This window comes from Odocoileus virginianus, chromosome 12 (genome assembly GCF_023699985.2).
Source record: "Odocoileus virginianus isolate 20LAN1187 ecotype Illinois chromosome 12, Ovbor_1.2, whole genome shotgun sequence".
In the NCBI taxonomy this organism is placed as follows: Eukaryota; Metazoa; Chordata; class Mammalia; order Artiodactyla; family Cervidae; genus Odocoileus; species Odocoileus virginianus.
In genome coordinates this window covers 64,293,770-64,544,531 of record NC_069685.1, presented here as the reverse complement: position 1 = coordinate 64,544,531, position 250,762 = coordinate 64,293,770, and the positions used below count along the sequence as shown (strand labels likewise).

The 250,762-nt window shown below is 52.7% G+C and overlaps 8 protein-coding genes, 1 long non-coding RNA gene and 1 other non-coding gene across 25 annotated transcripts in view; 6 read left to right on the top strand and 4 right to left on the bottom strand.

Annotated features, from left to right (window-relative positions):
* Positions 1–8,669: 8,669 nt before the first annotated feature.
* Positions 8,670–8,776, top strand: LOC139037882 (U6 spliceosomal RNA). Its single transcript, XR_011490836.1, has one exon. It is a non-coding gene; the product is annotated as a U6 spliceosomal RNA (small nuclear RNA).
* A 5,702-nt stretch (positions 8,777–14,478) lies between these two features.
* ASCC2 (activating signal cointegrator 1 complex subunit 2) lies at positions 14,479–49,546 on the top strand. Of its 4 annotated transcripts, XM_070475546.1 has the most exons (20): positions 14,479–14,572; positions 19,477–19,574; positions 23,642–23,800; positions 24,172–24,342; positions 25,597–25,726; positions 30,205–30,272; positions 31,313–31,423; positions 32,304–32,416; positions 36,440–36,514; positions 36,943–37,050; positions 37,277–37,345; positions 37,696–37,770; positions 39,116–39,287; positions 39,988–40,202; positions 41,118–41,237; positions 46,271–46,364; positions 46,628–46,758; positions 47,284–47,383; positions 48,530–48,609; positions 48,995–49,546. In XM_070475546.1, exons 2-20 carry the CDS (start codon positions 19,494–19,496, stop codon positions 49,164–49,166), a joined length of 2,244 nt encoding a protein of 747 aa, XP_070331647.1. In that variant the 5' UTR covers positions 14,479–14,572; positions 19,477–19,493; the 3' UTR covers positions 49,167–49,546. The 4 variants fall into 4 exon arrangements, with proteins under 4 accessions (XP_070331647.1, XP_070331649.1, XP_070331650.1 ...); XM_070475548.1 differs by lacking the exon at positions 23,642–23,800; XM_070475549.1 differs by lacking the exon at positions 14,479–14,572 and having other exon boundaries at positions 19,491–19,574; positions 23,715–23,800.
* A 15,837-nt stretch (positions 49,547–65,383) lies between these two features.
* On the bottom strand, positions 65,384–67,374 carry UQCR10 (ubiquinol-cytochrome c reductase, complex III subunit X). The gene is made up of 2 exons (XM_020907125.2): positions 67,166–67,374; positions 65,384–65,643 (listed from the first exon to the last, which is right to left on the bottom strand). The coding sequence occupies exons 1-2, from the start codon at positions 67,313–67,315 to the stop codon at positions 65,599–65,601; spliced, it is 195 nt and encodes a 64-aa protein (XP_020762784.1). The 5' UTR covers positions 67,316–67,374; the 3' UTR covers positions 65,384–65,598.
* Positions 67,375–67,648: 274 nt separating this feature from the next.
* Positions 67,649–89,993, top strand: ZMAT5 (zinc finger matrin-type 5). 2 transcript variants are annotated; one of them, XM_020907122.2, is made up of 6 exons: positions 67,649–67,757; positions 79,580–79,734; positions 82,767–82,829; positions 84,718–84,798; positions 85,983–86,094; positions 89,601–89,993. In XM_020907122.2, exons 2-6 carry the CDS (start codon positions 79,608–79,610, stop codon positions 89,728–89,730), a joined length of 513 nt encoding a protein of 170 aa, XP_020762781.2. In that variant the 5' UTR covers positions 67,649–67,757; positions 79,580–79,607; the 3' UTR covers positions 89,731–89,993. The 2 variants fall into 2 exon arrangements, with proteins under 2 accessions (XP_020762781.2, XP_020762783.2); XM_020907124.2 differs by lacking the exons at positions 84,718–84,798; positions 85,983–86,094; positions 89,601–89,993 and adding an exon at positions 83,167–84,086.
* On the bottom strand, positions 88,962–100,725 carry CABP7 (calcium binding protein 7). Its single transcript, XM_020907127.2, has 5 exons — positions 100,192–100,725; positions 93,100–93,243; positions 91,893–92,005; positions 91,457–91,610; positions 88,962–91,261 (listed from the first exon to the last, which is right to left on the bottom strand). Exons 1-5 carry the CDS (start codon positions 100,298–100,300, stop codon positions 91,134–91,136), a joined length of 648 nt encoding a protein of 215 aa, XP_020762786.1. The 5' UTR covers positions 100,301–100,725; the 3' UTR covers positions 88,962–91,133.
* Positions 100,726–121,131: 20,406 nt separating this feature from the next.
* Positions 121,132–186,024, bottom strand: NF2 (NF2, moesin-ezrin-radixin like (MERLIN) tumor suppressor). Of its 5 annotated transcripts, none has more exons than XM_020907134.2 (17): positions 185,418–186,023; positions 165,348–165,473; positions 163,301–163,423; positions 160,969–161,052; positions 152,279–152,347; positions 151,249–151,331; positions 149,345–149,420; positions 146,370–146,504; positions 142,408–142,482; positions 141,084–141,197; positions 138,423–138,545; positions 137,560–137,777; positions 136,933–137,038; positions 136,338–136,465; positions 134,120–134,285; positions 132,656–132,715; positions 121,132–122,933 (listed from the first exon to the last, which is right to left on the bottom strand). In XM_020907134.2, exons 1-16 carry the CDS (start codon positions 185,529–185,531, stop codon positions 132,680–132,682), a joined length of 1,776 nt encoding a protein of 591 aa, XP_020762793.1. In that variant the 5' UTR covers positions 185,532–186,023; the 3' UTR covers positions 121,132–122,933; positions 132,656–132,679. The 5 variants fall into 5 exon arrangements, with proteins under 5 accessions (XP_020762793.1, XP_020762792.1, XP_020762791.1 ...); XM_020907133.2 differs by having other exon boundaries at positions 132,671–132,715; XM_020907132.2 differs by lacking the exon at positions 132,656–132,715.
* Positions 186,025–186,281: 257 nt separating this feature from the next.
* Positions 186,282–189,608, top strand: LOC139037827 (uncharacterized). The gene is made up of 2 exons (XR_011490756.1): positions 186,282–186,662; positions 188,809–189,608. It is a non-coding gene; the product is annotated as an uncharacterized lncRNA (long non-coding RNA).
* Positions 189,609–196,143: 6,535 nt separating this feature from the next.
* On the top strand, positions 196,144–211,937 carry NIPSNAP1 (nipsnap homolog 1). 2 transcript variants are annotated; one of them, XM_070475542.1, is made up of 11 exons: positions 196,144–196,282; positions 197,087–197,212; positions 203,624–203,751; positions 203,950–203,995; positions 204,218–204,312; positions 206,664–206,734; positions 206,891–207,031; positions 207,311–207,342; positions 207,660–207,754; positions 208,889–208,972; positions 210,242–211,937. In XM_070475542.1, exons 1-11 carry the CDS (start codon positions 196,185–196,187, stop codon positions 210,304–210,306), a joined length of 981 nt encoding a protein of 326 aa, XP_070331643.1. In that variant the 5' UTR covers positions 196,144–196,184; the 3' UTR covers positions 210,307–211,937. The 2 variants fall into 2 exon arrangements, with proteins under 2 accessions (XP_070331643.1, XP_020762806.1); XM_020907147.2 differs by lacking the exon at positions 197,087–197,212 and having other exon boundaries at positions 196,146–196,282.
* A 92-nt stretch (positions 211,938–212,029) lies between these two features.
* On the top strand, positions 212,030–241,145 carry THOC5 (THO complex subunit 5). Of its 7 annotated transcripts, none has more exons than XM_020907144.2 (22): positions 212,030–212,808; positions 213,465–213,577; positions 214,435–214,566; positions 217,111–217,254; positions 218,173–218,286; positions 218,436–218,533; positions 221,284–221,430; positions 222,828–222,942; positions 224,688–224,820; positions 225,537–225,569; positions 226,767–226,844; positions 227,489–227,529; positions 227,750–227,849; positions 229,707–229,815; positions 232,092–232,193; positions 232,745–232,841; positions 233,395–233,509; positions 234,907–235,010; positions 235,150–235,237; positions 237,307–237,422; positions 238,068–238,258; positions 240,948–241,145. In XM_020907144.2, exons 3-22 carry the CDS (start codon positions 214,471–214,473, stop codon positions 241,009–241,011), a joined length of 2,085 nt encoding a protein of 694 aa, XP_020762803.1. In that variant the 5' UTR covers positions 212,030–212,808; positions 213,465–213,577; positions 214,435–214,470; the 3' UTR covers positions 241,012–241,145. The 7 variants fall into 7 exon arrangements, with proteins under 7 accessions (XP_020762803.1, XP_020762799.1, XP_020762802.1 ...); XM_020907140.2 differs by having other exon boundaries at positions 227,489–227,658; XM_020907143.2 differs by having other exon boundaries at positions 218,170–218,286.
* Positions 241,146–249,449: 8,304 nt separating this feature from the next.
* Positions 249,450–250,762, bottom strand: part of NEFH (neurofilament heavy chain) — a 7,809-nt gene continuing 6,496 nt past the window's right edge. The window contains exon 4 of the mRNA XM_020907086.2: positions 249,450–250,762. This exon is cut by the window's right edge and continues 1,307 nt beyond it. Within this exon, the coding sequence (XP_020762745.2) occupies positions 250,053–250,762 (710 nt within the window). The 3' untranslated portion in view covers positions 249,450–250,052.

The following is a 250,762-nucleotide window of genomic DNA, read 5'->3' as shown; positions in this document are numbered from 1 at the left end:
GAACCAGGAACAAAATCAGAGCCTCTGAGTCTAAGACCCACACCCTTAACCTCTGCACAAGTCCTCTTTGATTAGATGCCACGTGGCATTGGTCTTTGGCTTGGTCTGAGCTTCAACCTGGGACAAAAGGCTAGATCTTTCCTTTAAGTAGCTTCCAGGCATGGCAGTACTACAGTGGAAGGAACATGAGATCCTTCCACTAGAATCCCCAAGACAATTCCACTTCCCAAGACTGAGTCTCAGTCCCAATACCATCAGGCTGCGTGGCCTTAGAAACGTCACTTGGGTTTGAGCTTCCTCCCCCTCAAATCAGAGCTTGTAATTCCAGCCCTGTCGGTGGATCAAATGAAGTAATGCATTTCAAAGGGCTTGGGCCACTCCAAAGGGGGCAGTTATTATTAATAACAGGGCACCATGAAATAAATTCTAAATATAGGCCACTTGCTTCTATTTATCTTCTGGCTTGACGGTAAATGTTCTGAGGGCATGGGCTGAGTTTTAACTTTTTTTATTTTCTCCTAACCTCCCCTTATAAAGTGCTCACAAAAATAGCAAGTTTCTAAAAATCCTTGTTAATGGCTATGTTGGTAGAAATGTGATCAGAATGCAAAATGAAAAAGTGACAAATTGAGGGTAAAAATGAAGAACCCTGTTCTTTAACTGCACTTTTCTTATAAATTGTGAAGAGTACAGAGAATAGTCTCAGTCAAAAACTGGCTTCTGAGTATCCTGCCTTAAAACCCCAGATAACTCTTTGTTTTCAGTTTTGGAAGTGTGGGTTCTATCTTTTTAGGGGCATGGAAGAATGTGAAATTTGCAAAGCCCTTTGAGGTACGGGATGTTCTTGCTATTTATACCAACCAGGATCTATGGCTGTTTTGGGGGCAAGGTTTTTCCACATAAAATCAACCATCCCCCACCCCCACCTTTTCCTAGTTATGACAACCTTGAAAACTCACAAACAAATTCCTCAGCTTTATTACTAATGCCAATAACATGGACTTTTAAAACTGCCTTTCATCTCGACATCTTGAGCAATGTTGCAAACAGTAATTAAACTTCAACACCCTGGTGAAGGAGGCATTAATTATTCAACCCACTTTCCAAACAGGTAAACCCAGAGTTACAAATTAGAGGTCTGGCCATGGGTCACCAGGGATAGAAATAGAGATAAGAACAAAATGAATTCCAGGCCTCTCAGATCTTAGATTCAACAAGGGGTGCAGAGAAAGAAGCTGTGGAGATGCCCTCTCAGTGCCCAGCGGAGGAACAGGGCAGATTCAATGATACTTAAGAAAATGAAGTGCAGGGTGGGTGGGGGGCGGGGGCGGCAGGGAGGACTTAAAACCATTCCCTGGCAGTCCAGTGGTCAAGACTCAGCTTCCACTGCAAGGCGTGCAGGTTTAATCCCGGTGGGGGGAACTGACATCCTGCATGCCATGTGGCAGAGCCAAAAAAAAAAAACTACTTAGAAAAGAAAATAAATGTATTTGATCCATAAAACATGAAGGTAAAGACGAGTGTGATTAAAATGTGGGATATAGTTCCCTGACCAGAGGTTGAACCCAGGCACTGGGAGCTGGAGTCTTAGCCACTTGACCACAAGATAAGTCCCTGTCTCTGGTTTTTGGCTACTGTGAGCCTTCTCGTACGTGTTGTTTGGTGGACCTAAGCATTTATTTCTATGGGAGTATACAGGCTTCCCTGGTGGCTCAGCAGTAAAGAATCCGCCTGCCAATGCAGGAGCTTTGGGTTCGATCCCTGGTTCAGGAAGACCTCCGGGAGAAGGAAATGGCAACCCACTCCACTATTCTTGCCTGGGAAATTCCATGGACAAAGGATCATGCTGGGCTACAAAGCTGCAAAGAGTCAGACACGACTTAGCGGCCAAACAACAACAGCTAAAACATGGAGGAGAAGACTTCTGGTCATAGGGCAATCAGATGTTTGGCTTTGGAGAGATATTCCCAGCAAGTTTTCCCTAAGTGGTTGTTAGAATCAGCTTTCCCACCAGTGTGTAAGGGAGTCCCCGTGAAAGTATAAAACTTTATATGTCATTGAATTCTTTTGGAAAATTAGATGTTTCTTTATTGGCTGTGCTTGGCTTTGCTGCTGTCCAGACTTTTCTCTAGTTGCGGGGAGAGGGCCTGCTCTCCAGTTGTGATGCTTGAGCCTCCCACTACAGCGGCTTCCCTTGTTGTGGATGCTGTCTCCAAGGGTGCAAGAGCTTCAGTAGTTATGGGGCAAGGGCTCAGCAGTTGCAGTTCCAGGACTCTTGTGATGCACGGGCTTCATTTCTCCACAGCATGTGGGATCTTCCTGGACCAGGGATCAAACCCATGTCTCCTGCATCAGCAGGCGGATTCTTTACCGCTGATCCACCAAGGAAGCCCCTACGTGTCACTAAATTCTAAAAAGTGGTTGCATGCAAGTCCAGCTAAGATCTGTCCGTGCTTCAGAATCCTCATTTCTAAGTGTTTTCCTGTACCGGTCCAGAAGTAGAGAAAGCATCTAAAAAAGTCTCAAAGGCTGTTGGACAGGAAGGTGACGTCACTCGTCAGGAAGTTTAGAAACTAGAGTTGTCATCACCTTGGCTGACTTTGAGTCAGTCACCACTCTGGACCTCAGTTCCTCTCTCTGGAAGTGAAGCAGATGGATGGGACCATTTCTAAAGTTTCTTTTAGCTTCAAAGGCAGTGATTCCAAGATGAAAAAAATGTTGATGTTGTAATGTTTTGTGAAAAGGCAGAAATAGCATGTGCTGTGACTGGGGAAAGTATACTTGCTCAAAGGCATAGACTGGAGAAAAATATACAATGCTTATATTGTTAGGTTGTTGCATATCTATTTTGCTGTTTTTTACAGTATTTTTAAAATTTTTCAGCTGTATGGGTTTTTAAATATTCATCTATTTAAAAATATTCATCTATACAAATATATTTGACATATTATCAGTACTTGACAATGTTATTAATATCCCATATTAATACATAAATTGTTTTTCTGCTTTTAGATATTATATAAAACCTGAGGCTTCATTCCCTCTGAATAAACTCATGACTCAAATTTATTAGACACTTTGAAGTCTCCTAATATCTATTTAACAAATACTTATTGAGCACCTTCTCTGTGCTCAGTGCTTTGCCCTGGGGGAATGAACCAGGCACAGTGCTTTGCCCCGGGGTAATGAACGGGGATGAACTAGAGATGGTCTTTAATGTCTAGGAATTTACCACCTGCTGCAGGAGCAAGCCCGTAAACAAACGGGTACCAGGCAACGCGCGAAGGTCTATTTTAGGCAACTTGTGAGCTTACCTCTCTCAGTAGGTTTGGGCAAGTAAGGAACGCTTCCTGGAGGAGATGCCCCTCAGCTGACACCTGAAAGATGGTTTAAAGTAAGCCAGGTAATAGGGAAACAGAGGCGGGGGCCAGCTGAAGCACAGGCGTGGGAGCGGCAGGGAGCGGCAGGAGTCTCAGTGGTGAGGGATCGTGGGACACAGCGAGGCAGGGCTGAAGAGGCTTGAACTCCCCACAGGGGTCCTTGAACTACCAGGGGGAGCGCCTGAAAAATACAAAGCCACAGGACTTCCCTGGCAGTCCAGTAGTTAGGATTCAGTGCTCGCAGTGCTGGGCCCGGTTCGAGCCCTGGTTGGGGAACTAGGATCTCACAAGTCTTGCAATGCAGCCAAAAAAAGAGAGAGAGAGAGAAGCCGAGGAGTGACACAGTCAGATGGGGGCTAACCTGTAACTATTCAGCCCTGTCCGCAAGCCCCCGGTACACCTGACCATGAACTGAGACATCAGCAGATGTGTGTAAGCTGGGCTTCCTCCGTGCCCTGCCAGCACTGCTCTGGGTTTTGGTTGGGGAGCTAGAAGACTTGTCAAAAAGCAAGTCATATGAGGCCTGCGGGCCTTTTTGACAACCAAGAGCAAGGTTTGGGCCCTGGACGGGTGGCTGAGGGTCCCGCCAGGAGGGATGCACGGTAGGTCTGTGGGTGGTGGCCAGAAGGGTGAGGGAAGGAGGAATTCATCCCAACAGAGCCGGGGAGTGTCAGCGGGCATCAATGGAGGAAACGGGCCCAGGGAGCAGGGAGCAGAGACCCACTGTGGCATGTTGTCTATAGCCAGTGGGGGACAGAGGGCAGGCTGCCAGAGAAAAGGAGACAGCCCTTTCCCCGGGTCCCTCTCACTATCTCTGCAAAGGCTCCTTTATGCCTTGTCACTGCCGGGCCACCCCGACTGAGCACTCGATCCCCAGTGGAGCTGAGGGCATGTCCGTCAGAATCACAGGGTGCAGCTGGAAGCAGGGCAACCTTCCCAGTTTGGCTGATGACATCTTGATCAAGTTCTCAAGCCTGAGGTCAGCCCCTGACAGCTCCTCTGGGCAGGGGTTCATCTTGGGCCGCTCCTGCACCCGCCTGCCCACCCAGAGCACAGCAGCTGGCAGGCCGCAGCCTCCTGCCAAGAAAGGCCTGGAACTCCATGGGTCTCAAGAGGCTTGACTTTCAGCCTCGAGAACAGTGTCCTCTGAGCATGGCCCCCAATCAACAGATGGCAGGCCAATTTAAAGATACAAAAACTTGCTTTCATTTTCACATGCTGTCTAAAAAAGTAAAGGCATACAGCTACATCTCAGGCTAACTAAAATCTTTATCCTGGGTTCCCCCAAGATAGAGTCTGATATAAAGTCTTCTGTGTGGAGAGTTTATTTAGGATCTGGCCCCAGGGAGCAGGAGGAAAGGACAGGCAAGGAGCAGGAGCCAGGAGGTGGGCCAAGGGTGGACCTGATATGGGTGATTCATGACTCCTTGGGATCATCAGAGACGCCTTAGGAAATATATCTGGGAAGAAATCCCTCTGAAGAATAAAGGGGGAAGTAACTGGTCATCAGCTCTGAGTCCCATTGGCCAAGGATTGCCTCACAAGCATTAACATTCCACACTTCCAGGTTACACAGGGTGAGTACTGGGCCTGAGAGGTAACCCGTCCCTGGCGGCCCAGGGAGGTGGTGGGGGCGGCATTGTCAGCTCTCACCTGAGACCACCTAACGCTAGTTGGAATAGAAGTTCAGTTCTGGGACTTCCCTGGTGGAATCCGCCTGCTTGTGCAGGAGACACTGGTTCGATCCTTGGTCCGGGAAGATTCCACGTGCCTAGCAGCAACTAAGCCTGTGCATCTCCACTACTGAAGCCCGAGCTCCTAGAGCAACTGCTCCATAACAGGAGAAACCGCCGCAGTGAGAAGCCGGCACACTGCAAATAGAGAGTAGCCCCTGCTCGCTGCAACTAGAGAAAGTCACGTGCAGCAATTAAGACCCAGCACAGCCAACAATTAACTAAGTATTTTTAAAAAGGGTGAGCTCTGTGTAACCAAAGTGGTACACAGAGGTGTCTGATACACTCTATAGATACACTAACACGCCCCTGTCCACCCCCACGGCCCTCTCTTGACCTCTCTTGACATCTTTCATTCTTGCCTGCCTAGCATCCATTTCTAACCTGGTCGTTGCACCCCTTTTTGGGCATTAGGAAGCCAAGCTTCCCTCACTTTCAGTCCCTGTAGTTGGGTGAGACTGACTTCCCCTCCCTCCCCATGCCCTCAACTCCAAGGGTTGGCCAAGTCCCAGATCCAGCCAATCAGCTAATCTGTTCCCCCGCCCACTAGAATGACCGGTTCTGGAAGGTTCCCTGGATCCAATTGGTACAAGATCTTCATTTCTTCATTTGGATATCTCCACAGCCATATATTAACACTAGGAAAGGTGATTCCATTCCAAGTTTCCAGCATGGGATGTGATGAGCTTATAGCAACCAGCACACACAGTCTACTGGATGTAGATGCTAATTTCAGAGTATGCTCGTGACCTAAGTGGCCCAGCCAGGCTGGATTTCAGGACTCTGACTTGGAATGCAGAAACAGTTGTGTCCTTTCAGATGGGAAGTGTACAAGAAGGCCCGGGACTTCCCTGGCAGTCCAGTGTTTGGGACTCTGTCTTCCACTGCAGGGGTCACAGGTTTGATCCTTAGGAGCGGAACTAAGATCCCACAAGTCACGTGGTTTTGCTGATTAAAAAAAAAAAAAAACGGACCATGATGCTGATGACTGCTGAAGGTCTTTCTAGGGTGCAAAGGTGAACCCATATCAGAAGAAGTCCTCACAGTACATAGCAGAGCAAAAAGACAGACAGAACTGGTCCCTGAGAATGAGGACGTGGGTGAGTTGTGGAATCAACCGAACCTGAAAATCAGCCTCCTTCTGGGATTCCAGTTATAGGAACCAGTCCCTCCTCTTCACTGTTAAAGTCTGGTGAAGTTGGATGTTCTGTTACCTGCAGCTGAACACAATCCTGAGATCCAGTGGTGGTGGTTGTTTAGTCACTTCAGTCGTGTCTGACTCTTTGTGACCTCCTAGACTGTAACCCACCAGGCTCTTCTGTCTGTGAGATTGCCCAGGCAAGAACACTGGAGTGAGTTGCCATTTCTGTCTCCAGGGGATCTTCCCAACCCAGGGATCAAACCTGTGTCTCCTACATTGCAGGCAGATTCTTTACTGACTGAGCCAGCTGGGAATCACTCAACCGAGACCTGGACTCAGGCATGAAAGAGAACTGTCCCTTCTTGAAACAGTAAAGTCCCAGGGTGGAGACACCCTGAACAAGTGGAGACTTCACACCTGTCATCTCGTTTGACCATCATATTTCATCCTGGTAACGATTACCAGGATCCTCACTGAATACACTGGAAAAAAAAAAAAGACTCAAGTAAAAGCACTAACTTAAAGCAGTGGCCTTTTAGTGGGAGCAGCTTTGCCCCCCAGGGGAAACTTAACGACTCGAGACTTTTCAGTCGCCACAACTGGGGGCAGGGGGAGGCATGCACTGGCATCTAGTGGGCAGATGCCAGGAACGCCGCGCCACAGCCTACAACGCACACGAGTCCGCAACAAAGAGGTCTCTGGACAAAATGTCAATAGGGCTGAGGTTGAGAAATCCTGCTTGATTGACCGAGGGCCACCTAGGTGCTAGACTCAGAATCAAACCTCAGGGGCTGCACCAAACGCAGCCCGGCCCGCTGCGGGCACGCAGTGCAGCCCAGGCCCGGAGCCTGTCAGGTTCGCCACAGGGGAGACTCCGGAGGCCGAGGGGCCTGAAAGCCAGAGGCGAGTGGAGCCCAGCCACTTCCGAGGGCACCGTGAGCTTGTACCAGCGTCACCCTCGGTCAGATGCGTTCCAAGGCGAGCCCCTTGCAGATTCCTGCATAATTTCTTGGCCCTGGTGACCTGTGCTTCAGGGAACCTGGGGAGGTCTGTGGCTCCATGCCCAGGGTCCCAACTCCATTTCTACCTGTTTGTCTGGCATTTGCTGTACAAAATTGGAAATTAATAATTCATTTCACAGGATGAATAATTCAACAGAGGGGACAAAGGGTTGCTGGCAATGGTTGGCATCATAGAAACAGGCTGTATTGCCTTCAAAAGAGAGCAGTAAAAGGAAATTCTACAGCCAAGCTGGTGTCTGGACCCAAGTGACTCTGAGGCTAGACAATTGAAATGAGCTCTCCTTGGGGGTGTGTAGAAGTGATGAGGACAATGCGGATCCCAGAAGGGAATTTGGAATCCTACCCTTCTCCCTCCATCACTTCCAGCCTCTTAAACCTTTATGGTTCATTATAGCCCAGCTTCATTGGCACCTATTCCAGGAAGCCTTCCATGATACCCTCAACCAACTGGAGCAAAATTGCATTTCTCTCTGATCCCATGTGTTAGTTACTTACCCCTGACCTCTACTAACCTCACAGCCTTGCACTAAGCCGTCTTTCTGCTGCCAGAGATTCTAGAGCCGTGGAATGGGTTTTCTAGTGTGAAGGGAAAAAGAGGTTCAACAGAGCTAGTGTGACTGACTCTTAGCATTTCAGGATTATGCTCATTTGAGGTTCAAATAAAACCTGGCAGCCCTTCTACTGAAAAAAAAAAAAAAAACCTCCCCAATATATCCACAGACATTTCAGGGGATGCAGAGGTCCTGGAGCCACTTTACTGACTCAGGTTTAGAATTCCTGCCTCACGAGGAGCCTTCCCTGAAGGAGGGGCTACAATTGTCCAGAGTGAGTCCCCCAAGCTTGCAGTGTCTTGAAATGGCCATTTCCCATGTGCCAAGGTATTTGAAGAGAGTGAATAATCAACAAGCTATTAAATGCTTGCGTGTGACACTGGGCAAGTTATTGCCCATCTCTGGGCCACAGTTTGTTTACTTGGAATTAGAAGAGTCGGTCTAGATTATCTTGATGCTTTGATTCGATCATTTATCAAACAAATATTTATTACATGCTATTAGGTGCCAGGTACCTAGCTGAGAACTGGGAATAAGGTTAGTGAACAAACAGATGACGTTCCTAACTTGTCAAGACACATAGTCTAATGAGGAGGCAGTCACTGATTAAATGATCACACACAAAAATAAAAGGTGATGAGTTGTGATCCGTGCTACACAGGGGAAGTGCAGGGAGCTAGGTAGGAGTGTATATGTCAGGGGAATGATTAGAACTTGGAGAAAGAAGAGATCAAGACTTCATCTTGATGAGGAGAGCATCGGGGGTAGTTCAGGCTGAGGAAGAGTGTGGATCTGGCCCTGATGTGTGGGTGGCCGGGACACTTAAGGAGTTAGATGGTCAGGTGCTCACTTTGGCAGCACATATACTAGAGTTGAAACCACACAGAGAAAGTTAGCCTGGCCCCTGTGTAGGGATGACGTGCAAATTCACCAAGTGCTCCATATTTTTTACATATATACACTATTGATGGGCTTCCCAGGTGGTTCAGGGGTAAAGAATCCTCCTGCCATTGCAAGAGACTCGAGAGAGAAGGATTCAGTCCCTGGGTTGGGAAGGTCCCCCTGGAGGAGGGAATGGCAACCCACTCCCGTATTCTTGCCCCTGGGAAATCCCATGAACAGAGGAGCCTGGCGGGCTGCAGTCCATGGGGTGGCAGACCCTGGAGTGTCAAAAAGTTGGACGTGACTGAGCACGCACGCATGTACACTGTTGATACCCTGTATAAAATAGATAACTAATGAGAACCTACTGTATAGCTCAGAGAACTATGCCAAACAATGCTCTGTGGTGACCTAAGTGGGAAAGAAATCCAAAAAAAGAGATGGTACATATATGTGTGTGTGTGTGTGTGTGTGTGTGTGTGTGTGTGACTTACTATGCTATATGGTAGAAATTAACACAATATTATAAAGCAACTATATGCCAATAAAATTTGAGAAAAAAAAAAAAGAAATTAGAAGCTCAAAATGGCTTCGTTCTGGAGGCTGCTGGGGAGCCTGTGGCCCAGAGAGCAAATATCCAGGAGCATGACAAGGCAAGGGCCCTCTCTTTTCATGATAGCCAAGGCATATCTTCCAGTAACTTCTTCTGATGCTCTCCCAAGGAAAGCTAAAGAGCTGGCACTATTTCACTGCATTGAAACTTCAGGCTCATTGTTTAAAAACATCAAGTACCAAACTTTCCCATCACCAGAATAACTGAAGGTGTCTTTTGAAAGCCCTTCGTCTCATATCTTACATTAAAAGTATGAGACGCTACCAAATAAAACATATTTGATTTTATGTATGTATTTCTTGGCCATGCCATGGCATACATGCCATGAATCAAAGCCGTGCTCTTGCAGCGGGAGCACGGAGTCCTAACCACTGGACTGCCAGAGAACTCCCCCAAAACGTTTAATCTTAAAGTGAAGCAAAAATGCCCCGGCCCAGCCCTCGCTGCAATTTAAACTATGTCCCAGCCCTAAAGGAATTATTTCTACCTCCTGGTTCTGTGGCTCCATGGCCCCACACTGATGATTACCGAGAGCAGGGATGTACCAATTGCCACTCTGATGGGTGGTCTGAGAGCAGTGTCGCCGAGCTGCACGGGGCAGACAGAGCTACCCTTTCATCTCCCTGGGTGGAGCTTTAGGCTGGAGCCAGCACGGAAGCTTCAGTTCAGGGACCCCGTCTGCCCCCCGCCAGCTGCTGGACATCTCTGGGCAAATATCATCCCCTTTCTGAGCCTCAATTTCCTTATCCGCCAAAGGAGAGATTGGGACTACATGTTTGATAAGGTTCTTTTCTTTGACTCGGGGGTTCTCTGCCCTCTTCTTTCTAAAAGGCATGAACCCGGACATTTTTTAAATCTTTCCAACAACTATTCATAGGCCAGTGACAGAAGGCGAGATAACTACCACTATCCGTAAATTATAATGAGTGGATAATTAGCTGCCTTCAAATTAAGCCTCCCTTCATGGAAGCCAGGAGGCTTAGTTTTTTAAGTTGTTTATCATTATCGTTCTTTAATGTTGTTTTCTTACCACAACCCAGAGGGAAAGGGAAGAATGACAAGCAGATGTTTTGTTATTAGGGGCCCTGGGGGATGATCTGGTACTTCCACCGCAGTGATCATTCTCCAGATTCCTCTTGAGTCAGCAGAAGCTTTGATGAACTCGACAGAGGGCAGGGGGATCGGACAGACACGGCCTATCGAGAGAAAGCCTGGCTTAACAGAAAGCTGCTGGGGACAGCAGTTCCTGGCCAGCGACAGTGTGGATTATGAAATTCGTATTTTTATGTAACACTTTGCAGAGATTTCATTGCTGTTGTTTCATTTTCTCATGAGGATTCTTTGCCACTGCCTGAGTTCAAACCACTATCATCTTCCACATACGTCTCTCTCATTGCATAGTCTCCCTAGCTGTTGCAGGTTGCCTGTAAAAACGGCCATCAAAAATCCATGGAAAGTATATTAGTGGTTGCCTGTGGTGGTGCAGTGGTAAAGAAACAGCCTGCCAATGCAGGAGACTTGGGTTCGATCCCTGAGTGGGGAAGATTCCACTGGAGAAAGAAATGGCAACCCACACCAGTATTCTCGCCTGGGAAATCCCATGGACATGGGAGCCTGGCAGGCTAGAGTCTGTAGGGTCACAAAGAGTTGCACATGACTTAGCAACTAAACAACAATAGTGGATGGAGAGGAAGGCTAGTTCTTCTCACCCTTGAATCAAAGCTGGCCTTGCAACTTTCTTTGACCAATGCAATGTGGAAGAAGTGATGTTGTATCAGACCCTATATATGAATGAAGTCATGGCATGTGACTTCTAAGGCTAGACCACAGAGGCATAGGTGCTTCTGCTTTGATCTCTTGGATTACTCCTTCTGAGGGAAGCCAGGGACCACGCTGCAGGGATGTTCAAGCAGCCCTGTGGAGAGCAACCGTGGCCTCTTGCCAATAGCCGGTACCAACTCGCCAGCCATATGAGTGGCTCACCTACCTGGAAGTGGATTCTCCAGCTCTGATCAAGGCTTCAGGGGAGCGCAGTCCCAGCTGACATCTAATTGCATCTTTGTGAGAGACCCTGAGCCAGATCCGCCCAGCTGAGTCACTTTGGAATCCTTGACCGCAGAAACCATGTCTGATAATAAACACTTATTACTGCTCTGAGCCACTGAGTTTTGCGGCAATTCGTTGCAGAACAGTAGATAAATAATACAGTGGTTCAGCCTTCAAATCTGGGTAAGGAGTCACTCCTACTTCATGTAGACTGAACTGGAAGGATGGTTCTCTGAGTGAAAGGGAATAGGACTCTATGGTCCTTCTCCCCTATCCTCATCCTGCCTTTTGTCTGTGGAAAAACTTTAGCCAAAGAACGTTCAATGGGAGATGAGAAGGAAAACTATCAAAGGAGACCAAATAATGATAGTTTAGTCAGTAAGCATAGTCAAGGACCTCTAATTCCTTCTCAAGGGCTATAGACAATACTCCGAGTCTCATCCTAGGAGCTGTCTTATAGATACAAGATGACTAGACTGCAGCCAACAATAAACCGCCACAGTTCTGAGAACTGGCCTCAAGGAAACGGGAACAAACTGACCACGGAACTGCAGATTAACTGTACCTCAGATAATCAAGATGACACTAGTCAGACCACTGATGACCAAATTCAGGATGACTGTCAGAGCTGACTGTGCTGTTTCTGCATGTAACCCCCTTCCTTTATTTGTAAAGGCCCTTGTCCCCTGGTTTTCAGTGGGGGAGTCAGCCTTTGGACAGGAAGCTGTCCCCTCCCCACCCTGCTGCCTCATCATTGTTGTTTTAGTCGCTCAGTCATGTCTGACTCTTTTGCGACCCCATGGACTGTAGCCCACCAGGCTCCTCTGTCCATGGGATTTCCCAGGCGAGAATACTGGAGTGGGCTGCCATTTCCCTCTCCAGGGGATCCTCCCCACCCAGGGATCGGATCCATGTCTCCTGCACTGGCAGGTGGATTCTTTACTGCGGAGCCACCAGGGAAGCCCACCCACTGCGCCCCAATGCTGGCATCCAAAATTAAGCAAATGTTAGTTTGCTTTATTTTCCTTTCCACCAACCTGGCCTATCTATTGGCTTTTGGGCAGCAAGCAGCCAGACCCCACTTTTGGTAACACGAGGAGTGGTCAAGCTGCTGTTAGTGGGGAAACAGAGGAGATGAATATTGTGCAGGCGAGGCAACAGCTCACCCGAACAATGGTCCTCTGCAAACACAAGCTGGTTGGAGGGTTGAAGCACAAAGGCAATACTGATTCATTTTAGGTGACTCAGAGCATCGGGGCCGGGTGGGACTCAGACCCAGATATTCCAGTGCTGATTTTCTAGCTCCAACTACTGACAGTATTCCTCTGTATTTATTCCTAGACTTGACTGATTCTGAGCACCACAGACAACTTGCCTCCATTGCCAACCCAAATAATTGCCATTAAATTAAGTTAGTTGTGGTTGTGTTTCTTTTAATATAGAAAACAGAGCCCCCTCCCCCCAATTCCTCCATACTTGTGTGTAACTGATACATGGTTTGAGGCTTCTCCTGTTAACGTGGCTTTTTAATTCCATTTCCTTTGGACATATGACAGCTCAGACAAGGATGTCTCCTTTGGAAGCTCACATTTCTCATTACTCTCTTCTGGAACATGAGAGAAAACAAAGATGAAATAAATATAAGGGTTAACATTCCAATGGAAGGGCTTCCCTGGTGGTCTGCTGGTTAAGAATTTGCTTGCTGGTGCAGGAGACATGGGTTTGATTCCTGGTCTGGGAAGATTCCACAAGCCACGGAGCAACTAAGCTCATGCACCATAGCTCCTGAGCCTGTGCACCCTAAAGCCCTTGCTCTCCAACAAGAGAAACCAACTACGATGAGAAGCCTGAGCACCACAATGAAGAGTAGCCCTCGCGTGCTGCAACAAGGACCCAGAACAGCCAAAAACAAACAAATTTTTTAAAACCACTCCAATGAATACGGAGCCTCCTTCCTTCCTCTCTCCCTTCCTCATTTTCTTCCTTCCTTCCTTTCTCTCCACTAACATTTCTTTTTTTTTTTTTTTTTTTTAATTTCCACTAACATTTCTTGAGCGCCTACTACATGCTTGGTATTGTCTGTACTATCTCATTTAGCCTCCAAATGATGAAGTGGCTATCAATGATCCCCTTTTGACAGATGAGGAAATTGAGACATGTTCAGAGAAGTCAGGTGTCTTGTTGGAACTTACTGTCTTTTTATAAGTCATGCTGTGCTGTGCTTAGTCGTGTCTGACTCTGAGACCCCGTGGATGGTAGCCGCAAGGCTCCTCTGTCCATGGGGATTCTCCAGGCAAGAATACTGGAGTGGGTTGCCATGCCCTCCTCCAGGGGATATTCCCTACCCAGGTCTCCCACATCGCAGGCGGATTCTTTACTGACTGAGCCACAAGGGAAGCCCAAGAATACTGGGGTGGGTAGTCTATCCCTTCTCCAGAGGATCTTCTCCACCTAGGAATCGAACCTGGGTCTCCCGCATTCAGGCAGATTCTTTACCAGCTGAGCTACCAGGGAAGCCCATAGTCAAGTTAGTTAGCTTTAAAACTTCAGTGACATTAATACCATTGGAAATAATGAAACCAATCCATACATTTCTGCCAGAAGTTCTACTTTAAGCTTTATCTGTACCAAAGACTGCCACGTGTGTTCTTACAATCAACCGCCAAGATACAAATTAAATTGCCATCAAATGGGTGTGATGCCAGAGGGAAAAAAAATAGAGTGACCAGGATGTTTTTTTCAGTCCCTCCTAGATCACTGGATGACAAGTTTACCTGAAAAAATTGATGTCAATAAAAGAACGTATCCCCTGTCCTGACACAGTTTATAGCATTTAGCTGCAGAATTCCTCCTGGACTTGAGGAACCCAGGTAGCACACTTGGTTTTTCCAAGAAGTGGAACCACACCTGCTCTCCGCCCACCTCCCACCATCTCTGCTAAAGCAGCAAGGGTGCTAGCAGCGGAGAGAAAGTGTGGGTACAGCCACTTCTGTACCTACAGGGGGCGGAGTCTTGGGTGGGGGCGTGGCCCGGGCCCGGCTTCTCGGCGGCAGTTGGCTCCGGGGACGCGGCGGGCCGGGGCTTCCTGTCTGCGCCTGCGGAATAGCTGTTTGACCCCGGAAGTGCCTGCGCTCTAGGAGCTGTCACCGTGGACCGCGGCGGCGGCGGTGGCGGCGGTACATCGCCGGCATCGGAGCCGCCAAGGTGAGTGCGTGGCTGATCCCTGCGGATGTGGGACATCGGGCCTGGGAGGGGCTGCAGCTGTGCCTCACGCGGCCTCGGGCCTCCCGCCTCGATGGCAGGGCCAAGGCTTAGGCTGCCCCAGGGGCCGTGAGTCGCCCCGTTCCTCCTACCTTTCCACCCCGAGCCCAGAGTCAGGCCGCCAGAGCTTAGAGTCTTAGGGTTCGAGGATCGGCCCCAGAGTGACCTTGGCCTTGGGCGAGACGCGGTCCTCCTACCCTCACCTCGAGCTTCAGTTTCCTCAGGGTTCATTCATTCTTTCAACAAATGTTATGTCCAGCGCCTCCTACGTGGGCACAGATCTAGGCACTGGGAATATAAACAGAGCAACAGAGGAAGTTCCCTCCCTCATAGAGCTTACAGTCTAGTGGGCGGAGACAGTCGATGACAAAGAAATGCACTCGGTAATTAAAGATATGACTGCAACCGGAGGAGTGAATACTTTAGATAGGGCAATCTGGTACGATCTCTGAGGAGGGTAATATTGAAGCGAGACCAGAAGGGTTAAGACAGAAACTGAGACAGGAGTAGCCGCGGGGATGCTCCCAGGCCTTCTTGAGCTTACTCCAAGCACCCCTTCAAAAGAAAGCCCTTTCCTAAATTTTTAACTTCTGCTGCCCTGCTTGACACTGAGGATCCACTGTGGGGTGGGGCACAGATATCATCGTGATCATTGACGTTGCCATTTTTAGAGTCCAGTTATTGCCTAGTTAATTTCTACTCATACTGTAGATGAAAACTCAAATATTCCTTGACATCCTCTTTCTGTCGAGTCAGTTCTCTTTGTTAAATGCTGTCCTAGCCTCATGGGTCTTGCCTGCAAAGCATACTCAAAGTATTGAATTTCCTTGTTCGTGTGGCTGTTTGGTTCATATCTGTCTTGTTAACCATCAAGACCGTAAACTCTGTGAAGGGCAGAATTGGGTCTGTTATTTGCCCGCCTTAGGATTCTCCAGGTTTCAGTGCCTGGTACATAGTAGGTACTCAAGAACTATTTGAAGGGACAAATAAGGTTATTAACAGTTTTAGCTCTCCAGTGGTTCATAGAAGGTCTCTCTTGCCACCAGGTTATTACCTTCTCATTATGATTATGTCTCTCCTCTCCTTACATGACTCCTCACTGTCTTCAGATGAAAAGCCAAAATCCTTAGCACAGCGTTTGAGGCTCATTTTAAAGTGGCTCCATCTTCTCTATCCAACCTCTCCTCTCCACATCTTGTGTTTTCAGCCACACCAAATGTCTCCTTCATCCTTCAAAGCCACAGGCTCTGAGCCTTTGCTCATGCTTGCTCTTTGCTAGGAATGTCCTTCCTTTCCATCTTTTCTCCTATCCTTCAACAGCCAGGTTGTAGGTCATGTTTTCTGTGACATTCTTCCTTTCTCTGTTGTGCTCATTTCGGAAATTTCCAGTTAAAGCTCTAACTACATGGATTAATAGTCATTTACATGCCCAGGTCCCAGAAGGCATTCGGTAAGTATTTGCTGAGTAACTGAGGAAGCCCCAAGTGCTCGGCTTACGATTGGGACTTGAATAATAATAACAACTAAACTTTACTGGGGGCCTCGTTGGTGGCTCAGTGGTAAAGAACCCGCCTGCCAATGCAGAAGACATGGGTTTGAACCCTGGATTGGGAAGATCCCCTGGAGAAGGAAATGGCAACCCACTCCAGTATTCTTGCCTGGGAAATCCCACGGACAGAGGAGCCTGGCAGGCTACAGTCCATGGGGTCACAAAAGAGTCAGACATGATTTAGAGATTAAACAACAACAAACTTTCAGTTCAGTTCAGTTCAATTCAGTTGCTCAGTCGTGTCCGACTCTTTGCGATCCCATGAATCGCAGCACGCCAGGCCTCCCTGTCCATCACCAACTTCCGGAGTTTACTCAGACTCATGTCCATCGAGTCTGTGATGCCATCCAGCCATCTCATCCTCTGTCATCCCCTTCTCCTCCTGCCCCCAATCCCTCCCAGCATCAGGGGCAGACATGACTTAGCGATTAAACAACAACAAACGTTACTGAGTGCTTATTATGTTCCAAGTACTGTGTTGACCACTTAATATTGGTTACTTCTTACAATATTGGTTACTTCTCATGTCAACCCTGGGAGATTATGAGATTATGTACTGTTCTCATCCCGATTTTACAGATGAGGAGATCAGAGCTTAAAGAAGTTAAGGAACTGTTCACGTCTCAACATGGGTAGGATGGAGCCAAGATTTGAACCCAGGCTGTGGCACTATAAACTTCTCTTTTGACCATCATACCAGCCTGAGTCTAAACTGCCCTTATAGGCTCTGGCCTGTAGGAGTAGATTTCTTCTAAAAGCAGGTTGCTGTCTGTACCTGTCTAGACCTGGACTCTGGGAAGTAGAATTTTAAGGGTGGAGAGCCACCTCCTCCTTTTGACTCTTTCCCCATCCTAGGTCCCTGCACTGGACACTCCCACTACCGTCTTTGGAAGGTGAGGATGGAAAGGACTGAGCCTGGGCTTCATTTAGACTTCTGCACTAGCCCACTGATGTTTCCAGCTGTCCTCCCAGCGTCTCTCAGAGGTTGGGAAAGAAGTATTTTTAGCACACTCAGTACCAGAGACCCAGGTGCCAAGGCACAAGAGCTGGGCTTCAGTTTCAACTTGGCGACTCAGGTATTGGCCTGAGCAAATCAGGGCCCCTCTGTGGACATCTGAGCATAATGATCCTTGTCGTTCTTAACTGGGTTATTGTGAAAGGCTAGTAAGATAGTAGCTCAATTAGAAATCGTGTATTGACTCAGTGGCCATGAGTTGAGCAAACTCTGGCAGATAGTGAAGGACAGGGAAGCCTGGTGTGCTGCAGCCGATGGGGTCACAAAGAGACACAATTGAGCGACTGAACAGCAACAACAAATATACAGCAGATCTGCATTTTGCAGAGGTGAAAGATGGAAGCTCAGTCACGGGGCCCATGTGTTTGATCCACTATCCACTGAGTTCCTAGTGCTGGAATGGGCCTCAGGGACTAGGCAGACTAGACTAGGGACTAGTTCCTTCTCTTTACATCCCATGTGAAGATGGGTATCTTCACAGTCTTTAAAGCAGCCCCTGAACCAAGGTTCCTTGTGCACCAAGCTACTTCCCACCACCTTACCTTCGTTCCTGCTGTTTCCTCCACCTGGGACACCCTTCTTCCCAGTCTCCACTATCAAGACTCAGCTCAGGCTCTCCTTTAGGCACTCCTCTAGAAATGCTTTCTCTACAACCACAAGCCCCTGCCCCCAACTCAACTGCCCTAGTCTCAACACAGCAAATGGTTAAGAGCCAGCCTGCTTCACCACGCACTAACTCTGAGACCTAGGCGAATTTTTTTATCTTCTCTGAGCCTCTGTTTCCTCATTAGTAAAGTGTTAGTTGTTTAATCATGTCTGACTCTTTGCAATCCCATGGAGTGTAACCTGCCAGGCTCCTCTGTCCATGGAATTCTCCAGGCAAGAATACTGGAGTGGGTTGCCATTTTCCCTTCTCCAGGGGATCTTCTCAACCCAGGGACTGAACCAGGGTCCCTGCACTGCAGGCAGATTCTTTACCATCTGAGCCTTTAGGGAAGCTCATTGGTAAAATGAAGGCAATGAGATTAATAGCACCAACCCTGGACTTGGTTCAAGCATTAATACATGTGAAGCCCGTTAAGGTATCTAAAGTGAGTTCAGGTGGAGAAAATCGCTCGGAAGAGCACCAGCACCTGAGAGGCATGTTTCTGCTGCTATTATTGTCATCCTTATTATTGGATCGGAAGCTCCCACAGAGCAGAGACCAGGCCCTGTCAGTCTCTCTTTGTAACACCAGGGCCTGGCCTGATATCTGAGAGCCGCGACCGCAGTGACTCATGGCTGACCGTGTCCCTCAGCACCTCAGGGAGGGCTCAGGAGGTGATGGTTTCCTCATCCCACCCTTCATACATCTTCATGTCGTCATTGAGATGTGCCAGCCTTTTGTGGCATGTCTTAAGAGGCCTGAGTCACTTCTGTCCCATGGTTCAGCCAATATGCACGTCCCTCCTGTGGATCAGGCCAAGTGGCACTGAGAAATGAGTGTTGGCCTGGAAGACAGGAGATGTGGGGTCTGCCACTCACTGACTCTGAGGGCATTTTGGGCCTCTCTAGAGAGGAGGTCACTCTGGCAGGTTTCCGTGAATTCTCTGTGAAAACCTTCTTGTCCTTCTAGTTATCCATATCCTTCTTCCCTGAAGCCTGGAAAGTTTGTAAAATCTTAACACCCTCTGCAAGGGAGGAAATTCCCATGGCTTCAACCCCCCCAAATCTGGTTAAAATGGTAAGAAAAGTGTCATCGTATTCAGTTGTTCATCAAATATTTCACGAAACCACCTCTGGACCAGGCCTGTGCTGGCCGCAGGAAAGGTAGCAAGAGAAGGAGAACCCAGGCACTGGCCTCCCCGAGCTCACAGGCCAAGGAGGGCACAGAGCGGGGGCCGTGGGAAAGATGATCTAGTTACTTTCAACCAGAACTTCATGAATTGGGGCGGAATTGGAGAAGGAAATGGCAACCCACTCCAGTATTCTCGCCTGGAGAATCCTATAGACAGAGGAGCATGGTGGGCTACAGGAGTGGGACATGACTTAGTGACCCAACCACCACCATATCAGGTGTCACCGGGGCAGTATTTTCCTCCTCAGCTGAGAACTGCCGCTTTAGGCAAAAAGTCACTGGTCTAGGTGAGTAGTTATGGGAACCAGGCCTTTCAGGTCCGCCAGGAGCCCCCTGAGGCCAGAGGTTTCAGCTTTTCTCCTGGCTCTGGGGTGAGCCCCAGAGCAGGCCCCTGCCCCCCGGAGCCTCTGCATCTGCCCTCTTCTTCCTGTCCATATTCCTTTCAGGAGGGTCACGCAGCACAATGCCCGCTCTGCCCCTGGACCAACTCCAGATCACCCACAAGGACCTGAAGACAGGAAAGCTGAGGACTTCGCCTGCGCTGGTGAGCCGGTGCCTTGAGGCTGTTCAGCCCAATATTATTGAACTTGCAATGTCAGAAGCAAAAAAGTAAATTCCTCTTTATCAGCTCTATGAATGACCTGAGGACCACAGTCTGTGTTTCAGGAGCCAGGATGCTGTTAGGTCTTTCAGGCCCTGGTGCAGGAGTTTTCTTTCCCAGCAGTAGCTTGAGTTTGAGTGGTATTTTCCATGTCATCACCCCATACCTTCCCTGCAAAGCATTTCATTTTGTATAAAAGTCTAATGGCAGTTCTGACTCAGCCCGAGCTGGCCAGGCAGCGGGGCTGACCCAAAGCTGGATCTGGGGATTGGACCCTGCAGGAGGTGCTCAGATTTCAGATGGGCCTTTTTCAGAGATGTTCCAGCTACTGTCTACTTGGCAGTGGGGGGCGGGAGTGGGGACACTAATAATGTCAGAGGTCACGTCTGAATGGGCTAAGAAGCACTACATGCAGACCCGGCAGGGCTGGTGAGACGGAGAATGGAAGTGAGCATGCCGATGACCAGCTGTGGGGGAGATTAGAGCCGTGGAGAGGTGCCAGGCTGCTGGAGGAAACAGACACGGGGACCGAAGTCCCCATACCCGCTTGCTGTTTTCCCAAGAACATTAGCTTACTTGAACAAGGTGGGAGGAAGTATTTTCTGGGTGTGTGAGTAAAGTCGTGGGAAACAAGAGCTTGGTGTTTTATTTCCTGCTTTCTGGATGGCTTCCTATTGCTTCCTGACTACTCTCTAATAATAGTGCTTAATATTTATAGAGCACTCGCTCCGGGCCAAACGTTTCACCTGGATTATCTCATGGAAGCCGAACCATAGACCTCCAAGTAGGCATTTTGGTTGTCCCCATTTTACAGATGAGGAAACTTCGAGTTCAAGGTCACAAAACTAGAACACTAAGGGAGTCAGAACGGGACCCCGGCTAAGCTGTCCCTGGAGTCTATACTTTCTTCACCTTCCTGCTATATAGCCTCTTGTTTCTTTTTCATAACTATTTTAAAAACTCGAGGTAGCATTGATATCCAACATTGTGTGTTTCAGGTGTATGACATAGTGATTCACAACTTTAAAGGTTATATTCCACTTATAATTATTACAAAATGTTAGCCATGTTCCCTGAATATATCCTCATATTCATAACTCTTTTAGGTAAGGAGGATATTGATTAGAAAATCAGGAACTGTTCTGTACAGTATGTTAGCCATTCACCACATGTGGCTATGGGGCTCTTGAAATTGTGGGTGACTCAACCAAGGGACTTGATTTTTAATTTAGTTTTAGTTCATTTAAGTTAAAATAGTCCCATGTGGTGAGAATCTGCTGTCTCGGCCAGCACGGGACAGGTCTGGAGCGCTTCCGTCTCTGCCGAGGTTCTGTTGGATGGCGCCGGTGGAGGCTGGTTCCTTGGGCCCTTCCCCATGCCCTGGATACCAGGCTGTTAGACTGCAGGCCCTCTGGGAGCAGGGACTGGTCCCTTCCCTTTCCTCTGGTTGTCCAGTGCCAGGTGCATCCTAGGTTCTCAGGAGACATCCAGTAAATGAGCCAAGGACCCTTGCCACACTATGGGACAGGCCCTGGAGCTACAGAGAGAAAAGACAGCCCTGGTGGGGCCCACGGACGGAGAGGAAGCAGACTGGTGGATTCTCTGCAGCATGCATGACCAGCGTGTGATGGAAGGAAGTCCACACCGCTGATCGAGACCAGGGAGGGGTGCACGGAGGTCTTGGGGTGGTGGGAGAGCTCACGCCACCAGGGACGCCCTCCTGTAGGAGGGAGATCCTGAACTGCGTGTGGAAGAGTGAATAAGCACCAGCCTGGCAGGGCAATGGGAGAAGGGCGGAGCTGGCAGGGGGTCCTGCATATGTTGTCCCGGAGTCCTGAGAGCCTGATTCCTACACCGGCCCCTGGGGTGGAAGCAGTATCGCAGAGTTAAGGAGCCCAGCCTTGTAAAGAAATCAAGTTTGGCACCCAAGTGGTTGAATGGGCTCTTGAGAAAGATAAGGATCATTTAAGGGGAGGATTTGGAGAACAGTACAGAATAGTTTCTTATCAAGATGAACAGGGCACAAGTTTGATGGGCAGGGCATGTTCAGGAACTTCACGGAGCAAGTGGGACCTAGGCCAGGCCTGAAGGGTGGGAGATAAAGTGAGAGCCTGCAGCTCCTCACCCTGGGATCCTCCGTGGCCCCTGATCTTGGGCGTGGCGTCAGAGGTGCTTCAAAGACCTTGGCAGGACCTGGTCCTTCGTTACCTCCATGCATTCCTCCATTCAGCCTGCAAGTGTGTATGGAGGGAGTGCTCGATGCCAGCCCAGCTCTAGGGGCTGGGACTGCTGTGTGACAAGACTCAGACCCCCTCCAGAGACCTGCAGGGTAGCGGGAAAGACAGAAGGCAGGCCCTTCCTTTCAATCTAACTTTATTGAGATGTCATTGGAAGACAATTAACTGCATATATTTATGGTACACAGTTTGGTTCGTTTTGACATCTGTAAACCCACATGAAACCATTACCACAAGCAAGATAATGAACATTTCTGCCACTCCCGGAAGTGTCCTGGTGCCCCCCAACCCCCTCGCCGCCCGGGCGCTCCCACAGCGCCTCTGCCAGGTTTGAGCTGTCTGACTTAGCCATGCAGAGTGGGCTCTGGGAGCACGCAGACCCCCGTCCCACGTGCGCCCCACACGTGGCGGAGCTGGGCACCAGCAGACGCTCGCAGGATGGACTGCAGGAAGGTCGGGGGTGTGCGCGTGTGTGTGTCAGTTGGGCGAGCGGAGGTCAGTGAGCAGCCTGGCCCGAGAAGTGACCTAAGTGAGAGGGGAGGCAGCAACCGGCAGAGGAGGGGAAGTTGGAAACCACAGAGATGAATTTAGGCCCTCCAGAGGAGTTTTGAACTTGTTTCAATCAGCAGGATTCCTTTTGTATAAATTGTGATTTAAATGGGCGGGGGACCCAGTGGAGGCCCTCACCCCCCCAAGGAGCCCCGTGGAACTCAAAAACTCGGCAGTTTGCAGTCGGGAGGCTTAATTGGTTCTCAAAGAAACTGAGCTGTCAGCCGTGACTTCCCTGTCCCCCCTGGACTGACAGACCTGGAAGTGGGTGGACTGTGGTTGATAACAGCTGAGACGAAAACAGGCGGCCTCCTTCCTGTCACCGCCTCCCCCGGAGAAAGCAGCCCTAATGTAGTCAGAGGAGAAACCCGAGCTCATCTTCTCTTTATGGGGAACAAAAGAAGGTTTGTTCCCGGCAAGGTAAGGGTTAGGAGAGAGAACTTGTGAGGCTAAGCCGAGACCTGCAATTACTTGATTAGCATCTTTACCAAAAAATTACTGAGGTTTTTCTCTGATTATACAAAGGGAACAGCACGGTGATATGTACAGTACGACATTGTTTGTGTCAGAAAGATGAAAATGGGCCCAAACAAATGCCTCGTGTGGCTACATTTTAATGTAAACGCTTAGAAAAGGGCAGTGAGGATGCTCACGGAATGGGGAGGGGTTCCCTCTGGTTTGATGCTAGACCGGGGTGGTGGTCCCAGGCGACTTATCTTTCCATACTGTTGTGAGTTTTTGAAAGAGGACACCCTCCTGCCTCACCTGTGTAATTTTGAAAAATACTACATGTTCTTTTTTAAATTGGAAAATATAGTTGAGTCCTAATCCTTTCTACTAGAGATAGCCACTGTTAGCTTTGAGGTTCCCTCCTGCCAACACTTTTTAAAAAAATAAAATCTGTACCAGTGTGTAAATGTGTTAAATATGGCTGCTTTTTTTTTTAAAACCCCAAAAATGGTTGTATAAAATAGAGGGGTTTGTGTCTTGCTTTTTCTTCTCTTAACCTTTCCCTGTGTCATTAAACATTCTCCAGAAAACACGGTATTTGATGCTCGCCTGGTGTTCCCTGACTGCGGCCAAGCCTCCCTCTGTCAGAGACACTCGATTCTTTATGCCTGAGGGTCACTGGTTGGAACAGCCCAGGGTTGTTGCTGCGGGTTGGCAAAGGGGCCCTGGCTGACTAACCTCCGCCACGTTAACACGTGGTTTTTGGATCCGTAGCACCCCGAGCAGAAGGCAGACCGGTATTTTGTGTTATACAAACCGCCCCCTAAAGACAACATTCCCGCCCTAGTGGAGGAATACCTGGAACGCGCCACCTTCGTAGCCACTGACCTGGACTGGCTCCTGGCCCTGCCGCACGATAAATTCTGGTGCCAGGTAACGTCCTCCCACCATTCCCGCTAAGACCAGGCACATGCCATGCCGTTGGTTGGGTGCTGTTGTTTTTCTCCCCAGGAGATGCTTTTTTCTTCCTCTGCTTCTTACACTGGATCCCTAAGAGCAAACTGTGGTTGGAATTACTGTGTTCCGTATCACCATCTTAATGATGTTTACACAAACGCCTTCCACCATGGCATTTTTAGAAACTCGTGTTTAGCCCTTGGCTCATTTATGCTGCTTCGGTCCCGTGGGGTTGGCTGGCATGTTTGCCCCAGGCCAGGGCTGATGGGCCATGAGCCCCGCAAAGTCCACAGGCCCTTGGACCCCAGTGATGCAGTGACTGGCTGTTCCCCTGTCGCCTGGCTTAGGTCATCTTCGACGAGACCCTGCAGAAGTGCCTGGACTCCTACCTGCGCTATGTGCCCCGAAAGTTCGACGAGTGGGTGGCCCCGGCCCCCGAGGTTGTTGACATGCAGAGGCGCCTCCACCGCAGCGTTTTTCTCACCTTCCTCCGTATGTCCACGCACAAGGAATCCAAAGTAAGCCCCGGGTCCTGTGACAGGTCGCCCCCGCCACCTGACACCCCCGTGCCGGGCCCGCACCCATGGGAATGCAGGCTCTGGAAGTGTCGAGTTTCTTCTTTGTCTCCCCTCCGCTTTCATTCCTGCTGTTGGGGAAGCAATCTGTGCCACCTCCCTTACCCTCTGAGCCGCCAGGTCGCCTGCGTTACACCCAGTGTTTCCATCAGTGGGAGCCGAGGGCCCTGTGCCAGGGTGCGCGTGACTGTCTTTCCTTTCGCATCAGAGGGCGAAGCACCGATTCTGATTTTTTCTAGAGGACCTCGGATGTGCTTTCTAAAAGCCTTTACTCCCCCACCCCGGTTTTATTTTTGTTAATTTTATTTATTTATTTGGCCAAATCATGTGGCATGTGCAATCACGTGGTTCCCCGACCAGGGATCGAAACTTTGCTCCCTGCCGTGGAAGTGTGGAGTCTTAACCACTGACTGGACCGCCAGGGAAGTCCTTCCCCCCAATTTTAAAAATACTAACGCTGCCAAAAATATTTTGCAGATAATGAAAGTCGCCCACAAAATTCCCTTCCCTCAAAATAACCACTGTTAAGGTGCCTGTTCCTTCAGGGAGCTTTTTCCTTTCAATGTGTTTGTGTCTCTGTGTGTGATGCCCACATATTTACTTTAAAAATAGTATCTTTTCTGTTTTTTTAGCTTGTTAACATGGAAACTGTTAAATATACACAAAAGTATCATGACTCCCACACACCCATTACCTGGCTTCAACAGTTAGCATCTTGCCGATCTTGTTTTCTCTCCCCCACTGAGTTTTCTGTTTTTCTTGAAGCATTTTATTTTATTTTTGTCCTTTTCAAGCTGTGCCGTGTGGTATGCAGGATCTTAGTTCCCTGACCAGGGATGGACCCTGAGCCCCCCTCCATTGGGAGCGCAGAGTTTCAGCCTCTGGACTACCAGGGAAGTCCAGTCTTGGAGTATTTTAAAGCAGTTGCAGACATCATGGTAGTTTACCTGTAAATAACTTTAGAATGAATGCCCAGCTGATGGTTTCACAGGGCGCTTCCGCTTCATTTTACATTAGGGTGAGTGACTGTTGCTCCAGGTCAGTCCACGTGGCTTGGGCACGTCCTTGGTGTGGACAGAGCTTCTTCTACTAGCCAGGCCCCCGCCGATGGCCCCGCCATTTGCTTCCTGTAAGCTTGCTGTTGCCCTGCCACGCGCGTGTGTGGGGAGGTCTCACCCTTTGTTCGCTGCTCCTTAGGATCACTTCATCTCGCCCTCTGCTTTCGGAGAAATCCTCTACAACAACTTCCTGTTCGACATCCCAAAGATTCTGGACCTCTGCGTGCTGTTTGGGAAAGGCAACGCCCCGCTGCTGCAGAAGATGATCGGTGGGTAGGCTGCGGGGCCTGGGGCTTGTGGGGGACGCAGGTGGTGCAGAGATGACCCCCATGTGTCCACAGGGGGGTCAGAGCAGCAGCAGCAGGTGGTGCTTGGAAGTGACTCAGCGGATGTGTGTGTCAGCGGGGAGAGGCTCAGACAAGGGCAGATCTCGGAGCCCCAGTGTCAGGCTAGGTGTCCTGGCCCAAGGAGGGGGGCGTTTGCTTCCACAACGACAGCTAACCTTCTGCCTGAGTGTGTGCCGACACCCCGCCTGTGTCATCTCAGGCGATACTCACAGCCACCCTGTGACGTCAGCGGTGTCACCACCCCCATTTACGGTTAAGGAAACAGGTTGAATGTTCGGGACTTGCCTGCAGGGCCATGACTGATGAGTGGCCAAGCTGGGGTTGACGTCACGTGGGCCTGAGGCTCACACTCTGCCTCATGGGTGATGAGGCTGCCTCAGAAATGTTGAGATTTGCATAGCTTCTGAGAATAGACAGGGACAGGGGTCAGAGGAGACTCCCTGGGGTCGTGGAGGGAACGGACATCAGCAGTTGGAGCCCGTCGAAAGGCAGGGGTGCTGGCAGGCTCACACAGAAGCTTTGTTGGGAAGCTCTAGAGGGGACAGTGCCCCCGTGGGTTTGCCTTGGAAGAGGAGCTTGTGGCAACTGGCCCAACTGGTCACCCTGGACACCCTGGCAGCCCTTCTCACCCTGAGACTGTAGGATACGGTCTTCCTAATGCCCAGTTACAGAGCTCAATCACCCCTTGAAATGGTTTCCTTCCTTCCTTTCCCCTCCAACCCCAATGATAAAGGTAATTTAGGTTAATTTAGAAAATTTTGGAAGAGTATCAAGTATAAAGAAGCAGGAAAGCAATTACCAAATTCCTGCACTTACCGCCCCCCCCCCGCCCCCCCCCCCCCGGAAGAGACCATCATTTGGTCATTATTCCCTTCTAGTCTTTTCTCTGCATATTTTTGAAAAATGTATTTAGGGCCTAATGCATATGAAATTTCACATCCAGCTTTTTCACTGGCACAAACTCTGGTTTCTCATTCAGGTCTAATCATTGGCCTGATCATCAGTTAATTTCTTGTATTTTCCCTGGGAAAAGACCCTTAATAATTATGCTCTAGAACGAGAGGATGGGGTGAGTGCACAGAAGCAGCACGGTTAGTTAGAGAAACAATGATCAGGCCAGTCTGGTTGGAGCAGAGCATTCTGGGAGGGAGCGTGGGTTCGGGGGAAGAAGCTGGGGTCAGACCGGGGAGTGGGGAGGGCTCCGAGCCAGGGACCTGGGGAAGGGTACGTTTCTTGGTGGCCCAATGGGAAGGTCCTGGAGTCCAGCTGCCCAGTCCACAGCTGTATATGGGCTGTGTCCCTTTGACTCGGGCAGTTAGCCGCTCTAAGCCTGCGTTTTCTCATCTGAAGAAAGGGAAGACTGATGAGGCATCCAGCCTGTAGCATGGTTGTGGGGAGTGAATATGAGGTGGGGCGCAGCACAGAGCCCGGCACGTCACAGGCACTTGATACGTGTAAGCTCGTATCGTGACAGGGCCGTGGGAGCCTCTGGGAGCACGGAGCAGGGCGGGGAGCCGTCCGCTGACACGGTCCATCGGGCAGCGCGCAGGTGGGGAGGGTGGTGATAGGAGGCCGTGGAGGGACCCAGGGCTTCAGCGTGGGCTGGAACGGGAGAGCCTGGGCAGAAAGGGACACCCGAGAGGAGAGTTGACGGGGCTTCGTGAGGTCAGCGGGAGGGAGGAATCTTAACCCCCCTGGAGAGTGAGTAGAGGCAAGGTCAGCGTTGGGTCTGGGGGCTGTTAACCGCTCCGAGGATCCAGGAGAAGAGGCCGTCTGGCCGCAGATGGGCGAGGCTGGAGCTAGAGCTCCGCCTGCTGCCGGGGTTCTGAATCTTTAGGGTCACTTGACTCCTCTGAGAATCAGACGGAAGCTTGTCTCCAGGAAGACATACCCCCTCATAGATTTTGAGCTGTTTAAGAATGTTCTCATCCCCAGATTAAGAATCTGAAATCGGTTTACGAAGGGAAGCCCTGTCTTTGGCTCACGGAGGCTGGTTCACAGACAAGATGGCAGGATCGGGCATCAGGCGCCCCTTCTTACTGCGGTGTGTCTGTCTGCCTGTCGGTCTGCAGGCCCCTTCTCCACACCCTCCAACACACACGTTAGCTCTCTTCCCAACCCATGCCCCAACAGCGTGGGGCAGCCTCTGCTTTCTCTGCCACAGAAGCTCTTGAGCAAAGCAGATCAGCTGGAAGAAGAGGCTTGACAAAGGAGACAGGGTAGGGGTGGGGGTGGAGCACAGGAACTGGCCGACTGTCCTTCGGGCAGAAGCCCAGGCCTTGCCCTGTCCCCACCTCCCACTTTTTTTTTCCAACGTCAAGGCTGGTGTTGTGAATCAGCGAGTGTAATTGTGAAAGCCGGGCCTTTCAGTTAGGCTGTGAGACCTTGACCCTGCGGAGGACAGCCCTGGTCTCTTTGGCCATACCTCGCATGCACCCTGGGTTTCTGAACTGCTTCAGTCTAAGGACGGGTGCCATCACTTTGACTTTTTAATTATTTCTTTAGGAGATCAAAAGTCAGATCTTCCCTGTCTTTGGGATCAGATAAAGGAGAAGAAAGAGGCTCCGAAGAGCCTGAGGGTGGACTGTGAAATGTGATCTATTTTGACGCTCATAGAGCATTCCTGTTACTCAGGGCTGAGCACAAGGAGGCTCCTGAGAGAGTGCCTTCCCCTGTGCCTGGCACTCCAGGTGTGGTGGGGACCGCCGTGTGGCCCCGGGATTGTGGGAGGAGGCCTGCTCCCAACAGCTGGGTCGGGAGACTCTGCCTGCAGAGGGTGACACCTGCCTTCTGGTGAACTCAGCGCTGGGAGGTCACTGCAGGCAGAGGGAAGGGGCAGTTTCATTCTGTGAGGCTGAGGATGGTGTGAGGGAAGAATGCAATTCGAGGGATGGGAGAGGGTGGCAGGAGATGCCAGCAGAAGTCAGATCATGCAGCCCTTTGCGCCACAGTCAGGAGTTCAAACGACCTTGAGGATGTCGCTAGGAGGGTTCAATGAAGAAGAGCAGAGGCTGTGGGGAGACAGCTCGGTCACTCGCTCCCCGCTCATCAGGAGCAGGAGGTGGGTGCAGATGGTCAGGGAGAACTTCCTTCACAGGCTGAGGGGTCAGCACCCATCTGGAGTGGGAGATGCCAAGCAAGCTCCTGCTGGTAACACTTTCTGGAATCCCAGGACCAAGTGGCCTCCAGGAAAGCATTTAGAGAAAGTCCAGCCACCTAGTGACTCGCTTACTCACCCAGCCCCATCTGGCCTCTGAGCTCCTTCGTTTTCAAGCCTCCGGGATGGAGTGAGGGCTGCAGGGTTATGTTGAAGGCAGCCAAGGACAGCCCTGCCCAAGGACGGAGGACACCTAGGACTCAGAGCGTCCTGACAGCCAGCCAGCCTTCCGTGCCAAGACTGCAGTGGGATGAGGAAGCCAGGGCCCTTTCTGAGGCGGTGCCATTTTGCACGGTCCTGCCCCTCGAAAGCTGTGACCCTCTCCCCCTCTCCGCTGGGCGGCCCGAACACAGTTTCTGTCCCGGTGACTCTGCCTCTAACCACCGCACTCACACCAGCAGTATCTGGAGCACAGTGAACGCTCGGGGCTTCCCTGGTGGCTTAGTTGCGAAGAATCCACCTGCAACGCAGGAGATGGGGGTTCTGTCCCTGGGTCAGGAAGATTCCCTGGAGAAGGGCGTGGCAACCCACTCCAGTATTCTTGGCCTGGGAAATCCCATGGACAGAGTGGGCTACAGTCCATGGGATTGCAAAGAGTCGCGCATGACTGAGCGACTCAACAGCAACGCACACTCAGGGAGGGCCTTCATTTTCTGGGAGTAACTGCACGTGTGTGGTAAACCCCCCCCCAGGTCCTTGGCCGGCCTCTCACCTTGGAGGATGGCTGTGTGTGGCCAGCAGGTTCAAAAGCAGCGGGTGAGAGAATTTCTAGAGAATTTCTCCAGAATCGGCCTGGCAGGACTCCTGGACTGTAGCACCCAGGTTTCTTGGGCAAAGAGATCACGTCTCCTAATTTTCCTGGATGACTCACTCCCATTTACAAAGCCAACACTGTCATACAAGGCACGGTGCCCAAGTACGATCACTCCCCGGGGACGGCAGGGTGAGCTGGTTTGACCAGGGCGGGTGGGTCTTTTACGTAATTCGCCAATTCGCTGGGGCAGAGGTGCTGAAAAGGTTAAATTGTACTGAGGCGAGGCCCCTCCCTCACCCTGGGGAAGTTTCTAGGCTGGGCCCGAGCTCTGTGCCAGCAGGGCCCAGGGCCAGGACTGCAGTGGTGCCGGCAAGCTCAGGAGTGGGGCGAAAGGTCACAGAACATGCTGGCAGCCATGTGGAACTTGTCTTCCATCCTGTCCACCCCCACCGTCTTTCCCCAAGTCCTACCTTTCTCTTCTTTTTTCAGGAAACATCTTTATCCAGCAGCCAAGTTACTATAATGACCTGGACGAAACCATGCCCACCATCCTTCAGGTGCCACCTCTTCGCCCTTCCCTGGGGAGGGTGGGGGGGTGAGGGCGGGGCAGACCCCTTCTCCTACCTGGTGATGTTGCTCCACTTTCCTGCAAGAGTCTGGGGGAAATCCCCCCACCCCAGGCACACCCCCAGACCATCTCTGTGTTCTGCCCCTCACGTCACTCCTTCAAATTTGTCCTTCCCCTCTCGCACAGGGCTGCACTCTGAGGGCCATCAGCACTCACACAGAAGGGGCGTGCGGTGCATTCTGTGCTGTCTCGCAACAGCCATCTGCCCCTGGGGACACCCCTGTATGTCTCTCAAGTCCGAGCTCTAAAGCCACATGAAATCATTTTAATGCAATAATGCTTATTGTAGAAACTTTGGAAAATTACGAAAAAATAAATAAGTAAATAAATAAATAGAAGAAGATGAACCTTCCTCCCTAATCCCGCCACCAGGAGATAAGCACTGTTCACAGTACCGTCTAGAATTTTACTGCCAGTGTACTTAAATGTGGTGCTCAGTTGCTAAGTCATGTCCGGCTCTTTGCAACACCATGGACTGTAGCCCACCAGGCTCAGACTCTGTCCACGGGATTTCCTAGGCAAGAGTACTGGAGTGGTTGCCATTTCCTTCTCCAACTTAAATGTGGTGCAATCCACAATGGGCTCTGTTTTCCCCCTCACTATTGATTTGTCTTTTATTTCAGTATAGTATCGCCTTGCCCAGGGCATCGAAAAATACATGTTGCTGACTGTATCCTAAATATCCATCCCCATACACCTGTCCAGCCGATCCCGGTCACATCCACAGGGTTTACATACATTTCGTCATCATCGTCCTCACCACAGTCCTGTAGAAAGGATGACCGCATGATTCCCTTTTGACACAGGTTCCATTCTGAGAAGGTCACTGTCTCACCTGGTGTCCCAGGGACACTGGCATATATCCTGAAGATTCCAAGGCAGTGTTGGGGTCACCAGTCACTCGCTGCAGAATGGGGTCCCTGCTGCCAGTTCAGTAGGATGTGAGAGAGTCGCCTCCTGTGTTCACAGGTCTTCAGCAATATCCTCCAGCACTGTGGTCTGCGTGGGGACGGGGCCAGTGCCACACCCCAGAGGCTCGAGGAGAGGGGCCGGCTCACCCCCAGCGACATGCCTCTCCCGGTGAGCCTGCCCTTCAGCCCGGCTGCTTTCTGGCCAAGAGAAGGCCTGGAGCTTCCCCCACTGGTCACAGCCCTCACCCCACCCCGCAGTCAGCTCGCCCATCACGCAGGCTTTAGGACATTTCAGTAGGCTTTCTCACTTCGTTTATGGAGTCTCAGAGGGAACAGCATGGAGGTTTAGCCTTCGCTTACTTCAGCTGGATGGGTTCCTGGGTGCGTTACTCACGGGGCCATTCATCCATGGCACCAGCATGCCCCGAGGGGCCCCCAGCACACGCTAGGCCCCCAGGCTGGGCCGTGAGGCCCAGTAGTTACAGAAGCAGACGGCTGTGTTTGCACCGGAGTTAGAGCAGGGGCAAGGCTGCAGTGGGCTGCCTTCCTGCAGCTTGCGCTGTCGTGGGAAAGCAGGCCTTAAACAAGCGTTCCAGAAAAGGGCGCAGCCAGTGCCGTGGGAGCAGGGCACGTTGCCCCGTGAACCGCAGAGAGGTTCCCTTATCTGTAAAGTGGAGGTCTGACCGGCGGCCCAGCCTCTTATTTGAGTTGTTGGGAGAATCAGGGAGCATTGAGGAAGCCCTGCCTGTTCTCAGCACGCTCTCCAGACCCCACGGAGAGTGGGCGCTGGCCTGGCCTCCCTGGGGTGTGTGTTCTGTGCGGGACCTCAGGCGCTGTCTTCACATTCAGGGATGGGCTCTCCTTCGGCTTCGAAGAGAGAATCGTATTGACGCGGAGCAAGAGTTCACCCTGGGCCTCCCTGGGCATGTGTCCGCTGGAGCTGGGGCAGGCGGACCCAGGGGAACCCTGGGCTCTGTCCGCTTTGCCTTAGACCCTCCTCAGAGCTGTCCCCGGGGGAGAATAACGGGTGTTTTGCTTCTGCCTGACAGGAGTTAAAGGACGTCGTCCTCTACCTTTGTGACACCTGCACCACCCTCTGGGCGTTTCTGGACATCTTCCCTCTGGCTTGTCCGACCTTCCAGAAACACGACTTCTGTTACAGGTACAGTGGTTGCAGTCGAGGTTCGGGTTCGCATCCACATTCAGCCAATATTTACTCAGAACGTGCCGGGCCCCCTCTTCCAGCGCCCGCCTGCGTGGAGGCTGCATTTGAGAAGGACTTTTACTGGGGGGCTAAGAGCAGGGGAGGGGAGGGAGAAAAACGCCAGCCAAGGGTGGGGCAGTTTCCATTCAGACCTGGTCTGCTGCAGATTCCCCGGCCCGGGCGGGCACCGCAAGTGCCGGAGGCCGAGGAGGCTCAGGCTGAGGACTCCGGCCTCCAGCGCAGGGAGGCGCACACGCGAGCAGATGTGCATCCGCGTGGGGCCAGCTGGTGGGGCCGTATCAGGAATGCAGACGAGGGAGCATGGTTCTGTCTGGAGGAATAAGAGACGGTTTCAGGGTGACCCTTAGATGAGACCTTAAGAATGAACAGCAACCTGCCTGGCGCAGAAAGTCTGCCGTGGCCGGAAGGACATTCCGACAGCAGAGTGAAGCCTGCGGTGGCCCAGATCCTGGAGAAAGCCGTGGAGTGCAGTGTGACATGGGGTGGGAGTGGCGGAGTGGGCTTGGGGAGCCAGCGACTGCAAGATGCAGCCCCAGGGAAGTCAGACCTGGTGTGCGACGTGTGCTGGTGGGGAATGGGGCCTTTATGGTGGAGGCAGGAGGGAGCCCTGGAGCCCTGGAGCCCTGGGCTCCAGCCCAACCCTGGAGCCCTGGAGGCTTCTATCCAAAGAAGTCATAGAAAGATCCTGCTGTGATGGAGAAAGACCAAGAGGGGCATACAGGGGAGGGAGAAAGACCCTCTTTGCCCACTTAGCCCTGTGGGCATCCGTTCCTTGGGCAATGAGAAAGGGATGCCGGGACGGGGGGCTGGTAACTGGCTCATTGCCTGGCGACAGTGGGGGGTGGGGGCTGTCCTGTTCTCAGTGGCCTCCAGCTGTTCTTGCCAGGCATCTCCCCCCACTATTCTGGGAGCTACCCAACTCCATCCCCCCAGCCCTCTGTCCACTGGGTCATCTGCCCAGCTATCCCACAAAACATTTATCTAGCGCAGACATGTGCCAGAGATGGCAGCTGGCACCCTGAGCCCACTGGGTCCCCTCAGCTCTTGAAAATCAGACATGAGGATTGCTCAGCCTCCCGGAGAATGTTAGAAAAAAGCACCGATCCACACTGTCCCCAGAAGAAAAGGGTGGGGATGGGACTTTTAAAAATGTTGTCACAATTTTTTAAAGGTATTTACCTCATGGTAAATGTGACAAACTGGAAACCTGGGAACTCCCCAAGGGAGGAAATGAAGATCACTCTCAACAGTCAGGCTGTTCTTAGGCTTATTTTCATTCACCATGAGCACTTTCCCATTTTGCGAAATGGGGCACAGATGGCCTTGGAAAGGGTCTCTGGAGATGGGAGGGACCTTGCCGGAAGAGCTGAGTTTCCTAAGAGGTACCTGGAAGGCATCACAATGGACATGAGTGTGAGTAAACTCCAGGAGACGGTGAAGGACAGGGGAGCTTGGCGTGCTGCAGTCCATGGGGTCACAAACAGTCAGACTCGACGTAGCGACTGATCAACAACCACCCCTGGAGGCAGGGGCACAGCTCCACCCACTTCAGGGTGAAGAGGAAGAAAGGAAAACATTTTTGACTGCCAGTGACCCTGGCTTTGGCAAGGAACAGCTGCCTCCAACACACAAATAGCCTGAGGCCGGCTCAGCCTGTTCCAACTGTGCTGGAGGCCAGGAAGGCGTGTTGAGCAGAGGCCTCGTCCCGGAGGGCTCCAGGCAAGGGGTTACCTCACCAAACACCCTCCAGCTAATCTCTCTGAGTAGCCTTCTCCGCCCTCCTCTCCTTCTGCACTATAATTTTCTGAACAAATAATATATTCACAGGGTATATAAAACACATTTTGAAAAGTCTCCCTCTCCCCCTTCTCCACTTCTGTTTCTCACACACAACCATTGGGTTAGTTTTTTTGTGGAATTTTCCAAAGATATGCATGTAAATATGCACATATAAGCAAATAAACACATTATCTACCTCCACCCTCTTTTTAATATTTCATATACTGGCATATTGGGCGTCCCAGGTGACTGAGTGGTAAAGAGTCCACCTGCCAGTGCAGGAGATGCGGGCTGAATCCCTGAGTCAGGAAGATCCCCTGAAAGAGGAAATGGCAATCCACTCCAGCATCTTGCCTGAAAAATCCCATGGACAGAGGAGCGTGGCAGGCTACAGTTCCTGCAGTTGCAAAGAGTCGGACATGACAGGATGCACACGTACCGGCATATTATGAGTGCTATATGTACTGTAGGCATTTTACTTTTTTTTTTTTACTTTTAAATTTAATGCATATCTGTGCATGAACCACCTTCAGTCTTTGGTATCTCTGTGTAGAACTCCATTGTAGGGAACCCCAGACCCCAGAGATGGCATTTTAGGTTTTTTCCAACTGTTTGCTATTACCAAAAAAAAAAAAAACATTGCCATGAAGGCTAACTTTGCACCTAGGTCATTGTGTACTTTTACAACTATATCTGAGGAATAAATTCCTAGAAGTAGAATTGCAGGAACAGATGGTACATGCAATTGAAATTTTCACGGATTTCGCCAAATCACCTTCCATAGGGGCTGTTTCAGTTTACCCTTTCACCAACAATGTATCATGGCAACGCCTGACTCTCTGAGCCAAACTGTCCTCTCTGTCTTCTGGGTGCCACGCTGTGGGCCTCAGAAGCCCCGCCCCTTTTGGCCTGCCTCCCCACGTCTACGGACAGCCCCACACCAGGAAAAAGTTGCCAGGAGCCAGCGATCGACAGACAAATGTTCACAGGGTACATTACATCTGCTGCTGCAGATTCAGCTCTGTCCTAGGCACGTCAGCTGCTTTTCTGGCTTTGGGAACTTAAGATGTTCAGAGATGGAATTAGGCCCTGGAAGAGAGGTAGCTGCATTTTAAGGCGTAAGAACAGCATCTTCTGAGTGCTGTGTGTCGGTTCCAGAGAGGAATGGTCACAGGGGTGAGCTTATGGTCAGGAAGCATGTGGCTCGGATGGAGAGCTGGGTTTTGTGTGTTTTTTTAATTGGAGTATAGTTGATTTACAGTGTTCTGTTAGTTTAAAGTGTACAGCAAAGTGAATCAGATATATATATATACACACATGTATACATACATATGTGTATATATATATACATAGGCTTCCCTGGTGGCTCAGTGGGGAAGAATCTGCCTGCCAATGCAGGAGACGCAAGTGGTTGGGAAGATCCCCTGGAGAAGGAAAGGCAACCCACTGCAGTATTCTTGCCTGGAAAATCCCATGGACAGAGAAGCCTGGCAGGCAATGGGCCATGGGGTCACAAAGAGTCGGACAACTGAGCAATTGAACAACAACCACCAAGTATATGTGTGTCCATTCTTTTTCAGATTCTTTTCCCATATAGGTTGTTACAGAGTATTGGGTAGAGCTCCCTGTGCTGCACAGTAGGTCATTATTAGTTATCTCTTTCACCTGTAATAGGATGTATATGTTCATCTCAGTCTCCTAATTTAGGGGATGGAGAGTTTAAGTCTGAGTTGAGGACAGGTGGCTGTGAGGTTACTGAGGTGAGAAGCCAGCTCGGCTGGGCTGTACCAGGTACAGAGGTACCAGACAGAGGAGTTTCACTCTGATATCACAGGAGGTAGGGAGCTGCTGGCAGCTTCTGAGCAAGAAGAAGGTCACCTTGTATCTATTCCTCAAAGCTTGGTGCGTCCTGGGTGGCCCACTCACTGCTCTGTGAGAATGAGCGCCTCTGGATCTTGGATTCCCATCTGAGCAGGGGGCAAGCTCCGGGTCACTGCCCACCAGGCTCTTCCTAGGACCAGCCACAGTGGAGCAATCCGGGGTGAGGGAGAAACTTGTCTTGGGAACAACCTGGCAGGAAGAAATTGGCCCTCCCACTCCCTTGAGCGTGCTTTGATTTTTCTAAGGAAGTGTGAGATTTCTGAACTAATCCAGCCTTTTACCCCGTGTGTGTCATTGCAGGCTAGCTTCCTTTTACGAAATAGCCATTCCCGAACTGGAGTCTGCAATTAAGAAGAGGAGGCTTGAAGACAGCAAGTGAGGCAGGGACAAAACTGAGGGGTGTTGTGGGAGAGCCCCAGCTCGCCTGTGCTGGGCATCAGCACCCTCTTCTCTACGCCAAGGGCCAAGGGCTGGGGACGAGAGGCCCCGCAAATTTGGCTGGCGCTTCCCTCCCTACCTAGCAGCCTCCTGGCAGCAAGGAAGCTTTTCCCCTTCAGCTGTTGCTCCAGACTCATTAACCTGCTGGTTCCTGAGCCACCATTTGAGGTGACAGGTGGCCCTGGAACCAGCCAGCCTCTCAGAGCCTGTTGCCCTTTGCCAGCTGCTGTCAGCAGCAAACCGTGAGGCTTTCTCAGCCCCCCGGGGGTGGAGGGCTGGGTAGGGGGCATCTGCAAAGGCTGTGAAGAAACTCCCCGGTGCCTTTCTGCCTCTCAGATCTACTTTTTTTCTCTCTGGCCTCCAAGGCTGCTAGGTGACCTGTGGCAGAGGCTCTCCCATTCCAGGAAGAAGCTGCTGGAGATTCTCCACATCCTCCTGAATCAGACCTGCCTCCTCCCAGTCCTGGAAAGCAGGTGGGCCCTCGGGATCCCCTGCCCACCCAGGCGGAAGAGCCCCTTCCCCAAGCCCAGCTGGGGCGCTGCCCTCACTGCACGGGGCTCCCTCCCCTGCCCCGGGGTTGCAGAGCAAAGATGGGAAACAGGGAAGAATGAGGGAGGCCACAGAGGGGTGGGGCGGCCGGGAAGGAGCGAGCCTGTCTGCAGGGAGTGAGCGCATCCTCTTCTCTGTGTCCTGTTCCAGCTGTGACAACGTCCAGGGCTTCATCGAAGACTTCCTTCAGATCTTCAGCTCCTTCCTGCAGGAGAAGAGGTGAGCTGGGAGCATCAGCGGGAGCGGGGCCCAGCCCTCCCACCAGCCCCAGGAGAGACCTTCCATAACAGAGCCCCTGCCCTGTGCTCACCTAGATCTAAGCTTTTGGCCTTTGTGGTTGGGCGGCAGACTCGGGGAGTGACAAACCAGCCTGGTGTCCCCGCCACCCTCAAAGTCCGGCCCCCGCCCCACCACCCCCCTTGACTCCCGCCCCCCCCCCCCCGCCCCACCGCCCCCCTTGACCCCCGCCCCCCCCCGCCCCACCGCCCCTCTTGACCCCCGCCCCCCCTTGACTCCCGCCCCCCCCGCCCCCCGCCCCACTGCCCGCCTTGACTCCCGCCCCGCTCCAGGTTCCTTCGGGACTACGACGCACTCTTCCCCGTGGCCGATGACGTCAGCCTTCTGCAGCAGGCCTCATCCGCCCTGTATCCTTCCACCGCGGCCTCCGGGGTGGGCCTGGCCCTGGGTCCTGGGTCCTGGGCCCTGGGCCCTGGGCCCTGGGCACTGACCGGGTTGGACCTGGAGGAGTAGAGGGACCGTTTAGCCCCAGAACACGTGGGAGCCAGCTGTTTTGGGAGGAGAAGACTGCTCTGATCCTCGGGGTACACATAGCCCTGCTTTCCCTGGTCTTTGCTGAGCATCTGGGCCTGTGTGACCGAGGGACTCAGCCCTGCCCTCGGGGACCTCATGCAGGATGGGAGACGGAGAAGCAAACAGGCAGGGGTAGCGTCCCTCAGAGGCAGGGGAGGCGAGGGGAGAAGGGGGTGTCACACGGAAGTGAGACCCAAGTTGAGAGTAGCGTAAGGAATAGAGATGGCCACGCCCTGAACTAAGTGTTCCCCGGGGCACAGCAGGCCTGCCTGTTGAGCCCGCGGACATTGCGTGCAGCCTGCAGGGCGCTGGGGGCAGGGGTCTGGTTGGGGCCGGGTCTGGCCATGGCAGAGGAGCCCTGGGGTGGCCCTCGCTGAGGCGTTTGGGGTCACCCCTGCAGGTGCTGGGAGACCTGGAAGGATGGGAAGCAGAGGTTGACCTTGTCAGCCTCAGACTTTGGGTGCTGGCCGCTTGGGTTAGAAGCAGCTGTGAGGGAGGGACTTGCCTGGTCGCCCAGTGGTTAAGACTCCATGGTCCCAATGCAGGGGGCCCAGGTTCGATCGCTGGTCAGGGAGCTAGATCCCACACACCGTTACTAAGGATCAAAGATCCCGAGTGCTGCAACTAAGACCTGGCACAGCCTAATTAATTTTTTTTTTTCTTTGAAGAAAGTAGAGTGAGAGTCTAGAGCAACTACCCAGCATCTGGCTTGGCAGCACCCGGGGTTTTGGAGGGGATGAGGGGCCACGAGGAATGGGCCTGAGGGCCATTTGGGTGGCTGGGGCAGGTTGCTGAGTCCAGCCCCAGGGACACCCTGTGGGCCCCCAGCCTTTGCAGAAAGCCCACAGCCGGTTGGACAGGACCCCCGGCAGTAGCACCCCCCACCAGGCCCTCCTCTGGGGGGGGGTCCGTGCAGGGTGGGAGCTGCAGGCTAGGCCAGATGCCTTGTTTCAGGACCCTCGGCTGCCAGACCCTGGCCCTGCTCTTACCCAGAACGGCTCTCTGCTGAGTGGCAGGTACTGGGTTTTGAGGCTCATGCGGCCGTGGGCCGGCCCGTTTTCCCAGGCAGCCCGCGTGCACGCGGGGTGCAGCCCAGATGGCCCCTGGCCTCAGCCATGCAGTCAGGGGTGGAGAGAGGGCTGTGGTCCCCGAGAGAGACTCCTTAACCCGTCTTCCCAGGGACGAGACACGGACTGCCTACATCCTCCAGGCGGTCGAGAGTGCCTGGGAAGGGGTGGACCGGAGGAAAGCCACCGACGCCAGAGACCCACCCGCAGCCGAGAACCTTAACGGGGTGGGGGAGGCGGCGGAGGCAGTCAGCGGGCCCTCCACACTCCCCCAGGAGGAGGAGGTGTGTGACGGGACTGGCCGGGGCAGCGGGGGCCCTCCTTCTGTGTTCCCTCAAGGAAAAGGGTTTGTTTTGGGGTTGACAGCTTCTGAGCTGCCGGCCTGCTCCACACTGCCCTTAGAGGGTTCTGAGCCGAGGGCGAGCTGGGCAGCCTGTGAGGTAGGCAAGGCGGCAGGGCCCCAGTTCCCCCCACAAGGTGAAGCACTGGCGCTTTTTCCACATGGAATCTCCGGCGGTGCTCACCTCTAAACAGCCAGCTCCAGCAGTTGCTATTCCCCTCCGACCTCACGCGTCAACCTGTCAGAGAGGGAAAGGGGCTGATTCCCAGAAGCCACGGCCACTTGTGGACGGCCTCGCCACGCCAGGCTCTGTGCTCGCACTTTTTGTGTATCATCTTTGAACCATGTGAAAACAAGCCCATGAAGCAGGAGTCGTCTAGGGGCTTTATGAGGAGGAAACTGAGGTTCAGAGAGGTTAAGTGCCCAAGGTCACACGGCCAGATTCAGCAGCTCGGCTGGTTAGCGTAGCTCCCCCTTTCACAGAGAGGAAATGAAGGCTCAGAGAGACTTAAGAGACTTGGGTAAGGTCCCTCAGCCAGGAGGGGCAGGGCTGGGACTCAGACCAGGTCGCCTGACTCTGAGACCAGTGCTGTTTGGGGCCTGTCCCCGGCCCAGCCCATGAGTCCCCTCGGTCTTTTCCGCAGTGCCTGGGGGCGGCTGCAGCCCCGGGCCCCACCGTGTGCGGTGTGGAGCTGGACTCGCTCATCTCCCAAGTGAAGGACCTGCTGCCGGACCTCGGCGAGGGCTTCATCCTGGCCTGCCTGGAGCACTACAGCTACGACCCCGAGCGGGTGATCAACAACATCCTGGAAGGGCGGCTGGCCCCCACCCTCGGCCAGCTGGACCGCGGCCTGGACAGGTGGGAGCCGGGGTGGGAGGGAGCTCACTGCGCCCAGACTGCCCCGGGCTCCGGTCGGGGCCCTTCCCATCTCCTCTGCCTCCCTCTCCTCCTCCTCCTGTGTCCCGCACTCGGCACTTCCCCAGCGTGGCGGTTCCCAACCGTGGAAGCTGACGTCCTCTTTGGGGAAACCGAAACCTCAGGCCCCCAGAGGTGCTTACATGCCCCCCGCAGCTCAGAGAGGGCACCGCCAGCCTCCCTGCTCCGTCTCCTGGGAAGACGGGGTGCTGGGGGCCACTGAGGGGTTGCAGCCCTCTAGCTCCGATGTTGCCGCCTGCCTGGTCACTGAGAGAGCACAGCCAAGCTTCTCACTTCCTTCATACCCACCCTTCTTTCCTTTGTTTTTTGTGGCTTTTTTGACCACAGTGCACAGCTTGTGGGATCTTAGTTCCCTGAGCAGGGATTGAACCAGGGCGCATGGCAGGGGGAGTGTGGAGCCCTAACCCTTGGACTATCAGGGAACTCCCCCACAGCCACCCTTCCTGAGTTGGGCCCACTCCTTCCATGGAGCCCCCGGGGGCAACGGGAATGAGTGTAAACGGGTGCTTCTTCCACGAATAACTGTTGTTTGTTGAATGGATGAGTGAATAACTTCCAGAATGAGGCTAGCTCTGCCTTTGAACCAACTCCTCAGCCTCTATGTGCCCATTTTACAGGGGAAGGCACTGAGGCAAAAAAACCCAGCTCGAGTGACCTCTGACTGTCTGTCTTGCAGGGCTGTCGGGAACACAACCTGTGTGAGTGGCACGTGTGCAGGGTGGCAGGTTTTTAGCCTGTGTCCCAGGTGTGGCTATTGCTGGGGAGTGGAGGCTCTGATGGACAGATCATGGGAGGGGGAACAGCCCCCTGAAATGGATTTCTATGTCGCCCCCCCAGACAGGTGAAGCCAGACCCGACGCCCCTGGTGACGTCCCGTCACAACGTCTTCCAGAATGATGAGTTTGACGTGTTCAGCAGGGACTCGGTGGACCTGAGCCGGGTGCACAAGGGCAGGAGGTGAGTCCGGTGGGTTGCGGGGTCCCAGAGACCCCAGCTCTGCAAGCGCAGAGAGGACGAGAGACACCCAGGGCCGTCATCTTGATAGAAGTGGTCATGGAGCTTCCGCTTGGGGCTCCCGCGTAGCCCAGGTCGGTATGCTCCCAGCAGCCGGGCTCCGGGCCTCTGACAGTCTCCAACCCTGTGTGCAGGGTTAGTGAGTCCTCCTTGACAGCAAAAGGCCGGCAGGGCCGAAGCGGCCCCTCTCCCCTTCTCCCATCTTCGGAGGAGTCCCGGGTGGGAGAGCTGGGCAGTACTCCTCAGCAGTGCTCCCTGACCGGTGCCTCTCCACCCGGGGACACAACGGGAGAACGAAGGCCTCTGCCCAAGTGAATACATTCCATCTGAAGGCTTTTCTACTTATTTTTGGTCTGTGTCCTTCGTACTCTGGGGGCATTGAAAAGTCTATTCATGATTTATTCATTTATTCAACAAATATTTGCCTGGTGCTTCTGGGCCCTGGATTTATGAGGTGCTGGGGACATGGTGGGGGATGGAACAGACACGGCCCCTGCCCACGTGGCATGTGCACTGATCAGCTTGGCAAACAAGCCCTGTGAACTCACAGATGAAACAGATTCTCCAAGGTGGAGGCACGCAGACTCCCAGGCCTCTAGTCGGGGCTTCAGTCCAGGCAGAAAGGCTCCTTGGCGTCAATGCATGGGGCGGATGGTGGAAGGACGAGGGAGGGTCAGTTGTGCAGAGCGGGCAGGAGCAGCTTTCCAGGTGGACCAAACAGCAGGGGCGGTGGCCCTGAGGCCATGGGGAACATGGCAAGGGTCCCCCTCACCAGTACAGTGTATGGTCTGGAAAGATCCCCTGGCTTTCAATTGGGGACCCCTTGGAGGGACTGAGAGTCAGCAGCCACATGGCAGGATCAGACACTGATAGCCCGGTGCCAGCCCCTCAGCGTGAATGGAGCATTTCATGGAATCTACAAAGCTGGGGCCCGCTGGGCAGGTCCAGCGCGCCTTCTCCTTCATCACGTAGATGGAGGCAGTGAGGGGCAGAGAGGGGAGAGGGCCCTGCCCGATTCTTGGGACAGGAGCCCCAGTGCTGGAAGCACAAGCTGTTCCCTGCTCCTGGGACCGTCCAGCGCTGGTAGAGTGGCTGTCTGAGGGCTCGGGGACCCAGCACAGGGCAACTCTAAAGCCATCTGGCTGGCTGGACAGGAAACTATTGCAAACTGCTTAGTCACACACGTTGCGACATCCCCAGGTCCTGGGCTGGCGATGTGGTCCCGTCTCAGTGCCCGCCCTTCCAGGCCCTGCTGCAGGAGACGGCCACACGGCGAGGACTGTCCGCCTGCTCCAAGGGGCGCCTGGCCACCCGGCTCAGAAACTGGACTCGTGCTGGGTAGCCCAGGGGTTGGGGCTTACAAAGAGTCAGGGGCTCTGTTCATATGCGCATTATTTATTTATCCACTCAGCAAATGTTTATCAAGTGATTGACTATGGCCAGATCCTGTGCTCGAAACACTGGGAGGCAAGGGGTACGGGGCACCCAGGCCTTGCCCTCCCACGGCACAGAGACGTTGGGAATGACTTAGACCATCAGTCAAGATGCGACAGAGTGGGGAGGTGCTGGGAGGGGCACGGAGGGGTCACCCGTCCTGATGTGGGCAGGGCGGGGAGCTTAGGGCCTGGGCCCTGTCTTCACAGAACACAAGAGAAATCAAGCAGCACAAGGCAGATCACCCTTGAGTTAAAATGTATGTGCATCGTTAAACCAGATACTTGAGCCCTAAATGGCTCAAGAAATGAGGAACTCTGTCGCCTTGTGGGACGGGTGGGCGCAGGGTAGGGCAGTTGAGGCGCGGTTGACCTGTGGTGCAACCACATCTTCAAGGTTGCATCTTCCTTTCTCATGGCCCCTGGGTGGCCGCAGCGTGACGTCCAGAAATGACCGGGCCACCAGGAAGTCAGGGCCAAGTCTTTCTGCATCTCTCTTAGAGACCAGGAGACCTTTCCCAGTGGCCCCCCAAGTCCCCTCATGTCTCACTGGGGAGCTGGGCTCCAGGGCTCCCGGAGAAGGGGGAAGGGGAAGGACCTGAGCAAAATGAGGGGCTGCTAGGAGTGGGGGTGAGGTGAGGGGCTTGTTAGGTCGGCGCCAAGCACACGTGCTACAGGTGTATCGTAGCTAGGGAAGGAGGCAGTGAGGGTAACGCTGCGTCCCCTTACTCCTTCAGACTGGACAGTCGTGCCCCAGAAGATAAGGCATTCTCTTTCAGATTAGTTCTGTTACCAAAGATGCTTGCGCACCCTGTGTGCCTCATTGGAGACTCACAGAGCACCTTAGCCCATAAAGGCTCTGACGAGTCCTGTAGTCAAAGAGTCTGGATTCCCTTTGTGAAGCTCAGCAGGTGCCAGGTCCGCTTCTGGGCATCCTCTGATTTCATCTTTGCATCATCCCTGGAGGCAGGATCGAGTCTTAGCAAGGATAAGAGGCTGGCCTGCGATCACACCGCTCAGGAAACAGCTGAGCAGACTTGAGTCAGGAGACCTATATTCTGGCCCTGGCTATGCTGGTGGAAGCTGTGTGACCTTGGGAGGGTTGCTTGGCCTCTCTGGATTGCCTGATTCCTCACCCAGAAAAGGAGGGCTTTACTGCCTCTGCAGACCCTGTAGAAGTTCAAAGGAGAGTGTCACCCCTCTAAGGGCCAATTTGAGGGCTAATCCTGAGACAGGCTGGAGGAGGTCAGGAGGAGAAAGGTGATCGAGCTTCAGGGGAGCCTTCATGTACCTGGGCTTGAGGGAGGCAGAGGAAGCACCCTGCTCCAGACAGGCTCTGGAGCTCCCGAGGCTTGGCTGACCTTCTGGCCCTCACTTGTGTCTTTGGCTGCTTTTGCCCCTTTCTTTCCTTCTCTAGCTTCATATGAGGTCATGGGGCCAGAGCCTTCCTGGACGAGGTACCCTATCCTTACCTATGTCCTCTCCTAGGACCCAGCTGAGGCAGGAGCACTTTGCCAGGCTCCTCTGCGGTCCTGCCGGGGAGCCACATAACCAGAGGCCATGCAGCGTGAAAGAACCTCCCTCTGCCCGCACTGGGGACCGGGTGGACCAGGGGCCGTGGGATGGGGCAGAGAGAATGTGACTGCACTCATTCATCTTTGGTCCCCTGGCCCAGTGTGGGACCTGGTACCTGGCAGGACCTCAGGAAGCCTCTGTTGATTGAATGGGTGCACTTTTACCAGGGGCTCCACCCGAATGAGCTTGGCCCCTTCCCTTCCTCTCTGCCTCTCTCCTCTCCACCCCTCAGCTTGGCAGAGAGAGCGCCTGCTAAGGGCCAAGGCCACGGTCACAGGCTCCCTCTCCTGGCATGAGGTGACAGATTCCTGTGGCCCGAGATGGTTCCCTGGTCCAGACCAAACATCTCCACATCATGGAGCTTCCACGGCTCCCCTCTAGCGCCTCCCCCCACCCCCCCACTCAGCCCCCTGCACCCCCATTCACTTCTACTTTCCTTGTGTTTCCAGGACGTGGAAACGCACTTCTAGCACACTTCTGCTCTTTGCCACTAGACTGAGTTCCATGAGGGCAAATCCAGATCTTACTCTTCTGAATCTCTCCCCAGCCCAGCTCATAGTAAGCCCTTATTAAAACCTGTTCAAGGGGGACTTCCCTGGTAGTCCAGTGGCTAAGACTCTGTAGGGGGCCTAGGTTCGATCCCTGGTCAGGGAACTAGATACCATATGTTGCAACTAAGACCCAGCACAACCAAATAAAAACAAACAAAAAACTAAAAAAAAAAAGTTGAAAGAAGCAGGTCCTAACCCGCCATGCTGGGGGCCCCAGTTTTGATCTGCCCCAAGCTCCCAGGCCAGACACAGCCCGTCAGACTCAGGCGCCTGGCTCTCTCCGCACTAAAAGCCAGTTAATAGAAGATTTTTATGGACGCTACGGGCTTTGTGCCTCTTCTGTTTTTCCCCCCTACCCCTGATACATTCCAGAGGCCCGATTTCACGGCTAAGCTGGATTTTCTTGCCTGGCATCTCATATTGATTTTCCCCTGCAGGGCTAGAAACTACATTCCACAGGCCTGTGTGTCTGACAAGCCAGGTTCTTCTACAGATTTGCAAAGCCTCGAGTCCAGAGGCCCGAGTCCCCACTGCGGCTGTGCTGCAGCTGTGTTCCCAAACACGTCCCTCCCCGCCCCCGGCTGGCCCCCCCGTGACAGGACCGGAGTGAAACTTCCAAACTTTTCTTGCCGTGCCGTCTGACATGGGAGATTGAACTGCAGGCCAGACGGGGTCCCTGGGCTGAAAAGCGGGGGTGAGAGGGAGTGGCTGGGGCTCCCCTGAGCTGACTAGGAAAGCCACCCGTGGGCTTGCTGTTTCTTCAGTTTTTGTTCATTTGAAATGATTCTGGTGACCCCAGGCCCCTCCTCAGAATAACCCGGGGATGGGGGGGGGCGCCCTACAAGCCCTCTCTCTGTATTTACATGCATAGATATGGACGTCCCCGCAGGAGGAGGGGACAGGTCTGATCTGCCCTCTGCTTTTTACACAGATGAGATCACACTGTGTGTTTCTCTGCGCTTGCTTTTTTCCCCTGGAGGATGTCTTAGAATTCTGTCTCCATCAGCACAAACTGTCGCTCTTGAGAACTGCCACCCAGCATCTTGTGGGCCCTGGTCCTTGGGCCATGATGGACATGAGTTGCTCTCGTTTTTCACTGTTACACAGTGCTGAAAAGAAAATCCCCAATCAGACCTCTCTGCGCGGGGGCCAACGTTTCTCCGGGGTGGACGCCTCGAAGGGGACACGTGTTACACTCTAATAGCTGCTTCTTGGCGGGGGAGGGGGGGGCCTCGAAAGTGGCTGGACCTGGTGAGCCCCACGCCCCCCGCCGGTGCTTGATCTCAGTTTGCGGCGGCCAGAGGCGGGAGAAGTGAGTGGTGGTCTGTCTGGCCCCTCGCGCTGCGGCCCCCTCCCGCTGCCCTCGAAGCCTGATGGCTTTCCTTCGTGTCTCCCCGCTGTTCCCTCTCGACATCAGGAAGGAGGAGAGCGCGCGGAGCCTGCTGAACGACAAGCGGGAGGTGCTGGCGCAGCGGCAGCGCTATGAGCAGTACAGCGTGGTGGTGGAGGAGGTGGGCGGGGCGGGCAAGAATGGGGCGGGGCGGGCAGGGGGAGGGGGCGGGGCGGGCAAGGGGAGGGGGCGGGGCGGGCAAGAATGGGGCGGGGCGGGCAAGGGGAGGGGGCGGGGTGGGCGAGGGGAGGGGCGGGGAGGGGGAGGGGCGTGGAGGGGAGGGGGCGGGGCGGGGCGGGCAAGGGGAGGGGGCGGCGGGGGGCGTCCCCGGCCGCCAGCCCCGCAGCAGCCCGGCCCCGCGGGCCCACGCTTCGGCCGTCGCAGGTGCCACTGCAGCCGGGCGAGGGCGCGCCCTGCCGCGGGGACGACTACGAGGACGAGTACGATGACACGTACGACGGCAACCAGGTGGGCGCCAACGATGCGGACTCGGAGGACGAGCTCATCAGCCGCAGGTGAGGCTGCTGACGTGGGCGGCCCTCCCCCGGCGTCTGGCTTACACAGATGTCGAGAGCAAGACAGTGACCAAACCAGGGCCTGAACCCCAGCCTCCCACTCCTGGTCCAGTGCTCCCTCCACCCCTAGCCATCCCCCTGGCCGCTTGGTCCAGCCCACCCTGAGTGAGGACCCATCAACTGGCTCTCATGCAGGAGTTTTCCATTTTTCTTCTTAACTGCAGAAAACTTTCCCCAGTGGGATCTTAGGGAGGTTCCCCAATTCCCCTAGTAAAGGCAGAGCCGCCCTGACTAGAGAGGACTGGAGACCACCCCTGTCCCCAGGACCCAGCTCAGCCTCCCTGAAGCCCCCGCCTCAGACCTTGGTGCCCACACAGAGTCTGGGGCGGGAGCAAAGCTGGCTTCAGAGGCGCTTTGGTTTCCAGTCCTGGAGGGCCCTCTCAGCAGGACACCCCTCCTCCCCTGGAGGCTCCGCTCTCCAGGTTTAATCTAGTCTTCAATCTCCCTTTCTCTCTCCACCCTCAGGCCCTTCACCATCCCTCAGGTGCTGAGAACCAGAGTGCCCGGCGAAGGGCAGGAGGACGAGGAGGAAGAGGAGCTGGAGGCTGCAGTCGAAGCCCCCAAGGTACCTGGCTGGCAACTGGCAGGTGGAGGGGAGGGTCCAGCTCTGAGGGGTGAGTCAGGGGCGCAGCCCCGCTTCCCAGAGCCTGGCCCTGAGGCATCTTCAGCATCACTGCCCAGGAAGGGGGTCCCTTTAAGCCCAGGATGTCTGCTTAAAGAGCTGCTGGCTTAGAAGCCTCCTCCAAGGCCCCTCAAGGGCCCAGGGGAAGGATCAGAAGCCGGGCCTTTGAGCTGCTGGGTTCATTAGGCCCAGGAGCCTGGGGGCCAGCCTCCATGCCCAGGTTGGCAATTCTCGACATCAGAGAAGCATGAGAGCCCAAGGTCATCTGTGATGATGGGTTTGAACATTTTCTATTTTTTTAGCCACTAAACTTTTTCTTCTAGTGAAATCTTAACTAACGCCTCATAGAAAACAGATGAGAGCAACGCTGCTCGGGGTGAGCAGGGCTGCAGCCTGGGAGGCCTGGATCCCGCCCCGCCGCCCCCCCAACATCCTCCCACCACGGTGACAGGTTCAGTTGTGTCCGGGGCCAGGCCACCAGCATCAGTGAGTGGCAGGGCCTGATGGACACTGAGGCTGGGGGCAGCAGACACCCCTGCCCAGGGGCTCCTCAGCACAGCGGAGGCCTGGACCTTCCAGAGCTTTCCCTCCTTCCAGGCAAGGGGTTAGCCCAGGTTTTTATGTCAAAATCCTGCTGTTTTCCACAGGTTACTAATTCCCCTTGTTGTGTTGTGTTTTTGACACAGCCCAGGCCCCCACAGTCTGTCTGTGGTCCTTGGGTCCCAGTCTCCCCCAGCCTTGGCGCCGGCGAGGGGAAGCGCCAGTTTCCAGGCGGCTCTCCTGGGTTCCAGGCTCCCCGTGGTCTCTAGAGGCCGCCCTCCTGGCCTCCCCCGTCGCCCCCCCTTATCATCCGGCTCCAGCTGTGACCAGCCGTCAGCCACCTCTGCTGCGAATGGGAACAAGGGTCGGGGGGGGGCTTCCGATGGAGACCTTGGACCAGAACAACCAGCCGGGTTCTGGGGCATCGCCCTGCCGCGCCGTGGCTGCCCCTTGACTCCTGGCATGGGGGTATCCCCAAGATGGGGCCAGACACAGCCCGGCTTTGGGAAAGGGCGCAGCTCGGGATCTTTTCTCCTTTCTCCTCCACAGCCCGACCACTTTGTGCAGGACCCTGCGGTGCTGCGGGAGAAAGCGGAAGCCAGACGCATGGCCTTCCTGGCCAGGAAGGGGTGAGCGTTTAAGGCGCTGTGGCGGTGGGCAGGGGAAGCCCCAGCCCACCACCCAGGAAGCCCACACACACCCCCAAGTGCTTTACATGTGTTAAGATAGTTCTGGCAACAGATCTAGGAAGTAGCTAGTCTTGTCATTGTCTTTATTTTATAGACGAGGAAACTGAGGCCCAGACATGTTAAGTAATCTGCCAAAGGTCACTCAGCCAGTGGGTGACAGACTCCATCTCTCCTCCGACCTGAAGCTGGCATGGAGGAGTCCGGGCCCAAGCTTGGTGTCCCCTCCTGGGGACCTCGGAGGAAAGCAGCAGGCCCTTCCCCTTCCCGTCAGGGCCTTCTCCTCCGGCTGATGGACTCTTCTGGGGGTGGGTTTTTCCTGCCTCAGGTACCGGCACGACAGCTCCACGGCGGTGGCCGGCAGCCCCCGGGGCCACGGGCAGAGCCGAGAGACAGTGCAGGAGCGCAGGAAGAAGGAAGCCAGCAAGGCCACCCGGGCCAACCACAACCGGAGGACGATGGCCGACCGCAAGAGAAGCAAAGGCATGATACCATCGTGAGAGTGCGGCGCCGGGACCAGCCGGGGGGTACCGTCGCCCGGGGCCTCCTCGCTGGGGAGCCCCCTGCCGGGGCCCCAAGTTCAAGTCTAGCCCTCGACAGCCTCAGCTTCGCAGCCCCTGAGAAGGCCGCCTGGTTCGTCATCCACCAGCCAGCCGTGAGCGCCGCCTTCCTGCAGAACACACCGTGCCTTAGCCCGCGGCCACAGAACCGTGAGGCCAGCAAGCAGGCAGAGGGACGGGCACGGAGCCCCAGGGCCAGCCTCCCAAGCCTCGTGCAGCCGGACACCACCTCCCTTTCTCCCAGACAGCAGGAAGCTTGTATATTCACAAACAGAAAACAAAAAAGGTCCTCAAATAAAATTTTTGACCCTTTCAAGAAATGATCCGAGCCCGGCGTATAACTGCTTCCCCTCCCCGCCCCCACCCCCCACTCAGCCCTGCCATCCTAGTCCAGTGATGCCACCATCAGGAGAGGAAGAGGGCAGGATGATGCTCTGTCCGTCAGCCTTTTGTGCTTGCCTCTCACGTTAAGCCCTCCTGATCTTGCTCCGCCTCGCTGTATGGCCCAGAGACTGTCGCCCCCCTCTCTGAGCCTCCGTTCCCTGCCTGTAGAAGGAGGGGTCAGTGTGAGGCCCTGCTGTCCAGCCCTCAACGTGACCTCATGCAGCCCCCACGACCGCCACCCTGGGGAGTGGGTAGGTACGATTTCCAGTCCTGTAGTGCGGGGGACGGCAGCCAGATGCTGAGACCTGAAGGTGGCTGCCCAGGCCACAGCCGGAAGGTGGGCAACCAGGGATTGGACATGCATTCTGACCCCTGGCCTTTACGGGTCCTTGGTCCCATGAGGGGTGTCTTCTCCATCTCACAGCTGCCAAGGACAGCTGGCCAGTGGCCACGCCAGAGCCAGAGCTCAGTGGCTCTTGGTCACACATACATTCCATTAAATCCTCTGAAATCAGGGGGTCACAGACAGGAAGAAACAAGTGATAATGCAGCTACCGAGCCCTGTTGAATTGAAGCAAGTGGGCTTCAGGTTGTGTTCCTCAAAAACCCCCTCCCAGCCAGGGCCAACCAGCTCCCAGCGTGGCTGCAGCTGCCAGACATCCCAATTCCTGGGCTGCCCAGAATGTGGCTGATTGGTGACGGATCAGCGGCGGGGCATTTGCTGGCTTGAGCCCCCTGACTCGGCCTGGCCTGGAGTCCATCGGCGGAAGCCAGGGCCCCTGCCCAGCTGGACCTTGAGAAATCACCCCAGATGCTGCATGTGGTTGGGATGAGCGTCTGAAGCAGCGAGGCAGACAGGCACTTGACGCATTGGTTTTGTTAGGTCAGCCCACACAAGTGGAAATCAATAGCAATTCCTCTGCCGTGCCAGTTCTCTCCGCGTGTTTGAGGCGCAGAGCAGATACGGGGGTGGGGGTATGCTCCCCTCAAAATGTCAAGTTAGCTGAGATCAGGTCCGGGGTCAGCTGTCCTGACAGGCAGCAGGAAGACTCTGTTTCCTCCTAGAGGCATTTCCCAGGGGCCCAGCTCAGGGTCAGGCCCAATTTTTTCTCTCTCTCTCTCTCTCTCTCTCTCTCTCTCTCTCTGAACTGCTCAAGCCCACCTCTTGGGCCTGGAGTGAAGTGAGGTGGGGTGGGGGGCTCCCCGGCTGTACCTGCCTCACTGTTTACACAGATCCTCACACCCGCACGTGACCATCTGCTCCTCCCGACCACCTGGAGTTCCAGCTTCCTTCACGTTAGCATACTGGTGTGCAGGACGTGAGAAGACAGAGATCACTTTTGAAATTTTCCAGAACCAAGTTCCAGGTCCAACTTTGTCTCCCTGGAGGCATCACCTCATGGTGATTTTCCATTTCAGACCACGAGGGCCCCCTTTCGGGGTGCTTTGAAAGAAAATCGCTCAGGGGTCACCCAGAATAGTGCTGGCAGGCATACCCCTTCACCTCTTGGGGCCTCAGTTTTCCTGTCTATAAAGTGGGTACATGGGACCAGATGAATGTTTTCCATTCAATGCCAATTAGATCCTCCGAGGAGGCCCCAGGGTGTGAGATGGGCAGCGTTATAGATGAAGTGGCGTCTGGAACCCTGCCCACCTGCCCACCGGCCCCACCACCCCGATGACTGCTCCTAAGCAGGAATCTTGTAAGTGCCTTCTCTGTACCCGGGCAGAGAACTCCACCATCACAGCCATCTCCCAGGAAGCTTTTAAGATTTGTGCTTCCCAGAGGACTGAAGACCAGAGTGTTTTTGTTTCTAGTCCACGGGTGGCAATGATGGTGGACATGTTAGTCTGAGCAAGTACACCTATGCCTCTGTGAGGTGGGGGGCAGAGCCTGTCATTGTGCGTAAAAAGGGGGGCTCAGGAGTTCAGGTAACTTGCCCAGAGCCCATGGCAAGACAATAGCAGAGCTTGAATGCACATCCTATTTGAGCGGCCTCCGAGACGTCCAGGCACAAGCTGGAAGAGTTAAATGCTTGGCAAGAACCTGCCTGTCCTGCCCACACCAGAAGCTTGGGTTAAATAACACAGGGAGATAACAAACAAAAGTTAAGCCCACCAAAAAGGCAGGGGGCTGTTGCGTAGCCCCCTGTGAACACATCATGTGTTCACATGATGTCAGTGAACACTTAGCGGCAACATGAGAAACCAAAAACTCAAGAATTTTTTTTTTTTAAGAATAAATGTAAGGGACTTGCCTGGCAGTCCAGTGGTTAGGACTCCATGTTTCCTGTGCAGGGGGTCGGGGAACTAAGAGCCCACGTGCCAAGCAACATGGCCGAGTAAAATTAAAAAAAAAAAAAAATTGAAAGCAGAGTACATGATAATACACTGTGATTGTGAAAATGTTAGAAAAAAGAGCTGGATTTTTTTTTGCATTTTTCCAAGTCTGGAAGGGAATGTACAGAATGAGAAGTGATGACAAGAGCATGGCTGATGGTGGTGGTGAGACCACAATTATTCAATTCTTCGTTGTTAGAATAAAAAGCACTCACTGCGCACTTGCCTGTTGACTCAGATGGTAAAGCGTCTGTGTGCAATGCGGGAGACCTGGGTTCGGTCCCTGGGTCAGGAAGATCTCCTGGAGAAGGAAATGGCAACCCACTCCAGTACTCTTGCCTAGAAAATCCCATGGACAGAGGAGCCTGGTGCAGGCTACTGTCCACGGGGTCGCAAAGAGTCGGATACGACTGAGCGACTTCACTCACTGTGCACTTAGCTCGGCCAGACTTTCTGCTTGGCTCATTTTTGCTTAATCCTCACCCAGTAGGTACAGATGAGCGGGTAGGTGACCCGCTTGCGGTCACACGTTTAGCAAGTGACCAACAGGGGCTTTGGTCTCAGAAGCGTCCCCTAAAGCCGACTCTTAACCCTGAAGTCTCCTGCCATCCCTCTTCCTCCCACCCCTGCATCCTTGTTACTAGTTTCTTACAAAGAAACAAACAAACAAAAAAAGTCAAACAGCTGCAGAACAAGAGGACAGGAAATGCCATTTCATCAGGCCAAGCTGACAGGACTCGGATCGATGGCATGTGTGTTGGACCATTTGCCATTGTGACCCCAGAGCTCAGTCTCTCTGTTCCATTTTTTCACTTTCTATTTTTCTGTTTTCAAATTCATGTATCCTTTCAGCCTTGCCATTCAGCCTACTGAATGGTCCTTGTTTTTGCCCTGAGACTCTCTCCAGGGGAAGTCAGGGAAAGGCTGGAAGCTAAGATGGGGATGCAGAGGCTGGGGGGTGTGGAGGCCCGGGAGGGGGCCAAGAGGCAGGAAGGTCAAAAATGGGGTGAAAGTGGGAGGGTGGAGGGGGTGGGCAGGGAATGCTGGGTCAGTCTGCAGCCTCGAGGTCAAACAGACTAAGGCAGTGGGGCTTGTTGCCCAGCTTTGCCAGGAAGTGATGGGGAAGTAGCCAGTAGGAAGCATGGGACATGAGGAAGGGGAGGCAGGAGAGTGGGCGCATCTAAAAGGCACTTCAGGGACCTTCATCATGGTCCTGTGGCTAAGATTCCTTGCTCCCAATGCAGGGGGCCTGGGTTCAATCCCTGGTTGGGGAATCTAGATCCCATATACCGCAACTAAGAGCTCACATTCTACAACTAAAGATCCCACTTACAGCAACTAAGACCTGCACAGCCAAAGAAATATATATTAAAAATAAAATTTTTTTTTAAACAGGAACTTGACATCAAAGAGAAGGAAGCAAGGGCTCAGAGGTGAGGAAGGAGTATTAGCACTTGGAGTGTGTTTATGGGATCTTTAGAAGGAGCCAGGGCAGCTAGTCCTCAGGGAGGGTAAGGATGGAGACAGGGCCCCCCTGGAGCCCTCAGAGCAGCCCAGTAGAACCAGGGGCAACCTGGCACCAACTCTTATCTAGATCTCCATGCCGGGACAGCGGGGAGGGGCCTTGGCTGTGGTCAGAAGCTCTTGCAATTCCACTGGCTGAACCAAGGTAAAAAATTCAGTCTAAAGTTTACCATCTCCAGCCCTGTGTGTGTGTGTGTGTGTGTGTGTGTGTGTGTAGAGAGAGAGAAGAGAGATGGGGGCTGGGGACATCTTAAAATGAGCGTTAAATTCCAACTTCACATCATAAGAGAAATTCTCTTCCAACAATCGATAATCATCAAGAGAATTTTACATGGACTGGCAGGACTCAGGGAGCCTTAAAGGGTGCAGAGTCCAGAGTTTTTCAATCTATTTAAAACCCCCAACTTGCCCCAATCTCAGGCCCCTGGGATTTCAAATTCCAGATCCTCCCCTGGGGATAGAGGAGGTGTGCCCTGTTTAAGAATTCACTAGGCTTCCGTGTGTCTCTCCCAGCCCTGGAGGTGATATGGAGCTTTCTTTCACTCTGAATTGTAAAACAATGGGTTCTTAATTCTAGCTCTCCAAGGATGAAATTGTGGCAGAATATGATTTTTCTGGCTACATGAACCCACCCTCTGCCACCTGACATTTCCCTTAAGTGCTCTGTCATCCCAAGGGGTAATTGTGGTTTTCTCCTCTTTAAAGTGGTTTTCACAGAAGAGCCTGGCAGAAAAAGAGCCTCCAGTGGGACGAACACCCATCATTCCTATGCACTTAGGAATTTTATTTACAGAGATCACACACAGGCGCCCACCCTGTCTCCCATCTGGTTTACTCAGCGTTCCTTCACATAGACACCCCCAGGCCTCATTTGTCCATCCTTTTTATTGTTAATTTGCTCACACAGGTGGCCAGGGGTGATGAAAAAAGGCACTGGATGAAGAGGCAGGAGGCTGGGGCCCAGGCCCTAGCCTTCAATAAGCTGTGTGACCTTAGGTCAGTCACTCTCTGGGCTTCTATTTCTTTTTGTGCAGAACAGGGATGATCCTTCTCCAAGCCCTCTTGCCTCATGGGGGCCAGTAACTGGGGGGGGGTCAGATGGGATCACTATTGGGGAACACTCAGAGCAGTGAACCTCATTTAGTCGAGAGAGAAAAAAACTGCAGTGAGCAGCCCTTCACTCTGCCATGAACAGTTCAAGAGCTGCCAGCATCTGCGTTTTTGCCAACAGTTCCCAGCAGAAGGACAGAAAATCGGAGGAAGGCTTTTGCCTTCATGGGCAAGTTCTGTCATGAAGCAGCCTCCCCCAGGCCCGTGCCTCTAGGAAGCCGGGGAACCGTGGAGCTGAGACCCCTTCGGTGGGGAGTCTGGTTGGAGGAGCGGAAGGCCACTGCCCGCTCCTGTGCCCGGCTCACCGGGTCCACGTGACGACGGGCAGAGCCCCGCCCCCAGGCCCCGGGAGAGGCGCGACAGTGAGGGCCGGCTGGGTGACCTGCTAAAGGGAATGCACCTGCTTGTCACGCCTGGAAAACCGGGCTCCCCCGCTCAGGAGGGGTCCGCACACAAAAGCACTGCTTCCTCCCTGGAGCCGCAAACTCAGAGCAACAGCAAGGGCCAGGCCAGAACTTTCCACCGGCAATCAGGGGCCTCTGAATGGCCAGCAGCCTATATTGCTTTTGCCATTCAGAGAAGGAGCCAGGCTCTGGGGTCAGGACCCAGCTGGCCTCAGGCACTCCCGGACCCTGTGCCTCTGAGCAAGGTGGCCTTTCCTCTCTAAGCCAGAGCTGTCTTGTCTGTAGATCGGAGATGTTGGCAGGATGGCTGGCATAAGGTGTGTAAAGTCCGGCCTGCCGTGGGGTGGCCGGCGACCTAGCAGAGCCCTGCTCACAGGGCCCCAGGCGAGGGGTGGTGGATGCCTCCCACCAGTGCTCCAGGGCAGTCCTCCCAGAAGTTCTCCCAGGGCTCAGGTTGCTCTGGACACACAGGAACCAGAAGGAGAGGAGACAGGCTCAAGCCAGCCTATAGGTGTGCGCTAGGTGCCCTGGGAGCCCAGAGGGGGCGCCCCGCTCAGCCTTGTTGGACGTTAACTAGCTCACTGAATCCTTGAAACAAAGCCAGGTGGTACGTGTCATTGGAAGCTTCATTTAGCAAGGTAGTCACTTGCTCATTCATGGCTGAGTCAGGATTCAAACCCAGATACGACAGCCCTCAAAGTCCATAGTTGCAGCCCCTTGGTTTTCCCGCCTCAGTATAGCTTGGTGCTTGAGCTGGCAGCCACAGTACTCCACACATGATTGGCTCAGCATGAAGAAAAGGATGTATCACCTCCCTCATTCTACAGTCCATGCTTCTGTTGATACAACCCCCCTGATCAAGTCATTCCATTGACAGAGGGGCAGGAGAAAGGAAAGGAGAGTAGCAAGCCAGACAGGACATATTTTCTAAATTACTACTCTGCCATAGTCTCCTAGCAGAAGGAAAGGATACCCATTGGAGGTTGCAGTTTGAAGGATGGGTTTCATTAGGAAAGCTTAGTGAACCAAGGAGATAAGGCTTCTCACGGAATTGCAGTCATAGGGCGGGAAGTGGCTTCTCTGTTGGAAGGCCTACACAGGAGGGAGACAGAAGTCTGCTAAGTTGTCAGGAAGGAAGGAAGATGGACGGAAGCAGAGAGGACTCTGTTACATGGTGAAAGGTGTGGGGAGGAGATAAGGTCTGTCTGAGGAAGGCACGAGGCAGCGGGGGTTTACAACACTGTTAAAGACGCCAGGAACAAGATAAGGGGGACAGAAGGGAACACGAGAAAGTGATCCGGCCTCCCAGGGATGCAAAGGAGGTAGCTCCTATTAGAGCAGCTGAGACAACAGCGCTGTGGGGGGATGGGGTCCCTTGGATGATTCAGCTGCACAGTCAAGCCCAAAGCTCTCAGCCTGCATTTTGCGGATTGAATATGCTAATTAGGCGCTGATCCCTGCAAACTGTGCCAGCTTCCCCCCCACCCCATTAACTTCCTCCTTAAAGCAATGTAACAAAACTTCCCCGTAGACCTGTGCTAAGCACAGCACAAGCATCATCTCACGTCTTTCCAAGCACCCCTAGGTATTATTATTGTTATTAATATTGTCATCCCATTTTCCACATGAGGAAACTGAAGATCATAGAGGAGACGCAACTTGCCCAAACCCCCACTCCATGCCAACAAGGTCGCCGAGCTGGAGAGGAGCAGACCTGGACTTTGTTTCCAGCAGCCCTGTGTTTTTTGGCTGTTGTGTTGTTACTGTTGGCTGTGCTGCATGGGTTGTGGGCTCTTAGCTCCCAGACCGGGGATTGAACTGTGACCCCGCAGGGGAAGCGTGGAGTCTAAACCACTGGCCCACTGGAGAAGTCCCCTCATAATCCATGTCGGGATTTGTTGCTGTTGTTGCTTTGGGAGGAGTTTTTTGCTGTTCATCATGGATTTATTTCGGCATCGATTTTTATCCTTGTTTATTTTTTGGCCATGCTGCATGGCATGAGGGATCTTAGTGCCCCAGCCAAGGATTGTGCCCCCTGAAGTGGAAGCTTGGAGTCCTAACTGCTGAACCACCAGGGAAGTCCCCCTATAATCTACGTTGAATCACAAGATGAGAGAGCCGTGGGAACCCCCAGCAAGGGCCCCTTATTTAGAAGGTGAATAAAGTGAGGTTTGAGGTAGCCTGGATCTGAAATTGTCAGGCTACGGAATTTGATCTTGTAGGTAGCGGGGAGCTCTTGATGGCGTTTGAGCAGGCAGTGGACATGGCAGGCTTCTGAGGGTTCGGTGGAGAGGAAGAGTCCAGAGCAAGAGGATGTGCAGCAGGCCTGAGGGGGCGACAAGCCTGGAGCGGCAGGAAGGCAGGCGGCAGCCTTGTGCTCGCCAACTGGGGCCAGCACTCTGCATTCCATCGCCACCTTGTCCTCGATGCCGGCTGGAGCCTGCCCTTGGCTTCCAGTCTCTGCATAAATCCAAGCGTATCAGGCCAAGGCCCCAATGAAAATGATTTTTACACAGTGTAGGGTAGTGGATCTGAGCTCTGGAGCCAACCAGCCTGACTTTGAACCTCTGTGCCACTCTCACTAGCTGTGTTACCCTAGGCAAGACACTTAACCTCTCTGAGCCTCATTTTCCACCTGTAAATTGGGGTGGAGAGCAGTGCCTACCTCGGATTGAGGATCCAGTGGTACGGGGTATGTTAATGGCCTGGTCCTGGGTGAATGCCCGGAGAAGGCAGCTGTGTGTGTGAGTGTGCGTGTGATATGTACTGCGTGGGCCGCTGCCCGCCCCCAGTACAGAGTGTTCATCTTTTGCTCACACTCAAGAAGCTGCCATCACCTCCATCTTGCCCAAGGAATTTGTATTCCCTCCAACACTTCACGTGGCTCAGACATTTTAAAATCATGGATTTCTGTCCCTTCCTCGGGAGACTTCAGACTCATCTGCAGGACAGTCCAGGTGCCCTGTTGCTGGAAGGGCTGGCTGAGTTACCGGATGGAATCTCTTTCTTTATAATTAACTTACATTGCTCCCCACCCCCAGCTTATTACAAAACCAGTGACATGCTTGCCGTGGGTCACATGAATAAGCAAAGAAAGAAAAACCACCAGAAAGAATCACTGTTAGGAGTTTCGTTCTTATCCTTCCAGCATTATTTTAGAAAAAGGAATATAAACATTGGTTTTCTCCAAAAGTGAGATCATTCAACACAGGCTGTTCTCACCATTCTTTTCAGTTAATAAGACATTGTGAACATTTTTCCATGTCTCATTTGCATCCTTTAACGGGTAAAAGCATGTCTTGCTGTTGAGTCGCTCAGTTGTGTCTGAATCTCTGTGATCCCATGGACTGCAGCCACCAGGCTTCTCTGTCCATGGACTTCTCCAGGCAAGAATACTGGAGTGGGGTGCCATTCCCTTCTGCAGTGGATCTTCCCAACCCTGGGATCGAACCAGGGTCTCCTGCATTGCAGGCAAATTCTTCACCCTCTGAGCCACCAGGGAAGCCCATTGACCCCAAAAGCACTCATCAATAAGCCTCCTGCACAGAGTCTGCATCCCAGGGAACCCAGCCTGATAGGCAGCATCCTTGTGTCTACCAGGGACTAGACTAGAATGTTTTGAGGGCTGGACCTTCCTTCTTTCTTTGAGCTGCCAGGACAAACTGGACTCCACCCAAAGCCGAAAAGATTTGAGCCTTGGCCGGCAGCCCTGAAATGCCAGAAGTTTTCAGGGTAGCCCCTGGTTGGGTTAATTAAACAGACAGTTGGGTGAGAATTTACTATACAGTAATCTTCACTCCCCTTGACACCCCTCCAAGATGACAGCATCTCCAGAAATAACAAGAATCATAGCTGTCACTGTGAAGAGCATGGTGGGTATTTTACAGATGAGGAAATCGGCTCAGAGAGGGTGAATAAATTGGTTGAGTTTACACAGCCAGTGAGTGGTGGGGCATGAATTCTACCCCAGGACTGTTAAAACATTTGTGCTCTCCACCCTTCACTAGAGCTATTCAATAGGAATAATAATATTACCTTTTGGATTGTTGCAATTATTCAAATTAAGTGCCGTGAACCGCTAACACTTAGTACAATGCTTGGTTCATAGTAAACGGTATATAAAGTAAATCATTACTCAGAAAACTCCCCAGGAGATTCCGTTTCTTTGTAGTATGAAAACCAGGGACTTCCCTGGTGCTCCGGTGGTTGAGAATCCGCCTTCTAATGCAGGGAATGAAGATTCAATTCCTGGTCAGGGAACTGAGATCCCCCTTGCCATGAGGCAACTAAACCTGGGCAACGGCAACTACGGAGCTCCTGTGCCCCACAACAGAAGATCCCACATGCCGCGGCGAAGAGCCTGTGAGCCAAAACCAAGACCCAACGCAGCCATAAATAAATACATGTTTTTTTAAAAAATCAAAAGATTAAAAAAAGAGAATGAAATCCAAACTCTTTTAGTGTGACCTATACTAGACCACACAATATCTGACTCTGTCTTTCACCCCTTCTCTTCCTTCAGTTCAGTGACTGAACCAAACTCACATCTACCCCAGGGTCTTTGCACTTGCTGTTTTCATTTCCTGGAACGCTCTTACTCTGGGTCTTTACCTCACTAGATTTCTATTCAGATCTCAGCTCAAATGTCGTCTCCCTGGAGAAGACTTCCCTGACCATCAAACGTTGCTCTTCAAACCTGAGTCGCCCCTATAGGTTACCCAGTTTTATTTTCTTCATAGCCTTCAACATGAGCTGAAATCCTTATTTCCTTTCTTGTTTACTGTCTGTCTCACCTACTAGAATGCTTTAGCTCCAAGAGGGTGGGGGTCTTTCTGGTTCTTCACTATTTGCCCAAGGTCTAGACAGTTCCAGGAAAAACAGGCACTCCTTCGAGACGTACTGGTTGAATGAATGAATGAATGGTTTCTCACATTTGGAGAGATGTTACTGAATGCAAGGGAGAAGCTAGAGGAATAGGACATCAGCATAAAACTCTTCACCCAGAGAGAGGTCCTACTTCTCAGAGCTGACATATCAGATGCCAACTTCTCAGAAGAGAGTTCCAGAGACCTTCTGGAACTTGCTTGATGAGGCACCTATGCAGTTAGCTTTTCCTGACACCTCTATGAGTGGAGCAGTGGAGTCCCTGGGGCTTTTGACTTATAAAGACTGTCCTAGCTCTTGCCATCAGAAAATGCCGTGGGCTGAGCTTGGGACAGAGATGGACATTTTTCCCAGCGATAAACAACTTCTCTGTGTCAGTCTGAGAAGGGTGCTAATCCTCACATCCCCCACCTGTGGACAGATCCACCCAGGGAACCCTGGGGAGGCCTAGCTCCCATTTAGCAGTGCCAATCAAGAACAAGTTCCTGGGACTTTCCCGGCAGTCGTGGTTAAGACTTCCACTCAGGGGGCACAGGTTCAATCCCTGGTCGGGGAACTAAGAGCCCCTATACCTCAGGGCAACTAAGCCTGTGTGCCACAGCTAAGACCCTAGGCAGCCAAAATAATTAATTAAAAAAAAAAAAAAAAAAAGACTCTATGCTTCCACTGCAGGGGGCATGGGTTCAACCCCTGGTTGGAGAACTAAGATCCTGCATGCAATAAATTTTTTAAAAAATTCAAAAAAAGAACAAGTTCTCATCAGGACTTCAGGAAGAGGCACCCTGGGCCGCCCAACAGCTGGGTTGCAGGGCTGGAGGCTCACGTTTTGCGACTCTCTGTGTTCGTGTTCTCCCTGGGCAGCCCCCTTTTAATTCACTTCCATTCCCCCACTAAAGAGAATACACACTTGATGTAGAAAACTTAGAAATCAGGGGGGAAAAATACAAGAGAAAAAAAAATGGCTCAGCCAGTTAACCACTATGAGGAATTTTGTGTGAGCATTTCCAATTTTTTTTCTTATGCATGTTTACTAAAAACATAAAAGGTGTCACACTTTATAGGAATTTGTGACCTGTTTTTTCACTTAGCTTTATATTGTGACTGTTCTATCTCAGCACGTGCATTAACTATTTTTTACTGAATTGCTTTCTTTCCTATAAAATATTTTTTACTAGAATTCAGTATCTGCTTGTTTCAAGAAAAAGTCAATCACTTGCACTAAGTGAAGGTACATCTTTGAAATCCTAGCCCTCGGGTATGTGTTTCCCAGGACGATTTAATGCAGATACCTCAGGATTCTGTGTGTAGCCTTATCAATGCGCACGTGTTTCCTCGAGTGGATGGAACTAAACAACTAAACATGCCATTTTGCAGCTTGGTTTTGTTTTCACTTTGTCTTTCTTCTCAACTGCAGGCTGAGTCACCCCATTCTTTTTTATTGTCTGCAAAGATTTCTATGGTACGAAGCTACCTTTTATTTAACCACTCCCCCACTTAAAGGCATTTTTCTTCTTTTTTAAATTCCAAACAAGACTCCAGTGACTTCTTGTGTGCGTGCATGTGCACGTGGGATCCTGGAGATACTTTTCTCCTCTTGAAAGATCAGGAACAAAAGGAACAAACAGGGACTCTCCTCGTGGTCCAGTGGCTAAGACTCTAAGTTCCCAATGCAGGGGACCCGGGGTTCAATCCCTGGTCAGGGAACTAGGATCCCATATGCTACAACCGAAAAAATAAAAGATCCCGCATGCCGAAATGAAGATTGGTCCCGAGTGCTGCAACAAAGACCCAGCTCAGCTAAATCAGTAAATAAATATTAAAAAAAAAAATGGAATGAATATTTAAAAATAGATATCGCCCAAGTACTCTCCAATATCACTGCTTCAGGGCCCGTGGGCAGTGCCTGCTTCTTCATTGAAACACTGGTTTTGCTAATCTTCTCCATCTTTGTTCATGCGATGTGCAAAAAAATGGTATTTCATTTTGCTTATTAGTGACACTGGGCATCTTTCATGTTTGTGGCCATTTGTATTTCCTGTTTTAATTGCCTATTCCTGTCATTCACCCTAACCTCTTCTGTGTTAGTAGTTTTTTTCTTATGGATTTGAAACACTATTTCATACATCAGTGAGGCTGGTACATTGCCATGCTTGTTGGCTATTTTCTCCCAGTTAAAACTTAATTTTAGGACTTTCCTGGTGGTCCAGTGTTTAAAATGAATGTTTCAGGCTTCCCTGGTGGCTCAGTGGTAAGTAATTCGTCTGCCGATGCAGGGACACAGGTTTGATCCCTAGTCCAGGAAGATCCCACATGCTGTGGAGTGACTAAGCCTGGGCCTAGAACTACTGAGCCTGTGCTCCAGAGCCCGGGAGTCAAAACTGCTAGAGCTTGTACTCCACAAAAGAAAACAAAAGGAAAAAAGAAAAAAAAAAAAGAACACAAAAGAATAGCCCCCACGATGAGAAGCTCGCACACCACGATGAAGAGTAGCCCCACTTGTTGCAACTAGAGAAAAGTCCAGGCAGCAACAAAGAACCAGCAGAGCCAAAACTAAAGAAATAAAACCATATTCCAAAAAAGTTAACTCCCAAACCTCTTGGTTTTAAATGGCTACATAATTTTCACCTTAATAGTAATTCCTATTTTGGATATCTCATTCCTGCCCACCACCCCCCCCCCCCCCCCCCCAGCCATTATAAACAACATCATGATGAACATATCTTGTGGACATTAACTTTTTTTTTTTTAGGAAAATTCGGTAGAAGTGGAATTTACTGGGTCAAGGGTATGTATATTAAGGATCTTGATACATAAGTACAAAATACCCTCCAGGAAGATGGTACCGCTTCACATACTCTTGCAATAATCCATCTGTGTCACTTTCCTGTATCCTTGACAAGGTTAGGTAATATCCTTTAGCTTGGCCATTGTGTGCCAAATTATTTTTGACTTTTTTGCAACCCCATGGACTGTAGCCCACCAGGCTCCTCTGTCCATGGGATTTTTTTCAGGCAAGAATACTGGAATGGGTTGCCATTTCCTTCTCCAGGGGATCTGTCCCACCCAGGGATTGAACCCGTGTCTCCTGCATTGGCAGGCAGATTACCACTGAGCCGTCAGGGAAGCCCAGCTTGGCCATTATGACAGGTGTATGTTATCCAGGGCTCCCATGACAGATGACTGCAAACCCAGTGACTGAAAACAACAGAGATCTATTTTCTCCATGTTCTGGAGGGTATTACTGTAAAATCAAGGTTTCATCAAGGTCCCTCTGAAGTTTGTGGGGAAGAATCCTTGTCCCTGCTTCTAGCTGCTGGCAATCTCTAGCATTCCTTGACTCCTGAAAGCTAAACTTCCAATCTCTGTCTTGGTCTTCTCAGGACACCAGTCATTGGATTTAGGGAGGATTCCCCAGCCCATTACCCCATCTCTTTTTAATTTGCTGCGCCAGGTCTCAATTGAGGCATGCCAAGATCTTTTAGTTGGGGCATGTGAACTCTTAGTTGCAGCATGTGGGATCTAGTTCCCTGACCAGAGATCAAAACTGGGCCCCCTACGTTCATAGCGCAGTCTTAAGTCAATGGACTGCCAGGGAAATCCCACAACCTCACCTTCATTTAACTGATTACATCTACAAAGACCCTATTTCCAAAGAGGGTCACATTGAAGTTCTGGGTGGATAATATTCACTCCCATAAAATAGGTAAAATGGGGTTATTTTAATATTTGTCTCTTAATTGAAAACAGACACACAACCTCAACAGTTCAGAAATGCTAATGACAAATCTTAATGTAGAATGGCTTAGAGATACTCTTACTGCTTGGGCTAAATATGCCTCACCTGAGACAGGTAATCAATTAAGCTCGTTCTAACCCCGCTGCCCTGAGCTTGTCATCAGGTGCTCAAGGATATTGTAGAATAACTTTTCAAGTGGAGATTCCTTAAAAAACTGGAAACAGAACTGCCATATGACCCAGCAATCCCACTTCTGGGCATACACACCAAACAAACCAGAACTCAGAGACACGTGTACCCCAATGTTCATCACAGCACTGTTTATAATAGCCAGGACATGGAAGCAACCTAGATGCCCATCAGCAGACGAATGAATAAGGAAGCTATGGTACATAGACACAATGGAATATTACTCAGCCATTAAAAAGAATACATTTGAATCAGTTCTAATGAGATGGATAAAATTGGAGCCCATTATACAGAATGAAGCCAGAAAGATAAACACCAATACAGTATACTAACACATATATATTGAATTTAGAAAGATGGTAACAATAACCCTATACGCAAGACAGAAAAAGAGACACGGATGTATAGAACAGACTTTTGGACTCTATGGGAGAAGGCGAGGGTGGGATGATCTGAGAGAATAGCATCAAAACATGTATATTATCAAATGTGAAACAGATCGCCAGTCCAGGTTGGATGCATGAGACAAGTGCTCAGGGCTGGTGTACTGGGATGACCTGGAAGGATGGGATGGGGAGAGGGAGATGGGAGGGGGATTCAGGATGGGGAACACATGTAAATCCATGGCTGACTCATGTCAATGTATGGCAAAAACCACTACAATATTGTAAAGTAATTAGCCTCCAACTAATACAAATAAATGAAAAAAAAAAAAAAAGAGGATTAGATCAATAATTTCCAAAAGAAAAAAAAAAAGTTCCATTTTATTGTTTTTCGCCAGCACACTATCCTCAAATTGGGTAAAGTGTAGTGTAATGTACATGGCAAATCTTCAACCCCCAGAATTATTCTTTACTTCATTCTTAAAAAGAATAGCCTCTACTCTGGCTCAGGTCTTGGTCTGGCCCCCAGAGCCGTACGACCTCTGTCAGGTCATGATTTCTGCAGGCCTGGACTTCCCCTTCAGGAGGATATGCCTCAGGTAGGCAGTTGTTCCTAGGGCCTCTCCAACCCCTGCATGAGTTTCCCAGCTGACTCTTCCCCCATCAGATGCTAGTGGTTGTTCTGGCTCTGGCCCCATCACGCCAGGCTCTAGGTGAAAGATGGTGGGCAAGTGAGTCACTCGTCTTCCCAGGCCAGTCACCAAACAGAACCAAGCCCTCTACTGCTCAGCACATCTCCATGTTCTCTGTGGCTGCTCCCAGCCATGCTGTCCCTTACAGCCATGAGAAGATGAGCTGTGGCCCAGAGAGGTATGCCAGCTTCCCCAAAGATCCTCAGCAAATTAAAGGCAGAATGGAGAATAAACATTTGTTCCCCAGCTGCCTCCACAGCGCTTCCCTATGGCCAAGCCAGTTAGCTGTCCTCTGCATGACTCAAGAATGGAGCTATCAGCTTAAAGGCCAAAGCTGAAGGTTCACACCTCCAGCTCTAGCTCCCGGTGTGAAAACTGGAATTCTCTGGAAGTTAACGGGAGAGCCAGAATAAGGGAATCTGCCCTTCAGATGTCTGCAGAGAACTCTGAAGTGGTGTCAAATAACCAGTTAAGTGAAGAGCAGGTAGTTAAGAAGATGCAGAAGCAGGTCTCAAGGACAATTTACATTTATTTGCTGATGACTCTGACTAAACATACTTCAAACACAGCAGAAGTTCGAGTCTGTCAGGTGACGCCATCTCCTGTCGACAGCTAAAGGTGGTCCGTGCAGGGACCCGAGCATGTCTTCAAGCTGAGGCCCCGGCTCTGGGCAGACAGCTGGCGCTGGACCTGGTCCTTCTGGCCTGGACGGGGGCCTCCTGGGAGCTACTCCTTGTTCTCATACTTGTGCTTGATGTGCTTCCACAGCTTCTGCATTTTAAAGACAAGAGCCACGGACCGAGTTTAGCGTCTGACATTGTACAACGCCTCCCGCAGCCTGGACTCTAAAACAAGCCTGAGAGAAACACGTACCACATCCAGACAGCTTGCAGTGGGCAGTCCGGAAGCAGCACTAGGCCTGACACACATTCCCAGCATTTACACAATGCTCTCAGTGAGTGTGTCAGGGAGGGGGACGCATGACCTCACCCGACAGGTAACAGGTAGAGAGACCAAGGGACCTGGGCGCCCAGAGCACACAATTATTAAGGAACAGAGGCTGGAAAATGTCTCATTTCTTCAATTCCTAGGTATTACTCAAGAGGTCCTAAGAGCCTGGCCCCCAAATACTTCACATTGAGCCCTATTTTAACCTCATCAGACTTATGATCCCTGGGTCAGGAACTAGCTGTATTCTCATTCATAAAAGCACCAAGAATGGGTGGATTACGACAGTCTTCTGAGATGCCTTACCCACATACTGAAATGGCCAGGGGAACAGCTTGCAAATGAACAGGAGCAGCACTTTTAAGGACAGAAAGCTACCCTGGCCACAGGCTGTACATCAGGGGACAGAGCCTGCCTAGGCAGTAGGGCCAGACAGTTTCAAATTATTAACAGAGTGGTGGAACACAGCTTACTTGTCCAGGACGTCCCCTAGTATGAGCCATAAATTAAATACTTTAATTTAACGATATAAAGTATGCAGAGCACTCGGCACAGTGCCTGGCACACAGTGACTTTAAAAGATGTTGTTATTCTCTAGCTTATGCTTCCACTTTCTCCCTGGGATTGTAAAAAATGCTAGTTTTCGAGTGGTACCTCCTACCACCTACTGCGACACCTTGCCAGCATCTCATGGAATCCTCACAATAATTCCCTGAGACAGCTACTATCATTTCTATTTCACAGATAAGAGTGAAGCTCAGAGAGGTTAACTCACACAAGTTATTAAGTGGTAAGGCCCGGTATTCCCACCCAGGGTTCTCTGCTTTTATACCCTCCCGATCCCCTGATCCCCCTCACCCCTTAACCACTATTAATACCACCGCTGCCAGCACAGAAAGGCTTCGGAACTGAAAAGTGCTGTGTAAAAAGGCCAGCCCCAGTGTCTAAGATGTCCTTATTCACGGCCCTCGCCCGCTCAAATGTGCCCTTGAAACCCTCAGACGAAACAGGGGGTCCAGCCCTGACTTGTCACTGGCCTCCTGGTGGTGTGGCCCCAATAAATCCTTTGCTCTCACTAGGCTTTAGTTTTCGCTTCTGCCAATGGAAAAGTGGGTGTGTGGGGTGGGAGGCAGCGATACTAACAGCCCTTGCACAGTGGGAGCTATTGATCCTGTTGAACATTTTAGGATTCATACCGGGGGGTAATGGACAGACGGCAGTCTACAGATAGAAAACATCCAGGGTTCCTCCGCTACTCGTAAAAGTAGACTGAGTCCCGCCCCACCTTCACTCCCACTGTCACCCCTCAGAAGGGCCCAAGGTCAGGGACGGTTCAGGCCCTCACCCCCTGGTTGATGTGTTCGTAGATCGCGTCTGCGCCTTGATCGAAGGCGCGCTCGAAGAACAGGGCGCCCACGGCGATGGTGAGGGCGAAGGTAGAGGTCCTGCGGAAGAGCACCGAGTACAACCTCGCAGTCAACGTCGGGGCCGCCATGTTTGTCCGCTGCAGAACGAGCGCCGGCGCCGCGACGACCTTTCCCTCCAAAGGGCCTCCACGTGTAATGCTTTATGGGATCTGTAGTTCTTCTGAATCTCGGCGCGCGTCGTTTTGAAGAGTGGAGGTAAACTGATGGCTTGAGCAGGATTAAGGTCTCCTAAAATCTAGATCATGGGATCCCAAACAGCTTGGTGAGACGTGTTACTGAATTCTACTTCCTAAGCATTAAAAAGAAAAAAAAAAAGATTTAATATTTTCACTACAACACCCAGAAGCTCTCACGCTTCCTCCACTTCCGTTCTGTTTCCGCTTTGATTCGCAAAGGTTTCTGGGAAGGGCGGGACGTTCCCCAACGGGAGGACTACGAATCCCAGCAAGCAGTTCGCGGTGTGAGGGCGCCGGAGGAGGAGCTCGGAGCCGTCGGGCCCCGTCGAAGCAGGTATGTTCTGTGAAGGGCACATCGAGGGAGAGTTTCTCCTCACCATCCCCGCGGGAGGACTTGGGCCCTTCCAACTAGGTCGGCGAGCCCTGCGGCGGGCCGCGCTATTTAACACGACGTGGACTGGATACGTAGGCGAGGCCCGGATGACCGATCTCAAGCTTGTCCCCACTCCTGTCGCCTGTCAGCCCCAAGTCCAGGTCTAGAGTTGAAACCTATGGCAACAAGTCGGGTCCAGGGGGCTGAGTCCCTCTGCCCGACCACCGGGGAAGAGGCGATCCTGCCCCTGCTTCCATTCCTCATCCCTGGGTTTCGCAAGCTGACAACCTGGCTTGGAAGACGGGAGACCTAGATCCACTCTTTGCTTCTGGGGAATAGAAGTAGCAAGAACTTCGGAGGACGAGGGCGGTCCAGTAAATGTTTTCTAAGAGGCCCTGGGCCCTGCACTGGGGATTCAGCGGTGAACAAGTCCCTGCCCTCGCGAAGCACTTGTTCTAGAGTGTGTGGGGAGGGGCAGTAATAACAAGTAATACTAAGAAGAGCAGAAGACAGGTTGATTGGGGAGGGAGTGGTGGTAATATTTTAGCCAGGGTGCCCAGGACAACACTTAACCCTAGACCTGAGTGAATGAATAGTCGCCGTTCAAACAGGAAAAAAATTGGTGCAAAGGCCTTGAGACTGCTCTGTCCTGGGGTGTTCCAGGGGAAAAAGTAGAATGAACTGTGAAGTAACTCAGATCAGCTCATATATGGCCTAGTAACCCATGATAAGGAGTCTTATTTTTTCCTTATTGTACTAGGAAGCCACTGATGGGTTTTAAGCTGGGGTGTGACATGATCTGATTGTGACAAGCTGGGGTGTGACATGATGTGACATGATCTGATGACTTTCAAGGTCATTTCTGGCTGCTCTCCCGAGGTCAGACTGAAAGAGGGGAAGTTGCTGTGGTGGGAGTGGAGGCTGGATGGTAATTTAGATTAGGTTGTGGATTAGAGTAGTGATCAGATTTGGGATGTATTAAGGGGGTGATTCAAACAGAACAAGTTGACAGATGCATGTAGGGGGTTCAGTTCAGTCGCTCAGCTGTGTCAGACCCTTTGCGACCCCATGGACTGCAGCATGCCAGGCCTCCCTGACCATCACCAACTCCCAGACTTTACTCAAACTTGTGTCCACTGAGTCAGTGATGCCATCCAATCATCTCATCCTCTGTCGTCCCCTTCTCCTCCTGCCCTCAATCTTTCCCAGCATCAGGGTTGTTTCACATGAGTCAGCTCTTCGCATCAGGTGGCCAAAGTATTGGGAGTTACAGCTTCAACATCAGTCCTTCCAATTCAGGACTTATTTCCTTTAGGATGGACTGGTTGGATCTCCTCGCAGTCCAAGGGACTCTCAAGAGTCTTCTCCAGCACCACAGTTCAAAAGCATCAATTCTTCGACGCTCAGCTTTCTTTATAGTCCAACTCTCACATCCATACGTGACCACTGGAAAAACCATAGCCTTGACTAGGTGGACCTATGTTGACAAAGTATTGTCTCTTCTTTTTAACATGCTGTCTAGGTTGGTCATAGCTTTCCTTCCAAGGAGTAAGCGTCTTTTAATTTCATGGCTGCAGTCACCATCTGCAGTGATTTTGGAGCCCCCCAGAATAAAGTCTGTCACTGTTTTCCCATCTATTTCCCATGAGGTGATGGGACCAGATGCCATGATTTTAGTTTTCTGAATGTTGAGCTTTAAGCCAACTTTTTCACTCCTCTTTCACTTTCATCAAGAGGCTTTTTAGTTCCCCTTCACTCTCTGCCATAAGGGTGGTGTCATCTGCATATCTGAGGTTATTGATATTTCTCCCAGCAATCTTGATTCCAGCTTGTGCTTCTTCCAGCCCAGCGTTTCTCAGGATGTACTCTGCATATAAGTTAAATAAGCAGGGTGACAACATACAGCCTCGACATACTCCTTTTCCTATTTGGAACCAGCCTGTTGTTCCATGTCCAGTTCTAACTGTTGCTTCCTGACCTGCATACAGGTTTCTCAAGAGGCAGGTCAGGTGGTCTGGTATTCCCATCTCTTTCAGAATTTTCCACAGTTTATTGTGATCCACAGAGTCGAAGGCTTTGGTGTAGTCAATAAAGCAGAAATAGATGTTTTTCTGGAACTCTATTGCTTTTTTGATGATCCAGTGGATTTTGGCAATTTGATATGTTTCTGCCTTTTCTAAAACCAGCTTGAACATCTGGAAGTTCACAGTTCACGTATTGTTGAAGCCTGACTTGGGAGAATTTTGAGCATTACTAGCATGTGAGCTGAGTGCAATTGTGCAGTAGTTTGAGCATTCTTTGGCATTGCCTTTCTTAGGGATGGGAATGAAAACTGACCTTTTCCAGTCCTGTGGCCACTGCTGAGTTTTCCAAATTTGCTGGCATATTGAGTGCAGCACTTTCACAGCATCATCTTTTAGGATTTGGAATAGCTCAGCCGGAATTCCATCACCTCCACTAGCTTTGTTCATAGTGACGCTTCCTAAGGCCCACTTGATTTCACATTCCAGGATGTCTGGCTCTAGGTGAGTGATGTAGGGGGTACCGGAAAGAGAAATCAAGGATGAAATCAAAGTTTTGACCTCAGCAACTTAAAATCAATGGAATGATTTTAGCTTCTGTTTGGCCATGTGAAGCTTGAACTGCTCCTCAGACGTCAAATGGAGGTGGTTATTGTTCAGTCGCTAAATGGTGTCTAACTCTTTGTGACTCCATGGACTGCAGCATGCCAGGCTCCCCTGTCCTCCACTATCTCCCAGAGTTGCTCATATGCATGTTCTTTGATTGAGTGATGCTGTCTAACCATCTCATCCTCTGCCGCCCCCTTCTCCTTTTGCCTTCTTTCCCAGCATCAGGTCTTTTCCAATGAGACAGCTTTTTGAATCAAGTAGCCAAAGTATTTAGCTTCATCACCAGTCCTTCCAAGGAACATTCAAGGTTGATGTCCTTTCCTTGACTGGTTTGATTTCCTTGCAGTCCAAGGGACTCTCAGGAGTCTTCTCCGGCACCACAGTTCAAAAGCATCAGTTCTTTGGTGCTCAGCCTTCTTTATGGTCCAACTCTCATATCCATACATGACTACTGGAAAAACCATAGCTTTGACCATATGGACTTTTGTTGGCAACGTGATGTCTCTGTTTTTTAATACACTGTTAAGGTTTGTCATAGCTTTTCTTCCAAGGAGCAGGCATCTTTTAATTTCTTGGCTGCAGCCACCATCCACAGTGATATTGGAGCCCAAGAAAATAAAATCTGCCACTGCTTCTGTCCAGAGGGTAATGGGGATTTGAATCTAGAGTTCAGACGAGAGACCTGAGCCAGAGATAAAAGTCGTTTGTGTAGGTGTGGCATTGAAAAGCAGGGACCAGATTGGAAACCTGGATCTACCTCTGACTTGTAAAAGCAACTGTAATGCCTTATGAGGTGATGGGGAGGAAAAATGTGAAATGCTTTATATCCATGACCAGTTATTTTCTATTTGCAAAGCATCTTGGTAGCCTGTTGGGACAGGAGATTGTGAAGCTTCTGGGAAAGAACATTTGTATCTTGCTGACAGCTTGTCTGGTTGATGGGAAGTTAAGAGGAGGGAGGAATTATTTTAGGTGAGATGGGTAGGGAAGACCACAGGGAATTAAGGTGTGGCTTGTTTTATTTATTTATTTATTTTTTGCCTTTTTAGTTAATTCTCATTTGGGAGCAACACTTTTTTTTAAAAAAAATCTTTTTCTTTAAGCTATCCCTTTCAGTTTAGAAATTATTATTCTATATTTAAACCTAAAAAAATAAGAAAAATAACCTTAACTTTCCTTTTGATTAATATTTGAACTCAAGTTGAGCAAACAAAATTCCTTTAAACATTCAGCCATATCTTCAGCCCAATTACACTCCCTTACACATTTAATTCCACTTATACATTTAATATATTTGATTTTCCTTTTAAGTACTTCAGATATATAACCTAACATAATTTCCCCAGAATACTTAAACAATTAACTAGAAAAGCAAATAAATTAAACTTGTAAATGTGATAAATTTTAAGTTCTTGTAAACAGTTTGATACTTTTAATAGACTTAGTCAAGTTCTCTTATGTCACTTTTTCTCAGTCTGGGGATTCAAAAAATACTGGTTCCATCTCTGTCATGAAATTAGAATATGGGGGGTGGGGGGCACTCTTAGTAGCTTTTATAGCACCCCAGGTGTTATATCCTGGTGTTTAATATGCAGCCAATGTTTCCAACCTTTGCTAACTCCTCAACTTAAAATAACAAGTGTCATATAAATTACTGACAGATAATTTATCAGTTGTGTGCTTGTCCTCAGTCACTCAGTCTTGTCAGATTCTTTGCGACCCCATGAACTGTAGGCTCTTCTGTCCATGTGAATTTTCTAGGCAAGAATACTGGAATGGGTTGCCATTTCCTCCTCCAGGGGATCTTCCCGACCCAGGGATTGAGTCTACATCTCCTGCATTGGCAGGCAGATTGTCTACCACTGCACCACCTGGGAAGCCCATTTTATCAATTATCTAACTACAAATTTCAACTTTTATATTTTAAATTGGAATCAATTTAATCGATTCCTGAAAAGCCATGCTTTTCTCTTGTATACTCAACAGAAATCTTTTCAGTGAGACACTTTTAAGTACCAAGTATAGACTGATTATCGATAAATTTAGGACAAGAACATTAATATGATACCTGAGCTGCTCTGCTACCTGTATTTTCTTTTCTAAAAAATGACTGTCTCCATTAATCAAATTCCATGAAAAGTAAAAGTCGCTTAGTCATGTCAGATTCTTTGCGACCCCGTGGACTATACAGTCCATGGAGTTCTCCAGGCCAGAATACTGGAGTGGGTAGCCGTTTCCTTCTGCAGGGGATCTTTCCAACTCAGGGATTGAACCCAGGTCTCCTGCATCGCAGGCGGATTCTTTACCAGCTGAGCCACAGGGAAGCCCAAGAATATTGGAGTAGGTAGCCTATCCCTTCTCCAGAAGATCTTCCCAACCCAGGAATCAAACCAGGGTCTCCTGCATTGCAGGTGGTTCTTTGCCAACTGAACTATCAGGGAATCCAAATCAAATTCCATACATGTGTCTTTAAAAAAAAAAAAAAAAGATTTATTTATTTGCTATTTATTGTTTACTTCATTGCTGTGTGCAGGCTTTCATTCCGTATGGAGAGTGGGGGCTTCTCTTTGTTGAGGAGCCCAAGCTCTAGAGCGCAGGCCCAGTAGTTGTGGCCCATGGGCTTAGTTGCTTCCATAGCATGTGGAATCTTCTGGAACCTGGAATCAAACCCGTGTCCCCTGCATTGGCAGGTGGATTCTTAACTGCTGGACCTCTGGGGAAGTCCTCTATTTTCAATTTTAATCTCTCCTGGAGTGTGACAGGAGACATAGCCAGTAAGAAAAGTGTTTTATCCACTTTTCTGAATTATGCTTTGCCTTCCGGTCGAGTCAGGGTTTCAGCACACCAAGGGTGTTCATAGACCAGCACATTTCCGATTGGGACACGAATTTGGGGGCTGTGTCCACCCAAGTGACTGCCTTCAGCAGAGGCTGCCAGTGGCATGCAGGGGAAAAGAAGGTTGATGAACAGTGGGACCTCAGTTCTCCAGGCTTTTATTTCTTGGGGGTATATGCTAGGGGGTGCTAGACTCGCTGGTTAGAATGCAAATTTTTCCAGACCTGCTGAGTCAGAATTCCTGAGGATCTGATTCAGGAGACTTCATTTTTAATAAGCTCCTCACCAGGAGCAATGGAAAAATTTGAGGAGTTGTTTTCAGAGGGTTGATCTGATGCTGCCCAGAGTGGGCTGAACTAACGAGGCTGATGCAGGGACTCAGCAGTGGCTCAGTGGTAAAGAACCCGCCTGCCAATGCAGGAGACATGGGTTCAATTCCTGGTCTGGGAAGATCCCTTGGAGAAGGGAATGGCTTCCCACTCTGGTTTCTTGTCTCTCTGGTATTCTTGTCTGGAAAATTCCATGGACAGAGGAGCCTGGGACCCTGAGTCAGACATGACTTAGTGACTAAATAGCAACAACAAACCAGATGTTATTGAAATTAAAATGTGAGAAAAAGAAAATAAAGGGCAGGGGGAGGCTGGTCTAGGTGTGAAAGGGTGAGACGTGACTTGGGCAGCAGTGGCAGAGAGTCCCATGGTATTGGGAGCCCAGGCCTGGCGGTGGTGGGGGGAGGCTGGAGAATGTTTTGGAATCAGGGCGTGTGGTTCAAGAGCCTCCTTCAGACAATTTTTCCCTTCTCCTGTTTGGGAGCTCTGTCCTTTCAGGAGGCCAGGATGAGAGAGCTGTGTGGTTGCTACAAGACCGCGGGGGCATCTGAGGGAGACCCTTAGCATCTGGGGGAGCCCATCAGGGGAGACATTTGGGTCTCCTAGGCACTGCTGTTGGAGCTGGGTCTCGAGCAGGCAGTCTGCAGGCCTCCCGCGTGGGGCGGGTCTGATGCCACCGACTCCAGACGGTGGGCATATGCGATGCTGGAATGTTGCCGTGCTCCTAGTGGGCGCGCCATAAAGCCACCCTCTGGCCGAGGTTTGCTGTTTACCTGGGGTCTGGTGGTGCCATAATCAGAAGAAATGACAGGTGAGCCCGCGGGCAGCATGGGGAGAGCACAAGCCTGGATCATTACAGGCTGCCTCCCCGCCCCCGCGGCCGAGCTATTGGCTTATTTTAGCCTTGTGCCAAAGCCAGCTCTGGACCCGAGCCGCTGGCGATGAAAGGAACTAAGAATATCAGTGGAGCAGCCTCAAGGTGGAGCGCTGGGGAAGGGAGAGCCGGCCCCAGGGCGAGAGGTGGCCCCACCGGGCCCTGACACGTGTGATGGCAGCTCCGTGGCAGGTGCCTGGGGATCCTCAGCACCCACCGGCCCACCCGCAGCGCTCAGGCTGATGAGAGGTCATCAGGGTCTCTCCCAGCTGTGGCTTTGAGCAAATTAGGAAGTGAGTGTTTCTGAACGCGTGTCCCCATCTGTGAAATGGACGCACTGGTGCGTGCTCAGACGGTCTGTGAGGATCAGACAAGAGAATGCCTTGCACGACGGAGTCAAATCTGATTCTCTTTTCTTCCCTCTTGCTCCTCACTGCATCTCAGCTCATTGGTCATCCTTTCCTTGAGCCCGCTGGGTGTGGGCTAAGTGGGTCAGGGGGCCTCTGCCGGGAACAGGAGCCCTGCGGGGAGGGGGAGGGTGACGTTCTTGCCTTGGGGGGGCCTCGTGTCTCTCTTCTCGTCCTCATGCTTTTCCCCATATTCAAGCTTATGGAGAGGACGGTGGGTGAGCCGGTGAGCAGGCGGCGGGAGGCCTTGGGCAGGGGTGGGCAGGTCCCTCGCTCATCCTGGCAGCTGCTCTGCGTTTGAGCAGGTGCAGCCGCTGGACGGACAGACGGCGCCCTCTGCCTGGTGGAGCTGTGTTCTAGCGGGGATGCAGCCTGTTTGACAGTAAGTCAGCGTGTGAGACGAGCTCTGGAAAGCAGAGCAGGTGGCAAGAGGGACAGACGTGTCTGCTGCTGAGACTTTGGCTGCAGTTTTGAGTCAGGTTTGGGGGGAGCAGTGAGCCCCCCGGATGACAATGGCAACAGCAGTCACAGCCTCCACTCTCCGCAGTGGTAAATTCACAGCAGCGGTGGGGTTCCTGTTTTCTAGCTGAGGACAGACTCCCGGGAGATGGAAAGGACTTTCCGGAGGTCACCCAGCTGATAAGTGGTAGAACTGGAATTCAAACCCAGGCCTGTGTGACCCCAGAAGATGGTCCCACCCCAGCCTTGCCCTCTGCCCGTGACCACGCGGAGCCAGCCACTCTGTCACCTGGCAAAGGTCCAGGGAGCCAGCAGATGCTGTTACCACCGCAGACCTGGTCTCCAGGAGTGGGCGGGCAGTGCCGCCTGTGTTCCCGGCGAGGGAGCGGGGCCGGATGGGCCTGTGTTCCCGGACGGAGCTGCGCTCACATGGTGCAGAGCGTCCTCGGAGGACGGGGATGAATCACGGCTGCAGAGAGGGCCCGCTTAGTCAGCACCCCATGCTGGCATCTGGGCGCCAGGGAGACATCCGGCCGTCCCCACCCCCGCCCCTGCCCTGCCCTCCCGCTCAGGACTGCCAAGTGCGGTGGTGCAGGTTGTGCCCTGTGCAAGGACGCCCAGCACGCTCCGCCTGCAAGTTGTGTGTCTGTCAGAGCGTTCTGCAGCCGCACCCCTCCTAATGTGCGCTGGGGCACTGGAGCGGGAGGTCGGGAGCCCTGGAAGTTCACACCTGGGCGTTGCCCGGCCGAGGTCACCTTGCTGGGGGCCAGCTCCTGCCCAGGGACAGGGCCTCTGCCTCCTGGGGTCAGGCCTGTGAAGTGCTGGCCCCCGTAAAGCCGCTCTGCTCCCCTGACCGCATTCCCTGGGCACCTGGGGCCGGCAGAGCTGCCGTGCAGGCGGGGGTCTTAGGCTGCCGTGGGGCTGTGAACTAGCTTTGTGCCGCCTTGTGCTGGGTGCTGCAGACAGCTCACTTCCCCTCTCCTGGCCTCACTTTCCTCATCTGTATTATGGAGCAGCTGATCACAGAGGTCACTGGGCACTGATACCCTGGCTTTATGGAGGCCAGTAATAATGATGGTGATGACGGCCAACGTTTCTTGAGGCCTGCTGTGGGCCAGGCTCTCTGTGTTAGGGGTGTGTGTGTGTGTGCTTTTAGAGATCTCCTGGCCTAAATACCTACCTCCTGCTTTCCATGCGGGGAGACTGAGGCTTAGAGAGGGCATGTGACAGAGCCACAGCCTGGCAGAGCTGGGATGGGATGCACGGCCCATTGACCTGCCCTGGACGGCTGAGCGCTTCCCCTGCCCGATGAGGGGTGGCTCGGTGGGCGGGGGGAGGAGGCAGGGGTGGGTGTCGGTGCTGCGGCAGCCCTCAGCTGAGACTGGTGTGTCCCCGTGGTTTGTGCATGTGAGAGACGGGGAATGCTCGAACACACGTGTACACAGACACACACAGCCCGGCCCCAGGGCTCAGCGTTTGAATCGGTGTCACTGGGTAGGTTGGGGGGGTGGTGTGTGTGAGATTTTCATTTCCTGGTGGCTTGGTGGGTGGCTTTCCCAGCAGACCTGAGCCCCAGGCGTGACGAGACCTGCTATTCTTCCTGGAGGTGTGATCTGGAGCACCCCAGAGCCCCTCTCTGGGCCTCAGTTTCCTCCTTGGTAAATGGGATCACGATACATACCTTTTGGGACTTGAAGGTGCCATGTGGTCCTGGGGGTGTTGTGAGTAGACAGCAGAGGAAAGCTGTCATCGGCATGATCTGCTGGGAGGAGACTGTCCCAGCCGTGGGGAGTGTGGGCTCCAGAGCCCCCTGGCCGCTGTCCAGCAGCATGATCTTGGCTCAGTCATTTCACTTCTGGGAGTCTCAGAGCCCTCATCTGAAACCTTACAGGTTGTCCTGAGGATTCAATGAGATGACGCCTTCTGGAGCTTTTAGCCCGGTGCGGGCCTGTAGTAGGTGCTCAGTGGAACCAGATACTACATAACATTTATCGTGCACTTGCGCAATGCCAGACATTGTTAGTATCATTCACATTGCTAGTGTCGTTTAGCTGCTAAGTCGCACCCAACTCTTCTGCGACCCCATGGACTATAGCCCACCAGGCTCTTTTGTCCATGGGATCCTCCAGGCAAGAATAATGGAGTGGGTAGCCATTTCCTTCTCCAGGGGCTCTTTCCAACCTAGGGGTCGAGCCCACGTCTCCTGCATTGGCAGGCGGGTTCTTTACCACTGAGCCACCATGGAAGCCCTGTATTGCTATTTCTCTTTTACGAATAATTCATTGGATAAGCGAACTTCTGTGTGCTGCTCGCTAAGCAATTAGCCAGCCCATCAGACCCACCGCCCCGTATTCCCAGCTTGAACGTAGAGGCCTGGAGGGGTCTGGGGTCACGCAAGTGGCTTCCCAGTGCCTTGGGGGATTTTGCTCAGCCGAGTCTGCCAAGAGCCCCTGTTCCATCACAGCTTCCCGAGGGACGCCCCTCCCCTGGCCCTTCCCCCTGTCCATTCCTCTCCTCTGAGCTGCTTCAGGCCTCGTGAACGGCTTGGTTAAGCACTCATCTCTTGGTTAAACGTTCATCTCTTAGAATTTCAATCCAATTCCTATAAGTTTATTGGCAAGACAGGGTGTATTAGAGCTGCCAAATTTAATATATCAAGTCCGTGTGTCTGGGATGCGGTGTCTCAGCAGTAATAGGAGAAGAGAGGTTTTATACGTTTTCATTTTGAGTGACTGTTCCCAATCCATTACTGCCCTTGACTTAATGGCTGCTGTCTGCCGCAGGAGCGGCCTTCTCCAGGGGGCTTGTTTGTCTCTGTGTCCCTCCCCATTATCAGGAGGGATACATCCCAAGATGTATCTATCCCCGTCCCACTGCCCTGTGGATTGGCTCTCAGCTTTATCTGTATTCTCTGGGCCCTGGGAGGCCAGGGCTTCTGCTGCTGGGCCCGGGCTGTTACCTGGTGACCCTGGGGAAATCGCTTGTCCTCTCCTCCTCAGGGCTTCAGGCACCCGCTCTGGGAAAGGAGGGGTCAGACTCTAGGACCTGAAAAGTGTGGGACGATTCTGGGCTCAGCCCTTTGCCAATCCCACTTGATGGCCCCGAGTGGACCCGTTTGTCCTCTCATCTTGTGACACCAAATGGGGACCCAAGGGCTGGCCATGAGTCATAGAGTTGCCACCTGCCTCTGGCTGCGGTGGTTACCACCGGTGAGGGGTCTCACGGGTCTGAAGACCCTGAACCATTCTCGTTTCCCTCCGTGATCACCACCTGAGCGTTCAGCTGCCTGCATGTCTGCCCAAGCCCTCTGGCTTCTTTAAGCCTCGAGCTGGCTGTGGAAGAGTGGACACCAGCAGCGGGATCGTCGGGCACCAAGGGTAGCCTCCCGCGTACCAGCTGTGTGACCTTGAGCGAGTCACTTCCTCTCTCTGAAACTCAGTTGTTCGCATAAGGAAAATGGGAATTCGTTCATTTGTTCAACACACATTTGGTTGCCTTCTCTGTACTGTGCACCACTTTGGGGGCTGCAGCAACACACGAAACAAAAATACCCCAGGCCGCAAGCATGTATGTTCCCGTAGAAGAAACAACATAATAAACATAACAAATAACGCCACTTCAAAGGTGGCAAAGTGGAGCAGGGAATGGGGAAAGCCCAGCCGAGGGTTCTGCCGTTTTCAATGAAGTAGTCACGGGAGATTACTGAGAAGGTAGTGTTTGAGCAAAGATGGAAGGAGCACATCTCTGAGAGGGGGATGAGACGTGGGGGGGCCCTGCGGGGGGCTGTCCAGTGGGGGGCAGGTGGCCGTTCTCCAGCCTGGCTGCAGATGAGAACCCCAGGGAGCACTGAAACACCCTGGTGCCCCAGCCTCCCCCACTGTGGCTCTGGGATAGAAGCTGGGCATCAGCACTGTTAAAAGAGGGGCTTCCCTGGCGGTCCAGCAGTTAAGACTCCGCGCTTCCAGCGCAGGGGCTGCAGTTTCAATCCCTGGTCGGGGAACTGAGATCCCATGCTGTGCGGCAGGGCCAAAAAAAATAACAAAATTGAAAAAATAAAATTGAATGGAAAAAAAAATAAAGAATTGTCAACAACCGCTCTGGAATGTGGCGTCTCAGGCTCTGAGTATCTGCCCGTGTGGTTCCTCCCTGGCTGTCTGGGAGCCTTTCTCCCCAGACACAGGCCGGGCCCCGGTGCGCCCCGCTGCACTCTGTGCCCTCCATGCTCTGACCCAGCGCTCTGACCTCGCAGGCCGTGTCAGCTCCGGGCACGGGTCACCATGGGGAAGCGTTACTTCTGCGACTACTGTGACCGGTCCTTCCAGGACAACCTCCACAACCGCAAGAAGCACCTGAACGGCCTGCAGCACCTGAAGGCCAAGAAGCTCTGGTATGACATGTTCCGAGGTGAGTGCTGGGGGAGCCCTGGTCTCTGATCGCGCTGATCATCCACAGGGAAGCGCCGTGGGCCACTGACCGTCCTGGTCTGGGCTCTCTGAGGAGACAGAGAGGCCCAGGCCGCTGGCCCCTGCCCTCGGAGGGGCAGGTGGAAGGCGCACTCCTCTCCCCGCAGTTCTGACTGGAGGCTCCATTCTCAGACCCCTTGCTAGGCTCCGGAGGACACCGGGGACAGGGAGAGGGCCTCTCTGAGGAGCTGGTGTTCCCGCCCTCGACTTAGGGAAAAGCCCGGGCTCCATCCTGAGCAGGTGTTCTCGTAGCAGGAGAGAGAAGGCGAGGAGCTGGGCTGAAGCTGGCCACGGGGCTGGGGAGCACTTGGCACGTGCCTGACTGCCCAAGAGGCTCTGAAGACCTAAGGGTGAATAAAACAGGGCCCCTCTCTTCTGTGACCTTACTCCCCGTTACAACAGCATGCTCAGGGTGGAACCCCTGTCCTGCCCAGGCCTCCGTGCCCTGCTGACCTTTCCCTCCAAGCTCCAGCCACGCTGGCCACAGCCAGTGCTGTCATCTCAGCTGCCAGGCCTTTCCTGCTGTCCTGCCCTCCCCCAAAGTGTCCTCCGGGACACCCTCTCCGACCCCTGGGCCAGGGCAGGTCATCTGGCCGCGTGCTGGCTGTTTACCTCGCTCATAGCTGCATGGATTAGTGTGACTGTCGGAGTGGAAGGAAGGACCAGGTCTGACTTGTCCTCCGCTGAGTCCTCATCCTGGCACAGCGCCTGGCGCCCAGGACGTGCCCGGGAAATGTTTGCCGGGTGAATGTCTCAATGAACAAGCAAACAGACCCAGGGCCGCGGAGAGCTGAAACGAGAGGGCCGGTGGGGTCAAACCGCGGGAGCCCTGAATGCCGGGCAGAGGGTTCTCAACCCGGATGCACTTCAGCATCACCGAGGAGCATTTTAACAGTTCTCAAGCCCTCCCCTCAGATGAAAGAAAACAGAAGCTGGGAAAGACAGGCTGGGGCTCAGTAGACTTGAAAAGCTGCCTGGAGCTTCTGCTGTGTGGCTGGAGTTGGAGCCAGCAGCCAGATGCTGGGCAGCCTGGAGCCCTTCCCTATAGGGTTGTCTTGACAACCTTGTCAAGACTCAGACTCGGCCCCTCTTCCAGTTTCTCTGTCCTGCCTGGGAGACGGGTGGCAGGGGAGGCTCTGAGCAATGTCCAGATGCCTTCCACCGGCCCACCTCCCCAAGGCGAAGCCTCTGGCACCAGCCGGGTGGGCTGAGCAACAAGCCTAGTGCTGACAGATGGACCCCGCCCAGGCTGCCAGCCCCACCCACGCTCCGGCAGGCAGGCAGGCCGGGTGTGAGTCCTCTGATAACTAGCTGCAGACCTCAGCCCAGCCCCGCCCCCGGCCGCCAGCTGGCCCACCTGAGGTGAGGAGCCGCGTCCATCAGCTCCGCCCTGCTGCTGCTCAGCCGTGTCCAGCTCTTTGCCACCCTGTGGACGGCAGCCCCCCAGGCTCCTCTGTCCATGGGATTTCCCAGGCAAGAACACTGGAGTGGATTGCCATTTCCTCCTCCAGGGGCTCTTCCTGACCCAGGAATTGCACCCGAACCTTCTGTGTCTCCTGCATCGCAGGCGGATTCTTTACCCACTGAACCATCAGGGAAGCTCAGCCCAGGGAGTCAGCAGCCACACGGGAGAAGGCAGGGGCTGGAGGCCCTCCGCTGGGGCGCAAACTCGGCGCTGCGGTGCCTCCCTGTGGGCCCCCTTTCCTTGCATGAACCTCAGTAGTCCCATCTACACAATGGGCCTGCTTGCACATATGACGGGTTTATGAGGCGGTCATGGAGTAAAAGCTGGACTTGTTTGAGCTTCCACTTCTGGCTGCACGTTAGCGTCACTGGGGACCCTGGTGTTGAGGCTGCTCCCAGCCCCACTTTCCTGGCAAAATTCTAATGTGTGGTGTCCTCTGCCAAGTGCTGTCCATCCATTAACTTATTAAATGTTCACAGCAGGGAGCATTTTCCTCCCATTTTACATGTGGGGAACCTGAGACGTGGAGAGATTAAGCAGTTTGCCTGGGGTCCTGTGAATCTAGGCTCCAAAGCCCCTGGTCTTTTCTTTACCCCAGTGGCCTCTGGAGAAGGTGGTGGACAGACAGCGTTAAGTGCGCAGCCCGGGCCTGGCCACCCCCTCCTCCAGGGCGACATGAGGGCTCTGAGCCAGGACGCTGTCCTCTTGGGCCTCAGTCACCCACAGATTTTGACCAATTGATTCCTTGCCCACCAAGGAGCACACAAGGTTTAAGCTTAGAACGGAATTTAAATTCTAACATGTAAGATTTAATGTTCAACATGGTTGATGGCTCGATGGTAAGGAGTCCGTCTGCAACGCAGGAGACCCAGGTGTGATCCCTGCGTTGGGAAGATCCCCCGGAGAAGCAAATGGCTAGAGAGTCTTAGGAAGTTGCAGTGACAGTACACTGGAGTCTTCTTCCGATTGAACCTGGGCCTCCTGCATTGCGGGCAAATTCTTTATGTCTGAGCCACGAGGGGGCCCAGGAGACCCACTTCCTGGTGACTCGGTCGGTAAAGAAGCCGCCTGCAGCTCAAGAGACACAGGAGGTGGGGGTTCGGTCCCGGGGTCAGGAAGATCCTCTGGAGAAGGAAATGGCAACCCACTCCAGTATTCTTGCCTGGAAAATCCCATGGACAGAGGAGCCTGGCAGACTACAGTCCATAGGGTCGCAAAAGAGTCAGACACAGCTTAACGACTAAACTATCTGATACCAGGACTTAAAAAAACTCCCCGGGTGATCTGCTGTGCATGGCTGAGAGTCCCTGACCTCACACCCGTCCTGGCTTTGGGCTGGATGGGGCTGAGGTCTTCTGAGGCTCGGCTCCCTCTCCCCCGAGTTCCTGCCCGTGGTCGTCCCCTCGTACCTTCCTCACTGAGTGAGGCGCTCTCCCCTTCCCTGGTGTCGGTGGTAGGAAGTGCCCGTCTGCAGCCACAGTCTGAGCCCGGCTTCTGTCTCCTTGCAGACGCAGCTGCCATCTTGCTGGATGAGCAGAACAAGAGGCCCTGCCGGAAGTTTCTCCTGACAGGTAAGCTGCCCTGCCCTGTCCAGGTCCCTCAGGGACCCACCTGGCCTGCCTGGACCTCTGCACAGCCCGCCCCCCAAGCTCACCCCAGCCGCCACCCTGAGCCCGCTTCGTGGTCTCAGTCACCCGGGGCCTTCCCAGGGGGTTGTGCCTTATGACAGCCAGGGCTTGGCCCTCAGCTCTTCACACCTCAGCGTGTGATTTTATCAGGTCACCCAGGACAAGCAAGCACTGGGTGAGTGAGAGCCTGCGAGTCAATCCAAGAGACACTGATGGGTGTAGTAGACTGGCTGATTAAGTTAGCCTGGGAGCCTGACCTTCACCGCGCTCTCCCTCCCAGCAGGCACGGCTGGAGACGCTAACAGGTCCGACAATAGCAAGAAGCTTCAGAGTTCGAACAAAGCGTGCTGGGTGTTGCTTTCACCGCTCAGTACCCAGCTAATAAAGATGCATGTAGTTCAAAGAGACAGAAACCTCAGCAAGTGGAGGAACCAAAGGCAGGTGAAAACAAGGGTAGGAAGAATGGGGCAAGGGCAGAACGGTCCTCTCCTCCAGGCTTGCCCCGAGGTCCTCTGTGTTTACCAAGGGCCTGGCCCTGAGTTTCCTCGCGGCAAAGCAAAGAGGGACTCCATGGCGGTTAGCAAGCTGTGAGAGGGGGCTTGGCACTGCTGTTGGCCTCGGAAAGCGGGGTGAATGGCTACGCTCCCCTCAGGAGGCAGCGCTGCCCCCAGTGTGTCCTGAACATGACATGGTCCGAGAGGCTGGCTTAGGACACCTCTATCTCCTGTGTGTTTGTTTTTTCTCTATTTTTATTGGATTGATTTACAGTGTTGATTTACAGTGACTTACAGTGTTGATTTACAGTGATGTATTAGTTTCAGGTGTATGGCAAAGTGATTCAGTTATACGTCTGTTTATACCCACTGTTTGTTTTAGATTCTCTTCTCATATAGGCCGTTACAGAGTAGAGTTCCCCGTGCTATACAGTAGATTCTTATTAGTTATCTGTTTTATATTCAGGAGGCTGTATATGTCCAGTTTATCCCTCCCCCAGCCCCACAGTCTCTTGTTATTTTGAGACACTTTTTGGTCTCCACAGTTAAGATTCGGAATGCCACCCTGGACTTCGGCACCTCCTAGACAACGCTGCCGTGAGAGCCTTTCTGGGGAGCAGTCCAGCTGCTTGTGCCCCACCCCCAACCACGCGCCATAGGCAGGGGCCCCCAGGGGGCGGGCGCAAGGCAGCAGGGCCCTCGCAGGGCCCCACCACAGCTTGATGGGGCGGGGTGGGGGAGGTGACAGGGGACAAGCCTGCAGAGGCTTAATGGAGCCCAGTCACTAGAGGGCTTACTTCCCTTGTAAGTTGGTAAAGAATCCACCTGCAATGCAGGAGACCCCGGTTTGATCCCTGGGTCAGGAAGATCCCCTGGAGAAGGGATAGGCTACCTACTCCAGTATTCTTGGGCTTCTCTTGTGGCTCAGCTAGTAAAGAATCCACCTGCCATGTGGGAGACCTGGGTTCGATCCCTGGGTTGGGAAGATCCCCTGAAGAAGGGAAAGGCTACCCACTCCAGTATTCTGGCCTGGAGAATTCCATGGACTGTATAGTCTATGAGATTGCAAAGAGTCGGACATGACTGAGCGACTTTCACTCACTCACTCACTGGAGGCTACAGTGGACTTTGGTCTCCGGCCAGGGAAGGGCTGTGAGCAGGGCCTGGGCGACCAGACAGGCCGTTCTGGCAGCTCCTGTGGCCAGAGAGAGTGCAGCTGTCTCTTCAGGGCTGGGGTGGCCACTCCTTAGTCCCCGGCGCCAGCGCGCCCCTCCTCAGGCTGCCCGTCAGCCCAGGGCAGTCCCTTCCAGCAGTGAGTAACTGTCCTCCCGTTGCAGGCCAGTGCGACTTTGGCTCCAACTGCAGATTCTCCCACATGTCAGAGCGAGACCTGCAGGAGCTGAGCATCCAGGTGGAGGGTGCGTCTCCGGGGCCCTGGGCTGGGGGCAGGGGTAGCTGGGGGGGTTGCTGCGTCTCCCCCACCCCCTCTTTTGGAACTACCATGTTGGGTGGCCTGTGGCTTCAGGAGCTGCCTTCCGTTCACCCCGGGCATGAGTGGGGAAGGAGCCAGAAGCTCCCGTCCATGTCCCCAGCTGGGTTTAAAATGAGACGCATGGCTTCCTGCTCGGGAGTCCTGAGGGTGTGCCTCAGCCCCGCCGGGGCCCTGCTAGCCTGCCCTTCATTCTTGTACACCCACCCGCCCTTCCTCACTCAGGCCACGTGTTTGGGGTCCCTCCTCGGCCCCTGGCAGCTCCCCTGTTGCCGCTCTGGGTCCGAGGGGATGAAGAGAGCACCTTCCCTGACCTCAGGGCGCTCTATGGAAAGGTGAGGTCAGCGTCCGCCTGGAGACCGGCCTGTCCACCTTTGTCCGCCATTCACTTCCTACTGCTGCAATTAGAGAAAAGGGAATTCCCTCTTAGGTGGTCTTTATCGATCTTCTGCTGCCCCTCACTGAACCCATGGAGAAACAGCCTTGCCTGAGCCCCCAGCAAGCGCGGTGCCTCCCTCCACGTGGCCAGCGAGCGTCTGGGGCGGCCTGGCCTTCGCCCTCATCCCCTGATGGGCCTCACTCCCCTCTGCCCAGTCAGACTGTGTGGGCAGTGCCTGCCCCAGGGGGCTGGTGGCAGTGCAGCCGCAGCCCTGGCACAGACAGAGGTCTCTCGGCGCTTTTCCAGGGCAGAAGTGAGGCCCGCGGGCCAGGCCGGCGCATCCCAGCAGCCAGCTATATCTGCAGGCCCTCCCCACCACTGTCTCTCAGAACCGATGGCCTGTGGAGCGGGGAGCACAGAGACTCTGCCCTGTTCTGCAGCCCACACTGCCTCCCCAGTCCCAGTAGGGTTTGGACCCTCCTGAAGACCAGGCTCTCAATACACGTTATCCCGTGTCCACCTCCAGAAAGCTGGGGGCAGCCATGGTTAGGTCTCCATTGATGAGGAAGCAGGGAGGCCCGGGGGCACTGCCTGGGGAGGCAGGTGGCCGCAGGTGGAGACAGGCCAGAGGCTTCGCTCCTGGCCTCCCAGCCTGTGCCCCCCACCCCAGAAGGTTCCACCTGCCATGTGGGAGTGAGTATGGCCCTCACTCGCCCATCTGTCTGTCCCCCCAGAGGAGAGGCGGGCCAGGGAGTGGCCGCTGGACGTCGCCGAGCTTCCTGAGGTCCACCTGGAGGACTGGCTGGAGAAGCGAGCCAAGCGGATGAGCTCCGCCCCAAGCAGCAGGTATGGCCCCGTGGTCCTGCCTCCGCGCCCTCCAGGAGCAGGACCCCAGCCAGCTCGCCCTTGCCACCACCAACTGCCCAAGGACCAGACACGGATGCCCACGTCGGACTCCCCAGGGGGGCCACATCGGGGCTCTCGGCCCCCAGGCCTGGCCAGAGGCTGACGGGCACTCGCTTGTAGGTTCCCGTGCCTGGCCTTGTGCCCAGCCTTGGTGTCTCCCCCTTATGGTAGTTTGCCCTGGCTGAAGGCGGACAGGTGGCCAAGGCAGCTTGACTCCACATCACTCAGTGTCCCTCCCCAGAGGGAGGGGCCGGACCATGGTCACTGCCCCCTCTAGACCCTGCCAGAGGGCCACGGTTGCCCCGACCCTGCAGAAGGGGAAGGGAGGCTCGTGGGAGGCGTGACGTGTCGGGGGGCACACAGCTCTGAGTGGGCAGAGCCGGGATGGCATGGGGGGTGACAGACTCCTCGACATTGGCCTTGAGGAGGGGGCTGGGGTGGGGCTGATCCAGCTGCTGCCTGGGCCCAGGAGTAGACAGGGTGCCCTTCACCCCTCCTACGGGAGCAGCCTGGGTCAGACACCCAGGTTCTGCCCCTCAAGGTTACGGCCAAGGCCAGAGCTGGGGCTCCTGGGGCCTTCCCCCAGGTATTGAGAGAGAAGGGAGGAAGAGGGCTACGGGACGTGCTCGGGAGCCGCCGGACGTGGGGAGGTCGCCCGCGCCCGGCTGCACCGGGGCTCCAGAACCGGTGATGTCTGCAGTGGCACCTCATGGTCATAGGCCCGGCCGGCACAGTCTGTGGGGTGAGGCCTCCCCTTGAGGCTCCAACAGGAGGTGAGGGCCAAGCCTCCTGCCTTCTCCATGCCCCAGTGAGGAGAGCTCGTTAAGCTGTTTTAAAATTAATCCTGCTTTTAAATCTGTGCCCAGTTTGTCCCCTGACCTTGAAAACACACAGTACAGCCGTGACTCTTATGTTGGAGCGTGACAGCCCCTCCTTCTGGTCCCGTCAGGAGCGGTTATGACCTTGGAGGTCCATCCTCCACACAACCACCCCAACCAGCTTTTAGAACACTCCCTGGCCCCAGCCCCTGCTGAAACGCTCCGGGCCTCCTCCCCCTCAGGGGGGCCTGGACTCCGCCGCCCACCTTGAAGGGCCCTGGCTAATTTCTCTGCCGCCTCCGTGGCCAATGGGGGTCACCTTCTCACCTCCCCCGTCCTGTCAGGACACTTGGCGGCTTCTTAGATGTGGTGGGCGTTCCTGATTTCGGGGCGCCTTGTGCTATTTCCTCGGCCTGGAACTGCCCGCCCCCCCCATGTCTGCCTGGCAGAGTCAGACTCATCCTTCAAGCTTTAGCTGAGACGTCTCCCTTCCCCAGACCGCCCCGCCCTGGGCCTCCCCCTCACGGCCCGGAGCTCACGCATCAGCAATGTGGCGCAGCCCCAGGACATGCTGGCTGAGGAGAGCATCTGGGGAGAGGGGCCTGCCCAGCAGACCATTCCTGGCTGTTAGTGCCGTGGGCGCCTGGTGGGGACGGGCCTGGGGGCCCCTCTACCTCTCGGGGTGTGTCTGTTCCCCCCCACCAGGACACACAGGGCCCAGATGGCTGCCTGGCCTACCTGGGGCCACCCAGCCCCAAGGGCTCCGACCCCCCAGGCCGAGCAGAGCCGTCAAGCTGAGTCGGGCCAGCCCTCCTTGTGAAGGGGAGATGCAGGCTGGAGGGGGCCCCAGCCTGCTGCTTGTGTGTCCCCTGCCCCCCACCCCGGCAGACTGACCCTGAGGGTCCTGCTGGAGCGGGCAGTGCTGGGAGCTGGGGGCCGGCCTCAGACCAGCAGGCTAATCCCCGGCCAGGCCAGGGCTCATCCCGCTTTCCATTGTTGGCGCTTCAGATTGTGACTTTATCCATCTTAATCTCCCCTCTGTACCCTCCCCGGGCCGGGCGCTCCTGTTCAGCCCAGGCGCCTCCCTGAGACTCTCTCCTCCTAACTGGGCCCAGGGCAGAGGACAGCAAGAGAGGAGAGCTGCCCCTGTCCCCGTGCCAGGCACACTGGGCGCCCGCGTCCCCGTCTGCTCTGTGCGGACTGGAGGGGCCTGCGGGCCTGGGGAACGTGCCCTTCTCCTGGCGGGAGCCCTCGGCCGCCCGGGAGTCTGCCGGGAGTCTGCCCAGAGTCCCGGAGGCAGGACGGGGCTCCCCGATGGGTCACACCCTCTCTGTGGAGCAGCAGGGCACCCTGGCCCCGCGGGGAGCCCAGGCTTGGAGGGCAGCCGGGGCATCCCTTCCAGCAGCCGCAGGGCCTCCCACCTCACTCCCACCCTTCTCTGCGGCTGCTGGAGTTTCTGACGTCTCCCCGACGCCGTAAATCACAGTGGGAGCCGCTCTCTGTGCATTCTGGCAGGCAGCAGACAGCCGAGCAGGGATTCCCCTGTCCTCACGCCTCGGGAGGTCCCGAGGCCGCCTGAAGCCCTCGCTGTGGGTCTGGGTCTGAGGCGGGTCAGGCCAGAGAGGGGCCCCAAGCCTCCAGACCTCCTGCAGATAGCTGGCCATGGCTGGCCCCGGGGCTGCCGCCAGCCCCCAGGACCTTGCCCACACTGAATGCGGGGCCTGGGGGTGAGGGGGTTGAGGGGAGGGCTGGGCAGGCTGAAGCTCGAGCAGCAGCCTGTGTGGGGCTCAAGTCCAGGAGGATCAAGCGGCTGTGGAGGTAGCGGGTGGGGCAGGCTCCCTGAGGACAGGGCCGCCCCAGGCTGCGCACAGCGGGGGTGCGTGCTTCACACAGGCCCCGGTCCCCAGGAGGCGGCTCCCAGGATGGTGGACCTCAAGGGGGAGGAGAGTGAATAGAGTTCTAGAGAAATGAGGCTTTATAAAAAAAAAAAAAATTTAGACAATATTTTTTTTTCTGATTTCAAAGGCGTGCATGCTTGTAAAACTTTTCTTGAAAAGTATAAAAGAAGTAGAAAAAAAAAATCACCCATAATTGCACCACTCAGATAGAACCACTGTTAACATTTTGCTGTGTCTTCCAGGTTTTTTTTCTTTTTATGCATTTATATATGTTATATATCTTTAAACAAAAATAGTATCATGCTATATACATTATTTTATAAGCTGCTTTTTCTACCCTCCTCACACAGCATGTCATGACACCTTTCCTCATCAGTGCATATAAGTCGGCCCCTGTTCTCACACAGGTTGCATAGCATTCTCTGCTGTGAACGTGCATATATATTTATCCATTTACCCCTCCCCCACAGGTGGACTCCTTAGGTTCCTCCCATCTCTCATAGCTGTCTCTGCCCCCAACCCCCACTATTTCCTTGGGCACATTCCTAGAGGGGCAGCTCAAAGAGCCTGCGTGTTTCTGAGGCTCTGCCTTCCTGAACTGGTGATTCAGGCAGCGCCCTCCCACCCCACAGCTGGGGTGCTGGGGAGGGTGAGCTGGGCAGGGGGGTAGTGCCCTAGCCTGGGCCGCAGCGCCCCACTCTTAATTCTCCGTCTTTCCCTCTGGGTCTAGGGCTGAGCCCGTGAGAGCCACCGTGTTCCAGTACCCCGTGGGCTGGCCGCCAGTCCAGGAGCTGCCTCCGTCCCTGCGGGCACCCCCGCCTGGGGGGTGGCCCCTTCAGCCCAGCGTCCACTGGGGCTGAGCCCCTCCTCCCTGCCTGGCGAGCTCGTGAGTCAGCCACAACCAAGAGAAGGGCTCCTACGGCGGACACCGAGGCCCCCTCCCGCTGCGCCCCATGGAGCGTGGGAAACTCAAGCCTGGGCCCCTCTGAGACCTGAGCGCCCCCCCACCCCTGCCAGGTGCAGCCCTGGTCCTGACTGGGTACCAGGCCGCTCCATGCCCACCCCCTCAGCGGACATTTCAGAGGACTTCCTTTCTGATGTTTATAAAGAGTCTGTCACCACAGTGGCGTGGCTGCCCTTGCCCCTCGCCTGGCGCCCTCTGCTCCGTGCTCTGGCCCTGGGTCGGGAGATGGGCGAGGTGAGGTCCTCTCCGGCCTGACCAGTGCTCGCTGACCTTCTCTCCCTGGGGGGCGGTGGAGGCTCAGCGCGGCTGGGCAGGACTGGTCCAGACCAGGCGTGGCTCCGAATCTGGGGAGGGGAGCTGAGGACCGGGTCTGCTGTCCCGGCCCCCACATCCACCCGTGCCAACCACGAGGTGGCACAGCTCGGGCGGGGCTCGGAGCCGGGTCTCCGGCCTGGATGGTGTGGAGAAGTGGGCGACCCCCAGAGGGCGGGCCCTGGGCTGGGGTGAGCAGCCTGGCTGAGCGTCCCAGCACCGACATCAGGGGGGCTCCCACCCTGGAGGAGCCAGCCCCCTGATGGGTGGGGAGACCACACAGGCGGCCCGGGGGGCCCACAGCACAGCCTGCACTCCAGGTCGAGATGCTGTGCTGGGTGCTGGCGGGCAATGAGGCCCCCTGGTCACTGGGCCTCTGGTGGGGGCGCCCAATGGGTGGGGTGGCTACCGGGCTCCATCTTTCCTGAGCTTCTGCCCTTCCTGAAAATCACCATTGATGGGGGGAGCTGAGGCCAATTCTGGGAGCCCTCTGGACCTCAGACTCCTCCTCTCTGAAATGGGCTGATTCTCTAGTGTGAGGACGAAGGCTGGCTTGAGTCTAGGGAAGGTCACAGGGAGGAAATCAGCAGAGGGCGGGCTTGCTCAGGGCCCAGGAGACCCCGACCTCGTCCCACTCCAGGAGGTGCTCGTCCCACGGCCCCGGGCACCCCTCAGGCACCAGGCTGGGCACACGGTGCCTCCTCCTGCCTCCGGGAGCCCAGCAGCTCCCAGGCCCTGCACAGATTCCTCCTGTTAACGTCCCGGAGCCCCCCACCGCCCCGGACAGCGGGAAGAGTTGGTGTTACGGGACAGCAGGCCAGGGTGGGGCACGCAGGGTGCAGGTGGGGCCGGGCCCTCCAAGGCGGGGCCACGGCCCATGCAAGGCCCTGAAGGACACGCGGGGGCGGCCCAGGGGCAGCGGCGGGGGTGGGCGGCGGGCGTAGGCAGGGCGGTGAGGGGCGGCCCCCGGCCCTGCGCACCAGGCGCCTATTTCATGCCGCTGCGCAGCACCTGGTTGGCCGCGATGAGCATGACGCTGATGATGAAGGCGATGGCGAAGGCGCAGATGAGGCTCTTCCGCACGCACGTCTGGCGGATTTGCTGGTTGGAGCAGGCTGCGGCCGCCGCCACCGGGAAGCAGCAGAGAGACAGAAGGGACAGCCAAGCGATGGACTCAGGGGCCGCCTGCCCTTCCGCACGGGGCGCGTGGAGGTGCGGCGTCTGGGGTGGACGAGGAGGGCCCCCAGCGCTCCCCTCCCCCAGCCCGGGTTCCTCCGCTGCCCCGCCCGGGGTCCCCGGGGGCCACTCACTCTCCACATCCACGGGGCACTCCTCCGCCGTGCCCAGGTGGCTCTCCTCCTCCGTCATGATGATGTTCTCGATGTCCTTCATGGACAGGTGCTCACAGAAGGTGTCGTAGAGCAGTCGCTTCAGCTCGTCCACGGTCAGCTTCTGCATGTCGCACTTGGGTGCGGGGCAGACACGGTGCTCTGGCCACGGCCACCACAGCCCCCAACACCAACCGTCCCCACCCAGCCCCTGCGGCCACACAAGCCGGCGACGAGCCTCCAGGTCCCGGAGGGCTGGGAACCGCTCACCCCTCTCCTTAAGTCCTCAACCCAGTGGCCTCCCCAGGGAAGCCCTTGGCCCAGGGGACAAGCCTGGAGGCGTCACTGCCCCCACTCTACAGCGTGGGCCCGACCCTTCGATGGCCCCACTACAGCCCTCCAGTCACCCAGGGCGTACCTTCCAGAAGACGGTGTCAAAGTCAGTGCCGTGGAACTTCTCCGGGATCCCCGAGGTGGAAAGCTTGGGTCCCAGGAGGGTTACAAACTCCTCAAAGTCCACCTGGCCGTCACCTGGAGTGGGCAGGGTCCCAGTCAGCTGGGAGGCCGCACCGGGCGCCGCGGGCCTCGTGGGGACCCAGGGAGCCCCTCCTCGGAGCCTCCCGCGCCAGGCTCCAGGCCGACGCTGAAGCCACCAAGTGTGTGGAGGCCCCGCCTGACAGGTGTGTGTGGGGGCTGCGGTGCGGCAGGCGGGCCCTGACTGGCCTCGCCCGTGGGAGACGTGTTTCACCCCGAACGCTGCTGCCCGGAGCAGGTGTAGGGCCGACATCCGCCCCCCAACACACAGGAAACGAAGCTCAGGATGGGGGACCACCCACCCAGGTGGGCAGGTGCCGTCCCTGTGGAGAGGGGGCGTGGGAGGGGCCAGAGGAGACTGGGAGGAGAGGACTGGGCCTTCCTGGTGCTTACGAGTTTTTCCTTCATTGAAAGCCAGATGGCAAATACAACTAATGATGGTTTTTTTTTTTGGTGATGGGAACTGGCATATTAATATATTGTTTAGTCGCTCAGTCGTGTCCAATTCTTTGCAGTCCCATGGACTGTAGCCCACCAGGCTCCACTGTCCATGGGGTTTCCCAGGCAAGAATACCAGAGTGGGTTACTATTACCTTCTCCAGGGGATCTTCCCAACCCAGGGATCGAACCCCCATCTCCTGCCTTGTAGGCGGATTCTTTACCACCGAGCCACCAGGGAAGCCCATTTAGTAGATATTCTTTTCTGTACTTTAAAATTTTCGTGGAGACTTCCCAGTGGTTAGGACTCCTTGCTTCCACTGTAGGGGGGATGGGTTGAACCCCTAGTTGGGGAACTAAGATCCCACAAGCTACAACACGGTCAAAAAAAGAAAAAATTCTTGGAATACAGAGGTACAGAGTCTCCAACTTCTTGGGTATAGCTGGGGCTGTCACACTCTGTCTGGCCTCAGCCGTCCAGCTGAGAAATGGGGCCAGACCCGGCTGCAAACTGCCATTGGCTTGGGGCTGACCGGCAGTGGTGAGAGTGAAAGGACTCCTGTGGGCTCAGTCCTGGGGGCTCAGGGTCCAGACTCGGCTCCCCGGTGTCCCCCCAGGTGAGGGCTGAGGAAACAGACAGGGGCGTGGCTCACCGTCCATGTCCAGCCTCTGGATGATGACCTCCAGCTCCACCTCGTTGGGCATGTAGCCCAGGGAGCGCATGGCCGTGCCCAGCTCCTGCTTGGAGATGAAACCATTGCCATCGCGGTCGAAGACTTTGAAGGCCTCTCGGATCTCTGGGGGAGGCGCAGAGCCGGTCAGGACCTCACCGCTGTCCCCGACAGCCCCCTCCCCAGGCCCCCGGCATCCCAGACCCCTCCACCTGAGCCTGGGATGGAGACCGCCCCCACCACCCTGACCCTCACCACCCTTTGGAGACCCTGCAGGTCTGGTCAGAGACAGTCGGTGGGTGGCCCGAGTCCACTACAGCGCTGCCTCCCTGGAGCTCGGGGCAGGCCAAGCTCACAGCCGTGGAGCCGGGGCGGCAGCAGTGATGAGACTGCCCCAGGGTCTTGGGCTCCGCGTGCCAGGCTCCCACAGCCTCTCCAGGCGTGCTCACAACGACCCCGTGTGGCCGGCACCACGGAGCCCGCTGTGCAGGGGAGGACTCGGGCGGGGAGCCGGTCCTCCGTGAGCTGCCAAAGGCTTCCCGCCCACCCCCGCTCCTCCCGTCCTCCCCCCCACCCCCATCACACTTCCTCCCCAGGCTCAGCTCGTTAACACCGGCCAGCGCTCGTTAATGGCGGCCGCGAGAGGCAGCTGCGGCTGCGGGCTGACAGCTGGGCGCAGACTGCCTCCCGGAGCCCAAGATTTGGGGGAAGACAGGCTGGATGGAGGCGCCTCCGCAGGCCCAGGCCAGCTGCGGTGTGGGGGTCACTCCCCCCGACCACCACATCGTATGGAGGGGGAGACAGCCCCGAGGAACCTGGGTGACTCAGGGGTGGAGAGCAAGGCACGGGGCCGGGAGCCTGAGAAGCAACCCGAGGTGCGACCTTGGGCCAGCCTCAGTCTTACCCACAGTAAAATGGGCAGTCGTGGTGTGAGGTTTTACCAAAGATATCCAGGAACGGTTGAAGGTCGAAGGGTTCTAAACTGCCCCCGTTCGCTTCTCCACCTCTGTCTCTGGGCTTGCTGTCCCTCAGACAGCCCCAGAGGGGTCCTACAGAGCACCTCCCGTTGAGTGGAGGGTCTCTCAGTCCACTCTCACCCCCCTCTGCTTAAGTTCCGGGGGTCTCCTTGTTCAGTCTGCAGGTGGAGGGGAGCTCACGCGTGCAGGTGTATTTGGAAGGAGAGGTGTGCTGCACACCTGGAAAGTGAGGTCTAGGAGGCTAGGTGGCCACTGTGGGGGTCTGTGAGCCTCTGAGACTGACCGTGGGATCCTGCACCTTGCGGTCAGTCCCTGATCCTGCTGGACCCACTAGAGCCCAGAGAGGGTGGCCTTGTGTCCCAAGCCACATAGCAAGGCGGCTGCGGCCAAAGCCCCAGACTTCATCAGGTTCATCCCACCTGGCATCTGCACCCAAGGCCTGAAGGTTCCAGCTGCCACGCAGGCCAGGCAAGTGTCCACAGACCTCACCTGAGCTGCCTAGGCCCCCAGACCCTCTGACTCTGGACTGCCACCCCCCCAATCCTAGGTACGGCCTGAGAAACCAGTCTCCTAACCAGTGGCCCCTTGGCCAGAGGAGCAGCTTGGAAGGGAGAGCTGGGCCAGGCCAGGAACTCCTGTAAACCCTGGACTCGGGGAACTCCAGGCCAACGCCCACTTAGAATTTCCCTGGGCCATCGAGAAGGTCGCAAGCCCCCCACCCCCAGAGGTGTGTGAGCAGAGGACCAGCAGTTCCAGAGCTGCTGCAGGGGTTCCAGTCCCCTGGGAGTCCTGGGTAAGAGAGGAAGACACTGATTGCAGCCAGGCGTTGTGTGCCTGACCCTACACACACACACACACACACACACACACACACACACACACACACACACACACACACACACACACACACACACACACAGGTTTTTGGCTGGCTCTGTTGGCCTCCTGACCCAGCCCAGGCTCTGCCCACCTTACGTGTCCTGAACTCCAGCCCTAGGGGCCCTTTCAGTCTAGGTGGGCACCAGGGCTGCTCCCCCTGCAGGCCTCTGAACGTGAGGTTCCTTTTGCCTGCAACGCTCGTCCCCTCTCCATGGCAAACTCTGATACATCCCTGGTTCCCAGCAAAGATGGACAGCATCACACAGACGGATGCCCCTGCACAGACCCCTTCCCCCGAGGATTCCTTCCTGACCACCCTGGACTGTGAACTATGAGATGCCATGAGCGCAGGGATGGGTGGGTCTTGTTCACCGCTGTGTCCCGTGACCTGGAAGGGTGCAGTCATCCAAACCGAGCCATTTGCTAATAAATGGTTAAATGAATGACTGATTCAGGGACCCCCTCCTACATCTGGAGCACACACAGAGGAGCTGAGCAGAAGTTCATGGTCCACGTGGTGTGGGGCCACCTCTCAGAACCCATTTACTCTTAGTTTACAAAGCATCCTAGTGAGGGCAGGTGTTAGCCAGATGCGGGGGGTAGGGGGAGGCTGGGGTGCCACCTGTCCTCGTGCAGCCCCGAAGGACCCCTGCCCCCCATGGGCCACCACAGAAGAGCAGGATCAAGCCAAAGTCAGGTGGAGGGAAATCACCCTCAGATGAACCATCCTCAGATGCCCAGGTCAGGGGCTGGTTTGGGGAAGTGGGAACCCAAGGAAGACACCCCATCTTTCTGGGTCTGCAGTTGGGAGATCTCACTGTGGGATGGCAAAACCGCAGCCTCATAGCACAGTGGTGCTGCAGTGGGTGCTGGCTCGCTCCCCTGACCTCCTCCTAAAAGTCCTGAGAAAATACACGCACAGGGGACAGAGCAGGTGAATCTTGGGGTACCCAGGCAGGCGACAGTCCCAGAGGCATCCCTTTCTCAGGCAGGACTAACCTCCCAAGACCGCTGGGTCAGTCCAAAAGCCGCCGCCTCCCCTTCCACGTGTCCCCTTAGCCACCCCTCCCTGGCACGCTCCCTCACGCCTCTGTCTTGCTGTGACCTCAGCCTTGCTCAGAGCCACGACCCAGCCCCTGCTGATTCCCCGAGGCCAAGTTCCGGGATCACCTTCTCAGCCAGAGAATCAGCACTAAGTCACACAGACCTGGGTCAGATCCCAGCTCTCCTACGTCCTGGCCAGGTGCCCTCGGGTGGGTGTTTGCTCACCTGTACAATGGGGCTGCGGAAACAAATAAATCGGAAAATCAAGCATGTGAGAGCTCGGCTGGGCCGGGCCTGGCTCAGAGCAGGATGCTATAAATCAGAACATCCCAGATGTTCCAGCAGAGCCGGAAGGAGAAGGGAGGTCTCAAGGAGCTTCGGACACCAAGTCAGCCTTCCTGTTTGCTGGTACCAGGGCCTGGAGGCCTAGGGTTTGGAGTCTGGCCTTGCTGCTCAGCAGCCAAGAGACCTGGACACAGCACCTCCCTCTCTGAACCTTCACAGACTCATTTGTGAGCTGAGAATGTGACTCTTGCCCCATCCTGGAGACCTGGACGCTGCTGGGGGCTCCCAGAGCAGGGTGGGCATCACGGCTTGCCTGTTGCTGCTGCTGCCATTGACACAGTCCAGCTGGGCGCGTTTCTCCGAAAGCCTCACTCTGTTCCTGCCCCAGGAGGCTGGGGGAAGCCTGCCGCGCTCCATCTTGGCATGGGGACGCCTGGCCCGGGCAAGGGCTGGCAGGGCCTCTGAGTTTCCAGGCCGACACGGGTCCCTTCCTGCTGCCTCCAGCCTCTGCCCTCAATCCCTCCCCTGGCCCGGGGAGCTGCATCAGGGCCAGACTCCCCAACCAGCCCCACGGGAGCCGGAGCCCAGAGAAGGGGTGTGTGGGCTGGAGGTCACTTTCAGGGGGCAGAGTGTGTCCTCTGCGGTGACGGCTCCTCTCCGCGGCATTGGCCCTGCGCCCCAGCACTTTGGCCTCCCTGAGTTTCTGGCCTGTGCAGAGGTGGCTGCTGGGCTTGCGGGAAAGAGGGGCAGGAAAGGGGACCCCTCTGTACCTGGAATGCCCCATTTGGCCATGCAGTGCAGACTCCACTGACTGTCTGAGCAGGTCAAGTGCCCAGCCCAGACCCCTGTCCTGGTGGGTGGCTGCCTGTCCATCTGTCTCCCTCCTCCTCTCTCTGAGGGAGGGCCTGCTGCTCCCCAGCTCCCACCCTCAGGTGCTCAAGTCCGTCGATGCCACTGGGGTCAGCCTCAGCGCTGCCACAGGCCTGGCAGGTGGGGGGCCGTGCAGTGTGCATCTTGGGGAGAATCTGGGGGATTCTGTCCTCCGCTTGAGGAGGGCCAGGGACCCAGGCCAGCTCTGCCCAGCCACGTCTACCCACCCAGGGGTCCTTAAGTGCGTCCACAGGCCTTCAAGGACCTTTCCACCCGCCCCTTCCCCGAGCCTGCCTTTCTGGCCCGGTCCCCCGCGTACCGCGTGTTCCTTCCTCGTGGGCTTTCCCCGATTCCCTCTCCCCGTTCCTTAGCCTCCCCACTGCTGCCCTGGTCTCCGAGCCCCCACTGAACCCTGTGCCAGCCCCTCCTGTGCTGAGCATTTCCATCACGTCCTCTGTCACTTGCGGCCCTGGGGACGGGCAAGGCAACCCCTTTTTACAGATGGAGAAACTGAGGCAAGAGAAGCAAGTGGTTGCCTGAGGTCACTCCATAAATTGAGGGAGCAGAGATTTGAACCCCTCACTGCTTGGCTAGGAAGCCCTCACCGCAAGCCAGCGCTCTCCACCTCCCTCCCCCGTCCTAACCGCCCCCTGGATCTCTGCAGGCAGGCGTGTACTGGCTGCAGCGTCTCGTCCCGAGCTGCTGGGCTCGCTGTCCTTGGCACAGGCGGCTCGCCCACCAGCGGGCGTCCCCCAGCCGAGGGCCTGGGTGGGACAGGAGCACTGGCGGGCCACTGAGGAGGTGGACGGGGCAGAGGGGGACTCTGTGCCATGGATGGTCGCCCGTCCCACCCAGCCCTTGGCATCCAAGGACCACTGGGGCCTGCAGAGACCTGGTCTCCTCGGAGGAGGGCTTCCAGAGTGCCTGCAGCCAAGAAGGGGGTCGATCACAGAGGACTTTCTGCTCTCATCCTTGGCTGCCCACAGGCTGCCCCGGACGGGCGGGGACCGCCAAGCATCTACAGGCATCATCTGCCTCCCCCTCCCTCCCAGGGAGAGCCTGCCCTTCAGATGTCCCCTGTGCCAGGGCCCCCTGCTCCACAGGGCCCGGGAGAAGGGGACGGGCGAGAAGCAGGCAGTGCGTTTGGTGTGGCTGGTGACTAACACTCCTGGGCTCCTGCCAGCATGTCCGCCATGCGGTCCAAGGGGAGCCTGCGGGCTCCTTACCCCTGCACTGCCCGCCCTGTGCCCTGCTCACCCCTGCATCCCAGCCTCCTCCCACCTCTCCCCTTCCTTGGGCTCCGTACTCCAGGGCTGGGAGATCAGGAGAAGAGGGACCAGTGAGGCCCCAGCAAGGCTGCCAGGGGCATGGTGGGATGCTGGGAGCAAGAGCAGAGAATGAGATGAAAGCTGCCTGGGATGCGGGGGGGACAAAGTGTACCTCTGTCCGACTGGCCAGAAGGGACGGACGAGGGCCTGTGGAGGGGGGAACTCTAAGAGGTTTGGAGTGCCCGGGCAGGAGAAGACAGTGTTAGGGCAGAGACGGCTAATGCCCCATACCCTGCCCTCTTGCCCCTCACTGTACCCCCTCCTTTTCCTAGGCCCTGGATGAGACTGGTTCCTGGGCTTCGGCCCAGACAGGACACAGACTTGGGCTTTGGAGTTCAAGGCCAGAGACCCGGTAGCGGTACCCATTCATCTGTCCTGCCCGCGTCAGACACCAGACCCCATTTCCACAGCTTCCCAACCTCTGGCGGCTTTTGGGGGGACGTGGTGAGAAGCAGGTGGCTCATGGTGGTGCAGTGCGGGCTTGGGGGTGGGGGTGCCTTCTCCCCTTGATCTTCCCCCCTGATCCCCTCTGACTCCCTCAAGATCTGCTCCCTCCAGGGCTTGGGGGTATGGCTGGGCCTCTCTCCGTGGCCTGTGCTCCCACCATCACCCCTGACTTCACTGGTATCTCAGCTGTACCCCGCAAAGGCCCTGTTGAACCCCAGATCTCAGAGACCCTTGGCCCTAAGGTACCTGAAGAGAGGCCCAGCCTCTGGGTGATCACAGGCCCTCCCCCAACAGCAGACAAGCAGATACCATGGGGCCAAGACCCCCATCAGCCCAGAGCCCCTCACTCCACTGCCAGCCGCCCCCAGGAGGCCTTGGGGGAGGGGAAACCTGAGCCCCTGCCCCCAGTCCTGTAGAGAAATAGCTGCAGGCTCCAGGGGTCTCACAGCTGCCCAGAATCCTCAGTCTGAGGACGCGGGGCTCTGCCATCTGCTCTGATCCTGCCCAGCCCACTGCCCAAGGTCCCCATTCACGTCCAGAGGTGGAGGGACTCGGGGAACAGATCCGGTCGCGTCCCTCTCTGCCTTTCCCTACCAGGCTTGGTTATCGCGACCGAGCCGCCCAGTCTGGCCACTTGTTGTCGCCACTACCTCCCCGGCTGCCTTCCCGGCGCTCGGGGCTTGGGGTCCCCGCAGGGCTGTGGGGAAAGGGCTACGGGCCCCGCAACAGGGGCTGGGGGCCGCCCGGCAGCCGGCAGGAGCAGGGCAGGCGCCCGCTCCCCTTCTCTGGTTGCCCGAGCAGATTGGATTTTAAAAGCGACACGAGCGGAATGTCAATGCGAGTGCAGAGCCGCGGGCGGGCGCCGCCGAGGGGATCAGGATGCGGGCGCTCCGGGGGCCGGCGCTGGGGGGGGTGCCTAGCTCAGACCCCCAACCCAACCCGCTGCGTTGCCGCACCGTCACCGCGGACTGCGCGGCCCCGTGACCCCGCTGCGGGGCCCGGCAAGTTTCCGCAGCGCGGGGGACCACGCGGCGGAGGCTGGGCCGGCCCTTCGCCTTCGCGACCCCCCACCGCGGCGCCCAGGGGTGCGACCTGGTCTGGCCTCCCCGCGCAGCTGTTCGCTGGAGCGCCCAGCTGGCAGGCGGCACCCGCAGACAGCCCCCAGCCCCTGCGCCCTTACGCCCGCGTTTCACCTGGGCGCACAGGTAGGGGGTCTGGCGGCGGGGTCCCGGCGGGGCACTCACCTTCCAGCTCGTCCTCGGGGATGTCCACAGGGCGCTGTTCCGACAGCAGGTTGGGGACGGTGTAGATGCCCCGGTACATCAACGCCGCCGTCACCGGGTGGAACGGCATCTTGAAGGCTCCGCGCCCGCCCGCCCGCCGCAAACTTTGAGGTCGGGGCTCATGGGCCGGCGGCGGCCCCGGGGGCGGCTGGAGCGGGCGCGGCGCGCGGCTGCGGAGGGCGGCGCGGCGGGGGGCGCCCCTCCGAGGGCCTAGCGCCCCCGCGCCCCGGGCCGCCGGTCCATGCCGCCCCCTCCCTCGTTGGGCTCCCGGCCGGGGCCCCGCAGGGGCCGCGGGGGCGGCGCCGCTCGGGCCTCTCCGCTCGGGCCGCTGCGCGCTGCGCCCGCCGCTGCCGCTCCTCGGTGCCCCGCGCGCTCCGCTGGCCGCCCGCTCGTCCGCTCGCCGGCGCGGCCGCCTGGCCCGCCGCTCCGGCTCTCGCCGCCTCCCCTGCTCGCTCGCTCGCTCGCTCGCTCCGTGTCGCGCTGGCTGCGCTCCCCGCCTCCCCCGCCCGCCGCTCGCCCGCCCCCTCCGCGCTTCCCCACACCCCCCCGCCCGCCCCTTCCCGCCGCCGGCCCCTGCGTGGCCGCCCGAGCCCGCCGGGGGTTCCTTCACCCCTTTGGCCTGGGCTCCTCTTTCTCCCTACGGAGGCTCAGTCGCCCACCCCCACCCCAATACAAACCAAGTCCGCAGCCACCCGGATTAAATTAAGATGGGGTGGGGTGGGGTGGGGGTGGGGCCCTTCCTTCCAGCCCCTTGGCTGGCCCCCACCTGCCTCCAACAGACAGCAGGGAGCCGAGGACCAGATACCAGGCAGCCAGCGGAGGTCTGCCCCCGCCCTTGCCCCTGAGTCCTCGAAGAGAATCACACAGTGTTGGCGCCAGGAGAGGCTCCAGAGAGGGGAAACTGAGTCCGAGGAAGAAGGGCGTTGACCAAGGTCATGGGGCAGGGCCGGCTGGCAGGAGCTGGGGATAGGTCAGTCTTCCCCTGCTCTGTGGTTGAGACCTCGCCCCTGACCTTGCCCCCCCAGCAGTGGAACCCCAGTCCTGGCTCCTTCCCAGATGCTCACCACCACTCAGACTGCAGAGAAGGAGCCAGGCGGGGGAGGCCGTGGGGGACGGAGGTGGCTGGCAGCCTGTGGGGACTGCTCTGAGGGTTGTCAGTTCACTTGGCTCCAGGTTAGACCCCGTGCTCATGCAGGGCTGTCCCAGGCCCCAGGGCACACGTGCCTGTGGAGTGAGGGGGCAGCTCGTGTGTGTGCATGTCACACCCTGTTATCCACCAGGTGTGTATGTGTGTTTTCAGGTCCACATGGAGATGGTCGTGTGCTGGGAGGGTGTGCGGCCACCTGTGCGGCCACCTGTGTGTGTGAGCTGGGAGATGAGGGCAAGAGCCCGTGGCAGGTGGGGGACAGTGTGCAGCCTTTGGGTGCGGGCCTGTGTTCACAGATGTCCATGCATCTTTACAGAGCAGGGCTTGGCCCCCAGGCCTCACCATGGCCCCAGATGCAGACCCTGCCCCTGTTGTTCTGTTGCTCAGTCGTGTCCGACTCTTTGCGACCCCATGGACTGTAGCATGCCGGGCTTCCCTGTCCTTCACTATCTCCTGGAGTTTGCTCAGATTCATGTCCAGTGAGTCAATGATGCCATCCAACCATCTCATCCTCTGTCATCCCCTTCTTCTCCTGCCCTCAATCTTTCCCAGCATCAGGGTCTTTTCCAGTGAGTCGGCTCTTTGCATCAGGTGGCCAGAGTATTGGAGCTTCAGCTTCAGCATCAGTCCTTCCATAGAGGCCCCACTGGAGCCACCTCCCTCCCCTCTTTGGTCCAATCAGCCTTTGGCCCCAGGGGGAAAGCTGATTGCCACGGCCCTGCCGGCCCTGCCCTCCCCAGGCTGATTACATTTTACTGCTTTTTGTCGCTGATTAATCACAGCCTGGGAAGAGGGGCTCAGGGAGAGATGCCGGGCCAGGCCTGGGCCCCAGCACTTCTCGCGCCTGGCTGTGGACAAGGCTCCCAGGAGCATCTGCAGCCTGCAGAGGAGCCAGGCAGGACCGCAGCTCTTGGTCTGTCTTCCCAGCCTCTGTGGGCCAGCGGGCACCCTTTAGGACCTGGGGCTGGGGGTGTGAGAGTCTTCAGAAAAGCGCCAGCTGAAGCCCTCTTCGTCCACCTGTCCCGGGTCTGACATCCCACCCTTATAGCCGAATGGTTTGCGCTCCCTTGGTTCTTCTGCTGGAGCAGAGGAACAGGGAAGAAAGAGCCCGGCTCTGGGAGCCAGACAGACCAGGGGCTGCCGCATCTACCAGTCAGTCATCTCGTTTAACCTCCTGGGGCCTCAGTTTCCCTTGTGAAGTGAGGGTGGCAGTGCTACCCCTGGGCAGTGGTGAGGATGGGGAGACATATTAACATATGAGAGGTGCCTGGCTGGGCCTCCCTGTGTCTCTGAGGAGTTTCCTATTAGCATGAAAACTCCCCCCACCCCTGCACCCCGAGCTATACGCAATAATAATAATTAGAGCTTCGACTTACTGACTGGGAGGGTGAGTGGCAGCGGCTCGCTCCTTTGGTGTCTACTGAGCGACCAGCTGGCTCCTCGGGACCCCCCGCGCTGAGGCAAGGTGGGCTGGAGCCTGCCGAGGGGCTGGTGGGAAATGTGGCTCCTGGTGACTTTCCAAGAGGCTGTCACAGGGCATGTTGGTGCCGGCCTGACAGAGCTCCCACTGCATCCCTCCTGACTCCCAGGCCAAGAAGCTTCCACGAAGCTTAGGGACAGGCAGAAGCAGTCCCTAAGTAAATCAAACAAAAACCAAGTGGGTGGGCCTGCCCTGAACTACCTGCGGGTCTGCGCTGAGGGATGGTGTGGGTGTCCTCTGGAGACATGGGCCTCCCTCCAGGCCTCAGCCTTGGTTTGTGACCATCCCTTGGCCAGGCTGCTCCCTGGGGCAAGATCCTACGAGGCTAAAGGGACAGGACTCACCTGGTGTATAGAAGGGATTATAGCCGCGAGGTCGTGGAGCACCCCACTGCCAGCGTCATCCCTGACCTCAGGCCAGCCGCTGTCCTCTCCCCTGGTGCAAAGTCACGGCCCGTGGAGCCGGCTGTGTGTCCAGGGAGTCTTCCACATGCTGCCAGCTGCACCTGGGCTACACTTTGGCTGCGCCTAGGACCTGCACGGAGTCCTCTAAGACTCTGAAGGCAGTTTGGCCATGCCCCCAACTCATGGTCAAGGGCACCCCCATTCAGGGAGCCCAAGGGACCAGGTTGGGTCATGCTGGGGTGGCAGGGCTGGGATTCAAGTTCAAGGCAGGAGCTGAGCAGGGATGTGATGGGGAGTCAGGCTTTGGGTCATCTGCTCTCTCTGCCCTTCCAAGCTCAGAGGAAAGCTGCCTCCTTCAGGAAGCTTCCTCGACCTTCTCGGCCTTTCGTGGGGCAGCCCCTGGGTGCCAGGTCCTGCGAGCAAGCCAGGCTGGGAGTCAGAGGATGAGGGAGCGGCTTGTCCAGGGGGCTCAGAGAGCAAGCGCCCGAGGACAAAGCTCACTGCCTGCTGAAAGGCAGGTGCGGTGATGGGGGTAGGGGGAGGAGGGGTGTTTTGCAGAGGAAGATCATGGGAACAGGGCGGGGGGCAGGCAGTGCCAAGAGCAGTAAGAGCTCCACATGGAGACCCCGGAGCTGGACCTGTGCCTCTGAGCCTCAGCTTACACACCTGTTAAATGGGAGCACAGCCAGCCCCCAGAGTGAGTGCCTAGATCCCGGGTGCTGAACATGGTGGCTGAGGATGGAACATGGTGGCTCTTACTCCAAGCCAAAGGAACTCCAGGAGGAGGAGCCAGGGTGGGCAGGGGCTCAGACATGTGAGAGGACCACGCCCCCACTCAGCTCTGGAGGGCAGGATCCGGGGGTCTGCACCCCCTAGATCTGAGGGCCTGATCCAGGGCTAGGCTGGGCTTGGGAAGGTGGCAGGGGCTGGGCGATGATCTGCTTAAAGGATGAATGAGAGGATGAATGAATGAACGAGCGATCGCACGCCAGCCCACCCGCCCTTCGGCGCTGCAGCCCCGTCCTCTCCTCTGCACGTCACGGGGGAGCAGATGGCGAGATCGCAGGGTGTGAATTGTGTCTGTCGCTCCCCCATCTGGGGAAGGTGCCACTGTCATCACACCGCACTCCCTGGGGTGCTACCCGGAGACTCGTGGGCCCTCCAGAAAGGAGTCTCCAGGGACTTCCCCCACTAGTCCTTGGCTCAGTGTCCTGGAGACCCTGGGAGAGATGACCCCTCCCCCGCCCCCCAGGACTCTGGAAGGACCCACCAGGCAGGGAGGCAAGATGAGAGAAGTGGGGGCTTCCCCATGCAGAAGCTGGAGGCTTCCCCTGCCAACCAGGAGACTGCAGCCCTCTCCTCTCAAAGCCGGCATGCTCCCCAGCATCCTGTCTCCACCCACATTCAGCACCAGGGAGAGCTCCACCACACGGGGTGGAGCTGTTCAGGGATCTGGGAGGCCCTGAAGAGATATGAACCCGTTGTCCAGGGCAGGATATCAAAGTGGATGGAGGGCAAGCATCGTGTGCAGGGTTTTGCCTGGACCGCTGACCACAGCCCTGCCCAAACTCGGGACCTGCTGGGGGACGCTGGTCGGGGAGGGGCACTCCAGGGAGGCCAGAGGCTCTGGCCTCTGCTCCTTGGCTAGGGAACAATATTGTTCCAAGAACCCGCTGGGGACAGTGTGTAGAGGTGAATAAAATATTCATCGTCCGGGCAAACTCACACGGTCACTTAATGAATAATGGAATTTGTAGACCTGCAGAGGCACACGGCGCGAACAGGCCTGGGCCCAGAGGCCTCTGTCTGCTGTGATCCTGCCTTGCCCTGGGCACCCTCTGTGAGCCCCCCAGAGGCCAGCTCCTGCAGGTGACAAAGGTGTATAGGACAGAGCAGGAGGCAGAGTCCATGAGAGGGAAACAGGGTGGAAGGGACAGGTCTTTAAAACTGTTGCTTCCTGAGATCAGCTCGATGATGGAAAAAAGAGGACTGGACTTGGAGTCCAGTGTGGCTGGGGTGAAACTTGGCTGCCGTTCTGGGCCCGGGGTATGACACCCCGCTGTGCCCTGGTCCTGGCACACACCGTGCTGGGACATGCTGAGAGGCTGGACCCTGAGAGCCTCCCTTTCCAGCTGTTACACCCCTCCGAGCCCAGGAGAAGTCTGAGAGGCAGAAGGAGGCATGGCCACAGGAGCAGAGAAGCTTCTAGTCCTTGGGACTGGGTTTGATGTCAAAAGCTGCAAAAACCTGGCTGGGGAGAGACGGACACAGGCACTTCCCCCCACCTCACTCTCCCCCAGAGTCTGCTTGGCTGGGTCCTGGGCGAGGGTACTTTATTTAGTTTTTTAAAATATTTTTTTCTTTATTTGACCATGCCGGGTCTTAGTTGCAGCATGTGGAATCTAGTTCCATGACCAGGGATTGACCCCGGGCCGTCTGCATTGGGAGAGTGGAGTCCTAGCCACTGGCAAGACCTCCAGGGAAGGCCAAGGGAATGCTCTTAAAAAGCTTCCCAGGAGCTTCCAAGAGTGAGAACTCTAGCTCTTAGAGCTCTTAGAGCTCCACGGAGGAAGGTCTGGTCTGGGAAACTGAGTGTGGGCAGGGGCCAGAGGAATTGGATGATGTCCCTGCCCAGGATGGGACAGCACTCCTGCCCCTGGCCCCCTTGGGCTGTGGTCTCCCCCTTGGGGCAGGCTGCTGGCTGGCTGGGGCATCAGGGGCCCAGCCCCCGCTCCAGGCCCGCTTCCTGAGTGACAGCTGTGGCAGCTGGCGGGAGACAGGCACGAGGCCGCTCCTAATTGCTCTGGGCTCCCGGATCCCTGCCTCAGTCTGCTGCCTCTGATGAGATGCTAGAGCGATCTGCCCAGGGCGGCCACTCCTCTAGAAGAGACCCCACGTCTGGCCGGCCTGGGCATCGGCCCTGTGGTGGGGGAGGGGGGAGAAGGAGGCTGCCCCTCCTTGCAGGGTGTGGCCACCTATGGACAGGGTGAGGTCCTTTCTGCTTTTCTCGGTGTGACATTAAAGAGCTTGTTTGTCAGCTTCCGTTTGCATGAGGGGATGTTCAAACAGTGAAATGGCCAACACTGTGGGTGGGCTCTGTGGCCTCACGTGGCACACCCTGCCCCTGCCAGGGGGCTGTGACCTGTCCTCTGGGATCAGACCCGAGAGAGAGAAAGAGAGAGAGAGAGAGAGAGAGACAGTGTGACCTCGGGCCAGCTGTTGGGAATAAGGGCAGCTGCATCCCAGGACGGACACGGAAGGAAGATGGCGTGGGTGGCACGGAGCCGGGGTCCAGGGCAGTGCACACAGTTTCGCTCTTACCGCTCCGCTGATGTCTCAGAGGGGTCCTTGTGATGCTGGGACCAGCAGCGTTTAGCATACCTCCCAGGCTGAGTTCTCAGGCTGGCGCCTGCCTCCCTGTCTCCCGCTGCCCGGGGCCCATCCCACCACCCCACCCCCACCCCAGCCCCTGCCCCTCTCCTATTGCAGAAGCACCTCCAGAGCCAGGGCTGGACATCAGAAGACTGAGCCCTCTGGTTTCCCAACGGGGTTCTCAGATCCTGACATCTCAAATTCTTTCTCAGGAGAACCAGATTCATTCCCCAACTTCAGTCATCCAGCCCAGCGTTTATGCTTCTCCATGTGTGAGCTGGGGGCTTCCCCGGTGGCTCAGCTGGTAAAGAAGCCGCCTGCCAGTGCAGAAGAGGCAAGAGACAAGGGTTCGATCCCTGGGTCGGGAAGATCCCCTGGTGGAGGGCATGGCAACGCACTCCAGGATTCTTGCCTGGGAAATCCCATGGACAGAGGAGCCTGGTGGGCTATCGTCTATGGCGTCGCAAAGACTTGGACACAACTAAAATGCATGCCACGACACGCGTGTGTGAGCTGCTGCCTCCACCTACCACCATGTGGCCTGGGTGGTATGTGCTTGCAGCCTGTGCTTGCATACCTCCGGGGACAGGGAGCTCACTCACCCTCACCCCCCAGGCAGGGCCAGCACGCGCCTGTTCCCTGGGCTCTGGCTTTGTGCTCCAAGATCTCCCCTGTGCTGAGACAAGACACTGAGGCCCCTGCCACAAGAAGCCCCTGCTTGTCACCTGGGAGACGGACTGTACTGATCTGTGAGCAGCTCATCAGATAGCGGGGACGTGGTGTGAGGAGGGTACCTCGAGCCTGGGGGCAGAGGGCACCGCGGAAGCAGAGAGAGGAGCCGGGGTTGGGGGGTCAGGCTTCACAGGAGTGCTTCTGGCCCTTCCTCGTGGAACTCAGCCGTGCAGGTTGGCCTGGTGCTGAGACGCTGGGCCGTGAAACAGGGAGTCTGACGAGGGGACCGTGGGGGAACGCCCAGGCTGGAGGCGCTGCCCAGACAGAGGCTGGGTTTGCACAAGTCCCTCCTCCCCTGGCCACTTCCGGTTCCGTTGGGAACTGGGCTGTGATCTTTTTGGAGTCCCTGATGTTGGGGGACAGGACGGGGGGCAGTGCACCAGGACACTGGGGGTGGTGGGTGCCAGGACTTCCTTCTGAGCTGCTGAGTTAGGCCTGCAGCCCTGGCCCCGGCCAGTGCCCTGCTCGAGGGCCCGCTAATGGGCCTCTGTGGCCCGAAGTGCCCCGGTCGTGTCGAGCCTAAGCGATGATAAAATCGACAGCAGTTTAATTGGTAATTTTAATCCTGGACAGAGGAGTAATGGCGTTACTAATTGGATCGTTAGAGATCTGTGCTTTATGGCTATGTAATTAGAGGATCTGTGGGGGGTCGGGGTGAACTGGGGTGGGCCAGGGGCAGGGAGCATCCGTCCCTGGCTGGGGCTCGGTCACCACTGGGAGCTCTTGCTCTTCTTTGGCTCATCCTGAGCAGGGCTCCTGGGGCAGTGAGTGGGGTGGGGGGGTGCTGGCCAGGGTCTGTGCGTGCCCCTCCCAGACCTGGGGTTCCACTGAGTTGAGAGGAGAGGAGGATCCTCCGAGCTCAAAGCTCAGTTCCCTGTGGACGGGGTGGAGCGGCTCCATTGAGCCCAGCCCCAGGGCTGTGGGTGGGGGAGAGAATCACGAAGTGTCTGCATTTTAGACTAGAAAGAGTTCTCGGTCCTCTGGCCCTGCTCACTTCACAGGTGGGGAAACCGAGAGCTAGGGATGGGAGGGGACAGCCTCGTGTGTGCGTCTGAGACTCACCGGCCCTGGCCTCCAGCATTTGGTGGCTTTTCTCACCCTGTCACCCTGCGTCTGTGTGAAGGGACAGGTGGGATGACAATCGGAGCATGGAGGGGGGCCTGGAGGGTCCAGCACCACCCCAGGCACTGGGGGCAGAGTGGAGTGTCCTTTGGGTTGAGTTAACAAGAGGCTCCATTGATTTCTGGCCTTCAAAAAATATTTGCTGGATTAATTAGTGAAGGAAAGAAAAAGGAGGGAAGCAGGACAGGTAGCCCGTAGACAGAGGGCCTCTATCAAATGCCCCTCCCACTGGTCCCCTAAGCAAGCCCGGGTCGCTCTCTTGACCTAGGCGTGGTTCCCCCCGCCAGCCTTCCAACAGCATCCACCTACTCTTGAAGCAGCCCAGGGTGCCTCTCTCTGCGCCTCTCTGCCCTCCACTTTCCCCCTTGCTCACCTCCTCCTGCTGCCTCAGGGCCTTTGCACTTGCTCTGTTGTCTGCCAGAAATGCTGTCTCCCTAGACACCGTCACTGCTCACTCCTTCAGGTCTTTACTCAAAAGCCACCTTCCTGGTGGGCTTTCCTTGGCCACACCGTGCTTAAAAAGAAAACACACAGACAAGCCACACCTGTTCTCCCACGGTCCTGCTTTACCGCCCTGGCCTGCCCCTGCGCCCTGGGCTCCAAGAGTAGGTGGATGCCATTGGAAGGCTGGTGGGGGAACCACACCTAGGTCAAGAGAGTGACCAGGGCTTGCTTAGGGGGCCAGTGGGAGGGGCGTTTGATAGAGGCCCTCTGTCTGTGGTCTACCACAACCTAACGCGCCGTGGACTTTCTGTCCTTGCCTGTTGCTGGATTTGTTGGAGGTCGCATACCAGTGCTGTGACATAGAGCAGATGCTCATACAGGGTTGTTGAATGAATGAGTCAATGAATGAATGAGGGAATGAATGAATGCAGAATTGGAGGCTCCCTACAGAGGCAGCCCTGGGAGGTGAGGGCAGGAGGTGTGGGGGTGTGCGTGTTGAGGGGAGCAGGAAGCTGACGTGAGGTAGGGTGGTGACTGAGGACCCCCCCCAAGTGTGAGCCTTCCCACTGCCCCCCTCCAGCATGGCTCCATCAGGAGACAGTGACCTCCATCAGCAAATTACTCGGCAGGTGGGGGCCGGGGAGACAAGAGTCTTTGTCCTCCTGCCAAGAGCTCCACCAACCAAGTGCCAAGTGCCCTCCACTTGTGGGCCATCCGCCGACCCACACTCCGCTTGAGGTCACCCCGTGGCCCACAACTGCCTCCTGTGTCCCCCCCCACACACAGGGAGTGGCTATCTCCCGGGGTGGGCTTTGGGACTCCAAGGAGACCCCTCCTCTGCTGGCCCCAGCTCCCTGTTCACAGGCAGGAGTGGGGCGCCTGAAATCCCACCCTCAGCCCTAGGGTGGGTCCCACCGGGGCGGGCGCCGGCCCACCCGCCTGGCTGGACTGCCTCAGGCTTCGTGGTTGGGTGATGTATGGCCCGCTGGCCCTGCCAGGAAGTGACAGCGAATGGATGGGCAGCGATGGGCAGCGATGGGCAGCGCCGGGGGGGTGGGCTTGGAGCCAGGAGCGGGAGCGGGGAGGTGCCTGGCTCTGGAGAAAGCGGTTCCCGGAACACCGCCTTCCCTGACCGCCGGCAGGACAGGGAGCAGTCTTTTGCCCGGCTCCCACACCGTGGCCCTCAGGGAGGCCAAGTGCGGGGACCTGGGGGCGGGGTGGGCCCTAGGCTCCCCGTGGCATCTCTCCGGGCCTCAGTTTCCTCACCTGAAATGGCAACGAAGCGCCCACTGGGAGGGGGCCGGATGGCTTGTGAAGATGCTCAGCACACACAAGACCCCGGGGTGTTCCAGTCCCCAAGCATCTCAGGCCTGGAGCTGGGCCAGGGAGGGGCCATCCCCTCCTGTATCTGCTTCCTCTTCCCTGTATCTCCGCTAACCCCCCTCTCCCACCCTTTGGGAGAATCGCCCAGCCAGAGACGGGCAAGACCTTGGCAGATTTCTAGTCCAACCTCCCTCCCAATTTTCCAGACGGGAAAACAGAGGTCTTGAGGGAGGCAGGACTGGCCCAAGGTCAGGTGGGAAGGCTTGGGAGACCCCCTCGTGGTGATTTCTGAAAGAAGCCGCCTCTCCACCCTGGGAGGGCGGGGTATGGGGGGCGCTGGTGCGGCCGCCCTGCAGGTTGGGGGAGGACGGCAGGACGGCCCTGGGCACGGGGAAGGGGCCGGTCGGCCGGAGTGGTGGCTGCGGCCGAGTCAGGATGCGCCAGACGCCTCCGTGGGATCTGTCTGCGTCCAAGGAGACCAGGACAGCGGGCAGGCGGACGGCGTGTCCTTGCTGGCTGGGCCTGGAGGAGGGCCGCGGAGTGGGGGGGTCATTCTGGGAATCAGGCTGCCTGTGGGGCCGGGCGGCCTCTCCCAGCATCTGCTCACCTGCCCCGCTCCCCAGAGGAGCCCGGACTCCACATGGAGCTCCTGCCGGCTGTGGGCACGGGACACAGATGTATGTGGATGGGGCTGGTGGGTGCCTGAGGGGTGGGCGAGGGTGTGTGCAGCTGTGGCCAAGTGTGTGCACACATGTGGGCCGGGGTGGATAGGTCTGAGTGCCCGGGACCCCAGAGCCCAGGGCTGGACCCACATTGCTTGGCATGTGTGGGCAGGCATGGATGAGACATGGGCACGCACAGGTGGGCCCCGGGAGAGACAGGCGCTCACTCTACCCACCAGGCCCCACGTGGCGCGGCCTCAGCTTTGCTGCAGAGGACCTGCTGTCAAATGGGGCAACGGAGGGCAGCAGCCTGCCTCAGCGCCCTCCCCTGCGGGGCTCCTGCCTGTAAATCCAGGAGAACCAGCCCTGCCCCATCCTTCTCACAACATGGGGCTCAGACAAGTGTCCCCCTGCCCCCCAGGGAGAGAGACAAGGATGGGCCCCAGGGAAAGGCGCTGTGACAGATCACGGCAGCATTCTGGAATACAAGTCTTGCTGTGGCCTTGTTCCTCTGAGCAGGGGCAGGGCATGGCCATGGAATTCCGCAGTTGGATGTGGGGTCTGAGATCACCCAGGGAGCCCTGGCCACTACGTTGGGGTGGGGACCCTTAGAGATGAGGCAGCCCCCACTGGAGGGTCTCGTCCCCTCTCCGAGCCTCTGTTTCATCATCTGTAGAACAGAGGACCCCCCCCCCCAGCCAGTCCCCGCTGGAGGGCTGCAGACACAAGGTCATCTCAGGGACGAGGCAGTGGTCCCTCCATGCGCTCCTGCTGGACTGGGAGGGGAGGGATGAGCTGGGGGCTGGGGAGGAGGGGGCTGAGTGATCTGAGGCAGGGAGGCAGGCCTTCCAGTTCAGTTAGTAAAGGGATTTGTCATTTTAATGATGTGATATTTCTTGCCCAGCTCCTGTCCGCGGCAGCACCAAGGGGCCAGCTGCCTCCCCGAGTGAGGCGGCGGCGGAGGCTGCTCTCAGACTCCCTCGGCCGGCCGGGCTGGGGCCGTGGTCAAGGTTTGGATGCCAGGGCTGGTGCGGGGTGGGGTGGTGGTGCCAGTGGCCCCCGTGCAGCGTCACCCCCAGCCCAGCCCTGCCGCTCCCTCATGTGACCTTGGGCTAGTGGTGCCCGGTCTCCAAGGCTTGGTTTCCTCACCTAGAAAGTGGGGCTCATACCATCACCCCCGCCCCCGGCTTCTGCTGCTGACCCGCTGTCGGCTCTAGAATCTTTCACTCCCTCCCCTTGTGGCCCCCTCCAGTCCCACCTGCCAGGGCCGCATCTGCACCCCTCATTTCTGCAGACCCTGAGCAGGCCGCCCCCACCCCACCCCCACCCCCAGCAGCAGTGGGGTCTTCTTATTTTTCAGCTGCGTTCCAGCACACGGTGGGCCCCCCCGCTAAGCCTGTGTTTGTTAAATGACTGAATGAGGGGCCGTGGAGGGGCCCTGCTGACCCTGGAGCACACCTGTGAGCGTGCGGGTGGTTGGGCGGGCGGCCCATCCATCAGCCTGGCGCGGCGCCTGACCAGATGGAGCCGCGCCCCCGAGGAGGAGCTCCATCAGCTGCGGGGCGGTCCGTGGGTGTGTGGGCATGTCACACCTGCCCCCCATGGGACCTGCATCCATCGCGCCGTCCCTGGGATGCTGGGGTAGGGTGAGCAGGCAGCGGCCCCTCTGGGGGGGGGGGCCGGGGCCTGGAGGAAGTCTGCAGCTCTCTTAGCACAGGGGAGACCGAGGCTGGGACAAGGGTGACAGAAATAAAGAGCGTGGACCCCACAGCTAGACCAATCTGCGTTTAAGTGACAGCTCCGGGCCTCACTCGCGTGACCCTGGGCAGGTCTCTGGCCTCTGGGAGCCAAGCCCCTGGTCTGTAAAATGGGGATACAGTGGTGCCCCAGAAGAGGGGATTCGTGCTGTGCCTGCTTTGTGCCCCTACCCCCCACCCCACCCCCTGGCCTGGTCCCCGGCGGCGGAGGGGGAGGCAGAGATGGTGGCTGCGAGTGGCAGGGCCACCGGATTCAGGCGGGACTGGCTAATCGTCTGGGCTGTCAGGGGGAAGGAGACGTTGATGGATGCTCCTCTGGGCCAGAAGGGCTGTGGGAGGGGCTGGCTGAGTGATGACCAGGCCCCGTGGTAAGTACAGCTATGCTGACCGGACCAGCAGGGCCAGGGGGACATCGTGGCCTGGAACCTCTCCCAGCCCCCACCCGGTTTGCTGAGAAGTTACCACCTCCCTCCTCCTCCTCCTTCGCATTTAAATTATCAAAACAAACGCTTTCTGAGCCATCAGAAAAAGAGACACAGATGTACATTTCACCTGAATTGTACAAGGGCTGGCCGGGGCCCCAGGGAGTCGGGTTGAAGATCTTCACCCTGCAGGTGGGGGGCGCCCCACCCCACAGATGGGGGGGCTGAGACTCATTCACTCAACTACTGAGTACTGAGCACCCACAGGACTGAGCACCCAGACCAGGCTCTGTGCTGGGCACCCAGGGCATCAGACGAGTTGGCTTCGGCTGCCTGACTGCCTGCCCCGGGCACTCTGGACGTTACGGGACAGGGTTTTGCATCCATCACGCTCGGTACTGGGAGTGTGGCGGGCAGACAGCATCCTGCCTGGCGCGTGCTTCCTGGCAGCGATGGCAGCCTCGGTGCCAGGCACAGTCTGCACTTGAAGTGCGTTCTCGTTTAGTCATCCAAGGCAGATGTCGGTGACCCCGTTTTCCAGCTTTGAAAACTGGAGCTCAAAGCGGGGGTGATCTGAGTTGCTTGGGGTCCCCCAGCTGGGAGGTGATGAGAGGTGCCTACATGCCCACCCCAGACCTTCGCTCGCTCCCCGGGGCCAGAGCCACACCTTTGCCCAGGGGGAGGCCCAAGGAGGAGCTGCCGGGTGGGGGGCTCACGAGTGAACCCCACACACTCCAAGAGCACCACGCTCAGCCTAGCCTCCCCTGCTGTGGGGGTGAAGGCCAGGATGGGCTCTCACCTCCCAGCATCCGACGGCACCCTGGACAGCCCCTCCCTCATATCCTGACCCCCACCCGGGCTTGTCCTCACTGGGAGCCCCCTTAGGGGGCCGATGGCCACACCCAGCTCATTTGAGGGCAGAACAGCCCAGGCGGAGGTCGGATGGGGCTTGCACCCCAGCTCCGAGAAGTCAGATGGCCTCTTTGAGCCTCACTCTGCCCACCCTGTCCCACAGTGGTGACAGCACAGGGCTCCCCAGGGGCCTTAAGATGCAGCCAGGACCAAAGTGGGCCCATGTGCAGGGTGGGGAGCGTGGCCCTGCTGGGACCAGCGGTGCCAAGGCGTACACGATCACTCTTGTTGTGACTCCCCCTCGGGCCCTGAGCAGGTGCTCGGGGGACCCTGTGGCCCTGACCCCAGACAGATGGGTCAGTGCTGGGGTCGGGGGGCTGGGCCTGCTCCCCTGAGGCAGGCAGCAGGGCTGGGACCACCCGGAGGAGCTTCGGGGCTGGGCGTGTAGAACTGTGCTGGGCCTGGCCTGTGCCGACCTGCCCAGTGAAGCAGAGCCGGCTCTAATGAAGTGGGCTAGCCCCGGGCCGGCACTGATTTCACGACTCGGTGGCCACTTCCCAGCCGGTAAATGTCACCGGAAAGAGGAGCTGTGGCCCCTGGCACAGACCCAGTCTCCGGAGGGATGGGGGGTGGGCAGTCTGCTGGGGGTGGTCCAAGGATCCCCGTGGAATGCTGATAGCGGCATCGGGCTCCTGGACCCTTGGGGCTCCCCTCCGAGTCCCGGGGGCTGTGCCCAGGTTGCTCCAGAGTCACCCACTCAGAGACATGCGACCACCAGCCCCTCTCCTGTGTCAACCCAGGAGGCCCGAGCTCGGGGGCCCCAACTGGTCATATCCTGCCCCCCTCTCTTCATGGGGGGGCAGTTTGGGGTGATCTGCCCAGGGCACGGGAGCAAAGCCAAGGAAGGACCTTCCCCCACCCTCACGGCCCCTGCCGCCCTGAGCTGTCTCCTCCGACACCTGAGCCAGGACGAGCTAAGAGTGAACAGCCATAACCACACAGCCGCAGGCCCCGCTTAATAAACTCTCTGTGGCAGGTGTCGGCTCAGACCTGGGATCCGCGATGACCCTGCGCCTGGCTGGGAACTGGGTCCGTCCCACGGAAGACAGAGGTGGGGCTCCAGAGGCCAAGCCCTCTCCTCCGAGCAGCGCTGCCCCCCACCCAGCCCTGCGGGGCCACCCCCCGTCCTCATGGGACCCTTCTCTGCCTGGCCAGGGGAGATGGTGCCCGGCCCCTCCTGTCTGCCCCGCGCCTCCCTCCCGTCATCTGGGATCAGCAGGAGGCGGGAGGTGAGGCGGGGCGCCCTGGCGTGTGCTGCTTTCCCACTACTCCCAGTGGACTCTCCGTCCGCCCCCTCCAGCTTCCTGGCCCACGGGAGCCGGAGCTGGGGAGAAGGGAGGCTCATCCCTTCCAGGCTTGAACCTGGGGAGGAACTGGGCTTTCCTGGAGGACTGGAAGCAAGAGGAGCAGGAGGCGGAGGAGGGGTGTCCCTGTGTACCCTTCCTTCCCCATCGTCTGTCTCCTTCTGGAGCCTCCATCTCCAGGTCTGAGACCCGACCACCAAGCTCTGCCCACCCTTGATTCCACATTTCCTGCAAACACTCTTGATGTTGCATCGGTGACAGGATGGGACAGTGGCTGATGCGGGCTCTGCGGGCAGAGAGTCAGACCCACCTGTCACGCCAGGACTTGTGTGTCGTCATCACGGCTGGGGCCCCTGGGCCCAGAGGGAGCCATCCCTGAGTCCTCCACATCTCCCGACCCCCTCCCCCACCTAAGGAGCCCCTCCGGGTCAGGCCCCAGCTCCTTGATCACTGCCTTGCTGGGCCTCTCAACCCGACATCCAGTACAGACTGGTCGTGGCAGAGCTTGGCAGACAGGGATGCTGGGGTGGGGCTGCCCCTGGAGCCCGAGGGCCTGCTAGAGTGGGGAATGGGGTGAGGGTGCGCGGCCCAGGGATGCCTGGTGGGGACATCATGTCCACTCCATCTGAGAGCTGCTCCCCGCTCTCCCTTCTCAGCGTTTCCGGGGACCTTCCTACGTGGTGCAGGGAGCCCTGGTATCCCCAGCTGCTCCCCACTATTCCACGGGGAAAGCGGGGAGGAGAGAAAAGCCGTATTAATAAAAGAATAGGACGCTCGACGGCTGCCCAGCGTGTGCGCTCAGAATAGCAATGTGCTTTCTCAAGGCAAACAGAACTCCCCAGGTGTTAATGCAAATTCACTCCAGTTAAGATGAAAGAGGGTTGTTTCCCCTTTGCCGGCTAATATGAAGGACTTAATAGATTCTGCCTGAGGAACTCGGCTGGGAGCGGAAGGCTGGGGGAGGGACCTGGGCATGGGCAAAGAAGCTGGGGGTGGGGGGACCCCTAAGGGTTTTAGGGCAGAGCACCTGTCGCAGCAGGCCTGGCTGACAGCGCTGCCCTGGCCGCCACTGGGACTGTCAGGAGCCAGACATGTGGCCGGAGACGGGGCGGGGCTAGGCCCCCGGCCCTTCACGCTAACAAGGGGATGGGTACCAGAACTGCCCACTCCCCAGTTTGTGCCAGAGGAGAGTGGGGCTGGGAGAGAGGGTGGAGTAAGGCAGGCTGACCCTGTGGGGTGCCTGGTTCAAGACCATAGCCCACCACCCCTAGACCCCTCTCCCCAGCCCTGCCCCATGGGACCCTAGGTCTGTCTTTATTCCACTCCCCGGAGGCAAAAGGGAGGTAAAAGAGACCAGCCTGTGGAATTCTTTTAGAAACACCCACATTCATAGATGCCTGCAACAGGAAGGGGCCTGGGTTCCTCTCATCCAAAACTCGACCCGCACAAGGGAGCCTGGAGAGTCGGGGAAGGGACCTTCTGGGCCGCGTGGCTGCAAGCAGAGAGCCGTTCTCCGGAGGCACAGGCTGGACCCTGACAGGCCGGGACAGGCCAGGACAGGTGGCTCTGCCAGTCACGGCGCCTCCCGTCCCCCAGGGTCGGGGGAAACCCTTCTCCAGCCCAAACCACCCCAGAGCACTCCGCACACACGTCTCCCTGAGTCACCCTCCCCTGGGAACCATGCAGGGCCAGGCCGGGCCACTGCTGGGGAGGGCAGGAGCTTCAGAGGCCGGGCTGCGTGGTGGCCCAGGAAAGGCGGCTCTGGAGGAAGGGAGACTTCAGGGAGGTCCGGGGGGACGGTGGGCGGGGGAGAAGCTGTCCCTGTCCCCCCAGTTCTGGGTTTAACTCCATCTCCTGGGTAAATGGCACAGCAGGTGCCTACAAGGAGACACCCCCGCAGCCTTCTCCCTTTTGTTTACTGACTTAATTCCTCCAGATCAAAGGCTGCCCCTTCCTCCCTGAGCAGGCAGGCGGGGGAATTACATTATTTATATTGAAAATGGGCAAGAACTCCACGGGGACTTCTTTCTCATGGCTGATAAGAGAAAATGAGGTCGCTGCATGCCCGTCGCTGCCCCCCCCCAACACCCCCCACACTGGCGTCTGCCGTGGGTGCCCACAGGCTCTGGGTGGGCTGCTCCAGGTGCTGGGAGGGCTGAGGGCTGCCCACCCACCCCTGCTCACCCTGAGCCTCCAGTGGATTATTGACCGGAGCAGCAGGTATTAATGTGATGAAGCCAGAACATCCTCTCCAGGCCACCCCCAGCCTGGGTGATCTATCATCTCCCTGGGCTTTGCAGCTGGCACTGGGCAAACACAGCGAGGAGAGAGGGGCCAGATGCAGGTCATTAAGCCTCGGGTGCAGCTGGGCTGAGGGGCCCAGGCGGTCCCTCCTGGGCTGGGGTTTCCTCTGGGTCACCCACTGCCCTTTCCTCTGCTTCCTCCTGTAACTACCCCCCATCCCCGCCCCATCCTCAAAGGAAGCCTCCAGAGAAAGAGTCACTGGGCTTAGAGCTTCCCGGATCAGCTCCCACAAACCCCAACAAAACTCCCTTTTCGATGAGGAAACTGCTGTGCCCAAAACTTAGGTAACTTGTCTCGACCACATGGCTGCTAAGTGGCTGAAACCCGGGTCTCCTCTGAGTTCCAGGTCAGGGGCTTGGAGCCCCGCGGCCGTGTGGTGTCCCTTGGCCCTCCCCACGGTCGTGTGAAAGGGAAAGAGGGCGCGATTCTTCGTGTGTATAGCTCCTGGTACTTGTAAGGAAACGGCGGTAGCACTACACCCCCACAATCCCCTTTCCCTTAGAAATCTGAGTATTTTTTGGGGGGGGGTCTCGTCTTCATGTTAGCCTGACAGTATCTCAGAGGTACCCAGAGGCGTCACTCCTAGCCCTCTTTGCAGAGGGGGAGCCAGGAGGCAGGGAGTGGGTATGCAGCAAGTGACCTCACCGGGAGGTGTCTCGATTTCTTTGGCTCAGAGGCAACGTGCCAGGTGCTATTTCTGGGGCTACTATGCCAGCGGGGAATAGGCATCAAGTGGGAACCGGGAGGGGACTCGGTGGGGGTTCCTCTGTGAAGGCTCAGGTCCTGGCGATGCTCAGTGGCCCCGAGCCGGCTCCGGCCTCCCTAGCGGCGCCGGGATTGCGGCCGCAGCATCCTGCCATAATGCAGTAATGAGAGGCTGCCAGGGAGCCCCGCCGCGGCCCGGGAGGGGAGAGGAGCCCTGGCCTCCCTCTCAGCTGCCTAGGCCGTCTGAGAGGGAGATGCCGGAGAACACGCAGATGGCTTGACTGTCTCTTCCCCAGACGTGCAAGAGAAATTGGATTAGACACGGTTGCAGCAACCTTCTCACCAATACCTTTCCCCCTGGAGTCCTGCTGCCAACTCGTCGTTACATCCGTGGGTGGCTCCCGACTTACTCCTCCCAAGCGAAGGCTTCTGGGGTGGCCAGCCGTGGGGAAGGCTGCCAGGCACTCATCTCAGGCGAGGACCACAGAGCAGGGTGAAGTGCTGGCAGGGATGCCAGAAGGAGCCACGCAGGGACCCCCGTGGGGCCCGGCTGCAAATGCCACAGTGAAACACCCGGATCCTGCAGCAGCTTTCGGTTTATAGCGCGGTCAAGACAAACGAAAAACGACAAAAAAAAAGCAAAGGAGAATTCAACCTGTCTCCCTGGTTAATTCAAACCCCACTGAATGGTGATCTTGTCATCTGTGAGAGCATATTGTTATCTTTTGGGGGTCAGGGGTTGGCTTAAAAAAAAAAGGGAAAGATATTGTCTGGACAACTTCAGATGACTGGTATTTATAAGGTTCTTTCTGTAGCTTGGGACTAGGTAGGAAATCAGACTATTTCCAGTCACTGCAAATAACATACCCTACATTTAAGAAATGTGGCAGTTTCTGCACGCCTGAAACTAACATAACGTTGTAAATCAATTAACGTCAATGAAAAAAACAAACAGCAATTTCCTATTATTTATTGAACAAAAATAGTTGAATTAGTTACTAACTGTATACATTTAAAATGAACAAAATAGTAAGTGTTTAAAAACTTTGTAACTCTCTAGCTTTACAACTTCATACATATCTTTCCTATATATATATATATATGTATGTATGGCTTCCTTGGTAACCCACCTGCAATGCAGGAGATCCTGGTTTAATTCTTGCGCCGGGAAGATCCGCTGGAGAAGGGATAGGCTACCCACTCCAGTATCCTTGGGTTTCCCTGGTGACTCAGCTGGTAAAGAATCTGCCTGCAATGCGGGAGACCTGGGTCCAGTCCCTGGGTTGGGAAGATTCCCTGGAGAAGGGAACAGCTACCGACTCCAGTAATCTGGCCTGGAGAATTCCACAGACGGTATAGTCCATGGGGTTGCAAAGAGTCCAAAAACATGACTGAGTGACTTTAAACAAAAACCTCTAAGCTCTGTAGGGTAGTTCTCGACTCCAAGGGTGAATGGCACGTGGCCCTGTGACCACATGGGGCCGCCTCTGTCCTGCAGGCAGCACCTGGGCCCCCGGGGACTCCACCTGACACCCACCAGCCCCCTTCCAGAGCTGGAAACGGGGCCCCCGGAAGCAGAGGTGCCTGGAGTGACCGTCCAGTGGGGCAGCCTAGTCTCCAGGTCTGGAGCTGAGGGCAGGCAAGGGGTGTGGGAAAGACACTGACACAGCCTGCTTCGTGGGAAGCATGAGGGGGGTGAGGTCAGGGGTGCTGCCATCAGCCCAGAAAAGGGGAGTCCTTTCCACACCGACATGAGGATAGGGCTGAGGTCCTGGACATCAGTGGGGGCAGAGGCTCGTTTCCTCCTGGGGGCCCCAACGCCCCCCAGTGCAGGCGCTGGAGCGACAAGCAAACTGAGGAGGCCCAAGACCAGCTTTTTACAGTTGAGGATTTTTATTAAAACAATCATTTAAATTACAACAGTCCGCCAGAATAGCAAATAGCCTTCCTGGTCCGGCCCTGACAGGAGGCCGCACGGGAGGGGGAGGGTGGTTTGATGTCTTTGAAAACCGATGGAGCTTCCCTGGAAGCCCAGAGGGGCCGGCCTGGCCCTGGGGCAGCGGGCGTCCCCCCACCAAGGCCGCCCCCTCCGGGGGCCGCCGGGTCTCAGCCCTGTCAGCGGGCGACAGCGCTGTCGCCGGCTGTCAGCCTCAGGATGTGCTGTTCGGATTCGAAAGAGGAAGGAGAGGGAGAGAGAGAAGCCTGTCCCCAGGACTCAGAAGGCAGTCACTCACGAAGCGTTATGTAAGGCCGCGGGGGCCGTCCAGCAAGGGCAGCGCACAGCAGAGCCCCCGGGGCCCAGGAGGGGCGGGAGCACGTCAGCGAGATGGTCCGCGTGCACCCACCAAGGGCCGCCGGTGCAGCCTCGCCGAGGGTCACCAGCCCGGTGCTTCCGCCCAGCGCCCGTCAGGGGCGCTTCTAACCCAACGACCCCAGCAGGGCCCTGCTCTCGTGGAGGTCAGGGGCTTCCTTAACTGGACAAGCCCTCAGCTCGTCCACTGACACATCACAGTGGCCTCCGCTGTGGGCGCGCACCCTGAGCACGGATGTCAGAGTCCTTCTTCCACTCGGGCTCAGGACCCTTCGGAGGGCCCCGTCCTCTCCGCCTGTCCATCTCCGGGAGGTACCCGCCTGCTCTTGTCCCCGAGGAAAACCGCGGTGTTCCAGCCGGCCCACTCCCCCCTCCCAGCCCAAGGCAGCTCCCCTATACAGCTCAGACGCCAGCCCGCTCCCCTGTGGCCACAGACTTCAGACAGACAAGCAGCAGTTAAATAATAATAACAACAACAACAAAAAAAAAAACCCCACAAAGTCCGACAAGGTTTTTATAAATGACCACCATGCTCTGTGCCCACAGCCGCTGTTACAGACTAAATCTACAGGTCAGGGATGGACGGGTGGTGAGCCTGGGGAGACAGCCGAGCAGACGCTAGAGGATCCCCACCGGGAACCTGGTCTCAGGGTAAGAGGCCTTGGAGGGACAAGGGGAGACGGAGGGGAACCTCCCAGCCACAGCCGTTCATGCTTAGTGTTCAGAGTCCCACCCTACACGTCCCGAGGGGCTGGCTTCTGGCGGGCAGGGTGGCCCAAGGCACTGGCGGCCAGCCCAGGACAACCCCTAGGGCAGCTTGACCGTGGAATCTGGCGGGATCTCTGTGAGCATCTCAGTCTCTCAAAACCACTTAGGATGGCTGGAGACCACCTCTGCCCCCCGGGAAATCTCCTGGCCCTCACACATCTTGGCCTAGGAAGCGTCTTCTCACTGGAGGAGTGTTCCCTCCTGCCGCTCTGCACAAGAGCCCCGTGGGAAGGATGTAAACAGGCTGGTGGGTCCAGCAGGCCGTGGAGGAAGGAGGGGCGGGAGAGTGGCCCCAAACCAAGGAGCGAGTGTGGGCCTTGGGGTGGGCACGGGGGTGGGTGGGGGTCATGTGCCAGCAGCTGCTGAGCACTGACTAAGCCTCCCCGCCCCCACCCGGCCCCAGGGTCACCTGCACCCCTCCCCTCCACGGCCCAGGGAGAATGTAAAGTGAAGGCTCTTGGGAGACAAGGGCCGCAGGAAAGGAGGCCCGGGCACCGTCACAGGTCGGGGGCTGTGCCAGCGCGTGGCCAGGAGGAAGGATGGTTCAGATCGGCAAGACGGACCGTGGCCATGTCAGTGGCGCTGGGTGCTGGGGCCAGTGAGACATCCCTGCAGGGCCTCAAGAGCCCCGCAGAGACCTGGGTCGTGGCTGGGCTGACTGGAGCGATGGGGAACCCCCTCAGGCCCCTGCACGTGCAGGAGAGCCTCCGGCTGGAGAGGCCCACCCCGCCTATGCCTGCCTCTCAGGCCTGGGTCTGAGCGGGCAGGAGAGAGGCAGCGAGTGTTTCGCAGGGTGCAAGTTCCAGGTGCAGGCTTGGCTGGCCTCCCAGGCCCTCTGCCAGCAGCCAGCCCTTCACCACAGCTTAGGCCGGGTTTGCCCCGGGCGCAGCTGCGTTTCCACTCCCCACCGCGGGTGGCCAGAGCGCTGCCCCCCGTGGTGCCTGGGCCAAGCGCCCATCTCCTCCTGGCTCGTCGTGGCCGAGCTCTCCGATGACGTGGAGCAGGCGGGCCACTCTGGGCCACCTTCTCCCCACACCAGCTCCTCACCAGGGAAGGAGAGGAACGTCTGGAACCCTGGGGCAGGGCTGGGGGATGGCACCAGCCTCTGGGTCTCCAGGGGGCTTGAGTACTCCCCTCCCTGAAGCGACTCCCCAGCAGGGGGCCCGGGCGGTCAGCCAGGGCAGGGGAGGGGGGGACAGTAAGACACACACTCCAGGGTGCTTTGGACGAAGGAAGCGTAGGATCCCACATCAGACGAGGAGAGACAAATACTTCTTTAAAAAACCTAAAGACTCAGGTCAGGAGAACTAGAACCCTACGAGAGAACCCTCTGCAGGGTCATAGTTCAAGGCAATTGCACATGAAAGGGCTGGGCTCTCCGCTCGGCCCGCCTTCGGATGGCTCCCGTGGTGTCGGGCCCATCCCGTTGGTGCTGTGGGCGGGCGGGCAGAAGCAGCTGATCCTGGGGTGGCCGGGTCACCTGCTAGAGCTCTTCAAAGAAGGCCACTCGGGACTTGGCACTCTGCAGGGTGAGCTGCAAGGAAGCAGAGAAGGTGGTGAAGGCGGGGCTGACTTCTTGCCCTTTCACAACAGGACACCCTCCTGCCTCGGGGACTAAGCTTGAAGCGGGTTTGGAAGGAAAGGGAACAGGGCTCGAGAAGCCGGTGGTCAGCCCCAAGCAAGTTTCCAGAGTCGTCCAAGGACTCGAATTGGGAAGTGACCAGTGAGGACACGTCAGGAGTGAGGGAGGGCTGGCAGGCGGAAGACCCCGGGGCATTTGGAGAGACTCCTCCAGCCCCGTCTACAGGGTGCGCTGTCCACACCAGGGCTCGAGGGCCAGCTCGGCAGCGCCGTCTCAGTCCTCAGGCCCCGGGCACGCCGCTGGGGCAAGGCGATGGGCCTCGGGCGGGGCAGGCCTGCGGCCCGTGAGGACCAGCTCGTCTCTTCTGCTCCCGGTTCCCCAGGGGACCCGAGCCGACTTGCCTGTGACCTGGCAGCTGACAGGGGGTTTCCATCCACAAACTGGGATGGAAGGCTCAGGCTTTCTAGGTAGGGCTGGTTCAGGCAGGGAGCGGGGAGCAGGTGGTGGTGGTGGTGGTGGGGGCTGCTCTGGGCCTGAGGCCTTCCTTAGAGGCAGGAGCTCGGGGAAGGAGCAAGGGGAAGAGGCGGAAGGCAGGGGGAGGGGCTCCTGGCTGGCAGATAAGGTTTGCGACCTCTGGGGCTGCCAAACCTTGATTCCCCAACCCGGCAGGCCCCTTGCCAGGAGCTCCCCAAGCGGAAGCATCTGGCGTGGGCACCCTCCCAGCGCCCGGCTCTATTCCTGAAATCAACCACGCCGCCGAGGCTGTGCGCGCCACACCCAGCTCTGGGACTTTGCTGAGGAGAGTTTCCGGGGATGGGGACACACAGCATGCACGGTCCGTCCACCTTCATACCCTCGAGCCACCGGCTTAGCACTGTGCAGTGGGAGCTCCGCTTGTCGAGTGAGCAAAACTCAGGTGGTGACTGCAACGAATGGTGAGATGCGGGGGAAAGAGAGCTCCCCACCGGGCTGGAGAGGCCCAGGTGCTAATTCTCCATCACCAGCTCGCTGTGTGGCCTCAGGGGACACGCTTGACCTCTCTGAGCCCCCTTTCTATGGAGTTCAACCATGGGGGCAGGCTAGATGGCCTGGCCCATTCCCTCATTCAGAGACCTCTGGCAGCCTCTGAATCCAAAGAGCTTGGCTCTCCGAAGGGCGGGGGAGGAAGGCTCCAACCCAACCACTTCACCATCAAAGATGCACAGCATCAGTGCACTCGAAATGAGACAGCTTGAGAGCCGGCTCTTTAAATCCTGCCAAATCTTTTGGCCTTGAAGTTCCTGACTAACAAGCTAAATGCAGGGAGGCATCTGAGCTGTTTCCTTCAGTGGAACCAATTTCTGAAGCCCTTTGGAAAGCCCAGCTCTAACGGGAATGTAGAGAGCTTTCATTTCTTTGCTGAGACGGAACTCCCTCTAGAAGGATGGGCTTCTCCCTAAACATAACAGAGAAGGTCCGGGAAGGACACGTTTGGTGATAACAGGAACCAGGATGCGGAAAAAAGAGAGAGGCAGAGAGCTGCTGGGACAAAAACCGTCCTGGGAGAGAGTGAACCGAAAAGGGTGGAAGCCCGTGTACCACCCAGGTTCCTCCAACCACCCAGGGGACCTCAGGTCAGTTCCTCCAGGGACAGGGGGCCCGCAGGAGACACGGCTTGCCACAGCCCTGCTTTCCACACACCGAGCCACTCACAGGCACAGCCAGACCGCCTGACCCAAAGCCCACCTGGGCTGCTGAGCTGCGGGGTGGTCCTGGCGGTCCATTCCTCACAGGGTGATCAGAAGTGCCCGATGACACGCTATGGCTAGTGATACTAAGAGATCACGCCCCTCCTCCCCCAGCTCTGGCTCCTGGCCTTCCAGGGATCAGGGAGCAGGGCACAGCACAGGTTAGAAGGGGTGCAGGTGAAGAGGGGAGGCTCATGGCTGCTGAGGCGGGGCGAACAGATGCCCCCGAGGAGGGGGGCCTGGCCACTTCCCCGGGCGGGGAGCCCGGCCTGTGTGGGTCTCCGAGAGCCTTCTGCCCGTTTGTATGACGGTGGCGCCAAGAATTCCTGGATTGTCTACGCGAGCTGTGTGCCGGATGTCCCCTCGAGGTGCCAGCACCAGACTCCAGCTACTCACTCCAACGTGAGCTTGCCAGGAGGCGAAGCCCTCTTTGGGTGGGCAGCACGCATCCCTGGACCCCAGCCCACACTGACCTCTTATCTCGCAAGAGCAGCAGTTGAGCCCCAGTCCAAGGAGAGGTGCAAGGACAGACCCAACGCCCTGGCCGTGCGGAAGCAGGGAGGCACCGTGGATGCACGGCTTCAGCAAGAAGACAGTACTGTGGTCTCAGGGCTGCTGGACAGATGGGTGGGGCCGCCAGACAGAGGTGGCTGATGTGGCTGCTGACACCAAGGGCCCTGGGATTCCGGCCCTGGCCCACAGACAGACCTGCCCCCATCGCTCCCTCTTTCTGCACAGTTCGTGTAAATGTAAATCCTGTGTTAGTTGCTCAGATGCTCTTTGTGACCCCATGGACTGCAGCCCACCAGGCTCCTCTGTCCGTGGGATTTCCCAGGCAAGAATACCGGAGTGGGTTGCCATTTCCTTCTCCAGGATCTTCCCCAACCAGGGACGGAACCCAGGTCTTCCACATTGCAGCGAAGATTCTTTACCGCCTGAGCCACCAGGGAAGCCATGGCGGTCCCAATTCCCACCGGAAGCCCGTCATCAGAGAAAAATCCCGCACGAGTGGCTGGACCCCTCCTGGTGGCCACAGCAGCCCCCGCCTGCCCCAACTCAGCAGCATCCTTCATCTCAATCATCACTCCGTGATCGTGATCGTGCTAGAGAGCAGGGTGGGGAGGCCGGCAGGGGGAGGGTCTGCAGGGAGATGCCTGGGCTTCTTTCCTTCCCTTAGGGGGTCTGCCAGCCACGCTCCCGGCCCCTGGGCTTGAGATCACTCCCTTCACCTGTGGGATCCCTGACTGCCAGCTCTTTCTAGAAAGCTCCCTGATTGTCACACTGGCCGTGCAACCTCAGGACGATGCATTCCTAAGGAAAGAGGAGAAGCCCTAGTGGAAATGGTATAGAGTTGGCCCTTCGTGGAGTGAACTGCCCCTGTGGTCGTCTCCGTAGAATCCTGGAGATGAGGTCACAGAGGCCGGGATTCTGGCCACCTTCTCACCCTCCAAAGTGTACAAGCCACTCAGTGTTGCATCCATCTTCCTGGCTTTCCGCACAGCAGGCAAGGGACCACACAGGAGATGATCCGCCCGAGGCCTTGCATCCTGCCGTGTTGCACGGGAGAGCCGAAGCTCGTGGTGACCCAGCAACATGTATCATCACCCCCAGACGGACTGCTGGGGGGGGGGGGGGCTCAGCGCCTGCAGGACTGGGGCTGGGAGAGGACCCCCCATTTCAGTAGATGGAGGAGCAGAAAGGCCTGGGGACGTGGACAGACGAGTGGGGCCTCACATACACAGGCTGCCTCATCCAGGACCCACAGGGTCCACTCCACCTTCTCTGAAGCCTTCTGAGGATGTGCGGCCTCAGCTGGTCCGCTCGCCGGCACCCCGAGGATGACAGAAGACCATGAACGTCTCCTCATCGGGCTCAGGGCTGACCGCTCCTCTCTTCCGGCTGTCTCCTAATACCTGATTCAGATCAGCCGTGTGAATAATACAGGAGGAATTAAGTTCTCTCTCGACTGAACAGGCTGTTCAAGTCTGTCACCAATCCAAGCTCCATTCCAAGCAGACAAACTTCCTCTTCTCCGCCGCTGTAGAGCTGGATGTGGTTTTTATCTTTGGGGTGTTTGTGTGGGCAGGGGGCAGCGCGTCTGGTCCACCTGTGGCCTGGCCCCTTCTTCCTGCCCAGCCTTGACCCACAAGCCCGGCAGAGTCGCCTCCCCCTCCCGCCCACCTCCGCATGGCATTGCCTGTCGTCTGTGACCGCCACTGGGCGGGCCAGGGCAGGACGGGGTGGGGGGTCACCTGGGTGGGGTCACCCGGCAGCTAATAGACGAGTTCGGATTCGGGAGCTGCATCTGTGCCGGCCCTGGCCCTCGGAGGCACCTGGTAGCCAGCCGCCTCTCCCGGACTCGGGCACGCGTAGAAAAGGCAGACTCAGGGGCCTCCAGCTCACCGCCGAGGACTTCAGGCAGCCCACAGAGACGCACAAGCACCTGCCGCTGCCTGCTCCTGAGAGAGGGCCCCGGGGGGCCTAGAGACAGCAAGCCCGGAGGCACCGAGAGAGGGGCACCGCTCGGCTCACAGGGGGGCCCCCACCCCGCCCTGCAGGGAAGGCTTCCAGCTCCCGGGCTCCTCCAGCCGCATTCATTCCCCTGAGTGCCCCCGGCTGGAGCAACACAGCCCCCCCAGCCTGCTGGCTGCCAGCTCCCTCCTCCCCGACTCTCCTCTGAAAGCCCTTTTGGGGAGGAGGGGTGGGGCAGGACACAGCGAAGTGAAGGGAGAAGAACTAGATGTATTCCGGCACGGGGCCTGCAGCAGCAAGGCTGCCTGATTAAGGATGAATTACACTTTCATCAGCGCATAGAGAAAATTGATTCACAAGGCTGTATTGTGATAACCTGGTTCCTAAAGAAAAGGGGGTGGCGTCGGGGGGTGGGGGTGGGCAGGACACAGAGCCACTTGGGCGATCAGTGACAGACAGCGAGAAGCTCTACAATTAAGCTGGGAGAACGAAACTAATCAGGGAGCCGGGAGTCCTCCAACTAGTCTCTGGGGGCCTTGCCTCAATCCACTCATCCCTGGGGGGTGAGAGAAATGCGGCGGGGGTGCGGGGGAGAGTCTTATTTCAGACAAGGAGACCCACAAGGCTGAACCTCTTTCAGACACTAACCTAAGAACTCCAGCGGCTGAGAGCCTGCTCTTCCCATAAAAAAAGCAGGGGAAGTTGAAATGCAAGCCCTACAATCATGTTACACTTCCTCTCCCGCCACTACATATTAAGAACAGAGGAGCCGGTGGGGGCGGGGGTGGCGGGGGCAGCACAGATACAAAAGGACCGGCGGCTTCTCCACCACTGGGAGCAGGAAGGTGAACGCCAAATCCAGAAGCAGCGGTGAATTCCAACATAATCTCTGGTTTGGGGTGTGATCAACGTTCCCTTTCCGGAAGAGAAGCCGAAGGGGGCAGGGCTGGCGGAGGGGGACGGTGGCTGGGAACTGGCCGGATTAAGCGATTCTGTCTTGCTAGCTGACAGCTTGCACCCGAAAGCCATCTGGTGATGTGCACAGGGGCAGAGAGCTTGTCCACTGGCTTATCCCGAAACGGAGGTGGCACGAGCAGCCGCGTCCACCGCCATGAACAAATCCAGTTTGGGCATCAGCTACTTTATCTGCTCCTGGGAGAAATCTGCCTGGGAAAACCCAGAGGGTGCCTTTGGTTGATCCATCTTTTAGGCTGAACAGCGCCTGGAAACCGGTGTCTGCCGGCATCTCCAGCTGCCCAGGTGATACTCGGCTCCTCCACCTGGAAAATGGACTAATCGTCCCGCTTCGCCTCACTGGGCAGGGGGCGGCTGACGGACGGCCACAGGGCGCTCGGCACGAGCAGCTGGGGGAAACGGTGCAGACAGCCCCATGTCTTTTCAAATCGCCAACATCAGAAGGGAAATCACGGCGGGGATCATCAGAACGGAACCCGGTGCCCGCAGAATGAGTTTACAGCCGGACTCGCCCCTCCCAAGGTCGTGGTGACGAATCAGGTGCTGGAGGGGAGCGATGGAGATGTAGGGTCCGTGCGGAGGGACCAGATGAGATGTTTGACTCAAACATCAAATAAGGCCCGCTGGTGCCCTGGGGCACTTCCAAACTGGGGCAAGATATCCTGGGAGGGCAAGGCAGGCTTTGTAGGCTCCTCCGACACCTCCCACAGGGAACGGGCTTACCCAGGTAAAGCCCACCCACCCAAGGGAGGGGCTGGATCGCTGTATTTTGGCAAAGAGGCTGAGCCAAGTGGGTCCCTGAGCTGGGTCTGGGGGCGCTAAGCGTGCCAACCACACCTGCAGCACAGCCTCTGAGGGTCCCGGCAGGCAATGCTGACGGCCACTCAGGAGGGAGGCCGGGCCGGTGGCTCTAACCAGGAGGGACGCCTCTCACGCGAGTCCACCCTCGCCCTGGGTTCATCGCATCCCCGCTGGTGTAAGTGTTCTACTTGACTCCGAGCCCTGCAGCTCCAGACGGAGTCCCCGCAAATTGAAGATGTCACTGGTCTTTTATGTCTTCCTGATCCGAGCGCGGCGGCGGGGCTTCAGAGACGCGTCGAGGCTCCTCACTGCCGCCCTCCCCACCAGCAGAAACCAGGGCAGGGCTTCTGTGGTTCGCACCATTTACAAAGGAAATGAGCTTTCTAAGCTCTCTGACCTCCAGGAGTTCTCATCTGTCGATTGCCTCTGAGATCCTGTGCTTCTTCAGAGAGCATGGGCACGAAACACGAGGACAAGCTTGCTGGCGCTCAGACCAGCCCAGAACGACAGCGTCCCTTGAGAAGGGGTGGGGGTGAAGGTTGCGACCGCGCTGTCAGCCCCACAGTGCGTTGTGCAGCGAAATCGCACCCGGCCACCGCGCACCTCATCGGCACGGTGGCTCTGAAGGCAAGAGGCTCAAGTCCCAGACACCATTTCCCCCTCCCCCAGCTTCACTGCCAGACCCCACGCCCTTGCTCAGAAGACTCAGAGGCCAGGAATGCATGCCGCTGTCTCTCCCCCCCACCTCCACCCCCCGCCACCCCGAGAATGCCTTGGGTCTACGTCCCCAAGGGCAGCCTTTGATCTCTAGTGCCGCTCAGACTCGGATGCAAATGTCAATCCAGCTGTGCTGCTTATCGATCGGGAGAAGATGGAAATGTGCAGCGAAGATCAGTGGCAGCAGAAAAATACACCCTTGCGAATCCAGATCACACAGCACCATCAGTGTGGTTCATTCTGCCTTTTTAAAAGCTTTTACCTCCAAACACATGGAAACTGAAACACCACTGGACACGCATGTTTCGAGCTGTGCACGGAAGTGTGGCACCTCCCAGGCCAGACGCCCAAGCAGGTTTGTTTCTTTACATAAGTTCAACCCCTCGCTGAGTTTTTAAACGGAACTCCTTGCTGTGCTGTGCTCAGTCGTGCCTGACTCTTTGCGACCCCGTGGACTGTAGCCTGCCAGGCTCCTCTGTCCATGGGCTCTCCCAGGCAAGAATACTGGAGTGGGTTGCCATTTCCTCCTCCAGGGGATCTTCCCAACTCAGGGGTCGAACATGTGTCTCCCGTGTGTGTGCGTCTCCTGCGTCAGCAGGTGGATTCTTTACCGCTTCACCAGTTGGGAAGCCCAGAGGGAACTCACTGAATCCTCATAAGAATCCTGAGGGGCGTGAACTGTTTTATTCCCCTTTTATAGGTGAGGACACTGACCCTTAGCAGAAGGTAAGAATTATGGAGGAAGGTGAGGCAGGCTGCACTGCCTCTCGGCATTGCCACAGGAGCATGGTAACCCCTGCCCCGGGTAAACCCTTGGGATTTAGCTTAAGTGTCACCAGCCCCGGAGGGTCCTGCTGAGGCGGGTCAGACACAGGCCTCGAGGGGCGGCCAGAGAGCAAAGGGGGAGGAACACGCCCGGATGGCCAGACGGAGGGGAACCAGTCTTTCCTCGAAGGAATCTGGGATCAGAAGACACAAAAAATGAAACAAAATCAACGCAGGCTGGTTTGAAGCAAGATTAATGACAAGTCTCAGGACAATGGAAACTCTTCGGTTCACCACCGATCTGCATTTCTCACCCTGGACTTTCTAGGTGGAGCCGTGCCCTTGACAGTCTGGGTGCCCACATCTCAGAGCCTGCGGTGGTCTTTCTCGTCATCTCGGCTCTCTCTGGCCCAGGCACCTCAGCCCAGGCACAAGGCCAGAGCCACCCTGGCATAGCAGGTGGCTGGCTGGCAGGCTTGGTTACTTGGCTGCTGGAACCACCAAGATCCAGAATGTGCCTCCCCTCCAACTTCATACGTAGCAAAAGCTACCAATGCTTGATCTGTGATGCTGAAATCAAGTCCAGCTGTGTTGAGAGCCAACTCCATTTTATTAACCCTCAATTAATCTGAATTCTGGGTTAACTGGAGCTTGCAGCCAGCCTACTTTGAAAACAAGTTCACATCAAGACATTAAAAAAAAAAAAAAAGGCGGCGTCCGTGCATGTCCTAGGAGCAGTACACGTTTGCAGCACAAATCAAACCTCATTTATCTGTAATCACAGCTCAGTGAGGACTGACGGTCAGAACCGGGCCCCTGAAGAATTGAAACGTTCTGAATCATTACAGAAAGAAGAGAGATGAAATCATCCCAAGGTGGAAGAGTACGGTCACAGACAGAATCTGACAGCACAGACGGAAACAAAAAATGGGCTTTCTGTGTGCCCCTGTGCTCGCCACGGAGCCCAGGAAGCTATAGTGGGTCCGCCCTGGGCGATGTGCCACCCGGCCCACTCATCTCAGGCTTCTCACTCCTGCCCGGCACAGAGCATGCACCGCATGGTGACGGGGTGTTCAATGCCAGCATGTGGCATGAAAGCTCGAGAAAACAGGAGCCCGCTAAATAAAAGTGTCACACACAAATTGTGGTTCACGCCAGGGGTTCCTGGAACCACTGACAGATCGAATCCATCTTATAATGAGATCCATCTGGGACTTTAATAGCTAACCTCTCTCGCTTGGATGGCAACCACAAATAGGATCTATCCTGTGCCAGATCGCACTTTTTGATACAAAGCTTCCAATGGGCTTGTTTTATTCTGGGAGCAGAAACCACGGTGAGGACACCAAAGAGTAGGTCCACATGTGACCGGCGGGTGTCGGTGGGCTCACTGGCGTGGGGCTGCCAGGGTTCGGGTGAGGAGCAGGGGGAGAATGTTATTTTATTATTGTATGTAATAAATTCTCTCCACTGCCTAGGCCCGTGGGGAGAATAATGAACTGTCGCAGAAGGAAAGCAGCAATCATTCAATTAATTCACTTGGCGAGCGCTGACCGCCCATCAGCCAGGACTGCGCTGTCCCGAAGGGAGTTCCCGCAGAGGTGGCCATCAGCGGGCTCGCTGGTGGACAGATGGTCCGCTGAGCCTGACCACAGCTCAGACCCCTGTGCTAGCGGTTTGCTTTACTTGAAAAGAACAGATGTGGACAGAAGGTGGGGGTCGGGAGGGGCGGCTCTCCCCACCCAACCCCGGTCCCATGACCAGAAGCTGCCAGGTGTGACTGTGGACAGGTCTTCAGAGGCTGTCACCACATGAAAGGTCATGATCTCGAGTTAAAAAGACACCCAAACAGACCCCTTTCCCATGCTAGGGTTATTTATCGGAGGGGGACGCCACCAAGACGAAGGACTGGAGACACACCTGACCGGACAAGAAGCCATGGCCTTCCCCAGCCCAACAACACACGTGAAGGAAGGACGGACGGCTGGTCCGACAGCCCCGGGACATGCTCTTCTGAGCGAGGCGGCCCCCGGGGCCCTGGAGGTCGGCCTGGCCCCACAGGGGACGCCTGCTCTCAGACTCAAGCATGCTGCGGCCAGGCCCCAGGTGCCGCCTGCCCCCCCAGGAGGGCTGGGCGCGGCCCCGGGGACACAGACAGGCAAGCTCATGCAGGGGTTAGTACCACAGAGGGCGGTCCCATCACCACATACAGAGTACCTGGGCATAACCTACTGTGAGGGCTCAAATGCAGATAGGTCTTCTGCCTTGGGCTTGAGGCTAAACCAGCAAGATAAAAATGAAGAAAAACAGAAAACATACCCTGTGATATCAACAATGTCACGTGTCATCGTGCCATTCGCAAAATGCTTTCAGACCGGGCCTGAAACTGTGACTGGTGACTTCACCTGTTTGTTCTTTACGGCTTGGAAACGGGGATCTCTACAGCTTTCAGCACCCCGGGGGCTATGGGGCAGCTACACACAGCCTGTGCCTGGGGCGGGGGGAGAGAGAATAGAGTGCAGAGGGGTCCAAGGCAGCTTCTTGGAGGCCCCGCCGGCTCCCTGGCCAGCTGGTCCTTCCTCCTCTCTGCCCACAGGCTGAGGCCTCGCTCTAGCTTCTCTTTCTGCTCAGCGTTTCAGACGTAGGTCTAGGAGGGAAACCCGTTACGTTACAGAAGCTGGGGGAAAGAGGAACATGGGTGGAGAGGTCTATTCTTCCAGGTCACGCTATTAAAAGGAATTCTCTACTCGGAGTCAATGGTAACTGGAGTCAGGAGGAAGGATTCAGGACTCCCGACTGCCCCCTCAGTGATGGCAGGTAGACACATCTCTTAGGGTTTTCAGATACTTAAGCACTGAAAACGGCCCTCCAACTGGGAGACTAATTTTAAAGACTCGGGTAAAGGGTACAAAATTAAACACATCTATCACCATCTAAGCTCACTGCAGAAACTTGTACTGACCCCCCGTGAGACAGGTGTTCCTGGTTCTAGGGAAAGTGTCAGGAGCTGACATCACCTGGTGCGAGAAGACCTTTCTGCTCTGCCCAACGGAAGACAAGTATATTCTTGGGCTGACAGTATGGGACTTAACTTCCTCCCAAAGGCTGAAAGCTCAAAACATCCATGGAGAAAAAGACATGAAACTTGTTAGCCCCATAAATGGGAAGTCTCATCTTTTAAAACATTAAGGTTCTTCCAGACATTTCCTTTCAAGTCTGGACGAAAGCTTAACATTCAGAATTTGGTTTTGAATCAAGAATGGAATTTTACAGTCCTATGCCGCTTAGACACGCAAAAAGCTGAGAGGGAGAGGCCAGTCTCAACAGCCTCCCTTTCATTTTGCTTTCTCATTAAGTAAGGCAGCTCCCTGGGCAGATCTCCCCTCGGCTTGAAAGACAGAATTGCTTTACTGCTAAATGATGGATCAAAACCCGTCCGGTAACCATGATTCATTTCATCAGAGCTCTTAACACAAGCTCCCCCTTCCATCAAGCCGATGGGTTCACAGTCATCGGCAGATTAACTTCCCTTCCCGGCGTGAGTCAAAAAAAAAATTCCCTCAACTAAGTCATGTTAAAAAAAAAACACGACACCAGCGTGACGACTCGGCTGCCGAGGGAGCCGCACGCCGACCCCGCGCTTGGCGAGCGGCCGTCCGAGCGGCCGGACAGGCCCGGTACCTTTCTGATGGTGTTCTGCTTGCTGCCGCCGCCGCCCCGGTCGGCGTTCTCGCTGTGCAGCACGTCCAGGGCCGTCTCCCGCTCCTTGAGTCTCAGGGCCTCGATCTCGGTCTTGAGCTCGTTCAGCTGCTCCTGCAGGTGCTTGCTCTTCTCCATGTACTCCACTCTGCCGGCGAGAGGACAGCGTGCCACGGGGCTGGCAAAGGGCGAGACCCGCCGTGCCAGAGGCCGCAGACCCACGGGCGGCTCGGCCCGGGGACCCGGAGCCTGAGCTGGGGGGTTCAGGTCTCTGTTCGGCTGCTCACGGGCCGGGGGGACTTGGGCCGCTCCCTTAACTGCTCCGCATCCGTTTCCTCCGTGAAGTAGGGATGACAATCACAGAGCCCAGGTCAGGATTAAGCACAAGGGAGCGGAGGAGAGCCTCAGTAAGCTGTCCTACCGGTAGTCGCAGCTAATGGAGAGTTTTTAAGTTCTGTCCAAGAATCAACACGAGAAGCTAGCCTCCCAGAACCCAGAACAATGTCCTCGTCTCAAAACAAAAGTTGCACAGTCACGTCTGACTCTTTGTGACCCCATGGACTGTAACCTACCAGGCTCCTCTGTCCATGGGATTTTCCAGGCAAGAATACTGGAGTGGGTTGCCTTTTTCTTCTCCAGGTGACATTCCAGACCCAGGGATTGGATCTGGGTCTCCTGCATTGCAGGCAGACACTTTACTGTCTAGCCACCAGGGAAGTCACACCCTTCTTGGAGAAGGGACTCCATTCTAGTGGACCTCTCCGACAGGCTGTGGCCCTCATCCCTACTTGCTCTGGGACATGATCTCTTAATGATGACAGACGCTCACGCAGCCAACACCAGGAAGAGAAAGACGCCCGCCACCATCTGCAGGCAGACACGCTGTATCTGTGAGGGAAGCCAGTCTCAGGGTGCCTGACCGCCTGGGCACGGCCAAGCAGACTAGGTCCTCCCAGACCCAAGGGGACATTCTGCAGGGATTCCCATGGCTGGTTAGGGACTCTGCCCAGATGCTCATGGGGACTGAGGAAGGAAACATAAACTGTAAAAGAGCAGGGAACGGACAGGACGCAGCTCACCCCAATCACTACTAGGTAACGCTGAACATGCCTAGCATGCAGGGAAGGGGGAAGGGAACTCACGCCGTGGGCACCAGTCAGAGACGCTGGGGCTCTCTGTCGTCAGGACACACTGCCCGGCCTGGGGCTGCCCTGAGGACACCGAGCATGGTGAAGGCGCTTGCCCTACAGAGTCAGGTGGGCGAGGGGCTGAACCCCCGGTCTCTCCCTCAACCACAGTGCAGTGCTGGGTGAGTTCCTAGGCGCTCTAAGTCTGGGCTCCTGTTGATAACGGGAACACTAGGCCTGCCTCTGAAGTCAGCTGGTGGCGATGAAATGAAATGAAAGCTAAAGAACCGTGTCACCAGGCGCCCCACGCCAGGTGGCTGGCGTGACAGTCCCCTGGCCGGGGTGGCACGACTGGCTGATGTACCTGTGGCTCAGAGCGGGGGACCCCGGTTAGATGTCCTTTGTGGGGGGGTGGTGCTCCCTTCCACCTCAGGGCCACGTCCCCCGACCATGAAGGAAACGAGGAGGCCAGCTCAGGGTGGGCTGAGCTCAGCCGCCGGAGAACACAACTAGGACACATGTTCCACCACCAGGCCAGAGCACGACCACCTCTTGAACAGGGTGTGACTGGCTTGGAGACCCCCAACAACCAGTCCTAGGCTGTGGGTGAGCTCTGAAGCCACGGTAAACTCTGGGTCACCCATCAGGTGTCATTTTTATCCTGGAAGTCTGAGAGCTGGTCTATCGCCCTTCATTTCCAATCAGGAAGCTCCTCTTCCAGTGGGCAACTGTGAAGAGTGTTAGTCGCTCAGTCGTGTCCGACTCTTTGCGACTCCATGGACTGTAGCCCACCAGGCTCCTCTGTCCGTGGGATTCTCCAGGCAAGAATACTGGAGTGGGTTGCCATTTCCCTCTCCAGGGGATCTTCCCGACCCAGGGATCGAACCCAGGTGTCCTGCATCGCAGGTGGATTCTCTGCCGTCTGAGCCGCCAGGGACGCCCCCAGAAGTGGGAGCAGTCAGGAGAGACAGGCAAGAGTGCTGCGAGTGGCCGGCGGGCAAGGACAGGGCAAGCCGTCACGGGGTTAGGGACAGGCTGCTCGCTGGGCCCCGGGGAGGCCAGGGACTACGTACTTCTCTTTCTCTATCTCCATGGAAAGGCGCTTCATGTCGGTGTCCTTGAAGTCAAAAGACAGGCTGTCGCCGATGAGGTTGAAGCTTGCCATGTCGGGGGGCAGCGGTGCTGGGAGTGGGTTCATGGGCTGTGAAGGAGAAACCTGATCATCAGGAGGGTTGGTTCCCCAAGAACGGAGGGCACCGCTGTGCCACCTGCTGACCCTCCAGAGGCCCTGGGCCCAGCGCGCCCACCCCTAAAGCGGATGGAGGCGAGGCAACGAGATTGGACGACTTTCTCCTCCCAAATCAGAGGGTCACCTGAAATACGGACCCAACAGAACTCTTCCACCGCCTGCCCTACAAGGCTGCAAACGGTATTGTCTACTGCTCTTTCAGACCACACTTTTGTACTTCCTGCTCTGCTCCTCTGCTTAAACCATGTTGCCTCCCTACACCCCGTCTCACGTTCAAGGCCCTAGAACGTTCTGCACTGCTCGCTCTGCCGTGCATTTGCTTAACAGTTGCCCCGAGGGCACCGCCAGGGAACCTGAGGGCTGGGAGGGCAGGGAGCCTATGAGGCTAGAAGCAGGGTGGCGGGCAGCCCCCGGCTCACCGGGTACGTGGGCTTGGTGGTGATTTCCAGCAGCTTCTGCTTGGCTCTTCGCTCTGCCTCGCGAGCCTCCTGCAGGTCCTGCTTTAGCTGATCGGCCTCCTTGGCCCTGCAAGGAGAGGAGGGGCCGTCGGCTCCACAGAAGACATAGGAGGCAGGTGGAGGTACACGAAAGCGGAACCCCCCCAGGAAGTTCAGACTAGGAATGAGCCAGTGTTCATCTGACGGCTGCGGGACAAGGACAACCCGGAGCCTCGCATCGTCTTTGCAGAGCACAGGCCGCAGTCCCATCTTTGGACCTGGCCGTGAGCCGGGGCGGCCTGCCCAGCCCTGCTCCCCACGTAGGGCATGGTGGATACTGCTGTCTCCCACGCGCCCCTCAAAAGAAGGGAAAAGAAGTGTATTGTGTAAATGTAAGAAAAGTCTCATGTCTCAGCTAAGAGCAGCCTGTGGACAAGCTCGGTGGTGTTCCTGCAAACACAGCCATCCGAGGGACAGGGGCTCAGCGCAAAGGCATGGCTGGACTGCGGTCCACGGAACCAGAGAACTGCATCGCTGTGCCCGCCCGGCTCCAGCCCCTCTGGCCTGTGCGGGAAGGAGCCTCTGGCCGACCCGGGAGGACCTGCTCACCTCCTCTCCGACTCCTCGGCCATCTTCAGCGCCAGCACCTCGGCCTCTAGCACCTTCTGCTCCATCAGGCGCTTCTCCTCCTCCGTCCGGATGGCCGTGGCCTTGACGCGCTGCATCTCCTGCTCGGCCTCCGCCGCCTTCTGGGCCAGGAGCTTCGCCTCCTCCTCCGTGATCTGGGCCTTTTCGGCCAACAGGTCGGCCGTCTCCTCCGACCGCATCTGCAGAGAGGAGCGCGGTTCAGCGGGAATGCGGGGTCCCATTCCTGTTCTCCCGCCCTGCTCAGGCCTCAGATGCCCAGGTCAGCAAGAACCAGCGTCGTGGATGCCCTGGGGCCCTGCCGGTCCCCAAGCCACACCCTTCAACTGCTGAGAAGGCCCTTTAGGGGGTCCGTCTGTGGGGGCCCATTTGAACTGAGGCTACATTTTATGAGGGAGAAAACCAACTTAACTCTGTCCTTCTCTTTCTTTAAACAAGTGGTTCAAAAGCAGGGCGACTGTGCCTTCATGGGACAAGTCACAGTGTGGAAACGAATGTGATTGTCACAAATGGGGGACTCCAGCGGGCAGAGGCCAGGGACGTGGCCAACCAGCCCTCAGCGGACAGGACGGCTCCCACCAGGGGACCACATGGCCCGATGAGACGCCCCCGGGGAAAGGTGACCCACAGTGAGTGGAGTTTGCCTGCCCTGGGAGGCTGAACTCAGCATAAATCTGCTCCTGGAAACACAGGTGGAAAGAAAGACAATGTTTTTTTTTTTAAGCCGAAACGTCAAAGCCAGTGTGGCTACTCCATGGTCTTTGGGGCCTAACCCCGAGCCTGAGGGGGTCCGAGAGGCTCCCGGGACCCAGCCCCGCGGACGTCACCAGGGCTTCGTTGGCCATTGTTGCCTCTTCCTTCATCTGCAGCAGCCGCCTCTCCAGCTCGTCCCGTGTGCGTTCAGCCTCCTCCCGCATCTGCTTCTCCCGTGCGAGGCGCTGCCGCTCCATCTGGGGGGAGGAGCGGCCACTGGTCACCGGGGCCCGTGACCTGCGGACGCCCAGTGCCAGGGTCTCCCTCTGAGGACCCCGTTTCCTCCCGGCACTTTAGGGACCCAGCGTGACTGCCCTCGCCCACCACCCTCCATCCTTCTGAAACAGCTTGTCGAGTGGCAAGCCGTGCTCCTTGAAAAATCATTGAGCAGTAAATGAACAAACAGCGGAACGCCGAGCCAGCCTCCACTGGGATGGACAGGTGCGTTCGTGCACGGCGGGTGCAGAAGCAGCTACCTGGCCAACGCAGCCCCTGTGCAGGGAGACCCCGGGGGCCCTGCCCTGCAGCTCAAAGGACTCAATGCAGGCTCCTCCTCCCAAGGGGCGGCTGCAGAGACAGACTGCGTGCTCCCCTGCACCCACGGACCCTCCCACCCTCTAGTCTCATCAGCAACGGCTCCGCTCTCGCCTCTGACCCTCGGGGATGAAGTCGGCCGTGTGATGCATCAACAGCTCGCACGCTGTACTTCACAGGGGAGGGGGCAGCAGCCGAGGTACAGACCCCACAGCCTCCCGCGGAGGCAACTCCCGAGCCAGGCCTGCGACAGGAGGGAGCCGGGAGGGGACGGGGCCCGCTCCCCGTGGCACCAGCGCTGAGCCACCACCGCCGCCTCCCTGGCCTTCTGGATCGCTGAGTTAATTGGGCCACATGCCGAGCTTAATAAGGGGAACAAGCAGAGGACAAGTGCTACTCTCTGATCTTAGGGCCCTAGCTGAGTTCAGAAAGCAGGAGCCAGAAGTGACCACTGCACTATTTTCTTCCTTAAATAATTAAAGCACATCTAATGACTTATTTCTTGCTCTAATCTTTTCCCCAACTCAAGATTTCTAAGACTGCTGCTTTTTCTAAATACTAAGCCAAAAAAAAAAAAAAAAAATGGCATTGGGCATCGAAGGAATAATGCAAAGACAAGCAATAAAATCCTGTAAATTCTTCTCCAATTTTCCTCTTCCAGGTCAATGAAAAGCTTGGCCAATTTGTTCTCGATTTCCACCGTGTTAGATTTCCATTACGTGGATGACTAGATCCCCATCATCTGCTTGAAAAATGCCTATTACTCCTTCTGCTCCCAGCACTGCACCTTCCCTGAGACCTCCGCCCCAATCATAAGGGATGCCCCCGTTTGCAAAGCGGTTTCGGCCACAAAGACCCACAGGTACAGCAAGTCCTTTGATCTGAGACATAGAAGGACATATCCTCAGCTCCACTTGACAGATGAGAAAATGGAGGCCTGGCAGGTGAAGTCATTCACCAGGGTCTCAGACTAAGTCCCATATCTGACACCAAGGTCAACGGCTGTCCTGCTGGGCCACGGAGCACCTGACCTGCGGTGGCCAGATGTCAGGAACGTGTCTGCCGTCCTCCCGACAGCGTGGGTCAGGAGTGTGTTCACGTTACTCTCTGCACAGCCTGGAGGCTTACACGCTTCCTTGCCCTATTCACACCTCTTGCTTCTAAGCTCTGCTCTGCTGATAAGGAGGACAGAGAGGGCTCTTTTTGAAGTTGCCTCTATGACCCTGCACTGGCCCATGGGCATTTCTTTGTCCAACAAAACCCATTCCACTGCCCCGCTCCCCCGACCTCGCGCGCGCATGCGCGCGCACACACACACACACAAAGCATCCCAGTGAGTATGTCTGTGGCCTTATGTCTCAAGAGAGCAAAGAGATGGAGAGCCGAGAGCACAATGGATCCAACTGGGCGTTTCGTCCTAAATCCCGGGGCCGGGAGCCAGCCTCGCCGGAGGACCCGAGGCAGAGAGCTGCGCACAGACTAAGCATCACGCCTCCAAGCCTGCAAGTCCGAGGGCAGCTGATTGCAGCTGCTGCTCCTCTGTCTGGTAGTACATCCACAACCATGGCTGACATTTGCAGCAGCAAGGTTCAGATAAGCTGTGTGGGTTTCGGTGAGTCGGAAAGGTCTATGAGTGGAAAACAATGATGTGGATGGTCCGGGCTGATGATAACAGAGGCTCCCGGCACCTCCCACTGTGGCCGCTGCGACGCCCGGCCTGACCTGCAGCAGGGAAGTGCGGCCGGGGTCTAATTAGCATTCCATCAGCAGGCTGCTGGGTGCGCCCTGTCTTCCATCACCAGCTAATTAGAAAAGAAAAAGGCTGGGCACAGGAGACGGGCAGGCAGAAAGAACGGAAGCTTAGCGGCACAGACCAGAGACGGATGGATGGATGGGTAGACGGATGGGTAGAAAGACGGACGGATGGATACGTGTGGGTTTGGCTATCTCTGCCCGAACCTGCACTGACCACGCTTCACTCACTTCACTGGAGAAATAACCAGGGACATGTCTTTGAGATACACCGCTACAGTTTATTCCTCATTTCCAGAGCTGACATCCCACCGTCATTGATTCATCAGCCAGAAGGATCCAACAGGGATAAAATGAGAACAGGCACTCTCATGATCAGAGGACGGCCACCCCTTGCCTCCCGGCCGAGGCCACCGCGGGGCGGCAGCGGCAGACCCGACGCCGCTCACCTGCTTTCTGGCCTTCTCCTCCCTGGCCTGGGCTTTCATCTGCTGGACTTCCAAAGAGTCGGCCTTCCTTCTCCTCATAAACAGGTCGTGATTCCCAATACACAGCTGGAGAATCTGCGGCCAGGAAAGCAGGGGACGCGTGAACACCCGTGGACACGGGCTGCGTGCAGGGCTACACGAAGACGTGCTCTCAACTCCCGGGCAGCGACTGCCCGCACGCACCAGTGGGCACACACCAGGCGCAGAAAGCACTGTCTACTGATAGGAGCGTGGAGGAAAAACTACATGTGTGTTTCATACAATACAGAATGGAATACTATACAGCAGTGAAGCGTGTGCGCGCTCAGCCACTCAGGACTGCATTTTTAAGCATCAACATAGATAAATCTCCAAAAAAAAGGGGGGGTAAAAAAGGCAAGTGACAGAGGAATACAGTTGACAGCACATATATACATTTCAAGAACATACAGAATTTCTAGTGTCCTTGTTTAGACATACGTGAAATAAAAGTTCTTGAATATCTGGGGGGGATACTTAGCACACAGCTGAGAACGCTGGTCACCCTTGGGGAGCAGGGGGCTGGCAGGGTGCCAGTGTGGGAGGGGGTTCCCACAGTGATGGGAGTGTGCTATTTCCTTTCTTTTTTTTTTTGTTCTGCCAGACTGAATGGGAGGTGGAGCTTCTCCAACCAGAGATTGAACCCATGTCCCCTGCAGTGAAAGCACAGAGTCTCAACCAACCACTGGACCACCAGGGAAGTCTGGGAGCGTGGTATTTCTCAAAGCTGGGTGGTGGCTAAGTTGTTGTTTATTCCTGTCATTCTTTATACCTCATACATACATTATACTTATCCTTTCATACGTATGAAATACTTTAATAAAAATAACTTAAAAAAAAAAGTTCCTCATCACAAAATGTAGATTTGACTCTTTGCTGGTGGTGGTTTAATGGCTAAGTCATGTCCAGCTCTTGGGACCCCATGGACTTTAGCCCATCAGGCTCCTCTGTCCACGGGATTTTCCAGGCAAGAATACTTGGGTGGGTTGCCATTTCCTTCTCCGGGGGATCTTTCCAACCCACGGATGGAATCCAAGTCTCCTGCATCGCAGGCAGATTCTTTACCAACTGAGGCACCAGGGAAGCCCGTGGTGTGACTCTTCCAGTGAAGCTAAAGAGAAGTCCTTCAAGGCTGATCAGGAAAGCACATACCAAGCGGGTTATCATTTCACACCTCACAACACGTCGCTCTGATTCTGGTTCATAAAAGGCTTTCAGTCTCACAGAAACACTACAGGCCATAATAAAAACCAGGATCTTAACTTACCAACTTATTGACACGAAGTTTTGAGGAGTTAAATTTGAAGACATCGATTTTCTTATCCAAAGGCTTAATGGTAAACTGAAAGGAAAAAGCAGAAGACAGCTTCAGTTTCTGACAGCCAATAGCGCTGCCACCAACTGGGCAATCACAGAAAGTTGGCGACCCCCTGGCAAAGATCCTTGTCCCAGGAGGTTCAGGATCCTGGAAGCTGGGTTCTTAGCACCATCTTAGGCTTGGAAACCTGAAGTTAAACCCTAGATGGGCCCGACCTTGAGGCCAACGCTGGACGGGCCATCTCAGAGTCTAAGGCACCTTCAGGAGGCTCTCAACCTGGCCCGAACTAAACCAACCAGAGTCAACTGCTCAACAGGTCACATCAATCGTCGCTGCCTGGCTGGGTGGCACAGACCACAAATCCTCAGAGTAGGAGGGACATGAGCTGGCCTTATACAAAGAATGTGATAGAGAAGCTAAAAGGCAGGATGGAGGGGCATTCTGGACAGGGCAAGCAATAGAAATAAAGCAGAGATGGAGAAATGAGCACTGTGTGTGTGTGTGTGTGTGTGTGTGTGTGTGTGTGCGCGCGCATGTGTGTGTTTGTATGCGCGTGTGAGAGAGAAAGACACACAGTATTAGCTCTTTGATGATTAAGAGAAAACCATGTGAGGGGCTTTCCTGGTGGCTTAGTGGTAGAGAGTCCGCCTGCCAATGCAGGAGACATGGGTTTGATCCCTGATCCAGGAAGATTGCACATGCTTTGGAGCAACTAAACCCATGCGTCACAACCACTGCGCCTGTGTTCCAGAGCCTGGGAGCCATAAGTCCTGAGCCCACACGGCGCAACAACTGAAGCCGGTGTGCCCTAAAGCCTGCGCTCCCCAACCAGAAAACAATGCTGCCGCAACGAGAAGCCTGCACACCTCAACTAGCGACCTGCATCTGCTCGCATAAACTAGAGAAAAGCCTGTGCTGTGATGACAACCCACCACAGCCAAACAGATATATCCAGGGGCTAAAACTGGGAGGAAGGCAAGAGCTGGGGGTGGTGAGGTGGGCTGGGGATGGACAATCAGCAGGGCTTAGGCTTGATGTGACAGCAGTCAGGAGTCACCCCAGATTTCCGAACACGGGGATGGCCTGATGATGCTGTTAAGAGAAGGAACGCAGCCAAGGGACATGAAGAATGGACTGGAGTAGAGAAGGAAGACATAACCCTCAAAATCAAAGTGGAGAGGAAGATGAATAAGGATGGGGGTGGAGAAACCAGGAAGAGACCCTAGGGCCATATTGGGGTCTGGGCCGGAGAAAACACCCAGCTGGTCTTCTTACCTCTTCCTGATGAGATCGGACAGAGCCCACTCCCATGAAAGACTCGCTAAGCAGATAAAGGCATTCGGGAAGCTCTCTTCTCAGGTATTTCCTTCCCACACCCTGCTGTCCAACGAGGGGGGAGCACACGGAGGACAGAGGAACGATCGTTTGTGTGGCTTTTGGTCAGGTGAGCTGAGAAGCAGTGCTGCTCTTGTGCAGGGGGCTATTTATGAATTTCGAGAGCTTAGTTTTGGCCTGGCTGCCAAACCCCAAAGCCGCCAGTGGGAGACCTCAGGGAGCGGGGAACCCACACAGGCTCTGTGCCACTCCGGGGCACACATGCGGCATCCACGGGTCACCTGGAATAAACCAGGACTTGGGCTGCCGTAGCGCGGGGGCAGAACGCCCCAGGCTCCTTCCCATCATGTCCCGTCAGTCTGATAACCCGCGCTGCGAGAGTTACTGACGTGATGGCAGGCGACGGCGCCCAGCCCCCGGGAGAGGGGACATGAGAGTTTCACGTCGGGCTGCACGAGCGGAGCCTTCGCTGCCTGGCTTCTGTGAAGGACGAGCGTCTCGGGACCTTTTAGCACGCCAAGGGTGCGGATGTGCCGTAAACAGACTTTTATGAAATTAGAGATGAAAAACTACCCGCGTACCCTACTGCTGCTTCCAGTCACGTGGAGCTTTCCATTTCAGGGCCTTTTAAAAAATGAAATACCTTAAATGCTCATCTCCTGGGCTACGTGCAAAAAATCTGAAAGCCAGAATGTTTGAGTTAAGAGGCTCAATCTGTCTCGTCAAGCGTGGCCGAGGGGAGCTCAGCCGCGTATTGGCAACCGGGGGCCGGTGTTCCTCTCCTCAGAGCTGCCACATGAGGGAAGGGAAAACAGGAAACCGGCTTGGAGGTGGGGGCCCTGCAGGCGACCACGTGAGCCGTCTCTTACTCACTTCCTCAGCGCTCAGGCCTGGCGCGCGGGTACCAGCCCGTCGCTGGGCACGGCCCAGGCCTGCACTCCTGGCCCCGTGTCCTGAGCCTCGGGGCTCGTCCTCTGTGTCTCCCCAGGAACCGCAGGGGCCGTGGCTTCTGCTGGTACCCCCCTGCCAGACACAGCTCCCCGCTCCCTCTGGGTCCCTGCTTCCCGAGGGGCGCGGAGCAGCCAGAACACGGTCCCTCCTCCCGCGGCGGCGTTCCTGTGAGGGCTGAATCAGAGCCGGGGCGAAGCTGCCGGCTGGCGGAGAAGCGCCAGGCCACCCTCTTTGTCACCGGCCCCTCGTGCGGCAGTGATGCGTCACGGCGGCTGAGTCACCACTTGACTGGAACTTCCTTGAGGGCTGAGACTGCATTCGCTCCATCTTTGTTTCCCGCACGAAGCCTGACACTGAGCAGATGCTCGAAAACTCCTTGAAAATTAACCAGGGAGGGGGGACTTCCCTGGTGGCCCAGCGGCTAAGAATCTGCCTGCCAAGGCAGGGACCTGAGTTTGATCCCTGGTCCAGCAACTAAAATCCCTCATGCCTTCAGGCAATTAAGCGCCACAACTATTCAGCCTGTGCTCTAGAGCATGGAGTCGCAACTACTGACGCCCGAGCGCCCTAAAGCCTGCGCTCCCCAGCAAGAGAAGCCACTGCAATGAGAAGCCCTTGCACCGCTGCTAGAGAAAGCCCACACACTGCAACGAAGACCCAGCACAAGCAAAAATAAATTAAATAAGACAATTTTTAAAACTTAACCACGAATGAGTGAATGAATACAGGATTACAGCATTTGGGAAAAGCCACCATCTTGTATCAGTCAGCTCACTCACTCTTTGCAACCCCATGGACTTCCTATTAGGACCTACAGGGCCATCGTATACAGTGATACTTGAATTCTACATTAGGGTGTTCATCCAAGTTATCTGAAGTTCATTATTCTTGAATTCTTATAAGCAAGTTAGTCTGATATCCTTGTTTATATCATTGCTGGTATGTATATATTATTTGCATAATATATATAATACACACAATTCATGTATGTATCATGGAGATTTGAGTGAGTGAGTACAAGTCTCTCAGTCGTGTCTGACTCTTTGCGAGGCCATGGACCATACAATCCATGGAATTCTCCAGGCCAGAATACTGGAGTAGGTAGCCTTTCCCTGTTTCCAGGAGATCTTCCCAACCCAGGGGTCGAACCCAGGTCTCCCGCATTGCAGGAGGATTCTTTACCAGCTGAGCCACAAGGGAAGCCCCACAGAGATTTATGTATACATAAATATTGACATCATATTGAATCAAGCTCTGGACACAGAGAGTTTAGTAAACACCACACTTAAGAGACAAACAGAATTCTCACCAGTAATAGAAAACCAAGGAATAAGAAAGGGTTACTTTCTGGTTTCTTTATAGCTCTCTGGGGCTTAGTCCTGACAAGTTGATCTTCCCGGTCTCTTGTTAGTCAGCAGGGAGGGTTTAGTGATACTATTTGAAAACAGGATGCCAATATTGTTCTGTAAATGCTATAAAAATCAACAAGTAAAAACCCAAAGCCTGGGAATTAAAGGATCTTGCTGCTAACAAGGAGCAGGCTGGCCTGGGCTGCTCCGGAAGGAGAAGAGACAGAGAAGGTTCCGTTGGGCTGCCGGGGTGTCTGCTGGGCAGACTCGACCTACCTCCTTGTCGCTATAGGAGATGTTCCGGATTTCGTTCCACGGGAAGGAGATCTTCGGGGTCAGCCTGTTCTCAGGGTCATAAATGTGAAGCCCCAAAGCATCCACTCCAAGCAGCAGCTCTGTGCCCTTTTTATTCTGTAGATTCGACAGAGAACAGCCACCGTCAGCTCCAGCTGAGGCGCGAGGTCTTGCTCAGCTTCCAGAAGAATTGATATAGACCATTACGTGTGACAAGTTTCAACAGCTCCTGACACAAGTCACCACTGTCCTCGAACCTGGGGGGGCCCCCAGCCTCCTGCAGTGGGGCAGGGGGAGGCAAAGTGAGAGGATTCTTACGACTGGTGTGTCCCAGGGAGAGGTCGCTGGGGGTGCCCATCACTGCTCAGGCACCTTGCAACTTTGCCAGCAAGAGACAGAGTGTGAGTGTGCGTGCTCAGTCCTACGTTGTGTCCAGCTCTTTGCAATCCCATGGATAGTAGCCCGCCAGGCTCCTTTGTCTATGGTATTTTCCAGGCAAGAATACTCGAGTGGGTTGCCATTTCCTTCTCCAGGGAATCTTTCCAACCCAGGGACCAAATCCACGACTCCTGCCTTGGCAGGCAATTCTATACCACTGAGCCACCTGGGGAGTGTCAGCGGCTAAAACAGCGGTAACGGAAGTGTTGTTACTAATTACACAGCCGGCTTATCACAGATGTAGAATAAAAACCTGTAGGGTTAAACACTCCTCATGTTAAAAGAAGAGGTGGTTGTACTACCAGAAAGAAAATTCTAAGAGCTGTGATCAGGTGGCCTTATTTTACTTTAAGATGCAGTTTCAATGTGATAAAGCAAGTGTGATATAGAAAACTGTTAACTGTGGAATCCAGGCAGTGGGTGTACATAGGTCCTCACTCAAAAGTCTTCCAACTTCCCTGTATGTTGGAAATTTTTTATTGTAAGATATTGGGGAGAAAAAATATCAAAATGGATTGAAAGTAAATTACACTCCAGTAAAGCTGTTTAAAACTTTAACTGACAGACTGCATACAGGCTAGGCCTCTAACGGCAGTCCAGCCAGCAGCCAGCGCACCAGAGGGCGATGCCCTGGGCCCTCACGCTGCAGACCAGCACGCACCACCTAGGGCCCGGGCCCCGGCCCTGGGCAATCTGCCCTCGAACAGTGGTGGTGGCCAGCTCCCTGCGTCTGCCTCTTACTGACAACAAGGAAAAGGAACCAAGACTCCAGGGCAGGAAGACAGGTCGGCAAGCGAAGGACATGCCCCGACTGTGAGAAGTACCAAGCTAACAGCAGGTGGAGGAGAAAATCTTTTTACTCCGTCTAACACCCTGGAGTCAGGTGCGACCACCAAAGCGTGCGGGAGAATCGTGAGCTCGTCTGCAGAGCTCTTAAAACTACTGCATTAACACAAGTGAGGCTTTGTGCTTTCAAAATCTACATTTTAGAAAACAAGATATTTCATTATGTTTCTCACTTAAATTTTTAAAGAAAAAAAAAGGATCGCACCCTCTTGTCTCCTATCACAAGGATTCCAAGACTTCTAGAGAATAAACAGAGAGAGGCGAGGACTGAAGAAGCCCCTTTTAAATTGTTTTAAGTGCACAGCTTCCTTAGATGATGGCGAAATTTCAGGAACGTTAACGCTAAGACACTAGAATATTCCTTACCCTCATCTGTCATGCAATATGAGACATATACGCACAAAATAGTATAATGTAGTCAGACTGCTGCTGTAGAATTAATGCCCCCAAAGAAACTGTTTTTTGTTTTTTTTTAAGAATTATAAAGATCTAGTTTTCTACAATGTAGATGGTGGGGCAAGAGAAGTTGTATGGACAAAACCACAGAAATGTGTCAGATGAGTCTGCCCTGAAATAAACCAAATGATTAGCAAATATGAATTGATAAAATTTTACAAAACAACCTTCAGTATTATCATGGAAAACCTTTTATGCATTTGTACACTATACAAAATGACATGATTTGTCAGTGCGCCTTATTTTATGCAAATAATCCATTAAAGTTATGTATTTAGAAAACAAAGCAGAAAGCTATCCCGAGGGTATTTTAAATGTGTTTCAATTTACCTAAATGTAATACAAAATTTTGGAGAAGGAAATGGCAACCCACTCCAGTATTCTTGCCTGGGAAATTCCATGCACAGAGGAGCCTGGCAGGCTACAGTCCATGGGGTCTCAAAGAATAGGACATGACTTAGTGATTAAACAACAACAAATACAAAATTTATGGACACCCCAAAAAGGAAAGCAAGCCTGAACTATAATGACTGAGGTGGCCCAGTGTGGATGGTTGTTTTTTTTTTAACTGTCTGCTCATCTACAGTTTGGAACCCGCTATGAAATAGGTCAGCAAATAGCATGAATTCTTGGGAAGGCACTGCACCCAGCAACAGAACCTTGGGAGAAAGATGCTCAGGGTACTTAAAAAAAAAAAAAAAAAGAAGCTCTGAGGGCTGGACAGGGGGCTGGAAACAAACGCTTCTCCAGTGTACAAGCCACGGGTTCCCAGAGGACAGAGAGTATTAATGGTCTGAGTAGAAAATCAATTAGCCTGCCAGGGAGAGTTCCCACCCAAACAAATCAGTAATCTGTAGAAGTGCAGCTTTACTCTCCTCGTGTCCTGAGGGGAGAAAGTATTTACAGGTGTTCCCCGTGGGCCCGGATCTCACAGAGCTAGAAATAATCGAATGTTTCACCAGAGCATTCAGACGGGGTTCTGCCGAAGCAGGACGGGGCCCCCCCGAGGCTCCACCGACACTTCATTACCTAGCATCTAATTGAAGGCCCAGAATAGAAACTGAGGCTCTTGGACCCTCTCCCCTGCCTCTTCCCTTGTTGGCCACTGAACCGGCGAAGTGTCTGCCACCCTGGGACCAGGAAGGACCCATTTGAGCAGTCTGCCCCTGATTCTGCCTCCATCTACGCCCTGGGAACTCGCAGGGGCTTCCACACACCCGGATTGTGAAGTAGTTCACACCGTACATCTCCAGGTCCTGAGCTATCTTTAAATACTCCATCTCCGCTTCGTCCCTGCAAAGAGAAGGAAAGACTCTGTCACCGGGGTACGGCAGGCGCCAAGGTGAGCCTCGAACCTGCATGAAGATGTGAGCCTGGCAGCTGCCAGCCCGGCTCTGCCCAACCCTGAGTCTATTAACCACACTAAGGTCAGGCAGAACTTCCCATCCCCGTGAAAACAAGAGAACAGATTCATTAGCGTGTCTCTTGGCTTCAATTTCACGCTTTGCCCTTGGTAAACAGTGACACCCATCTCGAGATGAGCACGTGGTATATCTGCTCCCTCAAATGGATCTGGATGTTCACAATTTTATTTTAGCTGCTGCTTTATCCAACTGCGTGCTTTCTTCACCTAGAAGGTTTTGGTAACGAAGCATCTCTGTCTGCAAACCTGAGAGCTCGCCTCCTGATCTGATTCCTTTGGGTGTTACTGGAGGTTGGGGTGAGAGCGATTCAGGTTGTAAAACCCCAGCCAGGACGCCCACTTCTGAGTTATGAGTCAGACTTAAAGGCAGCTCTTAAAATAGCGATGACTTGCAAAAAACCCTCGGACAGGTATAGTGTTGAAACATCTTAACTCAAGTCTATGACCTTGCCTTCTTCTCTTCTCCAATCTCAAAATGGCCTCAAATGAATTTTAAAAATTCAACCCCTAGGGGACACTGTGGTGGCAAGATGAAGTAACTTGAAATCACACATGTATTGTTGATGTACCGTTGTTTGGAAGATTGTTTGGTGTTATTCGTAACAACAAAAACCAGGAAACACCTAAAGGCCTGTTAACAGTGGGATGGATGAAGGATGTGTGGTCTATTAATACAGTGGAATACTACACGGCAATTAAAAAAAGGGGGGGGGATCCACCGCTGCAGGCCACAAGCCCAGATCGCACAATACGACCCTGAGTAAAAGAAGTGAGGCCCAGATAATAGAAACTGACCACACTTAAATAATCTTTAAAACTACAACATTCACCCATGGAGTTGGATGTGGGAGAGTGGTCACCTCCAGGGAGAAATGAAGGGGCACCTGGTATTTCCTGTCACCTGGGGTTTTCACTTTGTAAGAATCCATCAAGTTTTATATTTATGACTTGTCCACTTTCTGGTGCACATTTTTTAAGAGTTAAAAAAAAAAAGTCATAGGAAGTTGATTTGAAAAACAGAAAAAAAAAATGTTAAAGGCTAACGAGAAGACGATTAATTCCCAAAGTGACTGGGGAAAAGCTAATGATACTTGAGATACAAAATTTCATGTTTGAGATCACAAAAATTAGATTGGCAATTGTTGGGGATTAGAAGGGGGAGGGGGGGAGGGCCCTTTCACACTCTGCCCACGGCCGTGTAAACGGGCACAGGCTTTTTGCAGGACAATTTGGGAGGCACCTTTCAAGACGCAAAACGCTCACACTCTTTGACTCAGCAGCTCTTTTTCTTCGGAAGGATCTCTCCTCAGAACGACTATACCAGTATATAATGATGTAAGACTGTACACTGCAGAACGTCCTGTGGAACGGAGAGACCTCCAGCTACTCCGAACACCATCAGTCAAGGCATGGACGCAAAAGCTACGGGGCACGCACACAATAGGAATCTTAAAATGAACCTGCATGAGCACTGAAGGTGGCAGGTCTGCGCATCCTGGCAGGCGGGAAGTACCCACGCCCCCACGCGCAAGAAAAGGACACGCACAGTACTGGAGCCCGGAGTGGCTGCCGGCGCTCCCTTTCTCTTTTGTGTACTCTGGTACTGCCTTTTGTTCAACAAGCACGTCCCAGTTTTGCAGCTCCTTAAAAAAGAAAAGAGGCCCCGGGGAGACGTCCGCCAGCCAAGAGCAGCCTCACCTGGCCCGGCCTCGGTGCTCTGCGTACCAGGCTGTGATCCTCTCCTCCCACATTTCCGGAGTCATCTGATACAGATTTATCACCTGGCGGGGAAGACAGCAAAGCAAAAACCACACACACCTTTCTGATAATTATGCATCATTTTTACAAAACAGCAAGGCGTGTGTGTGTCTGTGTGTGTGTGTTAGCCACTCAGCTGTGTCCAACTCTGTGTGACCCCATGGACTGTAGCCCGCCAGGCTCCTCTGTCCATGGGATTCTCCAGGCAAGGATACTGGAGTGGGTAGCCATTCCCTTCTCCTGGGGATCTTCCCAACCCAGGGATTGAACCTGGGTTTCCCATATCGCAGCCAGATTCTTTACCATCTGGGTCACCAGGGGAGCCCCCAAAACCACACACAAGGGGCCAGTCACAGGCAGAGGTGGGTGAGTAAACGAGCATCGTTTGATCTGAGTCACAACTCAGAAGGCTGCACCATTTCTCGGGCTGGCAGTGGCCCCTCTCCTGGGCTGTGCAGCCCAGAGGCAGGATCTCAGGAGCAGGACCCCCTGGCCCGGGAGCTGCCTTTGACTCTTACAGAAGCCATCAGGGGAGCAGGTCAAATCAGGGGAAAGGGGGAGCAGGCCTTCATCACACATGACAGGTGAGTGGAGCCAGAGAATCAGAAGTGGCTAAAGAAGAGGGCAGGCCTGCTTCTGTGGATAATCAACAAGACCAAAGACACCAGGGATTAAAAAAAAGCTACAGCGCCCACCCATCTACCTGCGCCCTGCAGCAGCAAACAGCTCACTTCCCCGGGCTGAACGCAGGCTGCTCTATGCCCCTCCCTGGGAACCAGTGTTGCTCACCCACCTTTAAAGAAAGGACCAACTGCAGGCCAAGCCTGTCCTGACAACCCCAAAGGAATTCCACAAATCTTTACTCAAGACTGATGACAAAACATTTATGAAAACGTTCTCGATACGGCCATCCTGTATTCCTGCAGGTCCTTCGGTTATGTCTTCTCAAACAGGAACTTTGACTTCTTACCCTTTTTGGAAGCAATTCCTCTTGGGCCAGAAATCCCCGCTTGTGAACAGAGGGGTCGTAGTCACCGTACTAAAGGAGAAGAGAAGGTGAACGAGGGACTGAGATTCTAGAGACAACTGCGTTTCTGAAGAGGTCGACGCAGCCTCCGCCCCTCCCAGCTCCTGGGAAGCAATGCAATTCCGATGACAAGTCAAGATTTCAACCTCACTAGTGTGTTATCCTCGGATGAAGATACAAAGCTGATTATATCTGTGAACAGAGTCGCATAATCCCATACGGGATGGATGGGTAACGTGCTAATAAGAATGTGACATTTGTAGAGAAATGTGGCTACATTTTCTAACTTCTGAAGGAAGTCACTGCTACCAAAACATTAGGTTTTGAAAAGACAACAAAACACAACTGTGTGAGATGTGATTAGCATCGGGTGATAAGAGTCTTACCTACACACATTTGTAAGTGGCTGGTAATTGGAGCCAAGTGCTAGGTGGGAGCTGAGGACAGTGCTGGCAATATTTTTAATAGCTTTCATTCAAGGCTCTGGAAAATGCTTTGGAAAAATCTGATGCTGACACTGTCATCCTTACCATACAGACAAAAAAAAAAAACAAAACAACAAACAAAAGGTTAACTGATTTTCCTAAATTTGCAGAGAGAATCACGAGGAGGGCCAGAAGTCGGCCCTGCATTTTCATGTACCCACAGGGGACAATAACTTGAAACTTCCTGATTTCAAAACAATTATCTCTTTCTTTCCTAGAAAGTTAGCCTGACCAGGAAATAATCAGAAATGAAGGAGTTTTTTAAAAAAGAAACTAACCATATATATAGAACATCAAACCCTGTCTCTTGTCAATTAACATTCAGTGGTTTTTCTCTTGATCCAAGACAACAAAGCTCAGTATTTTAGTATAATCTTCTATAAACATTTATGCTTTTCACTACCAACACTGGCAAAAAAATAAAAAAGGTCTGGTTGTTGGCTCTACATCCCACCAAACTGGATCAGGACATGGCCCACCCCTCTCATTCCCAAGAACCTCAAGTTTAGATTTCTGGTGTGTTTTTCAACAGACACTCACGGGATTGAAAAGAGATGTTTATCATCAACTGGAAATCATGCCTTCTTCCCATATCACTCGTCTATAAAAGCCTCAAGGATCAATATCTCTTAGGAATCTCATAATTATCTTGCAAATAGCAGAAATGTACTGCCTTGTCTTTTCAGTTTAAGAAGTTGGCCAAACTTTAATACTTAAAATAAGCCAGTTTTGGTAATCCTGTCTATACATTTCTTCATTTAAAAACACTGGAAGGAAATTAGTCTCTCTGGGTCTCTGAAAGGCCAGGGAGGTTGGAGGACTGTACTAAGTCAGGAATTGTACCAGCTTTAACAGTCCTCCGAGGGAGGGTCTAGGTTGGAGCCTGGAAATGGAGGAGGGGAGTGGGGGCAGGGGGGAGACTTCTTAAAATTCAATCGCAGCTCCTCAGCGGTGACTTGGAAATTTTGTGTCCCAGTTTTCTCATCTGTAAAATGAGGATAATAACAGTATGCATCTTACAGGACTCTCCTGGGGGATCAAATGGAATACCCATAACATTTTTTTTCAAACTATGATTAACACACAGCATTCAATACAACCTGATGTCAAAAGATAAAAACTCAGGTCACGCCACCACTCCAAGTCCGCTTCCAAATGGTCAAAGGAGAGCGTTGGTCTTGGAGGGTTCTGAAGGGGTGCTCTGGACTGCCCCGAGGCCTCAAGTCGGGAACCCTCTCTCTAAAGCTCAGCTTCCCCGTCTGGAAAGCAAGGGTCAGAATAGCACCTGCCTCCTGGTGGGTGTGTGTGTGTGTACATGCGTATGTGTGTGTACATGCATGTGTGATAAGAACGCAGAGTCAGGGAAGCGCTCTGCACGGTGCCCGGCTCGTAACGCGCCAGGTGTCACTGTCGTGCCCTGCATTATTTATAAAGACGCTGGTCACTCTTGGCTCCTCTGATTTTTGGAGGGACAGAATGATAAACAAAGCCCTCGCTGCACTTGCAAACCTCTCTGAGCGCTTCTGCAAGCAGATATGCAAAGTGAGAGCTGTAAATTCAGGCTCCAAAGGCTTGTGAGAGTAATGACCCACATTATCACACTGAGCTCCCAGCTACGCACTGATCAAACGTCACATCTGAGCACCGGGGAGGTGGCAGGGACGCTGCTGAAGGAAGTTCTCCACTGGACTAATTCCACTTTGGACATTAAAGCCACCTTGAAGTATGGGTCTGCTCTTAAATGTCTTTTTTAAAAAAAAAACACAAACAAAACAAAAGAAGAAGATCCTCAAGTTGTGGCAGCTGGTGATATAAAGGAGAGTCACACCACCGCATGGATGCAGATGGCTGTTCCCCCGTCTTTCATGTACAGAGGCTCCCTGATAAAACAAGCAGGAGTGAATCTGCTGGGAGGCTATAATGAGGCTTGGGTTTCAGGCCTCTGCATCTGCATGGGCCTCAACCTAATTTTATATTTATAATTTGGTGTTCTTGCATTAAAAGAACCCCCTAAATTATAGAAGCTTCTGGCCCCACAAAACCTGGGTCCACCTCTGATATAAACCAATGGAATTTAAATTGGAGGAGGGAGTTCACTGGCCTCCTGGGAGGAAAAGGAACAAAGCAGCAGAGATGTTCTAAGCTCTCACGGGGAAATAATGGGATGGCTGGTCGTTTAATGAATTTTAAGGACATGTCAAGAGATGGTGTCAGGTGGGCGTAAAACCCTAAGCGCAGAGTAGGTAGCACACGCAGGGAAGACCCAGGATGCTCGGGGTGATGTTGTCCACGCTTAGGGCAGGGAGAGAGGAATCGGTTCACGCTGAGGTCAAATTAAATTTTAAGAAACCAATTTGCCAGTGAATGATGAGAGAAGTCAAGAGTTTAATGATATGTGGATCTTTGCATCTTAAACTTCTCTCCCAGAAGCTCTTCGTTTTCATTAGTTTTACTTTACCACCTCTGGCCACTTGTGAGAAGTTTAGAGGTTCGAGGTAGCCTCCCGGCCCCCCATCCGCGACTTCAGGGTTTAAAAAGAAAACGTCTCTGTTGCTATAAATAGCATGTTTCCATCCCTAATGTATGGTTTAAAGAGAGTCTGAAGGTACCCACTTTTCACTGGGATAAACTGTGACAGGTTTAGTCACAATAAGAGAAATGAGAAAAAAAGAAAGGAGTCCACATTTTAAAGGACTCTCAGAGTCACTTCTTAAACAGAAACCCATACTTTCCTCTGCTTATATATATGAAAAATGAGACCAAACGCTCTGAATAGGATTTCACAAAACACAAAGGTCTAATCAATACATATATAGAATAAGTAGTCAGATCCCCACCACACACCTGTCACTAAATTCTGGATGGATTAAAGACTTAAACTTATAAACAAAAATCCATAAAAACATCAGGACAAAATATTGAAGAACATGTGTATATTAAGGTTGATGACATCATTTGAAATCAAAAGTCACTTAAAACATAAAAAGAAAAGGACTGACAAGACTGACATGTAAAAAAAGATAAAAGATTAATATTCATAATATATGGAGCTCCTGTAAATCAATTGCTGTTCACTCGCTCAGTCGTGTCTGACTCGTTGCGACCCCATAGACTGCAGCACACCAGGCTTCCCGGTCCAGCACCAACTCCTGGACCTTGCTCAAACTCATCTCCATCAACTTGGTGATGCCATCCAACCATCTCATCCTCTGTTGTCCCCTTCTCCTTCTGCCTTCAATCTTTCCCGGCATCAGGGTCTTTTTTAATGAGTCAGTTCTTCGCATCAGGTGGTCAAAGTATTGGAGCTTCAGCATCAGTCCTTCCAATGAATATTCAGGACTGATTTCCTTGAGGATTGACTGATTTGATATCCTTGCAGTCCAAGGGACTCTCACGAGTCTTTTCCAACATCACAGTTCAAAAGCATCAATTCTTTGGCAATTTCATGGGTTTGAAATATTTCCATGTGTGCGTGCGTGCTGTTACTTTGGTCATGTCTGACTCTTTGTGACCCTATGGACCATGGCTCACCAGGCTCCTCTGTCCATGGGATTCTCCAGGCAAAAATACTGAAGTGCGTTGCCATGCCCTCCTCCAGGGGATCTTCCTGACCCCAGATCAAACCCTCGGTTTTAAGGTCTCCTGCATTCCCAGGCGGGTTCTTTACCACCAGTGCCACATTTAATTCTTCTTTTTCTTGGTTACTGGTAAGATTGAGCGTCTTTTTGTATTTACAGATTCCTCTCATATTCTATAAACTGCCTGTTATTCACGCCCTTGACTCCCGTTTTCCTGCTGTCTTTTTTCTTAGAAACTTATGAGTTCTTTATATTCAAGGATGTATCTGCAATTCTACTTCTAGAGATGCACCTTAAGGGGGAAAAGCTTTAGCACATGTACACAAGGAAGCATATAAAGAGTTTTCAGTAAAACACTACTTACAATAGGGAAATAGCAGAAACTAAACCTGCTTCCTCCTCAGGAGGGTGGGAAAACAAATTAGACTTATTCATCAATGGCTGCCGCACAGCAGTTAGAATCAATGAACTCTATCCACACGTCCAACACGATACATCTCAAAATCAACACTGAGAGGGAGAAAATACCCATTTGTAAAATGATAAGTCCCTCCAAAAGGGAGATATGCAAAGGACAGCACCACTTATATCAAGTTTTGCCTTCTGAATATTTTTTTCCCTAGATATTATATTTTTTTCCTGGTTATTTTTATTTTTTTAATTTTACTATCTATTTTGGCTGTGCTGGGTCTTCACTGCTGCCCACAGGCTTCCTCTAGTTGCAGTAAATGGGGGCTCCTCTCCAGTTGCGCCGCCTGGGCTTCTCACTGTGGCGGCTCCTCTTGTCGAGAAGCACAGGTTCCAGGCGCTAAGGGCTTCATCAGCTGTGGCCTCAAGGGCTCGAGAGCTCAGGCTCAGGAACTGTGGCAACTGCTCCTTGGCACGTGGGATCCTGCCGGACCACGGACTGGACCCGTGATGCCTGCACTGGCAGGACTCTTCGCCACTGGGCCGCCAGGGAAGCCCTTTCTACCTGGACATTTAAAAGTCAGTCTCCTCCCATCCAGCTGACCACTGCCCAAGGTGTGAACCCCACAGTCTCGTCTGAATGACCAATGCAGCCTTCTACCAGGTCTCCTTGCTCCCAGACTGGTGTTCCTCCATTCTGCCCTTCACACGGCCACCGGAGGATCTGTCCAAAACACAAACCCTTCCCTGGCTCTGCATCACCCACAGGAGGAAGTGAAGACTCTTTATGGTCCTGATCTCAGCAGACCTCTTCCGCCTCAACGCTTCCACTTGCTTGACCTACACTTTATAGATACCCAACTTCTCAGTCGCCTTCTGGCACTCTGCCCCTGACGGGCATCAGACCACACTAGGAAACAGGTCGCCCTTCCCTCCCACCAGTCCTTCCTCTCTCCGGACACTAGGAGTCTGCCGGCCAGCACTGCGAGATTGGGGAATTATATACCACTCCCTCTGCAAGTCATTTTTAATAAGAACACATCTTCAAACTGTCAGTATGAAATCCAACAGGTGGCTTAAGACATTGCAAGGTGGTTTGGTATGTCACATGAATAGGCAAAAAAAAAAAAACAAAAACCACAGTTTTAATTGAAATATAACCTAAACTCCAACTATGAAATACGGTTCTTGTTAACTGAACCATATGATTACTATTTGTATTTATGCTTTAAGGGTAATTGTTTCTTTATGCTTTGGAATGAACTGTGTCTATATCAGCTGAAGAGCTGATACACTGTAATGAATACATTAGTGCGTAATTACATCCCATGTGTTAATGCACTCAAATTCACTTTCCCCACCACACTTCTACAGTTCCTGTCTGTCTCAGAAAGGTTGTGGAAGAGAAGAAATGGAATATAATGGAAGGATCAGGTACAATTTATTGAAAAGTTTGGAGGGGTGTGACCATATAAATGAACCTGGGATTTAGTGAAAGGGGTGGTACCAGTGTGGTACCCAGAGATCCCTCTCATGGTATGAGCAAAAGCTAAGTGAGGCAATCAGACTCTAGGGTTCTCATCCCGGCTCCATCCTCTAGCTCCCTTTTCCTTCAAATCCTGTCCATCAGGAAGTGGGCTATAGGGGGACTTCCTTGGTGGACCACTGGTTAAAACTTTGCCTTCCAATGCAGGGGGCACAGGTTTGATCCCTGGTTGGTGAGCTAAGATACCACATGCCTCTTGGGCAAAAAAAAAGAAACAAAAACAGAACATAAACAACAGAAGCAGTATTGTAACAAATCCAATAAAGACTTTAAAAATGGTACACACATTAAAAAAAAAAAACCTCAAAAAAATAGTGGACTATAAATTCCAATTAAAACAGAATTAACATCAAGTATTATGAGACAAATTATTAACCTTTCCTGATCCTTAGCTTCTGGAAAAGACTCCTCTGAGGAATCTCAAGAAATATTCATGTTATAACACTATGTAAAACAGTAAAACGCTACAGATGTGTAAGATCAGATCAACATTACAACCAGAGGCACCCTATTCATATCAATAGCTGTCCTAGAAACTGGGAGCATGGTCCAATAATCCTTAGCTTCCCAAATGCAGACTTGAAGCCATAGATCACCTTTGTTTGTATGACTGTGACAATTTACACCGGGAAAAACAGCTAGAACATGCTTCTCCATATGAACCACATATGCTGTCTGTGCATCACTTTCATCTCTAAATTAGGATCCAAATCAGGAGGGCTTTCCTACACTGAAATCTGTTTAAGCAAACATCTGCTGGTTCCCTGAAAAAGTTATTTTTTTTTTCCACAGGTGGCCTTTGAATTTGGGCCCCCCCACCCCAATTTGTGCAAAGGCAGCGTGGCCTTTGAGAACTGAAGTCCTTCAGAGGGAGGTGGTATCCTTGGGAGCCTGGGCCGCCTCGCGGCCGGGGAGAAGGCGGGCGGGAGAAGAGCTGGGTTCTGGGCCAGGAAGTGCTCGGATTTAATGAAAGTGACAACAACTGCTTCATCACTGTCAGGGCGCTACTGATTGAAAGGACACATTTTCCCCCTGTTATTAATATTCTTAATCAAAGCAGAAAAGGAAGCATATGTTTTGGTTGAATCCAGGCCCATTTTCTGTTTTCTCAATTACTCATTTGTCAGGGCAGCAGGATAGGCAAGGCACAAGATGCAATCCCAAGGCCGTGCGTTCCACCCCTGAGCTTTACCCAAGGTTGCCCGAACGACCTTGCACAAACCGGTGAGGGCAGAGATGCTCGCTTCGTGTCAGTATCCGTGACAGAGTCAACAGCCTCCTCTCGGGCCGGCAAACACCCAGTAAATATTAGACAAGTCATCCAGTGACCCTGATGCTCCTGTTGGTGTGACAAGCATGTACAGACCCTTTTCTCCTCCAAACGGTGGGCCAGTTTTTTTCCTTCCTGGCTTTGATCTGAAATTATCTTAAGCTCCCCTTAAAAAGTGGGCTAAGAAGTTGAGGGTCTTATTAATTTCGGGAACGTTTCAGAGAAATGGCTTTATGGAGACCTCTAATGAAAAAAGAAAAATGATGACCGAAAAGATTATGCAAAATCACAAAGCTAACGAAAGTGACCCAGTTCTGAGGTCATCTTCCCATGCTGCGGTGAAAGGGGGTAGCGAAGGGACCAAGGGCAAAAGGCATGTAGAGGGGAAATGATGGGGGAAGGGGACAGTTAGGGAGTTTGGGATGCACATGTACACACTGCTGTATTTTAACTGGATAACCAATAATGTCCCGGTGTGCACAGCAAGGAACTCTAAATGTCAACAGGCAGCCTCGATGGACGGGAGTTTGGGGGAGAATGGACACATGTGTATGTATGCCTGAGTCCCTTTGCATTTCAGGTATTCACCTGAAACGATCACAACATTGTTAATGAGCTATACTCCAAGGTACGTTAACAACCTAAAAAAAAAAAGGAGCAAGTGGCATGTGACTGAAGCAGGAAACCTGAGGAACATGAAGCATCCTGGGTAGACCCTATGGTTCATCTTATAAAAACAGAGCAGATAGGAACACTGCTCCCTGCCCCACCATTCCCAAACTGCAGCCAATCTCTGTGAAAAGACTCTCAGGTCACCAGACAGCTCAGCTGGGCTCAGCGGGCCTGAGGCCTGCAGTGCCCACCATAAGTAGAGCCAGCTCGCCCATCGGGATGCATCAAACAGAACATTCTCTAGGGTGTGGTCCCGACACACAGGGCCACTGGTCCTCAGAAGATGAGTTTGCAGTGAGGACCTGGGCCTTTCTCACCTCAAGGCCACGTCTGGCCAAAATTGAAGACGATAAACTCATTTTTCCTGGTTAATGAAAAGAGAGCTTGGTGCAGCGAATATAATTAACCACATGTGCAAACAGGATTACACAGAAAATTCATCAAGCTGTACACTCATCATTGGTACACACACACACACACACACACACACTCTCACAAGATGGTACAGAAGTGGGACAGTGAGAGTGGTCCCCAAGCCCGCACATCCCAGAGCATCCCGCTTTCCGGGGAAAGTCTCTCTGAAGCCCAGAAAATCCAGAGAAGTGGAAGTCTGGCATGATCCAGTGACATGCATTAACACTCAGAAAGAATGCCTGTGTCTTCTCTGAGCCTACCTTGGCCTGGACGGCATAAGAAGCCAGGAGCACAGATGCCTCAGGAGGGCAGTAGATCTTTTCATCCAAGATCTGCTTCTTAACCTGCAAGGGGCGACAGGGGAGACGTGACAATGTGCGTGCGGAGGGGAGCCGTTGAGGGCGGCTTGCAGCCGATGCTGCAGGGTGTTCTAACGAGCCCTGCCACACTTGCCTGCTAATAATTTTCTGACAAAGGGTATGATTTTTTAAATTTTTTTCATGCTGCTGACAGGTTGAGAGTTCAGCCCTGAGAAGTTACTGGTAAGATGGCTAGGCATTAAAAAAAAAAAAAAATTCCACATCTTATCTCTTCTGTTCATGATCAAATGCTGAAGAAGAAAACAATCTTTGTGACTGTTAAGACAGAGGACGCCTGGGCTGTGGCGGAGGAGAGCTGTGAACTTGAGGGGGTGTCAGGAACAGGCCAGGACTGCAGCCTCGGCCCCTACTGAGCACACGCGCAACCAGACCAAATGGACTCTGCTTTTTGAAGTCTTAACACGAGCCCAGAGTCGGCGAGGCCACTGAGTTATGACTGCAGGGAGAAAACCATCGCTTTCAATATGCCTGCTCTAAGGAAAAAGGAAGCAATAAAAGCTTGATCGATTAAACCTTTAAGTCTACATGAGGTCCAGGAAATATAATTCTTAAGCCATAATGTTGAATTAACATATCTCATGACATTTAATTTCTTAGCCTGGTGGGGCGGGGGGATGTTCCAGACAGAGAGGCAGGACATCCTCAAGTGGGGGCAGGCTGAAATAAACACAACAGGAAAGCCAACTCTCCTTCACAGACGTCAACATCACCAGATTCATAAAAGTAGTAAATTTTGCCTTGCTCAGCCATGAGAGCGCTCCAGCATTTCAGTGGGAGGGGAAATTGAGCCAAAGTCGAGTGGGGAGTAGGCATGCTTCCAAGAAAGCCATCTCTATAAGGCCGGGACATTCTGGGGCCCAGAAGGTCATTGTGTGGCTTCATTTAAAGCAGGGCAACTCTCTAACCCTTGGGTTTTTAAGCCACACTACAGAAAAGCTGAAAGGGCTTCCTTTTGACATGAGAATGTTGTAGAGGGAATATATATACATATGCATATATATATACACTTTTTTTGGGGGAGGGTAAACTTTGTTGTTTTGTTGTTCAGTTGCTAAATTACGTCTGACTCTTTGCGACCCCATGGACTGTAGCCCGCCAGGCTCCTCTGTCCGTGGGATTTCCCAGGTAAGAATACTGGAGTGGGTTGCATTTCCTTCTCAATGGGATCTTCCCACAACCAGAAATGGAACCAGCATCTCCTCCATTGGCAGGCAGATTCTTTACCACTGAGCCACCTGGGAAGTTCTACAGGAGGCCTAGGTGATAACCTACACGCCTGCTTCTGGGAAATCACATATCGAATGCCCCTGCAGGGTTTTTTCTGTCACTGATCTTCCAGCGTTCGGCACCAACCAAGAGGGACTTCCCTGGTGGTCTAGCAGTTAAGACTCTGAGCTTCCACTGCAGGGGGTATGGGTTCGATCCCTGGTTGGGGAACTAAGATGCCAAATACCTTAAGATACAGCAAAAAACAAACAAAAAAACTAACCCTGAAACTGGGGAAGTGCTCTGACCAAGCAGTAGGAACACGAACAAAACTGACAGCGTTCTCACCCTCACTCCAACCCCCTGGCTGCCCCCCAAGAGGGTCAACTCTAGCTGTCTCTGAACCTCTAACTATGGATCTCCCGATTTCTTCAATTCGGTGCAACAATTATGGGATGGCCACCATGCACTCAGTGAGCCTTGCCTTAAAGAGGCTCACAGTCTAAAGGGGGAGTAAGTGGAAAATAAGACAACCCTAGACAAAGAGTGGCTTGAAGCCTGATGAATCCCAAGTGTCAGTGGAGTGCTGAAGTCTCACCTTCACGAGAGCGAAATTTGAACTTTTGGAAGAACTAATCTTTGCAAGACTCTGTTCAGACTTCCGGGGCAACTACCTAGTACTTTTAAGTTAGTGGGAAAGAAAACAGGATCCCTCTCCAAAGAGATGGATCTAGTGAGGGAGCTGCCACCGGCATGGGTTCTTTTGCTATCACACTTCTGCAGTTTCATCTGACACCAATGCTCATTGCTCAAGCAGAGCTCTGTCCTGAAGCTTGTTTTTTCATTGCAGAACCAGAGGGGCTGGCTTTCCAGAAGGAGAAAGAGTTTTCAGGACGTGCAGGCATGTGTGGCAAACATGGAGGGGTCGGTCCAGACTGCGTCTGTGGCCACGCCTCTGGGTGGGGGTTACTTTTAGGATCGGGGGCGTAGCATCGGAAAGGGGTACCTGCAGGAAGAATAAGTGCTGCGTGATCTCCTGAACCAGCTCTTCCTCGGCATTCTCGGGATAAAATTTGGCCAGGAAGTGAAAGGTGACCGGCTCTTCCTTTGAGACGTCATGATCCAGCACCTGTGGGGTCGCGGAGTTAAAGGAAAGCAAGCCGGGTTGGCCCCTCTCCCGCCCAGGGCCACCACCAAAGCGCCTTCTGCAGGGAGTGTACAAATATTCTTCTCCCTTCTAGATCCGTCGTCACATCCCCCAAGGGTTGTGATTCTACAGTTTGAGGCATTCACAGAGCCACCTATAACAGAAGGTGATGTTCACTCACATGGCGTCTCTGAACCAAATGAATCGATTCCCCCAAGTGGTGAGTGGAGCTAAGACTATTAAGGCACCAATGTTTTCAAGGCCGCAGAGACAGCTAACAACTAGAAATTTATAACCCGAGGGTCTTGGGCACTATCTTTTACGACAGGCCGAAATTAAAATTAAATTAAATTAAAATTAAAGTTTTTTTAATGTTCTCAACTCGTGGAATCTCCCTCTACTGTTTGGTCTTGCTGCCTACCTCCAGCATTGAAGTCCACGGTGGAATGAAGCTTAGAGATGACGAACTACATCTCTGTCGAATCATTTCATCATTAACTGAGCAGCAAGAGGTGAAACATGCCCCATCGGGGCAACCCTATGTTTCAAGGAACCTCTAGAGAGGCCCCCACGAACTACTTGAGCACAGCCAGTAAACCACAGGGTCTTTAATCTTCTAACAATTTCATCCACCCACTGGAAAGCTTGAGCCATCTGCTCTCTAGAATGAATTTCATCTCAGGACATAAACATGCCATGTGACAGGCTACAAGGCTCCATTAACATGTGTCATAATTTATTTCTTTTGAGCAGCAGGCTCCATGGCTCCTGAGGCCCCCCAGTCTAATATCCATTTGGCCGACACTCAGATACGACTGCAAATTTACTTTGCCGAGAGCCATAAAATGATACCGATGGTTCTGCTGTCTTTGGTGGGTAACCCTCCAGGTTCCTGCCCAAATTCCTGGCCTCGGCACCTGAGAAATTAAAAATAAACCTGATCGGGGACGTTCATGATCGTTGGGAATTTCCACGTGAAATTTATAACCGGCAGCCATCCCAATGTGAAGATCCGGATTTACATATGTAAACACAATTTGAACGCTGGGGTTCAGCGTCAAAGTGGTGAAAGACACAAGGCGTGCAATGTTTATCATGCCAAGCAGTAGATAGGATGGGGTAAGCACTTGCAGGGGGTAGTCTGTGCTAAGAATTGGACGCTGACTCACTCTGAGATTCGGGGGTCTTTTAGGAGTTACTGACAAATGCGTATGGCCCTGCTCTCAGCACCTCTGCGGTTAGGTAGGCAGGTAAGGAGGTGACAGTGTCTCTGTGCACATATAAGAACCCACGCAGAGGGCAGTTCCCCGAGGCAACATCCATTTCTGAGCCACGTTAGAACTGCTGGGAGCCCAGACTCCTCCACCAGGCCTCAGAGGCCCCAGGAAACACGAGAACAAAAGAGACATTCTTCCTTCACCGTGGGGACCAGGGCACTCTTTATTCCTTAGATCACGGTAATGAGTAAATTGAGTTGGGCCATGGTGTTTCTCAAAAAGACTCGAAAAAAATTCCCTAAAGCACATGAGCCCTGAGAAAATCTTTCAAAGACATAAATTGTGGGCGGAAAAAAAAAAAAGATAACACAATGGTAATTTTTATTCACAAAGCCTGACTCCTGGTTCAGTCTACTGAACGGCATAAAGCCTGGAGCAATCAGGTGACATGCGATGACAAACGAAGACGCAGCCAGGAATGGTTGCAGGTCAGTCCTGGGGGATTCTTCGGGCCTGGGGAGCAGAGGGGCGGCCTCCCCAGACCCACATCCCACGTGACTTCCTCTGCGACCCGCCCCTCTCTCTACTGTGCCCCTGTAATGTTCCGTGATGAGCAACAAGCTAGACACACACTTGGGAAATTCGGAGCCCACGCTAGCCCCACTAGGGTCGTCGGGGTCCAGGCCCACCTTCTTGTCCATCTTGAGCCAGGCCACCGTGTCCTTGATTGTGTACTGCAGACCAAAGAACCAGGTTTCGCGAAGCCCCAGGGTCCGGCATACCAAGTCAAACAGGTCCTTCCCCTTCCACTTCATCTGCAAGGGAAGAAATCAACAGGGGAAGCCGGCTGAGCCTGAGTTGCAGTCCACTTACAGGAAAAACCCTTTCCTCCCGGTTCTCAGGTTCCGAAAGGTGGGGACGACGCTGAGATGGCTGATGAGCACAGAATTCCTAAATAATTGTGCGGCTTCCCACACAAAACCATGAGTGGGAAAATACCAATTAGAGCTTAATGGCTTAATCGCTGCAAAGCATACACAATGCCTCCCTTGGACAGTTCCTTTCAGATCTTAATATCCCCAAAGCTGCTAATTTTGGAAGGCTGGTAAATAGCATCCGCATTTAGGAGAGTCGAGCTTCTCCAGTTAACCCGGGGTGAGCTCCCAGGGACATCCATTTCCTCGAGATTTTACTGTCGATCTTCTTTTTAATCACGACTCTGCCCTTCGATAGAAGGCTAGCTTTTTAAAATGTAAAGACAAGTTTTACTAGATATTTTTAAAAGCAATATAGGGGAGGAAGTTATAATCAAAGTCACAAATCAAGGGGAAAAGGCACCATCAGAGACCAGCCAGCAAAGTCATGGTCTACCCCCATAACGGTGTGTAACGGAGGCCAGAGGGCAGGGGGTCCCAGCTATGGTCACACAGCAATTTCACGGGAAACCCAGGGGACAAACAGACAGGAATACACTGCAGTGTGCTGATTCCACAGTGCTCCTTTCAGAAGGACCTGAAGCAATGGCTGCTAAACCCTTTTTCTCTGCTCTTCAATCTTAGGGCTGGAAAAGCAGGTTCAATATCATAATAGGGGAAGAAAATGCCCAGCAGCTTAGTAAATGTTGCCACCTTGTGGCTCTCCAGTTATATCACCCAGGATGTTCCCATATTACGCCTTAGTATCCCCTCGCCCTGACCCCAGCGGCCCCCAAGTATCAGGAGGACACTCGAATGGACACCCGGGTACACGGATGAGCGTGAGCCACATCACGGAGACCACGGTCACAGATGGTGGATTCAGATACTACGAGGTCACCAAACATCGGAAGAGCAAGGCCACCCGACTTCAGAGGTGCGTCTGTTCTCCTCCCCTGATGAGAGAAATCTCCACCCAAGGTCCCGGCACATTCCAGATGTATGATGAAAAACCACTGGGGAAAATTTTGGGTTCAGAGACTTCTTATAAAAGAAGGAAAAAAAACAAACAAGCGAGACCTCTAAGATTCGATTCATTTCTGCTAAGACCTGACTCTACAGAGGGCTTTTCAAGCAGGACTTTTCTATTTTTAATGTATGTGAGCGGACAGCGGGTCCCCTACAAAGCACTCAACGGGGAAGCCCATCCTGGTCTGTGCCATCAACATCAATACAGCAAAGGAGCAGCCTACACAGAAGGACACCAAAGGCTGCAGCACACGGACTTTCCTGGTGGTCCCGTGGTTGAGAATCCACCTTGAAAGGCAGGCGATGTGGGTTCAAGCCCTGGTCCGGGAACTAAGATCCCACGTGCCACAGAGCAACCGAGCCCGGTCGCCACAACAAAAGATCCCGCTTTGCCGCAACGATGACCTGAGGGAGCCAGATACATAAACACTCAGCAGATAAGGGATGGGAGATGCGGGTTGGCTTTTGTCCTTCACGGGGCCGTTTCTCCAAATGTCCCTCCAGCTCTGCCCCCGTCCCCTCTCTGGGACTTCAGTGGGGCCCCTGCACCACCCCAGAGGTGGAGGTCTTTACTAGTAATGCTTGTTGGCACATCTGTGTCCCAGCCTGACTGCTGGACAAAGGGCTTTTTAATTCACGGCAGGTTTTTTTAATTCCTACCGGCAGACTTCACCGAAGAAATGTTATTTTGGAAAACAAGGAGCTTCAGAATGCCGATGATCCTCTTGTCTCTATTTTAAGCTGGCACATAGTATATAAATTATAAATGACTACTTTGCTACCAGATAATGTAACGCTTAAGAGCAGACATTAACTTGGAGAAGTGAAACACCCAGCGGCCCAGAAGATCAAGGTAAAGGTTCCCCATCCGCCATAACTCACGGCCGCTGCCGGGCAGGCTCTGGCAGGCAGGGGCTGTCTGCTGGGGGGTGTGCGGTGCATCCTAACTCCCGAGATTATGCTGACTGGATTTCCTGATTTGGGAGCTTAAATTCTCAAACACAACCTCCTATCAAGGCAGTTTTCCTGTATTCCTTTCTACCTCTTTGTTTCCGAAATGCAAAACTATCTCTGTTGAAGGCAGAGACAATGTCTTTGTTCCCATGGGGCTTGCAATGAAGTGTGTGTGTGTGTGTGTGTGCGGGTGGGGGCGGGGGGCGCAGTTCTCACACCAACTCAGAATGCCTGTCTTGGATTTTCAACTTCGACTCTAAGAACTGCAGGATGTCAAATTGGAAACGAGTCTGAGTCATTAATTACCTACTGCAGACCTGTCCCCTTCTTGTATAAATAAGGAGACCTTCCTTGGCAGCCTGCTGCAGCAGACACGGGCCGTTTTCTTAATGGTCTAAGGCAGGCAGACCACCCCCACCCCCGCCCCCAATCGCCTATTTTCCTGCTCTGCGGGCTTCCCTTCTGGCTTGCTCTCTACCAGCACTCCCCAGCCATCTTTTCCAGTAAGTGACTGGGGTTTTAACACTCTTCTCCCACCTTAAAATAAAACCTGTTCTTGCAAGGGCCCAATATTATTCCTTTACAGCTCAAGGTGAATTAAAGTCTCTGCTTCCTCTTATCTTTTTTTTCTGGCTACATCACGCAGCTCGCGGGTTCTCAGCTCCTGGACCTGGGATCGAACCTAGGCCATGGCAGCGAAAGCTCAGAATACTAACCTAACTAGGCCACCAGCGAACCCCCTGTCCTCTCAGCTGATCTTTCAGCAGGCATCACAGAGCACATTCTATGTGTCAAACAACATTAGACATGTGAAAATGCTGGAGGCCTGTTCCCCACCAGAGACTCAAGCAAGGACACAGGTGGGGAAAAGCTTTAAAGAACAGAGGAGAATTAGTTAAAGGAGGAAAGGAGATACGTCTCAGAACAAACAAATGTCCTGATCTCTACAAAGAAATGCAGGTCATCTGGCAGAGGTGAGACAAGACAGCCTGAACTTGGCGGGGTGTGGAGGGGACCAGCCAAAGACCCTCAGGCAGACGGATAATGGGGTCGGCCCTGTAATCTAGAATGCGTGCTGACAATATGATGGAGAATGGGTTGGGGGACGTGTGAGTCTCTCAGTCGTGTCTGACTCTTTTCAGACCCCATAGAGTATAGCCCATCTGGCTCCTCTGTCCATGGGATTCTCCAGGCAAGAATATTGGAGTGGATGGCCATTCCCTTCTGCGGGGGATCTTCCCGACCCGGGGATCGAACCTCGGTTTCCTGCATTGCCGGCAGTCTTTACAGTCTGAGCCAGCAGGGAAGCCCAGAGGAGACTGGAATCAAGAAAGCCAGAAGAGAGGACAACTCCCACCCAGAGGAAGGCAGGTGGGAAGGAGAGGAAGGCTGAGAACTGGAGAAGCGTTGAGAGGAACACCTGAATTTCTGGGTTTGAGCATCAGGTGGCTCCAGGAAAGGAAGGCTGGAAGATGGGAGGAGCAGATGAGTAATTAAGTTCTAGACAAAGTAAAGCTCAACTAAGGTGCCCAAGGAAACCAGGTAGAGGCGTCCTAAATACATCCGATTTTAAGTCTCCGCTCTATTTATAAAATAAAGTGTTCTATTCTTAAGTCATCAAGAGTCTCTCTTGGGTTACAGCTAACCTCCAGCGTGCTGTTACCTACATGAGGTTGCACCTTTCAACATGCCTTCCCCCAAAGGCTGGCGGGCGGCCCGCTCAGTCCCCTAATGTGGGTTTCTACTTCTTCACAGACAAGAACCGTTGCTCACAGTTGCTCCTGGCGGTTCTCAGGACAGCCTGCAGAAAGGAGGTCTTGGGTTGTGATGGGGCGTCCTTGGACTCGCCAGCACGTGACCACACCTGCCTCTAGTTCCGTCGCCAGTCGACAGCGCCGGTGGGCGCCTCGGAACAGGAGGACGCAGGTCATCTCTCCACTCCCCGTGGCGCCCGCCGAGTGTGTACACACAAGACATGGCAAATGATGGCTGTGTGACAGAACACACCTGACCACTTAAAAAACCCGTGGTTGCAAAAAAAAAAAAAAGGAAAAGCCCTTCACTCTGGACTTCCCTGGTGGTTAAGACGCCATGCTCCTAAGGCAGTGGACATGGGTTCAATCCCTGACTGGGGAACTAAGATCCCACACGCCCTATGGCATGGCCAAAAAAACCTTGAGGGTCAAAAGTGTAAACCAAAATGAACTCCTGTTCATCCACTCCTTCAACAAACATTGAGAGAACACACGTTGTGTCCAAGCACCAGATGAGGTAGAGGTTAACGGGGAACAGAAGACAGTCTCCACTCTCAGAGAACGGGCCCGGGGTGGAAACCTGTCAAGAACAGGTGATCACTCCTCTCGCCCCCCACACAGGTCAGCTCCCAGTGTGGCTGTCAGCGCCACGGCACTCACAGGGACATCGGGGCCGGAAGGGACCCTCTACCTGGGAGGGCTGGGAAACTGCATCTGAGCAGGTGGAAAAGGGAAGCCAAGTGAGGACCGGACTTGGGGAAGGAGGAATGAGCAGGGAAGTGTGTGACAGGCAGGGGGAAGAGCGTATGCGAAGGTCTAGAGGCCAAACAGCTTAGACGGTCCTTGCAGGAAATGGCAGTACTGTTGTTCACGTGGCTGGGGAACACTTGCGATGCCATACTTTCAACTACCGTCTAAAACCAATTCTTCAGGGACTTCCCCCTTCCAGTGCAGAGGGTGTGGGCTTGACCCCTAGTTGGGGAGGTAAGATCCCACATGGCTCAAGGCCAAAAAATTGGAACATGGTATTGTAACGTAAGTAATATTGTCACAAATTCGATGAAGACTTTAATAAATAAACAAACCAGTTCTTTGTCACCTAACCCTGCCTGTCTCGTGAAGTACAGAAAGTTATCCGAGGGGCTGTTTCCTGCTTTCTCCATGCAATGGAACATGACTCATACCCATTCTTCATGCACAGGAGAGAAATTAAACCATTCCATAAGATGGATGCCCCTGGAGATTCGAGCTTAAGTCTTTCCAGGAACCAGCCTCCAAGGCAGAGAGAAACCATGGCTATCTAACCTCGTCTGAATCTCCCCGCTACCACTGTGTGACCTTCGGCAAGTTATTGGACTTCCTTGCGCTCTGCAATGGGGATAATGAACAGAACCTGTCTTAGCAGATCGATCTCAGGATTAAGTGCACTGATACATTTTAAAAGCCTGAGAAGGCGCCGCAATAAATACTCAATAAAAGGGGGTGATTACTCATTCTAACCCCGCCTCTCCTCCCTACATTCGAAAGTGGCTTCGTTTAAAGCCTCCCGGTCGTGTTCCACTCCACGGGTGATGGATGGCGGATCAGGAAGGGCACCATCAATTCTCACCGCGCTAACCACGCCATCACTCACTTGACAAACATTTATTGAGCACCCACTACGTCCTCGTCACTGCGCTCGGCCCTAGGGATGAATGAGGGATCCGGGACAAGACGCTGTCCCTGCCGGGACAAGACGCTGTCCCTGCTCATGGCTGACGGGGAGAACAGGTGAACAGAGGAGGAAAGGGCAACCTGGCAAATGCTCATAGAACAGAGGACTGGGGGGACATAGCTCAGGCCTGGGGGTCTGGTGGGGAGAGAGCGGCTTTCAGGGGAGATGCTGGGTCTGAGTTGGGTCTCCAAAGCCAGGTGGTAGTTGGTCCTCTGATACGGGAATGGGGGGAGCGGGTCGTGCCAGCCGGAGGGAACAGCATGTCTGCGGCTCGGGTCCAAGCTGTTGCAAAGGGAAGGAACGTTCTCTGCGTTTTGGTGTCTGAGAGGCAGTGTGGCTCTCCTGTCTGCAGCACTGAACGTTCAGGGCCCTACCGAGAGCGCGGCTGCAGCCCTGTGACGGCTCACGGCCTCCTCGGCAAACTCACGTCCTCCTCAGCCCACCGGGCCCTGGGTCCTTCGGTCAGTTTCCCAGCCGACAGGCCTGCCCCCAACAAGACCTGCCAGGTCTCTAAGGAGCCACGACCAGTGGGATGAGTTTCTTGTTTACTAATATTTTAATATTTATTTGGCTGCAGCATGCAAACTTTTTTTTTTCTTTCATGCAAACTCTTTATTGTGGCATGTAGGATCTAGTTCTCCGACCAGGGATCAAACCCGGGCCCCTTGCCTTGGGAGTGTGAAGGCTTAGCCACTGGACCAACAGGGAAGTCCCTTATTTTTTTTTATTAAAACATTTCCTCTTCTGACACCTGCTAGAACATGTCATTCAGGCTTTGCACTTACGGGCCCTTTTTTAAATTTTTTTGGAGGGTTTGCCATCTTTCCCAAGCAGACTGCCAGAAAGAGAACAGCGCCTTGCGCTGGCGGATGGATTCCTCCAGAAGGGACGTGTCCCACCGCCGCCCCTCAGCCCAGGGAAGAGGAGGCAGGAGCTCACTCGCAGAAAGAAGAGCGAGTGGAGGGAGCGGGAAAGGCCGTTTGTGGGAAGGAGCATGGCTCTGGACTCCAGCCTCCTCCTTCAGATGCCCGGGCGCGCAGGGCAGTTGGCGGGGAGTCGGGGCGCCCGGTGCGAAGTGCTGTGTCCTGGCCGCACTCTCGCATTATTTTAACGGGCTACGGTGCTATTTCCCAGATCCACCCTGCACCTCCATCAGAGATGGATGTGTATGAACTTTATAAACAGGACTAAGTGCTGTCAGCTTGTTATTTTTGGTAGGGGCTGAATTTATGAGCTTTACCCAGAGTGAAGTGCTTGTCATTTATCAACCTCGAATGGTTTAAGGAAATAGCGCTAAGCACTTATGGCTCCGGGGCGGAGGACGTGGCGGGAATGCAGTGCTTTTCCTGCTGTTGGAAGCAACTGGCACCAATCATGTATGGGGCTGATGGGGGTCTATTAACTGAGGAAACGTTAGTAAAAATCCACGACCTCTTCTTACAACAGGCCAGGTTTAGACTCACAGTCCTAAAATAACCACTTGCTTTTTGGGCTTTGGCAGACACGGAGTTGTATTTCTCCCACTGCTCTCTTTAACCCCTTGTGCTTGCTGGAGACAGCCGCGCAGGGTGCGTGGAAAGCCAGACACGACACAGGAAGAGGCCACAAACAGAACAGGGCAAACTAGCTTGAAGAAGCAGGACCAAGTTTGACTGCCGTGGGTGAGATGCCTGAGAATCAGAAGACACTTCAGCTTTACAGAAGAGACTCAAGCCTGGAGAAGCCAGCAGAGAGGTGACACTCCGTTTCATAGGTGTCAGGGGACAGGGTTATCAGCCACCCAAGGGAGGCTACTGGACTGGCTGTCTGCTCCACAGAAGACGACAGAACCAAGGGACCTGGCATTCACTTATCAGGGCTTCTAATTAGCTCACAAGCTGCCCCAGCATTTGCCGTAAAATCTGTCGAAAGGTCGGATCCTTTACAGACAGCGCAACAGAGGAAGGGCACGTCCCGGGGCTCAGGACGGTGCCGCATGCTCGCCACGGCTCCGGGAACTCAGAGCCAGAGCGCTGAGGCCGCTCTCAGCGCTCACCCCTAGCTGACCTCCGCAGCCACGGCTGCCCCACAAGGACCGGTTCAGAGAACAGCTGACAAGTCAAGACGTTTCCATACCAGATCCAAACCTAAGTACGACTTTTATTTGTCTGTTTTGGAAAAAACAAACCAACAGATGCCAGGGACTTCCCTGCTGGTCTAGTGGTTAAATTCTGAGCTCCCAATGCAGAGGGCTTGGGTTTGATCCCTGGTCAGGGAACTAGATCCCACAAGCTGCAACCAAGAACTCACATGGAGCAACTAGGACCCAGCATCACCAAATACATAAATATTAAAATAAAAAAAGGTCCAACACCTCTGTTGAGCAGATGTACACCCTGGAAAGAGTTATAAAGATGATTCTGCTGCACACTAGGGAATAATGAGTCCCATTAAAATCTATTCTGGTTTGCAGACTTCCCTGGTGGTCCAGTGGTTAAGACTCCATGCTCCCAATGCAGGGAGCATAGGTTTAATCCCTGGTCAGGGAATCAAGACCCCACATACCATACATATGGTCTGGCAAAACAAAACAAAACAAAAAACCCACCATGCTTGTGTCTTATGTCTGTGTTCCCTATCATGGTGAGGACACATCACTCCCCCTTTTTTTTGTGATGTCTCAAAAAATACTTTATTTTTAAAGAGATTATTTTGCCCAACTGTAGGCTAATGTGTTTTGAGCAGATCTAAGCTGGGCTTCTCTGGTGGCTCAGTGGTAAAGAATCCACCTGCAAAAAAAAAAAAAAAAAAAACCCACCTGCCAATGCAGGAGACTCAAGAGACCTGGGTTCAGTCCCAGGGTCAGGAAGATCCCCTGGAGGAAGAAATGGCAACCCTCTCCAGTATTCTTGCCTGGGAAATCCCATGGACAGAGGAGCCTGGCGGGCTACAGTCCACGGGGTCACAGAAGAGTCAGACGTGACTTAGTGACTAAACAACAACAACAAAGCTAGGCTAGGCTAAGCCATGATTCCCTAGGCTGGGTTAATTAAATGCATCCTCAACCATGATATTTTCCACTTGTTGTTCAGTCACTGAGTCGTGTCTGACTCTTTGCAAACCCATGGACTATAACATGCCAAATTCCTTTGTCCTCCACTATCTCCCAGAGTTTGCTGAAATTCATGTCCATTGAGTTGGTGATGCTATCTAACCATCTCATCCTCTGCTGTCCCCTTCTCCTTTTGCATTCCATCTTTCCAAGCAGCAGGGTCTTTTCCAATGAGTTGGCTAGGACACACCACTCCTACTCAGTCATAATTTTTGAGGGAAAGGGGGAAACAGGATTTTAGCCAAAAAAGAATCGTATCTCTGCTCCATACCAATCACGACCGCCAAATCTCTTATCTTGATCTGCACAAAATTACGAAAACCTGAAACCACCCTTATACAAAACAAACATTTCAGCTGCACTCTTGCCCTGTCAGTTTCTGCCATAATCAACCACAGCAAGTAATCTTCCTGTCCCCGCCCTCCGATCATTGCTGTTAATATGCCCAATCTATCTAAATTATTGGTTTCGAGGCCGTCCACCGATTACCTCCTCCCTCCTCCAACCAACTGCCCTGCCTTGTTATAAGGCAGCCCGTGTCCTCCCAGCTCAGCACAACGATATGCTTCCATTTTCCCACAGTCAGACCTTTCTTAGGTCCCTTCCTTATCTCATCAGTCTCCTTGCTCAGCATATAACACCAGACACGTGAGTTAATATGCACTTTTGTTGTTTTAGTTGTGAAGTGTATCTGACTCTTTTGAGATTGCGTGGACTGTAACCTGCCATGCTCCTCTATCCATGGTATGAGAAAAAAAAAAAAGAATACTGGGATGGGTTGCCATTTCCTTCTCGAGGGTATCTTCCTGGATCAGGGATGGAACCTGTGTCTCCTACATTGCAGGTGGATTCTTTACCACTGAGCCGCTTGGGAAATCCAATATGCACTTTACATACATGGAAAAACTGGGTTATCTGTCTTTCCCCAAGATTCCTGTCTTTCCTGTAGTTCTGCAGATCATAAACTCCTTGAAGGCAAGAGCTAACACTCTCTCTCTCTCTCTCTCTCTCTCTCTCTCTCTGTCTCCTGGGACCCAAGCAAGTACTGCATAATCAATTTGTGGCCACTTCACAAACACTAGTGGTTGGCTGATGATGTTGATATAATGATGATAACACCTGGATCAGGCTTCTGAGCAGAACAACCTTCTAGGTAATGACTGCAACGAAGCAAGAATTTATGATGCTCCTTATTAAAATTCTAATTGCATAATTGGGCCTGAAGGTATATACCTCTCCGCCTGCCTTTGGTGACATGTACTGATCTCTCTCTAAAAATACCTTGCCAAGAAAATCTAAATCTCAAAGAGCCAACCAAGAAAAATTTCCTCAGAACAAGAGACCAGTAGGAAACAGATCACAGCACCTTAGGGAGCTATGGAAATGTTTTAAACTAGAAGAAGTCTTTCAAGACAAAATGAATTATGGTTTTTTGGGGGGTATGCGGATTGCGGGGACAGCAGCCCTGAAGTTTGCCGCTTCTGGCATGTCTCCTGCTTTAGTGGAGACAGGTTCTGGCAGCAGCCGTGAGCCCAGAGGGGGAAGCCAAGTCCTAAACCGCCCCTTCTGGGAGACTTCCTAGCGGTCCAGTGGTTAAGACTATGAGCTGTCAATGCAGGGGGTGCAGGTTCGATCCCTGGTTGGGGAACTAGGATCCCACACGTTGTGTGGCCCAGCCAAGATATTTAAAACAAAAACAAACCAAAACTCTGCCCTCAACCACCCACAACCGTGGGTGAGCCACTTGGCTCAACTGGGCCTTGGTTTCTCCATCTGTCAATCTCTCATGGCCCCCAGGCAAGGCTTAGATTTTTACGATGCGATGAAAAAAGAGGGCTTGAAGCTTTGAAAGCCGGCTGACAGATGACAAAGCAAAAAGAATCAGTAGTTTATATACTATAAAAACAGTACAGTCCTCCCAAAGCGAAGAAGACAGTCTCTGTCTTTGGAATTTAGCTCACAACATGAGGGCAATCACAGCCTTGTCAAACAACTATAAAACACCCAAACCTGCTGTGCTGGGAAAGTCACTTAACCTCTCTGGGTCTCGGCTTCCACAATCGTCAAGTGGGCTTTCAGGATTAACACCCCCCCCCCCCCCCCCCCCCCGAGTCTACAAGATTCAGACAGTTTTGTGTAAACCATGGCGTACTTCTTTCGCTACTATAACAGATTTCTTTTAATCCTTTAACATTCCATTCTGTATCTTAAAATCATTTTCAGGGATGTCAATGACACTTAACAGTTAATTTCAGTGCTCTTGCTACATTCTTTTCCCTTACTTAGGTTCTATCATTTCGATCATGTTCATTACTCCTAATAATCAGGGGTTGTCTTATAATAATGAACTCGCTAGTGTAACAAAAACTGTGATTATCATGCTAATGAAAAATAGAAGCTTTTTAGCACCAAGGTTGCTGTTGATATTCAGCAATTATCAATGATTACAAATGCTTCGAACAACCGAGAATAAGAACTCTATGGAGAGCTATGAATAGGAAACAAGAGTAAATTCAATGCCAGTGGCACAAAGCTCAATTTCAAATGCCTAAACATGAAGTAAGATAACAGACTCTGAAACATCGCCCATGACCAAGCATTACTCAACTCATACCCTGGTCTCTGCGAAAATTGTAGTTTATATTTAAAATTGCGCTTCTTAAAAAAAAAAAAAAAAAGAAAGAAGAAAAAAGCTATCAGCACAAGAGAGCTAAAGCATTATGTGTTTATGCAAACCACCTTATGTAGAACCCAGACCCTAGCCTGGAAAGAACATTTAGATGTTCTGTTTCTGGCTTGATCTCTTGATTAGGGTTCACAGTCATTAATCCTGGAGGAGGAAATGGCACCCCACTCCAGTCTTCTTGCCTGGAGAAGTCTATGGACAGAGGAGGGCTACCGTCCATGGGGTTGCAAAGAAGCGACTCAGCACGCACGCACAGTCATCGAGGAGAATGACACTGATTTTAACAAGGGTGGGAGGCATCGGTGCGAGTAGGACTGGTTAAAAAAAAGTCTGCAGGTGGAGAACTACTGTAGGCTGAAGTCTTTGTAAACTTATCTGAGACGCTTTAGTCACAGAGCAATAGGAGCAGGATACTAGACAGGAACACGACTGGTGACCTTAAAACCACAGATCAGTTCAGATAAGTTCAGTAACGATTCCAGGGTTCAGTTTTAAGTTTTACTTGAAAGTCAGATTTCTAACTGTGGTTCTGGAGAAGACTCTGGAGAGTCTCTTGGACAGCAAGGGGATCAAACCAGTCAATCCTAAAGAATCAACCCTGAATAGTCATTGGAAGGACTGATGCTGAAGCTGAAGCTCCAATACTTTGGCCACCTGATGGGAAGAACTGACTCACTGGAAAAGACCCTGATGCTGGGAAAGATTGAGGGCAGGATGAGAAGGGGACAGAGGATGAGATGGTTGGATGCCATCACTGACTCAACGGACATGAGTTTGAGCAAACTCCGAGAGATAGTGGAGGACAGGGAAACTGGCGTGCTGCAGTCCATGGGGTAGCAAAGAGTCGGACATGCCTTAGCGACTGAACAGAACAACAACAAATTATCAAAACTACTAAAACCAGGAGACTGAAGCTGGCAAGGTGGATGGGAAAATCAAAAGTAATGTAACTCACTAACGGAAAGTTGTGTATTTTCCAAGCAAGGTTCAAATTTGGCAAAGCAGCAGAAAAAAACAGTAGGGAGATTCGGGAAGAGGAAAAAGGCCCCATTTCTTTGGAAATGATGTGCTCTGACTCCACCTAGTGGGGCCCAAGGATTCCTGAACTAGATTCCTAAGCGCCTCAACGCGGCACAGGTGACTGAAGATCTGATTAAAAGGTTCTTTTCCCCTGCAGTCAGCACTAAATTGGTAATAAATTTTTGCTTGCTAAAAATGTACTAAAACATGTGAACTCATTCTAAATCAGACAAAGCACAGACAGGAGGATGGAACACATCATCCTGTTACAAACCAGAGAAGCCTCGTCACCAGCTGGCTAAAAAATGATTAGCAGCTCGGAGAAAACTCAATTCTGGGTTTTTAAGACAGCAAATACTTTAACTTATGAAATTAGGAATAAACAAGTACCAAAAATGTTCTTGGATAAGAACGCAAAACTAGCATGAATAACTGAAGAAAAACAAAAGAGAAAAATTCCAAGATGACACATAGGGAACAAAGGAATGGAGGATAATTAAGCATGGCAGAAAAGAGTCCTACTGTCATCGCGGACATCAATCTAAATAGAAACCAATCATAGAGCACATTACAAAAAAAGATCCTTAAGTATATGGCACAGGGTTCACTATATTTACTTACTGTAGAGTCTAGAAGGTCTACAATTACCAAGGCATGGATAACCTGAAGAAGATTCAGAGAAAATGAAGATGACTCAAGGAGAAAATTCACAGTGCCTCTAGCATGAGACCTTTCCTCTTTATTCCCACACTCCTGACTCGAGATAACAGAAAACGCTAATGTCTGGGCTTCCCTGGTGGCTCGGTGATAAAGAATCCGCCAGCCGATGCAGGAGACAAGGGTTTGATCCTTGATCCGGGAAGACCCCACATGCCTCAGAGCAACTTAAGTCCATGCACTACTACTGAGCCTGCGCTCTAGAGCTGCGACTACTGAAGCCCAAGCACCTAGAGCCCATCTCTGCAATGAGAGAAGTCACCTCAACGAAAAGCCTGTGCATCGCAACGAGAGAGCAGCCCCTGCTCACAACTGGAGAAAAGGCAGAGCTGCCATGACGACCCAGCACAGCCAAAAATACATAAAATAAAAAATATATATATGTATGAAAGTTAAAGTAAAAAAAGCTGAAGAAGCTAATGTTTACCAAGTACTTACTACGGTCAGTGCCTGGGCTAAGTGCCTATGAAGGTCTACCTTATTCATGCCTTAAAACAATCCTATAAAAAAAATACTATTATTCTCATCTTACAACCGAGGTTTAGAGAGGTAAATCCAATCACTCAGGGAGTCAGGGGCAGTGGCAGGGCTTCCTTCCACCCGAGCCAATTTGCCACTTCTACCAGGATGCTGGCTCTTTTCCCTGAGCAGTATCTATCTGGCCCTCTAGCAGATTTTTCTCATACCTGCATGCTCAAATCCTGACATGACTTCCTACCTAAGAAGGAAATATGAAACAGAGAGTTGTGTGATGAGCTTCTTCTGCCCACATCACCTAAAATAGGATGTGCAGCTGAGGGCCTTGGAAATCGAGTTCCTCCCTGTTTTACAGCTGAAGAACTGAAGCCTAGGAGGAAAAAAAAGAGAGAGAGAGAGAGAGAGAGAGATGTACCCAAGGTCACAGAAGAGCTCCGCAGAGAAGCCAGACGCCAGTTTGGACTCCCTCCTGGAAGACAATCACTGGCCTCAATCTTGGGGTGTCTAGGATTTAACATCACTGGAATCACCAGAGTTGTTCTTTCGGTTTTCCCGTTTTGAAAGTTCTACCTGTTAGATGTATGTCCACTTGTATGCTGGGATGATCTGTAATGTTGGTATCTAACTCAATTGTAATTCCACATGGGTATGTGAAAACGTTTGGGAAGCCAACCAACAGGATAAGCAGGCTTTGTTTTCGATATAAGATGATGGTATTAGGCTCTCTCACAACTCAATTTCGAGAAATTTTTCATATTTGACTCTTCTAACTGATAGATTGAATTATTAGAGTAAAATTCCAGTCTAGATAAGAAATAACAGAACCATTTAGCCTTCTGGCAAACTACAATCAGCACCCACTTTCTCAAAATGATAAATATCAAGTCTTTCAAGTGGAAAAATTCTTCAAAGCATCAAGCCAATTGTGAATGCAGCAAGTGGTGCAAGAAAGAGATTTTTGCCCCCATCTCTGCAGCAAAAAAGTCTGAACTGATTAGCATAAGGCATCTCGATTCACATGTTAACTACCAACTGGTTGTGACATTGAGTCCTTCTTAGAAAGCCACCTACATCTGACCTCAGTGAGGCCAAGAACTCAAGTACCATCTCTCCTTTGTTTCAAAATGCATCTACAGGCTCCTTGCATTAGCATAAAAATAGAGTAGGAGAGTAAGACTAGACACTTGTGAGTTCTCGACATCACCATAAATCAAACTACTGTTACTTTCAACAGAATATTGTGTTTTTTTTTTTTTTTTTAAAGCATTTAAAAGAAATGTTTCTGGCTGCACTGGGTCTTCCTTGCAGCACACAGGATCTTTAGCTGCAGCCTGTAAACTCTTAGTTGTGGCAAGTTATGATCTAGTTCCCTGAAAAGGGATAGAACCCTGGGCCCCCTGCATTGGGAGTCACGGCAGTCAGTGCCCACAGGGACCCAAGCCTCGTGTTTCAGGATGACTAGAGTCCTGTCCTTCCTGCCCAGCACTAAGCATTCCATGGGTTCTTATAATAATCTCGCAGGGTCAGTAATATTAGTTCCATTGTACTGATGTGCAAACTGAGGTCTGGATTGTCCGAGTATCTTATCCAAGCTGTAAGTAGTTTAGCTGGAATGCAAGTGGGTGTGTGTCTTGTCTCAAAGTCCGTGCACTTTCTACCACTGCTTCGTTCGTTTAGTGTGGCTTCCCTGGTGGCTCAGGCAGTAAAGAATCTGCCTGCAATGTGGGAGCCCAGGTTTGATCCCGGGGTCGGGAAGATCCCCTGGAGGAGGAAAAAGCAACTCACTCCAGTATTCTTGTCTGAAGAATTCCATGGACAGAGGAGCCTGGTGGGCTATAGTCCATGTGGTCACAAAGAGTCAGACACGACTGAGCGACTAACACATTGGACCAGCAGCATTGGCATCACTTGACAGTTTGTGAAAAATGCATAATTCTCAGGACTTCCCCGGTGGTCCAGTGGCTGAAACTCTGCAGGCTTCTCATTGGCATGGCTTCTCTTGTACAGCATGGGTTCCAGGGCTCACAGGCCCAGTAATTTTGGTGCTCGGGCTTAGTTACCCGGTGCCACGCGGGATCTTAGTTCCAGGGCCAGGGATCGAACCTGTGTCCCCTGCACTGGAAGGCGGATTCTCATCCACTGGACCACCAGGACATTCCTGAAGACGTTTTTTGTTGTCATAACTCGGGCAAGGCAGGTATGCTACTGTCTTCTGGGGGGCAGAAGCCAGAGATGCTATCTATACGCCACGCAGGGCACGGCACAGGCCCCACCACAAAGAACGCTCCAGCCAAAAGGCCAACAGTGCCAAGGTTGAGAAACCCCGAGATTACCACTAGTATTGTCCATCCTCTTTGGGCCTGGGGTCTGTTTAAAGAAGAAAAACTAACAGCTTTTCACTGCAAAATTATGACTGAAGGAATGTCACTAAAAATTTCTGTCCCTGTGGGTCAGGCTCTCATAACAGGTACCAAACAGTAACTTCAATCAGGGATCAGTAAACTATAGCTCACATGACAAGTCCAACCCACTGACTGTTTCTGTGCAGTCTGAGAGCTAAGAACGAGTTTTACATTTTTAAGTGATTAAAAACAAATGTAATAACATTTCCTCACTTGTTAAAATTATATGAAACTAAAATCTCAATGTCCATCAAGAAAATTTCATTGGAAAAAAAGCCATACCCATTATTTTTCGTCTCAAGAAAGGCTGCTTTTTTTCCCCCTTCCCCCACCACGCTGCTCAGCATGGCACGCAGGATCTTAGTTCCCCAACCAGGAATCAAATCTGTGTCCCCTGCAGTGGAAGCTGGAAGTCTTAACCACTGGACCACCAGGGAAGTCCCAGACTATCAGTTTTACACTTCTTTTGTTATATTTATTCCTAAATATTTTATACTTTAAAATATATTTTTATGTATTTATTTGGCTGTACCCAGTCTTTGTTGTGGCATGTGGGATCTAGTTCCCTGACGATGGATCGAACCTGGGCCCCCTACACTGGGAGCATGATGTCTTAGCCACTGGACCACCAGGGAAGTCCCTATTTAATACTTTTTGATGCTATTATAAATAGCATTTCTTAATTTCATTTTCAGATTGTTCATTGCAGACTACAGAATTACATTTAATTTTTTAAATGCAGAATTTCCATATCATTTTTACTTTTATTTTTCAATTAATTAATTTATTTGGCTACATTGGGTCTTATTTGCAGCACATGGGATCTTTGTTGTGTCATGCATTTCTGTTATAGGTCCAACAGTACATTATATAGAAATAGCATTGTATATTATATACAAAATTACTTTATACAATTGCATCTTATGTCACTTAAAAGTAGAAAGGAGAAAAATCTATTTATACTGTCTTTTACAATTCTTTAATTACCTTTACGGGTGCTCCTTGATGTCTTTCATTTGGATTTGAATTACTATCTTTTATTACTTGCTATCTTCAATTACTTGCTTTCAGCCTGAAGAACTTCCTTTAATATTTCTTGTAAGGTGGGTCTCAAAACAACAAATTCTGGTTTTGTTTATCTGGAAAAGTCTTTATTTTAACTTTATTTTTGAAAGGTCCATTTCATTTATAGCCAGCTATGTTGGATATAGAATTCTTAGTTTACAAGCTTTTTTCTTTGAGCACTTGAAACACACCACTGCCTCTGGCCTCCATAGCTTCTGCTGAGAAGTTAGCTGTTAATCTTACTGGGGTTCCCTTAAAAGTGCCAAGTCGTTTTTCTCTTGCTGCTTTCAGGATCTTCTCCTTGTCTGACCTTCAGCATTTTTACCATGACGTGTCTGTGAATCTCTGTATTTGTCCTCCTTGGAGGTCACTGAGATTCTTGAATATACTGGTTATTCTTTTTCAATTAATTTAGGAAGTTTCAGCCAATTTGTGGGGAATATTTTTTCTCACTCATCTCCTTCTGGTAGTTGCATTACATATATGTTGATGCACTGAATGATCCTCACGTTTCTCTGAGGCTCAGTACATTTTTCTTCATTCTTTTTCTCTTTACTCTTCAGCTTCCATAATCTCCATCAATCAATCTTCAAGTATACTAATTATTTCCTCTGCCAGTTGGAATGTACTTTAAGCCCCTCTAATGAATTTATTTCAGTCACTGTATTTCCCAACTCCAGGATTTTAATTTGGCTCTTTTCATAATTCCTATCTCCTTTATTGGGCTTCCCTGGTGGCTCAGTGGTAAAGAATCTGCCTGCCAATGCAGGAGACCTGGGTTTGATCCCTGGCCTGGGAAGATTCCCTGGAGAAGGAAATGGCAACCCACTCCAGTACTCTCGCCTGAGAAATGCCATGGACAGAGGAGCCTGGCATGGGGTCGCAAAAAGAGTCAGTCACGAATTAGCCACTAAACAACAACAATCTATTAATATTCTCTAGTTGATGCAAAAATATCATTATACCTTTAATCATGTTTTCCTTTAGTTCTGTGAACATATTTATAGCACCTCTAGGGAGTGGTTCTCCACCCTCACCCTGGGCATGTTGTTATTTGCTTGCTGTTGAGTAACAGCCTGGACTGTTCTAATGAAATCTATTTCCTTCTCATGGTGTTAAAGCCTATGCTGTTGCTCCTCAGGGAGCCGTATCTTTGGGTTTGCCCAAAGTCACCCAAGATGACAATGATCTTAGTAGGACACGTTTCCTCTCTTTCCCTGATCACACCCAACTGTTGAAAGTGAAAGTGTTAGTGGCTCAGTCATGTCCCACTCTTTATGACCCCTAGGACAGCCAGGGTCCTCTGTCCATGGGATTCTCCAGGCAAGAATACTGGACTGGGTAGCCATTCCCTTCTCCAGGATATCTTCCCAATGCCAGGATCAAATCCAGGTCTCCCTCACTACAAGCAGATTCTGAGCCACCAGGGAAGCACCCAACTGTTACACTCCACAACTGTGATATACTGCTCTATTATTTCCAACAATACCCTAGAGCATAACTTGTTCTACAAAGTAATCCAATCAAAAGGTGGCTCTTCTGATAGAACCATTTCTGAGATCAGTGTGTGACATTTTTTCTGACCAAGAGAGCTCTTCCCAGCTGTCTTACTCTCCTGCAAACTAGCTGCCTACAGTGGTATCTTCATTAAATCCACAAATCTCCTTCCAATTGCCTTTCACCAAAACATTCACAGTTCTAGAGAGCACCCTTAGACAAATTCTCCAGTCTCTACTGCAAATGAAGTCAATGCTTTTGGGAAGAGATCAGAAGCTAAGGGTTTTAAAGCCTGCTTCTCCCTCCTGGCAAAATCTCTGAGCTCTTGATAGAAGTTCTGCAGGGGTCAGTTTGAAGTCATCTCAGTTTGTCTCTCTTGGTTGGTACTACCCATGGGGACAGAACCACTGGGAATCCACTATTCTCAGTGAGCAACACCCAGAGTACACAGGACTGAGCCTCAGTATCAAGCAGCCTTGGGCAGGAGAAGCCCTAAAGTAATGCTCCTCTGGGAAAAAAGCTGTCGGACTGGGAGCTAGGGAGTGGAGGGAGCCCAGTGTCCTGGGTTGCAGCCGTCCAGACCTGAGAGCAGGAGGGTGGCAGTGGTCTTGGTTCAAATATTAATACCACAAACTCCTGGGACTTTCCCTGTGGTCCAGTGGTTAAGACTCTGCTCTTTCACTGCAGGGGGCGTGGACTCCCAGTTGGGGAACTAAGATAAGGCATGCCTCCAGGCCAAAACAAAAACAAATACCACAAACTCTTGCCTTTCTTACTGAATTTTCATAGATTTTCTTGAGTAGATGTTTTTTCACTTGATGCTTGCTTGCCCTTAGGACAATTTCCAGAGGGGTTAAACTGAGTTGTTTGGAGAATTAAGTGAATGAATGTCAGACACTTAAGTATTCAATAAATGATACCTGTTACAGGACAGAAACTGTATGGAAAGTTTAAGATACCATCACTTTCCTCAAAGAATTTTCTCTAGAAAAGTTAGGCTGTGAAAAAGGGAAACAATATAGACTTTCCCAATGAGATGCAACTTTTAACACCTATGGTTTATTATATCACCTTATAAAGTTGAAACTCTAAAGAGCCGGAGCTTAAGCGTGACACTGAGAACTAGAATTCGCTACCACGGATGCTTTCAGACTTATGCAGTAGCAATGAATGAAAACCTTCAGGAAGTGCTTCCAAACCCGAAAGCCCCATTGAAAAAAAGCAGTAATTATCTCTAACGTGAGGATTTGGGCCTAGATGGCCCCTTCCGGATCTGGCTGACTCTATATTTTCCCAGAGATGATATAAACAGAATCCCAAAGCTTCCACCTTGACTGTCACCCCTGCAAGGGCGCCCGGGTCGGTGCCGGACCCAAACCACGGCCGGATCCCAAAGGGCTGCCCTTCGCCTCAGCCCGTCGGGGCTGCCGGCCAGTTACCTCGCAATTGAACTCCATCTCCGCGTCCATGGTGACGATCCGCACGGTGAATGTCTTAGGCTGCTTCCTCTTGAGCGAGCTGAAGCTCATTCGGGAAGCGATGGCCCCGGCCATGGCGCGGGGCTCAGGCGCAGGACCCTCGCGCCCCGAGGCCTGCGCTCGGGACCTTTTAGCCTCCCTGGAGGAGGCGCACAGGCCTCAGGGCCACCATGGTGGCCGGCCGGCCGGCCCGGGAGATGTCTGGGCGGCGCGGGCCCCCAGCGGCCAGCATGGGCCGCGAGGACCCTGCCCAGGAACGGAAAGGGGAGTCCCGGGGGCGGACCCTGACGGCCCCGGGCAAGGATCGCGATCGGGGACCGACGGGGCGGGCACGGCCCGGCTCTCCGGGACTCGGGCCGGGGACGCTGGGAACGCCCGCGGACGGGGCCCCTAGACGGCGGCTGCCTAGAGCCCGCGCGCCTCTCAGCGGCCGACGGAGGTCTCAGGGCCGCGCTGCAGCCGGGCGCGCACGTGCGCGCGTGGCTGTCACCGTCCTCGCTCCGCGCGCCCGCGGGAAGCGTCCCCTCCCCGCAGCCGCCGGCCTGCTCCCCGCCCCGCCCTCGGGCCCCCAAGATCACTACACACGACGCAACCAAACCCGGCGGCTGCCGCCCGCATACCACGGTTGGCTGAGCGCTCCGAGGGAGACGGGACTTTCCCGCTGTGTCCCACCCTCCCCGGCAGCACTTCACCAATCGGAAGTTCAGATCTAACTGGAGGCGCGGGCCTGAGCTCGCCGTTGAGTGGCTGCGGTGGCAGTCACTCCGAACGCTTTTGTTTTGTAAGGGGTACGCCTACTCTAGCAAGACTGGTTGAGGTGGCTGAGCCCCGCCGACCCTTTCCCGGGGAAACACGTAGAGGCTGGTACCCGGGCGCGGGAGACGCGTCACCCCCTGTTCCCGTGAGGGGCTGCCCTTAGGACCAAGTCGGCGCCACGTGTGGCGCCCCAGGGGATCGTGTTTCGGACACCGGGTGGATAAGCCTGTTGAGCCCTTAATTAGTTACGTGTGCTGACTTCTGTGTTTCTCAAACACTCAAATCACTTGTGGAGGCCATTTAGGTAGCCAGCGCTTACCCACCCTACCCTCCGTCCTCCCCGAAATCCTTCTGCTGCTTTTTAGGGAGAAATTCTAATTATTACCGAGGGTTATCGTTGTTGTTTAGTCGCTAAGTCGTGTCGGAGTCTTTGAGACCCCATGGAGGAAGGTGGATAATAATTGTCCCTACCCCCACGGGATTGTTGAGGCGTATAAAGCTTGAGAACGTGGCTGGTCATTTTAGGTCGAATCCTATGAAATTGCTCTTTTTGTAGATACTTTCCACCCCCCACGCAATGAAAGTATTCTGGGGGAATTCCCTGGCAGTCTAGTGGTTGGGATTATGGGCTTTCACTGTGGGAGTTCAGTACCTGGTCAGGGAACTAATATCCTGCAGGCTGCTGGGGTGTAGCCAAACTAAAGGAAAAAAGAAAGCATTTTTCATTTTTTACTGTGATTTCCAGTTTTGGATCATAAACATATATTATGTTTTAACGTCAACAAGGGTTATATGGATGTGTGTGTGAGAGAGATGGAATATAATTTTCTTAATTTAAAAAAATGTTCAATTTTAAAATGAGACTTAATGGTTGAATACCTGAATGGCTGAAGGAGACACATTCCACAAATGTTAGGCATTAGCATCACCTCCACCCTACAGGTGAAGAAACAGAAACTCAGCGTGACAGAGTTACTTGCTGGCTATCATACACACAGTGAGAGGCAAAGCTGGAACTCAAACCCAAGCCTGTCCCCCCAGAGGCTGCAGGTCTCTTACTCTGCTCCCCTCCCCTGGCTGTTGTTGTTCAGTCGCTAAGTCTTGTCCAACGCTGTGACCCCACGGACTACAGCACATCAGGCTTCCCTGTCCTTCACTATCTCCTGGAGTTTGCTCAGATTCACATCCCTTGAGTCAGTGATGCCATCCAACCATCTCATCCTCTGCTGCCCACTTCTCCTCCTGCCCTCAACTTTTCCCAGCATCGGGATCTTTTCCAGTGAGTTGGCTGTTCACATCAGGTGGCTAAAGTATTGGTGCTTCAGCATCAGTTTTTCCAATGACTATTCAGGGTCAATTTCCTTTAGGATTGACTGGTTTGATCTCCTTGCTGTCCAAGGACTCTCAAGAGTCTTCTCCAGCACCACGGTTCTAAAGCATCAGTTCTTTGGCTCTTAGCTTTCTGTATGGTCCAACTCTGACAGCTGTGCATGACTACTGGAAAAACCATTGGTGGCTTCTAAATTGCCTGTTTCAGCCCCGAGATGGTGAACTACAGTTCGAGAGCACTCAGCGGAGGCTGTTGCTATAACTATACTAATAGCATAAATTAGCTCTTCCCTGTGGGCCCCTGCGGTGCCTGTGAAGCACCCGCCAGGCCCCAGGAATCATTGGCTGGCACACCCAGCAAGGCTGCCAGGCTGCTTTGGGGGAACTTTATGTCCTGCCAACTGCTAGCAAATTTCCCCACCAAACTGATTGTTTAGGGCACTGTGGGCTTAGCGTGGGATTGTCTTTATTTTCATTGCTTTGGTTCGTCCCTGCAGGTGGGAAAACCAGGCTGGATTCTCCTATAGGCTCCCCATAGGGATGACTAATCAGGGCTTTAACCCAGGGCCAAGATTGCTGGCAGAAAATAAGTGACTTTAGGAAGGAGTAGCATGAGGAGGTGGATCAGAAGGCAGGGACTAAAGGTGACAGTAATGGCCAGTAATAGCTTATTTTTATGGAAGGTTTTACTAGGTGCTAGGCGCTGGGCTAATTGGCCAAACATCCCGTTGAGATTCCTGGGGGACCTCCAGGCAGATGTGTCGGTCTGGACCTCAGAAGGGAGACTGGGGGCATGAGTCAAAATAGATGTGGTAGAATATTATGCTGGCATTAAAAGTGCTGTTCACAAAGAATAAATAGAGATGGTAATAGCAGGTAGCAAATAAGGTTATGAGAAGGAAAAATTTAGGTAGGGCTCACTAAGAAAGACCTGACATACAGACACCAGTTACTAAATATCTGTGGTATGAATAAGGGAAGGACATAAGGAAATACAGTCTCAAACTATGGGAACAATGTTATTAGCTGCCATATATTTAAGTGCTTACATAAGGTACTTTGCAAATGCTATGAATTCTTTACTTCTGATGTTTATCAAAATCCAACTTGGTAGGTATATATCCCTTGTTTATATGTGAGGAAACTGGATAAAGCTGAAATGAAGTAATTTACCCCAAAGCATATTTGGTAGATTTGCAATGTGCATATAGGACTTTTTTTAATCCAGATCTCACCTGACTTACATTTTGTTCCTTCACTCTTTTAGAAGCTCCGTGGTGCTCCAGGTGACATCTTTTCCCTCCACGAGGGCATTTGACAGCATCTGGAGATTTTGTTGTTGTTGTGACAACCAGGAGGTGCCGACTGTCCCTTATATGGGAAGGTCAAGGATGTGCGACCTGGGACCTAAGACTTCTGAGGTCACAGTTGGGGTGTTCCAGTGTGCTGCCTTGAAGCACTGAACCTGGATGAAAGCATCTGCAGATAACAGCTCCTACCCAACTAAGGGTGCGTAAGAACCTCCGAGGCCTCAGGAACCTTGTAGAGAGCACCTCAGTGGTGCTCTCTCTCTTCATTTCGGGCCTGGGATTGAAGATCCTTGAATTTGCCCAGGCTGTCACCTGCAGTGTTGGAAGCAGGCAGACCTGAGTAGGAATTTCTACCTTACCTTGACCTTGGGCATAATTTAGCTTCTCTGAGCCTCAGTTACCTCATCTGTAAAAATGAGCATAATAATAATATGACATGTTTAAAAGCCCCTCTTAAATGGAAATTAGTATTATTGAGTGCCCTCTGTGTCTAATGTGCTGTATAACCTTGAAAAGGTCTTTACCATTTCTGGACGTCCATTTTATCCACACTTAAAAGGGGAGAATATGGGGACTTCCCAGTGGTTCAGTGGTTAAGAATCTGCCTTGCAATGCAGGGGAAGTGGGTTCAGTCTCTGGCTGGGCAACTAAGATCCCACAGGCCACAGGCAACTGAGCCCACACACCACAACTATTGAGCCTTCGTGCTCTGGAGCCCACATCAGCTAAGACCCAACGTGGCCAAATAAATAAATAATTTTTTTTTAATGAGGAGAATAGGAAATGGGATTGCAAATAGCAAAGCCTCATAGCACACATAAGAGGAACTTTAACTGGGGTTCATTTTCATATGTATGGAATTTGATTTAATTCTCATGATTATGTAGGTTATTAAGCCCATTTGACTGTTAAGAAAACAGAGGGACCCAAAGCTGAGTTATTGGCCAAAGACTGCACAACCAAATAGAGAAACAACCTGGATCCCAAACCCAGGTCTTTAGCCTGGGACCCATGGACTTCCAAGGACAGCGTGCTGCAGGTTACCCAGGGGTCCTGTCTGCTGCAGGTTACAGGGGTCCTGTCTACAGCAGGCCCTGAAAAGTGAGTGTTTTCTGGCCTAAAATTCATGCTTATGCCTATTCATACTTATGCATGTGAATGTGTTCACCAACCTGGAAGCTCCCTAAACCCCACCCATACTTTTGGGATTTTTATGGAGGCTTTATGTAGGCATGATCCTTTATCAGCTCAGTTTCCAGCTTTCTTCCCCTTCCAGGAGGATGTGGACTGGAAAAGCTAAAAGCTTCATACTTCTAACGATGGCTTAATCTTTCTAGTCTAGCCCCTGTTTAGGGGGCTTCCCTGGTGGCTCAGTAGTAAAGAATCTGCCTGCAATGCAGGAGACCCAGGTTCGATTCCTGGGTGAGGAAGATCCCCTGGAGAAGGAAATGACAACCCACTCCAGTATTCTTGCCTGGAAAATCCCATGAACAGAGGAGTCTGGTGGGCTGCAGTCCATGGGGTTGCAAAGAGTTGGACACGACTTAGTGGCTAAATGACGGCAACCACCCCATGCAGGAGCCCACGAAGCATTACCTCATTAGAGCAAAAGCTGTCCCCATCACCCAGGCAGTTCCCAGTGATTTAGAGGCTCTGTGTCAGGAACCAGGGTCCAAGACCAAATATCTGAACAGGAAAGGCTCCTGGTGCTTTTATTACTTAGGAAATTATAAGAGCTTTAGAAGCTCAGTGCTGGGAACTAGAGGCAGAGACTAAAGATTTTCTATTATTTCACAGGACACAATTAAACCCATAACATTCCCCTTCTAGGGGTGGGCTCCAGGAGCTGTATTTATGCCAGGATATCTGGGGAGGTCCAGGGAAGTCACATTTTTCAAGAAGGATGCCTTCTATAAGCTTTACATGATTCAAAATGTTGTATTCAAAAACTCATGTTTCCCTGTAGGAATGAACGTGAAGTAAGCAATAAAATGCACACACACACAGTTCGTAAATCAACAGCCCATCTTACCATATTTTTGCTTTCATAAAAAAATTTATTATTTATTTGGCTGCACCAGGTCTTAGCTGTGGCATGTGGGATCTTTAGTTACAGCCTGTGACTCCTTAGTTGTGGCATGTAGTATCCAGTTCCCTGACCAAGGATTGAGCACGGGGCCCCTGCATTGGGAGCTCAGAGCCTTAGCCACTGGCCCAGCAGGGAAGCCCCCCATATTTTTGCTTTGTATCTTTGCGGCATTATCTCTACCTGTGGACACTCTCCTACATTTACAGCAGCACCTGTCTCAGAGCCGGTTCAGTCTTCCCTGCGGTGTTTTATCACATCCGATAGCTGCTCCAAAGTATTGATTTGGGGGCGTGATTTGCAGCATTGGCATACCTACTTTGTGAGTGATGTTGTCGAATGACATTTTTATAGCTTTTTAAAGTGGGTTTATAATGACAGTGAACGCCAAAATAACAGCTCAGTGCACAAGAAGCGGTCGCTGGAGTCCAAAGCGCGCTAACCATGGGGTGTTTTGCTCTGAGTTGACATGGAATGTGGTTGTTTCTCAGCTGCAGCAGCTCTGCCCGGTGGCCGCAGAGTGAATGCAGCTTATCATTCATTCCACGCTAACAGCCTCGAAATGGTTTGGTGTTTAACAAGGGAAAATGTTTTCTTTCTCTAGCATTCGTATGATTTCCAATATGTATACATGGAGTGGCACTTTGATCATGTTTTTATGTGGCACTATGTCAAAGTCCCATAATTCATGTCTGCATATGACTTATCCTGCAGAAAGGCTGGGACCTGGTAGTGTGGCTCATGCCCGAGCTGAGACATAAACGCTTTCTTGTCCTGTCACTCCTGTTCGGGGGTCTCATGGCTGGAGGATGCAATTCTCAGAGAGCAGTCGGGCCCAGGCATAAAAGCCCATCAATAAGGAGTGGGTGACACCGCCGCAGCTGGGTACTTTGTCTCTGCACTTCTGCAGCCCGCTCCGTGATGATCTATTTGTCCTAGGGAATAGACGGTGGCAGGTTTGTCCATATTTTACACTTATGAACCTGCCTGCTCCTTTTTGCTCCATCTGTCTTTGTCCCCGGTTCCTGTCTTTTCATTTCACGGACTGGGCAGCAGGGCTTGGCAACGAGTCATGAAGGCAGATTCCATGAGGGTGGCTCTGGGAAAGGAGGGAAGGAGGGAGAAGAAATGGGTCAGCTCCCTGCAGAGAGGGGAGGATGAACAGGTTCAGGAGAAAGAGATGTCACAGACTCTGGTGGGCGGGTGGGGAACTCGTAGGGGAGGGAGAGACCCTAGGACAGAAGAACAGAGATGCTGGGGAGACGTGCTCATAGGTGATGGCTTGGACATCTGAGTCCAATCCCAGTAATTGGATTGGGCCTAGTGCACAACCTAACTGTAGCAGCCAGCTGCCAAGAACCGTTTTGTTTTTAATTTCTGGATGCCCTGGGTCTTCACTGCTACGTGTGGGCTTTCTCTACTTGCGGTGAGCGGGTGCTGCCCTCTAGTAGCGGCCCGCAGGCTTCTCACTTTGGTGGCACGCAGGCCCCAGAGCACGCGGGATTCAGTAGCTGTAGTGCACGGGCTGAGTTGCCCCTCAGCCTGTGGGATCTTCCTGGGCCAGGCAGGGATCAAACCTCTCCATGTCCCCTGCATTGCAAGACAGATTCTTAACCACTGGACCACCAGGGAAGATTCCTCCCAAGAATTTTACACATTGGTATTGACATCCTTGTAAGGCCCCCTCCCACATGGAGCAGGGCTGACATGTATCACCAAAGAGATATTCAGAAATGACAGGGTATGATTTCCAAGGTCAATTCACAAAGTCCTTGAAGGTTCCCTCTTACTCTCTCCTGGATCACTCCCTCTGGGGGAAGTCACCTGCCATATGGTGAAGACACCCGCGCAGCCCTTGGAGAGGCCCATGTGGCAAAGAACTGAGGTCGCTGGCCAAGAGCCCCCAACAACCAGCACTGACTTGCTAGGCATGTGAGCAGCCCACCTTGGAAGCAGATCCCACAGCCTCCGTCAGGCCTTCAGATGACCACAGCCCGAGCCAACATATTGACTGCAATGTGGTGAAAGACCCTGAGCCGGAAGAAGCCTGGCCAGCCACTCATTCGTGAATTCCTGACCCATTTGGAACCATGTGAGCTCATAAATGTTCATTGTTTCAAGCTGGTAAATTTTGGGATGATTTATTCCACAGTAATTGGAAATGGTCTAATTACATTACTCCTTACTTGCAGAACTGTCATCCAACATCCATCTGGTTTACTGCCCAGAATGCACGGTCAATGGGGCAGGGACCCATTCCCACCAGGTGCCGAGCTAACAGGCATTGCCTGTCACTGAGTGCCACGAAGTCAGCCCCCCCTGCCCTGCTCCTTCCAGCAGAGTCAATGGGGGGTTAGTTAAGCGAGGAAAAGATTTTGGGGGTGGAGTGGATGTGTGAGCCAGGGAGAGGGAAAGAGCCATGGTTAGGATGACCATACATCCCAGCTTGCCCAGCATAGAGGGGTTTCCTGGGATAGGGGACATTTAGTGTCCAAACGGGGACAGTCTGGGGTAAACTGGAGTGAGCTGGTCTCCCTAGCTGGGGTGGGAATGGAGGTCTCAAAGCTGCACTTCCAGTGAGCTGGCCAGACTGGGCTGGATATGGAGACTCATCCATCTGATCTGGTCAGGGGTGAGAACGCACTCATGGAGGACCTGGTTTGATCTTCCTGTCCCACTCAAACAGTGAGAGATAGGAAGATTGTCTTAGAAATGCCTAGTCTAGGACTTCCCTGGTGGTCCAATGGTTAAGAATCTGTATGCCAGTGCAGGGGATAAGCTTTGATCCTTGGTCCTAGAGGATTCCACCTGCTTTGGGGCAACTGAGCCCTACCCCCCAGAGCCTGTGCTCTGAATCAAGAGAAGTGCCCGGAGTGAGAAGCCCGTGCACCGCAACTAGAGAGTAGCAGCCGCTAACTGCAACTAGGGAAAGCCTGAGTGTAGCAACAAAGACCCAGTGCAGTCAAAAATGAATACATTTAAAAGAAATGCCTAGACCAGCATGGGGAGGCTTTAGGCCAGCCCTTCCTCATTTTCCCCAGCAGAGACGGCCAGAACGCCAAGAGTTTGGAGAGGACTCTCACACCAGGCCTGGAGGATAAGCCCTTCCCTGTCCAGGGGTCCTGGCTGCCCGTGGCTTGATAACCAAATGACCAGTTAGCTGCTGTGCAGCGTCTGTTGTCACAGTCCAGTGACAGGTCACCAAGGCCATCCACTCCTTGTGCTGAGCGAGAAGACGCCTCCATGTCATCTCCACCCTCTGATGACACCCGATGTTGCTGAACAAGTCTGAACCCATTCCTTCCGGGGGGGCCCTTTCACATACTGTGCACACACTGCTTTCTCTGCCCAAGGCTCTCCTTGCCCTGCTCCCTGCTGGCAGACTCTCTCTGCTGAACCTTTCAAGCGTTAGTCACTCACTCGTGTCTGACTCTGCAACCCCATGGAGTGTAGCCCGCCCAGCTCCTCTGTGCATGGGATTCTCCAGCAAGAATACTGGAATGGGTTGCCATTCCCTCCTTCGGGGGTCTTCCCGACCCGGGGATTGAACCTGGCCTCCTGCGTTGCAGGCAGAGTCTTTCACCTCTGAGCCTCCAGGGAAGCCCAGCCTAGGTCTAACGTCAGGCCACCTGTGAGGCCCGGGGAGCTGTCACGCCCACCTCTCCTCACCGGCCACACTTGGTTCCTCCACCGCAGGACACCAGTGACATGTTACTTGCTGCACCTCTGTCTCCCCATCTGAGATTTTCCTGAGTGACTGTGTCTGGGAACGCTTCAGTCATGGTCCCTTTTGGTTCTTCTAATAACCCAAGGAGCAACTGGGCCCAGCTGTGTGTTAACAGAGAGAGTAACCTTCTGCCTTAGCTTTAAAGCACCAGCGATACAGTATCTTCATTGCGTTTATTCTTTTGGTTCTGCCTGTGTATCACAGTTGACTTGGGTTTTTTGTTTATCATGATGATATACAGTATCCTTTTAAAATAAATACTGCAAAGAATACATATTCATTGTAGCAGCTTCAGAAAACACAAGGGAAAAAAAATAGTACAGGCCTCACTTCCTTATAGAAATTATCATTGACCCTCAAAGTCTATATAGAACCTCACATTTTCTCTTTCCCCCTCCCCAATATAAGTCCTCATAGCTCTCCATATTTTTTCATAGCCTGTATCACAATTGGCAAAAAATATTTTTGTGTATATTTTTCACTTTTTCAGCCAATATTTTTAGAATGTCCGGCAAGAGAGGGGAGAGGGGTTAGGTCTAAGGTCTCTGCCCCAGGGGGGGTCAATGCCAATTTGATTTTGTCTCCCCAGCCAGGCCAGGCCTCAAATTCCAAGAGGGCTGGGGGCTTGTCTTTCTGGCCATGTTTGGCGTCTCAGGGCTCAGCACATGGGCTAGCCACGTGGACTCAACATTTGCTGAAGGTATCACAAAATTAATGCCTGCCAGAGCACTCCTCCACCTGAAGCATATCAGGAGGGAACTACCATCAGCCTCAGCCTCAGTGGGTGGACAGTCTTTTGGGGGGTGTGGACACACATATTCTCTGGAAGTTATTAGGCTCCTGCTGCCCCCCCCCCCCCATAGGGTCTGCAGGCCCTCCGCTCCCACTGAGGTCTGTGACCTGGGGGACCGTGGGCTGGGAGAGGACTAGTTTGGAAGTTAGGCACATGACCTGGGCAGAGCAGGAGGAGGGCATGGAGTTCCAGGAGGCCCAGGCAGGGATGGTAGAGGGGGATGGAAAGGGAAAAGGAGATGATGGGGAGAAAGTGTCCCTGCAACCCAGAGCCTTGTCCATCTGTCTCACGTTGTTAGGGGGTTTGTTCCTTTCAGACTATGAAACGGTACCTGGGCCCCACCCCCGCAGGAATTCACAGGCGCACAGAACTGTATACCATTTCAAGCGGGGTTACTGACCCTCTGCCGCTTACCCTGGAGGGCCCCTTTAAGAACCCCTGGTGTTATTGTTCAATGCTCCCATTTTACGGGGTGGACACTGAGGCCCAGACTGGGCGAAGGGTTTGCTCCAGGCCACAAAGCAAGTCTGTAGCAGGGCTGCAGCGGCTCGGAGGACAAGAACCCGGACCTCTGCCCTGCATCTGCGTTGCAGGACGAGCGGGGACTACGCCCACCTGCCCGGCTGGCGAGGGAGGCGGGCGAGCCGGTGGGGCGGGGCTTACCCACGTCCCTCCTCCACTGCCGGGTTCGGGGGCGGGGCCTCCTTCCAACCTGCAGCGCTCCAACATGGCTCCGCGTCTGTGCAGCATCTCTGCGGCGGCGCGGCGGCTGCTGGGGGGCCCGGGGCCGGGCCCCCGGGACGTTGCGACGGTGGCTGCGGCGCGGTAAGAACCGGGCTGGGCCTGGGGCGGGGCGGGGCGCCTGGGGGCTGCAAGGGTGAGAGCCAGGGTCTGGGCCTGGGGGATGGGCAGAGACTCGGGCTTGCAGTCTAATGGTTAGAGGCCGAGGGCGAATCTCTCAGCCTGAGGAGGAGGTCTGGGCAAAGAATGGGGGAGGTGGGAAAGGTGGGCGCAGGGCTTTTGCCCTGCTGGGTACTTGGCTCTGGGCAGAGACTGAAGGACAGGGTGAATGGGAGGGGCAGGCCCTGGGCCGTGGGGAGTGGGACCTGGCCCAGGGCGGGAGCAGTGGCCCTTTCCCCGGCCTTTGCCTTGATTGTGAGATGGGCGCCCCCCGGGGACTTCTATGACAGGCGGCTCCTCCCTCGGTTAGTGCTGGGGGTCAGAGGTAGGGGAGCCGTGGAGATTCCCAAGGGCCATGGCTGCACAGATCCTTGGCTCCCCAACAATAAACAGCACACGGGGAGCAGAGGAAGCCTGAGAAAGGGTGGGAGTTCCCAAGGTCACTCCCCCCGCCGTCCTGTGGTGGCACCGAGTCTGGACTCAGGCCTCCTGACACCCCTGTGGTCTTTGCGCCGCAGCTGGTGGCCTTCTTGGGGAGGGAGGCAGGCTGGCCCAGGCCCTGAGCCTGGCCTTCTGCTTGGTCCCTCCCCTCGCCTCCCTGACTGGCCCTGGGCGCCCCGCCCTCCTCCCTCTGGCGCCCTGTTCTTCCCCCATCTCTGCTCTTCCCACCCTCGACACAGTTGCCTGCCCCTGCCACTGGGCCATCACCTCATCTTTCTGTTTCCCCAGCCGTTGGCACAGGGCTCAGGACAGTGTGTGCTCAAGAACAGTTGCCAAAGAAGTGAGGACACCTGTCCCCCAACCTGTGGAGAGGAGGCAGGGGTCTGTCCTGCCCAGCAGCCTAGGTGTGAAGCTGTGAGTTCTGTTAGACCCTGCTGTAAGATGTTACAGAGTGTTGTGCCGTGGGGTCCGGAAGGCTGGGGAATAGGAGCCAAGCGCGTGCCCTCACCCTGTTGTTGAGTTGCTAAGTTGTGTCCAACTCTGTTGCGACCCCTTGGATTATAGCCCGCCAGGCTCCTCTGTCCATGGGGTTATCCAGGCAAGAATACTGGAGTGGGTTGCCATTTCCTGCGCCAGCTTCCCCATCCACCCTGTTGTTGTTCACACACTAAGTTGTGCCCGACTCTTCGCGACCCCATGGACTGCGGGAGTCCAGGCTTCCCTGTCCTTCACTATCTCCCAGACTTTGTTCAAACTCATATTCATCAAGTAAGTGATGTCATCCAGCCATCTCATTCTCTGTCACCCCCTTCTCCTTCTGCCCTCAATTCTTCCCAGCATCAGGGTCTTTTCCAATGAGTCAGCTCTTCGCATCAGGCGGCCAAAGTATTGGAGCTTCAGCTTTAGCATCAGTCCTTCCAGTGAATATTCGGGGTTGATTTCCTTTAGGATGGACTGGTTTGATGGCTTAGTAACTGGGGAGAAAGCTCATGACATGGAGAGAACCTGGAGTTTGCCTGGCACCTACACAGCCAACTCAGCCTTTTTCAGTGAGGTGACCTTGCATGAATTATTTGGCCTCTTGAAGTCTCAGATTCCTCATCTGTAAAATGGGGGTGAAAAAGTAGGATGATTTCACAGAGTTGTTGAGGATTAGCAGTCACGTGTGTAAGGTACCCAGCGCTTGGTGAACTTGTAACAAATGTTGCCCCTTGCCCAAGCCTGATGTCTCAAGCAGTGTCTTCATGAGTCCCTCATAATGTCAGGGCTGAAGGGGCTTTGGGAAGGTCATGTGCTATGAGCCCCTCATTTTCCAGATGAGGAAATCCCAGCTGGGGGCGGGCCTCACTTCTGTAGCCTCCAGAACTGGTTGGTGGTAGAGACAGAACATCAAGAGACCACAGGAGGAACCTAGGCCGAATAGGCAGCCTGCTGCTCCGTAATCTTGGATGAGGTGCTGAACCTCTAGGGCCCTTGGTTTCCTTCTCTCTGAAGTAGGACTGGAGGTCCCTGCCAGGTGTTTTCCGCAGGATTCCTGTGAAGGTGCTTGGATTCATACTTATCAAGTCCCTCAAGGACTGCTGTGAAATTACCTCTGCCCTGGCTCCCACCTTGGATATCTGGGAACATCCCCTCCTGCCAACTTGTGTCTGCCCCCATCTCTCAGGAGTCCCTAGAGGGGCCCTCTGGCCTCTTGAGCTCAGAGTGGGGCTACTGGGGTCCAAACACAGTGGGACCCGGATTGAAATCCTCTTGGCCATTGGTTAATTGTCCTTGAATAAGGCCTGGTACATCTCTGAGCCTCATTTTTCTCTATTTTGTTTTCGGTTTTGTTTGTTTTTGAGCCTCATTTTTCTCAAAAACATATTGTGAAGATCAGTTCTCAGCACATAGTAAGTGCTCAATATGCAGCAGTTATTGCTACATCAGTAATCCTGTTGTTAAGAGGACTTTAGTTCTCCCTGTATGTCTTCTAAAGACATAATTGTGTGTGTGTGTGTGTGTGTGTGTGTGTGTGAGTCACTCATCATGTCCAACTCCTTGTGACCCCATGGACTGTAGCCCACCAGATTCCTCTGTCCATGGAATTGCCAGGCAGGAATACTGGAGTGGGTAGTCATTCCCTTCTCTCAGGGATCTTCCCGACCCAGGGATCGAACCCAGGTCTCCTGCATTGCAGGCAGACTCTTTACTGTCTGATCCACCAGGGAAGCCCAAAAACATACTTGTGGGGCAGTAAACAGAAACATGGTCCTTTTCTAAAGTCAGCCGACTCCAGACAAAGAGTGTTTCAGAATATGCGTAGAGCCAAGCTTCCCAGCATATCAATCTAGAACATTCCACAGCAGTTTCATGTGGGGTGGTGCCAGACCATTGATCCCTGTTGAGAGTGCCAGTGTGTCTCTATAAAGTTCTCATCTGGGGCAGACATTTGTTCAACAACTCCCAGGCTAAAAGCATTGTGCTGGCTACCCTAGAGGGTGGAGAATGTTCGCTCCAGGCTGAGGGGGAAATAGGAGAGGTGGGCTTTTTGTTTATTTTTTGGCCACGCAGCATGTGGGAACTTAGTTACCCACCAGAGATCTAACCTGTGCCCCCTGCACTACTGGAAGTCCCAGGAGAGGTGTTTTTATGGAAGGGGTTGAACTGGTTTTTCTAGGCCTAAGGGGCATTCTTAATATAGTTTAGATAGCAGGATCTTTGGTGTTTCTGGGATAATTTACTGAGATTACATGAAAAAAGAAAGAAATTGGGACTACCTTAGAGCAGTGATCTTAAGCCTGAGCATGCATCAGAATCCCCTGGCAGACTTGTTAAAACCCAGATTGCTATCCCCGCCCCCAGGGTTTCTGCTGCAGTGGTTCTGGGTGGAGCTGGAAAAGCTTTAACAAGTTCTTAAGTGAGTTAAGTGAAGTCGCTCAGTCCTGTCGACTCTTTGCGACCCCATGGACTGTAGACTACCAGGCTTCTCCATCCATGGGATTTTCCAGGCAAGAATGCTGGAGTGGGTTACCATTTCTTTCTCCAGGAGATCTTCCCGACCCAGGGATTGAACCCACATCTCCTGCATTGCAGGCAGGTGCTTTACCATCTGAGCCAGCAGGGCAGTCAACAAGTTCTCAGGTGATGCTAATGATAGGGAATCTTGGATCGGTGGTCACCAAATTTAGAACGGAAGTGGGGACTTCCTGGCGGTCCAGTGGTTAAGACTCCACACATCCACTGCTGGAGGCATGGGTTCAATCCTTGGCTGGGGAACTAAGAACCCACAAGCTGAGTAGGGCAGCCAAAAACAAATGAAAAAGAAAAATGTTTTTTTAAAAGGGAATTGACTTGAAAGCTTGGCAAATAGATTAGAGCAAGTGGAGACATCCAGCCTTGGTTTACGGGCAGTAGGGAACAATAGAAGATTTTCCAGTGGACACATAGCATCACAACCGTGGTACTTTACAAAACCGATGGGCAGGTTAGGCAAAAAGAGGACAAGTGCGAGCTAGATCAGTTAGGTAGGAACAGTGATGCTAGCTGCCCTGCTGTGTCTGCCTTTATCTCTGCAAGGCACATCGTATTGCCCTTATAGGTGAGGAAAACGAGGCTCAGAGAGGTGACGCTGAGCTGGGATTAGTCCTGGATTTGTCCAGAACCTGTGCTCTTAGGCAGTAACTCTGCTGGTGGTGGTGGGGATAGAAAGGGGCCCTGCGTCCCGAGTCCACACACGGGGCCCAGGTCCACCCTCTCTCTGCTTTCCTTACCTCCCAGGTGTCATCATTTTCATGCAGCTCTGTCTTAGCTCCCCCACACTCCTTCACTCATTCCCCCAGCATGGGCTGAGCGTGTGCCACGTGCCCAGCTTTCCTCCAGGCCCTGGGGAGACGGCGGGGATGCACAGGAGAGATAGCATCTCAGGCTACATGGGGATGCTGCCAGTGGGAGACAGCAAACGGCACATAATAAACCCCCAAATTCTACAGTGCGTTAGAAGGAGCTATGGAAAAAATAGGGAGCAAGGTGAGAAGGGCTGGGGAGCTCAAGGGCAGGAGAATGTTGTGATTTCATTGAAAAAGTGAAATTTGAACTCTTGAAATGTGAACCTACAGATGCTAGCTTCAAGTTCAGACCCTGCACTGGGATCTCCTTGAGACCTGCAGAAAAGATCTTTGGAGATAGGCTGCTCTGCTCTGCTCTTTTGACACGTGGGGAAACCGAGATGCGGAGGCAGGAAAGAGGAGACTGAGGTGGGAAGAGTTGGGAGCTCCTGGACACTCCGCCCTCACTCCCCAGCACCCAGGTTCCAGGCTCTCTCTCCAGGGCTGGCCGCTTAGCTGTTTATCTTGGTCATTGCTGATGTTAATAAATTACTCAAGGCCCAGTCCTGGAGCAAAGGTCTTGGTTGACACAGAGTAGGAGTTGCTGTCCTCTCTGTCATCACCCCTTCCAGGAGAAACAGCCTCTCTACATTCAAACCAAAGGTCAGGTCCCTCTACCGGTGGCTTTGTTAAAAAAAAACACCTGCTTCTTTATAGTATCTCCCTGATGCTAGTTCCCCCAGTTGGTGCCTGGTCTGAGGGTGGAGCTGGCTTTATAGGAAAGAGCTCTGGGCTCCTGCCTGAGCTCTCTGCCCCAATTTGCTGTGTGACCTGGGACAAGTTTAACCCTCCCACCCATGACCTTCTATTTTCTTACCTCAAAAAATGGGGATATGAATAGTATTAACATTATACTATCATTGTGTAGGTTCATGGTACTGACAGGCTGATCATGGGTCCCTGGCAGAGGCTATCCTCAGCCAATGTTAGCCATAGTGAGGCTGCCTTATTGTGGTCCCGTTTCCACAGACCACATTGGCCATCTGATGACAACTGCCTTTTTTTTTCTTTTTTTAAATTAAAAATTTTAAAACATTGAAGTGTAGAGTTTCCCTGGTGGTTCAGATGGTAAAGAATCTGCCTGCAGTACATGAGACCCAGGTTCAATCGCTGGGTCAGGAAGATCCCCTGGAAAAAGGAATGACTTTATGTGTGTGTGTATGTGTATATATATATATACATATATACTTTCGATGGCTTTTTATATATAATGACTTTATATATATATATATATATATATATATATATATATATATTCTTTTTCAGATTTTTTTTTTTTTTTGACTGCATGGTATGCAGGATCTTAGTTCCCTGACCGGGGATCAAACCCTAGCCCCCTGAAGTGGAAGTTCAGAGTCTTAACCACTGGATCACCAGGGAAGTTCACGTCTTTTTGTTTTTAATGAAGCAGTACACACCCAACGATAGAAAGCCTATGAATTCAAAAATACTTAAAAGTGTTTTTTTTTTTAGCTTTACAAAAAATTATCACGAGTAACGAAAAGTTTAACCATCTTTCTCTTCCCTCTCTCAGGTAAGCAAGATTAACGGTGTGGGGCTGAGCGTTCCCCAGTGGTCTAGTTAGGACTCGATTCTTTCACTGCTGTGATCTGGGTTCATTCCCTGGTCAAGAAACTGGGATCCTACAGGCTGCCTGGCATGGCCAAAACCAAACAAACCAACAAAAAACCAGTTTGGAACAAATCCTTACTTATCTTTCCTCTGTGCTCATACAACTATATCATCATTTTTAAGATGCTGTTCAGATTTTATCAGTCCCAGTGCTCAATCCATATTTTGGAGAAAAGCAAGACTTTGATTTGCAAGACATTTATTCTAGCCACAGAAAAGGCTCGCGAAAGAAGAGAAGTTGCTGATGGGGCCCCACAGCCAGGCTCCTGGACTGGAACTCATCTAGCAGGAGGCTGGCGTTTCAGGCCTGGCTACAAGCCTCACCGCTGCTGCTAAGTAAGGTGATTTACCACCTCTGGCAGCTTAAACATAACCCCACCTCTGCTGGAACCTTGTGCGGGGGGAGTGCAATTATGATCCGGCAGGACCTGGTGATTGGTTCCCCTGCTCTGAACAAGGCATGTCATTCATTCATTCAGCAACGTGCACAGGGCAGGTTTTTGTCAATTAAGCGTTGTATGAATGAATGAATGAATCTCGCCTTCTGATGCCTTTGACCCCCTCTATCTGCCTTTATCTGCCAAATCAGCCCTGGAGATTTGGAAAGTGGCCAGATCACCTCCATTGGAGAGCTCACCCAGACTTCCAGGGGCCAAGTTCAGGCTTACTCCTCTGGGCTCTCCCAGAAACCTCTGGCTGTTAACTGTGTTCCAAGGTCTACTTCTCCCCAGCGGACTGTGACCTCCTCAAGGACAGAGCTTGCGCGTCTCAGGTGCTCCATTTGTGGGGGCTGGCATCAGGCACAGGCCAGGTGTAGTGTGAACACTGGAGGACTGTGAGTGCAGGCTTCTCATCAGAAAGGGACAGAAATTGCAAGGAAAGCAGAGTGAAAGTCTGGTGTGTTCAGAGACAGCACACGTGGAGGGCAGGATACACAGGTAGGGGTGGACTGGAGGGGAGGCCGCCAGGGTAGGCTGGGCTGTCACAGGTTTTGGACACCAGGCAAGATGTGTTTGGGGTTCACCCTTTTGGCAAGGGATACAGTTGCAGGGTCCAAGTGGAGGACCTCTTGGAAGGGGGTGAAGGGGAGGCTGGAGAGAGAGGCGGGAGGTGGGGCTGCCTCTCCTGGCCTCCTGAGGCTCTGCAGAGTTTCAAGAAGCAAACTGGACAGCCAGGATCTCCGTGGCTGGCTCCAGTGACATGAACTCCGCTGGAACTGCCATGGGATTCCATGGCCCCATTCCCAGAAAAGTGGGTCACCAGCCTCGGGGAGCAAGGCGTCTGGGCAAATGGAAACAGGTCCCCCTTGAACTCCTCTGCCCCGCAGCTTCTATTCCAAGGACAATGAAGGCAGCTGGTTCCGGTCCCTCTTTGTACACAAGGTGGACCCCCGGAAGGACGCCCACTCCACGCTGCTGTCCAAGAAGGAGACCAGCAACCTCTACAAGATCCAGTGTGAGTGGCTGCTGAGTCGGCCGAGCTGCCTTCCCAGGGGCCTTTGGGGGCCTTTGAGGCTCCTGCTGGGACTTGAAGAGGGTCTGGGACATCTGACCTGTCTTGGGAGCCCGGGCCCTGTGGGGCTCCCCCATCCCAGCGTCCCACAGACACCCCGTCCCCCTCGCCTCACCGCCCGCTCTCTGTCCTTGGTTGCAGTTCACAATGTGAAGCCCGAGTGTCTGGATGCCTACAACAGCCTGACGTGAGTGACCCTAGCCCTCCTGTCCCCGCCCCTGCCTGGATGGGGGACTCCGTCCCAGCCCTGTTCCCCCTGCACAAATCCGGGGGCTGTAGACTTCAGAGCCACACGTCCTCCCGCGCAGCCTCTGCATGTTACCGTCCTGAGGGCCTGAGTCGGAGGCCTTCTCCCAGGGGCTCTGGGGGCTGCTGTGAGCCCTCCCCTCTCTGTGCCCCCCCGCCCCAGGGAGGCCGTGCTGCCCAAGCTGCACCTGGATGAGGACTACCCCTGCTCGCTCGTGGGCAACTGGAACACGTGGTACGGGGAGCAGGACCAGGCAGGTGAGCTGCCCACGCCCACCGCAGGTGGCTGCCCTCCACGCCCCCTGCGCAGCGGTGCCCAGAGGGGTCCTCAGCGCAGTCCTCGGGCTTCCTCCCCTGCTCAGAGCTCCGTGATGGCTCCCTGTGCCCTTGAGGTGGCCCACGAGGCTCTTGAGCCCTCCCCTGTCCTGCCTCGGGTCTCCTCTTCCCACATCTTCCTGCTCGCTCCACCATCCCACCCCAGACTCCTTCCCGTTCTTCAGGTGGACAGGTTTTCCCGCTAGTTCCAGGCTGTTGTTCCCACTGTCTCATCAGCCTGAAGCTCTCCCCCCGGCCTCCTTTTCTTGGCTCACTCCTCTGCTGCTGAGTCGCTTCAGTCGTGTCCGACTCTGTGCGACCCCACAGACGGCAGCCCACCAGGCTCCCCCGTCCCTGGGATTCTCCAGGCAAGAACACTGGAGTGGGTTGCCATTTCCTTCTCCAGTGCATGACAGTGAAAAGTGAAAGTGAAGTCGCTCAGTCGTGTCCGACTCTTAGCGACCTCGACTGCAGCCCACCAGGCTCCCCCGTCCATGGGATTTTCCAGGCAAGAGTACTGGAGTGGGGTGCCACTGCCTTCTCTGGGCTCACTCCTCTACTCACCTTTTATTTCAGTGTAGACATCACCTCCTCCTGGAGGCCTCCCCTGATTCCCTCCACCCAAGCTGAGTGAGGCAGCTCTCCCATCTCCCCAGCCCCCAGGACTTGCCTCTCCACAGCCTTGACCATGTGCCCTGTTGTGTCTGCTGCCCAGCGGGCAGGGTCCCTGCCTGTCTTTCTTCACCACAGAATCCCCAGGATGCCGTACATATTTATGGAATGAACAGGGCCTCTTGTCTGAGCTGGTTCTGTGCAGCTTCAGGAATACCCCCAGCGGGCCCCATGCCATGTCAGTTGGCACCAGCTGTGAGGACCCACACATGAATTTGGTTCACTCACAGCGTCCCAGCCACTCTGAGGGGCCTTGGCGTTTAGATCTGTGCTGTCCTGGGAGGTAACCACTAACCACATGCAGCTATTTAAATTTAAATTGAGTAAAGTTAAATAAAAAGGAAAACTCAGTTCCTCAGTCAGCAGAAGCCACATTTCAAGTGCCCATTGATAGAAATATGTGACTCGAGGCTCCCATCTTGGTCAACACAGCTGTAGAACTTTTCCATCATAGTAGAGAGTCCTTTCAGGCAGTGCTGATTAGACTGCAGATAGTACAGGGGCTCCTCTGGGCCTGAGAGAAGGTCCTCTATGCTGCCCTTGGACACTCCCAGCAATGGGGAGCTCACTATCTCTCAAGACAACATATCTCATCCTTCAATTGCCCTGATAATAGTATTTTTTTTTAAAATCTGTGATCTGCAGTTAGGTAGATTCTCTTAATCACTTATTCTGTTTCAGTAATCATTGACACATTGATAGTGGGGTAAGAAAAAGCCACTGTCTTCCATTGCACCTCTTACAGTTTTCCCATTTTTAGGTACAATTTAATCATTTTCTGCAGTACTTCTTGGATTCTCCTCTAAGTATTTGCTCATTGAGAAATGAACTTTGAGTAATGGGAGCTTGAATTTTAAAGCATGTCTATATTTTGGGTGTCTTGAAGGGTTTTGCACCTTGTAGAATCAGGTGGGGAGCAGACCCCCTGAGGAATCCACATTTTAATGAACTTGTAAGAACCCAGTACAGAGGCTGTGATGAAAAAATGCAAATGGCGCAAAGAATTTTCATTGGAAAGTAAGCCTTCCTCCTGCTCGAGATCCTGAAGCCTCAGTTCTCTGGCCCAAGGGCATCTCCTGTCACAATCTCTTGGGTCTCCATTGAGAGACGGTGCACAGACCAGCATCTCTGGATATGTCCCTCCCTGCCTAAACACACGTGGTAGCATACCGCATGTGCTGTTCTGTTCCTTGGTTTCCTTTTCAATTCACTATCTTGGAGTAATCCATCTCAGCCTGCCCGCCCCTTCCTTTGACCCAGCCTGCCCCTCGTAGACCTGCTATGGGGTCAGCTTTACGCATGCCACAGCTCCTAGGGTACAAGTTCACTCTGATCCTCTTGTTGCTGTTTAAGGAGGATTGGATGGGTGCATTATTCTCAAGATGAGGACATTGAGGCCTAGAGGGGTCAAAGGCCACTTGGCAGAGCTGCAGCTCAAACCCTAGTCTCCTAGGCTTGGTCTGGGGTTTCCCCCTGCCCAGCACTGTCCCTGGCAAGGCTATAGAGAACTGGCTGGAGGCTCCTCCCATTACATACACATGGAGCTTGGGGGGGGGGGGCGGAGCAGAGCAGGGTGCCTGCAGCCCCCTGACCTGTGCCTTCCTCCTTGGCCCCACAAACAGTACACCTGTGGCGATTCTCGGGGGGCTACCCAGCCCTCATGGACTGCATGAACAAGCTCAAGAACAACAAGGTACGTGGGCATCCAATGCTGGCTCTGACTCAGCCCTGTGCTGGGGGCTGCCTCCACCACCCCCTGGGGCACATTGCCGGGGGGGGGGGGGGGGGGGGCGGGCAGGGCACTTCCTGGCTGCTATACCCAGCTCGCCCGGCCCCACCCCGCCCGCAGGAGTACCTGGAGTTCCGAAAGGAGCGGAGCCAGATGCTGCTGTCCAGGAGAAACCAGCTGCTCCTCGAGTTCAGCTTCTGGAACGAGCCACAGCCCAGAGCTGGCCCCAACATCTATGAGCTGAGGACGTACAAGCTCAAGGTGCCTCCCCCGCTCCCTGCAGCAGTGTACTCTCCAGGTAGACCGAGGGGCGGGGTTCGGGCTCAGTGCTCAGAGCCTAGACTGGGGCTTTTGGCCTCAGAAGAGGTATGTACGCACGCGTGCATCCCTGCATGCTCAGGTGTGACTCAGGGCCCCTGAATGAGGCCAGGCGGTCCCTGGAGCTAGAGAGACATGACAGTTTCCCAGCCCCACCCAACAGTGAGGCTTGAAATCCCAGGTAGGGGCTCATTCCCACCCTCTGCTCCGGTTCTCTTTCAGCCAGGAACCATGATCGAGTGGGGGAACAACTGGTGAGTGGTCGTGCCAGGGAGCTGGGGGGACCCTGACCGCCTGGCGGGCCTCCTTTCCCGGGTGCTGTGGCACAGACACGGCACCCTCTGTGCCTCACGGCTCCGGGAGCAGGCGGCAGTCCAACCAAGGGGGTGAGGACCCTCCAGACGACTGGGGTGGAACACACCACCAGTGGCCGTACCTCCGCCACCCAAGTCCCCGAGCGCTCTACCCTGGGCTCCTCCCTCCATGTGTGGCTGAGAAGCCAGCCTGGGGTCCCCGCAGAGGGCCGTCTACAGCCGCCCTGGCCTGGCCCCACACCCTTCTGCCACCCCAGGGCCCGGGCCATCAAGTACCGGCAGGAGAACCAGGAGGCGGTGGGCGGCTTCTTCTCGCAGATAGGAGAGCTGTACGTCGTGCACCACCTCTGGGGTAGGTTGGGGACCCGCCAGGAGCCCTCTGCGGCCCCTCCTTCCTCCACGGTCACTCTGCGTTGACACTGCGAATCCACGAGTGTCCTTCTGGAGCTTATATTCTAGCAGAGGGAGACACCACCTCAGACATAAACTAACAAAAAGGATAATTTCGGATTTTTACAAGTCATCAAGGGACAGGGAGAGATAATGAAGACAAACGTGGGAAGCTCCATTGGCTTGAATAGACCAGAAGGTCTTTCTGAGGGGGTGAAATGTAAGCTTAGCTGAAGAATGAGGAGTCAGCTGTGAATTGTCAGAGAACGGTATTGCAAGTAGAGAGAACAACATGTGCAAAGGCCCTGCGGCAGGGAAAGGCCTTCAGGCTTTTGAGGCAAGCGAAGGCGCCCAGGGTGGAGGGAGTGGGGAAGAGAGTGGGAAGATGGAGACTGGCCAGATTGGACTGGGTCTTGCAGGCCATGAGGATGAGCTGGGACTTATACTAAATGCAACAGGAGACTGCTGCAATGTTTTAAGCACTATGATGTGACCCAATTTGTGTCCTAATGATTCCTCTGGCTGCCATGTGCTATGTTGAGAGCACTTTGTAGGGGAGCAAAAGAGGGTGTGGGGCATCAGGAGATGGTTACGCTAGCTCAGGTGGGACAGGATGCTGGCCTGGACACTGAAGATGCTGAGAGGTCCACAGACTCACTGGTCTGGAGGTGGAACCAGTGGCACTGGTGGATGAATTGTCTGCGTTGGGTGAGGAAGGATAGGAGGCTCCAGGACTCCCAGACTCCTGCTTGAGCAGCTGTGTTTTGCTTCATGAGACCCCTGGAGGAGCAGGTTGGAGGGGTCAGGAGTGTACATTTGGTCCTTGGAAGTGTTACCTTTGAGACACTGATGCATGTGAGTGCCCAGCAGATACACTGTCAAGTGGATACATCAAGTGGACACTGGGTATTTGAGTCTAGAGCCTGAGGAACAGTTCTGGACTGGAGATATATATTTGGGAGTTGTCAGTAAATGTACTGATGGTCAAAGCAGACAGTGGAAGCACCCGGGGAGGAAGAGGCAGCAGGGCAGGGTTTGGGGCAATGGGAGGAGGGCCTCGTGCTGGGTACAGGCTCAGCCTAAGCCTTTCCCACAGCCTATAAGGACCTGCAGTCTCGGGAAGAGACCAGAAACGCTGCCTGGAGGAAGAGGGGCTGGGACGAAAATGTCTACTATACAGGTGAGCACCTCATCAGAAGTCATGTGCCAGGAGTTCCATCTGAGAATGGAATCCCCTCTGTAAGGAGATCTAGCCTCACTTGATTACCTCTCCTGATGGGGAACTCACTTTGAGGACAGTTCATAGGTTCCTGTCCTGGTGGCATGCTCTACAGGATGCAGGCTGTCCTAGGTGAGTTCTCAAAGGGGCAGTAATCCAGCCAGATGGTCTCTGCCTCAGAGTGTTGTAGTTGACCACACAGTGCGACCTTGGGCCTGGTTTTTCACCTCACTGATGCTGTTTTCTGCCTGTAAGATGGCGATGGTGATAGTGCCTCTCTTGAAGGGCTGGAGGGAGGGTTCCAGGAGCTAATTTATAAAATTATAGCCCAGACTCCAGCACAGAGGAAGCACAATTTTTTTCAAGCAAGTTTTTTGTTTATGGTGTTTTGCCACTTTGCTGGGACTCTTGAGAACCACCTGGAACAAGTACGTGCTGATTGAGCTCTCATTGTGTGCCGACTGTGGTGGGCGGGGGTCAGGAAGTGCAGAAAGAACAGGAGCCTGTTTTCTCCTGAAGGAACTTATAGTTGAGCTTGCACACTTACCAGCTGGTAAATGCTGGGTAACACGTCTCCTGATGAGTTAGTGGGAGCCTCGCTCTTCTCAGTGTGGTCCCGAATGACAGTGTTATCATCCCTTGGAAGCTTGTTAGAAATGCCCAATCTCAACCCCACCTCCCCACACTGAATCACTTGAACGAGAACTATAGGAAATTTGTAAGCACAGTGAAATTTAACAGTGCTGAGCAAAAGGAAAGAGTCTGACCACCAGGGTGACCTTGGCCGACCCTCTCTAGACTGTAGCGTCCCCACTTGTAACATGAGTCAGTTGAACGAAATCAGTGTTTTTCAAACCTCAGCCCCTTGGGGGCACCCTCACAGCTTGTTTCCTTCTGCTGCAATTATTTTTTTGATCTCTTCCTTTGAATCCCCCTACCCTGTTCTTTGCCTAGCTTTGTCTTAAGCAATAATATCTGTGAAGTCACTTTTACTAATAAACAATGCTCGTTATTTTTTTTCTTCAAATTTTGAAAGCTGCGTTTTGTCATAACTTCAGTCCCCTCATATCCTATAACTTGGGAGACGTGGTGCTCTCTGTAGGCTACTCCAGGAGAGCGGGGGGCTTTTGCTATCTCAGCATCCCAGGCTTCCTCCTCCTCCTTCAAGGGCCAGTTTGGGTGGGTTGGCTCACCTCAACACCTTCATGATCTCTGCCTCTCTCTCTGCAGTCCCCCTGGTGCGACACATGGAGTCTCGGATCATGATCCCTTTGAAGATCTCACCTCTCCAGTGATGCTGCTGCTGCCTCCATCTCCTCCCCCCTCTCCCTCAGGGGAGCCATGGACAGAGGAGCTCCCATCTCTGCTGTCTTGGTTTTCTCTCCTAACCTATGGACTCTAGGGGGGCTAGTGCTCAGGTCAGACAAGGGGGAGCTGAAGGATGATGGGGTTATGAAGACTTGCAGCCCTGCCCAGACCCTTCCCACCTTCCCTGCCCACCCCTTCCCCTGTGCAGGAAGCAGTTTTTAATTTCTCTGAATGGAACAGCAACCTTTTATTTCTTCTCACATTTCCTCCTCAGTTCAGTTCAGTCACTCAGTTGTGTCTGACTCTTTGTGACCCCATGAACCGCAGCACGCCAGGCCTCCCTGTCCATCACTAACTCCCGGAGTTTACCCAAACTCAAGTCCATTGAGTCGGTGATGCCATCCAACCATCTCATCCTCTGTTGTCCCCTTCTCCTCCTGCCCTCAGTCTTTCCCAGCATCAGGGTCTTTTCAAATGAGTCAGCCCTTCGTATTAGGTGGCCAAAGTATTAGAGTTTCAGCTTTAGCATCAGTCCTTCCAATGAACACCCAGGATTGATCTCCTTTAGGATGGACTGGTTGGATCTCCTTGCAGTCCATGAGACTCTCAAGAGCCTTCTATAACACCACAGTTCAAAAGCATCAATTCTTCGGCGCTCAGCTTTCTTATAGTCCAACTCTCACATCCATACATGACCACTGGAAAAACCATAGCCTTGACTAGATGGACCTTTGTTGACAAAGTGATGTCTCTGCTTTTTAATATGCTGTCTAGGTTCCTCATAAGATTCCCCATCTCAAGGCCACCAGTTCATAATCATCACCCTGGAACTCCTCAGTTTAGCTTAAGTTGCACAAAAGGTAGCGTGTCCAGTGGTTAAAGGTGGTCTGGGAGGAGGTTAGGCCAGGCCAGGCTCTCAGGAATTCCCTGGGCTCCACTGTGCCACCCATTTGCGAGACAGTCTGAGCCAAGACCCTCCTGCTGGAGAAAAGTCTAGAACCGCCTCAAGAAGCAAAAGGGAAAGCCCTCAAATCAGCTAAGTCGGCAGGATGTCCACATATTCCACCCAGAAAGGCTGAGAAAAGGAATGGGAACTGAGAAGGGTCTGCGGGAGGGAAACAGAATGGAACAGGAACCCAGAAGGTAGAACTTAGAACTCAAAACTTGGATCTGAAGTGAAGAATTTGCAATACAGAATTGGGAAGATAGAACTGAGGTGACATAAGACCACTTGGGGAGGGGCTTCTAATACAAGACTGCTGAAGAGAGGTGCACCTCCTTCTTCCCACATAAAGAGGTTGAGATCTTGAATGAGTTGTTCAGCCCTTCTGTGTAGGAAGAGTCTCCTGCTCTCCCAACTGCTCTCCTACTGGCAGAGCTACGGGCTAGGTCTTGTATTTCCCTCACCCCAAATTCCTTTTCTCCCTCTTCACAGCCTATCAGCCCTACTGTCGTTCTCCTGGGCCATCGGGTGTGTGGAGTGGGGTCAGTGACTTTGGAGGCCTTCTCAGTGATCCCCACACCTCACAGACCTCTGGGTAGCTCGATTGTGCCTCCCTTTCAGGAAAACTTGTGCTGGAGTTGCTGATGGAACCAATTAAATATTTACTATAAACCATGATGTCTTTTCTTCATCTACAAGGAAATCTGGCAGATGACCCCCTCAGGCAGGGCCAGCTGCCCAGGTCCACCTGGCTCATCTGTCCCACTTGTGGGTATGGTGTTCTTTGTTGGGGAGGGCCTCCCACTAGGGCAGAAGGAACTGCACTGCATAACCAGGGATTTGGTTTCCACCTTCAGATAAGTAGAATCTTCTGAACCCCATCTGTACGATTCATACCAGGAGTAGAAAATACTTGAAGCTGTCAAATGCTGCATTAGATTTGCCTCGGTCAAATCGGGCCAAAAATGGGGGGAAGGCAGGTTAAGATGGAGTTAATGCCCACCCCGACTTGCTGCCCTCGCTATTGTGGGATGTTCTACTGTAACTATGACAGCAGTTAAGAATCCAGGTTACAGAAGCAAATTCACAAATGTCCAGATCATGGCACTACTACATTCTTGTGTTATCTTGGGCACACGACAAATTCATTTGGCAAATACATGGCAGAGCGCCTACTAGTTGCTGGGCATTGCTTTAGGCACTGGGGACAGAATGAACGAACCCTTATTTGAACTTAAAAAGTTCAAAATGCAAATCTCTGCCCTTACAGCCTCGGTTTCCTGGTTTCAGTGGGTAACTTGAAGCGGCTGGCCGGCTGGGACCCGCCTAGACAACCCAAGTACCGCCACCACCTTGTCCCCTTACAGCCCGGCCGCCGCCAGAACCACCGGCCGGCTGTGTCGGGATCCTTCGCGCTCCGCTTCCGGCCTCCGCACAAGACTTCCGGTCGGCCGCTCCTTCCTTCCGCTTCTCTATGGTGCGCAAGCCACAGAGTCCCCGACGCTGGAAGTGGCACGCTCTCCGGGACGCTTCGGGGTGCCGTGTGGTGAGGAGGGGACCAGGGCGGGGTGGGTCCGGGCGCTCTAGAACTGAGGAGTGGACTGCGCGAGGACGTGCCCGGGCTTGGGTCTAACCCTGGTTCTCCGCCGTCATTCCGCGGGGACCCGGGCCGCTCGGCGCCGCGGTCTCAGTTTCCTCCTGTGGAGAATGTTGGCCGCAGCATCGTCAGGCCCCACAGTGCAGCCTCTAGAAAACGCCCGCGAAGGTGGTGGTGATAGCAGCTCATTTTTATTATGCGCTTGTCTGTGCCAGACACTCTTGACTGTGCTATCAAACTCAGAATTTCCCACACACAACGCCTTTAGGGCCCCTTCTCTGTGGAAAATTAACTTATTAATTTTAACTGAGTCCTTTTTTAAATTTAAATTTAGTTTGAAAGAAAAATTTTAATCTTTACCACAAGTAGAACACTTCTTTCGCTGCCCTATGCAGGATGTAATGACAAAGAAAGATTATTGAACATGAAAAAATTGGTGACGTGACTTGATTTCAGGTGTCTAAGGATCTGAGATAGACTTCTTTCCTTAACAAAGGGACTTTGGCATTTGTAGATGTTAAAGGCCAACCAAAGAAATGAGACGTTCTCCGTGAGGCAGTCAGAAGTTTCTAAAGAGAATTGACGGGAGTTCACTTTCTCCATAGGTATTCAACGTTATTTACCACTCGGCTACCATATAAAGCCCAGCTCCCAGATCATCTTCATTTCGGTCCCCAGTGCAGCGCCTCCTGCTTTAATGTCCACGACCACCCTGGAGGTAGGGACTGTTGTTCTCATTTGATCTATGAGGAAACAGATGCAGAGAAAAGTGAAGTGATTTGTCCCAGAACTCATAGTCATGAAATAGAGGAGCTAAGACTCCAACTTAGGGTTTCTGTGACTGGACTCTCTGGAGATCTTGGCTCCCTCATTAAGTGTTGGTGACGGATTCACTGGGATTGGGGGGATAGGGCTTCCCACTTCAGGAGTCTCTGGTGACAGTCAGTAGAGGTAGCAGAGTGAGGATGCTTTGTGATGCTAGAGTCCCATGAAATGTCTGTTCCATTCTTTTAAATTTTCCGGCCAACCAGGGAGTTGAGGGCATCACCAGATGACATGGTAGCAAGACTACAAGACGCAGTAATGTAGTTGTCAAGAGCACTGCTGTGGCACGCGTTGGATCCATGCTTCAGCATGCTAGCTGTGTGATCTTGGGCAAGTCATTCACCTTCCTGACCCTCAGTGTTCTCACCCGTGAATGAGATGCTTGTTTGTATCTGAGAGAATCCTTGTTTTAAAAACCAAATGGGAACATACTCTTACAGTGCTTAGCTGAAGGTCCAGAACACACTGATCAGTTGATAGTATAGGCTTATGTTCCTGGCTGAGGAGTTTGGTCAGTGGGGTGTTGGTGGTGGTGCCTTTAAAGGAGGTGGAGATGAGGAAGACGAGTTCATTTTGAACAGACTGAGGGATGATTCCCGTTTTTTACAGAGCTTTGGAGGGTTGATGGCTTTTCTTGATTTACCGAGAGTATAAGCAGCCAGAACTGCTAGACAGACTTAAGTATTCTGACTCCAGGAAAATCTCCGATTACAACTCCAGAAAAACTCGAAAGCTTTCTCCTCTTAACAGGTCTCTGCTGTTCCCTCCTGACTTTACCAAACAACAATGTCATCAGAATCAAGCAAAAAACGAAAGCCCAAAGTGATCCGAAGTGATGGAGCGCCCGCTGAAGGGAAGCGTACTCGTTCTGACACTGAGCAGGTGAGATCAGCTGGGGCTGCTGTGCTGCTGAGAAATTTGCAACTTGGGACCAAGCACCTGGCTGTGGGTTTGCAGCAGCTGAGGGTCATGGGCACAACCTCCCAGGTGGCCTCTGCTTGACCATGTGCCTGGAATTCCCTTGGCTCTTCAAGACTTAAGTACCCGAGTCAGATTTGGCTGCAGTATCCCAAGAACCAACAAGCCTATATTAGATATGATTAGTGGTTGAACAGAGAATGTATTCTAGTATAGTGTGCATCTCCAGCTCTCCTCATAGTCAAATGAAGACAGTCCATCCGCAACATGCCCCTAAGGCTTTGTAGATGTGGCAGTCCTGGTCTGCTCCTGAGATGGTACCAGAACCATGTCCCCAAAGAACCTCTTTTATGGCCTGAGTGCTCTTGTGGTCAGCAAGGTTCTTCTTTTGCTGTTTCTCTATCCTTGAATCTGTCAAGCTGATTTATGACTTAACTAATTTTTTCTTTTCCATTATGCTTTATTACAGGATGTTAAATATAGTTTCCTGTGCTATACAGTAGCACCTTGTTGTTTTATCCATTCTATGTATAATAGTTTGTATCTGCTAATCCCAATCCATCCTTCGCCGTGGCAACACAAATCTGTTCTTTATGTCTGTGAGTTGTAAGTAAGTTCTTTTGTGTCATATTTTAGATTCCATACATAAGTGATATGGTACTTTCTTTTTCTGATCTACTTCATTGGATATGACAATCTCTAGGTCCATCCTCGCTGCTGATTTACATCCTTTCTTAAGCTAGGTACTGTTCCATTGTGTGTGAGTATATATGTGCGTGTGTCTATGTATGCATGCGTGCTTGCTTAGTCATGGCCAACTCTTTGCAACCATAGACTATATCCCACCAGGCTACTCTGTCCGTGGGATTCTCCAGGCAGAAATACTGGAGTGGGTAGCCATTCCCTCTCCAGGAGATCTTCCCAGGTCTCCTGTATTGGAGGGAGATTCTTTACCATCTGAGCCACCAGGGAAGCCAGTGTATATGTGTATGTATGTGTATGTGTGTGTGTGTGTATAAACACACACCACATCTTCTTTATCCATTCATCTGTTGATGGACTCTTAACGTTCCTTCTGTGTCTTGACTATTGTAAATAGTGCTGCTGTGAACATTGAAGTGCATGTATCTTTTCTAGTTAAGAGTTTTGTTCAGATACATGCCCATACATAGGATTGGTGGATCATGTGACAACTCTATTTTTAGTTTTTTGAGGAACCTCCATACTGTTTTCCATAGTGGCTGCACCAGATTACATTCCCATCAACAGTATAGGAGGATTCCCTTTTCTCCACACTCCAGCATTTCTTATTTGTAGACTTTTTAAGGATGTCTGTTACGACCAGTGTGAGGTCATACCTCATTGTAGTTTTCAGGTGCATTTCTCTAATAATTAACAGTGTTGAACATCTTTTCATGTGCCTGTTGACCATATGTATGTCTTCTTTGGAGAAATGTCTGTGCAAGTCTTCTGCCCATTTTTTGATTGGGTCTTTTGTTGTTGTTACTGAGTTGTATGAGTTAATATATATTTTGGAAATTAAGCCTTTGATGATTTCATTGTTTGCAAATATTTTCTCCCAGTCCGTAGGTTATGTGACTTAACTATATTGATTGATTGTGGGGTTTTTTTTTAACTAGAGTAAAACGTACCAGCTTCAGTTTAAATAGAAGATGACGCTTTCTTCAGATTTAGGAAATTAAAATTAATTAAGAACTTTATCGTTTGGGAGGCATTTATTCCAATTCACTGTTTGTTTTTTTTAATAATTAAATCGCAGTCTACTTGATATATAACATATCAATTTCAAGTGTACAATATAATGGTATTTCTATATTTTGTGAAATGATTACCAAAATGTCTAGTTTATATCTGTCATGTTACATAGTTACAGAATTTTTTTTTTCTTATGATGAGAACTTTTAAGATCTACTGTCAGCAACTTTCAAACAGGTGCAGTATTTTTAACTGTAACTGACTCTCTCTGAAAGAGATGTGTTTGTTTATTCCAAAGGCTGGGAGACCAGTTAGGATATTTTAGTTTCTGCTAAAGCTTGATTCAAGCATCTAAACACGCATCAGAAGGAATTTGGTTAAATGAATTCTGGTTCATCTATGTATAGCCATTTTAATGGAGATCTGTGTTTATTGTGATGGGAAATTGCACTAAATAGCATGAACAGTATGATCCCATTTTATTTTATTTTGATGCATTTATCCACAGTATTAACAATGAGTTATTTCAGGCTGGGAGGTGAGATTATAGGCAATTATTCATTTTGGTTTTGATACTTTTCACTGTTTTCTGAATCTTTCAACACCAAGCATGCATTACTTTACAATCAGAAAGAGGAAAAGAAGAAACAAAAGCATTTGATTTGAGGACCAGATTCTATAGAGACCTGATTTGGGGGCGCTTCATAATCACTGATCTCAGCCAAGTGTCCCTTGTTCCACCGGAGAGACTTGTAATCCCAGCACCACGAGGCCTGACCCTTGCCTCCACAGGAAGGTAAATGCTACAGTGAGGAGGCTGAGGTGGACCTGCGGGACCCTGGCAGAGACTACGAGCTGTACAAGTACACGTGCCAGGAGCTGCAGAGGCTCATGGCCGAGATTCAGGACCTGAAGAGCAGGGGCGGCAAGGACGCGGTAAGGAGTGGGCGTGGGCGGACACGGGCTGCATGGATGGGTCTGTTGCACACCTGTCACGGCCCTTCCTGATTGTGGTCTTATGTCCTGCCATCATTAGGGGATTAGACCCTGAGGGCTCTAGAGATCTGCCTATTAGTTTATTGTAACATCACCACACAGCACCAACGACGGTCATGAAAGTACAGGATTAATTTTTTTTCCGTAACTGTAATTTGATAATCCATTGAAACAATATTTATTAAGTGCTGGGCATTTTGCTAGGTGTGGAGAAAGTGAATAGTACTGTCAGTCACCCTTGCAGATATAAGACTAGATATGTATAAGTAAGACACAGAGACCAAAAATTAAATTGTTCATATTAAATTTAAAAAGAAAGGTTTCAGGGCAGAGAAACAAAACAGTGTGACTGAAAACTCTATGGATAAGTTCAAAACAATCCATATTTTTTCAGGAATCTCACTTATTTCTGCTTATCTTGGCCAATATTGTTAAGATTATTACAGTGTATCTGTTTGACTATAGTCAAGTTTTACAGCTACAGTTCTGCGTTTTTGTTCACGTTAATTCTGTAGCATTTATAGTGGTCAAGTTATATGGCGTGAAATGGCACTGTCTGGATCTCTGTGTGTGTTATGTAGAGACAGCTTTGGTTTGTGCATTGGCTCCATTTGCTCCATCTTTGTTTCCTGTTACTTTGGTCCAAGCAAAAAAAATTTTTTTTTTTTTTTGCCTGGGAACCATGAGCATTCCCCTTATACAGTCATTCTTCCATCTCCCCCTGACACTGCTCATGGTTCTGAGCTCCTTCCAGTGTCTGTTTTTAACCCTAGATGAGGATGGGTCAGCAGTGAGGGGCTGAAGGAAGCTGAGCCAGCTCTATTTGTCAAGGTCTTTATCAGTTTTCTCGGCCAGCAGGCGGTTGAGATAGAAGATCGGAGGATCCAGAGCTGTGTGCATTTTATGACTCTGAAGAAGCTCAACCGATTAGCCCACATCAGGTTGAAGAAAGGAAGAGATCAGACCCATGAGGTAGGCACTGAGAGATTTAACCCTCCTCCTTCCTCCCTCTCACCCTCTCCCTAACCCCCTTTCCCTTTTGCTGAGTTTGCGGCTTGCTGTGCTTTGCCCTGCCCCGCCGTGCCATGTCCCACTCACCTCTGACCTCGTCCTCCTTGCAGGCCAAGCAGAAAGTGGACGCCTATCACCTGCAGCTCCAGAACCTGTTGTATGAGGTGATGCACCTGCAGAAGGAGATCACCAAGTGTCTGGAGTTTAAGTGAGTTTTGAAGCATAGGGCTTTGGCATGGTGATCTGCTGGTAACTGCCTTTTCCTCCATAGCTCAGTGTGAGCCAGTTTCTTTAAAAAGGAGTCAGATGTGCTTGGAGACTGCAGGATCTGGGGAAAGGATGAATAAATCACTTTTGAATGGGAAAATCGGAAGAAGCAGTTCCAGGCTGCACAAAGAACCTCAGAAGCCTGTCTGACCCTTTTGAGTTTTCAGCTCTGACCCTGGTGAAAAGCAGTTGTCTCTCCCCAGCAGGGAGAGTCTTCGCATTATCAGTTTGATTCCTGAGTGCCTGTATGTGAGCAGCTCACTTCCAGTTACATCTTTTTAACCTTTTGGCCCAGTCCTTCCCTCTGAAATTCCAGCAGTTCATTTTTGCAAATGGATTTCATTCTTTGGAACCTGAACCCCTTATTGCCTAGCTGCCTTTAGGTGAACAAACCACAGTTTGTCAGTGTCCTTCTTAAACTGTGATGCCTTTTGGCAAGTCCAAGGTGAAAGATCAGAAAGAGGAAGGAATAGACAGAATAAGAGAGGGGAGCATGTTCTTGCATGGTCAGACCTATTTGTGTAAACTGAAAGGAGTCAGGTTTTATTTGTAATAAACTTGAGATGAGGGAGACCATGTTAGACATTGTTGTTGTTCAGTCGCTAAGTTGTGTCTGACTCTGCAAACCTTTGGACTGCAGCACGCCAAGCTTCCCTGTCCTTCACTATCTGTCCGAGTTTGCTCAAACTCATTTCCATTGAGTCAGTGATGTCATCCAGCTATCTCACGTTAGACATTGGGTCTAGTGTGTGCTGATTTTTGAGAGGTATCTTTATCTGCTCCACAAATTCATCACATAATTATGCTGAAATACAGAAGTGAAATCCACATCAGGTAACTGAGTTAATAGTGTAAGGTTGTCAGTATCCTGGTTTTGACTATCATGATTACATAAGATATTATCATTGAGGGAACCTGGAAGAAGGGTACATGGGGGAAATAAACTCTTAGTTTAAGATTCAGAGGAAGTTTTAAAAATAATACTATTTAAAAATAAGACAGGTATAAAAACACCAAAGGTATGATGCTCCACCTGTTACTGTTGTTCAGATGAAAGCCAACAAATGCAAAATACAGCAGAATACAATCCTGTGGCAAAGCAGTGGCCGTATGGAAGGACCAGGGACTCTGGACAGCCTGGGTTCAGCTCCCAGCTCTGCTGCTCCTTAGCTGTGTGGCCTTGGGCAAACTGCTTACTGATGGTAGCCTCCATTTCATTTGAAAAATGGAAGTAACAATCCGTATCTCAGTTATTGTAAGAATTAAATGAGATAAGGATGGTATTTCTAGTAGTCATGCATGGATGTGAGAGTTGGACTATAAAGAAAGCTGAGCACTGAAGAATTGATGCCTTTGAACTGTAGTGTTGGAGAAAAGTCTTGAGAGTCCCTTGGACTGCAAGGAGATCAAACCAGTACATCCTAAGGGAAGTCAGTCCTGAATATTCATTGGAACGATGCTGAAGCTGAAATTTCAAGACTTTGGCCACCTGATGCAAAGAACTGACTCCTTGGAAAAGATACTGATGCTGGGAAAGATTGAAGGCAGGAGGAGAAGGGGACGACAGAGGATGAGATAGTTGGATGGCACCACCGACTCAATGGACATGAGTATGAGCAAGCTCCGGTAGTTGGTGATGGAAAAGGAAGCCTGGTGTGCTTCAGTCCATGGGGTGGCAAAGAGTCGGACACAACTGAGAGACTGAACTGAACTGAAGGATGGTATACAATGGGTATGTAATACGTGGCAGCTCCTGTTATTACTGCTATACAACCTGAGTGCTCCTGTGTTCATGTAGCAAAAAGGATTGGGTTTCTTTTATACACCTGTGCCACTATACATGTAATAGTTAAAGCCTCTAGATCTTTTCACATCAGTCCTGCCATGTTGAATCTTCCTCATGTTAAGCTTAGTTAATATTTTAAACTTAAATGTAGACTCTTATGTTTATTCTTGCTAACTTGCGTTTCTTGGTTTGAACCTGACATTCTAGGCCTAGACCATGATGGGTTTTTTTTTAAAGTTTATTATGACCATGAACACATTGTTTGATAAGTAATTTTCATTTTATTTATTTAATTATGGTTGTGCTGGGTCTTTGTTGCTGCACAGGCTTTTCTCTAGTTGCCGCAAGTGGAGGCTACTCTGTAGTTGCAGTAGGCAGGCTTCTCATTGTGGTGGCTTTTGTTGCTGAGCATGGGTTCTGGGGTGCCCAGACTCGGTAATTCTAGCTCACTGGCTCTAGAGAGCAAGGGCTTAGTTGCCCCACGGCCTGTGGGATCTTCCCAAATCAGGGATTGCACCCATGTCTCCTACGTTGGCAGGTGGATTCTTTACCCCTGAGCCACCAGGGAAGCCCAACTATGATGTTTTTATTTGATTTTTTAATCTATCAGCTCTCTTGCAGAGCTTGGAGAGGTCTGTACGTTTCATAAGCCTGATTTCTAGGTCTTTAGTTAAATCATGGGTATAAAGCTTGGGCACCGTGGGTAAGGATCCTGTGGCATGTCACCAACTACGTCTCTTCACACTGAAATACCTGGTAATGAGCATCTGTTGAGAAGCCTGGATTCCAGGCTCCTCAGGGGCTGTAGACCAGGCCACAGTGCACATACCTGGGGGAAACTGGGGGCCCGCTTGAGCCAGTGTGTTTCTGAGAACAGCAGCTTGACATTGAGTTTCTGACTACAGGTCAAAGCACGAAGAAATCGATCTGGTCAGCTTAGAGGAGTTTTATAAGGAGGCTCCTCCAGATATCAGCAAGGCGGAAGTCACCATGGGAGACCCTCACCAGCAAACCCTTGCACGCCTGGACTGGGAGCTGGAGCAGCGGAAAAGGTAGCGTTTCCTCCTTCCAGACCTGTTCACCTGTACAGACACGAGCCTGCATTCACCAGGGCCAGTGCTTTATCCTGTCCCAGGGTCAGTAGCAAAGCACAGTGGGACCAGCAGAATGGCCTCTGAGACCAAATTGCGTTTTGTGATTAAGTCACATTTAGCAGTTCACACTTGGCCAGCTGTACCGTAAGTGAGATTGGAATTGCTTAAGGCTGTTACAAGAAAGTTGGGGTAACCTTTCCTTCAAAATATTAATGCCTAAGACTTAAATACCTTTTGTACTATAAATTTAATTTTTTTTCCTTTTCCCCCACCCATAAGCATATTCATATGGTATTGCAAAGCTTTGCAAACATTGTTTCAGAAGGCTGTACAGCATTCTGTTGTAAATTGTCACATAATTGTTTCTGTAGTGGATTGGACTTTTAAGTTGTTTGCATTTTTTTGCCATTGTAAATAATGCATTGAGGCACCCCTTTACATATAAAACTTTTTGTACTAATAAAGAGCTTTTCTTTATTAACTGTAAATAGAATGTCTATACTATGTAATTTAATCTAGATTTTTCTTAGCATATGGTGTATGTATATCCGTTTTTCATCCCAGATGTTTTATAGTTGTATCCCTTCCATCATGGTGACTTTTTCCTCTTTCCATGTGTACAGGAGTTCTGGGGCTTTTGGGTGGCACATTTGCTTCGTTTTCTGTCAGAAAAGGTGGTGTTTTTAATCCCTTGCATTTTTCTGTTGTTGAGTGTATTTTGTGCCTTTGGTCTACATTATGAAATTATTAAGTACAGAGTCTGGGTCTTAGGGAATTGGTTTCAGCTTTTTAGCACATGGGGATGGCCCATCACACCCCTGTCCAGTATGCAGCCTGCCCTTGGCCAAGCCACGAGAGTTCCATTCCTGTGGCTCTGATCTGGAATCCATGCCCCTCAGGCCAGTCTGTGGGCCGCGTTTGGGTCCTGTAGCTGCTGGGTCCGTATGTTTGTGAAAGTTCTGGGTCTAGCCTCTGAGGTGGAAAACGGAGCAGGAGGTGACACGGATATTCCCTAGTGGTTATGAGCACAGCCTCTGGAGCAGACCGGCCTGGATTCAGAGCCCAGCTCTGCGCCTGCTCTTAGCTGGACGACCTTGGGCAAGTTACCCACCTCCCTGAGCCTTGGTTTCCTCCTTCAGGGATAAGAAAAGTCCCCATCTTACAGCATTTTTATAAAGGATTAAATGCCATGATGATTATGAAGAGTTCTCCAAAATGCCTGGCACATAGTAAATGCTAGGTAATCATTAGCAGTTCATCATGACTGCTGTCATTGGGTAAAGTCTGGCGGTGAACAGGTGTGTTGGGGTGTCCCTGGGGGCATCCCAGGACAGTGCTCTGTCCTCCCTCCACAGGCTGGCGGAGAAGTACCGAGAGTGCCTGTCCAACAAGGAGAAGATCCTCAAGGAGATTGAGGTGAAGAAGGAGTACCTGAGCAGCCTCCAGCCTCGTCTCAACAGCATCATGCAGGTGAGAGGCTCCCCACAGCCCGCCACCTCCTTGGCTCTTACTGGGCCTTCACCACCCAATGGCCTCAGGCCACCAGCAGCCATAGCGCCTGTGGGTTTGTTTTGTCAGTCTTTGAGCCTAGAGCAGAGTGCAAGGATGGTCCCATCTGCAGGCCCACAGCTGGCATGGTAAGGTTGTGTCCTTTGTGGAGGAAATGCGGGCAGGATGGGCTCAGGAACGCATATTCACATTTACCTGGGTGTTTTCACCCAGCGCCTCTTCTGGGTAAAACACTTTCATAGACTGTAAGTGGAGTTTACCCTCGCATGACCTCCCCCAGCCTGCAGTCTGCGAGGACCTAAGCTTGTGGATGCTAGATCCCCTGACTGCACCTCAGGGGCCAACTGCTTAGTAGAGCTTTCACTCTGAAAAGAACTTCACTAGTACTGGAAGCCATCAGGTACCTCGGGAGGGGAAGTCCCCACTTCTTACCTGTAAAAGGCAACGTCTTTCTGTATGGGTGACCTTATTTTTGTGAAGCGAGATTTGATCTAAATTTTCATAGTTTTATAAAGCAGGGTATATGGCTAGTATGGAGGAACTTTGTAAAAGGCCCCTAGAGAAATTAAAAATTCACTTTTGTAGGGTTTGGCAAGATCTGTGTTTCCTCTCTCCAATTCTAGGTATAGAATTGACAGATACTCATATAGGACAGAAGTTAGAAACTTAAAGTTTTGGTTGTACTTAAATTTTTCCTGTTAACTGGAAGCACTCCAAATGCTCCTGAGTAGGGTACAGGGTAAATAAATTCTTGTATGGTTCAGTCTTAACAGTTGTGATGGAAGTGTAGAACAGCCTATTACTGACAGAGTAACTGGACAGAAAGCTCTATTAAGTTATTAAACAAAAAAATGCAAATTGTAGAACATGTAGTATAACCTCATGTGTACACGCGCCTTCATTTACAGAGTATCAAATGGATGCGTATGTGTGTTAAGTCATCTGTGTGCTTAGAAAAGTATGTTTTCACACCAAACCATTAATGGTTACTTTTGGTATCTGGGAACTGGAAACTTTTGCCATATTAACTTGAATACAACCTTTTAAAAAAGAAGTACTCATATTACTTTTAAAAAAATAATTTTACATAAAAGCATATAGCTTGTAAATGTACATGCAGGTCAATGAAAATCACTTTGTGTACATTTGTGAACGCATCTGTGTAATCAACACTCAAATAGAGAAGAACATTACCAATTTTCCAGAACATTTTCAGAAATGTTTTCAAGAACATTTCCAATTTTCGTTTTACTTTATTCCCCTCACAGTCTGGGGAGACAGTGATTGCCACTGTGTACACATGGCATATATTGCCATTCATTTAGATCTTTCATTTCTCAGGTGTTTGTATAGAAGTTTACTCACTTGACATTTAGGTACTTGATGTTTCCCTGAAGCTAGGGGAATTGGTATCTTTTTTTTTTTTCTTTCCCTTTTTAAAAAAATTGGAATATAAATGTTTTATAATGTTGTGTCAGTTCCTGCTATACAACGTGAGTCAGCTATACGTATACTTATATCCCCTCCCTCATGAGTCTTCCTCCCCCCATCCCCCCATTACACCCCCCTCAGCCATCACTGAGCTGAGCTCCTTTGGTATCTTTTTTAAAGTTCATTTTCTTATTGTTTGCTGTCGCTGTCACCTTCGTAAGGTTCCTGTGTGAACTGCCTACCAAAGAGACAATCCCTTCTTCCGTTGCTTGCAGGCTTCCCTCCCGGTGCAGGAGTACCTGTTCATGCCCTTCGACCAGGCTCACAAGCAGTACGAGACAGCCAGACACCTGCCGCCTCCCCTCTATGTGCTCTTTGTCCAAGCCACGGCGTACGGGCAGGCCTGTGGTGAGTACGGGGCGGGCAGGGAAGAGGGGCTGTGGGAGCAGCGGCCGAGGCCAGGGAGGCATCTGGAAGCACCGCCTGCCGAGGAAAGCTCCCGGGCCCTGCTCAGAAGCCCTCAGGTGACAGATGCTGCCTCCCCTCTGCACTGCCCAGCATGGCTGCTTTGACCAGCTGGCCTGAGGCTGGACTAACCTGATGGGCACTCCGTGGTGGATGGCTTTGAATCTCTGATGAGCCTGGCTGGTTGGCTGTTGGGTTCAGTGCCCAGGCAGCCTCTCCAGGCTCCCAAGCACTTCCCCCATCAAGGCACGCTTGGCAGGTGGACCGGTGCCTTCCGCTTGCTTGAGGGAGAAGCTCGGTGAACACAGGTCTCAGCCAGCTCTCCCAGGCTTTCACCGCCATGCTCTGGGACAGGCTGCATGTCGACACAGTGAATTACCAGGGGAGAGAAGGTGTCCTCACTAAGCTTGAAGGCAGCCCGTGACTCCAGTAGGATTTGGGGACATTTCTGGCGATCCTACCTCTTGCCCTCCTGCAGCTTTCCCCCGGCACCTAAACTTTTCTCCCCTGCCCCACCCCACTGCCTCAGACACACACTGCATTGGTGCATGCCTGCCTCTCAGCCACGGCATCCACACATTACTGTCTCTCTTCTTGTGTCTTCCCGGTCCTTTTATCCTCTCCCTCCCCTTTGTTCTCCCTCCTGTTTTCATCATCAGCTCATAGGAAATCTTCCCAGCCCCCTAGACAGGGTGAGTAATTTTCTTTTCTTTTGTATTTGAAATCCAGCCTGTTTTCATTCCCATTTTACTGTGGAATTCCAGGAGTAAACCAGTCAAAAGAACATTCTGGCATTTGCCTGTGTTTGGTGGGGGCAGCCAGTTTCTTTGGGATGAGCTGTTATGGTTCATGCAGGGTCGTCGGTGATACGCAGTGGTCAGCCACCTGCGAGTATGTCATCCTTTACACTCTTGGGCAAACTCTTTTAGGCCCCCATGACTACGTGCATCTCTACACCCCTTTGAATGGAGCAAGAAGGGCTGTAGGCTCTCTGACCTCCCAGTACCAGACGCACAGAGTCCCACAGGCCTCGCTTGGTGAGGTGTCAGGCCTGGCACAGGGATCAGGCTGCTTAGCTCTGTGGTAGAGGGGCCAGCCTCAGGTTAGACAGACTTGGTCTTGAATCCTAGTTTTTCTACTTGGCTATTGTATCTAATATCTCTGAGCCTTAATTTTCTCATCTGTAAATGGCTAGAGTAATAGTATTCCTCCTGTATGTTGTTGTGAGGATTCAAAGTGAGTTTTTTTAAGTAATTTTAAAATTAAAGCCATTCAGTCCTCATCAGCCAGCCGGGCAGCTCCCATCTGTCAAATCCCCGTTTCACAGATGCCAAAACTGAGGCTGAGAGCACTGACATAACATCCCAGGTTGTGAGTTTGGGAGTTGGTTGGGTAGAGGCGCAGGCCCGAGAGTAGGCTGCAGGTTCCATCTTCCTCCCCACTGTCCTGCTTCCAGTTAAATGTGACAGTGCCAGGCAGGTGCTGGGTGTTTGGTGGAGCACAGAAGAGGGGAGAGGCGTTCCTAGGATGTGGATACTTACAGGATCCAGATAAGAGCTTTTGTGATAGTTGGCAGAATTGTGCCATGTGGCTCTGGGCCACTGGTTTGGATTTCTGTGCCTTGGTGTAAACCTGAAAAGAGAATTCACACCTAGTGTCAGGTGATGCTTGGCCAGGAATCTGCACTTTGAGTCCTTGTTTTCAGTAGATGATGGAAAAAAGACAGGTTTCCTGCCTTGCTCCTCTGCATCTGGAGAAAGGGCTTTTTGCCTTCCAGCCCCGGTCAGTAAGGAGCTGTGACAGGTGCAGGCAGTGCAGCCCCAGGGCGGGCCTGCTTGTTGGCTGAGCTCCCTCAGCAGCTGTCACAGGCAGCTCTTTCTTGCTCCCAGATAAGATGTTGTCTGTGGCGATCGAAGGCAGCGTGGATGAGGCCAAGGCTCTGTTCAAGCCTCCTGAGGACTCCCAGGGTAAGTGGTGCTCTGGGTCCTCCCCCACATCCTCCTCTGCTGATTCCAGGGGCGCCAGGTCCCCACCCAGGGCCATCCCTGGTCCTGTGGAAGTGAGCCATACTGGTTCTGAGTGGCAGGGAGCTGGGCTTCGGTGTCTTAGTGCTCGGGGTAAACGGGGAAAAGCCCTGCCTCTCACTAGCTCACAGTGCTGGGGAAACTTCAACATTTGGAGCCTCAGTTCACTCACCTGTCAAAGCAAGATAGTGATAGCTCGTGTATTCTAGGATTGTGATGTGGATTAAAGGAGGTTGGGCATGCAGAGCCCTCAGCATCACCCTCAGCACATGGCACTTAATCCTCAGATGGATGAGCTGCTGCTGCTGTTTATGTTACTGTTATTGCTGCCACCACCAGCCAAGGACCTTGTCCCTAGGAATGCATTAAAAAGCACTGAAAGAACTCAGGAGTGATGGGATTATAGGTCATTATCCTTCTCCTTGCATCACTATACTGTACTGAGTGAGAAACAGCAGATTTATTATTTATCGTAAGGAAAATCATTGACAAAAGCCTGAGCCCTTTTACATGCCCTGACCGAGGTGCTCTGGGGAGAATTGGGGGAGTCCCCTCACCCCCCAGCTTCCTTCTCTCTGTCACCACAGATGATGAGAGCGACTCGGATGCCGAGGAGGAGCAGACCACGGTGAGAGCATGGGGCCCGCTATCTACCAGGTGCTGTCCTCCCTGGAAGCAGAAGAGAGAAAGAGAAAGCAGAAAAGTGAAAGAGAGAGAGGGCAGCTGGGATCATGGCAGCCAGAGCACTGAAGCACAGGTCCCAGTGCTGAAGCCCTGGGTGGCAGGGAGAGGGAAGCGGGGATGCCTGTGACCTGTGCTTAACCTGCTCAACTCCCTCCTTTGTCCAGAAACGCCGGCGACCCACACTGGGAGTTCAGCTAGATGACAAGCGCAAGGAAATGCTGAAGAGACACCCGCTGTCTGTTCTGCTGGACCTGAAGTGCAAAGGTCTGGCTCCCCTTAGTCTGGGGCATCTCCTAACACCTAGGAGTGCAGCCAGCTAGCTGCAGCCACGTGGGGGTCTGGCAAGCCAATGCCCCCTTGCCTACGAAAATATTCTGGTTTCATATTTCTGTTTTCCTTTATTGTTCTTCATGGAGTTTGACTTTATTTTCCCTTCCTGAATCATCACCCTAAAAATATAGCAAAACCATTAGACACATCAGGGACACTGATGAAGCTACTGTCTTTCTGAATTTGACAGGTCAGATACACAGAGCAAGTTGCCAAGAGTATGCAACTTTTGACTCACATCATCAACTTGCTTAATTTAATACATACACGTAGAACTTTGTATTCTGCAGAGAATGTGGGTTTTGAAACTGGCTTCATATGGATACTGGAGCACATGATAAAGCATCCCAGCATGATAAGAGTTAATGGTCAGACATAAGCTTCCTTCTCACCCCAGCCTCCCAGACGCTGGGCCTAGGTCTGAGTTCCAAGGGCAGGCATTGTGATGGTTTTCTGTGTATTTTCAAGAAATAGTCTATGCATTTAGGAGCTTTTACATGGTGTATACCTTTGTGTATCCTTTTGCCTTTTTTTTTTTTTTTAACATAAATAGAAACACTCTACACACTTGTTCTCTCTTTGCTTTTTTATTAAAAAAATTTTTTTTGAGCTAATTTTAGACTCAGAAGTTTTGATGATGATTCAGAGACTTCTCACCTGCTCTTCACCCCAGTATCAACATCTTACCTAACTACAGTTATTGTTGTTCAGCTGCTAAGCTGTGTCTGACTGTTTGCGGCCCCAAGGACTGCCACACACCAGGCTCCACTGTGCTTCATTGTCTCCCGGAGTTTGCTCAAATTTATGTTCGTTGAGTGGGTGATACTATCTAATCGCCTCATCCTCTGCCATCCTCTTCTCCTGCCCTCAGTCTTTCCCAGCATCAGGGTCTTTTCCAATGAGTTGGCTCTCCAGATCAGGTGGCCGGAGTATTGGAGCTTCAGCTTTAGCATCAGTCCTTCCAGTGAATGTTCAGGGTTGATTTCCTTTGGGATTGACTGGTTTGATCTCCTTGCTGTCCAAGGGACTCTCAAGAGTCTTCTCCAGCACCCCAGTTTGAAAGCATCAGTTCTTCAGTGCTCAGCCTTCTTTATCGTCCAACTCTCACATCTGTACATGATTAACCAGAGTGCAGTTTTCAAAATCTAAGTTTGTTTCATTGGTACAATACCATTAACTATAGAAGTTACTCAGATGCCCCTGGTTTTTCCCCTAATGCCCTTTTCCTGTTCCCAGTTTCAATCCAGGATCTCATGTGCATTTAATCATTGTGCCTCTTAGTCTTCTCAAGTCTTTGCTTGTTTTTTTTCGACCTTGACACTTTTGAAGATGAGGTTTACGTATCATGTAGAAAGACTCTCAGTTTGGGCTTGTCTGATGTTTTCTCCTAATTAGACTGAGGTGGTGGGTTTTGGAGAAAGCACACCACAGATTGGGTGTTCACTGTCTTGTATTACCAGGGATACTGCGTCTTGCTGCTAGTGATGTTAACCCAGACCACTTGCTGATCTGGTGATCACTTGATCGCTTCTTTTCCGTGTTTTAGTTGGAAGCAGAGTCTCTAAGTCCAGTCCACTCTCGAGGGAGGAAAATGGAGCGCCACCTCTTTGAGGGAGCAGTAAAGTTTGTAGTAGTGAAGGAGTTCGTAGAGACTTTTTTTTTGTAGAGACTTTTAACTCAAATTGCCATTGTTTTGTGTGAAAGACCTTAAATGTCATTGATTTTTTGATTCTGTTGACTCCCTTCTAATGTCAACTCATAAAGGATGTCTCTTTTCCTCCTCCCGTCCAGATGACAGTGTGCTACACCTGACTTTCTACTACCTCATGAACCTCAACATCATGACAGTGAAAGCCAAAGTGACCACCGCTACGGAGCTGATCACCCCCATCAGTGCGGGGTATTGCTGCGGGGCTGGGGCGTGGGCGGGGGTGTGATGGGCACCTGCCTGCTGGGCTGTGCCCAGATCCTCTCTCAGCTGACTCGGAGGGGGTTCACGGCCACACTGGCTTCTGCTGTCGGGTCCACACAGCCCAGAAGTCCTGGCGCACTAAGGGTATCTAGAAAAGCACTCACTGACTGGAATCCGTGCAGTCTTCTTACTACGCAGCCCATGCCAGAAACGACTGCAGCCTGTTGTAAACTCAGTGGGTGGGCTCCAGCTTTTACACCAGTAGAAAGAGTGTGAACGTGAGACTTGGCAGACTTTACCAGGCTGACAGATTTAGGCCTCTCTTTCTCTCGTCTTTTTCTGTCCCAAGGGCCTGGGATTTTACTCTGCAGCTCAGCTCGATCCCAGGTTGTCCTTACCTGGCAGCAGCAGTGGGAAGAAGACTGGTGGGTGGGTTTGAGAAGGGTGAGCAGAGGCACGTAGAGGCAGCCATGGGGGGCAACATCCCTAGAGAGGCCCTGACCGTGGCCGCCTGTCTTGGGAGGAAGGGAAGAGGACCACAAGGGCCTGGGGGTAAAGGAGGCTCGCCCGGCTGGCCCGCCTCCCAGCACTGCCCCCACTGAGTCCTCCTGTCAGGTGTGGATAGACGGAGGTGCAGGTCTGGGGCCTGGTGGGGCAGGGCTCTTCCCGGGGCTGCCCGAGGGGGGCTGCCCTCCACCCTGCGCTTAGCATCCGTGCCCGCTCCTGGTGCATCCTTGTCCAAGTGCTTGAGAGTGATGCTGGGCCATCCTGAGCACTGTGGGTGCTGTCATCCCTGTTCCCACCTCACCCCAGCAGGGGGCGCCTGGGGCTGGCTTCTCCAGACCACCCAGAGGGCTGCAGTGGAGCTCCTTGTGGTGAGCATCTGCCTGCTCCCTTCTCAGATGCCCACCTGCTAAGCCTCGGGGCTGCAGGCTGCTCCACTGAACCCTGAAGCCCTCTCCTCACCAGGCTCTGCACATGCAGTCGCCTGCTCTTTGACGTCCATTGTTTTTACCAAGTTCGGTTGTCCTGAGTCACGTGTTGTGGGTGGAATTTTGTCAAAATTTGATCATGCCATCAGGTTTTGTCAATTTCAAGTCCTAATCTTGTGCAGTTTAACTGTTTTATTTTGGTTGATTCAGTATATTAGTATCAGTTACTAAATATTGGCTAAAAAGAGTGACAGTTACTCATTTTATAGCCAGTTCTCTGTTTGCATCAACAAAGGAGACAGAAACCCTTGGGGGTGGGGGTGATGCAGGGAGACTCTGGCAGGACAGAGAGCAGTTCAGAGTTACAAGCTGCCACTGTCCCGGGCGAGTTCCCGGAGGCCTGCCGGGCTCAGGGCAGCAGGATCGGCCGTCTGCCTGAGTCGCTCCTGATGTCTCTGGAAGGTGAGGGGAGCTCCCACGGATGAAGGGGGAGGCTGGGCCCTGTGGACCTTTTGTGATCAAATTACTCTATTCTCCGCCTGTGCTGTCTCCTCTGATTGTCACTTTCAATTGCATGTTTAACCGGTGTGAGTAGGTGGCATTGGCATCACCGTGTCTCCAGTCTGTGTGATGTATCTTTCCTGGGAATATTCAAGCGGAGCTCTTTCTGTGGCAGCATGAGATGAGGTGAAGTGTGAGATAGGCAGAGCATCAAAGCTGCACACTGGATCTCTCTGGGGTAGAAGAAATCTGTTCTGTTCCTATGAAAATTCTGAGTGTTCCTATTTCTGTTGTCACAGGGTTTTGCTCCCTTGAGGAAAGGCTCTGGTCACCGTATACTTCTTGAAGGGATAGGTTTCCTCAGAAATTGATGGTTAAAGGACTACCTTGGTGGTCCAGTGGTTAAGACTCCATGCTTTCAAGGCAGGGGGCGCAGGTCCAATCCCTGGCACGTGGGATCTTAGTTCCTCGACCAGAGATTGGATCTGCACCCCCCCAAAAAAAAATGATGATTAAGAGTACTGTTGTCTTTGATGGAACAGTGTAAATCCTGGCTCCAGCGCTTACTAGCAGTGTTAGCTTGGACTTGCCATATCTTTCAAAGCCTCGAGTTTCTCCTCCATAGAATGGAGATGCTAACCCTCCCTACTTCATAGGGTTGTGAGGATCTGATGACCTTAGGCATTTACAGGGTCTGGACCACAGGAAGCATTCAGCAAATGGTGGCTTTGCTCATCAGTGGGAGAGGGCATTACCACCCCCAGATGGCCACTTCTGCATCGAGCCAAGGGCTTGGCCGGTGTTCTCATTGCAGTCTTTTCCCTCCTCCAGTGACTTGCTGTCTCCTGACTCAGTCCTGAGCTGCTTGTACCCTGGGGATCATGGAAAGAAAACTCCAAATCCAGCCAATCAGTATCAGTTCGATAAAGTTGGGTGAGTCAGCAGCATTTCCTCCTCTCCCAATCTGTCCACTCCCAAAACAGGAGAACTCTTAGGACCACAGGCCTTCGGGGGGTTGGGGGAGGGGGAGAAATGGTGGGGTGAGAGGGAGTGCTCCATCCAGAGAAGGGGACAGTTGTCCTTTCTTGCTTATGAGGCCCTGGAGAAGGATAGGGAAGGGTGGAAGGGTCAAAACTCTGCGAATGTGGTAAGAGATGTGTTTAACATTTTAGTTTTCTGAGGATTAAAATTTAGAAAATACTTTATATATTGCTGGACTGATGAAAAGATAAGTACACTGCCTTTTTATTGAGATTTGCTAATGAGTTGAAGGCTGCCAGGGAAAAAAAGAAAATTGGCTGTGGGAGAGAAAATTCACAGCAGGGAACTGATGAACTTGCGAGACCTTGTTGGCGGCCAGGCCGTGAGTGCGCTGAGCCTCTAGTTCTGTTTAGGGGAGATGAGAGGGTGGGAGGAGGCATATACCCTGGGACCACTGCAGCAATGACTTGTAAAATCATTCCGTTCTGTGTTCTTTTCTGTAGCATCCTGACTTTGAGGGACTACGTACTTGACCTCGGTCACCCCTACTTGTGGGTACAGAAGCTGGGTGGCCTCCACTTCCCCAAAGAGCAGCCCCAGGTGTGTCCACTGATTGAGTCCCCTTGGCTGAGGAGCCCTGGTCCTCTCCTTCTCTGCAGACTCCAGAAAGGCTTCTGATGGCCTCTGGGACTTTAAACTAGCAGAATGCCAGCCCTCTGGGCTGTGACCTGTCCCCTTCACTCTAAAGTGTCCAAGGCCTGCAGGTGTTTAGGTATCTTTTGCTTTCTCCCTGAGTCTGTTACCCACCTAGGTCAGAGTAACTTGGATCCTTGCCCTGCATGTCACATGGCTCCCGATGCTGCTACCCCGTGGTCTTATATATGAAGGTGCCAGAAATGAACCCCAGGGCAGCTGGCCACTTAGCAGAAGCCTGCCTTGCCCACAGCCTCTCAAAATCCCAGCAGCTTGTATCATTCCTGCTGGGACTCGGTCTCTGGCCCCCGCAGCAGGGAGACCCTGCTATCCCCAGAAGACATGTGAGCCAGGACATGGGTGGTCCTGGCAGCCACGGGCAGGCAGACCCTGGGAGAGAGGGGTGGAGGAGGAAGGCACAGGGAGCACTCGTGCATGTGCTGCGCTCTGTCACCCACAGCACACGGTGATCACAGACCACTCGCTGAGCGCCAGTCACATGGAGACCACCATGAAACTGCTGAAGACCAGGGTGCAGTCCCGCCTCGCCCTCCACAAGCAGTTTGCCTCCCTGGGTAAGCAGTGTTAGTCAGGGCTGTGGCCTGAGCCGCTCAGCCCAAGAACAAAGACCACGGAGCCCTGCGCTCAGATATCTTGAATCCTGATGACAAAGTCTGCTGGCTCCCTGGCTCTTGCTGAAGAGAGGTGTTAGCTGGGCCACTGGGGAGAGCTCTAGGACGCCAAGCAGAGATGTGAGCTCCCCATGGGGCTACAAGGCTGTCTCAGACTGCCCAGAGCCTTTTGGGGGCCCAACTTACCAGACTGATCGGGAGCACTCCCGCTAGGTCAGTGCATGGCAGACTTTGATATGCATTGTAACAGGAACCTCATTCATTCGGGGTAGCCAGTATAGTGCTAGGGAAGGAGCCACAAGCACAGGACAAAGCCCTGCTTTTGCTGAGCTTGTTCTCAGCTTTCTTGAATACAGCTGTTTAGTGACCTATGCCTCCTCCCTCCCCTGACACCTGAGCTGAAATCCTCCAGGCCAGGGCTGAGCCCGGGGTTCACCATAAGCTTCCAAGTGATTCTGATGAGCCCTTGACCAAGATGGTGGACATGTGGGGGCTTCTCATTTATTCATTCTGTAAATACTTGTCACAGCTTGTCAGGTACAAGGCACGAGTGAGGGAGGGTTAAGATTTTTTCAATCTAAAAAAAAGCCACTGTCGAGGCTTCCCTGGTGGTCCAGTGGTTAAGACTTGGACTTCCAACGCAGAGGGCGCAGGTTCTATTCTCTGGTTGGAGAGCTAAAAATCCAAAACAAAACAGAAGCCATATTATAACAAATTCAATAAGGGCCTTAAAAGTGGTCCACATCAAAAATAAATAAAAGAGCCACTGTCAGGAAAGGCTTTGAGTTCACAGCACCCTTCTGGAGGCCCCACGTGGACTCTGGTTTCTCCAGGCTCCCCATCAGCATTGTGGAGTTTGTTTTGTCCCAGGTTTGGCTGATTGTCATCCTGGATAGCACGTATGGTGTTGGTATACTTGCTTATGAAACACCAGCAGGGATTCGCCCTGGAGTGGCCCTCCTGCTCTTCTGCCTTAGAAGAACCGGCACAGAAGACTTTAGTCCTTCCTCCTCCAAGGTCAGCTGTGAGAACAGCCCTCTCGGCTATTTGATCTAATTAACAGTCACTGTCACAGAGGCATCTCATTGGTTCTGGCCACAGAGGGGTTTTCGTTTGCATTAAGGATGAAGCGCTGTGCATGCTGGGGCTGGGTCCTGCCACAAGCACAGGCACTGAGCGAAGGTCAGGTTGACGTGCCTCCGTTCCTGGCACATGTTGACCTGAGTACCGAGTGTACCTGGACAGCTGGCAGGGCCATCTGAGCCCTTCAGAGGATGCCGGTTGCCCAGCTGTGGCAGCTGATTTCTACCTGTGACGCCACCTGTCCTGCTCTCTTTTAGAACACGGCATTGTGCCCGTTACCAGCGACTGCCACTACCTCTTCCCTGCAAAGGTTGTCTCTCGCCTGGTGAAGTGGGTGACGATTGCCCATGAGGATTACACGGTAGGTGTGGGAGGGGCGACAGGCTGTCCTGGGAACTGCAGGCCTGCGTCTCCTTTCAGCTCCTGCTGCTCCGCCAGAAGGGCGGGGCGGCCTTACTAGAGGCCCAACAGCTCACCTCCCTGTCCTTGGTAACTTCCAGGAGCTGCATTTCACCAAAGACATAGTGGAGGCGGGACTGGCTGGGGACACCAATCTTTACTACATGGCACTTGTGGAGAGGGGCACAGGTAACTGCTCTGCTGATGACAGTGGCTCTAGGTGAGGGGAGCCGCTGAAAAGCAAACCTTCCTGGGAGCTGGCCCAAGGAAGCTAAAGATCCTGGACTCCTGCCTTGGGGACTTAGCAGACAGTCTCGGCTGTGGGAGGCAGCGTTCAGCTGAGACAGCGTTCAGCCAGGACTTGTTCTGTCCCAGTCCCGTCCTCTGCTAATCGTCACCACAGTCCTGGGGCTGGTGATGTTCCCGCTTTGTAGGAGATGCTCACACACCCAGTCGGACCTCTGAGCCCGAGCTCTTAGCCTCTTTGCTTCCTCACCCTTTAGAATCAGAGACCTGCTCGTCCTCTCTTCAAGGTAGGATTGTCACTCTCAGGCTGTGAAGTGCAGGACTCTCCTCCTCTGCAGTCCCTGCACTCACTTGGGGAGGCATTCAGAGCTCTTGACTCCTCACCACTGTCCTGGCATCTGATCAGCCAGGGCTTCCAGCTGGACCCACCCCAGTGGTGCCTGTGATGCTGTCGTCCAGCCCCAGCCTCTGCGGGTCTGGCTCAGCCTGCCGGATCCCACCAGGGGCTCGGTGCCGAGGCTGCAGGGTGGAGGGAGTTGTCTGTAGTTCCAAGATGGTGTGAGAAATGAAAAGTTACACTCTTTGATGTTCACATTTCTCTACCCCTGTTTCTTCACTTTTCACGTTTTTAGAAGTACTCTGAGGAAATTAGATAACTTCAGATACAGTGGAGGCTCCTTGGTCCTACTTCATTCTCACCCTCATGAGGGGTGACTGCTGTTTGGAATTTTGTATTTGCTTTCTGTCTTTTCTCCTTTTAAAAAATACTTAAACCTCATCCCTAAATAACACAAAGTGCTGTTTTGAAAGGGCACAGATGATGCATCCAAGAAATTTCCAAAGCCCCATGGGTGCAAAATCATTGAAGACATCACTTTTGCTTCCTGGTTAAGGGGAAGAGCTTGGAAAAATAACAGATATTCTGTATTCATACAAAGGATGAATGTGATCATTTAAATTTTTATTAAATGTGTTGTAATAGAATTTGAAAACTTAAGAGTAGACAACAATTTAATAGTATGGATTAAAAACAAAAAAATCGGTGGACAAGAGATAAACCCAAAAATACGTTCCAAACTGTTATGACAGAAACAACAGTAAAGTATCACTTTTTAGTAACTGTTGTGACTATCAGGGTAGAGTTATCTTAACCTACACTCTCTTATTCTCAATTTATTTGAATTACTAGTGGGTAAGAGAGTTCATTCCCCACCCTCATAAATAATGAAAAAAGAGTGGCTAAACACTTAGCTCATAGATGGAGAGGATGTTACCGTATTGAAAACGGGGAAGGCTGTCACCAGAGAAAAAAAAGTACGTTAAAAAATACAAATACTTCATTTAATGATTATGAATACACAGCTTTGGTGTCAGGTAGTTCTGGTTAAACTCAGCACTGCTGTTTTGTGTCTGTTTAATGATCTTTAGGTAGTTTCAGAGGCTCAGTTTCTTTAACTGTAAAATGGGATGATAATAATGGTACGCACCTAAGAATTGTTATTAAAATGAAATAAAATGTGGGTAAAAAGGGCTCAGCACTATGCTTGGAAAACAGTAGATACTCAGTAAATGCTGGCTATCAAAAAGCTTCACATAACAAAATAGATAAAAGTAAAGAACAGAATATAGAAAATATATTTGACTATAATGTGATGGCTAGTATACAATAATGTTGAAAAACAGATAGGGCGCCTTCACTGGGAAAGCCCTTAACCTGCTGGCAAATAAATGCCAGTTAAAACAAACTTCTGTCAAAGGAGTAAATAGAACTGGGCAAACCAGACTCAGGAGTCCCCACACCTCTGCATCCTGAGGCCCAGTCACAGGACCTCACCTTTTGCAGCCGCTTTGGAGTTTCTAGGCAGAAAGTGAAAGTTGGTAGCAGAATGTGCTCTGAACACCTGGGCTAATGGGAGACACAGCGCTGGCCTCAGGGTTCCAGCGGGAAGGTGTTTGTGGCTGGCAAGCCAACTCTGAGAACTGAGTTTTCCTCCTCTCCCCACCTTTCCCAGCTAAGCTCCAGGCTGCCGTAGTGCTAAACCCCGGCTACTCCTCCATCCCACCCATTTTCCAACTCTGTCTGAACTGGAAAGGGGAGAAAACCAACAATAATGATGACAATATTCGGGTAAGGTCCTTGGCGGGTGACGGGAGGAACAGGGAGAGCCTCCTTGGACCGGGGCTTGGGGGGTAGGGGTGGGGCGCAGGACCAGTGGTAGCTGGGGGCTTGGGCACTGGTGCAGTTCCCAGGCAGATGCTGCTGGGATTGTAGAACATGCTGGAGGCTGCAAGGTGTAATGAAGGGCTCAGACCTCTGTCAACTCCTTACTAGCCTGGGGTCGTCCACAGGTTCACCCTGCTTATAAAATGGGGCTAATACAAAGACCAGCCTTGAAAGGTCGTTTCAGGCTTATGTGGAAATGTCAGATGCACGGGAACGAGACAAGATGTGAAATCGTTGCCCATTTTAATTACTGTTATGCCCATGGATTTGACTCCATAGCCAAGGAGCACACTTTGATCCCTAACACTTTACCATTTGGATCTGATCTTGAGATTCTTCCTCTGTCCATCTTGCTCTTTTTGGCCGTGGACATGCAAGGCAGGAAATGTTCTGGGTCAGGATCAGGAGGACGCCATTGTCTTGAGGAGCGGGCGCCTCAGGACAAGCAAGCCTGGCTTGATCTGCAGAGGCCCAGGCTCGGTTCTTGTGAAACCGTGAGACCCAGATGGCCTGCAAGTGGTGCTGAGTTTCTGGCTTCCCCGCCCGTAGGCCATGGAAAGTGAGGTCAACGTGTGCTTCAAGGAGCTGTGTGGCCCGCGGCCGGGCCACCAGCTTCTGACCAACCAGCTGCAGCGCCTGTGTGTGCTGCTGGATGTCTACCTGGAGACAGAGAGCCATGACGACAGCGTGGAGGGGCCCAAAGAATTCCCCCAGGAGAAGATGTGTCTGCGGCTTTTCAGGTGAGGGACGGGGCCCGGGGACCTCCAGCCCTGCCTCACAGGGACGTGGGGCAGGGTGAGCCTGGCACAGAGGGCACACGTCCTCGGGCGCTCTGGTCTCCTTTCCCTGTGGGAATTAACATCCTGCTGCCAGGTTTCCCGGAGGGAGCTCACGTTGTCCTTCCTAAACCTTGCCCTGTGGCCCCTGTCCTGCCAGCCCAGTCCAGTTAGTTGTTCATCATGCATACACCCCAGAGGTGGGCCTCATGCTGAGTGAGCAAGAGGACTTGACTAACCTTCCCTTTCTCTGCTTTCTGTGGGAGCCAGTAGGTTTGTTTTTTATGATTCAAATGAACTTTGTGAACTAGAGAGAACACAGGGGTGTCCTCATTAGATGCAGGCTATAGCCCTGTATACAGACTACACATGCCTGCCACCAGCCCCCAGAGCCTGCTGTACGCTCCACAGTGCTCCCACGTCCAGGAGGATCACAGCTGTAGGCAGCTGGGCATCACAGAGGAGCCAGCTGTGAAATAACACACACACAGTGCAGACCTCCGCCGTCCTGCTCACCAGCTGGGTGACTGAAAGAGTCACTTCAGCTCAGCTCTGAGCCTTTCCCAAAAGCTGAAACGGAAGTATTACCTTCTAAGTCATGATGAAGCAGAGGTAGTTCACGTAGACCTTCCAGAATGGATCTTGGCACGGACGGAGCCTCAGAAAATGCCAGCAGGCCCTGGCAGCTTGGTATTTAGTGTGTCTGCAGGCCCCGCACTGCTGGCTGCTTTTCCTTCCGCTTTGGAGTCAGGTCCTTCCCTTCGCTTTCATCCCTTAACTTGTGGTCTTGTTCTTCGAGTCAGTTTCAGAACCCCGGAGCCCACCCTTCCCTTTGGGGCAGGGGGCTGGCGAGGAATGGTGTCACAGAGGGCTACAGTCTGTATCTAATGGGGGCGTGGCTGTGTTCTCTGTCAGTCTGGAAGGTGCCTTGCCTGCCCTCACCTTCTCACGCAGCTGGCCTCTGCCCCAGAGGCTGTCCCACGTCCTCCCGCCTCCGTCTGGCCCTTCCACCTGGCCTGGCTCCCCGTGCTGGCTGACGATAACCAGCTGCAGCCCACCGCGGCTGCGTGGTGGGGCTGGCGGCTAGATGGCGTCCTGTCCTGGGACTACTCTCCCCACTCTGTCAGTGTGAGGCCTCAGCTCTTCCCCGCTCCCAGCCTGCTGCAGCACATTTCCAAGGTGGGAGTTCTCAACAGCCAGTGTTTATCCTTTGCTTTTCTGATGGTTCCCAGACCCATTTCCTGAAGTGCTTTGTTCCCCAGGCTGCGCTCATCTGTCAGTGTGTTCTGGGAAGGTGCTCCTTTGGCTTTCCGGATCCAGTTAATTCCATGACTGATGAGATGTGGGATGTGAGGTTCTTGGTGTGGAGTCCCCCTCACCACCAGGATCAGGTCAAAGGTCTGGGCTGCAAAGGGCTGGCTTGGGCCGCCGGAGACTCGAGGTCTGGCTCTGCCCGGGGCTGGCTGCCTTCAGGCTGTGGGGTCTCCATCAGCTGTATGCTTAGACTCTACCTGTACTTGATTCTGTACCCTTCTGGTGTTGGGAAGGTTCATGACATCATTTTAAGAAAAGACTTTGGGGCCAGAAAGGCCTTGGTTCAAATTGCAGCTGCTGCCTCTGTGATTAGGGTCTGTGCCTAGTGCATCTTGAGCTGATTCCTCATCAGTAAAGCTGTGTCCACTCAGGTGGTGTTGGGAGGATGAGATTAAACCATGGGAGCCTGTCAAGGGCCAAGCACGGTGCAAGCAGAGTAAGCCCTCCTTTAAGGCCATTCTGTGCAGTGTGGGGAAAAAAAATGATATACAGTCTCCCTCCGGCAAACACCCACACTGCCTCTCACCCTCCCTCCCTCAGACCAAGATCCAAGGTGTCACCTTCTGGTTACAACTGAATGTCAGTCACAGGCAGAAGAATGAAAGTGGCCCTTTAGCTGGACATTGTTCACCATGGAGTCGTGTGGAGAAGAACCCTGTGTCAAGTTTTGCTCAGGGGCCCAAGACTTGAGCTGAAGCACCTAAATGTCACAGGGTCCAGGCTTTGGCTGTGAGTGTCAGCCTCTTGTGCCAGCAGGCTTTAGCATCAGACCTGATTTTGAATTTGGTCTGTGAGACTTTCTGACTTGCTAATATCAGGTAGTTCACATCCCTAAGCCTACATCTTCATTTAAAATCTTTGAAATTATAGAAATAGCATCTCAGAAGTAGCGAGTATAAAGCATAAGGCCCTTGGCAGACACTTAGTGCAGATTCTTTTCCCACATAAACTCCTACCTGCTTGGGAATCTCCGTACAAAGGAGGATTTAACATTTTTTTTTTAATCATAGACATAAAACATGTTTATTGTTAAACATAAAAACAGAAACATTTGTGTAAAAACACCGTAAACAGTAAGGGTACCCAAGCCCCCCACCCCCTAGAGTGCCCATCGTCAGTGGGCACTTCCAGGCTTGTGCCCCTGCCTTCGGAGGCACATTAAGATGATTTTTCAGAACTGCTGTCACACCTTTCATGCTGTTCTGCAGTCTGCTTTCCTTACACCAGTCTTTTTTTTCCCCCCCTTAACAGCTTCATCGTAGTCCCTTGTGTGGATGCATTCATCATATCAACCCAAAGGTTACGGTGTTAACTGGCCTCCCTTCTCCTGTTTCTCTAGGGGTCCCAGCAGGATGAAGCCATTTAAATATAACCACCCTCAAGGATTCTTCAGCCACCGTTGACATCGCGCTCAGCCTGTTTCCCCACAGACCCTAAGTGCTGCGCCTCTGCTTCCGGCTCGGGCGCACACGTGGCTCTTGATAGTCTCCCAGGACAGGTTTTCTATTTCTAGCCTATTAAAATGTCACTTGACCAAGCGGCCTTTGTCTGCGGCTCCTTGGGGGAGGGGGTGGCTTTGCAGCCTGAAAGGGCAGGTGGGGGCAAGGCTCGGTGTGACAGCGCACGTGTGGCTAGCTTTCCCTGGCTGGCCGAGGAGAGCAGAGAGAGGAGGAGTCCGGTTCTGCCGCGGGCCCTCAGTCTTCACGTTTGTCAGCCAAGTCCCTGCTGTGAGCGGGTGGCAGGGGGAGCCACAGTCAGCATGGCAGAGAAAGCAAAAGCTCTTCTCCCCCTGTCCCGTCACTCTGACCCTGTCAGTGTCTCCAGCGGCCAAATTCCCCTGACTGGTGGATGTTACAAACATCTGACAGCGCAGTACGTCCCAGAGAATAATTGTGAATCTCACAGGGTGTCGTGAAGTTGATGAGAGTGATGTCAGAGGGTCTCATGCAGAGCTGCTGTCCAGTGATGCTCTGGCAGCGTGAGAGCAGATGACTCCAGAGGAGAGGCTTCACTGTGAGGGCACAGTAGGAACCTCAGAAAATAATGGTTTGATTCTCAGAGGATTAGGAGAAGTGGCTCAGTTGTGTCCGACTCTCTGCGACCCTGTGGACTGTAGCCCACCAGGCTTCTCCAGGGAATCTTCCCCACCCAGGGATGGAACCCAGGTTTCCCGCACTGCCGGCAGGCGCTTTAACCTCTGAGCCACCAGGGAAACCCGAGGAAATAGGTAACCCCCTCTAATGTTTAAAAACGGTCTCCTTTGTAATTCTGCAAAGGTCAAACAGAAACAAGGATAGCATAGAGTGTTCTTAAACAGTTTTGTCAGAAAAATTATTCCCCATCCCCCCACCAAAAAATCAGTACTCAACTCCTGGTTTCAGTAATAAGATACAAAGACGTAAAAAATACTGAAGCATTATTACAGAGTTGCAGGAATAAAGTTCACTAATTAAAAAATGAAATAAAGTTTATTTTTCCAGCTTTATTGAGATATAATTGACATATAACTATATAAGTTTAAGGTGTACAGAGGGATCATATGATACATGGTACATTGAGAAATGATTACTGCAATAAGGTTAACACATCCATCATCTTACATAAATGGGGCAGGGAGGAGATTTGTGTGGGGCTAAGAACTTTGGAGATCTATTGTCTTAGCAACTTTCAACATACATAAATCTAACAACAAAAACATCAATATACTTAAATCTTACTTAACCGTGATAGTCCCAATCACATGGATTTTTTCCTTCTCATAACATGCTTTGAATTTGGTTTCCACTATAAATGGAATTTTTTTAATTTTTTTTTTTTTCAATATGGACCATTTAAAAAGTCTTTGTTGAATTTATTACAATCTTTTACTTTGTGTTCTGGCTTTTTGGCCACAAGGCATATGGGATCTTCGCTCCCAAACCAGGAGTTGAACCCGCACCCCCTGCAGTGGAAGGTGAAGTCTTAACCACTGGACCTCCAGGAAGGGCCCCTCTAAATGGAATTTTACCGGTTACCCTTGGAGACTGTGGACCTCTGGTGTAAGAGCGGTTTCCTCCTGTCTTCTCAGCTGATCTCTGAGCATCCCTGTGACAAGGATTTTCTGAGGCAGAGTCTAGGAGGTTCTTGGCCTCCCCAGGGCCCTGCTGTTTACTGACAGAAGCCTGAGCCCAGTGAGGAGAGGAGAAGGCTCCTCCGGGGCTTCTCCCTCCCCTCGGCCTGGATCATCCCTTTAAATTCCAGAGGTAGATGCTCTCCAGCCCACGGGTCCTTGAACTGTATTGTGTGTGAGAATCACCCACCATGGGAGCAGATTAGAAATACACGTTTCCGTGCCCCACTCTAATATCTGGACTCAGTCGACCTAAGATGGGCCAGGGAAGTGTATTTTTAATGAGCTCCCCAGGTACACTTTGTCCTAGTCTCTTTTTGGAAGTTGCTGCACTTTCCGCGTTTTTTCTTGTGACTCCTCCAACAATGCAGTAATGATTCCCTGTCAGAAGCACCCCTCTTGTGTCTCTTGCCTCTTGGACAGTGGCATGAGCCTCTGGGCACTTCTCTCCTGTACTGAGATTTCTTTGTCTTTTCCCTGACCTACTTGCCTGAGACAATCTCTGCCGGCATCCCGCTTGGTCTGGCCACCTTCAAGCCTTGCGTCTCACTGCCTGTGCTGAATAAGATTGAAATGGGGCCTAAAAATAGTTCCTTTGATGGCCCCTGCATTGCAGCCTCCACTCTGTTCTTGGCTGGAAGGCGGCCAGACTGACTCAGCACACAAGCTCGGCTCTTGAGAGCTGGGACAAGGTTGCAGAGACAGCCTGTGAGGGCTGGAAGGAGGCTCTGCTTCCTGGGCAGGAGATGTCAGAGCCAGGCACCCTCTAGAAGAGATTTTCCCCCCTTCAAAGGAGCAAACTGAACAAAAGAATCCTTTGTCCTTAAGAAGTAGGGTTTTAAAACTAGTGAGAAGCCCAAGACAATCCAGCCCCTTTGAGCTACTGAACTGAGCCATTTTGTCTCCAGTGGGCAGATTAGGGGGAAAGGTTTGGGAGGCCTGGTTTGGGAGGACCTCAAAGCTTCCTTCTTGGCCTTGAGCTTCGCTGGACCACATCCCATACAGCAGCCCCTTTCTGTCATCCTCCTACACCTCGGACTCAGCCCAGGGTCCTTGCCTTTTTAAAGCTGCTCCCCATATTCTTGGTTTCTCAGTATCTCCTAGTCTCTCCTGACCCTTTTTCCAATCGTCCCCTGCCAATCATTTTCTCAGCAAATACTCCAAAGACGCCTTTTGTTATAAGAGCATTCCTGCTGATCACAAAGCTAAAAGCCTTATCCATAGAGTGAAGCAGAGCTGCCTAGGCTTCCAAAGGAACTTTCCTCCCTGTCTGCGTAGCCCCAGCTCTGGCCTTTCCATGGTATTCAGCAGCCTCTCTGTTGAGATCAAAGAGGTGTCAGGCATCTACTTTGGGTCAGGCCCTGGGCTAATCATGATTTTACATCCACTGTCTTGTTTAATTACAACACATGGCCAAGGGTGCACATTCCCTACATGTTTACAAATGAGGAAACAGGCTCAGAAGGTTAAATGACTTGTGCGTTGCTCACAGGGTTCTTGAACTGCCCACCCAAGGTGCAAGCCCAGCAAGTTTGTCTGCCTCCAAGGCTTCCCTTTCCACAAGAATAGCTTCGGGCTAGCATAGCTGCAAGCCAGCACTCTCGCTGGGCCATTTATTCATTTCAGCAACACAAGTACACCAAGAGTGCTGTGGTGGTCAAGAGGTACAGCTTGGTGTCAGATTGACCAGCTGGGTCCATTTTTGCCCACAGATATGCTATATGCATCTTGATTTTTTTTTCACTTCCTTCATTTTTTTGCATTTCCTTCGGGGGGTATCTTAATTGATTTTCTTATATAGAACCATTCCCCTTGACAATTGTGTATAACTTTTTAAATATGTTATTGGATTTGTCTTTTTGCATTTGCTGAGGATTTTTACATCTATATTTCACAAGGGATATTAGTCTGTAGTTTTGTTGTGGTTCTTTGACTTCGGCATCAGGGTAACACAGGCCTCCAAAGATGAGTTAGAAAGTGTTCCCTCCTCTTTTATTTTTTGGAAGTGTGAGAAGGATTGGTGTTAATTCTTCTCTAAATGTTTGGTAAATTCATCAGTGAAGCCATTGGCCTTAACATTTTCTTGTGGGGAGTTTTCAAATTACTAATTTGTAATTAGTTACTTAATGCCTTACTCTATTTGTAAGGCATGCCTATTCAGATTTTCTGTTTCCTCTTGAGTTAGTTTTCAGTAGTTTATGTCTTTTTTAGGAATTTGTTCATTTACTTAAAATTATCTAATGAGTAGACATACAGTTGCTCACAGCATTCCTTAATAATCCTTTTTATTTCTGTGAGGTCAGTATTAATGTTCTGTCTTTCAGTACTGCCTTTGATAATCTGAGTATTTTCTCTTTTTTTCTTCATCAGTCTAGCTACAGGTTTGTCAGTATGGTTGATCTTTCAGAGAACAAATATTTGGCTTCATTGATTTTTTTTCTTATTTTTCAATTCTCTGTTTCATTCATTTCTATTCTAATCCTGCTTTGGGTTTAGTTTGCTCTTTTTCCATTATCTTAAGGTAGAAAATTAGATTATTGACTTGAGATCTTTCTTCTCTTTAAATGGAGGCATTTACAACTGGAAGCTTCGCTCTAAGCATTGCTTTAGCTCTGTCCAGTATGTTTTCATATGTTACATCTTCATTTTCATTCATCTCAGAGCATATTCTAATTTCCCTGGCAGTTTCTTTTTTGATCTTTTGACTTTTTAGGAGTGTTTTGTTTAATTTCCACATATTTGCGACTTTCCCAGATTTCTTTCTCTTATTAATTGCTAATTTTACTCCATTGTGATTGGAAACACTTTGCCCATTTTCAATGCTTTTAAATTTATTGAGCCTTGTTTATGGCCTAAGATACATGGTCTGTCCTGGAGAATGCTCCATGTGTGCTGGAGGACAAATGTGTATTCTGCTGTTGTTGCATGGAGTGTTCTGTGGATAACCTGTTAGGTCTCACTGACATAAATTACTTTTTACAGTTTTATTTATTTATATGGGTCTTTTCTGCTGCTCGGGCTTACCTCTAGTTGCACCGAGCAGGGACTACTCTGTGGTTGCAGGCTTTTTGGGATGACTTCTCTCGTTGAGGAGCACCGGCTCTAGGGTGCACAGGCCTCAGGAGCTGCGGCTCCCGGGCCCTAGGGCACAGGCCTCAGGAGCCTCGGCTCCCGGGCCCTAGGGCACAGCCTCAGTAGTTTTGGTGTGTGGGCTATTACTCCTCAGCTTGTAAGATGTTTCCTGGACCAGGGATCAAAACCCTGTCTCCTGCATTGGCAGGCGGATTCTTTACCACTGAGCCACCAGGGAAGCCTGATACAAATTACTGTTATATTAAAAACTTACTTTCTTTTTTTCTGCCATACGTTTACTAACATAGATGTAATTTATTTAGCCAATCTCCTATTATTGTATATTCAAAGTATTTTTCATTTTTCTAAAACATAAAGTGAATATATTTTGTATTTTTAGTATTTCTGTACCTGCTTATTTAGGATACATTCCTTAAAGTGGCATACTTTCGTTATAGTATCTAAGCTTGTAAGGTTTTTGATACATCTCATTAGGTTGCCTTCCCGGAAAGTTTTTTCAATTTCCTTTCCAACCATTAGTTCCAGGGAGTTCAGGATTCTCTGCACACCCACGGACAACTGGGTGTTACTGCTATTTTGGATCTTCTGCTACAAGCGCTCAAGCCACTGTGGCTGTTTATCATTGCTGCTGGTGAAGTGAAAAAGTGGAAGAGTCAGTCACTCAGTTGTGTCCCACTCTTTGCGACCCCATGGACTGTAGCCCGCCAGGCTCCTCTGTCCATGCGATTTCCCAGGCAAGAAGACTGGAGTGGGTAGCCATTCCCTTCTCCAGAGGATCTTTCCTACCCAGGTTTCTTCTGGTAACGGTCCTCTAATTTCCTTTCAGAACACACCTCCCAAACTCTAAGTTTCAGTTTGAGGGACCCAGTAAGAACAAACCCTGGACTTTTCCTGGAATATTGAAAATGAGTTTTTCCCACCCCTAACCCTGACCTCCAGAGTTTACTAAGCAGATGGGATGTAAGCCTGAAGCTTCTAGAGATCACGTGGAGAAGTCCTGCCTGAGAATGAAGCCTCTATAGAGGAAGACAGCTGAGAGATGGAGAACAAGTAACAGCATCCTGGGGACATCACTTGAGAATCTCCCTTGGATCTAGCTGTATGTGAAACAAGTCAGCCTTCTTGAACTGCTTGGTTATGTAAGCTAATGTTTATGAATCATTATTAAATATCAGTAGCAAGTATTAAAGTATTTTGTTTCCCCCTAAAAGGATTCCCACTGTCCTCCTCCACACTTGGTAAGATGACTCTGCCCACCCCCTCTGATGTGAGATATAAGCACGTGGATTGCTTTGGCCCATGAAATGTTGCCAGAGGAGACCTGTATCACTTGTAGGCAGAAGCTTGAAGAGTGAGCCCCTGCCTGACTTGCCACATCCACTCACCCCTGCCTCAGTGAACTTGGAAGCCTGGTTCTAGATGGATTCCCTGTTAGCTGGGTCCGCGAGCGACCTACCATGAACAGAGACCCCTGCCAGCCCCCCCAGGGGTGTATAGCATAAATGAGTAAGATGCTTTCTTTTGTGTTAAGCCAGTGAGATGTAGTTGTTTATCATTACAGACAGAACCTAACCTCTCCTTTCTGAAACAGTCTCCCTGGGGGAAAATAAAGGATGTTTTTCATCAACCCAGCTGTATCTGCAGAGCTAACAGCTAGCCAGCAGGAAGGGCACATCATCCTAAAGCAGTCGGCTCCGTCCACATTCCACCCATGTCCCCCAGGCCTCTAACAGGTCTGACAAGCAATTCCATGGTAAATTGACTCTATTGGTTTTTCCTAAGGTTTGTTATCCTCCCAGAGGGAGGATGATTTTGTTTGGCAGATGGTTAAAGTCAGTCTGGTTGATGTCTGATCAGTGACTCCTGCCTACAGCACTGGGAGCATGTCCATGTCATTTCTGAGAGTAGATTACAAAAAGATTCTGGCTTCTGTTTTGCTTGTTCTCCCTTGCTGTCTCACCTGGTCGTTCTGGAAGCCAGCTGCCATGTGGTAAGCTGCCCTGAGGATAAGCCTTCAAAAGGTCAGGAGTGGAAAGAGGCCTCTGGCCAACAGCAGAAGAGAGAGGGTATCCTGGTCATATCCTTCTGCCCTGCCTGTGCCATTTGGGGCCACCACGAGGAGATCATCTAAATGCCTCCAGTACCTGGTTTAGGGGTGGCCACGTAACCCATCCTGAGAGGATGGTGGCAGGACCGCTGAGTAAGGACGAGCCTGGGTTCTGTGGTCAGACAGGTCTGAATTTAAATCCATGCACCACCTCTTCCTGGTTCTGGACTTTGGGCAAGGTCTGCTTCTCTGAGCCTCAGATTCTTCGACTGAGAAATGCAAGTTCAGTAGCACTCACTCCACTGGGCTATTAGTGGACATAAAATGTGTAGTCCAGGGCCCAGTTCTTGGGGATGCCCACTAAGTGGTGACCGAAACTGATGAGCTGAATTCTAGTCTGGACAAGTCCCTTCGTGTCTTCTGTAGACATTGGCTGAGACAATGATTCATGAGAGCCCTTGTAACTCTAATACGTATCATGTTTCCCTATGATGTCAAAGCCATATTGTCTATGTAACATATTGCTCCAAAATTTAGTGGCTTAAAACAGCAGACATCTATCATCCAGGTGCAGTTTAGCTGGGCAGTTCTCCCCTAAGGCCTCTCAGAAAGCTACAATCAGGGTGTTGTCTGGGGCTGCAGTCTCGTCTGAAGGCTCAGCAAGGGAGGATCTTTGTCCATGTTCTACAGTGTGGTTGTTGGCAGGATTCAGTTTCTTTTTGTTCTGAGGGCCGTCGTTCTTCACTGGCTGTTGGCCAGAGGCCTCTTTCCACTCCTGGCCTTATTCTCAGAGCAGCTTACCGCATGGCAGCTGGCTTCCAGCAGAATGACCAGGTGAGAGAGCAAGGGTGAACAAACAAAACAGAAGCCAGAATTTTTTTGTAATCTACTCTCAGAAATGACATCCCATCACTTTGCCATATTCTAATTATTAGAAGGAAGTCGTGAGGTCAAAATTTTACATTAAAGACCCCACATAAATCCACAGGAGCACTGCAGGTTTCAAAAGCATGTCCAGAGAAGCATGTTGGAGTCCAGTTAGGTGACTATTAACAAATTGTTCCCAATAGTGGTGACTGTAGTCTTCACTACAAGGTGGATTAGCTACATACAGCCCCTCATTCAGAAAGCTCATCCCTCCTTACAAAACAAGGACATATGCAAAGCTCTTAAATAGATGGCTCCATGTCCCCAGGACCTCACCCGTCCCCAGAATTCAGTGTGAGTTAGAACCAAGTGGGAATCGGTGAAGCCTGCAGTGTCCAGGCTAGCCCCTCAGATTCTAATTCAGTGGTCTAGGGTGGAATAAAGGAGTCTGCATGTTTATAAGGTGCCCAGATGCTTATGTAGGGGGTACATGGACCTTGTGGAGAAACCACACACCGGGCCACCTGTTTATAAGATTTCAAAGCACTGAGCACAGTGCCTGGGTTGGTGCCCAGGAAATAGCCCAAGAGCAGCCTCATAACCAGTCCCAGACGTGCAATTTCCTGTTCCCGCCCAGTCCCGTGCATTCTCAAGTGTAAAATTAAGACCTCCCTTGCCCATCCCCCAGCCCGTCCAGGGGAAAAGAAGAAATGACAAGAGTCACATTTCTATTTTATAAGCACTTGGTTTTATTGCACAGAAGCAATTGAAAGTGGACTCCAGTGGAAAAGTGCGCCCTGGCGTGGTACAGTGGTCAGCGCCCAGCCCCACCTGCTGCAGCTCTTCCGGAACAGAGAGCTTTTAGGCAAGGACTTGACCACCCCTTTGGAAAATAGAAGGCATTCAGGAATAGGTTAAGACATCTCAAGCATAATGTGTTTCTAACTGCTCATTCATTATTGCGGTCATCTGTCAGTTGCACATACAGGAAATAAATGCACTTATTTGGAGAGGAGGGGGCAGTCTGTATAGTCAAGTGTTTACGTGTGGCATTCGGCATATATCACATTCGGCTACATAAGCTATCATAACATAATTGCCCATCGCCTAGGGAGGGTTTGGGCCATGGGGCTGGGAGTTGGGAGGACCCTCTCTTGCTAACATATTGCTAATAGAAATTCCTGTTTGGTGAAGGAGGGCCTGTTGTCTAAGCAGAGTTTCTTCTTAAAGAAAAGAGAGAAAAAAGTGAAAATTTGTGATACTGACCCTTGAGCTCCCAGACCCCCCTGAGTTTCTTTGGCTGCTCTGAACGATCCCTTCTCCCTGCCTTACTTCTCTCCCTTGGTGGCCTTATCTTCTGCAGCCTTCTCTGCAGGTCTGCTGTCTTTCTGGTCTGTGCTGGAGGATTTCTCAGCCTTGGCTTTCCCGGGTGTGGAGGTCTCCTTGCCGGGTTCCTTGGTTTGGGCCTCTGTTTTGGGTTTCTCCTCAGGCTTCTTGGCTTCTGTGGCCTTCCCCTCCTTGGCATCTTTTTTCTCCGCTGCTGCCGGCGTCTCTTCCTTCTTTGGCTTTTCTGCTGCTTTGCTGGGTTCTTTGGCCTTGGCATCATCTGGTTCCTTCTTGGCCACCTCAGTCTTCTCTTTAGGCTTAGCCTCTTCCTTCCCCTTGGCAGGAGCCTCCTTCTCTGGGGTGGTTGCTTTTTTCTTATCTTCAGCCTCTTCCTTCTTGGCTTCAGCTTTGGGTTCTTTGGGCTTTTCCACAGCAGGCTCCTTCTTCTCCTCGGGCTTTGGAGCCTCCTTCGTGGGCACCTCATCTTTCTTGCTGTCCTTCTCCTCTGCTTTGGGTGTGGCTGGAGCTTTCTCTTCCTCTGCCTTCTTTGGGGGCTCTTTGGCTTTCACCTCCTGGGGTTTTTCTTCCTCTTTCACAGGGGACTTGGCCTCTTCCTTCTTTGGGACCTCCTTCCCAGGAGCCTTGGCCTCCTCCTTCATAGGAGACTTGGCCTTCTCTGGGGACTTGGCCTCCTCCTTCACAGGGGACTTGG

Bases quoted from the DNA above. Each gene is read 5' to 3' on its own strand.
- CABP7 (XM_020907127.2), bottom strand. From the start codon at position 100,300: ATGCCGTTCCACCCGGTGACGGCGGCGTTGATGTACCGGGGCATCTAC. The intron at 93,244-100,191 runs GTGAGTGCCCCG...CGCCTCCCCCAG, and splicing joins CCCCGAGGACGAGCTGGAAG to AGATCCGAGAGGCCTTCAAA. The intron at 91,611-91,892 runs GTACGCCCTGGG...CCCGCACCCAAG, and splicing joins TTGACACCGTCTTCTGGAAG to TGCGACATGCAGAAGCTGAC.
- THOC5 (XM_020907139.2), top strand. From the start codon at position 214,471: ATGTCATCAGAATCAAGCAAAAAACGAAAGCCCAAAGTGATCCGAAGT. The intron at 232,194-232,744 runs GTGAGTCAGCAG...TCTTTTCTGTAG, and splicing joins TATCAGTTCGATAAAGTTGG to CATCCTGACTTTGAGGGACT. The intron at 232,842-233,394 runs GTGTGTCCACTG...TGTCACCCACAG, and splicing joins TCCCCAAAGAGCAGCCCCAG to CACACGGTGATCACAGACCA.
- NF2 (XM_020907135.2), bottom strand. From the start codon at position 185,531: ATGGCCGGGGCCATCGCTTCCCGAATGAGCTTCAGCTCGCTCAAGAGG. The intron at 165,474-185,417 runs GTAACTGGCCGG...CTTCCCTTGCAG, and splicing joins AGATGGAGTTCAATTGCGAG to ATGAAGTGGAAGGGGAAGGA. The intron at 137,778-138,422 runs GTGACGTCCGCG...TCCTCTCTGCAG, and splicing joins CAATGGCCAACGAAGCCCTG to ATGCGGTCGGAGGAGACGGC.
- NIPSNAP1 (XM_070475542.1), top strand. From the start codon at position 196,185: ATGGCTCCGCGTCTGTGCAGCATCTCTGCGGCGGCGCGGCGGCTGCTG. The intron at 196,283-197,086 runs GTAAGAACCGGG...CTGTTTCCCCAG, and splicing joins GCGACGGTGGCTGCGGCGCG to CCGTTGGCACAGGGCTCAGG. The intron at 197,213-203,623 runs GTGAGTTCTGTT...TCTGCCCCGCAG, and splicing joins AGCAGCCTAGGTGTGAAGCT to CTTCTATTCCAAGGACAATG.
- UQCR10 (XM_020907125.2), bottom strand. From the start codon at position 67,315: ATGGCGGCCCCGACGTTGACTGCGAGGTTGTACTCGGTGCTCTTCCGC. The intron at 65,644-67,165 runs GTGAGGGCCTGA...TTTAAAATGCAG, and splicing joins ACGAACACATCAACCAGGGG to AAGCTGTGGAAGCACATCAA.
- ASCC2 (XM_070475546.1), top strand. From the start codon at position 19,494: ATGCCCGCTCTGCCCCTGGACCAACTCCAGATCACCCACAAGGACCTG. The intron at 19,575-23,641 runs GTGAGCCGGTGC...TTGGATCCGTAG, and splicing joins TGAGGACTTCGCCTGCGCTG to CACCCCGAGCAGAAGGCAGA. The intron at 37,051-37,276 runs GTGGGCCCTCGG...GTCCTGTTCCAG, and splicing joins CTCCCAGTCCTGGAAAGCAG to CTGTGACAACGTCCAGGGCT.
- ZMAT5 (XM_020907122.2), top strand. From the start codon at position 79,608: ATGGGGAAGCGTTACTTCTGCGACTACTGTGACCGGTCCTTCCAGGAC. The intron at 84,799-85,982 runs GTGCGTCTCCGG...CTGTCCCCCCAG, and splicing joins GCTGAGCATCCAGGTGGAGG to AGGAGAGGCGGGCCAGGGAG. The intron at 86,095-89,600 runs GTATGGCCCCGT...CTCTGGGTCTAG, and splicing joins AGCTCCGCCCCAAGCAGCAG to GGCTGAGCCCGTGAGAGCCA.